General features: G+C 34.0%; 1 pseudogene; it reads left to right on the top strand.

The window, feature by feature from the left end:
* Window positions 1-134564: 134564 nt before the first annotated feature.
* On the top strand, window positions 134565-255620 carry LOC149570021 (respiratory burst oxidase homolog protein C-like; annotated as a pseudogene).
* The last annotated feature ends 32738 nt before the right edge of the window (window positions 255621-288358 follow it).

The raw sequence follows: 288358 nt of genomic DNA, 5'->3' as shown, positions 1-288358 counted from the left end.
TGACCAGGTCTTTTACAATAAGCACATTTGACCTTTTCTTTCTTAGGCTTATCGCCCTTGGAAAATGGTGTATCAATAGTTTCTTTTGAAGAAACTGGCATCTGATCCTTCTTCTCCTCGCTATTCTTTTGTTTCTTGTCCTTACTATTGTTGTTACTACTTTGTCCTTGTTGTTCTTTTGTGCCTTGGTTGGCAGCCAAGGCATGTGACTTAGAGGACTTAAGAATGCCCATCTGGATTAGCTTGTCTTGTTCTCGAGTGAGATTGACAGCAAAATCATCTAAAGATGGCATGGTGAATTGAGTACCAAGTGCACCCTTAGTAGCATAGAAGGTAGAGACAAACACAGAATATTCTGAACTTAGCTTAGAGAGAATACTAAGAATCAGTTGTTCATCTTTCTTTTCAATTCCACATTGTTTTAACTGCAACCTTAGTGATTTCAATTTGGTGAAGAAATCTTGGATTGTGTTGAAATTGCCTGGACTCAAACTTATTAATTCATTTTCCAACATATGACCCCTCATTGAATCTTGTGTGCCAAATGGTGTTTCTAGCTTTGTCCATACTTCATTTGGTGTATCCAAAGACTCAATATGAAATAGCAAGTCAGGGGAAACATACAAAAACAATGTTCCAAATGCCTCATCACATTTGTTAAACCACTTAGGCTTATCTTCATCTTTAGCAGGTTCAGTTTCAAGTCCCATAGTTATCCTATTTAATCCAGCTTTCCTTAAGTGAATTATCATGCGTGATTTCCACTCAAAGTAATTGTATGGAGTTAGGATGGGCATATTTGTTTGATCCATGATGAAGAAATGCAAAGAAATGCTAAAAAGAAGAGAACCCAGCCACGACAATGCCCCCCCCCCCCCCCCCCCTTTTTACTCAATCAAAGAACCCCCCTCAAATAAATATGATTTGGCACTTTATTTTAGTGCATTTACAACTACCACTAGAAAGAGATACTTAGTGGTCTTGATTTCAATGCATTACAAACCCTCATGAAGAGCATATGCTAAAAGTGAAACTTGGGCACAATAATCAAGGAAACAAACAACACCACTGCGATCTACTCGAAAAATCATGCACTTTCAAAAAAATAATCGCCTCGATATGAGGTCGTATGAGAAAGTTATGATCCTCCGAAGTTTCCAAAACAAGAACTGTGCACAGTCACGGCTGAGAATCTGCAATTTCTGAAGAATTCATGCATGAAAATCAAAAAATAACTCCAATAGTGGATAGAGCACAAAAAAATAGCCAAGTTCATAACAAGAATCATCAAAATCAGAGTCCGTATGAGCAAGAATGAGACATTTGAAAACTGCATTCAAATCTGCGGTTGCCAACGGAGAGGGGTATGGCTGTAGCTTTGCATGCTCGATTCTGAAAAATATATAGCTTGCATGCAAAATATAAAAGATACCCAGATGGTTTTTTGGGGCTGCGAACAAAACCCAGAAAGTGTTTTTCTTGCTGATGAACAGAAGATGTTGCTGTAGTGTAAATCAGACGCCTTTAACAGTAAAAAACGGCTCCAAAAATCAGAAAACGACCCCAACAACCAAAATATGACATGCAAATGCTGGATCAGCTTCTCAAGTCCATCAATGGCATGCTGGAACCTGCAAAACTGATTGAGAACTCCAAATATGCAAGTTGGTTGTCAGATTTGAGATTGAAACCCCAGAGAAAAACTGTTTTTGTCAAAACTTTTCTGATTCTCAGGATCATCCAAAGATGCAAGAGAAGAGAATACTTCATTTTTCAAAAAACTACAATAAAGTTTATTTGCCCCCCCCGAATCTCTCAAATAAGGAAACTAAAATCTACTCTTGCACATAGAAAAGCTCTGATACCATGTTAGAATCTGAAAAGATTAATAACCCAGAAAACTAGTGCAAAGAGTAAATATCTAAACTATGAATGCAAATGATACAAAATCAAAATAGCATCATAGAGTTAGTCTCCAAGAGAGTAATGCAAATGCTGGAAGCAAAATAGCATTAAGAGGATGCAAAAATAAGAGATGCAAATACAAGCCAAGTAGCATGCTTATATAGGCTAGGAAGAGGGAGGAGGTGGCAACACCAACCAATGAGGAGCAACCATCTATTGGACTAAAGATAGCAAAGTATCTTCCCAAGATAGCTAATGGATGCTCACATGTAAGAAGGTGACACCTCACAACCATTCACCTAATAAGACATGCTTTATTAACCTAAGCGAGATTATTAAAAGTGTAGGAAAAACCTAGCAAAATAGGAAAAATAAAAAACTACACTAACATCCTCAAGGTGAGATAAGTGATCCAAAGCATTGAGAGACTTGACTAGAATATCATCCATGTAATCCTCAAGTATCTTATGGATTAGGTCATGGAAAATGACCATCATCATGCGCTAATAAGTTTCCCTAGTGTTCTTTAACCCAAATGGCATCATGGTGTAGCAGAATGTGCCCCAAGGTGTAGTGAATGCCATTTTATGCTAATCTTCTTTTGCAATATGAATCTAATTATACCCAGAGAAACCATCCATTAGTGACAAGAGTTCATGACCTACGGTGAGATCCACAATCATTTCGATATTTGGTAATGGAAAGTCATCTTTTGGACAAGCTTTATTAAGATCCTTGAAATTTGTGCAAATTTTGATATCACTAGAGGGCTTGGTAATAGGTACCATCTTAGAAATCCATTTAGAATAATCTATTGGATGAATGATTTTGGCTTCTAACAACTTCTCTAGCTCTGCTTTGACTAATAAAGCCCCCTTGGGGTGCATTTTTCAATGTTTTTGCTTGACAAGCTTGGCCCCTGGATCCACTGCCAGATGGTGTACAACTAGTTTGGGGTCCAACCCTGGCATGTCCTAATATGACCATGCAAAGTATCCCACATTTTTGTGGAGAAATTCAATAAGAAGATCTACTTGTTTAGGTGGTAGAGAGGCTATGATGATGTGATATGTGGTATCTCTATCAAGTTGATATTTACAGGCCGAGTTTCTTCTGTCAAAACTGAAGATATAGGAGGTCAATGCTCTTATGGGGGGAGGATGAAATCTCTGTCTACAAGTGCCTTTGAGAGGTTTTCACCGTTGGATATGTCCTTTATTTTTGTTTCATTTTTTGAGTCACCTAATGGCGCTCCAGAGGAGTTCTCACCATGGGATATTTTTCTTTTATCTTTTTTCTTTTTTGTTTCTTTTTTAATTTCATTTTTGTGACTAGAGATTTCCTCCTCCCTGAAGTAACCTATAGGATCCAGCTTATAGACATATGCTGATGGTGGTGGCGACTGTTTATGTGGCATTTTTACCCCCATGAATTTAAGGAGCGCGTGCTTGGTAGAGAACTCGTCAACATGAATGAGACTTGGTTGGTCCCAATCTATGAGTTTGGGGTGAGCAAGGGGGAGGTCTATGAGATTTAAGGATAACTGGTAGAGCACAGAGGCTCCAAGGATTATTTTGTCAAGGAAAATATCATTGTAAGCTTTCTTTTCATCTTCCTTAGAGATGTCTTCAACCTCAACGAGAGTGTTTTGGATGTTCGTAAAGGTGTGGCCTTCCATTGTAGTGCTCCTAGTTGTAAGGAGTCTATAGCCCAAGCCTTTGGTTTTGTACCCTTGGTGTGCTTCTATAGGCTATCTTATACCTGATTCCTAGTGGCCTAAACTACCTCCTTGATAATCCTATTGCTTCGTGGCCAAGCGATGTGACCAGGGATATTTTTATTTAAAGTGATCAAGAAGTGCTTCACTTTTAGGAGGTGGCTCTTTGTATAGCCATGTGTTAATGTCTAGTGCATTTTCTGCTCCATCAACGATACCTTTGGTGACAAATGTGGTAGGGCCTAACTAGTGGAGTTGAGAGGTGGTCTCTGGTATAGGCCCTTGATGTGTCAAGCATCCTTGAGTATGTGGATCAAGTGGTAGAGCACTGACAACAAAAGAATTTCTGAGACTATACTCGCCACAATCCTAGTAGTTGATCTTAAATATGGAATGAGTGGAGGCTAAAATGGTGTCTAGATCATGGCAGGTGCCAGAGGAGCTAGTCGTGGCGGTGCCAATTTCGATCCCAGGATAGTGGTTGGTGTATGAAGCTTCAACCACATTACAATAAGCAAAGGGTTTAGGATCTGCATGGATGGTTATCTCAGTGCTATTATGCAAGAATTTGATGCACTAATGATAAGTGGATGGAATGGCCTTCGTGGCATGAATCCATGGGCAACCAAGGAGGATATTATATGGAAGGTTAAGATTAACTACATGACAGAGTGTTTCTTGAGTGGCTAGGCCGAGTCTGGTAGGGAGCAAGATGGTTCCTTTAGTAGTATGCTCCAAATTGTCATATGCCTTGATGGTGATCACCTCATTTATGATATGTTCTTAAATATATCCTACCTGTTTGATGAAATTTAGAGTACATAAGTTTAGAGCTGATCCATTATCTATCATGACACGTTTAACTGCAAAGTCAGAAACCATGACAATGATGCAAATTGGGAGGATGTGATTGGGTTCAATTGTTGGGATATCAGTGGTTTTGAAGGATAAGGCACATAAGGCTAAAAGATGGCCAACCAAGTTGTGAAACTCAGTGGCATTTATGTCAGAGGGGACATGTGACTCATGTAAAGTAGTGTCAAGGATCTCTTGATAAAGTGGGCTTGTCCATAAGAGATCCAAGATGTAGATTTGGGTCGGCGTATTTCCAAGGTGTTCCAAGATGTTATACTGTGGCCCAAGTGTAAGTGATTCTAATGGAGATGCTCAAGATGGAGGTAGTCATGTTGATGGTGGTCTGATTTGTGTAGATACAGGTGGACCAGCTATATTGAGTCACATTTGGTGGGTAGCAACTACACACTGAGTGTCTAGGCCTTTGATATTTATGACATTGATAGATGGCTCAACTTGTGATATGAAACCAATTAAGCTACCATAGTCTAAGTATGCTGAGGTATAATTTTGAGACATATCTCAGTTGTCACCTTGTTTACCTAGAGCATTGTTAGGTTTGTTGATAGGAGAGTTTGCAAGTGCCTTTCCTGGGTTCGTGTTATGAGGAGGGAAAGCATTTTGATACTTCATTAATCCTACATTAAGTGAGGGTTGTGCCCCCACTATGATCTCTTTCTGGTCAATGAGGTCCTATATATAATCCTTAAGTTGCATGCATTTAAGGGTAGTGTGCCCTTTGACATGATGGAATTTGCAATATTTGTTATCTTTGTACCATGATGTTCTAGATTGATTGGGCTCCAAGGGTTGCATTTGTGGATATCAAACAAGGTTATCTTTGGCCAATTTTTTGAAGATTGTATCAAGAGGTTCCCCCAATGGGGTGCATGTTCATGGTTGCCTCTGAATATAGGGTTTACTACCTGCCGACAGTGTGATAGCATTAGTTTGATTATGAGGAACATGCATTTGCTGATGAGTTTGCACAAGTGGCTGGGGATACACAGGGGGTTGTTGTTGATAAGTTTGTTGTTGGAAAAATTTGGTGGGAACATTGGTAGCCACTACAACAATATGGACTTGTCGAGTGTCGGTGGCACCATCTATCACTGTTTTCTTATTTTATTCCAATATCAGGGTTTTTCATTGCTGGGACCTCAGTCCTAGCTATTTTCTTTGTACAATCTGATGACACCATCCTTAATGAGGCCTTTCTTGAGGCCCATCCCTTTTTCTTTGATGTCCTTGTACATTTGCAAACAGTTCATAACCATATAATGAGTGAGGCTTGGGTCTGGATTATTTATGAACATCTTGACAAGATGACGCTCAAGGATGGTACAAGAGATCCTTGTTGTGAGGATTTTCCAGCATTGCAAGTATTCTATGAGGCTTTCTTTTCCTTTTTGTTTAGTGTGGACTAGGTCTACTACAAACAGTTTAGTTTCAACGAGATGGGTATACTGAGAAACAAAAGCCTCAGAAAGTTTTGCAAAAGTTTTAATAGTACCTTCAGGGATATAACAGAACCATTCCAAGGCTGGTCTTGCTAGGCTCTTGGGAAAGAGCCGCATGAGGAACACATCATTATAAGCTACCTCCTGACAATGCATATAGAATTTCTTAACATGTGTGACTAGATCACTCTTCCCCCTAAATTTTTCAAACTTAGGGATCTCAAAATGTTTAGGAAATGGAGTCATCGTGATAGTCCTATCAAAAGGGTATGGGTAATCATTCTCAAATTTGAAGGTTTTGGTGTCTATTCCATCCTTGAGGGCTTTGAGAGCATTTTTCATCTCTTCCCATTCAGAGTTTATAGGTGGGGGAGCGAGTGCCCCCGATCTAGGTGCCCCCAATGTAGGATATTTGCTAGAATTTGAATTTTGATATGGAGAACTCTGATGGCCATACAATATCTATGGAAAAATAGTTTGCATTACTAGTGGAGTAGATGCTATGGGTTGCTGAAATGTGGGTTGTGTGTATTGCTGCATCTGCTAAGGTTGGTGTAGTAGATAACTATGAGGTTGCTGCCCTATGAGATAGTTTTGTGTGGGTGCTTGGGCATATTGCTAGTGTGAAGACTGTAGCTGAAATGGTGGTAATGTGGATAATGCTTGTGCTATGCTCTAGGAATATATACCATGCCCAATATATGTGGGTTGTGCACTTGCTTCAGAGTATGACTAATTTGGAATAGGTGCAAGGTAGTTAATTTGCAAAAAAGTGTTTACTTTAGGGAACTGCAGTGAGGGTGGATTTTGGCTATTTCCTAAAGGTGGCATGGAGAAATAATTAGTGAAGGGTAGGAGTGAATAGCTATGTGAAGTAGTGGATGACAATTTTGGAGGTGCGAACATGACTATAATGCTAGGGGGAAGACTAGTGATAGGTGCTTGTGTCATAGTAGTATTCCAAGATCCCAAAGGAAATGTGGTTGAAGAGCTTTGGCTAGCTACAAAGGGGTTGATAGTGATGTTTGGTGGGATGGAAGATGAGGTATTGGACCCTAATGGTGGTATTTGAGTAGCAAATGGACTAGATGTGAAATGGGGTGGAAGCAAAAAGGTAGTGCTACTAGATGCAAATGGAGGATTTGGTGGAGTGGAAAAATGAGAGGTGGAAACAAATGTAGATGGTATACTTGAGGTTGGTTGAGATGTAGTATGCACTAATGGTTGAGTGAGAATGGGATGAGTGTTCTATGGAATGGGGACTGGCACCTGGTTCGAGGGTATATTTGGGTCTTCTAGTTCTACCTGAGGTGGTTGCCATCTAAACAATGGGTGAGTAGGATCTATTATGTCGATAGGTGGTGGACGTCCAAATTCAAAGACACCAACATTATCTCATAAGAAATTTTCCATGATGGTTTCCTTTTTGCGATCTATGATGGCATTTACGATGGTAGCATGACTAGGTTGGTTCATGAAAGCCTCAATATCTATGGATGAACCTGGATCTTCGGGGGTTTGTGGTGGTGGATCTGATGGTGTCATGGATACTACAAAGTATGTGTTACCTATGGTTTTACCGCCAAAAGATTTAAATTCAAATCCATGGCCTGTTCAATGGTTAGCCAAAAAATTGTTATTTTAATGCCCTGACTCGCCAAGGTTCTGTGACCGTCAGATTTTAGATGGATCGATGATAGGCACGATCTCGTCATCAAAAGTTGCACGGGAGATAGTATCGGCGACATCGCACCCGAACGACACATGTTTGGTGGACCCTGCGGGTGGGTCACAACGAAGGGCGGTCGGCAAGTTTTTTGGCACCGCAGGCGCTATGGCGCTATTGCACGCCAATCAAAAAATATCCATGGCGACATAGCGCCTGACAGAGATGCTCACGACGGCGGGCGAGTTGCGTTGCCAAAAAAAAAATGTTGCGACGATCGGGTAAAAGTTTGGCGGGCCAGAGAAAATTAACGGTGAGAACTTCAGACAAATATTCGGCCCCATTGCGTACCTCATCTGCCTAGTTGGCGGAGCCTGTGTCATGGCAGTGAATCAAAAAGAACCATGCACAGATAGGGACACGTCATCAGTTGGGCACTATGGCACTATGGAAATTTAACCTTGATTTTCCCATAGCGACATGGCACCTGGTCGACACGTGGTCACCCTATGAGGCCAAGTCGCAAGATTGCCCAGTGGTGTTTGATGGGCCAGTGAGGAACCGCCGCGTGTAACCAGGCTGGAGTCTCTATCATTACGGTTGGCACAGTCAAGGTTTGCGATCTCCACCGTCAAATTTGATTGCATCAACAGATGGTGCCATCTCGCTATGGCGGAGATGCGCAGATATTATCATGGCGACATAGCACCCATCCACCGCGTGGCCATTCTACGGATCAAGTCTCAGGTTCACCAACCGGATGATGCCATGCGTATATGTCAAGACATGACAACCACAAGCCCAGTAGTTTTCAGGAGGGACGGCGAGTGAAGTACGAGGTTGCTCTGATCGTCAGATCTACAAGATCTATGGCTGGTGTTATCTCGCCATCAGGAGCTGCCCAGACTTTAGCATTAGCGACATAGCGCCCATGTACCACGTGTCCTGGCGGGGCTGCGTTTCATGCCATCAGAAGCAGATAGGGTGGGGTGACTAACAAACCAACAGGGGGATGCCACGTGTTGGCGGGCCCGACAAATCAATAGGAACAGAGGGTTACAGAAGGTCAGGTTCTCCACCGTCAGATTTGATGAGATCAACGGTAGGCACCATGTCGCCTTAGCGAGGCTGCAAGATTTTTACCATGGTGACATCGCACTCGACTGACACGTGTCGATGGGGTCAGGTCTCGTCGGATGCATCATTGAGGTGGCACCGATTTGGATGGGGGCCCAGTCATAGGAAAGAGAGTCCACGGTGAATCAGAAACAACCACGTGTGCCGAGTCAGAACACAAGTATGTTGAGGGGCCAAATTTCCTGATACAATCAGCGCATTAAGGGGTGGATTCTCCACCATCAGATCTACAAGAATCTAGGGTCGGCGCTATCTCGCCATGGAGGAACTGTGCGGATTTTAAAATAGCAAGTTAGCACTCGGAAGACATGTGTCCTCGCATTTCGGTTTTCGACGTGGCAATTAGCTGATGGCCAGGAGTTAGGTGATAAGGTGGCACGGTTAGTTCGATGAAGGCGGTCAACCGTAGAAGGACTCTCCAAGTGGTAAGAAAAAGGATTACGCTTGGCCCGCGTGGCCTAGTCGGCATATAAGAAATCAGGTCGGCTAATAGGCCAGTTTGATTCATGAACCAAGATGCAGAGGTGATCAACGTATCTTGCGATCTGATCTTCGCGATCATTTTTGACCTACCAGGAATGAATGCAGGACATAAGGATAGTCCACCCATCCGGTCGATCCATCTACCATGTTAGGGAATGTTGTGGCACCGTTTCTATCTTCTCCAGGCTCTTCTCAGAAGAAATGAGATTTCTCGGTATGCAGGCCAGGATTTCAATCTAGATCCCCGATTGGATTCTCAAGATAGGAAGTTAATGCCAGTAGGTAAGAAGTGAATGTAACGTGGAAATCTTCAGTTGTGCCTGATCTATAAAGGCAGTTTCATGATCTGTTTTGAAGGTCGATTCTTCTTGATTTTCTCTGCTACTACTTGCAGACTTACAGTGTAAAATTCCCTTTATCTCTGAGCCATGTAATAGCCTGTATCATCTCTTTCGGCCATCAGTGTGAATGTGCATCACTTTGCCTCCCATTGGTGTATTGTTGAGATCAACGATCTGCATACTGTATCTATCTTTGGCCTATCGAATAATACATAAGTGAAATATCCTTTTCCTAGTGTCATTCGGTTGGTTTCTTCTGATCTGTATGTGATTACTGATCGATATAAGTCTGGATGTGTATGACTTTTGTATGTTATTCTGGTTTTGTAGTATATATATGGGCAGGAATGAATCTGAACACTCTGTCTTGGTGTATCACCACCTTAGATTAGACTAGGTAGATTTTATTTGACGCTCTCTTTCTCCCTTTCCCTTCTGAGAATAGATAGGTGCACCCTGATAGTAAGAGGAAGCCGGCCTTCTCTGGAGACTCAACCTCGTAGTTCAAGTCCCACAGCTTGGAGGTTGTTTCCATGTTTCACTAGGTTGTCCTCGTGCATAGGCCTTGGACAAGGGTGCAAACCTAAGTGACAATAGTATGGTTGAGCTTGAGATGTGTTACCACTATGGCTAGGATCCATATCTTCTTTTTTCCACATGTTCCTACCAAAACATGTGGTGGGTGGCATGAAAAGATGCTTTTCCTAAAGATGAAAATGTAGCGAGGGATGATACTAAGGAAGTCTAAATGGTATGGTGCTAAGTACAAGAGACTTGTGTTTTCCTAAAATATGAATGTGGAAATGTGATGGTAATGTGAAATGTGTGACCCTAACCTTTGGCTCAAGGTGATGTGGGACACCAATAACAACCTATTTCTAGCAAAATGTTGTGTTTCAAGGATACTCAAGATGATCAGAGATGTGATGCAAAAATGTTTCTAAGTGAGTGAGGAAATAACACTAAGATTTTAACAATGCATGTGGAGGATTCTTCTTCAACAACCTAAGATGAGAGGAGATGGTCTAACTTCAAATGCTTGAAAGGGATAGTTCAATTCCTAGATGAGAGACTAAACCTATAAGTGTGTAAGTGTGTGTGGAAAAAGGAAGGAACTAATAAGAATGAGTAACAATAGAGTTGTTGATAAGGCTCATATTAACACCATTTCGAAGGGTTAGGTTTTGGATTTTGTAGTCCCATTTAATTTGCAATGCTACCTTAGCTTTGTCTTTCTCAATGTGATCCAATTTGGAAATCCTAGGGTTAGGGGTATGTTTTTTATGCTCTGCTCCAATTTCCTTATAAGCTGGTATTTGAGGAAGCTTGGCTTTTTTAAACTTAGTTTTAGGATGGCCTGACATGAGATATTTCCAAGGATTTAAATCACAATTGTGGGGTTTTGGAGGTAGTGACTACGCTAAGTATACCTTCTAGACCTTGGGTTGGAACATAAATCAATTGAGAAATAGCAAGTTTTGTATTTTTTAAGGATTAATTTGGCTAACTATCTTCTAGGCAAGGAAAAATGTGTCATTTTTGGTTAAGTAGATTGGTAGCAAAAGGTATTTTGAAAAGAGCAACTTTTGGATCTTTTTAGAGCAAAAAGGGGTTTGTTGGTAACTAGACTTTTGTGGGGTATTTTCTAGGTAATAAGTGTAGGAAAAAGGTAAACTTAAAAGTACAGTGTTGTGAGTGGGCTTGCTAACAACCATTTCTTACATATGAAGGTGAGGTCTCTCAAAGATAAAATTGTGATATTTTTGGTTAGGTAGGGTAAATGGCAAAGTATTTTTGAAAAAGAGCAAGACTTTGGGCCAACAAAAGATTTATAACTTAGGTTCTACTTAGTGATTTTTGAGGGAATAAGTAGATCACTTTGAAAGAAATGGAAAAATTGGATGAGTGAGATAAGAAATTGTTACGAATGGACTTGCTAAGAACCGTTGTTTTGAAATGATGAAGGTGAAACTTTCTTTCTTCTGATATGGGGATAAATGAGAAAACAATTTCTCAAAAGACAAAGCAACTTTGAGAAATACAAATAGTTGATCTCTTTAGCAAAAGGAATTTTTTTTTATAGTAACCACTTAATTGTGTATGTTCAACAAATGTTTTTCACAAGTCTTGAGCACAATTTAAGACAGTTCAAACACACACTTTATCCCTATAGTCAGAATTTGATTGTCATATGCTATTCAACGGCCCACAACTTGATGTCTCTTAGTTCTAGTGCAATATTTCCCTCTAATCGAAGAAGTGAGTCGATACAAGAGTCAATCAACAAAGGATACACATTAGAGAATCTTCAAGGCATGACAAATAGAAGTTTCCCTTCTACGGGAACAATGACCCTTGGAGTTGAAACCTAAGTGGCCTTATGCCTCTACTAAGGGAGCACAATGGTGAGTAATCTTGAGGGATGCTATTTCCCTTGCACCATGAATAACATACCATGAAAGAAAGCGAGATACTTTAGACTAAGAGGGTTGTAAATGTGTCTGTGGAGTCTCTGCAATGGTTGTTACTAGCTGTGATCCACTTAAGGGTCTATTTTGAACATGTTGAAATTGTGGGAAAGTTTTCCCACCTCAAACTACCCCAAGAAACATGCCACCCAAATTGAAGAGATGGAGTGAGAAGGTTTACCCTTCCCCTCATTTATATACTGGCCAGACTATTTATCGGTTTGAGCTTCTCACCAAAGGGGATGCGCTTCCCAGAGGTGGATGAACTCGCTAGAAGCACTCCTAGGTTGTTGCGGATGATCTTGCTAACAAATTTTGATACATGCGTCACATACTTTAATGGTCTTTTCATGAAAAGAGAGAAGTCTAAGATGTGCAAAAATGCACAATCTCAAAACATGCAAGACATGGGGTTCATTACTATTTGGACACTTTAATGCTTTATTCTATGACTTTTTGAAAACATGTGTTTAGCATATAAGGTTCATTCCAACTTCACAACGTTGCCAACAAAAGTAAATCGAGTCAACAAAAGGGAAATCGCACACCAAATATTCAAAGAGGAGGGAATAAGATCATTTTAAACCTTTAGGGCATTCAAGATTTGATGAAGTCTATTTTAAGCCCCAAATTTGAAGTGTTTGCACATAATGTTCTTTAATGCCTTAAAATGAAGGGTTCACCGCAATGGTTAATTATAATCACTAATCATTCATTCCATGAAAAAAGCAAGATTTGTTCAATTTTAAGCCATTCAACAGATGATTATGATGATAAAACCTACACAAAACACGTCAACATGAAACCTGCAATGAAAAATTGTCAAAATTTTGAGAAAAAAAAATTATAGTGCAAACTCGTAGGTTAAGGAAGAGATCTTGCAAGAGTAGGAATGTGAAAACTATCAGTGAGAACACGAAAAAGGGTGAAAACTATGAGTTTAGGCAAAAACATAGTGTGATCCTACAATTTAATGTAGTGATCTCACAGGCATGGGAATGCGGAAACAGTCAACAGGAACACGGGACAAAAAATTGGTGAAGATAGTGAAAATGTTTAGGCTGCGCGTTCAAATAGCATAGTGTAATCCTGTGAGAAAGTGATCTCATAGGTAGATTTATTAGTGTTACCATTAGGTAATTCTTTAGTAGGTTTGAGAGGTCAAGGATAGAAATGAGTTTGAAAGCTTGACTAGTTGAAGGTCACATTCCCACAGAAAAATGTTAGCGATCCCATAGGTGGTTATAACATTTTCACAGAAGAAGAACTGGTAGGGATGCAAAAATGCTCTGTAATAGGTTGTAGCAACTGGTTGGGGATGAACTATGAACTCACAGTAATGGGTTTGCATTCCTGCTAGCGAATAGCTGCGTTCTCACAATCACAGGATCGCATTCCTAGGGTCGCAGGATCGCAAAATAAGCTATTTTTTAGGTGTTCAAAAATGAAAAATGATTAGATGGCTGGGAACATGATTTCCAAAGGATGACCTACATACCTACAACAAGATCAGAAAATTTATCACAAAAACAAACAAGAAAACAAGGTTAATTTGGTTAGTTACCACAAAAAAACCCAAAAATTGATTAGATTGACCCAAATGTGGGGTCCGATCGGGTGTGCCAAAATGTATCACCTAGTTTAGTAGTGTAAATTGAAAACTAACTATTAAATGAAACCTTTAACCATACTAAACATGAAAACACTTAAGATAGGACCAAAGAGAACCATATGGAGGAAAGTAGACCAAGAATGGTAAACTCCTCAAATGCTTCTCATAATGACGAAGCTATGTCCCTGATGGGAGGGGATGTATGCTCACTTTGTGCTCAAGCTTCCAATGGATGAGGGTTTTTACCAAGGGTGTGCATGGGTGAGGGTTTCAACAAGTGAGTCATGGAGGTATTTAAAAATTATAATGGTATTTTGGTAGTTTTTAAGCTCTCAAAATAGCATTATAACTTTGCATAAAAAGGTGGATTGTTTTGTGAAGGGAGGAGGTTCAATTTATAGGCCAAGGGTTGGAGGAATAGAAGTTCAAGATGCAAAGATGATGAGATGGTGAGGGAGGGTCAAGATGCACTCAAAAAGAAGCACAAGGATTGTGCTTCTTTAGCACCAATAGGGAAGTGACACTTGTCATTAGGAGGATGAGTGTGAGAGGATAGGATAAGTGTTGGTCAAAGGCTTGATGAGGGTGGTTGAGGATTTAAGAGTCATGAGTGAGGATGGGAGAGGTGTAAGAGTCATAAATGTTGGAGGGTGAGGGGAGAAGATATTTGTTGACTTTGGCTTTGGTTGGCAAGTCTTAACCCATGTTTATGATTGTGCACATGATTAGAAGAGGATTAGGATTAGCTTAGAAAGGGGGTTAGGGGATGAGTGATTTGGCTTTGATGGGATGGGTTAATTAGGGGGCTAAGTGAGGTTAGTATGGGTGAATGGGTTGGATTAGGGGTTAGGACATGGTTTTAGGATTTTAGATATTTTATTAATTTTTTTATTCAATAAAATGGGAGTATGAAATTAAATTGAATAGATTTGATGTTTTATCCAATTTAATAGAGGAATAGGGATTTAATTGATAAATTGATTTTGGGTTATCATTTGATTTTATCAATTGGACTATAGTTAATTAAATTAATTACTTAACTAGGGGATGATGATAAATAAATTAAATAGTAAATATTTAATCAATAATGTCCTAGGAGATGACTAAATATGATTACTTATTGATGTAATCAGATTTATGTGTCTACACTTTGTTTCTAGATTAGTGTGTTAGTTAGAAACGACAAGATTGAGTGCTTGATTCACAAGTCACCAATTCAATTGCATGCATCAAAGAGGAAGACCATGAGATGAATATGGAAGATTTCTTCCATGGTAGCCTATTAATTTGAATGAAGAAATTGATGAAGAAGCTGAGTTGCCTTTTTCAAACACAAGCCCTATTTTTTCTACAGAATCATCCTTAAGTGTAGAACCTTTGGATACAAGTGCCCTTAAACCTTTTGCTGAAATTTTGGCTAGTATTCTTGATAGTATTGTTCCAAATCCACCACTTGTTAACAATCCAATGCCCAATATCCCTTTACAACAACAACCTCATAATCAAATACCTCCAGTAATGGCACAACCTACTTTTCCATTTCCTCTCCCAAGCCTTGTAACCAATGCTAATCTCAAAAATATACCTCCAAATGCTCTTCCAAAGTTTTATGGCCTTGCAATTAAAGATCCTAATACTTTCTTGTTTGAATTAGACATACTCTATCATAATTTTGACTATAGCACTGATGCCTATAAACTCAAATTATTTCCAACAACATTGAAAGAGTTAGCTTTACAATGGTTCAAGGGTTTAGGAGCCAATGCAATAGGTACTTGGGATAAAATGCAAACTCTGTTTCTAGATAAATACAAAGAGTATTGCAAAGAAAATGATTCAAGAAGAGATGAGGTTTCTTGAATATCACAAAAGGAGGAAGAAACATTGGAAGATTATGTTTCATGTTTCTTACATACATTGCAAAAGAATCCACAATATGTGTTGTCCGAGGATTCACAAAAGCTAGTCTTTTTAAGAGGTGTGAATGATAGTTGTCTAGAAGAATTAGACTTGATGGATGGAGGAGATGTGTATCAATTTTCTTGGAATGAGTTTAAAAAGATTTCTCTTTATTACTCAAGATCAACCATGAAGAAAGGGAAAGGACACTGGGCTACAACTATTAAAGGAATTAGTTAGGGTATTTCAAAGCTTGAGATATCTAATCTACTCTCAGATTTCAAGTAGGACATTATAAATGATGTTGCCACACATCTTGACACAATGACTAAAAAGATAAAGCATGCAAAAGCCAAAGTACAACTAGTTGAATATTTCCCTCATTGTCGAAAGCAAAAGAAGGATTGTTAATGTAAATTGGTCGCTAGCATGGAAAACAAACATCTTCCAACTAAGTACATCAAGATAGATGGAGATGATGAGCAAGTATCCTTTATTGCTTAATGCTAGCCATGGGTCTAACATCAAGGTATGCCTCAAGATCCTTTGCAAAATTCAAATCTATATGGTAATCAATGGCAAAATCATAATACCCAAGGTCCTCCACAATATAGTCAACCTAATTGGAATAATGCTTGGAAAAATAATCCACAATAGCCCCAATGGCCTTAAAACTTCCAACCTTCTTGGCCCAACTAACAAAATAATAAATGGCAGAACCAATAGTACCAATGGCAACCACCCTAGGGGAATTGGCAATCCAAAAACCAATGGAGAGGACCTCAATAATGGCCTAACCAAAATCTTGGTACTCCAAAACTACCACCACTTGTGAATCCTAGACCTCAAAAATAGACCTAATTACCTAGACAACCTCAGCCAAATCCAAATAACCAGTAGTCACAACAACCCATGTACTCTACTGATACTTAGCAATATGTTGCTTATGCTCTGAATGTTGCAAATATACATTTGAGATCTAGTACAAACATACCAGTGCCTAAATTGCATCTTATAACTAAAATATTAGATAATCCTACAACATTAGAATCCCCAGTTTCTAAAGAGGTTGACCCAACTAATGTCACTATTTTAGCTCAAGCCTAGCCAATGGTTGAACTACCTTTTCCAAAAAAGCTTGTACAAAGTAAACCTGTGCAAATAGAGGAACAATCTTTTGATATTATTGATCAATTAAAGAACATGCATGTCTAAATACCCCTATTCCAAACTATTAAAGATGTTCCCATCTATGGAAAACCATTAGAGAAGCTTGCCTGAAGAAGCCTGGGAGGAAGAAAAAGGACCCAATTATAGTCCATGTTGTGGGACAATTGGATAACATTATGTTAGGAAAATTGATCACTCCTAAATATTCAGATCCAGGTAGTCTAGTTGTGAGTGTGATTATAAATGGTCAACCTCTTAAAAATGCTTTAGTTGATCTTTGTTCTGCTATAAATGTCATGACCAAGGATACTATGAAGAAGTTGAAAATAGAAGGATTAAAGGCTATTCCAATAATTCTACAACTTGTAGACAATTCTACTATCACTCTTGATGGGATGATAGAAAACATAGTTGTAACCCTAGACTCTCTAGAGTATCTTGTAGATTTCATGATTTTTCCTCCCAAATTTAATTTATCTAGTTACCTTGTCATCCTAAGATGACTATGGTTAGCTAAAATTGATGCAAATATAAGTTGTAGATCAGGGAATATGACCATATCTAATGGTCAAGCAACAAAGAAATTTGATTTATATCCTCCAGCGCAACCACAACCAAATCTAAGCACATCTATCTAGCCATATCTAGGGGATGAAGAAGAAGAATTAAACTCTATAACATAACTTATGATGTTACATAGACAATCTTTCCTAAATCTACAAGAAAATGATTTAGTAATTTAGACTATCCTTACTAACACTTGTATGGTAGAAAAAGATGTATTTGATAGTTTCATGTTAGAGTTAACCACATCTGAGGAATGTGATGAGAATTGTATTCTACTCAAAGAACCAAACATTATTCATCAAATCTTACCACATGAATTAGATACAAGTCCAATCTTTGAAGATGCTATGATAGAGTCTAGCACTACTATTGAACTATCAAAAGGTCATAATCTTCACGTCAATCCTAAATTATCTTCCATACAGATGATCTAGTTAATAGAGCTACTTCAAAAATGTGAAAAGGCTTTTGCATGGGACTATGGGGATATGAAAGGGTTGAGTCCTAGATTATGTTCTCATAGAATATACATCAATGAAGGGTGCCTATAGCTCCATCAACCCCAGAGAAGGATTAATCCAACCCTTAGAGAAATAGTAAAAATTGAATTGCAAAAATTGCTTGATGCTGGTTTTATTTATCCTATATTTGATAGTAGATGGGTGTCACCCCTAGTCATAGTGCCTAAAAAGGGAGGGAAATAGTAGATTTGTGTAGATTATAGAGAATTGAACAAGGCAACCAAAAAGGATCACTTTCCTTTACCATTCATAGATCAAGTTTTGGATGCTCTAGTTGGAAAGAAGTGTTTCTCTTTTTTAGATGGGTATAGTGGTTATAATTAAATAACTATTGCTCTTGAAGACCAAGAAAAAACTACATTTACATGCCCATGGGGTACTTTTGCATATTCTATTTTTCCATTTGGCCTATGTAATGCTCCTACAACTTTTCAACAAGCTGTCATCAATTTTTTGGTTGATATATCACCTAATTGTATGGAAATATATATGGATGATTTCACAACATTTGGAGTCACCTTTGAAGAAGCCATGATGAATCTTGAAAAGGTTCTTATCCAATGTAAATAACATAATTTGGTACTTAATAGTGAAAAATATTTTATACTCATGTAGGAAGGTGTGGTACTTCGTCACTTCATATTAGCTGCAAGAATACAAGTGGATCCAACTAAGATAGAGGTAATTCTAACATTGCCCATACCTAAAAAACCAAAATATGTAAGATCTTTTTTAGGTCATGCTAGCTATTATAGGAATTTTGTAAAAGATCCCAACAAAATAGCTAGTCCTTTGTATACAATGCTAACAAAGGAAACTGAATTTATTTGGACACTCGAATGTAATGAAGCCTTTTTGCAGCTTAAGAAACTTCTCACCATGGCACTAGTTTTACAAGGACCATATTGGTCAATTCCATTTCATATTCATATAGATGCATCAGACTATGCCATAGGAGCTGTATTAGGACAAGAACTAGCCAATCTTGAGAATGTCATATATTATATTAGTAAAATTCTTCATGGACCCGAGCTGAATTACATAGTAATAGAAAAAGAACTATTAGTTGTAGTCTATGTATTGAAAAAATTCAAGAATTATGTGACTGGATATCCAATTTTTTTCATACTGATCATTTAGCTATAAGGTATTTAATGAAAAAACTAGTTGTCACTAGTAGATTAGCAAGATGGCTCTTGCTGTTACAAGAATTTGACATTACTATCATTGATAAGCTAGAAAATCCAATATAGTTGTAGATTATTTGTCTAGATTGACCATTGTTGATGAAGATCCAACTCTAATTGAAGACACATTTCTATATTAGCACTTGTTCCATATAGTAACCCATACACCATGGTATGTAGACATTGAAAATTATCTTGCTGCAAATAGATTGCTCCCGCACTTCTCTTATAAAGAAAAGAGAAGACTAGTAGAGAAAATTTTTCAATATTCTTGGATAGATAACAACATCTTCTATGTAGGACCAGATGAAGTTATGAGGAGGTGTATCAAGGAAGATGAGATATATGATATATTACATGCTTGTCATGATGAACCATGTGGAGGCCATTTTGTAGAGAAAAGAACAACATTGAAGATACTTACAACAAGATATTATTGGCCAACTCTACATAAGGATGTAATGGCATATACATCTAAGTGTGAAAAATGTCAAAGGATGGACCAACCAACCAAAACTAATGAGATGCCACTCATTCCATAGGTTGTAGTCACACCTTTTGATAAATGGGGAATGGACTTCATAGGCCCAATTGATCCACCATCAAGTGACAAATCTTACATCCTAGTATGTATAGATTATGTCACTAAATGGGTGGAAGTTAGAGCAATGAAATGTGCCAAAGATGAGAAAGTAGCTAAGTTCCTCTATGAAGAAATATTCACCAGCTATGGAGTGCCTAAAGAACTTGTCACAGATCAAGGAGCTTAGTTTACATCAAACTTGATCATTGAGGTTATGAAGGAGTACAACATAAGGTATCATAAATATAGTCCTTATCATCCTCAAGAAAATGGACAAGTAGAGGTTAACAATAGAGAACTTGAAGCCATTCTGACAAAAATAGTACACATACACAAGAAGGACTAGACAAGTAGACTAACTGAAGCTGTTTAGGCATACTGGACCACATGGAAGACAACAACTGGATTCACTCTATTTGATCTTGTCTATGGTAAAGGAGCAATATTGCCTATTGAATTCCAACACAAGACACTACACACTGCTTTAGAGTTGAACATCAATCTTTCTATAGCACAAAAAGAGAGACTCCTCCATTTAAATTTGCTGGATGAAATATGAAAGAGAGCTCTAGAAAGAACATAAATTATTCAACAACAACAAACAATGGCTTGATGCACATATCCATAATAAAAGATTTCAAGCAGGAGATTGGTCCCTTCTACATGATTCTCATTTCAAAGAGAATCCAAGGAAATTGCAGACTTGATGGTTAGGGACTTAAGAAATTCAGCATGTATTTGACAATGGCGTAGTGCAACTCACAACCATTGATCCTATTCAATTTAAGTTACTTGTAAATGGCCATAGGCTACATCTCTATCATAAGCCATAGACCAAAGTGTAGTTCCTCCAACAATTTCAACCAACAAGTACTCCAACTCTTCTGAACACAGTTTCTACAATAGAAGATGAAAATCTTCTTCCTACAACCATACAATGATAGAATTTTAGGAATTTTCATAATAAAACCTCATTTAAATATGAGGCCCCATTCTTCCATTCACTTTCCTCTTTCTTCATATCAACCCATCTCATTTCTTTATCTGCCATCCATCCACAATCCATGCTACCCACACTCTATCTTTCTTGCTTTCAATAAACAAAACTATCAACAATTTTTGCGATCATCATCCTTTTCCACCTCATTGACTTGCACACAAATGTACAATTTCAAATTTTTAGATACAACAATTTCTTTTACTCTTTATTCATTTTTAAAATATAGGTTTTGATATTTATATCTAATACTACATTATATATATGTATAAACCTTAAACTAGTTTCCCCTTCCATACCAAAATTTTTAAGGTGAGGACACTTGTCAAATTTTAGTGGGGGGCCAAGAAAGTGTAGTAATTTCCAAATGTCACATCCATGATATCCTAGTCATGTCTACATCAAAGAATGTACTTTGGCAGCAGCCTAATAGTTTTCATTTCATTAATTTTAAAAATCTCTCTATATTTGTTGTACCTTTTATTGCAATTTTTGGGAAAAGATCTCTTGTACTTGGCATAATTGAAAGGACTAAGAGCTATTATGGAAACATTTGTAGTTAAAGCCCCAATGTACTCCACCATTAATGCATCATTATTCTACATGGTAGAAACGAAGGGGTCTTTTTGAAGCTCAGGCAAAAGAAAATTTGCAGAAGTAAGAGGGATAAAAAATTTCACAGTAGCAAGAGTGGAATTTAGACATTTTAAGGATGGGAGGATAGTTAAAGAAGAATGAGCCAGTCGTGCATAATATTTAACTCACAGATATTGAAGCAGTGTGGTGATTCCATGCTTGTGGATGGCTCAATTATTTCTTACAATTAACAAAATTCAGTGAGGAAGTGGCAATGGAGTTCATGAAAACATTTGATGAAGGAGAAGCTTTAGTTTGGGGATTAAAAGTGGTTGCTACTGAGGAAAGAATAACATAGGTCACTAGGTTACCAGCAATTGGGGAACATTGTCCAAATGAATATGATGCTAGATCTACAAGGGCACAATTTACTTAGCAAGGTGAGCCTTAGCTAGAAATTACAAAACAAGGATGCAAGAGAAATTCTCTTCCACCTCCATATCCAAACCTAGCAACCCACATTATCAGATATTTAACCTATGAAAGTAGGTTCTCGAATTTACATGCTAATCATTTTAAATTGCTTAGCTACATAAGGCATAATATGCAAGTCAATATTCCCAACTTTCTTTACAATATGTTATGTATCAATGCTAAGGAAACCCAAAAAGGAAAGCCAAATTATATTTCCCATCATGCCCTTATTAAAATTTTAGTGGAAATATCTCTTAGGGACTCTTCCCCTATTTCATGGGAAAAATTTGTTAAAACCAAAACCTTACAGCCGCAAGTTAACCCTGCTCCTCAAAATTTAGAAAATTAGGAAGAAACCACAGAGCCAATTCAAAATCCAATTGAGAAGGAAAAAATAACCCTCTCCTGATAAATCTACCAAGCCTAATTTAGAGGAGGATATGTTGAGATCTTTTAGGTGTAAAGGAAAGGGTAAGGTTAATCCTAACCTAGAGAAGGAAATGCAAAATCCCTTTGTTAAGGTAACAAAAAGAAAGAGGTATGTTCCTATAGTTACTGATCCTGCAACATCTACTCCAGCCATGCCTAAGCCAAAATAGACCTGTAGAGTGGTCAAAGTTGAAGAAGCTCCTATACATAGAAGCCCTCACATAAGAGGTTGAGTATCTCCATAATCTATTGAAAAATCAAATGCCCCAATTTCAAAATCTCAAGCTGAATTAATAGTTGAAAACATCCTAGATGATTCTCCTACACAAGTAGAGCTACAAAACATAGAAACACATGAAGTTGAGTCTATAAAGGAGACACCACAAGAGAATTAGGACACATGCCAATCAAATCTTACTACTATTCTAGAAGAAAAACCCATTAATGAGCAACCTATCGTGCCATTAGTCTCTGAATATTCCAATGTCTCTCTGATCTATTACAAATCTCCTAATACACCCAATATTTCCAACAAGTTGCCAGAGACCAAAAGATGAAATCTAAAGCTCATGAATGTTTATCATCAATAATTTAGTCAATATTGTTTATTTTATACAATCATTTTATTTTTTATAAAGCCTTGTGGAATCAAGAGTGAGACCAGATGCAAAAAGAAATATTTGATAGAGACAAAGAAATTGAATTACTAAAGGAGAAACTAGAAAAATAGAAGAAACAAATGAATAAAGCCTTGGAGCTAGCTCATCAAGTTATAGCCTATAGACTACACCCAAGGGTGTATGCTATGCGGTTGAAAGAACAGTTTCTATTGTTCCAATTGATGATGATGATGAGAAATATTTATTGTGAATTTAAGAATGCTCAAGATTTCTTTGATGTGTATCAAACCTTGCCTTCATGGAAAAAGAGCTTGTTGTGTGAGCTCTATTTACATAATTTTATAACCCCACAAGAAAGAGAATGGAATCCCTTGCTCTACATAGGGGATGTTCACTTAAGGGCTCTAATGTCATGGATATGCAATGAAACCAATTATGATAGACAATTGGATGCTTATAGAGACCTTGAGAAATTTGAGCCACTGCCACTCCAAGAAAAATCCAATAAGCCTTAGAGATTAGTTCAAATTGATTTGTGGAAGACCAAAACTGGAAATTAGAGAGAAGGTGTTTGAAGAAAGGGAGAAAGTTTTCAAGGAGTATCAGACACTTCCTAATTTTACTCAATAGAGAGCACTTGCAGGACTTAGAAACAGATGGAGCTGACTACCAAAGTCTTTTAAGAAGGCTGAACCACACAACCCTATTAGTTTTGAGGTAGCATTGAATAGAATGCCTAAATATATGAAATTGGAAAGGTAGATTAGAAAAGAGTTGTGGATGCCACTAACCTTCTAGCCTCCTATCCTTCTCTAGCCCCTATATGAAAGCAATGCTACTAGGTTAGATCCATTAGTTGAAGAACACTTGGGTGAGAATTGGAGCTAATCTAGAGGATACTTTTATACCTTAAAAACTAGGAAAATGGGAAGACAACAGTGGGAGATTTCATAGCAATGGCAAAGAAGTATAATGCTTGAGGACAAGCATTGGCATAGAGTGGGGGCAGATGATAGAGACCAATTAATGTCTCAAATTCGATATAGTTTTATAGTCTAATATTTAATCTTTTAAGCCATGATAAAATATTTCCAAAATACTTGTTTTAAACATCTTAAGAACTTATGCTGCATACAACCAAAACCTATTAAACCTATGGATAGTGGTTATGATGTACCTTACTTAAATATTATATATAAAGTGCAATATTTCATATAACTATTTTAAGATATGTTTTAATATTTGAGTGAGAGTAGAAATATTGTTATATATGTTCATATGTTACTAATTTGCAGGAAACATGGAAGTGGTGCAAAGAGTGGTAGACAATGGGTTAAATAAGGAGTAATGGAGACTGGTCAATGCATGAAATGTAAGTCATCATCGAGTAATAAGCTGTGTATAGGGAAGGAGTTATTTCAGAAAAAATGACTTGTTACCCTATCTGTAGACTATTATTTTGTTATTCAATCAACGTTTCAAGAGTCATGGTTGACATCCCACCCTTTTTCTACTGATGATGTTTGCTTATGAGTTTTATGTTATGGTTTCTAATAAGTTCCAATCTTCTATATATATGGAACATTAGAGTTAGAAAAGAGATTCATAAATTATGAAGTTGTTCTTTGTTCTCTAAAAATTGTTCAGACATGTAACAAAAAGAGAAATTCTAATGAGAGAGTGATTTTGGATTACTTGTTGTGTGTTCTTAAGTTAGTTGAAGCCAACCATGGGGGCCCACTTGGGAGGTGGAATAGATTTTGGTAGAGTAGATTCATTTCTTGTGATATTCCATTTAAGATAGATCTATTGTATTATCCTACAACATAGTTACTATGAAAGTTCCTACAACACTTGTGGAAAACTGTCATAGTAGATATTTGAACTATTAACTAGTTTAGAATTCCCTTTTCTGTAGTTTATATTGTTCCCTATTGATATTATAAGTGTGTTTATTGTTTTGTATTAGTAGTATAGATTCCTTTCATGCATTTTACTTTCTTGCAGCATAGGTTTAAGACTCAAAGGAACTTAGTGCACATTCTATACTGACCCATTTCAAGTCCTACGTCTCTGGGTTGAAAATTCAAATGTATTTTCCTAATAGAATAGATGGTCCTCAAAATTGGATATAACACCCTTGTTATTAGAATAGGAGTATGATTATCTTGATATATTATGGAAACTTGCAATCCTTTCTTTAACTTCAAAATTTTTATTAACTTTTATGTTTGCACACTCAAACAATTATCTAATTTCTATGATTAAAACATCTATAAACCTTTCTTTTCAATGAATAACCAAGGTGATGAGGAGTTTACTTCCATAAGAGCTCACTAGCTCGAAAAGAGGCTATCTATGGCCTCCCTAGGTTCCTTCTTCAACCTTACTCTAGGGAATCACACTCCAAGTCCCCTTCTTCCAAGAAAACTCCCCAACAATTTAGGTTTTCCTTCTCTCCTTCCCTTTCTTTCCACTAGGTACATTTAAGCCTAAAAGGGAAAATCCCATCACATTCCTATTCCTTAGCATAAATGAAGCTTATTCTCTCCTAATGAGTTCCTTGACACATTCCCCACCATTTTGCATCATTCTTTTAGGTAAATCACACCCATAACTCCAAATTGCTCAAAAATTGACCTTGTAGCCCTAAGAGCCCCTATTAGCCCTCCTAAAATAAGAGTTTAGTAACCTCTAAAAAACCTTTAATAAGGCTAGTTGATGTCTAAAGGAATTTTTTTCCTATGGACCTAGGCTAAAGCATTTTTGTGCTCTTAACTCACAGTACTATCTGCACAATACAGTTTTTGAAAACCTCTATTTTGAGGGTTGTCGAGATAAAGGCAAGGTTTCTCACCTCTTAAGGTGTTCAACTTGACTTCCTACCTCCTCCTCTGATTCTAACACTCTTAGTACCCTACTCTTTCCATACCTTATAGAGATTGACTCATACCAATCTCCTATTCATAATTGTACTTCTTTACAAGCATACATTGCACCTTGCCAAGCTCTGCTAGCTTGGCTAGGGCTCGCTTGTAAGTATGGTCAAATAAGTATGGTCGCTTGTAAGTCTATTAATAAGAGTTAAAGGTACCTTTAGATTGATGAGCTCCTTACTAATGCCCTACTTCTTGAAATCACTATTTGCAACCCAAGTAGCTTCAACTTCAGGTTTATCCTTCCATTTCACCAGGTGCTCCTTGTACACCTTGTTTCTTGTACTTTTCTTCACTTTGGAGTTCAAGATATTTCCACCTATGGTGGTTCCCTTTTAGGTACCTGCAAGTCTGTAACATCCCTTTTCAATTCCTCTTGATACTATCCTTCATCCACCTTGGGCCCCTTATATGGTATAAAGTATTTCACATCGAAGATGGTGGAGATAACCATGTCCTTTGGTAGATCTAGCTTATAGGCACTAGGTCCATACTTCTCAAGTATTCTTGCATGGCCCAATCTTTCTCATCTACAACTTACTTGGTATTCCATTGGGTTGTCTAGCCTTGTTCAAGTAAACCATTACTAGGTCTCCCACTTGGAATTGTAACTCCCTTCTCCCCTCATCCTTCTTTTCCTTCAACTTCATATTTTCTTTCATCAAGGTTTTTTTAACCTGATCATGTACCTCTTTCATAGATTGGACAAAATCATCAACATGCCCACCGATTTTATCATGTGAAGGTAAGTCCCTCAACTCCATGATACCCCTAGGGTGTGTGCAACACACAACTTGGAAAGGACTTAACCTTTTGGTCCTATTTTTTCTATCATTGTAAGAAAATTCTTCTTGAAGTATAACCCACTCCCAAATTTTCCCATACTCTTTAGTAAGGCATCTCAAAAGGTTTCCTAGGACCCTATTTATAACCTCTATTTTACCATGTGTTTGGGGATGGTAGGTAGAGATGTGTTTGGGGATGGTAGGAAGAGCTGTGTGCTAGGTTTGTTCCAAATCTTTTCCATAGGGTCTTCCAAAAGTGCCCCATAAATTTTTTGCTAATCTCTTTATTCTACTCTAGTGTCATCTTGTAAGTAGATTTATTAGGCAATGATGCCCTTGATATAAAGTCAATTTGATGACTTGTGGCCCTCTTAGGTGGTAGAGTAAGAGGTTCCCCATCAAAAATTATGTTCTTAAACTGATCCAACAAAATCTGTACCTCACCAATGATAGGTATTGGTGAAGATGTCTCCTCTTCTTTGGGTTTCACCATAATGACATACCCTACTCCTTCATTCTCCTTCAAGTCCTTGAGAAACTCCTTGCCACTCATTAACAAGGTCTTAGTAGTAGCCTTCTCTACTTTTTCTTCCTCTACTATGGACTATATCCTATAGGTGACCCCATCTTTCTTAAAAGAATATTTATTCTCTTTCCCATGATGTACTACTTCTCTGTCAAAATGCCAAGGTCTCCCTAGTAGCAAGTGGCAAGCATCTATAGGGAGTACATCACATAGGACCCTATCATGATATTTCCCAATAGTGATGTCTGCCAAAACTTGTTCATTAACTACGATGTTTTGTCCTTTTCTCCAACCAAGTCACCCTATATGAATATACATGTGTATTTTTTTCAATCCAATTTTTTGCACTACCTCTTCTGACATAACATTGTCAATAGACCCTAAATCTATAATTACCTTACATACCTTGTCCAATATCTTGCAAGTAGTTCTAAATAGTGCCCTTCTCTACTTGTGTTCTTCCTTTACTAGCTCCTTCACCAGAACCCTCCTTAGCATGAGTTTTTCACCCTTTCCCAAATCAAGATTCATTTCACCTTGTTTCTAATTATCTTCCTCCTACACATAGATTATCTTCTTTTCTCCATAGAGTCCTAATGCCTTATTAGGACATCTATAAGCTAGATTCCCTACCTTGTTGCAATTATAGCATTTCATGTTGCTAAAATGGAATCCTTTATTGTTACCATATTTTCCTCTTCCACCATTATTTAATCCTTTGCCTCTTCTAGATCCTCCTCTTTGACTAGTCTCACTGGACTACTCAACCTACTTAGAGTTTCCATAGCTTCTTTGTTCCATACTCCTACCAGTAGAGCCTCCCCACACTTTTGAAGTCCTTACCTCTACCCCTATTATTAGAATTGGCATCCCCTTTTTTCTTTAGTTTTTCCTCCACCTTCCTAGCCATTTGAAAAAAATTCTGAAGTGTGATGAGGCTAAACAAACTTAGTCAATCCTGAATGGACCATTTAAGGCCATTTAAGTACCTTGCCACTTTGATACACTCTTCTTGTTGTACCCTTGACCTTAGGGCCAACTTTTAAAACTCCTGATTATAGTTAGAAAAATCAAGTTCTTTCTTTCTAAGATTCTACATCTACTTATGGATCTAAATCTCATAGTCTTCTAGTAGGTATGTCTCTTTGATCTTTTCCACAATTGCCTTCTAATTGGCTATAGGCTTCTTCCCCTCACTTTCTTTTTCTTCCTACACAAATTTCCACCATGTCAAGGCTTGAACTTTCAACTTGGACTTTGAAAATCTCACCTTTTGGGCCTCTATTGTCCCTTGACACTCAAAGTAGTTCTCAACACTTTCAAACCACTCCAAGACTACTTTTACATCCATTTTTCCATGAAATAGAGATACATTCTCTATCTAGTTTAGAAACTTCATCTTCCAAATTTATTTTCCTTTTACCCTTGCTATAGTCTCCATCTTCCTTAGCTTGGGTTACATCCTCTATCTCTTTCAACTTTTCTTTGACCTCCTCTAGGCCCTCATCTAGAGCCTTGGCATTTTCTTCTAAGATCTTCTTTTGCTCATCCACCTTTTTGGAAAACTATGCACTAGTCACCATCTGTACTGACCCACTTCATTCAGTAGGCTAGAACATCTACCACAAGCCAAAAATATTTTTGGCTCAAATACCACTTTGATGAGGAGTTTCCTTTTACAAGAGCTCACTGGCTCCAAATGAGGCTATCTATGGCCTCCTAGGATTCTTTCTTCAACCATACTTGAGGGAATCACACTCTAGGTCCCCTTCCAAGAAAACTCTCCAAAAATTTAGGTTTAGCTTCTCTCCTTCCCATTCTGTCCACTAGGCACATTCAAGCCTATAAGGGAAAATCCCATCACAATCCTATTCCTTAGCACAAACCAAGATTAGGATATACTAATGAGTTCCTTGATACATTCCCTACCATTTTGCATCATTCTTTTAGGTCCATCACACCCATAACTCCAAATTGCTCAAATTGGCATTGTAGCCCTAAGAACCACTATTATCCCTCCTAAAAACAATGGTTTAGTAATTCTTCTCAAAAAACCTTAATAAGGCCAATCGATGTCAAAAGGAATTTTTTTCTTATGGACCTAGGCTAAAGGATTTTGATGGTCTTAGCTCATTGTACTGCCTATACAATATGGTTTTTGAAAACCCCTATTTTGAGGGTTTCTAAGGTAAAAGCAAGGTTTATCTTCTCTTAAGGTGTTAAAATTCACTCCCTACTTCCTTTGAGTCAAAAAATCTTAGTACCCTACTCTTGCCATACCTTATAGAGATTGACTTATACCAATCCCCTATTCACTACTACACTTCTTTACAAGCATACATTATGCCTTGCCAAGATTTTCTAGCTTGCCTAGGGCTCACTTGTAAATATGACCAACTATCTTGCACAAACATCAACTTCCATATTTACAACCTATAAAAAGGCTATTTCTTGATTTCCAAAATCCATGTGATTTTGACTATGGTAGTTCAAGCCATAGCCATTTCTATGCTAGCAACTCAAAACTGGACAATAGTATTACAAAAACAAAATGATTTTCTAAGCATAAAGAAATGAAACACTTGAACCCAAACAACTATGTACAGTTTCAAAAAATGATCCAAGGAAGATAAATCAATGAAAATAGTAACACAATCAACTCCTCAAATTCATTAGTTCACAAAAAAATTGCTCGAATGCTCATATAGTGCTACACCTATAGGTGTTGTCCGTACATCCAAGTATCCAACCCTTATAACTGGATTGAGAGATGTTTAAATAGTCTTCCCCCTCCTTCTTTGCCATTGAACCAATCCATGACTACTCCAAGTATTTCATTTCCAAATACTGCCTAAAAAGTTGTTAAGCAACTTTGCAAAATTGAAAAGTTGTCAATGAGAAACTTTTGACAACTTTGACAATTGTGGAAAACCAAGACTCCAACCTTGACCAGTTTGGTCCCAAACATTCCCACATGGATTCATATCATCAAATAACCACTTTTTAACCACTTTAACCACCCATTGGGTCTTTTCACATTATTTTTATAGTTTAAGCACTTTGAGAAACTTTTTGATTCCTAGGACCTACTTGACAACTTTTAACTCCTAGGCTCAAATCAACCAAATTATCTTTCCTACACTCACCTTGGGACTCTATAAGTAGTCCTTATTTTTTCCATGGCTGGTTAGACCATGTAAAAATCAAAATGCCTATAGGGTTTGACCTTACCCCTAGGTACTCCTGCACTACAAGGAACATACCTTCATCACTTCTTGGATCAAACTTACCAACATCTTCATCTCTCTTTGTGTAACACTTTCTTCCAAAGATTCTAAAATAATTTATTGAAGGAGTATGACCAAACCTTGATTCATAAGGATTCATATTTGTATGTTTCTGATCTATAATTTATTCATGGTGCATATTGTTGTATTGACTAGTTCTCTCCAAAATGTCTTGGATACATCATTCTCAAACATCATTACTCTTTTTGCCTCTGGTACTAATATGTTTCTCCTTTTAGCTATCCCATTCTACTCAGGGGTCTTAATTGATGATAACTATCTTTTGATTTAATTATCTTCACAAAACATGTTAAACTCTCTAGAAGTAAATTTTCCACCTCTATGTGATCTCAAACTTTTAATTTTAACACCAGATGCATTCTCAACTCTATTGTTAAATATATTGAATTTGTCAAATGCTTTAGATTTATTGTTAAGAAATGCTAACCGCACCATTCTAGTAGGTCCACTCAAATCTGTATGAATAATTTCCATCTTATTTGTATTTATAAACTTCTTAATGGGAAATTCTACCTTCTTCTTCTTAGTCATGATACACTCTTTGTAAATAATAATATTATGCTTCATGATCTTCAGTAAATCTCTAACTATAAATGTGCTACCAACCTTCATAATATTACCAAAATTTATATGACAAAACCTTTTATTCCATAACCAACTGTTATCCACTTTGCAATCAAACATGTCATCTTATTAGGATTTTATTGAAACACATTGTACCTCTGGATCTTGTACTTTTTCCAATCAACTTACCATCCTTATCTTTGATAATAAAAGTCATCTCTATGAACTACAATGGATAATCTTTATCCACCATCTATCCAACACTCAACAAGTTATGTTTTAAACCATCAACAAAGTAAACATCATCTATGTTAGTCTTTCTATCAAGAGTAATAGATGCTATCCCTGTGATATGACATGCCACATTATTACCAACTCTAACAATACATCCATCATGATTCCATAATTTAACAAACTTATTCATATCACTAGTCATATGGTGTGAACATCCATTATCTATTATTCAAGAAAGTTTATTTTAAATTTGGGAATTAGATCCTTTTCTTCTATATTTTCTTTATCAAGATCATCATATTTTATGACTACAAATCATATCTCATCATCACTTTTACTTTGAATTTTTTCCTCATATTCATCATCTTCATTTGTATACAAACAATCTCTAGGTCTTTTGGGCTTAAATTTTTTCTTATACATTTTCTCTCTATTTTAGGGCACTTGGATGCATAATGACCAAATTCATTACAACTCCAACATTTAAAGATTCTATTACCATCTAGTTCTCTTCTTACAAAAAAGACTATATCTTCTTCAATCTTTCTATCCACTACAGATTTGGTTCTATTACTACTGGAAAAATCTTCGTGAGTGCTTGCAATTCTTGATAAGCATGGACAAACACTCAAGTCACTAAAAGATATCTTCACTCTTTTCAATTCTCTTGATTGTCTTAAACTTTCTTCTGTTTCTTCCAATCTTCCAAGCAAAGTTTCCTTAGAAAACTTCTTAGTATAGGGTATCAGTAGTTCAATCATATGTGTTACTTGTTCAAATGGTGGTGTCAAAATTATCAAAATATTCCATATAATCTCATCTTCTTCCTTGACTCCACCACATGATTTAATTCTTGCAACAATCTCAAATATCCTACCATTATAGCTTCACATAGATTCATCTTCAAACATCTTAAGATCTTGAAACAATCATTTCCAATTTTGTAATCTTACTCTTTTTGTATTTTTATCCCCTTCAAAAGTAAATTTTGAAGCTTTCCAAATCTTATGTGATGTATCTAGTAATTTTACCTGAATGTATTTATTCTCAAGAAGAGTTATCACTAGAGCTTCTTTGGCTTGCATATTGCACATAAATAGATCCCTCTCTACTTCACTACATTCTTTAAGATTTCATTCTTCCACAATATTTGTGTTGTCCTTCATTAGAATATAGTATCCTTGACCCATACATAGTAGATGCATCTTCATATTTTCTTTCCAAATGTCATAGTTAACCCCATCAAATTTAGGACCGTCCTTTTTGAAGTGACTCGCCATTGATCTCCCAAAGTTGTTAAGGTTTCACTTTAAGGACCTAATGTTTTGATACCAATTGTAAGAATATATAGTCCACTAATATAGCCAATAGGGGAGTAAATTAGTTATCTAAAAATTATCACAATTATCAATCTTATTAATCCTTAATCATATGAGCAATATAAATAACAACCATAAGAAGATAACTCATACACACTAACACCATATATGTTAACTAGGGAAACCCTTGATATGAGGGAAAACCTTGGTGGGGATGGTAGCCACAAAATAATGTAGTAATATAAATATTCCTTGCTAGATAATGGACCCTGTTAGGAGTCTTATGAAATAAATTTAGTACATATAAGTCCATATTAGGAGACTTTGAATCCCTGTTAGGAGATTCCAACCCTATTAGGAGTTGTAGAAAGTAGATGGACCCAATGTCCAAACAACTTCAGTGGAAGGAACAATGAGCCCAATATCCAAATGATCTCTGTATTATTCCTTGTAGAATAATAGAATTGAATAATACTTCTCATTCCTATTTATTTTTCCTATCAACTAGACTACTCCGCTTCTTGTGATCTTGATACTTAATCAGCTACTTCGCATCCAATAATCCCTTAGATCACTTACTCACATTTACCAAACACTCTACTTTTTCTCACACTTCTTAATCACATCTCACACTTTTATAATTAAGAAAAATACTTTACTTTATATGAATTCCTCAAAAAAATCCTTGATTTGGCATTGAGGCTTTCCCAATTAATTATAATAAGACATCCTTAAGATAATTATATATTTTGCAACTACATAAAACTACCGTCTTAACACCTTTGCAACTTCTCAAATGCGTAACTCTAGAATTTGTACACTTGTTGATGTCATTATTAGAGTTTCCTCTATCACTATCTAACCTCACATGACCTTATTCTATCTCTATTAAGAGATAACATTAATTCATCAGAAACTACTTATCAGTTGCTCTATTTTTGTACTGGTCTCTGTAAATCACGTATATCTTCTGCATATCTTTGACTTATTAAATGCACATTTAACCTCATCATCAAGACATACTATAGAACATGTCCTTAAACATATTTCACCTAAACATAAAACCTCTCTCCATACAACAACAATCTTTGCCTACTACTATGCCAGTCTTTATAGAAACCATACTATATTTTTATTAATGACAAACACAATCATGAATGCAACATGTCAATCATGCCACATGCTCATCAATTCTTGGGATACTCCTCCAAAGGATTAACATCAACATTCATGCTAACATAAACCACAAAGTTGTATTACATAAACCATGTGCTACCAAATCCCCATTTACACACTTTTAATATTGGACATTTAATATATTTTCCCCGATATTAAATAAATGTATCAAATATTATCACAATGTTACAATACAATTCATCAAAAATATTACATGAGAATATCTTTTTTTTTGAATGTCCATCTAGGTGCTTCTAGTGTAACATTATATAATAAAATAATATAAATAATATTTTGCAATGTGTGCAATACACATAATCTCAACAATCTCCCACCTATTGTAGACATTAGATAGGGTCAATCTATAGCCACATAAACAAAAATGGAATAATTTTTCCTAGTACATCCACCACCATGGATTAAAATACACCATGTGATCCATCTAGGAACCTGTATTAAAATTAAAGTATCTAACATCTCAAACAAAAATGATCCCACCTCTTATTATGCCATTGCCACCAGACATACATAGAAGCTATTGAAAGACAAAGCCACCTAGCCTATCACATAAGAGTCATAAAATATTGTATTAATTGAAAATGACAAGTAAAAACTCCTAATAAAAAAGTAAATACATATATATGTAGCCATGAAAAAATCCATAGCTGAAATAAAACCCATAGAAAATGCCAATCCATCTAACGTTTCATACCTCCAAAGTTATACCAAGTGAATCTCACATGAAAAACATATCCAACATGTAACTTTCAATCACGAGCCTCAAGTACAATACCTACCACATATACACCACGAAGCTCCATTTGCAAAAGATAGTGTCAAATCTATAACCAATATCTGATATAAGTGAATCTATGTAGTATTAGGACATCCATAACATATAAACTAATAACCTACAAGAATAACTCTCATAAAATGTCTCCAATAAAGGACAGAGATAAATGAATAATAATGTCATATCTATTGGAAATGATTGAAATAATTATAAGAAAAGTTGAGGGAGATTGTTGGAATAAAATATGGAACTAGTAAAGAATGTCCTCAATCATTGTTTTGTCATTGATGTCAAACTTGCTACTTGCAGGGATGACAATTGCTTTAGTGATCCAAATACTATCAATTAGTTGATTGTCAAGGTGGAGTAAATTAATAAGATGTAACTAAAATACCTAGAGAAAGGTTGAAGTTATGATGTTGGAATGAAGTACAAGGATCAGCTAAGCCATTGATGAAAGAATGTATTTGATGACATACTACAAAGAATGGACACACTAAAACATATCAAAGATTTAAGGTTTTAACTAAGTATTTTGTAAAGCTCAAACTAAGTTCATTAGAGAAAAGGAGCCGAGCAAGCTAGTAAGAGCCGAGCAAGTTCTAGTTAATGCCGAGTAAACTTCAGATGCTGAGTGGTGCCGAGTAAGTTCAAGTGCCAAGTAAATTCAAGTGTTGAGTAAGTTCAAGTGCCGAGTAAGTTCAAGTGCCAAGCAAGTTCAAGTGCCAAGCTGGTATAGGTGTCGAGTAACACAGAGGTGTCGAGCACCAGTAACCCAATAATGCCGAGTTGCTGCATTATTTAGGAAATCGAAGATTCGCCAGATCTAAGCTGACAAGGTTGTTATGTAGAAATTCGTGAATTAAAAGGAAGATAAGAATGATGAGTTGGTGGCACAGAACACCATGTAGAACATTTTTAAGATACAACTGGTGAAGTTTCAAGAAGAAAACAAGATATAGGGTAGATACATTGTATCCTACCTAATCAATTTTGAAACCCTAAAATTGAAGAGGGAGAATTGAGCGGTAAAGGCAAATTAGACTTCTATATAAGAAGACATAAGTTAATAAGAGAAGGAGAGAGAAAGAGGGCATAGAAGAAAAGAGAGACAGTGGTCAAGCATAATTTGTATAGACGAACACAAAGATGATTGCATTGGCAGAATGAGTTAGAGGACTTAAGGAGACGAAGCTTGAAGAGGAAGACAAGTAGTCAAAGCTAAAGAGATTAAAGCCAAGCATAAATATTGAACTGAGAGTGTGATCTAAAATCTACAAAGTATGTTGTAAGTTATATTAGATCAAAAGACCATTATTATTACTTTTTAGCAATTGTAACTGTAAGTTTAAATCCTATGGACTTAGGTTGGTTTAACAGCCATTAGAAAAATCCTTTAATAGGGTGACATTCCAAGTGAATGTTCTAAAGACCTTTAACCAGGCCCATTCCTAACAGTTTAGTGAAATCCTCTAACAAGGTCACATTTAACAGTGTGTTGTAAGCCTTTAACAGGGCAGGCTTTTAACAAGGCATCACTTCAGAAGAGTGAGAATCAAGTAGCATGTTACTGGTGGTTTTTCCCAAATTGGGTTTCCACGTAAATCATTGTGTCATGTGTTGATCTTGAATGTTTTATCTTTGCATGTTGATTTACTGTAACTTGCTTATATGATTGATTTAAGTTTGAACAGATGAAAAGGGTATTGATTCATTAAAAGTAGTAAAAAGGTATTAATAGGGCATTTGGACCTTGAATAACTAATTCACCCCCCCCCCCCTCTCAGTTATTCTAAAGAATTCTAACAATTGGTATCAGAGCCTGACTGCTGATTCAGTTTAAAGGGACTACTAGCAGAAAAGATCAAAATGCCAAAAAGAGAAGTTCCCAAGCTCAACAAAGAAAACTTTGTTTCATGGAAAAGTTTGATGAAGCTACATCTTGGATCCATAGGAGATTATGCCCAAAATTCAATTGTCACTAAACATGTAGATCCAACAGGTGATCCTACTGCAAAAGACATGAAAAACAAACAAGAACACAATTAGACAATGCTGGAAATTGCATCTGCACTCAGCTATGCTGAATTTGATGATATCAAAGGATGTGACACTACATTCAAAATGTGGAAAGCACTATCAAACATCTATGGAGGAGATCAGAATGTACAAAGATAAAAAAGAGAAAGTCTCAGAGGAAAGTTTGATGACATGAAAATGGAGGAAAATGAGAATGCTGCTCAGTATGGTGCAAGAATAAAGGAAGTCGTAAGTGCAATAAGATGCTTGAATGGTCAACTAAATGAGGATACTATTAATAGTAAGTTTTTAAGAACCTTGCTCCCTATCTATGCTATTAGAGTATTAGCAATACAAGAACTAAGATGCATACCAGGAAATAATCTAAGCTTTGAAGGTATAATAGGTAGACTCACAACATTTGAGTTATCTAACTTTGACAACTACAAACCTGAAAATGTTGAATCTGCTTTTAAGGAAAAGTTATCACTGAAAGATGCCAAATAGGTAAAATCAAAGAAAGGAAGAAAAATGAAGTATGTATCTAGTGACAGTAGCACTGACGAAGGAGATGTGGAACAATTGGAAGCATTGCTCGCTAGAAGATTTCACAGGGGCAACGGAAAATTCAAAGGTAAGATGCCTATCATCTATTTCAATTGCAATGAAGCAGGTCATATTGCTGCAAGATGTCCACAGAAAAAGGATTGCAAGGAAAGCAATAAATACAAGAATAGAAGAGATGATGACAAAAGAGATTACAAAGAAAAAGGTAAGAAGTATTATATTGTTGAAGAAAATTCTGATGACAATGATGATGAAGTTGTTTATGTAGCCATGAAGGACCAATCTAATGAAGAAGAGACCACAACACTGGTAACATGTATAAACAAGAATGACAGATGGATCATAGATAGTGGATGCTCACATCACATGATAGGAGACAAAAGTAAGTTTTTTAACTTTACTCAATATGATGGAAATAGTGTTAGATTTGGTAATGATGCTCCATGTCAAATCAAAGGAAAAGGTTACATTAAGCTCACAGAACAAATTTCATGTGACAATGCATACTATGTTGAAGGATTAAATTACAATTTACTAAGTGTCTCACAGTTAGGCAATATAGGTTGCAAAGTGGAATTTGGAAACAAAACTGCAAATATCTATGATACTGATGGTAAACTGATAGGAAAAGGAGATCAAACAAAGAGTAATTTGTTTTACCTTGATATGGATGATGTTTCTTGTTTATTTGCAAAATTTGATGATGAATGGTTATGGCATAGAAGATTATGTCATGTCAACTTTGACAATCTAGTCAACATCAGTAAAATGAAGAAAGTCAGAGGTTTACCAAAATTGAAGAAGCCTGATAATATCATGTGCAAACAATGTCAGCTAGGAAAGATGACAAAGTCAAGTTTCAAAAGAAAAAACTATACATCTAAAGAGATACTTGAGTTAGTTCACACTGACTTATGTGGTCTAATGGAAATACAAAGCTATAGAGGAGATAAATACATAATGCTATTTGTTGATGACTATTCCAAGATGATGACTATTATGTTCTTAAAACAAAAATCTGATGCTTTTCAAATGTTTAAGTGGTATGTAGCTAGAGTTGAAAAGGAAACTGGAAAAAGCTTGAAATGCCTAAGATCAGATAGAGGTGGTGAATTTACATCAAATGAATTTGAGATATTCTGTAATGATAAAGGAATCAAAAGACAAACGTCAACTCCTAGAACTCCTCCACAGAATGGAATTGCTAAGAGAAGAAATAGATCTATGATTGACTATGCCAGAACATTAATTATGGAAAAGACTATTGCTCTAAAATACTGGAAAGAAGTGGTAAGTGTAGCTATTCATACACTGAACCGAGTACAAGTCAAGAAAGGTACAAATACAACACCTTTTGAATTATGGTATAGTTACTCACCCAATGTAAAACATTTCAAAGTGTTTGGTTGTAAATGCTTTATCCTTAAAGATGCTAGAAATGAAAAATTTGATGCAAAAAGTGATGAAGGTATATTTCTTGGTTATTCCACTAGAAGTAAGGCATATAAGTGCTTGAATACTAACACTAACAAAATTGTGGAAAGTGCAAATGTAAATTTTGATGAGCACATAAAAGTTCAAGCTGAAGTACCAAAGAAAATGGAAGAGTATAGAACCTTTGTGTATTCTTATGAAGGAATGGCTGATGATAAGGATGATGTCAATCAAATTGAAACTCAACAACAAATTTCAGTCTCAGCCAAGTCTCAACCAGTGAATGTCGAGTTGCATTTAGAAGTCGAGTTGCAGAATGAAGAAAATGGACAATCTGATTTTGAAGATAGTACATATAATGAAGAACAATCTGACAACGAAGTGCATAGTGATCTTGAATTTGGAAGATCAAATATGGAAACAAGGACAGAGCCAAGGTTATCCAAATATGTAAAAAGACATCACCCTGCTGAACAGATAATTGGTGACAAAGATGTAAGACCAATGACAAGGAACAGACTAAGACATGAATCATGTTTGATCAGCAAATCTGAACCCAAGACAGTATATGGTGCATTACAAGATGATGACTGGTATAAAGCTATGGAAGAAGATATTGATCAAATAAGGAAAAACAAAACCTGGAGTTTGGTTCCCAGACCAACTGACAAGAATGTGATTGGTACCAAATGGGTATTCAGAAACAAACTAGATAAGAATGGTGAGATTACCAAAAATAAAGCCAGATTAGTATGCAAGGGTTATGCTCAAGAAGAAGGAATAGATTATGGAGAAACATTCGCTCCTGTTGCTAGAATGGAAGGAGTAAGAACTTTACTTGCATATGCTACCTACAAAGATTTCAAAGTCTATCAAATGGATGTAAAATATTCCTTCTTAAATGGTATACTAGAAGAAGAAGTCTACATTGAACAACCAAAAGGATTTGTTGATGAGAACAACAGGGATATGGTGTGTAAGCTACATAAAGCACTCTATGGTTTGAAACAAGCACCTAGAGCATGGTATGAGAGACTTCACAAGTATCTAGTGCAAATTGGATTTGAAAGAACTGATGATAACAACAACATGTACATCAAAGCTGAAGAAGGTAAAGACATTATTGTATCTAAAATTTTTGTGGATGACATAGTATTTGGTGGTAAGGAAGTACTTTGCAAAGGCTTTGCTGATAGAATGAAACATGAATTTGAAATTTGTATGTTTGGAGAAATCAAATTTTTTGTTGGATTGCAAGTACACCAACTTAAACATGGAATATTTGTTACATAATCAAAGTACATCAAAGAAATTCTTAAAATGTTTGGATTGGAGGAATCCAAACTAGTAAGCACACCAATGGCCACAGGAAATAAGTTGTCCAAAAATGATGAGTCAACTAAAGTCAATCAAACAATGTATAGATCCATGATTGGAAAACTACAATATGTTGTGCATAGTAGACTAGACATAGCATTAGTAGTTGGAATAGTGGCTAGGTTTTCTGCTAATCCTAAAGAAAATCATCTCATAGCAGTAAAAAGAATAATGAGATATCTCAAAGGGACTAATGATTTTGGTCTATACTACAAAAAGAATGGAAAATTTGAACTCAATGCATATACAGATGCAGACTGGGGAGGAAACATTGATGACAGAAAAAGCACAAGTGGAGGTGCATTATTTCTAGGCAAAAGGATGGTTACCTGGACTAGCAAGAACAAACATGTATATCTCAATCCACTGCAGAATCAAAATATGTGGCAGTTGCAGTCAATTGTACAAACATTGTATGGATCACACATCTATTGAATGGAATGAAAGAAGAAGTAACAAAATCGGTGATATTGTATTGTGATAATACAAGTGCTATAAACATATCCAAAAATCCAGTGATGCATGCAAAAACCAAGCATATCGCAATCAAGTATCATTATGTCAGAGAATTGGTAGAAGACAAACAAGTGAAGTTGGAATACATTCACACAAAGGAACAAATTGTAGATATCTTCACCAAACCATTGCCCAAGGATGCCTATGAATATCTTAGAGGCAAATTGGGGGTCATACCCCTAACCCAAGCAGTTTAAGGCAACAAGGAAGCTGCCTTGCATCAACAGGAATAAATCATTGAAATATTAATAGGTTGATGCAAAGGATGATAGCAGGTACAAAAACTCCAAATCAGTCATAAGCATGGTGATAGAGGGAGAAAAACAATAAGAAGCCAAAGCTTATATTTTGCATGATAAAAATGCTACATCTTTGGCATTTATTCAAAGAGGGAGAAATATGCAAGAAAACTGATCAATGCAAAGAAAGAGGGAGATATATATATATATATATATATATATATATATATATATATATATATATATATATATATATATATGAAAGAGGGAGATATATGAGATCAGTAGTGAAATACAACAAGACAATGTATACAATCTTGGTGGTAACTGAATTGATTACTTGATCAATTTGGTTTGCCATCAATGCTAAAGAGGGAGATTTTTGGAAATGATTGAAATAATTATAAGAAAAGTTGAGGGAGATTGTTGGAATAAAATATGGAACTAGTAAAGAATGTCCTCAACCATTGTTTTGTCATTGATGTCAAACTTGCTACTTGCAGGGATGACAATTTCTTTAGTGATCCAAATACTATCAATTAGTTGATTGCCAAGGTGGAGGCAATTAATAAGATGTAACTAAAATACCTAGAGAAAGGTTGAAGTTATGATGTTGGAATGAAGTATAAGGATCAGCTAAGCCATTGATGAAATAATTTATTTGATGAAATACTACAAAGAATGGGCACACTAAAACATATGAAAGATTTAAGGTTTTAACTAAGTATTTTGTAAAACTCAAACTAAGTTCATTAGAGAGAAGGAGCTAGGAAAGCTAGTAAGAGCCGAGCAAGTTCTAGTTAATGCCAAGTAAACTTCAAATGCCAAGTGGTGCCAAGTAAGTTCAAGTGTCGAGTAAATTCAAGTGCCGAGTAAGTTCAAGTGCTGAGTAAGTTCAAGTGCCGAGTAAGTTGAAGTGCTGAGTAAATTCAAGTGCCGAGTAAGTTCAAGTGCCAAGTAAGTTCAAGTGCCGAGTAAGTTCAAGTGCCGAGCAAGTTCAAGTGCCAAGCTGGTATAGGTGCCGAGTAACACAGAGGTGCCAAGCACCAGTAACCCAATAATGCCGAGTTGCTACATTATTTAGGAAATCAAAGATTTGCTAGATCTAAGCCGACAAGGTTGTTATCTAGAAATCTGTGAATTAAAAGGAAGATAAGAATGATGAGTTGGTGGCGCAGAACACCATGTAGAACATTTTAAAGATACAATTGGTGAAGTTTCAAGAAGAAAAAAAGATGTGGGGTAGATACATTGTATCCTACCTAATCAATTTTGAAACCCTAAAATTGAAGAGGGAGAATTGAGAGGTAAAGGAAAATTAGACTTCTATATAAGAAGACATAAGTTAATAAGAGAAGGAGAGAGTGAGAGGGGATAGAAGAAAAGAGAGACAGTGGTCAAGCATAATTTGTATAGATGACCACAAAGATGATAACATTAGTAGAATGAGTTAGAGGACTCAAGGAGACGAAGCTTGAAGAGGAAGACAAGCAGTCAGAGCTAAAGAGATTAAAGCCAAGCATAAGGATTGAACTGAGAGTGTGATCTGAAATCTACAAAGTATGTTGTAAGTTATATCAGATCAAAAGACCATTATTGTTACTTTCTAGCAATTGTAACTATAAGTTTAAATCCTATGGACTTAGGTTGGTTTAACAGCCATTAGAAAAATCCTTTAGCAGGGTGATATTCCAAGTGAATGTTCTAAAGACCTTTAACCAGGCCCATTCCTAACAGTTTGGTGAAATTCTCTAACAAGGTCACATTTAACAGTGTGTTGTAAGCCTTTAACAGGGCAGGCTTTTAATAGGGCATCACTTCAAAAGAGTGAGAATCAAGTAGCATGTTACTGGTAGTTTTTCCCAAATTGGGTTTCAATGTAAATCATTGTGTCACGTGTTGATCTTGAATGTTTTATCCTTGCATGTTGATTTACTGTAACTTGCTTATATGATTGATTTAAGTTTGAATAGATGAAAAGGGTATGGATTCATTAAAAGTAGTAAAAAGGTATTAATAGGGCATTTGGACCTTGAATAACTAATTCACCACCCCCCCCCCCCCCCTCTCAGTTATTCTAAAGAATTCTAACAATATCCCACATGACATAAATGAACATAAAAATAATGATCAAAATCTCTAACCAATCCTAAATCAAATGTAAGTGATGTTTTGATGTAGAGCCCAATCAGACTCGAAGGTTTATTCAGCATAGTTTCCCTTGAGATTATTTCTATGGGTGGTTTTGGGGCAACACCCACAAGACAAGTTCAAGAGGAAACACCCTCTGCGGGGTCTTGGTGAAGCACTTGAATGGTTAGAACAATATCCTAGTAACACAAGGATTGGACATCCTTAAAAAATGATTCATTGTTGAAATTCATCACAATTCTACTTAGAACATCATGCTCAACTCATTTAATGTATCAATTTGGGAATGTGAACTTGAGATAGTGACTACAAAGTTTATGCTTTAGTTCTTCTCAATAGTCATCACTACTAAGGTAAAAGAAGTTGCTATAGGAAGATTATACTTGAAACTAAACTTACAAACTAATTCCCATCTAAGGAAAACATAACAACAAACAAATAATGCTCTGGAACTAAACGTATGCTACAAGATACAGTCAATGGTTTTGCTACCAATGACTACAGGAACAATAGTACTTGACAACTCAAAGGAAACTTAACTAAATTCTACTTAAGGATGAACAAAGAATTCACCTTCCACGTGGTTCCTCACGGAAGTGTGAATGAATTATAACTCAGAGATTGAAGTGAAAAAATGTCATGTATTCATTTAATAAAACATGGACACAATATAGAATATCAAGATGTTTTACTCTACTGCTTGATTACAACATGAACTTCTCAAAATATCTAACTCTCTCGAAAACATAAGTTCTAAATTATTTAAATGAAACTAGGAAAAACAAAATGCCTACAAACTAGGTCTTTGATTAAATAGCATAACAAGTTTTACTTTTAGGAGTGACAATTTCATTTATGCAAGAAGATAAAGTACATTCAATGCTTCAAAAATATAGGAATTCTTGACAACTAAGTTATCTTAAAATCAATCAGCAACCAGAAAGTGATGGAAGGAGTGGAGCTATAAATGAACTCTAAAACAGTCACCCACCTTGAAAGACCCACTCATCCTTTAGTTTGTGTTCCTTGCTTGACTTATTCTTCCTTCAAAAGGTTAACATAACAAAATCCAAAACATGAAAGCAAGACATAGATCATTATAAGTTTTTCCTATTTTAATGTAGCCTTGTCACACAACTACATGAGGTCTAGCATTAAAGCTAGAGAACAAATATATGAGATTTACCATGACATTCATTAATCTAGATATATATTTAGTATTATCTTTAAGTTCCATAAGAATCAAATATACATATAGTTAGCACTTATAAACATAAAATATTGTATTATGTTTACAAAAAACTATAAGATATTCAAGTCTATACTTAGAGAATCATAAAAAAAAACATCCCAAAAATGTGACTCATCATTCCCCCCAGCTTAGCCATTTTCTGGTCCCACAACAAATAAATTCTTTAACCTAGTTGTCATCCTATAGTTAGCAGCTATGCTCTATCCAGATACTCCCTCTGCAAGACTCCAATAGAACCCTTTTTTTTTCTTGTGTTTCTGCCACCTATCCTTTTCCTCCTACATGGTAAAACTATCCAATCTTTTTAATTTTCCAAGTAATGGAGACATTAACAATGGAGACTAAATGGTTAATGGAATCCAAAAATTTTCTCTCTCTTTTCCCAAAGAGATGTACCAAGGAGCATGCTGGGTTGCCATAGCAAAATTGAGAGGTGAATGTGGTTCTCTCTTTCTCATTTCCTTAGATAAATTGTTCTAGTGCCAATGTATGGCATTTCTAGCCTTAGGTAGTTCAGTATTTTCCATCTATTCATATGCATTAAATGTTTCCTTCCTCATTAGATAGATGATCTCACTACCTAATTTAGAGGGGCTATTCTTAACCAGTTATAATGGAGAGTTTGAGGATCCTTGGTTTTAGGCCTTAGAAATAGGGGAATGTTTGACTCCAAATTTCTATACACTTCAGCTTGAGTGTTCCATCTAATTTCATTCTGTATCCAAGACATGAAGGCTCTAATTTGAATATCCCCAACATAAAGTAATGGATTCCAAACTAGGTCATCTAGAACTGCAAGATTATGAAGATAAAGTTCACATAACAATTTTTTGATGACTGCAAGAGAATTATGGAAAGCTTCGAAAAAATGGGTAGGCTCTTGTAATGAGGGAGTCCTATCCTACATAATATAGGTCATTTGATAGTTCAACAACTATTCTTTAAGAAATAGAGCATTGATAGGTGATGGGGATCTACAACCCATTAAGTTAGGGATTAAGGATGTAATTTTGTCAAGATTTACACTTAATTGTTCTACCTTTTCCTCCTGAACAATTGTTTCTCGATAATGACTATCTATGATTTTATTCAGCTCTTTCCTTTTTTATTCCCAATTTTCCTCTCAAAATTTAATTGTTTAACCAACAGGAAAATAACATCAAACAAAGATGTTGGACTAGATTGAGTTGATATCAAACTATGGTGAGAATTATCTACTACTTGAAGAATAGACAACTTACTCTTGTTAGCACTTTTCCTTTTTAAAGGATCCATCCAAATAATCATAGCTTTCTTAGGATTAGAGCATTGTTGAGCTGTTGAAGCTAATGTTTCTAATCCTTCATTCAAAATTTGGTCAACCACCTTATTGATAAGGTCCACATCAATAATTGGATTTTCTTCATAGGGATCCTTCTCTACCATAGGAGATTTTGTTATATGAGAAAATGCTGGTTCATTTGCTTCCTTGATATAACTATTAGAATCATCACTACCTGAATCACCTCCTTAAAAATGTAGGATTTGAGCAAAAGCGCATAACAAATCCACAAAGCCTAAGAAAACTTGCATAAAACTTGTCATGGAGAAGAAAAAGACAAGAAGAGGCAAGGGTTTGATCTGAAAAACTCAGATGAAGAAGAAACATATTATTCAATGGATTCTTGATAAAAAAAATACAAAGAGATCAATCCTTATAAAGGAGATTGAAACTCGAAAAGGGTAATCTAAAGCCTAAAAAAGCTAGGGTTGCACATTATAATTAATAAAATATTAATTATATGTACTTACAAGATAGCTTAAGAAAACTAGAGTAATAGGCAACTTAATTAATTAAATAAAAGTGATTTAATTAATAAGTGAAAACAACTAATTACTCTAACAACCCCCTTAAGCGAAGCTTAGGAGGTAAGCTAACCTAGCATAACTATGAAAGCAGAAAAGTGGGTCCCAGCAACAAGGCCTGATTAGGTACCCAATACAAAAAAATCTTTATGAAATGGAGAAATAGAGAAAACCACATGGGAAAAACCCTACTCTAAAAAGAGATAGCAAAGAATGTTCTAGAAGAAGGAACAAAGAGAGATCATGAAGAGAACCACTAAAGCATGAAAAATTGCAAAACTCTATCAAAAGGTGTTGATCTGTAGAACCTCCATGGAAATAGAAGCCACAAACCAAGCGTGTCTATATGGTAGATGATCCATCTCACTGAAATGCATAGGTAGCCAGCCATTGCAATCACTTAGTATGTAGGATTAGGTACTAAATACATAGATCACACTAATGAAACATCGAATCAAGGAAGTGTTAGAACCAACAATATAACCCCCCCCCCCCCAATGCAGACGAGGTGAGGTGACAGGTAACTGAAAAGATGGGCCAAAAATCTCCTACAACATAGGAACCAAACACATCAAGATTGAGGTATAGACACCTATAAAGGCATGTGTCACCGATACATCATGGGGCTAATGTAGTGGAAGGGACACTCACTTGACAAAGGAAGAGGGCCTAAATGGAAATCAACTATCCCCCCATGGCACTTTATAAAATAGTGCAAGTACAAGAAATCACAATGATGAAAAGGATCCCGAAACACAAGATTGGCACTTTATCTTAGTGTGTTTGCATAAAGATGCTTACAATGAATATAAAAAATGATCAAAAAAAGCATAAGACTAATACAACAGAAGGTACAATCCAAAACAAAGCATCTGAAGCAACAAAATTGATCCTCGGACCTAAAATAGCCAAGATATCCACCAGCATGCAAAAATGCAAAAGGTTGTATAAAATATGCTTGGAGAAGAATCTAGAACAACAACTAGCATCACTAAAAAGAGCATAGAAAGAGCTTTCCAGTGATACAAAGAAGTCCAAAATCGAAGATCAAATGCTCAAGATACGCCTCCCAGAGTGTAAAATAGAACATCCAACTTTGACTGCCAAAACAAGCAATCATACTACATCAAAACTCAAAAACACCTACACAAATATCTCTATCATGGAACTAGCTTTTTGGCACATTTTTTAGACCAAAAAAATACGTCTCTATGCTCAAGTTACGAAAGAAAAACCAATAGGGCCTCTAAAAATGCATGAAAAAATTATTTTTTTAATAAAAAATAATTTAAAAAATGAAAAAAATTTAAACCACCGTTGCACCGTTGGTGGAGCGACAACTAGGGTGGTGGGTGGTTTGAGGGCCACTGTGGGGTGGCACTATGGAAGGGCCATTGTGGGTCGCTGGCAGACCGCCAGTGGTAACCACTATCAGTGGCCATCAGCGGGGACCGCAACAGTGACCAGTAGCAGCTCTGTTGTGATTTACTAACCACTGCGCGGTTAAAACTGCTATTTTTAATTTTTTTTTTTTCAATTTTATTAATTTTTCTACCTCAAACTACGTGCAAAGGTCGTACGGCCTTGTATGGCAATTTTTTTTTGCCTCCCAGATCAACGTTGTCCAAATTAGACAAATTTTATATCAAAACAAGGGTTTTGATGCCTTCTGAATCCATCTGTGATGTCTATTTAGCCTCAAAATGCTCCAAAAATTGGTGATCCCCCTATTTTCTTAGAAAATACTTGAAAAAATACTAGATTTGATCTGCCAAACCCTTTTTCTCCCTTTTTTTTGAAACATTGAACAAGCTACAATAGATCTGGCTTTGATACTATGTAGGATTTGAGCAAAAGCACATAACAAATCCATGAAGCCCAAGAAAACTTGCATGCAAAAAACCTGTCATGGAGAAGAAAAAGACAAGAAGAGGCAAGGGTTTGATCTGAAAAACTCAGATAAAGAAGAAAAATATTATTCAATAGATTCTTGATAAAAAATACAAAGAGATCAATCCTTATAAAGGAGATCAAAACCCGAAAAGGGTAACCTAAAGCCTAAAAAAGCTAGGGTTGCACATTATAATTAATTAAATACTAATTATATGTACTTACAAGATAGCTTAAGAAAACTAGAGTAATAGGAAACTTAATTAATTAAATCAAAGTGATTTAATTAATAAGTGAAAACAACTAATTACTTTAACAGAAAATTCCCAGAGGCTTGTCCTTAAAATACAATAGCTTGCTCCTTTGAGTTGGAGTTATCTCTGACTATAATGACTTCTACATTCTTGGGCTTATCAGGAACCTTCTCCATCTTTTTGTCATGAAATTCCTTAAATGTTACCTGTTCCATAACTTTAGTCCATTGCTCATCTTGCTGAGAAATTTTAGGCTATAAATAAGCCTCTTGCTAGATATTTTCATTTTCTTCTTCCTTTAGCTCAGAATCTTGGGTTAACTAAGGTTCATTATTTGGAATCTCCTTAGTTGGTTTTGTTCTATGTTTAGCACTTCTCCTTAATAGAGTTTCTTCCTTTTCTAGGGCTTTCCTTTTTCTAGAAGTGCTCTTTGTTGTAGGAGATGCTTTAGCCTACTAGCTAGTACAAGGGTTAATTTTTTGCTTCTTACATAGGGGAAACTATTTCTACTATAGGGGTAACTTCAACCTTCTCTGTAGGAGTCTCTAATTCCTCTTCATGAATTGTTCTTAAAGTAGAGAAATTAGTAGACTTAGGGAAGTTAGAGGAATTAGGGCTTCTAACCTAAGCTTTCTTTTTCTTTTTGGATGAAGAACATTGTCTAATTTTGAAGAAAAAATTTCTAATTCCTTTAGTAGTTTTAACTCTTTGACCTACTTTACACCCAACTGGTTTTGGGATAGGCTCCTTAAACCCTTGTAGTAGAAATTCCTCCCAAGAAATATCTGACTACTCCTTTAAAGCTTTTTCCACTATCAACTTAATTAAGCAATGGTGAGAGATAGAGTTCTATCTACCCTCTTTTACTAGTATGGCTTGTTTTGACAAAATGCTAAATATAAAACTAGGGACATTGATAGATTTGATATTATGCCTTAAAAAACTCAATAATTTGAAATGAACAACATGCAAAAATGAGTATCACCCTTCATAGGTGAAATACTTAATGATAAAACTCGTACATTGTGGAAATGGCTTAGGAAGAGATAGTCTAATAGTACCTTGTTTCTTATTAATATCAAAGTTTGGATCTCTATGTAGAGTACACTAAGCTCTGGCAAAAGTTGGGTCAAGATCATCTATAAATTCTTCACCTTCCAACGATAGTCCCATAACTTCTACAAAAATTGTCTAAGAAAATGGCACCTTCAATCCTTCAACTGTTACCACTTCATTCTTTAAGGAGTTGGGAAATTAAAATGTAACCTCATCATCCCATCTAGTTAGCTTTTGAACATAATTTTTCCATCCCCTTGCTTGAAAATATGGCCTACAATTCTAGTCTTTGAGCAATGTATTATGCATAATAGGCTCTCTTTGAATTAGGTCTCCTCCCATCATCTAATTTCTAGGGTACCCAAAACAAAGTTGCAGGAGAGAATAACAAACAACCACAAATTTGGACAAGATATCTTGAAACAACAAGTTACAGGATGAGATTTCTAGGGTAATGAAGCTCAAGAAATAAAAACTTATGAGTAAAATAAATGCAAATCTCTATGTTATCATTTCACAATTACTCATAAATACATCCCTCAAAACTCATACACAATATTTTTTTCCACCTTAGTTTTATACGTGCAAGAAATAACATGCAACAAAAGGATTTGTAAAAATGTCAAATCATTAGCAAAAAAAATGTACAAGGGAAAATAATAAATAGAAAGATTGCATAAACATAATGAAAAAGCTAATATAACTCCCCCAGCTAAAATAGAGCAAGTAGTCCTCCACTTGCAATGATGACAAGGCATACAAAAAAAACATTGGAAAAACAAATTAATATCACATACCTTGGAATGTGTGCTAATCAGAAGTGCTAGTGAGGTGACAGTTGTTATCCATGAATGAAAGAAATGATGAGATGGATGGGTGGTAGACTAGAAATGAAGTAGAAATTTATTATGGAGAATCAAATTTCATAATGAAAGTGTTTATTATGATAGCGACAAGAACAACTAGAGTGAGGAAGACAAATGAGAAAAAAGCTCATTAGGAGATGCTACAAGAACTGTAGCACCAGCAATAGAAGAGAATTGCTATATGAACTACTCCTTACTCTTTGGTTTGTGATATAATTTTAACTTGTGATCTTTGACCAATAATTTGAATTGAACCTTATCCACAATGGAGAGCTAGACCGCTCCATTTAGAAAGACTGCAATAATTTCACATAGCCCTAACCATCTAGTTTGGAATTTTCTAGGATTATGCTAATAGCTAGAGTCATAAAGGAGTTCCCAGTCACAAAAGAAAAAAAATTCTCCTGAACATACTTGTCACATGTCATTGCTTGTGCTAATTTTGTATCAATTATATGTTAAGCTCCCTATAGTTGACACAAACTCTCCACTTCCCTCCTTTCTTAGGCACTAAAAAAAGAGGGGAGACCCACTAACTATTTGAAATTAGAGAGATGAAGCCAACATTTAACAACTTTTGCAACTCATTCTTGACTCTATCCGTAAGAGCTAGATTTACCCATTGCTAAGTTGGTGAACAAGTCTGGATTCAGAGCTGATATAAATTTTGTGAGTACAGTGCTTTGGGTCTAGGCCTTTCATGTTAGTATAATCCCAAGCAAAGGATGATTGATGTTTCGTAAGAAGCTGTAGGACTTTTGACCATTGAGAGGAAGTCAAAGCACTGCCTACATTTAATTCCTTTCCTGAGCTGACCTCTATGTTGATGACCTTTTCTGCAATGTGTGAAGAAATTTTGAATTTTATGATTACTATAGGGCATCAATAGGTGGTAACAAAGTGTTAAGAGCACAATTCCCTTGGAAACACACTTGGGTTTCCACTCCATATTCATTTAGAATAATGGAGGAAATGATCTCACCTTCCCCCTAGAAGCTATAAAAGGTTCCCTAGATATCATCATTTGCTAATGAATGAATCCATTGACCTTAGGTTTAGCATCATCCAAATCTAGCCAAATGATTTGATCATCTTGTAATAGAGGGTGAACTGGGGAATATAGAGTCAAATGTTTAGTATTGACTCCATTAGATATATAGGCATCAACAATAGCCAACCAAGGTTTGCCTAGGATTATTGGGTATCCTCCCATGTTAGCCTTTGGGGAAAGGACAAAAAAGTCAACTAGATCATATTCCCAAGAACTCAAGGTGACCATAACATCTTCTACCATCCCATCAGGTGTAATGGTGAAACTATCAACAAGCTGAAGGATGGTGGGTGCTTCCCTAAGACTGATGATTTGTAACTGAGACATTACTTCCTTGGTCATGACACTTATGAACATTGTCAATTTCTCCAACATGAGATTAGATAACTGACCTAATGAATAGTTTTAGGATCTTTTATCTTTCTTATAGGCTTCTTTATGCATACTTCCTTAATAGCTTTGGTATATGTAGGTACTTATTTTATGACACCTAACAAAGGAATCAATACTATCATTTGCTTCAATAGACTAGGCAAATTCAATACTGCCTAATTTTCCACTGGCTTAACATGTTCCTCCAACCTATGAGGAAATAGAGGTTCTTGTGCTATAAGTAGTAGGTTGGCTTGGTATATCAACTGGCTCTATTGAAGTATCCCCCACTTTAGTAATAATAGGTTGTTTTGGGCGAGGAAGAGTTGTTCCAGATCTTAAATGGATGTTATTTAGGGGAATTGCATAGCTCTACTACTAAGTTGTTGGCTTAGCATTGTTGGGATCAAGAGTAGGCTGAGTAGGAAATTGATGAATCAATTTAGGGAAAGTAATATTAGCTACAGGAGGAGGCATCAAAGCTTGGTGCTGAGGTGGTGACATCAAAGCTTGCTAGATTGATTGGTTAGACCAATTGTGTGGTTTTTTCCACCCCTGCTGGCGCTGTTATCAACTATTATATCCACTAGATCCACTATAATGTTGCTTTTTCCATGCATTATTATTATTAAAATTTTGAATAGGATCTTGGGGATTACTTGGTCTTGGAGCCCATGGCCTTCATTGGGCAATGTAGAAGACCTCTGTATTCTCATCAATGGCTTTGAACTCAGGAGGCATAGGTTGAGATTCTAGGCTTGCAACAGACTATTCGGCAATTATTTTCCTTCTCCCCATAATGTGGACAATATTCTATCAACATTGCATTAGATTCATCTTTCTTTCTCCTTGCTTGCATTGTATGCAACTGAGTAGCAACTTCATTAATGATGTCTTGTTTGAAGTTTGACAACAAATTGGATAACTCCATTTTGGACATACCTCCGCCATTAGACTTGTGAGGTAGGGCTCTCAAGCCTCTTCCTTTCTTGATAGTAGCTTAGAATAGTTAAGATATATACTCTTTAGATGGCTATGGTGAAGGCAATTGGTCATTGGCATCGACAGACACATTCTCAAATGGTTCTTCTTCTTGTGGAATTTCTAATTGGGTTTCCTGAAGTGCTAGATTGAGAACCTCAGATCATTCTTCCTAATTAAGATTAGGTAGGAATAATCCAAGATGGTCCCTATGCCTATGCATGAAAAATGAAGCAAAATGAAAACTAACAGAATGACTTTTGGGTCAAACTAAATGGACACCACCCTCGACAATGACACTGAAAGTGATTGGTTAGAACAATATCCTAGGAACAAAAGGATTGGACATCTTTAAACAATGATTCATTGCTGAAATTCATCATTTTTTTCTTATAAAATCATCCTAAACTCATTTAATGTATCAATCTGGGAACGTGAACTTGAGATAGTGACTACAAACTTTATGCTTTAGTTCTTCTCAATAGTCATCACTACTAAGGTAAAAGCAGTTGCTACAAGAAAATTATACTAGAAACTAAACTTATAGACTAATTACCATCTAATGAAAACATAATAGTAAACAAATAATGCTATGGAAATAAACCTATGCTACAGGATACAGTCAATGGTTCTACTACTAGTGATTGTAGGAACAACAATACTTAACAACTCAAAGGAAATTTAACTAAATTCTACTTAAGCATGAACAAAGAATTCACCTTCTACATGGGCCCCATAGAAGTGTGAATGAATCATAACTCAGATATTGAAGTGAAAAACTATCATGTATTCATTCAATAAAACATGAACACAATATAGAATATCAAGATGGTTTTCTCTACTACTTGATTACAACATGGACTTCTCAAAAAATTTAACTCTCTTGGAAACACAAGTTCCAACTTATTTAAAGGAAATTGGGAAGAACAAAATGCCTAAAATCTAGGTCTTCCATTATATAGCATAACAACTTTTAGTTTGAAGAGAAACAACATCATTTATGCAAGAAGATAAACTGCGTTTAATACTTTAGAAATATTGGAATGCTCAACAACTAAATTGTCTTGAACTAAATTAGCAACCACAAAGTGATGGAAGGATTGGAGCTATAAATGAACTCTGAAATAGTCACCTATCTTGAAAGACCCACTCATCCTTTAGTCCATGCTCCTTGCTTGACTTATTCTTCCTACAAAATGTTAACACAACAAAATCCAAAACATGAATCCAAGGCATAGATCATAATAAGTTTTTCCTATTTTAATGTAGCCTTGTCACACAACTGCAGGAGGTCTACCCATTAAAGCTAGAGAATAAATATAATAGATTTACCATGACATTCATTAATCTAGATATATATTTAGTATTATATTTAAGTTCCATAAGCATAAAATATACATATAGTTAACACTTATAAACATAAAAGAATGAATCATGTTTATGAAAAACTATAAGATATTCAAGTCTATACTTAGAAAATCATAAACAAAACATCCCAAAAAGTTGACTCATCAACACCCTAGGTGCGATCCTTGTCACAGTACATGGTGGGGTCGAGGGGGAATGCCCCTACAAATATTTTTTAGGGTAGCACCCTCAAAGCCAAAAATGACTCACTATTGTAAAAGGTGATAGCTACTATATTTTCTATTGGATGACCTATTCTAGCCCTAATTTTGTAATTGGAAAATGCTTGTATAAAATGGCTTAGGGTTCGGGATTTCATAATGTATGATGATATTATATCTTCCTATAGAGGTATTGAGTTGTAAGGGATTGTAGATTATTATCACTAGATAATAATAATATTGGACTTGTTGTTAGTGGACCTAGCTCAGGGATTGGGTGAACCATGCTAAATCTATATGTCTTGTGTTCTTTTATGTGTGATTCATTATTTTTCTGATATTTTTTGTATTTGCATGTAATTGTTATTTTTGTCCATTATTGATCCTAAAAAATGGTATCAAATACAAGATGTCATAATTTTTTTAGCTATTCTCTTTAGGAAGGTCTAATGATTGAGTGGGAGTCTCATAGTTGAGTAGGAGTGATGTAAAATGAGGGTAAGTTGAAGATTGAGAAGTTTAATGGAAAAAAATTTCACTTATGGAAAATGTAAATGGATGACTATATTTATCAAAATGATTTATGAAAACGATTGGAAGGAAAAGCCAAGAAACATGGAGCTTTGATAGAAAAGGAGTGGCAATTTTTGGATAGAAAGGAACTTGGAAGTATTTGATTATGCTTGGCACAATCAATGACATTTAATATTACAAAAGTGAAGACAACTGAAGATTTGATGCTAACCCTAGCAAGGTTGTATGAAAAGCCCTTTTCTTCAAACAAGGTATTTCTCATGAAGTGTTAATTAAATATGAATATGGTAGAAGGTGGATCTCTTGGAGATCATTTAAATGCATTTAATATAGTTAGTGTTGGAATTAATAATAGAAAAGTAAGTTCTGAGAGGGCGGATGAATCAACAATTAAAACTTTAACCTCAAAAATAATTCACCTAGCATCCATCTCATTAATTAGCATTTAAAATGAAATAAGAAACCCTTCATCACATTCATAACATAAAGAAAATTCAACACATAACAGAAATAATTTGGTTACCCAGAAACCCTCCAAGGAGAAGGTAAAACTAGGTTAGTGATGACACCCACAAATCTTCACTACTGCACTTGTGGAGTGTGGCCAATTATGGCTACAATATTTTGATCATAAACTATGATGTACCCTATGAAAGGTATACCTATTAAAGGCTTACAAATATTGTTAGGTCTCACCTTGCTAAAGGATTTCAAACTCATAATTCAGTAATAACTCAATTTATAGATTTACAAAAGTCTGTTAGGACTACTCTATTAAGACATTTACTCTGTATCACCTATTAGAATGATTCAACACCATGGCCCTTCATTTAGCACCTTACTACTTAATGTCAAATCTCTTCCTTACTATTTAAACCTTGATCCTCCTGATCAGATATGTCATCTCTTATCCTTTCACTTTTTCACTCTGTTCTCCTCAAATTGATTCTGCAATGAATAAAACTATCATAGCCATCTAAGCCACCATGAATGACATCTCTACTCTTAGCATTTTTCTTCTCATGCACACACAAAGCCTCATAAAATATTTAGGGTTTTACCTCCTTAAATAGGCATTGTTGTAGATGGATTAGGTTAGAATCAACTGCTATGGTTGATCCTTATTGTCACTTAATGCTTCCCTCAATCTGATTGGTTACATGTATTGCATAGGGATTCATAATATGACTTCCTTCTTATTCCTTATAATCAAAGTTATGAATATGTCAACCCAAAAATGGTTTACATAGATGGTTGTGCCATTACAAAAATCTATGTCATAAACTATTCACTCAGCATCCAACAACTCTAATGCTCAACACTCACTTTTCTCTTTATAATATAATTCAATTGTTAATAGCTCATCACTTATTATTTACTCGACACTTAAATCACTTGGCACAGACCATTTTACTCAGCTCCTTCTATTGGTTTGGCACTTGGATGACTCAGTACACATTTACTACATGACACTAATTATCATATTACTTGGCATGTACTATATGGACACTTATGCTTGGTGTTCTTTGATCACTTGGATCACATTGATTACTTCGCTTGCTCTAATCACTTGGCTTGCACTCTGCACTCGACTTGCATTGTTCTTTATTAAATGATGACTAAGTGTTTTGTCACTAATTTGTCAAAACCAATATGAGATTAATGATCTCCCCCTTTGACATGAGTGGCAAAAACACTTTGTCATGGCATATACATCCTTATCAATGCATAAGATGGACTATATATACGTTTCTTAGTTTCCATACAAAACTTCAAAGTTTCAAAATTTGCAAAATTATTGTCTATCTTCTATACCTTATTACTCCCCTTGAGTAAATACTTCATTTCTATTTCTTCTCTTATTACTCCTGTTGAGTACATATCTACCTTGACAAATTTTCTCCAAAATTTCATAAACTTTATAATCCTCCTTTTTTGACACTTGAGTCATTTGGGTTGTACACTTACAATATGTTTGTCCAAGAATGTCTTGTGTTACTTGTGAGTTGCAAATCTCCTTACAACTAGTCAATAGCTTGTTGATTTTCCTTAATGAATAGATTAGCATTGCATATCTTAGTGTATAGAGAGAAAATTTTCTCTAACAACTTCTTGACATTTTCCATCTTGGTTTCTAGATCAACCTATCTCAATGCAATTCCACTTAATATCTTTTCTAGGACTGATGCAGAGGTAAGGGTATACAAGCACAATTCCAAGTTATGCTAACATCAATCCAACTGGATAGAACATTTACCCAAACTTCTACACCTTAGTAAAAAAATAGCACTAATGGATCATTACTAATCCCTTCAACTTCACACTTAACGAACTTGACTTAACACCCATGAATGGTAGATACTCAAATCTTAGGTCTATTAGCATGTCAAGGGGTTAAATACAACACCAAAACCAAGGAATCATGGCCTAACAACAATTCAAACATAAATTTCATGACCCTATCCTAATAATGCAACAATTAGGCTAATAGCCCTTCCAAAGGAAAATTGTGCCACAAGTGCAGAATCTTCCAAAGGACCCTATGATCAAACCTAAATTCCTAATACCCTTTAGTGAGATTTTCATAACCCCAAAAGGATAAATAATGAAGTCACTTTTTGACCTTCTAAGTCAGCAATGCTCAATAGGCCTAAAAACCCCAATTAGGCTCAAACCTTGAGGCATGCAAATCAACAAGATTCATAATGCAACAGAGTTGTCACATGGTAATGCCAATTCATTTGTGCATGTACAGTACGGCCACCATCTACTCATGTCTAGAAACCACCAAAATCTTAATGTACACTTGACAACGTCCCATTCCACTAAAAATTAGAATTTTCCAATAGTGGAAATGGGAGAAATTGGCATTTTTCTTCAAAACCTTACGTAGTTAGGGTTTGAGAGCAACTTTCACAAAAACCCTTATATCTCCAATCACCCATCGATTGAAGAGATTAGAGTAGGCTCATTGGAAAGATTATTCAATAGGCTTCAACAAAAATTGACTCTCCAACCACCATAATCCATACAGTCTATATTATACATAGAAAAATAGTGTTTTTGCAGGAAAAATGATGGTTTTTTATTGATTTCAACGCAAAAAGTTCAATGTATGTCTTCCACCCACCCATAAGGGTTATGAAGACCTTCCTCCAACTGGTCCAACTGATTTTCAAAGGTTGTTACCATTGGAGGGAACCATTAAAAACAAAAGTCATTAAAAACAAAAATCCTTATTATTGCATAAATGTTGCATTATTGCTATGTTATGCAACTTATTTTTCCTTTAAGACTTTATTATGACTTCTAAGAGATTCTAACACCTCCTAAGAATTTTAACAAGACCCTAGGAGACTACTAGACCCTTGTGACCTCATGAAACAACTGGTTTATAGAAATACCAAAAGTTGTTCAAGGGTTCACACAATAGGATCGAAATGCAAGAAATAACCAAAAATGCTAGAATCAAGTTTGAAAAGGCCTAGAAGACCTTAGGACTATTTAGTTTTATGGGAGAAGATCTTAGAAATCCTTAGTTTTATGGGGTGCTCTTGCACCAAGGACTTTTATATGAAACTTCTTTTCAGACTATTCTAATAATTTGACATTAGATTCTAGATCTTCATCTTTTATTTTGTCCAACTATGTTGACAAGTTGATCTATAATAGGATTATCTTCATTCATTTCTAAAAGGGTGAAAACATCAATAAATATATCTTTAATTTCATGCAAAACTTTATTTTTCTTATGTTGCCTTGTTAAGATTTCTTGCCCCTTCTTCCTTTTTAGAGCCTTTTGAAGAATGATCATTTCTTCTATTATGATTGTGTTCAAACAAAACTTGGGTATATCAATCACCTCATCTAAACTTATATCCCTAAATGATGTAACTACAACACTCTTGGGTGCGTTGGAACTCAGCCTTGATATTTGCAATGGTGAGTCCTGTGTACTCGACATCTGAAGAGTGTGACTGCTGAGAGGAGTTGTAGAGACCTGTAAAGTTACCAATTTTTGTATGGACATTTTCTCCTCTAGTGCAGTAGTCAACTTGGCTTCTTTAGTTTTGTCTCCTTATTTCTAAAATTCACCCTAAGATGGTGGAATAGATACAAGACTTTCTTCCTTACCCTTGTTTACTTTAGTTCCATCCTTGTCAACAATCACTATGGTAGGTAAGCTTGAACTATTTAGGCTTGGTAGTGATGTATCTGTTGGTTGTTCTTCTGCTTCTTTCATTTGAAAGACAAATGTTAGCCTTATCGATGGTTTTTAGTGTCATCTTTCTATTCAATGTTTACACTCTAATCTCTTTTTAGATCCTATGATTCCTTTTTATTAACCTCTGTAGTTGGTGGGGGCACATTTGGTATATCCTATTTCTTCTTCCCTATAGATACATTTTTTTCCTTTTGTATTTCATCCACTCTCACCAATATAGGATTACTAGATAGAATAACTACATTCAAAAAGTCTTGATGTAGCTTCCTCAAATCATCCTTAGTTAAAGGATTTACATTGTATAATATATTATTAGGAACATCTTTAATACTCACTGAGTCCTGTTGACTCTCTTGGTTCCCATGTGGGGGACTGGCACTTGACACTTGCACATCCTATACATGTCGTATATCATGTGCATCTCTATCAGCTGTGTCATCCTTGACTTCTTCAACTATGTCATTTTTTTGGGCTACTATTGTATCCTGTATTTGTGTTGTTTTTGCAATTGTACTTTCCTTCTCTTGATCTCCTTTCTTTTCTATAGCTTTGGTGGATAACTCATAGATATCTTTCCATAGTAACTTGCTTTGGGTTACCACCTCTTCTACTTTCTTCTTCAAAATGTTAAAAGCCAGGTTTTTGGGAGAAAATCTCCCTCAGTGCTTCTCTACTACCTTCATAATCTATCTTCTATCAAGTTTGGACATGATTGTGACTAAAGTAGCCTCTCTAATTTGTTTCTTAGTCTCCAAGCTGAACATCCACTTTTTCTCAACTCTCTCATATAAACTATTAGGTATAGAGTTAGCAATTCCTAGAGGAGTGGTCTTAAAGGTGGCTATCATATCATAAATAGCCTCTTATAAGTTATGCTTATCCTTATTCCTGAGCTTATCAAAATCAATATGTGAAAATCTTGATAGATCTACATTGTTCTTTACATTTTCACATATATTATCAATGCCAAATGAAAGATTGTGGCTTACCACTTTAAATTGACCTAATTCATATGATTTTGTCTTCTCATCATCTAAGTCCCATTGAAATTTGTATAGTGTCCTCAGCTTCTTAGTACACTAGCTCAACTCTACTATGGAACATACTCTTTTCTCCTTGGCCTTTGAAACTTCTTTGGCCTATGCAGTAGTTATCCTTATGCTTGACATTGTTAAAGGTACAACTAGATTTTGTTGTGACTACTTTAGAGTCTATTTTTTTTCTTAACTACCTATTTCTTTTCCTTCCTCTTTTTCTCATTTTCCTTAGGTGCTTCCTTGACTTCTTCTTCCTTGACACCTTCTTCCTCACCATCTTTATCTTCACCTAGGCCTTGAGTTAGTTCTAAGGATGCTTCACCTTCTTCCTCATCTTCTTTTTCTACCCGTTCTCCAAATCTCTCTTTGAGTTTCTTGACTAGTTTGTTCTTTTTTCTTATCACTATAGTCGTTTTCAAGTCAATGTTAATTCATGATTTGGCCTCCTCATAGATCCCAAAAGATGTAGCATCTTTATCAATATCCTCTGCTAATAAAGTTGTAATTTTTGTTGAGGCTTCATCTACATTTATCTCATATGGCAGGGGTTTTAACCATCTAACCTTAGGAAATTTTTCTTGCACATATGTATAATTAGAATCCACTAGAAAAAAATATCATTGCAGTATTATTCTACTAGGGATACATGTATTCTTAACTTTTGTTTCATTGATTTCCTCAAATCCTCAAAATAACTAGTCATCACTAACTCAAGATTTTCTCCAAGTTGTTCAATCAACTCTACAATCTATTATGTTATTGACTAATTGGTCTTCCAAATGAATTTTCCAAAAGTGGGAAATGTGTTTTTCACATAAAAGAATATGCAAACAATCAGAGAATGAAACTTACAAAATGCACTATTGATCTTCTTGAAGGGTTCTAAATTTTTTGAAAGTTGTTGTAGTTGCAACTTGGCTAGGTCATAAAAGAGAGTGATCTTTCTTGACAATTTTGTAGCCTATGTCAACTGCCATATAGGAAACACTATTTAGTTAGCTTGACTAAAAGAACTAATGGGAAATGACCCTAGTTGCAAAGACAACAATGGGATCTCTAATGGTATCTATTGACATCCCTCTCTTGTTTCACATGACACCTGTGTTCTTCTCAATAACCTCCTTTGCATTACTCTTCATAGTCTTACGTCAGTCAAGAGCAAGATACCCTATCACTCTATGCATAATCCTATTTATAATTCTCATTGGTCCATCCTCTAACCAAATCTGGTTGTCATGTATCTAGCTTAAAATAATTTTAATCCACTCAGTTTTGAAAACCTAAGGAAAGTCTAGGTCACACATCAACCTTTTCTTCTCAATGATTTCATTTTCCTCCCCCAACACTCAATTGTCACATAACTTTCTCATGCAAGAGCATGTTGGGTGTAAGAGCAATCTTACATCACCCAAAAATATTTTCTTTTCAATCTTTTCTATTTTAATAAGGACTATAGATAGGGTGGTTACTATTTATGGGAGCTTGCTATTTTTACTAAATTTGTCACACAAACTTGGAATGTTCTCATTTTCTATATGAAGGTTCATTTTAAAGTTGTAAGTTGACCATAAAAAATCTTATTGCTCAGCATAAGTATTAGAGAAGTTATGGCAAATTTTTCATGGAAAATTTTGTAGAAAAATCTTTACGCTCACTGTTGGAGGCCTTAGAGTGCCTGAATAAGGTCTGAAAACTTGATAGAATGGTGCTTGCACTATTTTGAGTCTGTACATCAAGAGCTGGTGTTTTTGAAAATTGGTTATAACAGCCAATCGGAGCAATAGCTAATGAGTTATGACCTTTCAAAGTTGGGCTACCTAAAATATGTAAAATAATTATCAAAGATGTATTTGGCTAACTCTATATTTATTGTTAGGGTCTGTTGGCCCTAGGTATTAAGTTTCAATGTTTAGAATCTTCCTGGGTGGCATAAAATTTCCTGTTTAAGAAAGGGCTAAACAAATTCTAGGACAACTCTAGGTGATAGTTTGCAACTTGTCTTGTAGATTATTGTAATGAAGGTGCCATGTGGGTTAGCATATTGTACTTATGAATTTTATAATTCCATATTTGTAGCGTAAATAAGAATTCCATATTTTGTTCTCTCATTTGTTGTTGTTTCTTTTTTTTTGTTACGAGTTTATGGTTTTAAGGGGAGCACCCTACATGAAGTGGTATTAGAGCTAGAGTTCTTGAGTGTGTGGATAGATTGTTGACTATGAGGTAGTTCACACCAGGACCATGTTTTGGGCTTAGTGTGTAGACAAATTGTCGATTGTGAGGTAGTTTACTCTAGGGTTTTAGTGAAAGTGTGAAAATTCCTCCACAAAGAGAGTGTGGTGGAAGAATTATAGGTGTTACACCTAAGGGTTTCTTATCCCTCTAAAGACAAATGAAAGCATTGGAGAAAAAATGCGTAGAGGAATAAATCTTTTTGTAAGAGATGAAAGTGAGGATGAGGATGAAGTAGAAGAGAATGTCGAAGTAGAAGAAGTTCTAAACCTAGATAAAGAGAGGCTTTTTAGGGCCATCTCCAAGATTGGAAAAAGACCAAAGTTTGAAGTTCCCACATTTTTGGGAGATCTTAATCCAGAGGAGTTGATTGATTGGATCAATGAATTGGAAGAGTAGTTTGAGTATGAAGATATTGAAGATCCTATTAGGGTCAACTTTGTGAAGGAAAAACTGAAGGGACATGCAAAGATCTAGTGGCAGGAGGTTTAGTTAGAGTAAAATAGAAATGGAAAGGACAAAATCACCAGATGGGAATGCATGGTAGCTAAACTAAAGTGACAATTCATTCCCATGGATTATGAGCTTGATTTGTTAAAGAAAATTCAAGGGTTGAAGCAAGCAAAAAAAAAATTTCAAGAGTATATCGAAGAGTTCTACTGAGTTCTCATTAGAACCGACCATGTAGAAGCTAATAAGGAGAAAGTGGCTTGTTATCTTTATGGGTTAAGACCAAGAATTTAGGATGATCTAAGTCTAGTTTGAATGAATATTATTGAGGAGGCATTGGTCAATTTTACCTAAAAGTTGAGGAGAAACTGAGAAAGAAGTTTGACAACAAGAATAGTGAAAGTGGTTGCTATGGAAGATCTAGTAGAGGATCTTATGGAGGCTCAGGCCATAATGATGATCAAAAGAATTAGGATGAGGCTAGAAGTAGCAATGGAAACCAAAGGGAACCCAATTCCAATCATTTCCATGATTAGAACAATAGAGATCAAAGAGGAAGAGTCAGAGGACAAGGATCTAGAAGAGGAGGCTTCTACAGGAAAATTTTTCATTGTAGAGAAGAAGGGCATAGAGCATTGAATGCACCCAATGCCAAGGAAGGATAGATTGAAGAGATAAAGGCCAAGCCAGAGTTGCACATGTTGATGAAGATGTCAAACCCTCACATTCTAAAGATGCTAAAAGAGGAGAAGTCCAAGTTAACAGAAGAGTCATACTGGATGGTGAGAATGAACCTGATCAAAGAAGGAGCTTGTTTCACACAAGGTGTAGATGTGAAGATAAGTGTAGTGATCTGATCATTAATGGTGGAAGTACTAAAAATTTAGTGTCAGAAATGATGGTCACCAAGTTGAAGCTGAAGAGATGAAAACACCTGCATCCATACTATATTTCTTGGGTGCAAGATGACCACAAGGTCATGGTCAATGAGCAATTCTCAATGAAGTTCAAGATTGGAATCTACCAAGATAAGGTGCTATGTGATATCATACCTATAGACATATGCCATATGTTGCTGGGTAGGCCATGACAGTTTGACAAGCATGTTGTATACAATGGGTGAGTGAATACCTACGCTCTGACCAAGGATGGAGTGAAACATAAGTTAAACTTGTTGAAGGATAAAGAAGAAAAGTATGTAGTGCTAACAGAATATGTTTTGTTGATGGAAAAGATTTTCTCAAAGGTATGAAGTGTGAGAATATGTGTTTTGTTATAATTCCAAAAGATAGTAAAGAAGAAGTAGAGGAGGTACCTATAGAAGTTGCATATATGTTGGGAGAGTTTTATGATATTGTATCAAATAATGTAACTAATGGATTGTCCCCAATGAGGAAGATTAGTCATTCAATGGATTTGGTTCCTAGAGCCAATTTTCCAAACAAGGTAGTACACAAAATGACAATAGTAGAAAGTGGAGAGTTGAACAGACAAGTTCATGAGTTCTTGCAAAAGCAGTTGGTTTAAGAGAGTCTGATTCCATCTATTGTACCAACCATATTAGCACCAAAGAAGAATGGTGAATGGAGGATGTGTATAGATTCTCACTCTATCAACAAGATCACAATCAAGTATAGATTTCCATTTCCAAGGATGGATGATATTATGGACTATTTGAATGGAGCTGAGTATTTCACAAAGATAGATTTGAAGAGTGGGTACCATTAGATTCATATAAGAGAAGTTGACAAGTCAAAGACTACTTTTAGGACAAAAGAAGGACTGTATGAGTGGTTAGTCATGACTTTTGGGCTAACCAATGTACCAAGAACATTCATGTGGCTCATGAATGAGGTACTGAAGGAGTTTCTAGGTAAGTTTTTCATTGTTTACCTAGATGACATATTGTGTTGGAAATATTCAAGACTAAGCTAAGTTACTGAGAAGGGAGGGGTGAATCAATAACTTCTAAAACTTCAACAATTTCAACCATTAATCCAACCATTCAATTAGCATTTAATCCATCAATTAATTTTGATCTAATTACATGCATAAGAAACTAAAAACATAAAAGCATTCATAACACTAAGACACAAAGATTTGGTGACCCATAAACCTTCCAAATATAAAGTATTATTGGGGTGGTGATGATACCCATAACTTTAGTACTATAGTATAAAGTTATCCTATTAAAGCTTAGATTGATCACTTCTGATGATTTGCCCTGTTAGGAGCAATAAGGACTACTAGGTCCACCTTGTGAAAGGATTCACAAACATACAATTAGGTATGCACTTAGTAAAGAGATTTTAAAAAGACTGTTAGGTCTACCTTGTTAAAGGATTTTGACTGGTCCACCTATTAGGATGAAGCAATAGCAGATCTCTAATCTACAACTTAGTTTGTTGAATGAGATTCCTTTGTGTACTAATCACCATTTTGTGATAGATATGTCTTTGTCGCTCCTTATGTTGTTATGGCCTTTACAATTTTCTCTTCTTCTACTCTATTCTAATTAATTCCACATACACACACACACACTTGGATATGAAACAATGAATTACATATATATCGATCCAATTATACAAATTATGAAGTTGACCATAATACAAGTTACCACAAATATTACAAAGTCGACCCATACAAAGACACTTAGGTTCTAAAGATTGACTCGGTGAGGTTCTAATACATGACATCCACTGTCAATACTTGGCATCATCATGCACTCAATAAATGTAGAAGCTTGGTCTGTACTGATCACTTCTAAGTAGTCTTGAACTTGGTCTACACTGGTGACTCAATATATATTGTGCAAATTGGCTTAAACTGAATCGCTTGTTTACCATGTCAATACTAGGTAAACACTATCATCTTGAGCTAGATACAAATTGACTCATTTGGTTAACACAGAATGGCTCAATTAACACTAGATTCACATCACATGAACTATGAGCTTGGTAAGCACTGTACTTCTCGATAACCACTAATAAACTCAGCATCAACTGAAATGCATGGTTTACAATGTTGGTCTTCACATTAACTAAATTTTATTGGTAACCATTGGGATTTGTTCAAAGGACTCAGTAGCAACTGAAATGCTTGGCAACAACTAAAAATGGTAGAATGTGCTCGGTAACCATGTACAATCTAAATAAGTGTGTGTTACTAATAACAAACTTGATTGATATTTCAACAATCTCCCCCTTTGGCATTAGTAACAAAAACACTTATCAACCAAAATTTAATACCTTATATCCATCACCACGTGATACTGGCTCGGTAGAGTATACTATTTTTGAGATTTTTCAAAATTGATTTTGTAAGGTTAATATAGTATACTATACATCTTCTTGCTATTTACAACATGTCTTTCTATTTATTTCTTACTTATTGCAAGTTCTCCCCCATAGCATATTTCTCCTCATACTAGATGTCTCTCTCTCATATATGTGTCTCTCTCCTCCTTTTTGATAGTAATGCCAAAGATTTATTCTATTTTATTTACATAGAGACACCAAAATGAGATAAAAATTTAGAATGTACCTTGAGAATGATTGCCAAGGTTTTATCCCAATTTTCCTATAGGATCATACATGTATGAAGTGAAATTTGTACCTCTACTAACAATTCTATCATATGGTCTACAATACAGAAGTCATTGTTATGGATTAGAGTTTTGGAATATGTAATATGTTTTTGCAGTGCATCCATGTTGGGAAGGATCATGTTCTATATGTCAATCAATGTGGATATTATCCTTTCTTCTTCCCTTATCAATAATGCTTTCATATCTATCAAAAATCTTATTTTCTTGAAGTTTGTAGAGCGTGAACTAGGTTCAAGTTGTAGCTACTGAACATTGGCTTTTAGATCTTCATCTATTTTGGATAATTTGTCCTTTATTTCCTTTGTAAACACAAAAACATCACATAGCTTCCCAAAAAGTGATGACCCATTTGAACATGAAGCTTCTAAATTTCCTAAAGTAGTAGAAAGCTCTACTTGATGAATGGTTATCTACTGAGCAATGTGCTCCAACACTTTATTGTCAAATTTCTTTTCAGTCTTCTCCACTAGCTTATCTTATCCATCAGTGTCTTCATTAAATTTTTGGACTACTTCTGCTAGCTGATACAAGATAGGTTAAGAAGAATCAATCTCAATTCCTATGGCCTTTGCCAAAATGTTCTTAGCATCTTCAATTATCTTGTACTCTTTATCCCTCTCCTCTCTTAGCCGTTGTTGTTTAGCCTTCTTTTGGAGGAGTTCACCAAATGTCAGCATTTTCTCTAGAGTAAGCTTGTAAATATCCCAATTGGGGATTACTATTTCCTCATCTAAATCTATATCTTCCTCTGTCTCCTTTCCTTTCCCCAAAAATTTTGTGCTCAATTGAACCTTAGGCTCAACTATCCTTACACTTATTGCTTTTGTATCTATAATAGAAACAATGGTAGAGATACTAGGGCTTGTAGTAAAAATTGATATTGTACTAACTAAAGGAATACTTATAGAAATACTTGAGGAACCCAAAACTGGTGTGCTTACAATTAAAGAAGTCAAAACTAGAGAAGTCAAAACTGAAGTACTCAACTTGGTAGATGAAGGAGGAATCTATAGCTTGGTAAATGAAGTGGAAGTCACTTTTGTTAGTGATGTGCTAAGCTAAGTAGGGGAAAAGAGGGATTGGACATTTGAGATGTCACTAGTGGTCACAATCAAACTTTTTGATGTTGTCTCCACACTTGATGTTGATCCTCTTCATCTTCTTCATTATCAAAGTGAGTTACTTCTTCAACATTCTCTTCTTCATCTTTCTCCTTATCTTCTTCTTCATCATCATCTTTGACATTGACTAGAAAATTACTTGGTTTATGTAACAAATAAATATTCTTCCAAGTGTTTTTTGTGTTCTTAACAACATGCTCAATGTCCTTGATCAAAACTAGACAAGTATTCAACTTTAGAGTCATTTTTTCTTCATTCTTCTTTAGTGACTCTTTTACCTTAGAATTTGATATGCTCAGTAATAGCTACCTCAAGGTTTTCCCATATATGTCCTTGACAGTTTGCATAGCAAAATCCCATCTTGGCTCTATCTTTTCCAATAATTCACTAGGAACTTGAGAAGAGAGCTAATCTGGTGAGTATTTTGACTTACCCATTTTATTCAACACCAAGTCTTTAGTCGACTTCTACTCCTCTATTATCCTAGTCTCACATTTCAATGATTTGAAATTTGTTATGCTTGCCCCTATTTCTAGATCTATTAGTCTATCTTGGAAGTTGGGTGGAGGTTTTCTAAATACAATGTCTCCTCCTTCCTTGTCAGACTTCTTCCTTGAAGATCTCCTTGTGAAAACTGTAGTGGATGGTTTTGTTGGCTTGGTGGTGATCACCTTGCCTTTCTTCTTTAATGGTTCTTCTTCCTCAGATTCTTCATCATCCTCTTCTTCTTCACTTTGTTCATCCTCACCTTTTGCCTCAATTAACGAAAGGGGTGAACTTGATTGTAGTTTTCCAATCCTTCTTTTCCCTTTATTACTGCCTGAGGGAGCTTTATTGCAAGTTCAACCCTAGCCTTGGGTTCATTATATGTTCCAAAGTATGCAGCCTTGGGATCAATTGGTTCATTGATAAGGGCTTCAATGATATCCTTTGTTTCATCAATGTTGACCTCATAACCAAGAGGTTTTACCCATGCAATTCTAGGCTTAGCTGCATGAATATACACCTTGTCACTATCCACCATGAAACATATATCATCTATAGCTTCTTGGGAAATTTGAACCTATTGTTCATTTTCTCCTTAAATACATTGAAGTAGTTGTCCATGATACTATTGTAGTTCTCACCCATCTCTGTAATATACTCATTGACTTAGTGGAGCACATGCACATCTTTTCTCCAAACTATAGTTCCTTTAGAGGGAAAGAATTTATGTACATAAATGAATAGATAAGTCAATAAGAAACCAAACTTACATGGGTTATTCTTTGAAGTTCTTATGCTTTCCATGTTCTTGTTGAGTTGTCTCAGCAATAGCTCGGAGAGGTCAAATGACATATTGTTCTTTACTAGCTTGTATGCCAAGTCCAAAGCTTCACATGACACACTATTTATTCTGCTAAAGATATAAATCTTATGTGCAATGATGTGAATACCAAACTTTAATTCTACATTAGTGATAGTACTGATTTTCATTCCTTTACCATCCCATTCAACTAGGGTTTTCTTTTCCAATTTTTCCCGGCCTAGGGTTTTTGTCATTTTGGCATTGGCTAGCATTGGGAGGCCAGTGATTTGATGAATCATATTCTTAGTTATCAGAATTGGTTGTTCTAACCATAGCTGCCCATTATGCACCCAGCTAAGGATAAACCTAATCCATTTAATTTGAAATTCATGGGGCATGTGAGGGATGTGTGTCAACCCTTTGGTTTCTAGATGTTGATGCTCAGGTTTTAGGACTCCATTCATACATATCTAACCTAGGGAATCATCCATTTCTAGTGTACCAATCTCTTGAATAACATATTTAAAATGAGTGCGAATATCATTGATAAAAAGTACCTTTGGAGGAATTTGGGCTTGCATACTACTTGGATCTAGGGTTTTAGCAACCACAAGAGTGAGCTTGAAATTTGGCACCTTCCACTCAACTCCATGAACCAACATGTCAGATCCTCACTTAACCTTGCTGCTATTGAATGCCATTTTCACTCAATAGATTGAGAGAATTTGAAAAAAAAAATCACTAGAAATTCACTCAAATCACTTTGGTTGCACTAAAAATTGCTCTTCACAATAGCTCTTGAAATTTCACAATAAGAAATGATTTTGATTCCATGCCTTCTGTTAAAAATTTTCCATTAATACTTTGTACAAAAGTAGATATGTTAACAAACTATCATCCACTACTTGGCATTGATCACTTGACGACCTCCTCATGACTTAGTAACCATAGGTATCTTTATTACTCCCAACCTTGCTCGATAGAGTCTATGACCTGACCTCACTCAATAGAGAAGTAAGTTAGTAGACATTAGTATCTGTATTACTTTGTGATCCCATTGTATGCTAAATACATATTTGGATCCTTGTCACCTTTCAACTAGAACTATTTTGGATGTCTTCTTTGATATCCTAGTTCCAGTTCTCTCTTGAGAACTTAATTAGAAATGATAGAGTCACCCAATTCTTGAGTGACCTGTGTTGGAGTTGAGGAAAGCCAACTCCGAAGACGCCAAGATCACCTGCATGCGAACCTGTCAAAGAGAAGCCATAGAAGGGGAAAAGCATGGAGCACGGGCAAAAACCCTAAACGGACATGAGAGCCAAAAATGCAAACACAATAAGAAATGTATTTACAATAAGAAAATGGCTTTTACAACGTTGTGATACAATGAGGAGAGCTCGAATATAAAGAGCTCATGGAAGCTTGTAGAACAAGCTAGAAGATAAGTGTGACAACTAGAAGGGAACAAACTCCCGTGTTGTCACAACATGCATTAAATATGAAATATTAAATAAATGCATGACCTAAGTAAGCTTAAGTAATAGAATAAATAATTAAATATTAATTATTTACTCTAACACCCCCCCTTAAGTGCAACTTAGGGAAATGCCTTAAGCTCACAAAGCTAAGATGAAATGCATAATGGGTCCCGGGAACGAGGCCATTTTAGGTACCCAAGTACAATGCAAGAAGATGAAACCTCTGTAAGTAGGGAAAGAGAGAAAACCACATGGGAAAAACCCTCCCCTAAAAAGAGGTAAGAACCCAGTGAAGAACTGAAGAAGTCTCCAACTAGGGAAATTGTCCCCTAAAATAGGAACAAGGAATGATCATGAAGAAGTAGCATCACTGAAGCATGAAGAAGTCGCAAATCTGTCAAACTGTTGATCTGAAGAAACCTCCATGGAAGAAGAAGGCACGAGCCGAGCATGTCTATATGGTAGATGATCCATCTCACCGAAATGCATAGGTAGCCAGCCACTGCAATCGCCTTGTATGTAGGATCAACCACTGAATACATAGTTCACATTATCGAACCATCGAACCATGGATGCATTAGAACACAGCATAATCCCCCCTTAATGCAGACGGGGTGTGATGACAGGCAACTGAGAAGGTGAGCCAAAATCTTCTGCAAAAGAACCAAGAACGAGGAGAGAGGAAAAGAAGTACAGACACCGATAAAGACACGGTCTAACTGACTCTACATGGGCTAATGTCATGGAAGGGACACTCACTTGACAAAGGGAGAATGCCTAAAACAGCAAACAATAATCCCCCCCATGGTGCTTTATGAAAATAGTGCAAGTACACCTGACTCAAAACAACGTTCATGACTCCCAAAATGCAAAAGTGACAATTTATCTCAGTGCGAAAATGAAAAATGCTTCAAAAGGATAGCTACAATGATCAAAAATGAAAAGGAGCTGTACCAAAAGAAAGTACAGTCGAAAATAAAGCAGACCATGCCAGGAAAACGATCCTCGGGCCTAAAACACTCAAAATATCCACCATAGAGCAAAAATGCCAAAACTATGATAGAAAGAGAAGAGGCCAAAAGTGAGGAAAAAAGATGACAGTTCTGAAAAGTACACAGAACCAGCTTTCCAGAAATATAAAGTTTTCCAAAAACAAACATGGGACGCAAAAGATATGCATGCCGGAGTCAAAAATAGGACTTCGGACTTCAACAGAAAAAACGAGCAATAAAAAAGCATCAAAACCTAAAAATACCTGCACCAAAATCTCCGTCTTGGAACCAGCTTTCCGGCGCTTCTTTCGGATCGGAAAAATACCTCCGTATGCAAGAGTTATGGCCAAAAAACTACAAGTAGGTCCAAAACCAATCAGGAGAGGTGCAAGCAAGGATGATGACATAGGGATGATGTCAGCAAGTCATGCGATTAAATTTGACGGCTTGGAGGCCGTCGCCGCAAAAAGAAGTGCCATGTGGCAGTGCTGACATGGCAGGGGTGACGTGGCGGGTCCACGTGGCAAGGTGCCACGTGGCGCCCAAGCCACGTGTCACCCCCGCTGGTGCTGAGTCAGCTGACGTTGCTGGAGAGTTGCGGAGGCGGCCGCAGGGCGGCGGAGCCGGGAGGAGCCGCCGGCGGAGGTGGCCGCAGGGCGGCGGAGTTGGGAGGAGCCGCCGGCGGAGGGCGGCGGACGAGCGGCGGTCGGGCAGCGGCGGAGCCGGGAGGAGCCGCGGCGGAGCGCGGGCAGTGCTGCCTGCTACGGCTGCTGCGGGCGGCGCGCAGGTGGCGCGGCGGCGGCGCCCGAAAACCCTCTTTTTTTTGAAAATTTTTACGCTCTGCGTCCGTACGATCCGTACGGCAGACTCTTGGACTCCTCAAAAAATTGCCAAAATTGCCCTGTCTCCAAAAACGACAAGTTTTATATGAATCCTAACTGCAAACGGCCTTCCAGATCCAATGGTGATGTCCGTTTGGGCTGAAAGTGCTCCGAAAATTGCTGATCCCCTGATTTGAAGAAAAAATGCACAAACAAACTAGGGTTTGTGACTTCAAATCACGGCTTCAAAATTTCTTTAACGAAGCAGCAGCAGGAAGGCTCTGATACCATGTTGGAGTTGAGGAAAGCCAATTCCGAAGATGCCAAGATCACCTGCATGCGAACCTGTCAAAGAGAAGCCATAGAAGGGGAAAAGCATGGAGCACGGGCAAAAACCCTAAACGGACATGAGAGCCAAAAATGCAAACACAATAAGAAATGTATTTACAATAAGAAAATGGCTTTTACAACGTTGTGATACAATGAGGAGAGCTCGAATATAAAGAGCTCATGGAAGCTTGTAGAACAAGCTAGAAGATAAGTGTGACAACTAGAATGGAACAAACTCCCGTGTTGTCACAACATGCATTAAATACGAAATATTAAATAAATGCATGACCTAAGTAAGCTTAAGTAATAGAATAAATAATTAAATATTAATTATTTACTCTAACAACCTGATCATCATTGCTTGGACTTGTATCCTTGGTAGACTTAGGAACCCATTGCTATCTCATCTACTTTCGAAAATGTTATCAGCTTTTGCCTTCTTTTCATCTTCAATTTTACCAGTATTCATGCAGTTCTTGGCAATATGACCAAGTTGTGTACAAATGAAACATCTTTTAGTGGTGTCTCTTTTCCTCAAATGATGTTTTACACAATTCATGCCAATGTGTTTAAATTCTCCATAGTAATGACATCTGCACTAGGTGTTGTAGTCCCATCCAAATATTGCTTTCACAATTTGCTTTGCTAGATTCAATACTTTGGTTTTGCATTATGATGACTTGTGTTCATGTTTCTTGAATTTGTGACATTTTCCTCCAAATCTTGGTTTCTCTTTGCATTCATTAGCTCTATGACCATGCTGATTGTAATTGTAACATTTTCCACTGAATTTTACTTTTCCATTACTCCAACATGTATTTGGTGTATGGCCTGTTTGACCACAGTGATTGCAAGTAGGTCTTTGGTTCTTTTGAGCTCCTTGCTTGGATGATTCTCCTTCTTCTATATATCCAATTCCTACTTTTTCTTTTTGTCTATAGAGGTTTTTCTCATTCAATTGATTCATGTCTACTTGATATTTCATCATTCTTTCATTGATTTCCCTTTCAGATTTTAGATCATTCCTCAATCTTTCATTGATTTGTCTTTCAAATTTTAGATTTTGCATTCTTTCATTGATTTTCCTTTCAGAATTTAGATCATTCCTCATTCTTTCATTTTCAAATATTAAGCTCATGATTTCCTTATTTGCATTAGAGAGCTGATCAATAAGGTCTTCTTGCTGAAGGGATTGGTTCTGGATTTTATTGTTCCTTCCCTTATCTTATTTCTCTATTCCAAGACTTCACATAACCTGACCGACTGAATTTGTTGTTCTCTTTTTAACTTTCCAACTTCTTCTTGTAGTGAACCATTCTTTTCTAGGAGTTCTTTGATTGCTTCATTGGCTTCATCTAAATTTCTTGAATGAAGGTCTTCAATTCTTTCTTCAATGTAGAGATGATCATTCATTTGAATTGCAAGTTCTTTTCTTCTTTTCAAGGATTGAGAGAGTTTCTCTTTTTCTTTTTTTCATTGTCAATGGCTTTTTCAAGTCTAAATATGTCCATGACCTTGATCTTTTCTCAAGCTATTAAACTTTCTCCTAAGAACCACAAATCTCTAATACCAATTGTTGGAAATGTTCAAGACTAGGCTAAGTTATTGAGAGGGGAGGGGTGAATTAGTAACTTCTAAAACTTCAACAATTTCAACCTTTAATCCAACCATTCAATTAACATTTAATCCATCAAATTAATTTTGATCTAATTGCATGCATAAGAAACTAAAAACATGAAAGCATTCATAACATTGAGACATAAAGATTTGGCAACCCAAAAACCTTCCAAAAAGAAAGTAAAAATTGGGGTCAAGATGATAACCACAACTTTAGTACTAAAGTATAAAGTTAGCCTATTAAATCTTACATTGATCACTTCTAATGATCTACCCTATTAGGAGTAATAAGGACTACTAGGTCCACCTTGTGAAAGGATTTACAAACATATAATTTTTTGGAAATAATCAAGACTAGCTAGGTTACTGAGAGGGGAGGGGTGAATTAGTAACCTCAAAAATTTAAACTAATTCAACAATTAATCAACATAATCCATTCACCATTAATTCATCTAATGTACTGCATGCATGAGAAACTGAAAGATAAACATTCATGATAGATGAACATAATATTTGGTGACCCAAAAACCTTCCAAATAGAAAGTAAAATTGGGGTGGGGATGATACCCACAAAACTTCAATACTGTAGCATAAAGTTAGCCTATTCAGGCTTACATTGACCACTTCTGGTGATCTACCCTATTAAGAGCACATAGGACTGCTAGGTCCACGTTGTTAGAGGTTTTACAAACATACAATGAAGTATGCACTCTATTAAGAGATTTAAAGAAAGACTATTAAGTCTACCCTGTTAAAGGATTTAGAAACTGATTCACCTATTAGGATGAAATAGTAGATATGACTTAAAAATTGATTTTTGATTAGATCCTTGAAGCACAAATCACCTCTTGTGATAGATATAACTTTATTTCTCCTTATAGACCTTGTTGAATACTCTACTCTACTACTAATTCACATTCAATCTTCTCAAAGCATTTCTTCATGCTACTTACATCCACTTCTTTTTTCCTTAATACATTAGAATGATACAATACATCACATATATATACTATTCCAATATTTACAATTACAAGGTTGGCTAAAACACAAGTAAACAAAATATTACTAAGTTGGCCAAATAGTAGAAATTCGAGTTCTGTAAGTTAACTTGGTGAACTTCTGATACTCAACATCCACTGCATTACTCAGTATTGTCATGCACTCGGTAGAAGTAGAGACTCAGTCCATACTAATCACACAATGTAGCTCCAAACTCGGTGACCATTGAAGACTCCATAGATATAGTGTAACTCGGTGGAAACTAATTTCTATGTTTACCTTGCTTGAACTTGGTAAACACTGCACATCCATTACTCGGTTGACACTAGCTTCACATCACAGTAACTAATGACAAGATAAGTATTGCAAAGCTCAATGACCACTATCTACTCGGTGATAACTGTTGGACTACACATTGTCTGTTTTCACTTGGTAGCTTCTGGAATGCTTAGTGTGAATTGTGAAACCTAGTTATCACTGGATTGCTCAGCAAACACTGAAGATTGAATGATGAGCTCAATAACCATACATAATTGAATAAGTGTTGTCACTAATGACAAATATAACTTAATGCTAACTATCTCCCCCTTTGGCATTAGTGACAAAAACACTTATAAGCCAAGAATTATGTACCCTGACATACTAATTTTTTTATTTTTAAAAATATTATCTTTGTAATGCTATTGTATATACATTTGCACATATCTCCCCCATACATAAGACATAATATATACATAGTATCTATCCCTTTTATTCTATACATATATCAATCTATTCTCTCCCCCTTTGTCTCTCCACAAAAAAATTCTCTTACTCCCCCTTTTTGAAAATAATGCCAAAGAGTTATACAATATATTCATACAAAGACACCAAAATGTGAGAGAAACTCAAAATGTAACTTGAGAATAAGAGCTAATGTCTTATCCTAGTTCTCTTACAAAATTCTACAGGTATGAAGAGCTACTTGAACTTCTACTAAGAGTTGTATCATACGTTTTGCAATTGAAAGATTGTTATCCTAGACCAATGACTTTGAATATGCAATTGGAAGGATCATGTTTTGGATGTGTATCAATGTGGATATAATCCTTGCTTCCTCTCTTAGTAGTTCAGCTTGCATATCTGATAGAAATCTCACCTTAATGTGATGTGTTGAGCTTGAGCTGGGGTCAAGATACAACCTTTGAGCACTAGCCTTCATATCTTCATCAATCTTATTCAATTTCTCTTTTACCTCCTTAGTGAACCCAGTAACATCACATAGCTTAGCAAAAAGTGATTTTACATTTGTAAAATAATTTTCAATGTTAGCCAAAATGGAGGATAGTTCTACCTAATTTATGGAAATGTGCTCAAGCACTTTATTGTCAAAACTTTTCTCTACCTTTTCTATTAATTTTTCTTGTCTAGTAGAATCCTCATTAAAATTGTGCACTACCTCCTCTAATTGCAAAAAAATGTGTTGAGATGAATCCACATCAATACCTGGCCTCTATTAGTATATTCTTTGCACTTTCAATTATTTTGAATTCCTTGTCCCTTTCATCTCTTAACTACTTTTGCCTTGCCTTATGTTCCAAAAGCTAGCTAACCAATCTCATTTCTTCAATTGTAGCAGTATCAAGATCCAACTTAGGAATTAAAATCTCTTTGTCCAAGTCTATATCTTCATTAATTTCCTTTCTAGTAAGTAGAAGTTTTAGGGGTGTCCTTGGTTCTACTTCTAACATTACTGCCTTAAACTTAGGAATAGAGAGAACCGTAGAGATAGTTGGACTAGCTATAAAAAATGGGATATGACCAACTAAAAAAATACTTGTAGGAGTACTAAAAGAATCCAAAATTGTTGTGCTATCCAAAATTGAAGTAATAATAGGTGGAGTGTTGACTGAAGTACTTGAAATAGAAGAACTTACTGGAACAAAAATTGGTGCAAGCAAAGTTGTAGTAGATAAAACTATGGAATAGGATGTTAAACTTACTGCACATGCTATTGATGAAGTTCTTGACTTGGTAGCTGAAGAAGAGGATTGTAGCTTGGTAGATGAAGTGGGTAGCACTTCCATTAATGATACCTAGAGCTAAGAGGTAGCAAAGGATGATTGAGCAGATGATATATCTGTTGATGTTACAATCACACTTGCTGAAGTTGTTTCCATGCCAGAAGATGTAGCAGTCTTTGGTGGAGAGTGACGAATGGAGGCTATAACTTGTACAACTATCCTCACTAGATCATTATCTTCATCTCCTTCCTTATCTTCCTCATCAACTTCTTCCTCTTTCTCTTCTTCATCATCCTCCAATGCTTGATAATCCTCAGCATCAAAAGTGACACATGGTGTATTATCTTCTTCATCATCACTATCATCATCATCATCCTTAATCTCAACTAGCTCTTCACTTGGCTTATGCAAATGATAAACATTTTTCCATATATCTGTAGCATCTTTAACTACATGCTCAATATTTGTCACCAAAATCAAACAAGTATGAAATCTCATCAACATTTCTCTTCACTTTTCTTCATTGCCTCAACTTCTGCATTAGTAAGATTTGGTAGCAATTGTCTCAAAGATTGCTCAAATATATCCTTGACAGTTTGAGTAGAAAATTCCCATCTTGGTTTTAACCTTTCTAATAATTCATTGTAAATCTGTGGGGCAATTTCATCTAGGGAATATTTCCATTTTCCCATCTTTGATAGCACTAGCTCCTCAATCTATATGTTCTCCGCATCTGTCTTGGTTTCAAATTCTAATGCCTTGAAGTTTGTAATACATGCACCTTCTTCAAATTACTTCAATCTCTATTGGAAGGTGAGAGGGGGCTTAATAAGCACAACTTCACTATCTCCTTTCTTCTTAGATCTCTTGGTAAACATAGTTGTGGAGGCCTTGGCTAGCTTGGTTATAATCACCTTGCCTATCTTTCTTATAGGCACTTCCTCCTTTTCTAATTCTTTCTCTTCATCCTCTCCTTTTCCTTTGGTAAACATAAGAGGGGCACTTGTAGTTTTTAGCTTTTCTATCTTCCTCTTACCTTTTTAACCACCTGAGGTAGCTTGATCTCAAGCTCTATTCTAGTTTTTTCTTCTTCATAGGTTCCAAAAACATAGCCTTGGATTTACTTGCTCATTGACTAGGGCTTCAATAATGTCTTTTGTCTCATCAATGTTAACCTCATATGCAAGAGGTTTCACCCATGCAACTCTAGGCTTGACTACCTAGATATCAACTTTATCACAATCAACCATGAATCATACATCATCTTTATAATCTTCAACTAGTTTAGGAGGAATCCAAAACCTATTTTTCATCTTCTCCTTAAAAAATTCAAAATAATTACCCATAATACTTTCAAAATTTTCACACATTTTTGTAATGAATTCATTAATCTGATACAAAATGGGAGTATCTTTCCTCCATACAACTGAACCTTTGGATGGGAAAAACTTTTGAACATAAAAGAAAAGACAAGTTAGCAAAGAACCAAATTTATAGGGGTTTTTCTTTGATTTCCTGATGCTATCCATGTTCTTGTTTAACTATTTCAACAATAAATCTGACAGATCAAATTCTAGATTCTTCTTTACAACCTTGTATGCCAAATCAACAGCCTCACATGGCACACTATTCAATTGACTAGAGCTATATATCTTATGTACAATTATGTGAATTCCAAACCTAAGTTCCATGTCAGATACATTACTAATCTTTAGTCTTCTTCTATCCCACTTGGCTAGGGTTTTCTTCTAAAGCTCTTCCCAATCTAGGGTTTTGGTTGTTTTAGCCTTGTTGATCATAGGGAGACCTGTGATATTATGAATCATTTTCTTCATGATCAACACAAGCTTCTCTAACCATAACTAACCATTACGCACATGGCTCAAAATATACCTAATCCATTTCACTTGGAAATTCCTTGGCAGATGCAGGATATGGGTTAAACCTTTGACCTCTAGATGCTTATGCTTGGGTTTCAAAGATCCATTAACACAAATTTCTCCTAGGGTACTATCCATCTCTAGGGTTCCAATTTCTTGCATAATACACTTAAAATGAGTGTGAATATCGTTAATAAGGAGTAACTTTGGAGGAATTCACAATTGAGCTCCGTTTGGATCAAGTGACTCCGCAACTACTGGTACCAACTTGAAATTTGGTGCTTTCCATTCCATGCCTTTCACCAAAATCTCAAAACCTCTTTTTATGTTGCTACTGCTACTACTTCTAGATGCCATGGTTGCTTAGTAAATGAGAAAATTCTTCAAAAAATCTTTGGTGCAAATTTTCTTGAGATTGCTCGAATGCACTAAAAATTGCTCTACTTTGGGTATACTAAACTTGCGATGAAAAATGAAGTCAAATTCTACCCTTTTTGATGAATTTTGTCACCTAAATTTGCACCCTATCAAATTACAAGAGAAATTTGATAATTTAGGCCAACATTGGAATAGCCAAAGGCTGAGGGTAACCTATCAATGGCTGAACCGCTAGATTCTAGGACGACTCCATTATGGGAAATCACCTGATTGATTCTTCTAACACTATTTTCTTGCTGAGGAAAGGGTTAAGGAAGATTGAAAAACCGAAAAAAAAACTACTTCCTGAAAGGTGATGCACCAAAAATGTTTAAAGAAAGGTTTCAACTAATAACAACCATTTCACCATCAAAATGCAGGAAAAACACTAATAAGAACTCAAACTTTATATTGGCCTGCAACAATGTTTCACATTAAGGTTTTGATTCTCACTCATTAAGAAAAATAGAAATTTTTTAACTTAATAAGATGAAAATTAAAAAAACACAAAGTGACCTGTAGACAAAATACACTTTAGTGACAAGGTATAAACTAAGATAGATTAACAAGGAACCCTTGGATTTACAGACTAACCTTATGAAATTAGAAAAACTACACAATATCACTGAAAAGGATTGAGGCTTGAAAATCCTTTCCAAAATGAACATGTAAAATGCTTGTCATATATTCAACTTTTCTTCAAAATAGTTACAGAAAGACACATAATAGTACTTAGGATAAAATATCACTCAATACTGTTTTGCATAACTCAGAACTGGCTTCTCATGAGCTCTAAAACTCATTAAGTACAAAACCCAACCTTGGGTTGTATGCAGAAAGATAGCCCGAAAAAGAGGTACTGGAAACTTCTAAAATAATGGTCTTTTGCTCAAAAAGCTCCACTCAGTCATAAAGAACCCTATGACTCACCTTCCACTGTCCACAAAATGCTCAAACTGGTCATAAAGACGCCGAAACTAACTTAGCAAAGTCAAAATCCGACCTCCTATATTCCATGCATATGTTTCCTAACTAATTCCCCTCTTAAAGACTATTACATGAGCATACAAGATGACTTATTTTTTGATTCCTTTTGCAAAAAAATATATATATATATTAAATGACTTATAATATTGTCATTTCAATATTTATATTTCACATTAATATATATGCAAAAGGAAAACAAATAAATAATGCTCTTTAGGATGTCAAGAATTAAATCTTCAGATTCAACTCAAATACATTTTATCAAAAAGATGCAAAAAATAATTCATGCCCTATCCATGGACTTCAAAGAGAAATGCAAAGTGAAAAGGGGATAATATATCAAATACCCTAAAAGAATCATTTTCATCTGCATTCACTTTATGAAGAGTCTTGGTTAGTGAAGAGAATGAGGGTTTTAAGGCATTTCTTGATGTGCTACCATTTTTTAGCTTGCTGGAGATGGTCACCATTTTTGAACTGGTCTTTGAAGAGTTTGCTAATTGGAGGTATGGCGACTGGTATCTCCTTTAGCTAGGTCTTTTATACACACTGACATTAAGCTCAAGGGTTTCTTGTTCTTTGAGAGCTGCCATGCATAAAAGAGATTTGCAAGCTTCAGAAACTATAAGCTGCCATAAAAGTATTAAAGTCATACTTTTCCATTGTTGAATCTGATTCTCATTCACTGGCACTTCTTCTTGTTCATTTTTTAGGTCTTCTATGAATGGCGATATGAAAAAACTTAAAAATGCCACTCTTCCCTTTGCTAAAAATTTAAATGGGAAATATTTTCTCTTATGTTTGGAAGCCGCCATGATATGTCTAATGGATCTACTGTATGCACGCTCCTATTACGGTATTAGCAAACCTTTTGACTCCATTTACATTTTGAATGTTGAAATATACTGTTGAAAGTCTTCTAATTACAGTTTGGTCTTTGAAACTTATAGCGCTGGGCTGTATTTGCTCACATATCTTAATAATAATCTGCGTTTTCTTCTTTTGAATCTGGGTATCAAGTCTAAATCTAATGTTACACCTAGCTGTGTGGCTTCCATGTAGAGAGCTTGACTTACATTATTTGTTCTCATCGATAAAACATTCTCTCTACTATCTTTAGCATGGTGACTTCATATAGCATGATTATAGAACTCCTTAAAAGGTATCAAATTCTCCAAATTTTTGGTTTCATTCAAAATTGACAACACCTTTGCTGATGAAGCAATATCACGAGGTATTTTTGCCCTTAATCCCAATGCATCCCTCCTATTAGAGATATATTTATGAACACCCCTCACAAACTGCCTACCAAAGATATCTTTTAGATAAGTCTTTAACCATTGCATGTACAAAGATCACCATACTCCTTGGAGATTTCGCTGCTTCCTCAAGCATTTTTAGCAAAATGGCAGCCTTATGGGCTTGAGACCATTTCCATGTACACCTATAATACACTAACCTTTAGGAAGTTTCATAGTCTCTGTAATTTCAATATATTTTTCCATGTTCACATAAGGTCCTGCAATTGAAGTTACTTGAAAGTTTATATCTTCACTTGATAGGATCTCATCAATATAATTTCTAATTGGAGTGATCTTCTTGCCATCCTCTTGCTTATACTTGTGTTTATTAATTCTGAGCATCTCTAGTCTACAGGTGTAAAAGAGTTCATTTCAGATGGGCCATAAACTATCAGTGTATGCTCCCCAGCTGCCACAACATTTAGAAGCTAGCAGCCTTCTCCAAATCATCGACCACTTCAGGATTGACCTCATATCGATGTCAATGTTTATCAAACACAGAGTGAACATTTCCACATAGCTTAGAAAAAATGTAATTAGAAGTTTGAAAGATTGGTTTTTCTTGAACCCAGTTGCATTGTACTTCCCATATTAATGTTATGTCCTCTAGCATGAGAATGACACATGGATGTGGAGCTTGTTCATTGAAACTATCTGTGCTGTTGACACCCCTTAAGCCAAGAACAGATTACATAACTTCATTTATAGAAATCTGCATATCTAAGAAAATACCAAGACATGGTATTTCATTTTCATGAGCATACTTTGCTGTCAGTAATTTTCCCTCTTATATCAGAGTCACCAAATCCACTTGGAACCAGAACAATAGCTGCACTCTACCTAGCATTGCATGTAGATGTATACACAGCTGGAGTCTCTTTCATCCTTCAATGGAATTGCTTGATTCTATTTTGAATTGATAAAATGATAAACTACTTGAAGGTTATCATTTAAATGCTAGGCCTGGCTTAGTAGATTGTAGTTTGAAATTCCAATGCTACCAATGTCTCCATATGAATCTTTGCATCACTTGCCATAGAAATCGAACCCATACGACTTTTTTGAAAAATAATTTAGCATGTTTTGTAAATTAAATGAACAAGGCTTATCATCAAAATTCTCTTACAACATATAGTCTACCATTTTGCTAGCTACAGTGCTATCACAGAAACCCCAATAACCAAAATCTTCTTTTTTCTTTTTCGTTCGTGAGGCTATTATATAACTTGTCCTATAGTACATAGTGATTACTATATTTTATTTCTCTCCTTCTGATACTACAAATGGAACTCTAGCTTTATTGTTGCTCTGACTGAACTTGCTCAATTGCATTTGGATTTTAAAAAATTGATTAAATTGACTTATAGAGTTCGAGCACAGGCTTATGACACCTATAGACAACTTCATTAGCAGTTGAACTTGTTATTGTTCATTTTAATGTCTCAACTTTCTACACATGGCACAAACATGTTAATAATAAAATCACTTGTATGCATTGTTTTGATTTTCAGACTTTGATATTGCTGTTTCATGATTAATTGAATTCACTGTTCTTGTTCAAATCAGGATCAAGGGTAAATGATACAAATGTATATGTATGTTTTATGGAACCAGACATTGCTTAGATCCATATGGATCTAACCTGTACCTTTCTTTGACTTTTTTGTAGGAATTGGATGCTTAGGGAACCAGGGAGAACTAAATTTCAGCAAGGCAACTTTGGGAATGCGAGCTATAGACCAGCCATATACCCCCGGGCAATGGTTGGTTCCTTATTTACTACTTTTGCATGTTCATTTATATCATTTATTTCTATTTTCTACATGTTCCTTATTTGCACAAGAATAGTGCATAGGTTACTCTCACGACCTTGTGTAAGATATTTTGATCACTTTTTCATTCAGTACATGTTCTTTAATTCTTTAATGTATAAACTCCAAAATGAAAATTGTCATTGTTTAACACAAATAAAGAATTTTCTCATTTTGTCAATGCAATGTACTTTTCCCATTTCTGTGAACATTGGCAAATGAATGCAATTGATAAACAATAATGAATGTTAAAACAAAATTTTGTATCTAATGAAATTTTGATAACATTTTTGGTGACTTCCATGGGATGTATACCTACTATACATGAGACCAGTATCTTACAAGTCCATTGGTCTATGGAGTCTGATAATGCGAGAATTAATGATTATTGTTCTCAGCTCATTGTGATTTGGGTGTCTTGTAATGATTGAGAGTTGTCCTCATCATTATGAGTTATGTGAGTGATACTGAGTTGGAAGTGATGATGGTTGACTCTCGCATAGGTATCTTGATTGGGAAATCATGCTTGTATGTATGTTGTGAAGACATTTGACCAACTTGTTGTATTCATAGACATAGAGTCTGAAATATGCATCACTAGCACCTAAACCTGCAACAAAGCGACTTCTAAAGTTGTTGGTTCAGTTTTGAATGTATGCTCATGAATTTAATAAGACTGGAAATTCTTATTAAATTGACTGGTATGCAAGGTCAGAACTCAAGTATCAACTTTAGGAGTTAAACCGTCATAGTCAACCATTTGGTTGACGTATGCATGAATGTATGGATGTAAATGCATGTATGTATGCAACATATACATGGGTATGCAGATATGTATGGCTGATGGCCGAACATATTTAGTTTTAGTGTTATGTATGTGTATATGTGTGCGTAAATTGGATATATATATATATATATATATATATATATATATATATATATATATATGCATTTGAGCACACACATTTATGCATGCATGAATGAAAAGGCAGATATGACTGCAGAACAACGTAAACTAGTAACTTAACTAACCTAGACAACTAAACCAAAAACAAGATAGAAAGAAAAACTAAACTAAAAGTAGACGCATTTATTGAAAACAAGGGAAACTAAACCTAATATGTACAAAGTAGGACTGAAATTCATACCTCAAAACATGATTTGAGGTGAATCCCATTCACAGGGATCGGTAGCCTTTCTCCATTCATCTTTGATAATTGAAAATGATTGTGCTCCTTGCACTTCATAATGATCAAAGGACCACTCCACATTTTGTCAAACTTAGTATGCTGTCCTGGTTTTCTTTTCAGAACATCCCACCTCAAGACAACATCACCTTCTTTGAAAACTTTGACAGTTGACCTCTTATCAAAACTTCTTTTCATTTGGAGTTGATGATACTCCATATTCTTCATTGCTTTATCCCGCATTTCTTCTAACTCCATGAGCTCAACATATCTGACTACCATTGGGTCCTAACCCTCTAAAATTTCTAACTGATGCACAATCTCCAAAGTTGGAATCTCCATAGATAAGGGTAATCTGGCTTCCTTCCCAGAAACTAGCATAAAAGGGGAATTTCCAATTTATCTCTTTGGTGTTATATGATCTACCCACAATGCAGATTTCAGCTTAGTATGCCAATTCCGTTGGTTATCTTCCAGTGTTCTCTTAATAACCCTTATCAGATTCTTATTTATGGATTCAACCACACCATTACCTTGAGGGTAATAGTTCGAGGATGTATTCAAATGAATACCATGCTTGATAGCCCAATTAGTGATTCTTAATCCCAAGAATGCCAATGCATTATCAGATATAATTGATTTCGGGACTCCAAATCTGGCTACCAAATCTTCATAAAAATTTAGAACCAATGTTTCATTAGCCTCCTTTAATGCCACTGCCTCTATCCACCTTGTGAAATAATTAGTAGCAGTAAGGATCCATTTATGTCCTAAACTGGATAGAGGCCTAATAGGTCCTATAAAATCCAAACCCCACCTGACGAAGGTCTAATCCACTTGAATTGGCTAAAGATGTAAAGCTGGCAACTTGTCTTTCCTAGCAAAAACAACACATTTGATATATTTTCTGACCCAAGCATGTGCATCTTTAAACAAACTTGGCTAGTAGTAGCCAACCCTTAGGATTTTCCAAGTTGTAGTCCTAGGTGCAAAATATCCTCCTGCTACTCTATCATGAAACTCATGGAAGATCTTCTCAACCTGATGAGAAGTTATATATCGTAGTAACACATCACTATGGTCCTTTCTGAATGGCACACCTCCAAGAAAAACAAATGGAATTGACAACAACCTAAAATACCTTCTTTAAGCTTTACTCATATTAGTTGGATATGTACCATGCTGCAAAAAACTTATCATTTCAGTCATCCAATCACATTCTAAAACCTCAGCTTCCTCATGATGTCCAGTTTGTAGCATTAAAACATTGTCCATCTTAGTTAAAACAGGGCCTTCAACTAGCTGCTCGCATAAACCTTTACCTCTAACCAGCTTGGTAATCTTGATATGCACGTCATATTCCATGACTTTAGTGATCTATCCTACCCTCTTTTCATTTTAATCCTTGTTTAAGAGGAAATCCTTGACACTAGGATGAGAAACCATAAGATGAATCTTGCTGTTAGACACTAGAGGTTTAAATTTTTTTTAACTTCTGATAATAGCCAGCACATGCTTCTCCACAAAAGAATAACACTGCTCATAGTCATGAAGCCCTTGACTAAAAAAGGCTATTGGTTGTTCAAAGCCATCTTCATTTTCTTGGACCAAAATTGCAGAAATACAATCATAGCTCCCATAAGCATAAAGGATAAAATCCTTATCAAAATTCAAATTTGCTAAAGTTGGAGCTTCACTAAGAGCTTTCTTGATCTCTTCAAAACTCTACTTTTTCTCCTTTGTCCAACTGAAAATTGCATGCTTTTTGAGCATGGTTGTCAAAGGTTTGAGTAAATCTGCAATGTTATGAATGAACCTTCAAACAAAATTGATCCTTCCTAAGAAACTTTGCAGTCCCTTTTTATGATGAGGCAAAGGCAGCTCCAAAATAGCAGAGACCCTCTCAGGATCAATGGTGGTTCCTTCTTTTGACACAATATAACCTAACAATTTGCCTTGGTGAACAACAAACACACTTTTTTTTGGATTCAAGGATATTCCAAATTCTTTGCAGTGTCCAAAAATCTGCTTCAAATGGCCAAGATGATCCTTTGCTTCTTTTGAAAATACTATTATATCATCAAGATATACCAGCACTATCTTGTACATTAGTTTGTCGAAAGCCATATCCATAGCTTTCTGGAATGTTGCTCCAGCATTAGACAACCCAAAAGGCATCTTTTTATAGGCCATAGTCCCCCACTTGGTTGTAAACATTGTTTTATACTGATCCGCATTTTTAACCAAAACTTGATTATATCTGCTATAACCATCCAACAATGAAAAGCGTTCAGCTCTTGAAACAAACTGCAAAATTTTTTCCATTGAGGGGAGAGGGTGACGATCTTTTAATGAGGACCTATTAAGGTCTCTAAAATCTACATAAAGCCTAAGCTCGCCATTCTTCTTTCTCACTGAGACTAGATTTGAAACCCAGGAATTATGTTTGATTGGAAAAATTATGTTGCTCTCAATTAGTTTGTTAATTTCTTTCTGCATTAAAGGCTCCAATTTGGGATTCACAGGCCTCTATTTCTGCCTAACTGGGTTAGCACTAGCTTCCAATTCGATGGTATGTTGAGCTAATTTTGAATCAAAGCCTTTCAAGTCTCCATACTCCCAGGAAAAAACATTACTAAACTCATTAAAAAGCTACATAAAAGATACTTTCTCCTCTACTATACACACTTTTCCTAGCTTAAGTTTCTTCCTCACTAAAACCTCCACCTCTTCGTAATGATCTTGTTGTACTTGAATGCTGGATTTTGGCTTTTTAGCTTCATCATCAGTATTAAATACTAATTCAAGGGTAACCAATCCCTTTGGAACTTTGTTGTTTTTTAGCTGGATAATCTTATCATCAAACAGATGCTAAATTTTATCTTGATTCATCAGAGAGAATTCTACATCTTCTCTGATAAAATTTACGATTTGTTGGTCAATGTCAAAAACCTGCCAATGTATGCTATTATTAGGTACAACTGACCTAACAACCACCTTAATATGTTTGTTCCAGCCTTTGCTTTTGACTTCCTTGGGAACGTTAAATTCTGCCCCTATGGTGGTCAACCTGTCAGCGTGTCTATTTTGATTTCTTGGAATTGAAATCAAATTTATGGCATCAAAATCTTCTGAAAAATCCCATACTCTATTTTTGTAAGATCTCAATAGATTGTTCTTGGCTATATTCAAAATCTTCACTTGATTAACCACTAATTTGCTATCTCCATAGATCCTTAAACAATAGATACCCATCATTCTAGCCCATTCTAGTCCATGTATCAATGCCTCATACTCAGCCATATTATTGGAACAGCTAAAACATAAATGAAAAGAAGAATAATACCTCTTTCCACTAGGAGATATCAGCATACAACCACCACCAGCTCCAACTTTGCTTCTAGCACCATCAAAATAAATGTCCCAAACTTGCTCAACTAACTCCTTATCTTGCTGTTCAGTTTCTTTAACCAGATTTGGGATTACGACATTTGGTTCCATCATCATGTAAACTCCAAGGTCTGACTGTTCAACAAGGGCTGAAGTATTTTGCATTTGGTCTTGAACAACCCATTCATCAAGAAGTATATCTGGAATACCTTCAATCGAAGTTTGACTTTCTGCCCCATTATCCTCTAATTCATTTATTATCAAGTTGGCATTGACAGGGCTAGGATTATAGGGCTCGGTGTGATCTTTTGCAATAGTTTCAGACTGGATAGTGACTTTGGTGCCATACCTGGTCCTAAACAACATATGTGACCAATCTGAAGATAAATAACCTCCTATCTTAGCAATGAAATCACGTGAAAGACACAAGGAAAAATAAGGGGGTAACTCAATGATGTAGATATCTTGAGGAATAGAAAAGTTTGGATAGGCATGGAGAAACAAATCCAAACCCCTAACAACACCAATCGTGTCTATAGATGTTCCATCTAGCTGAACAACTCCTTTTTCTAGAGGCTCATACTTAATTCCTAGCTTGTCCACAATTTGTTTAGGCATAACAGAGCTGCTAGCTCCCGAATCAATCATACAGTTATGGACTAAGCTATTTCCAATGATTAAAGACACATAAAAAGGAGGTGGTTTAGGCTATACCAAAGTTTGAACTGCTGGACATTCTTCAGCATTAGTCAATATGACTTTAGCACTATCAAGGCTAGGCTCACTAGACAAATTCAAATCATGCAAAGCTGATTGCAACAAATCCTTTTGCCCTGGAATACTTAAAGAATCACAAAATGACATGGAAACATTAACCTTCTTCATTAAATCTAAAATATTGAAGGTAGTGACACTTACTTTGGCACCTTTAGAAGGAATCGTCGGATTATCAGTTGCTGGAGCAGCAGGTGGTACACTTGGTTTGGGTACATTTGCTGATTGGTTAGCAGTTGGTAAAGGTTGACCCCTTGGTGAAATCTTTTGGTTGGAAGGAATCTGCTGGGCTTGATTTATAGCCACGGCCGCTACTAGTTTATCTAGTACTGTAGCTACTTTTTTTGGTATGTTGGCATCCAAAGCTCTCTTTTTGCTTCTTGTGTTATTTACTATTGTAGAACCATCCTGGTTAACTCCACAAAAGTCTTCTTTTTTCTAGTTTAGCAATTTTGTTTTAAGTTGTTGCTCTACTTGATTGGATGTTGAAACTTCATTGGCTACAACTTGCTAGTTGCCTGGCATACTCTGAATCATCAGTGCCTGATTGATCATTCCATTCACACAAGTATTCTGATTGTGTGCTTGGTTACAAGGATAGCACCATTCAAAATCTTGTACCAGGTTATTCTGAACAGGAACCATTTCTTTTGAAGTATTGGCAGAGTTTGGATTATAGGGCTGAAAAGGTCTATTATTGTATGCTCTTTGACCTTGATATTGCTGGAACACGGGCCTATTCCCTTGGTTTTTCTGAAACCTAGGTTGTATAGGCTATTGATAAGGCCTATAATTCTAACTTTGTTGCTTTTTAATATTAACTATTTCATTACCAAAGTTCTGTAGCAAGCCTTTGATTTCTTGAAGTTCATTTGACTGAGCTAAAACATCTATTTGTAATACATTCTGAGATGTTCCTGGTGTTGGCAGTGCTGGTATAGTTGGTATGGCATCTAAAGGATCCACTTGCAATGGCTCTACTGGTGGTAGCCTTGGTGCAATTGGAAAAATAGGCATTGCAAGCCTTGGGGCTATTTGACCAGCTTGTATCAAATTGTTTTCTACTCTTATAGCTATTTAATATGCATTTGGGAGAGTATTTCCTCCTAATGATTGAATCATTACAGAAATGTTGTTGTTAAATGCACTTAGGAAGTATAAGAATGCATGCTCAGCAGATGGCCTTACTATCACAGGAATTCTTTCCCAAGTCTTTTGGAATCTGAAGTTGAAATCAGATACCTATTCGTGAAGTGCCCGCTTGATAGTTGACAACTACTCCATTAGAGACAAATGATCTGAGGTATCCTTAAAAAATTCACATAAGGTTGTTCCCAACTGGTCCCAATTTGTAATGGAGCCCGCAACTAACCTTCTGTAACATTCTAGAGCTTTTCCTTTAAATGAGACTGCCAAGAGCCTAACTGCAATATTATTTTCAGTCACATGATGTAATGCACATAAATTAGCTACATCTTGAATATGTTCTGTAGGAGTAGTTTTTTCTTCTCCTAAAAATTATGGCAAACTTTTCAAGGTAGCCACTGGTATAGGATCATGCTGTGCTAGATTTAAGGACTCCCCTGGTCAAACGCAGCAAAAGCTCTTGCCATTTTTGCTTTCTTAGTCCTTTTTCTGACAAATACTAATGGAAATGGTTGTACTAATACTGGACTTGCAGGAGGAGGAATATATTTTTCTCTTCTTTTTTTGACTAAGCTTTCTTGCACTCTGTCAGTTGTTCTACTGCCTCTCCTGGGTGGTGATAGCTTACTGTATTGAAGAGATGCAACACTACTTCTTGTTTGGACTTTACTCATAAATTACTGCACTAAAAATACTCATACCAGAGTAGCAGAGTCACCAGGTGTGCTTATTTCTACATTTTGCAGAAGAATATATTGTTGAACACACCAACAAAAATATTAGAAAAACACAAAAGAAGTACAAAAACTCCTTTGGTCCCATCGGGCCTGCCAAAAACTGTTGTAACCTACATTTGCACCCTATCAAATTACAAGATAAATTTGATAATTTAGGCCAACATTGGAAATGCCAAAGGCTATGCGTACCCTATCAATGGTTGAACCTCTAGATTCTAGGCCGGCTCCTTTATGGGAAATCACCTGATTGATTCTTCTAACACTACTTTCTTGCTGAGGAAAGGGTTAAGGAAGATTGCAAAACCAAAAAAAAAAAAAACTACTTCCTAAAAGGTGATGCACCAAAAATGTTTAAAGAAAGGTTTCAACTAATAACAACCATTTCACCATCAAAATGTAGGAAAAACACTAATAAGCGCTCAAACTTTATATTGGCCTGCAACAGTGTTTCACATTAAGGTTTTGATTCTCACTCATTAAGAAAAATAGAAATTTTTTAACTTAATAAGATGAAAATTAAACAAACGCAAAAGGTGACCTGTAGGCAAAATACACTTCAGTGACAAGGTATAAATTGAGATAGATTAACAAGGAACCCTTGGATTCACAGACTAACCTTATGAAATCAAAAAAAACTACACAATACCACTGAAAAAGATTAAGGCTTGAAAATCCTTTCCAAAATGAACCTCTAAAATGCTCGTCATATATTCAACTTTTCTTCGAAATAGTTATAGAAAGAAACATAATAGTACTCAGGATAAAATATCACTCAATACTATTTTGCATAACTTAGATCTGGCCTCTCATGAGCTCTAAAACTCATTAAGTACAAAACCCAACCTTGGGTCGTATGCAGAAAGATAGCCCAGAAAATAGGTGCTGGAAACTTCTAAAATAATGGTCTTTTCCTCAAAAAGCTCCACTCAGTCATAAAGAACCCTATGACTCACCTTCCACCATCCGCAAAATGCTCAAAATGGTCATAAAGACCCCAAAACTAACTTAGCAAAGTCAAAATCCGACCGCCTATATTCCATGCATATGTTTCCTAACTAATTCCCCTCTTAAAGACCATTACATGAGCATACAAGATGACTTATTTTTTGATTCCTTTTGCAAAAAAAAAAAAAAAAAATATTAAATGACTTATAATATCGTCATTTCAATATTCATATTTCACATTAATATATATGCAAAAGGAAAACAAATAAATAATGCTCTTTAGGACGTCAAGAATTAAATCTTCAGATTCAACTCAAATACATTTTTTCAAAAAGATGCAAAAAAATAATTCATGCCCTATCCATGGACTTCAAAGAGAAATGCAATGTGAAAAGGGGATAATATATCAAATACCCTAAAAGCATCATTTTTATTTGCATTCTCTTTATGAAGAGTCTTGGTCGGTGAAGTGAATGAAGGTTTTAAGGCATTTCTTGATGTGCTACCATTTTTTAGCTTGCTGGAGATGGTCACCATTTTTGAACTAGTCTTTGAAGAGTTTTCTGATTGGAGGTATGGCGACTGGTATCTCCTTTAGCTAGATCTTTTATACACGCTAACATTAAGCTCGAGGGTTTCTTGTTCTTTGAGAGCCGCCATGCATAAAAGAGATTTGCAAGCTTCATAATCTATAAGCCGCCATAAAAGGTATTAAAGTCGTACTTTGCCATTGTTGAATCTGATTCTTATTCGCTGGCACTTCTTCTTGTTCATTTTTTAGTTCTTCTATGAATGGCAATATGAACAAACTTAAAAATGCCACTCTTCCCTTTGCTGAAACTTTAAATGGGAAATATTTTCTCTTATGTTTGGAAGCCGCCATGATATGTCTAATGGATCTGCTGTATGCATGCTCTTGTTATGGTATTAGCAAACCTTTTGGCTCCATTTACATTTTGAATGCTAAAATGTATTGTTGAAAGTCTTCTAATTACAGTTTGGTCTTTGAAACTTATAGTGCTGGGGTGTATTTGCTCACATATCTTAATAATAATCTGCGTTTTCTTCTTTTGAATCTGGGTATCAAGTCTAAATCTAATGTTACACCTAGTTGTGCAGCTTCCATGTAGAGAACTTGACTTACATTATTTGTTCTCATTGATAAAACATTCTCTTTGCTATCTTCAGCATGGTGACTTCATACAACATGATTATAGAACTCCTTAAAAGGTATCAAATTCTCTAGATTGTTGGTTTCATTCAAAATTGACAACACCTTTGTTGTTGAAGCAATATCATGAGGTATTTCTGCCCTTACTCCCAATGCATCCCTCCTATTAGAGATATATTTCTGAACACCCCTCACAAACTGCCCACCAAAGATATCTTTTAGATAAGTCTTTAACCATTGCATGTACAGAGCTCGCCATACTCCTTGGAGATTCCACTGCTTCCTCAAGCATTTTATGCAAAATGACAGCCTTATGGGCTTGAGACCATTTCAATGTACACCTATAATACACTAACCTTCAGGAAGTTTCATAGGCTCTATAATTTCAATATATTCTTCCATGTTCATGTAAGGTCTTGCAATTGAAGTTACTTGAAAGTTTATATCTTCACTTGATAGGATCTCATCAATATAATTTCTAATTGGAGTGATCTTCTTGCCATCCTCTTGCTTATACTTTGTGTTTATTAATTTTGAGCATCTCTGGTCTACAGGTGTAAAAGAGTTCATTTCAGATGGGTGATAAACTGCCAGTGTATGCTCCCTAGCTGCCACAACATTCAGAAGCTGGCAACCTTCTCCAAATCATTGACCACTTCAGGATTGACCTCATATCGATGTTAATGTTTATCAAACACAGAGTGAACATTTCCACATAGCTTAGAAAAAATGTAATTAGAAGTTCAAAAGATTGTTTTTCTTGAACCTAGCTACATTGTACTTCCCATATGAATCTTTATGTCCTCTAGCATGAGAATGACACATGGATGTGGAGCTTGTTCATTGAAACTGTCTATGTTGTTGACACCCCTTAAGCCAAGAACAGATTACGCAACTTCATTTACAGAAATCTACATCTCTAAGAAAATACCAAGACATAGTATTTCATTTTCATGAGCATACTTTGCTGTCAGTAATTTTCCCTCTTATATCACGGTCACCAAATCTGCCTGGAACCAGAACAATAGCTGCACTCTACTTAGCATTGCATGTAGATGTATACACATCTGGAGTCTCTTTCATCCTTCAATGGAATTGCTTGATTCTATTTTGAATTGATAAAATGATAAACTACTTGAAGGTTATCATTCAAATCCTGGGCCTAGCTTAGCAAATTGTAGTTTGAAATTCCAATGCTACCAATGTCTCCATATGAATATTTGCATCACTTGCCATAGAAATCACACCTATATGGATTTTTTGAAAAATAATTTAGCATGTTTTGTAAATTAAATGACCAAGGCTTATCATCAAAATACTCTTACAACATACAGTCTTCCATTTTGCTAGTTACAGTGTTGTCACAGAAACCCCAATAACCAAAATCTGCTATTTTCTTTGTTGTTCGTGAGGCTGTTATATAACTTGTCCTATAGTACATAGTGATTACTATATTTTATTTCTCTCCTTCTGATACTACAAATGGAACTGTAGCTTTATTGTTGCTCTGATTGAACTTACTCAATTGCATCTGGATTAATTTTTTTTTATTAAATTGACTTATAGAGTTTGAGTACGGGCTCGTGACACCTATAAACAACTTCATCAGTAGTTGAAATTGTTATTGTTCATTTTAATGTCTCTTCTTTCTACACATGGCACAAACATGTTAATAATAAAATCACTTGTATGCATTGTTTTGATTTTCAGACTTTGATATTGTTGTTTCATGATTAATTGAATTCACTGTTCTTGTTCAAATCAGGATCAAGGGTAAATGATACAAATGTATATGTATGTTTTATGGAACCAGACATTGCTTAGATCCATATGGATCTAACCTGTACCTTTCTTTGACTTTTTTGCAGGAATTGGATGCTTAGTGAACCAGGGAGAACTAAATTTCAGCAAGGCAACTTTGGGAATGCGAGCTATAGACCAGCCATATACCCCCGGGCAATGGTTGGTTCCTTATTTACTACTTTTGCATGTTCATTTATATCATTTATTTCTATTTTCTACATGTTCCTTATTTGCACAAGAATAGTGAATAGGTTACTCTCACGACCTTGTGTGAGAGATTTTGATCACTTTTTCATTCAGTACATGTTCTTTAATTCTTTAATGTATAAACTCCAAAATGAAAATTTTCATTTTTAAACACAAATAAAGAATTTTCTCATTTTATCAATGCAATGTACTTTTTCCATTTTTGTGAACATTGGAAAATGAATGCAATTGATAAAAAATAATAAATGTTAAAACAAAATTTCGTATGTAATGAAATTTTGATAACAATGAAAATTTTCCATTAATTCTTGGTGCCATAATAACATAGTGCATGACAAATTGTCATCCACTCACTGTGCTCAGTAAAAGCTTGTAACTTGGTGATTGAACAAAAATTTTATTACTCCTGACATAGCTCAATAAATTCTATGACCAACCTTGCTTAGTATGACCTGATCTTACTTGGTGAATGCTAATTTCTTGTGATCCCTCTGTATCTGAAATACTAATTTGGATCTTTTTCTTCCTTTCATTGGAACTACTTGAGATATGACTTTGAGAATGCAATTCTAGTTATTCCTTTAAGAATCTAATTGGAAATGGTGGAGTCACCCACTTCTTGAGTGACATGACCATCATTTGAGCTAGTTTACTCTGTAGATTTAGGAATCCACTGTTGTCTCATCTACTTCTTGATGTTATCAACTCTGCTTTCTTTTTATCTTCAACTCTACCTATATTCATGCAATTTTTAGTTATATGACTAGTTTCAATACATGTATAACATCTTATTGTAGTATCCTTTTTTTTCAAGTGATGCCTTGCACAGTTTATGCCAATGTGTCCATATTCTCCACAATAATGACATCTACACCAAGTATTGTAGTCCCAACCAAATATTGCTTTTACGAGTTGTTCAACTAGATTGAAAGGTTTGGATTTGCATTCAGATGCCTTGTGACCTTGTTTCTTGCATTTGTGACATTTACCTTCAAACTTTGGTTTTTCCTTGCATTCATTGGCTTTATGACCATGCTAATTGCAATTTTAGCACTTTCCATTGAATTTTTCCTTTCCATTGCTCCAAAATTCATTTGATGTATGACCTATCTTACCACATTCATTGAAAGTAGGTCTTTGATTCCTTTGAGCACCTTGTTTGGAAGATTCACCATCTTCTTTGTATCCAAGTCTTGCTTTATCCTTTTGCTTATAAAGGTTCTGTTCACTTTGCTGATTCAATTGATCCATGTCTGCTTGGGATTTCATTATTATTTCATTGAGTTTCTTTTTAGAATTTAGATCAACTTTCAATCTTTCATTGATTTTTTTTTTAGTGCTTAAATCATTTCTTAGCCTTTCATTTTTAGATCTTAGACTCATGATTTCCTCATTTGCATCGAGAGTTGATTAATAAGACTTTCTTGCTGAAGGAATTGATTTTGAGTTTCATTGTTCCTTGCCTCCAAGTCTTTATTTGCCTTATTCCTTTGTTCCAAGATTTAACACATTCTCATTAACTAAATTTCTTGTTCTCTTTTCAATTTTCTTACCTCTTCTTGTAGAGAGCCATTCTTTTGTAGGAGTTCTTTGATTGGCTCATTTGCTTCATCTGAACTACTTGAAGGGAAAATGTCTTCAATATTTTCTTCAACATATTTAAGGTCATTCATCTTATTTGCAAGCTCCTTCCTTCTTTTTAGGGATTGGGAAAGATGTTGTTTTACTTCCTTGAGTTGAGTTATGGCCATCTCCAGATCTAACTTTTCATTATCAATAGCTTTGTAAACTCTGAATATCTCCATTATCCTTGATCTTTGCTCAAGCTGTCAAACTTTATCCTAAGAACCAAAAAGCTCTAATACCAATTGTTGGAAATAATCAAGACTAGCTAGGTTACTTGAGAGGGGAGGGGTGAATTAGTAACCTTAAAATTTTTAACTAATTCAACACTTAATCAGCATAATCCATTTACCATTAATTCATCTAATCTACTAAATGCATGAGAAATTGAAAGATAAACATTCATGACACATGAACACAATATTTGGTGACCCAAAAACCTTCCAAATAGAAAGTAAAACTAGGGTGGGGATGATACCCACAAAAATTCAATACTACAGCATAAAGTTGGCTTGTTAAGGCTTACATTGACCACTTTTGGTGATCTACCTTGTTAGGAGCAAATAGGACTACTAGGTCCACCTTGTTAGAGGTTTTACAAACATATAATGAAGTATGCACTCTATTAAGAGTTTTAAAGAAAGACAGTTAAGTCTACCTTGTTAAAGGATTTAGAAACTAATTCACCTATTAGGATGAAATATTAGATCTGACTTACAACTTGATTCCTGATTAGATCCTTGAAGTACAGATCACCTCTTGTGACAAATATAACTTTACTGCTCCTCATAGACTTTATTGAATACTTTGCTCTACTGCTAATTGACATTCACTCTTCTCAAAACATTGCTTCATGCTACTTACATCCACTTCTTTTTTCCTTAATACATTGGTACGATACAATACATCACATATATATACCATTCCAATATTTACAATTACAAAGTTGGAAAAGATACAAGTAAAAAGAATATTACTAAGTCAGCCAAATAGTAGAAACTTAGGTTCTATAAGTTAACTTGGTGAACTTCTAATACTCAACATCCACTGCATTACTTGGCATTGTCATGCACTTAGTAGAAGTAGAGGCTCGGTCCATACTAATCACACAATTTAGCTTTGAACTCGGTGACCATTGGAGACTCAATACATACAGTGTAACTGGGTAGAAATTGATTTCTATGTTTACCTTACTTGAACTTGGTAAACACTGCACATCCATCACTTAGTTGACATTGGCTTCACATCATAGTAACTGATCACTTGGTAAGTACTGTGAAGCTTGGTGGCCACTATCTACTTGGTGATAATTACTAGACTACACACTGTCTATTTTCACTTGATAGCTTCTAGAATTCTCAGTGTGAATTGTGAAACTTGGTTATCATTGGATTGCTTGGCAAACATTGGAGACTGAATGATGAGCTCGGTAACCATACAAAATTAAATAAGTGTTGTCACTAATGACAAATATAACTTAATGCCAACAATAATTAAGTATACACTTGGTAAAGAGATTTACAAAAGACTGTTAGGTCTACCTTGTTAAAGGATTTTGACTGGTCCATCTATTAGGATGAAGCAGTAGTAGATCTCTAATCTACAACTTAGTTTGCTAAATGAGATTCCTTTATGTACTAATCACCTTTCTATAATAGATATGTCTCTATTGCTCCTTATATTGTTATAGCCTTTGTAATTCACTATTCTTCTGCTCTATTCTAATTAATTCTATGCATACACACACACACACACACACACACACACACACACACACACACACACACACACATGGATATGAAACAATGAATTACATATATATCAATCCAATTATACAAATTATGATGTCAGCCACAATATAAGTTACCACAAATATTACAAATTTGGCCCATATGAAGACACTTGGGTTCTGAAGGATAATTTGATGAGGTTTTGATACACGACATCCACTATCAATACTTGGCATCATCATGCACTCAGTAGACATAGAAGCTCGGTCCATACTAATCACTTCTAAGTAGTCTTGAACTTGGTTTGCATTGGTGACTCAATAGATATTGTACAACTTAGCTTAAACTGAATTGCTTATTTACCATGTCAATACTTGATAAACACTATCACCTTGAGCTTTGTATAAACTGACTTATTTGGTTAACACAAAATGGCTTGGTTAACACTAGATTTGCATCACATGAACTAAGAGCTCGGTAAGCACTATACTGCTCAGTAACCATTGATAAACTTGACATCAACTAAAATGCATGGTTTATACTGCTTGTCTTCACATTAATTTAATCTACTTGGTAACCCTTTTGATTTTTCCAAAGGACTTGGTAGTAATTGAAATGCTTGGAAATAACTAAAAATGGTACAATGAGCTTAGTAACCATATACAACCTGAATAAGTGTGTGTCACTAATGAAAAATTTGACTGATATGTCAAGAATATTGATCTTTAGTGAGACATTGGAGGAACATTTGATTCATATTTGCAAGGTGTTTGATAAGTTGAGAGAAGAAAAGTTGTTGGTAAACTTGAGGAAATGTAGTTTTGTAAAGAAGGAGTTGGTGTAGCTAGGATTTGTAGTCTCAATAGAAGGTCTAAAAATGGACCTAGAGAAAGTGAAGGCTATCCTTGAATAGCCTACTCAAAGGAGTGTGATAGAGTTAAAATCTTTTCATGGACTAGCTATGTTGTACAAAAGTTCATAAGAGGTTTTAGCAGTATTTGTGGACCCTTGAATGAAACAATGAGAGGGGACAAGAAAGAGTTTAAGTGGACTATAGGAGGAGATAAGAGTTTTAATCTATTGAAATAGCAGGTTACTAAGTGGCTTATTTTAGCACTTGCTAATTTTAACAAGGTGTTTCAAGTAGACTGTGATGCTAGTGGTACTGCAATAGGAGTTGTTATGAGCAAAGAAGGTAGACCTATTGCTTATTTTAGTGAGAAATTGAATGGTGCCAAAAGAAAATATTATATTTATGATTAAGAATTTTATGTTATAGTTCAAGCATTGAAGAAGTGGAGACACTATCTTCTTCCTAAGGAGTTTGTGTTGTATATTGATCATCAAGCTTTGCAATATTTGAAGAGTCAAGGAAAATTGAACCAAAGTCATTTGAAGTGGGTTGATTTTTTGCAGAGTTATACATAAATTATTTTGAAACAAAGGAGTGGAAAGTCTAATAGAGTTGTAGATGCTCTTACTAGAAGACAAATTTTTCTAATAGAAATGTAGATAGAGGTGGTTGGGTTCAAGGAACTTAGTATTTTGTAGTCAGATGATCTTGATTTTGGTGAAGCATGGAAGGCTTGTACAAAACCTGTTACACTTGATAGGACAAAGTGGTTGGATTTCATGATCTAGGATAGTATGTTGTTCAAAGGAAGCCAATTGTGAAGCTCATCAAGGAGAAGCATAGTGGAGGATTGGCTAAACATTTTGGTAGAGATAAGACCATTTCTTTGGTTGCTAAGAATTATTACTGGCCACATTTATAGCAAGATGTGAAGAAGTTCGTATAGACTTGTAGAGTATGTCAGATGGTGAAAGGAGTGAAGCAGAATATAGGGTTGTATTAGTCATTACATATACCAGAGAATTTGTGGGAGGATGTTAGCATGGATTTTGTTCTTGGATTATCGAGGACTCAACATGGGCGTGATTCTATTTTTGTAATGTTTGTTAGGTTTTCAAAGATGGCACATTTTATTCCTTACAAGAAGACTAGTAATGATGTTCATGTGGTAGAGTTGTTATTCAGAGAACTGGTGAGACTACATGGTCTACCAAAGAGTATAGTTTTAGATCGAGATACCAAATTTGTTGGGTATTTCTATCATACATTATGAAAGAAATTGAAGACAAATTTGAAGTTCAATTCATCACATCATCCACAGACTGATGGAAAGATAAAAGTTGTGAACCATAGTTTGGGAAATTTGCTAAGATGTTTGGTTGGAAATAAAAAAAAAGATGGGATATGATTTTACCATAGGCAAAATTTGCATACAATAATTCTATAAATAGGAGTACTGGTAAATCACCATTCTATATTGTATATGGGAGTAGTCCTAGAAATACTTCTAAATTGAGGCAGTTGGATAAAGGAGGGATAAGTCGTGTTGAAGTAGAAGAATTTGTTGAATATTTGAAGAACATCCATGAGGAGGTGAGGAAACACATCATAAAGATGAATACATAGAATAAAGCTAAGGTAGATGCGAAAAGGAGGTATAAGGAATTTCATATTGGAGATGAAGTCATGGTTCATTTGAGAAAAGAGCATTTTCCAATGGGGACATATAATAAGTTGAAGATGAAGAATTTTGGACTATGTAAGATAGCGAAAAGGCATGATTATGGAAATGTGTATGAATTGGAGTTTTCTACTAAATTGAATATTTCACTAGTATTTAACATTTCAGATTTGATAGAGTATTATGAAGGAGGCAATGAAGATGAAGTTGTAGAAGTGCAGTGGAGTATTCCAGCAGCTAGTTTGGCTATAAAGGAGATTGAAGACATACTAGACAGTTGTTTTGGAAAAAGTACCAAGAACAAAACTTATGAGGAATATCTGATCAAATGGAAAGGGAGGTCAGTTGAGGATTCATCATGGCTAGCAAAGGAGGAGGTTAACTATCTTGGTTTTCCTCTGAACCCCTGAGACATGACGAGGTCACTTCTCAAATTACCCTAGGTGTCTGATGCAGGGGCATCTTAGGTGTAAGAGAAATCTTGGACCACCCAAAAATATTTTATTTTCAGTCTTTTATATTTTAATAAGAACTAGTAGATAGGGTGGTTACTATTTATGGGAGCTTGCTATTTTTAGTAAGTTTTTCATACAAACTTAGAATGTTCTCATTTTTTATATGAAGGTTAATTTTAGAGTTGTAAGCCTACCATAAAAATCTCATTGCTCAAGCATAAGTATTGGAGAAGTTATTGTAGATTTTTGGTGGAAAGATTTGCATAAAAATCTTCAGGCTCACTATTAGAGGCCTTAGAGTGTCTGGATGAGGTTTGAAAACTTGACGGAAGGGCACTTGCAATACATAAAAATATATATATATATCTATAGAATAACTCTTACTTCTAACTTCTTTATTGCATCTTAATTCATGCATATATATCTTTTTCAGATCTTAGATATTTGGAACTAATGCATAATGTTACAATTCAAATATCAGTTCCACACATACCTCTAATTTTCTAGTTAGGGGTGATGTGGTCACCTAATCTATTGGATGAAGTGACCTCATCTAAGCTTGGTGTGCTAGAATATTATTTCTTTCTCCATGTCTTGTTCATCTACACCTTCACCTTTTCAACATCAACTTTTTCTTTTCCTTTATTGAATTCATTGCTCATCATTGGTGACCTAGTTGGATAGTTTCTATTGACATAACCAATCTTAAGGAAAATAAAGCATGTAATCTCACTCAAATATCTATTGTAATTTCCATTGAAGAGTGTTCTTATAAAATTTTAGGAACATGTCCATATTCTTGACAATAGTGGCAACTATACCTTCTATTGTAATCCCAATTGTAAGAATTGCCATTATGTTTGATCTTGGTTTTCTTGTTTGATGTCCACTTGGTCTTGGATCTAAATTCATATGCTTAGTATCCACACTTATGATACTTATAATAGTATGCTTCAAATCTCTAAATATTCATGGTCTTGGTCCTGCATTCATTTTCCTAATGTTCTTATTTGTTGCAGTTGTAGCAATATCCTCTATATTTATGCTTGGGGTTTTGGTTGGCAGTTTTGCTCTTGCAGACATTTGCTATGTGACCCAATTTTTCACAATTATGACAAGTGGGTTTGTTTCTCTTACCTTGGGTACTAATTATCTCACCACTTCTAGATGATTCTCCTTCCTTAGTAGTATTGTATCCCAATCCAAAAATTTCACTATTAAGTCTTGGTATTCCATCAAAATTTCAAAGTATTTTATGGCTTCACCTTATTTGTTGAATCTTTCAATGAATTCTTTTTTTTCTCTTAATTCATTTTGTAGTAGATCATTTTGTGACTTCAAGGTTGTGATCTCAATGTCTTTCCCATTTAATTCATGGTTTGCAAGCATCAACTGATTCATTATATCCAATTGCATGTTAGAAATCTTTTGCACATTTGATGTCTTCTTTTCAATTTTGTTTGTCAATATCCTTTTGTCTTCTTCAATTATGAATTTTTCTTCCTCGACTTTATTTTTCCTTTCAATTGTCTCACATAGCAATACTGATAGTACTTCTTGTTCTCTTTTGAGATTCTGACTTCCTCATTTAGGGCATTGTTCTATTCCATTAGATCCACAATTGCTACATCAAACTCTTCAAAGTTTCCACCTTCAAATAATCTAGTAGTGTCTATCTCTTTATATTGTGTGTCATTTTGTTGCATAGCTATTCCTTTCCTTCTTTTCAATGATTTTTTTAGTACATCTCTTGATTCATTTAATTGATATAGGGCTAGCTATATTTCAATCTTCTAGTTCTCAATATTCTTTTCCAATTTGTAGACTTCCATCTTCAAGATCTGATCTCTCAAGTTGTCAAGCTTCCTATTGCCGTTTAACAATGCATGCCCCATTTCTCCTAGAAATTTGGATCCACTAGTAAAAACAAAATTCTTTCCCAGACACATAGCCTAAGGTCTAAGTCATATTTGGGACTCTACCTAGAGTTTGGGTCCTGTCTAGTCCTCTACCTAAAAAACCCATGTGTCAAATTTTGAGGAAATTAAAAATAAAGCTGATTTATAAGTAAAGGAGTGTGCTAGTGCACCTAGCACACATGCACACATATCAAGGTGCACTAGTGTGCATCCATACATTTCAAGGTGTGCTAGTGTGCTAAATGCACTAGTGCACATGCACTTCCCTTTGGAGGTGCTCACATGTGTAGGTGCACAGATCCAAAGGCTATGCATGACCCCAAGTCTATAAATACCTAAGTCCATCACCCTCTTCTTTCACTTATTATCTCCTTCAAGCCTCTATGAGTGTACCTCTACACCATTTAGAGGTGTACCAAACATCCTCAACTTGCACACACTACACAAAGTCAAAACATATAAAGTGCACACATGCACACCTATCCAAGGTGCCAATGTGTGTACCTTTATTCAAAAACCTTTAAACTAAAAAATTAACTCACCTAAGAACCTTAGAGGTATTTGTGTCTAGATGTACACCTTGTCAAGGTGCGCATCTGCACACCATTTTTTTTACCCAATACATATAAACAAAGTGTAAGGGTGCACACATGTGCACCCCATGAAGGTGTACATATGCATACCCACTGCACAATCAAAGGAAACTTAACAAAGTCCCCATCACACATGCAATGTGCATAGTAGCACACATGTGCATGTGTGAACCATATTTGGGTGTGCACCTATATAGGTGTACACAAATGACTATTTTTGAGTCATTAAGTGCACCTTGCGTACCTTCATGCTAATCTTTAAGGGGAATTGAGCTAATTTTCTACTATTTTGGGGTTTTGGGTCTAGTTGTTTAGCAAGTAGGGTTTTGTTAGGGTTTAATTTTCACCCCTCTAGAATAATGTGTTTATGTTTTGTGCAGATAAAATGGCTTCCTTGTCATCCTCACTTGCAGAGAAGATCACTCCAAAACCAATTATCTTGAAGTTTCAAGGTGCACCAAAGAAATCATGCTTTTAAAATGCACATTCAGAGATTAGAGATACTAAGTTGGGACACATAGACTAAAAAATGTTGCTAGTACTTTGCAATAAGCCTAAAAAGAGGTCCCTGATGGTCTCAACACTTATCAAATCAGGCTTGGTTAATGTGGCCTCACATCCCACATCAATTCAATCTTTAGAGCATGTCATGGCCTTGGCAAAAATTTATGTGTCAAAAGAAAGAGTTGTGAAGAGTATAACAAGGGAGATAGTCCTAGACTTAAGACTGAGGAAGATTGAGAAATTTTTCCTTCTCCTAAGAGTTGATCAATATGTGAAATTTACTTATCATCAAGCAGAAATAGGGTATAGGGATAATGAAAAGGAAGCTATAGAGATCATACAATCATCAATCTTGATTGATAGAACACTATTAGGATGAAGAGTAGACAAGGTAGATAGGATTAGAGGATACATGAAGGATGACATTGGATATGGCATTGTGGTTCTGAGAAGGATTATGGGTCTACCGGTAGCCAGGCACCTAAACATTTAGATGGTACATTTCATTGAGACCATCAGAACAACTAAACTACCAATTGATTAGGCTACAATACTAAGTGAAAACTTAGATGAGAAACTAATAGGAGTAAAGTTTGGCTCTAAGTTTTATATGATATCATACTTTGTATATTTATTGGTGGCAACTACTAACTATCCAAGATTGTTCAAGAGGGAAAGCATGCAAGATGCAAATGCCTGGTCTTATGTGGTAAATCCCCAACTAGTAAAGAAGAAGCTCTCAGATTAGAGAAAAGAATACAGAATAGAGAATGATGCTTTCATTTTTGTAATCATCTAGTTCATTGATGGTGATTATACCAAGAGGGTGTTAGTAGGGGCAGCAAAAAGGATTGCATAGATGGGTGCCTATTACATCTAGTTAAAGACTACTTAAGAGTAGTGGGTACAACTATGAATCTGAAGAAACTCCTAAGATATCCATTAGATAGGTTCATTTTACTGAAGATTGTGAGATAACTCACATCTACATATGACAAAGTGAGGAAAGATCATAACAAGACTTGGGTATGGTCCATCACTATAGGTCCATTTGAAGTTGAGTGGAAATGGGACATCATGACCTTTGATGTAGAATGGGATCAATATCCCTTGGAGAACTACAACTCCCCTCATCTATTTTTTGAGAATATTGGCAAAGTTCAACTTTTGGAAAGAAGATAATTTATTCATGAAGATGCAATAGAAGATCATTGGATGAATAAAATAGATGGCTATGATGTTTGAATTAGGGATTATTGAAGGATGACTCTATATCTAGTAGGTAGCACCTTGAAGATAAAGATCCCACTAAAGGTTATCTAATAGGGAACTCAAGAGGTCTTGGATCCCTTGTACAATCATGACAAGATATTTGATAGGCCAATCATGAATGCAAAGGTTGAAAGGGAAGAGAATGCAGATATCAATCACAAGGTGAGACCTATAATCTAATTGACAAGGGACTAGATCAAGAAATCTTTTAAGTTGGACCCAATTTCTTAGATTGTAATCTTTTAGGCCACAACACACCTAGTTAAGGGTAAAGTACAAAAATAATAGTACCAACTTTGCCTGTGCAATCTCCAGTCAGGCCAAAAATAGTATATAAGCATGATAGGGAAGTTGGTTACTTAAGGGCAGAAAAAGGAAAAAAAACAAGAGGAAAAGAGATTATCCTAAGCAAGTTGAGCTTGAAGTTGAACAACCTTAACCTCAAGAGGCAGCTCAACCACCTAATCCCCAAGAGCCTCAAAATGAAGAAGCATCTCAAGATCAAGATATTCCACACTTGCCTACACCAGAACAAAAATAGGAACAAGCCTAGAATAGGAAGTATAGGAGGTGTCCCTACCTGTACAAGAGCAAGAAGCCTCTCCCTCTGTTTCTAAGAAAGATTAGGTTAGACCTACAGTTAGGAGGACTAGGAGGTAGAAGACACAAAGAAAGGTTATACCTATTCCTCTAGCCATGGAAACCATCCTTGAAGAGGATGAAGAGGATGAAGAAGATGAAGAAGACAATCTCCCATTGAGTCAAAGGACATGCTTGGAAAGGGCTTCCTAAGAAGAGAGAAGGAGAAGCTCCACCATCACACCACCATCTATTCCTAGGCAACCTATTGAGGTTAAAATTTTAGAGGATTAGTAGCAAAAATGGATAGATCAACAAGAGGTGTAGGGAACATATATTTTAAACATAGCTGATTTTGACTTTATGCTGGTAGATACTGAAATGGTGGGTGATAAAATAAAAGATACACTCATGAACCAACCTTGAGGAGAGGATTGCAATCAAAATCCACCTCTACCATAGGGATCTTTGGGTACCTCACCACCATCATTTTAGGATTTATCATTTTTGGATAAAGGATCAACCAATCCTCTCCCTCCTATCACTAAAGAAGAGAGAGTGGTGCATGAAGAAGAGTCTTAATAGAGTCCAACCAATGAAGTATCCAAGGAAGGATAGATACTTGAAGAACCTTAGCCAACTTCTCATGATACAGAGGTAAGAAATTTGGATACAAAAAATATAGGGACACCAAATGTATTTCTCTCTTTGAAGGAGAAGACTCCAAAAAGGAGGGATAAGCAAAAAGGACCTACTGGGAAAACCTCCTCTTCAACCAAATACTTGTCTCTTATAGGCACTGTACCAGCTTGGTTGAAAATGGAATTTATGGTTTGAAAAAAGCAATAGTTGAACTTGAACAAAGAGGAGAGTATGTTTGCATTGGTAGAATCCATCAAGAGGCCTAAGCCATATGGGTGATGCATAATAATTGACCTTCATAATGAAGAATAGGGATCAAGACCTACTTGCTCACATAGTCATTCCTCCTCCACATGCTGAGAGTAAATATTTGACTCCTAAGGACTATTATATTGTAAAAGTCCTATTAGGAAAGCCCATAGTAGACATAGCTAAAGTAATGATCACTATGGGCGTTAGGGTGGTGTTCAGGCATTTTGGTGATAATGAGAATGAATTGGTAAAATTGTGCAAAGAAAAAGAGCCACTAAGAGGATATCTACATGGAATTGTAGGTCTATTGGATCAAGACCACCTAGAGGTTACTCTCATTACAACACTAGAGAGGAGAGATAAGGGGATTATCCATGTTGACTCATTTTTGAGAGCATGTCAAAAATGGTGTGACAATTTTGAGCAGAAAGTTGTAGAGATAATATAGGCTAATTTGAACTTGTTACATAATGTTCATTCTAATGTAGAGAAACTGGTATCTATAGTAGACTAGGATTTTGGGCTTATGGATGAAGTACATACCTAGGGAAAAGACCTTCAAGCACTCCAAACAATAAAATGTCAAAGGTATTGTACACTCAAAAAGGTGTATACAATAGATGAGATTGATAAACTTGAGGATTGGATTGAAAAGATAGCTATTGGAAATAAGGTCATAGAAGAACTTATGAAGATATTCAAAAATTAAAAGGCCAATCTCAAGAGAAAATTTTGAATGCAAATATGTATTATTTGAAGATGAGTCAAAGATGAAGCTCAAGTCATTGCAAGAAATGGTTGAACAATTTTGAAGAACTTTTGAGGATGCTTCATCTGATGAAAATATTAGGCAAGCATTCAAGAATGAAGAGGTATTGTTGAGACTTCATAGTAGACTTGACAATTTTGTAGAAACTCAAATGGATATCAATAACTATTGCCAAATAATTAAGCACAAATATGAGGCATTATATTTACCAAAAAATTTCAAGTGGCAAATATTATCAAGAAATTCAAGAGCAAACATCTAGACATCACTTTGGTATAAAGGGGAAGAAAACCCAAAAGCTAGAAATTCAATTTTGACACCTGGGAAAATTTTGATTTTTTTAATCCTGCCACAAAGGTGTGCAAGGTGAGCTACTCTAAAGGTGCACTAAATTTTTTAAAGAAGTTAGAGGTGCACCAACAATTAAGTGTCGGTTCCAAATTTAGAGCTTTCCATGCACTAGAAATGCATTCTAATGATAGTTTAACTCCTAGAAACACTCAGAGAAGGCCAAGCTTCCATTTTTAGACCTTCCAGTGACTACCAAATCCTCTTATAGCTTCCTTCTTCTTATCTACTACTTCTTTCTTTGTTTTAAAACATGTAAAGGCTCATGCACCCATCAATTGATATAAACAAGGGTGGAGTCTTATTTTAGCACCATTTAGAGAGTTAGTTTGTACATAATTAGATTTGTTTTATTAGTTTTCAACATATGTTTGCATAAAGAGGTCTCTCACTCTCAACACAAATTGAGGAGATGATTTCTTATAAATTGAGGAATGTAACATGTATTCTAGGCTATTATTTTGATGCAATAATATATGTTTTTGGTGCTCTCATTGTGAGTGTAGTTATTCTTGTCAGAGTGTGTTTATTTTGTGGATTCCTATTCATGATAATAGTGGAGCCAATAGTTTTGTTGTGTTGATTTGATCGTGTGATATTTTAGTTCTGGTTTTTTCCATGTGTTGACAAATTTGGTTGATGTACAAGGTTTGAGAAAATATCAACCTATTGTTCCTACATAGCTTTTTGTCTCACATGAGTGCACTTTCTATGACCTTGAAATTTGATAAGAAGTGAAATATCTATCAGTTTTACTAAGTTTCCATCGATAATTGCATCAGTAGATTTGAGGAAGCACTGCTCCTACTTTCATTGGTTTCCTACCCAATCTTTTCAATGATTTAACTAGCAGATGTGTTGTTACTATGGTTTATGACCATTAGGAATTTTCCTTTCATCTCTCACTACCTTATCTTCATTATTTTCTTTACTAACCCTTGGTTAATTTAGGAATTAATATAGTTTCATTGTTAGATTGCATTCATAAAAAATAGAAAATACCAAAAATGTATCTCTTTTTGTGGTTAATTTTGAAACAACAAGTAGATTGATCATCTTATCCAAAATTGGTTTGAACTAGAAAAGGCCTCCTTGTGAACAAACAAATTTATCTTCAATTGAGTAGATTATAGTAGGTCGTAAGATCACTCAAAACCTTGGAGTTAATCCCAGATCAACTTTTAAAGAGAGGAGTTTGAAAGGATTCTTGTCATTAAGCATCTGACAAAATGGTAGATCAACACTTTCCTTCAAGAGAATGTAGCTCTGATACCAATTATTGGCATTAACAATGGAAAAGTAAGTTCTAATAAGGGGCTAAATCAGCACTTAAAACTTTAACCTTAAAATAAATTCACCTAACATCCATCTCATTACTTAGCATCTAAACTGAAATAAGTAACCATCCATCACATCCATAAAATAAATAAAATTCAACACCTAAGACAAATAATCTGGTAACCTAGAAATCCTGCAAGGAGAAGGTAAAATCGGTGTGGGGATGACACCCACAAATTATCACTAGTGCAGTTGTAAAGTGGCCAATTATGGCTACAATGTTTTGATCATAAACTATGATCTACCTTTTAAAATGTATTCCCTAGTAAAGGCTTACAAAGACTATTAGGTCTCACCTTGCTAAAGGATTTTAAACTCACAATTAAGTAAGCACTCAGTTAAGAGATTTACAAGAGTTTGTTAGGACTATGTTAAGAGATTTACTTTGTATCACCTGTTAGAATGATTCAGCACTCGTTTAGCACATTACTATTTAAACCTTGATCCTCTTGATTAGATATGTCATATCTTATCCTTTTGTTGCTTCACTTAGTTCTCCTCAAACTAATTTTTCAATATATAACACTAGCATAGTCATCTAAACCACCATGAATTCCATCTCTACTCTTAGGATTCATCTCCTCATGCACACACAAAACCTCATAAAATCTTTAGGGTTTTACCTCTTTAAATAGGCATTGGTGTAGATGGACTAGGTTAGAATTGATGGTTGTGATTAATCCTTATTATTGCTTAATACTCCCCTTACTCTAATTGGTTGCATGCATTGAATAGGGATTCACAATAAAACTTCCTCCTTATTCCTTATAATTGAAACTATGAATATGTCAGCCCAAAAAGGGTTTACATAGAATTTTGTTCCCTTACGAACATCTATGTCATAAACTATTCACTCCACATCCAAAGGCTATAATGCTTGACACTCACTATGCTCTTTATGTTGTAACTTGACTTCTAAATAGTTTGACACTTATTGTTTACTTGGCACCTGAATCACTAAGCACATACCATTTTACTCAGCTCCTTCTATTGACTTGACACCTAAATGACTTGACATGCACTGACTTCTTGACACCTACTAGTGCTCAACACTAACTATCATATTACTTAGCATGTACTATCTAGATGCTTATGCTTGACATGCTTTGATCACTTAGCTCACACTAATTACTTAGCTCATTCTGATCACTCGGCATGTACTCTACACTCGGCTTGCATTGTTCTTTGTTGAATTATGACTAAGTTTTTTGTCACTAATTTTTCAAAATCAATCTAAGATTAATAGTTAGCACTCAATTATCTGATGTAAAGTTTCATTTTGATGATGAAATTAGGGCTCTCTTGATTTTTTGTTCTTTGTCTAAAAGTTGGAAGGGCTTGGTGATGGCCATGAGTCATTATGTTTATAGATCTAATACCCTAAATTTAGATTATGTGATTGATGTTATTCTAAGAGAGGAAACTCATAGGAAAACCTCATGTAGATCTATATTAGGAACTTCTTTGAGGTAGAATGACTGAGAGAGGAAGTAATTCTTGAAATTATGAAAAATAAAGAGGAAAATCAAAGGGGATGAGGTCTTAATCCAAGGGACTGATAGATTGTTGGTACTATGGAAAAATAGGGCATAATAAGAAAGATTGTTGGACTTAAAAGATTAATGAATAAGATAAACTAGAAGGGAACAAGGAGGAAAATGTGGTAAACAACAAATCTGGAAAGGATGCTTTTCTTCTTTCTTTAGAAAGTATTGATGATTCTTGGTTTTTATATTTTGGAGCTTCATTTCATGCTACACCCCATAGAGGTTATTTTATTGATTATGTCCATAGGGATTTTAGGCTTATTTATTTGGGGGATAATGAACCCTATCAAATTGTTGGAAAGGGAAAAGTTAAGATTAAGGTTTAGAATGGGAATAACTTGCTACTACTATTGGATACAATTGATTAATTGTGTATTGTATTTGATGTTACACAAATTTTATAATCATTATCAGACAGTAAATGCCGAGCTCACTTGGGCAGTGAAGATAGTTCTTAGTGTCTATTGAGCATTCCTATGTTTGCCTAGTTCAGAAGGTAGTGTCTACCAAGCTCACTCGGGTGTCAAAGGAAAAGTTGTAGAAAGTGAATGTTAACCGAGCTCACTTGGGTAACAAAGGAAAGTTGGATGGAACTAGTGTTAATTGAGCTCACTCGATTGCCAAAGGATTTTCATAAATTTACAGTCTTAACAAAGCTTTTGTTGGTTAACAAAGGAAATCACTTCAGAGTTAGTTTATACTGAGCAGGGTCAGCTAACAAAGGATTTTCCTATTTAGTTTATACTGAGCAGGGTTAGCTAACAAAGGATTTTCCTATTTTTTTGAATTGAGTTTAATTGATCTATCTATTGATTCCAGCCAACTAAGGTGATAAATATTGATTATTGTAAGTTGTATTTGAGTCAACTTGACAAAGTGGAAGGTATAAGTATAAGGTCAAGTTGTGATTTCAAAGTGTGCAAGTAAGTGTGAAAATGCAATAGATAATGTGAGAATTATGATGATGTGATTGAAGATCTATTGATGAGTAGAGGAAGTGAATTTGAAGGATAAGTGGAATATCTTTGTAGTGCAGCAAAGCCATATTTGATTAGGAAGGATCAAGTACAAACCAAAATAGAGATCTAAAATCATAAAATCAATTGCATTCAAATCAAGTAATCTCATTGTTACTCTCTAACCATTGTAATAGTAATCAAAATCTCTTAACAGAGTTGGCTTAACAACTATTTACAAATCCTCTAACAAGGTGGCAATTCCATTGAATTGTTCTCAAGACCTCTAACCAAGCCACTTCTAACAAGGTGATTAAATCCTTTAATAGGGTCACACCTAACAATGTGTTTTGTAACTTTTAACAAGGTTGGCTCCCGACAGGGCTCACTTTAGAAGAGTGAAAATCAGTAACTAGTTGTTATTGGTGGTTTTTCTCAAATTGGGTTTCCATGTTAAATCTTGGTGTCAAATGTGTTCATGCTATTTTCTTTATGTGTTTGCAACTAGGTTAAAGTAATGGTAATCATAGATAACATCTAATAGTTTATATGTTAATATTTTACTGAGCTAATCCAATTACTACCGAGTTATAGCATTCTGTGTGTTTACTGAGCTTTAGCAATATTCAGTTATTTGTTTGCATTTTTTAATGACATCAAAAGGGATCTAGGATTTTTTTTTTAGTAACTAATTCACCCCTCCCCTCTTAGTTACTCCTCTTATATTTTCAACAATTAGTATCAGAGCTTTCGATGCTTGTAGAGAAGGTTTCAAGGACCTAAGCTAAAGATTAGGATGTCTTTTCAAAAGAGAGATTTCCAAGTTGAACAAAGATAATTTTGCAACGTAGCAAGGACTTATGAGATTACATCTAGCTATTATCAGTGATTTAGGTTGCAAGTATCTTGATGCTAAATATAAGACTCCCACTAGAACATTATCAGTTGAAGATATTACTGAAAAGAAGAATCATAATATCATGATGATTGATATTGCATTTGCTCTTAGTTATGTTGAATTTGATGAGGTAAAAGATTGCAAAATTTCTTTTTCAATTTGGAATAAACTAAAAGATATATATGGAGGAGATGATAATGTAAGAAGAGACAAAGTAGAAAGCCTTAGAGGACAATTTGATCCAATGAGAATAAAAGAAGATGAAAACATTGAAAAATATGTGGAAAGAATCAAGGCCAGTGTAAGTATAATCAAAGCATCTGAAGAGACATAAAGAAATAAGCTATTGTAAGTAAAGTGCTTAGAACTCTTCTTCCCATTTATGCAAATAGAGTATCTTCTATTCAAGAAATGACATGTGATCCAACTAATAAGATAGGGTTGGATGCTCTAGTTGGAAGATTAACAACTTTTGAGTTAGACAATTATGATAACTATGTATCCACTTCAAAGAATATTGAATCTACATTTAAAGCTAAACTCTCACTCAAAAAAAAGGGTAAAAACTCAAAATCTAGTCAATCAAGAAGTGAAAAAGATGGATCATCAAAAGAAAGTTCAGATAGTGATCTTGAAGTTGTTGAAGACCTACTTGCAAGAAAGTGTTCCAAAGGAAGAGGAAAGTACAAAGGTAAAGTTCCTCTGATATTCTTTTCCTGTGAAAAAATTGTTCACATTGCTACTAGGTGTCCAAACAAGGAAATGAAGGATGAGAAGAAAAGAAATATGCATAAAGGCAAGAAGGACTCCAAGAACTTCAAGGACAAAGGTAATAAACCTTTTTTCATAGCTAAAGATTCTAATAACAATAAATATTGCTATGAAAGATGAATCTGATGATGAAGGAGACAAGATGGCACTTATCTCTCATGTTAGCAAAAATGATATATGGATTATTGACAATGGATGCTCACATCATATGACTGGTGAAAAAAAAAATTTGAGCATATGGAATATTATGATGGAGGTAGTGTAAGATGTGGAAACAATGAACCTTGTAATATAAAAGGAAAAGGATGTATCTTGTTGACTAAAGAACTTGTGTGTGATAATCCTTATTGGGTTGAAGGACTAAAGCACAATCTACTAAGTGTGGCACAACTAAATAACATTAGATTCAAGGTAGAATTCATGAATGGACAAGCCAAACTACTGGATGGGAAAGGAAATTTGGTTGGTTTTGGAAAGCAAAGTAAAGGTAATCTATTTTATATTGATCTCAATGATTGTTCATGATTTATTACTCAAGTAGAAGAAATTTGGTTATGGCACAAAAGACTATGTCATGTGAACTTTGATAATTTGTTTAAGATAAGAAAACATAAAAGAGTAAGAGGTATTCCTAGTTTGAAGAAACCTGACATGGGTCTATGCAAGAATTCCCAAATTGATAAGATGGGAAAGACAAGCTTCAAAAGGAAAGACTATTAGTCAGAAGAAGTCTTAGAAATTGTTCATACAGACTTATGTGGACCTATTGGAATAGAGAGTTATAGTGGAGAAAAAAATTTCATTCTTTTTGTTGATGACTACTCTAGAATGGTGATAGTAATGTACCTAAAAGAAAAATTAGAAGCCTTTCAAAAATTCAAGTGTTATCTGGAAAGAGTAGAAAAAGAACCTGGAAAGAAGTTGAAATGCCTAAGATTAGACAAAGTTGGTGAATTCATCTCCCATGAACTCAACAATTTTTGTATTGAAAGAGGAATCAAAAGACAAGTATCTGCACCTGGTACACCACAGTAGAATGGTATAGCAGAAAGAAGAAATAGATCTATTATGGATTGTGCAAGAAACCTAATGATTGAAAAGAATGTTTCTCTCACATATTGGAAGGAAGCTATCAGCACTATAGTTCATACCTTAAATAGAGTTTAGTTGAAGAAAGATTCAAACAAGACACCTTATCAACTATGGTATGGCTACAAACCTAATGTAAATTACTTGAAGGTATTTGGTGGCAAATGTCACATATTGAAAGAATCTAGAAAGGGAAAATTTGATGTAAAAGGTGATGAAGACATATTTCTAAGATACTCCTTCCAAAGTAAATCATATAGATGTTTGAATTTATCTACTCACAAAATTATAGAGAGTGCACATGTCAGAATTGATGAATATGTAGAAAAGACTGAAGAAGAAAGTAACAAGGACCCTAAATACTATAGAAGATTCATTTACCATGAACATGATACCCTTCCTAATCTATCTAAAAGAAAATATGCTTCAACTCTTTAGTTCCTAGAAACTGCAATAGCTACCGAGTTGTAGATAGTGCAACCTAAACTACAAGGACTCGAGTTGCAATCAAAAGCTATCGAGCTAGTTCAAACTGAGCCTGATGAACTTGAGTCACAAATAGAAGAACTTGAGCTTGAAACTAAAATTCAAGAAGAAGATTATGGAACTCATTCAAAGACCAAGGAGCCTATATTAGCAAGATATGTCAAAAGACATCATGCACCTAATCAAATTGTTGGATACAAATAAGATGGAATAATGATAAGAAGAAAATTAAAAGGGGTATGTTTACTTGTTGAATTTGAATCTAGAAGTATTAAAGATGCTCTAGAAAATGAAAATTGGATTGAAGCAATGAATGAAGAGATAGAATAGATAGAAAAGGACAAAACTTGAACTCTTTTTCCTAGACCCAAGGATAAAAATGTAATTGGTAAAAAATGGGTATTTAGAAATAAGTTGAATGAAGATGGAAAGGTATCAAGAAACAAAGCAAGATTGGTATGCAAAGGTTACTCTCAAGAAGAAGGTATTAACTATGGTGAGACTTTTGCTCCTGTAGCAAGACTTGAAGGTGTTAGAAATTTACTAGCATATGCAACACAAAGAGGATTTAAAGTAGTATACCAAATGGATGTTAAATCTACATTCTTGAATGGAATTCTTGATGAGGAAGTCTACATTGAACAACCTGAAGGTTTTGTTGATCCTAGAAAAGAAGATATGGTTTGAAAACTACACAAAGCTTTATATGGTCTCAAGCAACCTCCCAGAGCTTGGTATGAAAGACTCCATAATTACTTGGTATAGATTGGTTTTCAAAGAACTAATGATAACAGTAGTCTGTATAACAAGGAAGGACTAGATAAGAAGATTATATTAGTAGAAATATAATTTTTTGACGACACTTTATTTATAGGAAATGATGATTTATGTAAAGAATTCTCAAAAGAAATGAGTAAATAATTTGAGATGTTCATGTTTGGTGAAATAAAATTCTTTTTTGGAGTGTAAATATAGCAAAACAAGAATGGTATCTACATCACTCAATCCAAGTATATCAAGAAGATACTGAGAAAATTTGGAATGGAAGATTCAAGACTAGTTGGAACACCTATGTCTATTGGAAATAAGCTTTCCAAAAATGATGATTCCAAAGAAGTAGATAAGACTACTTATAGATGAATGATTGGAAAATTGCAGTATGTAGTTCACACAAGGCCTGATATTGCTCTAGCAATTGGAATAGTGGCAAGATTCTTAGCAAATCTCAAAGAAAATCACATGATGGAAATCAAAAGAATCATGAGGTATCTAAAAGGTATTGAAGACTATGGTTTATAGTACAAACTTGGAGGCAATTTAGACTTAAAAGCATTTACTGATGCTGATTCGGCAGGAAGTCTTGATGACAGAAAAAGAACTAGTGGTGGAGAATTCTTTCTTGGTAAAAGATTAGTATCTTAGAAAAGCAAGAAGCAAAATTGTACTTCTCAATCCATAGCATAGGCAAAATATGTAGCAGCTGTAGTCAATTTCTCTAACATTGTTTGGTTCAAACAACTATTGGAAGGAATGAAAGTAGAAATCAAAGATCCAGTTGTCATATATTGTAATAACACCAGTGCAATCAACATATCAAAAAATCCAGGAATGCATTCCAAAACAAAACACATTGCTATTAAGTATCACTTCTTAAGAGAGTTAGTGCAAGATAAAGAAGTTAGATTGGAATATGTGAATACAAAGGAATAGATTGTAGACATATTCACCAAGCCATTACCTAAGGGTGCATTTCTATATTTAAGAGGTAAGCTAGGGGTCATTCCCCTATCTAAAATTCACTAAATGAAGTTTAGTGAATGCATCAACCATAACCTATTGAAGATCAATCAGTTGGTGCAAAATTGACAAGGCCATATTGCAGATGAATCAATACTTAAGGTACATTGGTATTTACAGAGTTATTGTCTTTGGCATGTATTATCAAAGAGGGAGAAGTTTACTATCATATCTTTGAGAAATTTTTGGAACCAAAATATAGTTAGAAATCAAAGAGGGAGGAGTCTTCTAAAATATTATGAAAGAGGTGGAAGTAAACTGTCATATCTCTGAGAAATTTTTAGAACCACAATATAGTTAGAAACTAGAGAGGGAGAAGTCTTCTAAAAGATGATGAAAGAGGGAGGATGTTCTGAATGAACTTGGTAACAACCATTGTAGATAGAATTTAGTAAAAGGAAGACCTCATATTGATAGAGGGACTTCTCAAATCAATATCCAAAATTGCATTGTGCTATGACATGGTGTGTTGCCATCAATGCCAAAGAGGGAGATTGTTGGATACAATTGATTAATTGTGTATTATCTTTGGTGTTACACAGATGTCATTGTCATTATTAGTCAGTATATGTCAAGCTCACTTGGGTAGTGAAGATAGTTCTCAGTGTCTACTAAGTGTTCCTATGTTTGCCTAGTTCAGAAGGCAATGTCCACCAAGTTCACTTGGGCATCAAAGGAAAAGTTGTAGAAAGTGAGTGTTAACTGAGCTCACTTAGGTAAAGAAGGAAAGTTGGATGGAACTAGTGTTAATCAAACTCACTTAGTTATCAAAGGATTTTTGTAAGTTTGCAATGTTAACCAAGATTTTGTTGGTTAACAAAGGAAAATTCTTTAGAGTTAGTTTCTACCGAGTAGGGTTGGCTAACAAACGATTTTCCTATTTTTTGTATTCAGTTTAATTGATCTATCTATTGATTCCAACTGCCTAAGGTGATAAATATTGTTTATTGTAAGTTGTATTTAATCTGACTTGACAAAGTGGAAGGTATAAGTATAAGGTAAAGTTGTGATCTCAAAGTGTGCAAGTAAGTGTGAAAGTGTAAGAGAGAATGTGTAAATTATGATGATGTGATTGAAGATCTATTGAGGAGAAGAGGAAGAAAAATTGAAGGATAAGTAGAATATCCTTGTGGTCTAGAAAAGCTATATTTGATTAGGAAGGATCAAGTACAACCTAGAATAGAGATTTGAAATCAAAAAATTAGTTGCATTCAAATTAGGTCATCTCATTGTTACTCTCTAACCATTGTAGTAGTGATCTAAATCTCTTAACAGAGTTAGCTTAACAACTATTTGCAAATCTTCTAATTAGGTGGCAATTCTATTGAATTGTTCTCAAGACCTCTAACTAGGCTACTCCTAACATTGTGATTAAATCTTTTAATAGAGTCACACCTAACAATTTTTTTTGTAACCTTTAACAGGTTTGGCTCCTAATAGGGCTCACTTCAAAAGGGTGAAAATCAGTAACTAGTTGCTATTGGTGGTTTTTCCAAATTGAGTTTCCATGTTAAATCTTGGTGTCAAATGTGTTCATGCTATTTTTTTTATGTGTTTGCAACTAAGTTAAATTAATCGTAATCAAAGATAAAATATAATGGTTTATATGTTAATCTCTTACCAAGCTAATCCAATTACTATCGAGTTATAGCATTTTGTGTGTTTACCGAGCTTCAATAGTATTCAATTATTTGTTTGCATTTTGTATTGACATCAAGAGGGATATGGGATTTATTTTTGTAGTAACTAATTCATTCCTCCCCTCTCAGTTACTCCTCTTATATTTCCAACAACTACATGAGGTAAGTCATGTTCCAAGGCTAAGTAGAAATTTAATTTTAGCAAGGCAACTAGGAGATCAGGATTGTGTAGTTACTTTTAATTACAAAAATTAGAAGGCTTCAAAAGATTATCTTCTAGTTAAAAAAAGGTGTAAAATTAGGCACCTTGTATCTTTGTATAGGTCATAATGTTCCTTCTACTTTAATTATTTAAGAGAAAAATGAATGTTTAGGAACAATTTCTACAGTTGAGTAGGGAGAAAAAATAGTACTTCAACCCATAGGTTAGCCTACAACATGTGTCCCTAGGGGTCCTAGGAACCTTAGGGACATATTTTAATCAAAGATATGGTCCTTTTGATCTTATCCTTCTCCTTTCTTCTTATAGAGTTGAGAGAAACATTTATTTACATTAGTAAATGCATTTTTCTTTAGTCATGTTGTGATCAACGCTATATTCTTGGGTGGATTAGTGATTTCTTTCCACGAATTTAATAGATCTATGAGTTCTTCCTTGTTCATGTTAGGTATAATGTTTGTGACAAATTTCTCCAACATGTCTTTCCATTCTGTAACATCCTTGGACCATTTCTCTTTAATTATACATTTAACTCTTCTAGTAATTGAGACTCTACATATGTTGGCATTCTATTAAACACTCTTAAACTCACTAGTACAAAGTGTACTATCTTATTTCTATTAAATTAAAGAATCCATCTATAATGGTATTATAATTTTCATTGTTTTCTATATCTTGTAAGATATTTTATAATGAAGGCTTCTTACTTCCTTTGGAAAACTTTTAGACTCTCATGGTCTGATTCTTCTTCTCATTCTTATTCCTCCAATTGAGTAGAGGGTCCATTCTTTCCTTTTATGCCTTTCCTCTTCTAAATATCCAGGGAAAAGGGCTTAGATTTTTTTTATCACTTCTTTTCCTTGGTTTCTTCTTCTTCTTCTTCTAACTCAAGTTCAATGGTGGAGCTTTTTTTTGACTCAAGCAACCCTACTTCTTCTTTTGTTTTCTTAGTAACTAGTTTCTTTCCTTTTTGCTTCTTTCTCTCTACTTTCTTGGAAGCCTCCACTTCTTGTTTGAATTTTTTTTTCCTTAGCTCCTCTATTGTTCCAAATATTCATTATTTTTGGTCAATTAGAATCTTTGGTAGCTTTGTGATAAGGCCTCTGGTGGATTCTTTCACTATCTCAAAGGGAAGTTCAATTAACCAATGAGTTCTTGGTTCAATCACTTGTATAAATCATTTGTTTGTATCTACTGGAAAATAAATGTTACTTTTGTAATAATTTATTAGATTTATCATGATTCCTTTTATTTTTTGAATGTCCTCCTAAAACTTCTTGAAGTAGACTTCAAGTTTCTCTATTCATTTTTCTCCATACCAGCTGTGCATGCTTATTATTTGTGTAGTGACATGAATTTTTTACTTCCATTTGAATTCCTTGTGTCTGGGATACTCACCCTTAAAATAGAAAAATATGCATACCAGTATGACTCCAAATTTGAAGGTATGAGTTGCACTATTTGTCTTGATCTTCTTGAGGCTATCTATCATTTGCCTATGTAACCAACTAGTGAGATCTAACTTGGTGTCCTTTGTTATTATTTGATGTGCTCCATATATCACTCTTGTCGGTACATTGTTAGCATGACTTGACTAATAAAGTGTGTGTGCTATCACTCTTGCTACAAGTTGCACCATGATATCTAGAATATATTTTATGGTGCATATTCTATATTTTTTATTTCATTTAGTCAGTTCAACCACCTCTATTATTGAATGTCCTTTGGTGGTTAACTTTTCTCTAGTTCTACTAAACCCTGTAACCCTTTTGATCACTTCTTTTATGATCTCCCATGGCCTTTCTAGCCACATGTAATTGTCATGTACTTGATTAAGCACAAATCATACCCATTCAACTTTGAAGAAATTTGGAATATCTAGAGCACAAGTCAGGGTTGTGGCTTCCAACACTTTGATGCCTTCTTCACCTATTTTCTTTGATTAGATCTCCTTATAATTTTTTTAATAATTTCATCTCCCATCTCTACTATCTTTTCCATTATATATTCACCAACATCTTCTAGTAGTATCACACTACTTTGAAATGAGGATAGTGCAATGTTTATATCCTTATTCCCTAAGTCCAACAATATTGACTCATAAATAGTTGATTCTTCATCATGTTCATCTACTAATTCAACATTGAATAGATAGTTGTATTACACCATTGATGTTTTGTAGCTTTGAATATATTTCTTGATTACTATCAATAAGTGAAACCTAGGTTTTCAAAATAAATATTAACTTATTGCACACAATTGCTTTATAGAATAACCTTTTGAGAGTTAGGGTTTTGGCAATCAAGGGCCCTATTGATCTCAAGTTTTCAAAAGTGATTTTTTTTGGCAAGATGCTTATTTATAGTCCATCCATAAATGTGATGTTACTTTCTAAATGGTAACCTTGTTTCTCATGTACTTCTTCCCTTGTGCAATAAGTATTTTTTGATGATAAATCTAACAATTAGATTTTGAAGACAACCTATCCTCCATTTTTGGGTGTGGTTTACCTTTTGAGTCACTATTCTATGACTTATTAGTTTTGTATTAGGTGACCCATGCAAGACTCATCTTTCTTGTATAACCCTTATTAGTCTCTTTTCTTCTTAACTTAATTGGGAGGACTCACCACTCACCAGTGAACTTTTTTCCTTTATCACAATAGTTGCACTATTTGGGTCTCTATTTCATCAAATAATCTTTGACTTTATGACTCTCTTTATGAAATATATAACATTTCTTTCTTGTCTCTATTGTTTCATCCACAACTTACATTGTAATGCGATGTGTTCATCATTTCAACAAGAAAAAAACATGTCTTCTATTTAGAGGTATGACTAGTACAATCTAGTGTTTGATCCATACATGTCATAGTAGTGACATTGTTTCTCCCCTCTTGCTTCATTTGTAATATCTCTACATGCATGTGTATTGTGACCATACCGATAACAATTGTAACATAGTTTTCTATCTACATTGACTTTATCAATTGTTGCATGTCTATGCCAATACTAATTTGACTCATGTACTATTTTACCACAAAAAACATGGGTTTGTTTGGTGACATAGCTCTTTTCACTTTCCCTTTTTTCTTTGTGGTTTTTTGCATTGTTTCTCTTTAAGGATTCTCCTCTCTTAGATGTATGAATTCCTTGGAATCCTAGATAGGTTACCTTACATGCTTCTCTTTGAGTGTCCCTTGAAATTTCCTTGTTTGAGTTTCTCCCCCTTGTCATAGAAAATTAGTCACACTCTTATTTCACTATTCGAGTCCACCCATAAGTTAAAGGACTTTCTCTTCCATTTATCTAGCTTCTTTTGTAGGCCTACTTAGTTATTCAATCTTTTCATGATAAAAGATCTATAGTGAAACCATACAATAAACCACACATAAGTATACATCAATGAAATAAGTATTTCTATGTAGAAACCCTTAGTGAGAGGGTAAAAAACATGGTGGGAGTAATATACCAACTAGCCTTTCCTTGCAAGTAAAAGAGTTCCCAGTTAGGAGCTTACATATGTTCCTTTTGAGAATGCATTCTATTAGGAATGCAAGTAACCTATTAAGATTATAATCAATCTTTTAAGACTACCTCACTAGAAGATTTAGATCCCTTTATGAGATATACCTTGTTAGTGGATTTTGATGAACTATTACAGGTTTACCCTATTAAAGGCTTATAATAGATGCAATGGTTAGAAAAAAAATTATAGTAATAAATCTGAGTGTCCAGCACATGTTGTCTGGTAGATCCTCTAATTTGACATCTTGAACATGCCTTAATGTTCTTTAGCCATTTGGGCTTCAGTTTGGCTTCACTCGCACTCTACCCTTTCTTCCTCTTGTGTACTTTAAACTTTCTTTCTTGTTTCTCTCTATTTACAACTATCTTCCTTTGTTGGATTCACTTATTCTCATATTTACAATAATAGTATCCCTCTTGGTGCACATATTACATCCAGAAACTTTGCTCATTTAAAGTAGCCTTATACCCATAGTATTTTTCATGTAAATTATAATTGGTTAGTTAAAAGAGTTGAATGTTTATGATCTTGTGAGATGGAAATTATGATCAACCATTTTGATTCATGTGAAAATGACTTGTTAGTTGTTTGTTGCAATTCAACTAAAAAATAAATACTTTTATTTTAAGAAATTATAAAAGTAATAGTTGTTAATGGTAATGATGGTTATCCATTATGACAATTATGAAATACTTTTGTTTTTTATTATCCTAATTTTAAAATGAAGGAATATGTTATTATTGTGGAAAAATTATTTCTAGATGCAGGAGAAAATAGAGCGAAAAATATTGATAAATGGGATTTAAGGAATAAGGCACTAAAAAGGTCCATTGACAAGCCATCAGGTGAGTTCTAACAATCTTGGTGAAGGATTTAATGGCTAGGAAACACATTGTACACCTTTGACAATCATGACCTACCTGGTTAGTTTTTAGTACAAGAATAACATTAAACATTTAATAACATTTTTTTTAAAACTTTCTTTTTATTTTGAGACCAATGAGTGGTCATCACAATGTAACTCTATATATTGAGACCATGTTATTTTTAAACATGTGTGTGTGTGTGTGTGCGCATGCATGTACAATCAATATATAACTAAAAGGAATTATATGATTCAAAATTACATAAATGTGTGTGTATATATATGTATGTATGTATTTATGTATGTATATGTGTGTGTATATATATGTATATGTATATGTATGTATGTATGTATGTATGTATGTATGTATGTATATGTATGTGTGGGTGTGCATGTACAGTTATAGATGATACAAAATAACATGGTGCCAATATTTTATATATATATATATGTATGTATGTATATATATATATATATATATATATATATATATATATATATGTATATATATATGTATATGTGTGTGTGTGTGTGTGTGTGTGTGTGTGTGTGTGTGTGTGTGTGTGTATACATATATACACATATATGTACATGTGTGTGTAAAGCTATAGGTGATACCAATAACATGATGCCAATATATTTGGTATATAACCATGAGAAAGTATAATCTTTATGTCTTTAATTTTTGGCTCCATATCGACATTATTCATTTTTTTTAAATTAAATTATGGAAGAGTTACTTGTGACTGATAACTAGACATTGTAAGAAATGATAAGATTGAGCAAGGAACGAGAAACAATCCAAGTAAGTTAAGTGTGAAACAATGTTACCATGAGATAAGCAAAATCCAAGAGCATACACCAAGATAGTTCAACAATGGAGACAAGGCTTTATAAGGGGAAAGCAAAGAAAAAACCTTGTGAGTATTATGAATGAACGCAAATGCCTAGAGAAGAGAGAGAGAGTGTGTGTTGGAGCAAAATAGCTCAATACAATAACATCAAAGTGATGTGTAAAGAAGAAAGAAAGAGGAGCATCTCTTTCAAAGAGATGAGAAAGGAGTTGCATGTGTTCACATGTGTAACTCCCATTTCTATGAATGCCACATTCATAATAGGTGTGTGCAAAGTGTCACAATCCTCTTAAGAAGGATAAACTAAATTCCTTAATAAAGGAATTATAAAAATGAGTTGTCCTCACATGTGGAATAAAGGACAAATAATGACATGTCCTCCACATGTGTACAATAGGACAAACTACATTTAGGGATCCTTGGAATATCCCAATTAAATACATCCAAGGGAAGATTAACCTTTCTAACAACCCCCCTTAATATTTACTTGGGGAGTTTACATCCAAGGGTTGTAAACCCAAATTTTTACAATGAAATTGAAATCTCTCTTTAGAAAGTGGTTTTGTCAAAATATCAGCCACTTGATGTTCACCTTTACAATAAAGAAGAGTGACTTGCTTGTCTTCAACTTGTTCTCGAATGAAGTGATGTTGAAGTGAAATATGTTTGGTCCTTGCATGAAAAACTAAATTCTTTACCAAAGCAATAGCACTTTGATTATCACAATGTAAAGGGGTAGGTTCTTGTTGAGGTAGACCCAAATCTTCAAGAAGTCTTCTAAGCCATAAAGCTTCCTTAGCTACATTGGTACAACCTTTGTATTCAGCTTCAATTGAGCAAAGGGAAATAGAGTGTTCTTTTTTACTTTTCCAAGAAATTGCACCTGAACCAACTAAGAAACAATAGTCACATGTGGATTTCTCATCATTGGGATCTCCACCTAGATCAGAATCAGTATAGCCATGTAAAATAAATTCAGAATTGGCATCATAAAATAATCTCATATTAATAGTTGCTTTAATGTACCTTAAGATTCATTTAGCAACTTTAAAATGAGTTTGTTGAGGTTTAGACATAAATCTAGAAACTAAACCAACACTATAAGAAATATTAGGTCTAGTAAGAGTTAAATAATTTAAACTTCCTACCAATTGCCTATACAAGGTTTCATCAACAAAAGGAGTATTCATATCAGCCATTAATTTAGTTCCTAATTCACATGGAATTGAAACATGGTTAGAATCATTCATCTTAAATTTTTCTAAAAGGTCATAAGCGTACTTGCTTTGAGAAAGAAAGATACCCTTAGGAGTTTGCCAAATTTGCATACCTAAGAAGTAATGTAAAATACCTAAACAATCATCTGAAATTGTTATTTAAGTTGAAACTTAATATCAGAAATCAAAGCATTTGAACTAGAAGTGAGAATTAGATCATCCACATAAATAATAACAATGATAATATCATCTTCAGTATGTTTAATATACAAATTTGGATCATTATGACTTCTAGAAAAGCCTTGAGAAATAAAGAAAGAATTAATTTTAGAATACCATTCTCTAGGTGATTGTTTAAGAACATAAATAGATTTTTTTAATTTGCAAACCAGATTTTCACTATCTTTCTTAACAAATCTAGGAGGTTGAGCCATATAGATTTCTTCATGTAAATCACCATTTAAGAAGGCACTTTTAACATCCATTTGATGAACGGGCCAATTCATTTTAGATGCTAAAGCAAGAACTAATTTAATAGTAGGCATTTTAGCTATAGGAGCATAAGTTTCATTATAATCTAATCCTTCTATTTGTGAAAAACCTCTAGCAACTAATCTAGCCTTAAATTTACCAATTTCATTATTAGCATTCAATTTTGTTTTGTATAACCATTTACATGAAACTATATTCTTTCCATGAGGTAAATTGACTAAGTCCCAAGTTTGATTAGCAATTAAAGAGACATATTCCTCTTGCATGGCCTTTTGCCAATGAGGTTGAGAGTTAGCTTGATCAAAAGAATTAGGATCATTAGAATTCATAAGAGTAGTCATCAAAACATAATTACAATAATTAATCCTTCTATGTTTAATTCCACCAAATCTAGAAATGTAGTCATCACTTTCATTGATTAAGTTTTGAGCCCATTTAGGTTTATGTTTACTTGTAATGGAATCATCACTAGAGGAAGAATCATTATCAATAAAAGCATCATTAGTAGCTACTTGAATATCATTATTAGTAGAAGTAGAAATAATAGGTGGTGCTTGAGTTGTAGGGTTAAGAGGAGGAGTAGGGTTAAGAGAAGGAGGTTGGTCCTCCACTAGCACAATTTTAGTGCTACCGAATTCTACATCATGTGTAGTAGAATAGTCATGTACACCATTTTCTGCAATCCAAACATGTCTAGCAACATGAACTTTGTTAGTAGTAGAATCATAAACATGATAACCCTTAGTGTTTTCATCATAACCAACAAAAATATAAGAAGAAGACTTAGCATCTAATTTATGCATTTTTTGTTTAAGAGTATGAACATAAGCAATAGATCCAAAAATTTGCAAATGATGTAAATTAGGTTTCCTACCAGACCAAGCCTCTTCTGGAGTAATATCCTTGAGAGCTTTGGTAGGAGTCCTATTAAGAATATAAGTTGCACAAAACATGGCTTCACCCCAAAATTTATAATGTAGATTCTTAGCATGCAACATGCATCTAGCCATTTCAACAATGGTCCAATGCTTTCTTTTCGCCACACCATTTTATTGTGGTGTATAAGGAATAGTAAGCTCATGTTTAATTCCACATGATTTCAAATAAGAATGAAAAGCATTATTCATATAGTCCTTTTCATTATCAATTCTGAGAATTTTAAGTTTAAAACTAGATTGCCTTTCAACATATAACTGAAATTCAATGAATATATCAAGAACTTGATCCTTGCGATGCAAAAAATAGATCCAAGTTCATCTAGAAAAATCATCAACAAAGGTAAGTGCATACCGAGAACCTTGGATGGAGTTATTCTCCATGGGGCCCAAAAGGTCACTATGGACAAGGTGCAACTTATGAGTTGCCCGCCATGATTTACCACTTGGAAAGGGCTCCCTATGCATCTTACCATGTAGTGCCTGCCCCTGGTTCACATTTTGTTATCATTGTTGAACTCTTTTAGATCTAGTTTCATGTTGATGGTTAGTAACATTATTATGAGATTATCAGATATTGTGCTATGGATTCAGTTGATATGTGATGAGATTACTTAGACTCTACATTTCATGTATGTATGATGATTATTTTTAGTGTTTGCAATTATTAATGATGATTAGTAAGATGATTTATTATCATATGTGTTTTCTTATGGATACTTACCCCATACTTGCATGTGTATGGTGTGCGTGTTTACTTTGTGTGTTTGCTTTTGTATGGTGTGTCTGATGTGGTTAAGGGAGTCGTAGTCACCTGTTAGTCGGGATCTACACGATGCACCACTTCCTACCATTGCTTGTTTAGTTTAGTATATATTGTGCTTGTACATGCATAGTTTTTATGTAGGTTGCAGGTACTGGGTATCGACTTCTCTGAATTGCCAGGATGAGCGTACTCTATCACATTATCTCAATGATAAGAGAGGGGAGATAAATTCTCAAGTCCAAATCTCAACCCTTTAAGCCATTTGTTCTAATTGAAAAATTAGGACAAGTATCTAAGTTGAGTACCCTCTGAATGCGTCAAATGATGTAATTTGTGATATAAATCCCTTGGTTTGATTTGTATGTATTTTGGCTATGATGGGTTTTTCGTATTTTTACCTTTGTGAGTCCTTGGAGTATTTTCTATTAATTAAGTCTAATTAAAAGATTTAATTAATGGTTTAATTAAATAAAAAATTAATATGATATTTTAATATTGATTTTATTTAATTAATTGAAAAATTAATTAAATAAAATAATTAAATTGGAAGATAAAAGTTATAATATTAAATTTGGAATGTGACAATATTTATTTTAATAATAATATATTTGGAGCTCATTTTTAAATAAATGACTAAGTAATATTATTATTAAAGCTAATAAATATTTTAGCAATAAAGTTTTGGAAAATGAAATTTAAAAGTGGAAAATATATTTTAAATTATTAAAAGATTCTAAATCTCATATGATTAAAATATAAATATATTAAGATTGAAAAGTGGAGATATTAAAGTTAGTGCATGAGACTTAATAAATAAATAAATTAAATTGGAAAGAGTAAAGTAAATTGGAGTTATAAGCTTGCATGAGAATTAACATGTGTCAACAACACGAGGGTTAGTGCATCAATTAAGCATAAGGTGTCTACAACTCTATGACTCATCAAAAATGTTGAAAAAGACCCATGCTTAGTTGGTGACACCTTCCAGCTGTTTCAAGAAGCATTCCAAAGGTTTCTTGAGAGCTCTTTATATTCAAGCATTCATAGAAGCTTAGATATAGCGTGGAGAGCAATTGGAGCATGGGAGGACTCAAGAACTCTGAAGAAGGGAGCTTGCTCTATGGCTTTTCTGAGGAAGAGTGAATTAGCATCAGAATTCGGGTAGATTCTTGTGATTTTACTTATGCTATTTCCGCATCATGTATTCCTGTCTTCATCGTGTCTGTTATATGTGTTTGAATCTTCTCTATGATTGAATCTATGATATGAATTGGAATCTAGATATTTTATTTGGTTGAAAAAAAAATAATAGAAAAATTCTAGATCCAATTAAGGAGAAATAATTAGATCTTAATCGGGTTTGGGTTCGAATTTATATTGTGAAATTAGATAGACAAGATTTGAAATTAAAATAGAAATTCTAAGTTGAAAATTCAAATGATTAGATGTAATCTTTCTATCAAGTTATATTTTCAGATGCGTATGGACAAACTTATTAGATGGATGAATGGGTAAATTTAGAGACCAATTATTTTAAGAGAAAATTCTTAATTCATCACAAATTGTCCTGTCGCTGCCCCTTGGATAGACCTGAACTCAGTCATTCATAACTTTTTATCGTGATCAAATTTATTTGATCGCTTCAATCAAAATTGGCGCAACTTGACCCTCTCCAACATATTTTAATTTCACTTCGATCCAACAGTTCATTAGAGAGATATGACCGTCGTACTGGAATTATTTTATTCAAGGACATATATTTCTCCATTTCTCATAACTAAGAGTTCTTTATGCTTAAACTTCACAAAAATAATATATATCAAAGCATGAAATGAATTAAAGATATTATTGTAATTTTTTCTTATTAGAATCTTATTAATATGCATTAGTTTTATATGATTTACTATCTAATCTAATTAAATCAAATTTAATTAAGATTAGTTAATAGTAGAAGAAGTGTGATTAATTATTAGTCAATTTAAGTAAATGGATTTTTTTTAAGTGAGAAAAAATTAGAAGAGAAGAGATATTAATGATTTAGTTGTTATTCATTGATTGGTTCGAATATCAATCATTATAATTGAATATTGAAATTATCAATGGGTTTATTATTTATTAATAATTGTTAAGGTTAGCAATTATTAATGAATGATAAGTATAGTTAGTATAACTATTAATTAATTTAGTTAAATTCAAATTGAGAATAGTTAATAATTGAAGTATAGAAATAAGTTATAGATCAATAATTGGTTTAGACAAAATCTCGGGAGATATATGACGTAAGGTTAAAATAGGTATTAGGTATTGAGATTGAGAGATAGTTAACTTTATAGTTATGGAAGTTTCTATAGATCGAGTGATAATAGCTTTGGATGAGTTTATTATTTATTAATGTTTGTTGGGTCTAGGAAATTATTAATAAATAATAGTATAATGATCTAAATGATTATTGATAATACAGATTAATTAAGAAAACATCAATATTCATATAAGAATGATGAATGTGATCATTATAGATTTCCCAATGTAACTTGTTATTAAACAATAACAAGTCATTATTGAACTATTAATATGAGTATTAAGAGAATTGGATCATAATTAACTTTGAACCATTGTTAGTTATTAGTCAACTGATATTAATTGGAACGTTGCTATGGTTATGCAATTATTAACTAAATCAATTAATGAGAGTTAATTAGATTTAATTAATAATTAAGTTATGTAATAGAGATTTATTTAATATAATTCTTTTAACGAGATTGTAGAGTATCTATATTGAAGTTGATAAGTCTTATGACTTGAATTATGATTTTAGATATTTTAATGGTGAAGACTTAGTAACACATAATTAAATTTTAGGTCATAGAATTGTGTACCTAAGTTAATTGGTGGATTTAATTGATCATTTTAATAAAGTTATAATCTTCTTATTCGAAGATTAGTAATTGGCTCTCTTATAATTTAGATGATTAATGATCTTTGATTTATGTTAAAAGTTGAAGTAACATTAAGAAAAGTCATTCAATTTGTAACATTGAGTGAATGATTTTACTAAGTGTCAAATGATTTAATATTTACCCTTAAGCTATTCTTAGAATATTCTTTGAAATAATAGAAGGATAATGCTATCGGGGAACAAATGGGTTGACTTGTAGGTCAAATGATGAAACTCAAGACACTTGAAAATATATTTGCAAATAGAAAACTGGGAACCTCTACACTTGATTCAACTATGTAAGATAGCAAAACCAAAACATGTGTCTGCATCGTGTATTCTATATGCTTCTTGTTTTGGGTTTTGGGTTAACTAGCGTTGACCAGTCCTAGGTTGTTACCAGAGGCTTAGGGGTTATGAGATGTGATGGCATGTTGATTTTATTTGCTCTCAATTTTTTTTATAAGCTCAACCATGGTAATGCGATCGTATGCTCTATGAAATGTTTGTATTTACTTATTGTTATTGTTCATCAGTCTTCATGTGTGAAGCTGAGATGTATGCGTATGAGACACTTGAGCTAATCATTTTTGAGTCATCAATCAATTATCTTTGGATTATTTTCTAGTCGCCATGATGGGACTGAAATGTTGATTTATTTCTTGATGATGTCATGTTGTGACATGTTTGACTCAACCATTTTGGAGTCTTCGATCAGTATGATTTTGAGATATTCTTGGTTGCTTGTTGAGAACCAATGGATATTGTGATTTATTTTGAGATATATTTTGGTTATTGAGAACCAATTATTATTATGATTATTAGTGATGCCTTCAGTTGCCAATAGAGAACTGTTGTAATCATGATTTTCTATGGATGCTTTTCAGATGCTCATGGAGATTTGATGATTCTTATTATGGATATTTGATGTTTTTTATCATGGATATTTGATGATTCTTTTTATGGATTATCTTTTGGATTTTCTTTACAGTCGCTTGTACAGGACTGTGGTGATTTATGATTCTATGAGCTCAGGGTAGGTAATCTACTTGTAGTGTCGGGAAGTGGCTTGCAATGGGGGCCGGGGCCCTAAGTGGCTGCCAAGGCAACTCATTGTAAGTTTGGTTAATAAGTGATAACATTTACACACTAAATGGGGATTAAATGAACCTAAAAAGACAATTGTTTTGGTTCTCGCCCATGCCTTGAGTGATTGTACAGGCTAAGATGGGAGTAGTGAGAACGCATGGTTGCGACCGTGCATTTCGTAGTATGCCTCGTCAGTATGAGAGGATAGTAGTGGCCACATGAGATTAGTATGGACCCATGGAGTTTAGCTAACTGTCAGGGTAACTTGTATGTGATAATTGCGATGATACTTTCCCGCTTGCAGAGTAGGTTTCCTACATGTCATTGTGTGCCTTTGGGAAGTAGATGTCAGTTTCGTGATTGAAACCTTTGAGTTAGTATACTTTTAGGATTCCTCAACTATAGAGATTTGTGTTATGTGTTATGGATAGCCTGTTTGGGACTTGAGATTATCTCCTCAGCACGGTGGGAGTGGACCACTTAGGTACCACGCGGTCAGGTGGTAGTGTATTTTCCACTCTTATCATTTGAGATTCACTTGAGACACCGTGGTTGGAGTATTCTTGGCTGGTGTTTATCTTCATTATGTTCTTGGAGCATTATGATAGATGATATACCTTATGATAGATGTATTTACTGGTATGTTTCTTATATTGATGATTTGCATATGTTAGATGATGTTATCTTATGCTTTTACTTTTCATGTTAGTAGGATGTTTTAGGAGTGACATTCCTACTATGTTTATAGCCGATGATCTCTTCGGTGCCTTGGAATGTTACACACGGAGGGATGGCTAGGATCCATGATGGTCTAATGATGCTATTAACGGTTGGAAGGAACCATGCACTTAGTTTATTTTGTTTGATCTTTATGATGGATGTATATGTCTTCTATGATGATGTATCATGTGATTATCTCTACTTTGATGTATCATGGATTGGAATAGGATGATGTACCTTATTTCACATATGTATATTTTTTTTAGCCTTCAGACCCTATGACATGTACAGTGGATGATTGAGCATTTGGAAATGTACTATATGAACATTGGGCTTAACATTATTATTCATGTGGATGTTGTACTAGATGGATTCATGTATGTTAGTTAGTTTAGATGTAACTCAATGTTAAGGGATTCTTAAAGAATGAAATAGGTTATGTATGTTATGTTTACTTTTAGATGGACATTGCTATTGCTTCTGTTATTATGTACAAGTTATATGTGGTATTTACTTTCATGTTATTAAAAAAAAAAAAAAATGTTACCAAACTCAGTGAAATTCTAGGTTAATTCTTTGGATCCCTTGGCAGGGCATTACATACCACTCATACAACCAGTACAAGAAATCTTAGAAGGAATAATGTGAGGCAAGCCATCAACCATATTTCTTTTGTGCATTAAAGTAATATAATCTAAATTTAAATGGCCAAGTCTTTCATGCCATATATTGAAATCAATGGAAGTATGTAAAGAATATCGTGAACTAGCAAATTCATGGAATTTAAATATGTTGACATTATCCAGTTTAGCATGAGCAATCACTTGTTTAGTTTGAGGATCTATCACATAACATGTATCTTTATAGAATTCAACTTTATAGTCTTGAAATAACTTTGAAACAGAAAGCAAATTAGTTTTTAGATCAGGTACATACAATACATCATGCAATTTACCATTAGGAATAGTTACATCACCTAAACCTTCAACTCTACAAGTCTGATTATTAGCTAACTGAATAGGAATGTTAGCAATATCAGGTTGCAGAGAATCAAAAATTTATTTATGAGAAGTTACATGTTGTGATGCACCACTGTCAACAATCCATTCTAAAGGTCTACAAAGATTAAAGCTACAAGTAAAAGCATGATGAGAATTAGAACCAGTAGAGTTACCTTTTTTATGATTTGATTTTTGATTATGGTTACTATTGTTCATAGGTTTTTTATGATTTTGCTTTTTAAAACAGTTATTGACAACATGACCATCTTTGCCACAATAAGAACAATGAGGTTTGAAATTTGAATGATTCCTTTGATTATTATTATTACGATTGTTATTATGATGATTGTTATGGTGATTGTTATTATTGTTATATTTGGCATGAGATTTATTATTGAAATTATTAGAATTATTACTATAGTGTTTGTTATTATTATTATTATTTGAACGAAAATTATTATTATTTGAATTCTGAGACATAAATGCATGTTCAGTTGATTTAAGGGTACCAAACTGAATTAGCTTAGCTTCTTCCTGTCTTAATAAAGTTTGAAAAATAACATAAGTTAATTGAGTAGTTAATGTAGGAATAGCAAGTTGTGCATGAACATTAGTTATAAACTATTGAAACTATCTAGGAAGACACTTTTTAAGAATAATATGAATTAAACGAATGTCATCTAACTGAACACCTAAAGCAATAATTTGGCTTTTAATAGAATCAAATTTTAACAAAAATTCATCCATAGTCTTAAAATATGTATACCTGAGATTTTCAAGTTGATCGTGCAACTGTATTTTGCGATATTCATCTCCACTGTCATACTTGGTTTGCAAAATTAACCAGGCATCATGAGCTTTAGAATAGTGTGCAATTAACACATATAAATCTAGAATAATGGAAATACCAATTAACCCTAAAGATTCTTCATTCTTAAGTTTTCAAGTATCTTTTTCATCTTGGGTAGCCGTTGAACCAGGTTCAATAGAAGGATCAGTGGCTATCTCGAACAGGTGTTTAAAACGAAATATAAATGAAATATATGTTTTCCAAGAATGATAATTAGTATGATTATGTTTTATTTCTGGAATTAAGGTTGACATTTTTATGGAAAAAAAATGTCCCCCTTACAGAAATACGAAATTAAAAAAATTAACTAGAACTACTGAGGAAACTATGATTAAGTTTCTAAAAAAAAAAAATGAGACAACCCTGCAAAGAAACATTAGAAATAATGATTAATCTAAAAATAATAAAGCAGAGGCGTTTCAAAATAATTAAAAGAATAAAGTAGAGGCGAAGAGAATACTTAAATGATTATAGCTTGAAATGATTATTGGATAAACTAAATAATAGATAGACGAATCCAACTCGCTATATTTAGAATTCCCAATGATTCAGAATGATTGAAAGAAAAAGAACTTATAAAAAATTGATTATATATAAAAGATTTGGTTTTAAAAAAAATTATTTAAAAAAATTGATTTGAAAGCAAAAACAAAAGCTTTGATTAAAAAACTTTGATTTAAAAAAAAAAAAGCGTTAAAAAAAAATTGATAATAAGTCTTAAGAGTTTTAAAAAAAATAACAACCCTTAATAGCTTAAAAAAACTCAAAAAAGCTTAATAGACCTTTTTTTAAAACATACGTAATAGTCTTTTTAATTTGAAAAAGTAATACACTTTTTAAAAGAAATCGTAATACACTTATATTTAAAAAAATGACTTAAAAAAAATGTGATAGACTTTTGTTAAACACGAAATAGTTTCTTTTAAAAACGTAATACACTTATTCTAAGAAACGATTTAATAAGCCTTTTAAAAATATGCTTATCACAGATCCAATAAAATGTTTTAAAGAGGATTTAAAGAGGATTTGAGTGCAGAGAGTGTTTGAAAAAAAGGCATAAAAGAAGAAAAACACCGTATTTGCAGGTTTGGGGGTGAAATGGATGCAAGTTATGTCGTCTCATTCACAGGATACAGAGGATGTTATTGCCAATGCCCTCCCAGTTAAAACCTCTGCCTACCAGAGCCAAGAAGGGTTTAACATGTCCGTTGCGTTTGCGAGGAGGATCCGACTAACAACAAAAAGGTTTGAGTGATGAAAAAAATGGTGAAACTACAAACTGCGTGCGAAAGCTTCAGAGCTGGGAGATCGAAACCAGAGGGTGGAGAGATGCATGTAGCAAAAAATGAATATCAAAGCAAATAGAACAACCAAAAAATAATATCAAAGCAAACAGAATATCACTCTGTGCAATTTACACAAGTTCGAACCGATTTCATGGAGAGGGAGACGGACGAGCAATGAACTGATTGCAATGCAAATCTAGGAAAGAGGCGAATGAATGAGATATAGAAACCCAAGTTGGAAAAGGCAAAAATTGAGTTTCTTTCCAAATAAAAACGATAATCGAATTGGAAAGAAAGTTTCTAAAAAAAATCTGAACAAAGATTTGGAAAAAAAATGAGATATTTAAAATCTCATAGATTTTTTTAAAAAAATTATATTTCAAAATAGATATATTAAGATAAATTTTTAAAAGGATAAGTTTTTATTTTCAACAAAAATAGGTAATATTTTAGAGTTTAAATAAATAAATGGGAAATGTTTTAAATTTTTAAAACAAAATGCATAAGTTTAAACTAATCTATTGTGAGTTCTAAGGTTTTTAACAATCACACTTAGAATTTTTTTAATGAAATGATAAGTGGAATAAATATATAAAATATTAAAAATTAAAAATTGCACAATTTATAATAAATAAGTGCTATCTAATAAATGCGTCTTGTTTTGGCAGCATGCCTTCCAAAACAAGAGCAAAAAAAAAAAATTTAAATTTTGATAGGAAAACCCTTTGGCAGCAAGCCTTCCAAAGAGGGTTAGAAAAAAATGATACAAGATGATAAAATAAGACCTACACACAAAAGATGTTAGAATGAGCAAACAACCACAACACAAACTTCTTCTCTCAATAACGTCTCCAAATAAGGTGTGCTCCAATGAATGGCAACCTTCGACACAAAACTTAAAATGAGGATTAGTAACCAAGCTCTGATACCATGTAAGAAACGATAAGATTGAGCAAGGAACGAGAAACAATCCAAGTAAGTTAAGTGTGAAACAATGTTACCATAAGATAAGCAAAATCCAAGAGCATACACCAAGATAGTTCAACAATGGAGACAAGGATTTATAAGGGGAAAGCAAAGAAAACCCCTTGTGAGTATTATGAATGAAGGCAAATGCCTAGAAGAGAGAGAGAGAGAGAGAGAGAGAGAGAGAGAGAGCAAAATAGCTCAATACAATAACATCAAAGTGATGTGTAAAGAAGAAAGAAAGAGGAGCATCTCTTTTAAAGAGATGAGAAAGGAATTGCATGTGTTCACATGTGTAACTCCCATTTCTATGAATGCCACATTCATAATAGGTGTGTGCAAAGTGTCACAATCCTCTTAAGGAGGATAAACTAAATTCCTTAATAAAGGAATTATAAAAATGAGTTGTCCTCACATGTGGAATAAAGGACAAATAATGACATGTCCTCCACATGTGTACAATAGGACAAACTACATTTAGGGATCCTTGGAATATCCCAATTAAATACATCCAAGGGAAGATTAACCTTTCTAGTAGACATGTATCATCATTCTTTCTTCTTTCTTGTAATTGTGATTTGGGAAAATGATCTATTTAATACTTCCTTTAGTGCTCGAATGGTGTTCTCTTTTTTTTTTCTCATATCTAACTCTGAGTTTCCACCATAAAAAGAAATCTCATAAATAGGATATCATTAATCCTTATTCACTTAGAACACTTCAAGAGCTACAATATCCAACACCATGGCCAATAGTTTTGGGTTGTTACCATCAAACTGCAATAGATAGAGAGTATTTGACCATCAATACACCATGTAGTTATTTTCTTTATATATATTATTGTCATAATTATTTATTATTTTCAATTTAAATGTGGAGGACAACAATGAAATTAAATTATTGTAACTTCATTTATCTTTCTTGATCATGAATGAAACAACAATGGTCATAGATAAAGGCTATAGAGAGTAACTTAAGGAATTTTAGATATTCCTAATATTTTCTTATTAGCATATTTTTGGGTGCTGATGGAAACACATAATCACATCTATAATGAAGTTAATTGTCATCTCTAGGAATATTAAACTGAGCACATCTCTAATGGTTTTCTGTGTGCATGAATATAAGAAGCAAGCACTGATATTTTACATAAGGCATCGATATGACTTATATAGAGGTGTCAATCATATGTCACTTAAATAAGATCATGTCAGATGGAAATAAATTTGAATTATTAGAATGATTTCCACATTAGTCATAACCTAAAATCTCCCAAGATTCAGCCTAGACTAAAATGATCAAGTGATAATGGGTGGGGAGGAGAGACAGTCCTGCAAGGACAAATGAGTTTCATTAAAAGGAAGTATAGGAACCATCAAATTTCTTAAATTGAGTTAGCTCATGGTTCCCAAAAATTTATTCTTGTTGTTAAGTTGAGCAGTGGATGAACAATTGAATTATTAGCCCACTAAAATCCTTGGCCAAGGTTGGTTAGTAGCACTTGTCACAATTGATCACTAGAGATCAAAATGCTAACTAATAGAGGAAAGGTTGATGGAGGATATCAACTATTGTATCTACTTCTTAGCCGACACTATAACATTAAAATGCTTAGGTGGCAAGACAAAGGTGCCCCAAGCCTAACTACGGGGTAGAGAGGACCTTTCTTAAATGAGATTGTTAGTTAGTTATGAAAGTTAAAATAGTTTCCTTTCATGTGAACTATAAAGGGTTGTTAATTTACTTCTACTTATTTTTGTGAAATGAATTCAGTTGATAGTTTTCTTTCTAAATGAAGTAACAAATATAACCACTTTTTTGTTCTTCTATTATGAAAATCTAGTTTTATATTATAATATGTTTCTTCTTTTATCTTAGGTAAAATGGTATATTACATATGGTATCAGAATGCTAGGTTTAACTCTAAACCTTGGGCTCATCACTTAACCACACTAGGAAAACTGAAAATACACATTTAAATGTTAGCAAGATGTATATCTAAAAGACTCCTCCCAAGAAAGCTTGACACCCCATATTCTTATATTTGATAAAGAACATGCCAAAGCATGATTATTCCTATTGCTCAATACCCCAAGATGATGAAACCTTAGCACATGTTTTGCAATGAATAAAGAAAGAAAGATTCAGATGGACCCCTGTTAGGAAGAAAACACTAAGAAACAAACTTATCGAGGCATGGAATACCTAAAAAAATGATTCCCTCATGATCTTTAGTAAAACATGGATAGGGTAGAATAAGCCCAAGAATGAAACTAAACAAAATAAATAGGAATAGGGTATCTAAAATTGTAATTGATAATTCTTTTGATGTGTCCTCAAAAGAGGAGATATTTGTAAAGTTGTTCCATATGTGACCAACAATTTTTTGATGAACATACTAAAATGAGAAACTACCAAACATCTTTGTTGTCTTTACAATTTTTTTCCCTCAAAATTATACATCTAAACACAAGCATGATATTGACTTAAGAAAATTATGTAGATAACAAGAGATTCTAAAAGAAAAGAAAAACATAAGAAACATGAAAAAGAAATGTAAAAACTGTAGACAATAAAGTGACCAATGATGTCAATCCACAAATCCCATCAAAACTATGACTGATGTTTCTAGAAGAGGTCCCTGGATGGTGGTAGGCCAAGGACTTTAAGATTGTGTTATTGTCATCTCTACATCAAAGATAAAGAAATCCATAGCACTACTTTTAGAACTTGATATGTGTTGACATCATGGTTAAGTTTGTTTATTAGTGACTCACATTTTGTCAAATGGTTAGTAGCTACCAAGCTTATCTTGTAGTTTACAATGTTAACCAAGTAATTGAAGTTCTATTGAGTTTTATAATTGCTACCGAGATATAGAATCAATATTAGTGCAAACTGAGCTTCATAGTATTTACCGAGTTGCATAGTGCAAATTGTGGTCTCTAGTGTTTATCAAGTTTGTAGCATCAGTGATGTGAATCTAGTGTTGACCGATTTGTGTAGTGTTGACCAAGCGATTCAGTCTATATGTTGAGTTTACCAATGTTCACCAAGTCACCAACGCTGACTGAGTTTAGACTACTTGGAAGTGATTCTAGTATGAAACAAGCTTCTATGTCTACCAAGAGCATAATGATACTAAGTGTTGACAATGCTTTTCAAGTAGTAGAACCTCACCAAGTTTTTCTTTAGAACTCGACTACTAGTAGTTGGGCTGACTTTGTGTATTTTGGTGGAAACTTGTATTGTAGTTGACTTTGATGAATTGTAATTTAGATTGGTATATATGTAATGTATTGTATGACATCAAAAGAAGACAATAAATTTTTTTTTAAAAATAATAAGAGCATAAGTATGAAGTAAGAAGGCTACAAGCAATATAAGGAGTAGCAAAGATTTATCTATCACAACAAGTTGATCATTACACTCCAAAGGAATCTCAACTAGAAAATTAGAGTTGTAGATCAAAGATCAGCCACTAATTCATCCTAATAGGTAGAATAGTTAAATCCTTTCACAAGGTAGACTTAATAGTCTTTTGCAAATCTCTTTACCAAGTGCGTACTTCATTGTATATTTTTAAAATCCTTTAGCAAGGTGGACCTAGCAGTTCTTATTGCTCCTAATAGGGTATATCATCAGAAGTGATCAATTGTAAGCCTTAACTAACCAAATTTATACTACAATACTAAAGATTTTGGGTATCATCCCCACCACAATTTTACTTTCTATTTGGAAGGTTTCTAGGTCACCATATCTTGTGTCAAAGTGTTATGAATATTTTAATGCTTTTAGTTTTTCATGCATGCAATTGGTATCAAAGAATTGTGATTCTCGAAGAAGAAGTTTAACAGCGTGAGTAAAGATTAGAGGGAATGGAGGTATTTAGACTAGATAAGGCTATTGACAATGAAAATCTAGATTTAGAATTGGCTATTGGGAAACTTAAGATAGAAAAGGAGAAACTCTCTCAATCCTTGAAAAGAAGAAAAAACATTGCAGTACAAATGAATGACAAACTCTACACTAAAGAAAGAATTGAAGATATCGATTCAAAAATAAATTAAGATGAAGCTAATGAGGCAATCAGAGACTTATTAGAAAAGAAATGTAATCTTCAAGAAGAAGCTAGAAAGTTGAAAAAAGAACAAGAAATTCAGTTAGTAAGATTGTGTGAAGTCATGGAAGAAAAAGACAAGGACAAAGAAGAGATAGAAGAAAAGAGCAATGAAATTCAGCATCTATCCCTTCAATAGGTAGACTTCATTGATCAACTTACAAATGCAAATGAAGAAATCATGAATCTAAGATCAGAAAATGAAAGATTGCAAAATGATCTAAATATTGAAAAGCAAACCAATGAAAGGATGATGAAATCTCAAGTAGACATGAATCAGTTGAATGAGCAAAGTCAATATAGATAGAAAGGCAAAGCAGGAATAGGATACATAGAAGAACGTAAATCATCCAAACAAGAAGCTCAAAAGAATCAAAGGCCTACTTGCAATCATTGTGGTAAGTTATTCATACATCAAACAAATCTTGGAGTAATGGTAAAGAAAAATTCAATGGAAAGTGTTACAATTGCAATAAGCATGGTCATAGAGATAATGAATGCAAAGAGAAACCTACATTTGAAGGTAAATATCACAAATGCAAGAAGCATGGACACAAATCTTCTAAATGCAAAACCAAGATATTAAACTAAACATAATAGATTGTAGGAGCTATATTTGGTTAGGACTACAACACATGTTGTAGATGCCATTACCGGGGAGAATTTGAGCATATTAATTGGAGCAAACTATGTAAAACATCACATGAGAACAAGAGACACCACTAGAAGATGTTTTATTTGTACAAAACTTGGACATCTTGCCAAGAACTATATGAACACTTGAAGGGTAAAAGATGAAAAGAAAGCCAAGGCTAACATCATTAGAAAAGAAGATAAGGTAGCAATGGATTCTGAAATTTTTTGAAAATGCAAGTCTGAGCCATGAAGCACATGTCACTTAAGAATTGGGTGACTCAAAGATTTTTACTTGATCTCCCACAAGGATGACTGGAACTAAGAATCTAAAACAGACATCTTACATCAACTCTAGAAGCTAGAATGAAATATCCATATCAACATTCAAGATACAAAGAGATCACTGAGTGTCTAAGGAAAATCTAGACCTTACCAAGCTAGGTTAGGTTGTAAGACCCTTTCGAGCAAGGTTGGGATACACTAAAATATTGTGTGGACACCAAGTTATGAATAAATCTACTGAGAACTAAAATTGAACTAAGTGGAAGATAGTCTATCATTTAACAAGTAGTCATACCAAGCATTTATGGCAATTGGAAAGTGAAAAAAAATTAAAAGGAAAGGAATAGAATTCATTTATCATCTTGAATTTTCAAAGAGCAATTTATGTGCTTCCAAGTGATCTATGCATTTGTTGTTAAAGATTTTTCGTGTTTTCAAAAACCCTACCCAGCATGGCATCCTCCAATAGAAAGAATAAGAAAGGATCTAAGATGTTGGTTTGAGGAGTCGACTCGAAGGCACCAGACTTCAAGTTGAGTCTAGAAATTGCAGAAGTGCTTGATCCAACTAGAGCTTAGTCACAGATTCCACCAAAGGTATTACTTGTTAATATTATTCATTCATTTTTTTTTTGTTCAATACAAGATATTGGAACCCTAGAGATGGATGAGACTCTAGAAAATTTATGTGTCAATGGTGCATTGAGACCCAAGCATGGACACTTGGAGACCAAGGGTTTAACACACATTCTGCATATACCCCAATATTTTTAGATAAAATGGATAAGGTTTATACTTATCTGTGTATACAACGGGCACCTATGGTTGGAGCAATCTATTCAAATAATGAAGCAAATGATTCATTGAATCACAATCATCCCAATGTTGAACAAGGAAAAGACTACCAAAACCCTAAGTCAGGTAGAACTGGAAAGAAAAATTCGTATTTAGTGGGATGAAAGAGGTATGAAGATTAGTAATGTGATTGACATGGAGCTGAAACTTGGAATTAACACATGAGATATATAGCTCCAATCATCTCAATAGTGTATCATGTAAGGTAGTTGATCTGGCTCTCAAGGTGGTGAAGAACAACATGTCCTTCAACCTTGCTAAGCTAATGCTGATTCAATTCAAAAAGAACATGGAGAGCATCAAGACTTCAAAGAATAACTTGTGTAAGTTTAGTTCATTCTTGACTTGTTTATTCTTCTTTGTGCAAAAAAAATTTCCTTTAAAAGGTTTAGTCATATGGAGAAAAGATGTACTAGTACTATATCAGATTAATGAATATATAGCAGAGATGGGTGAGAACTTCGTTAGTATCATAGATAATTATTTTGATTAATTAAAGGAAAAGATGAACAATAGATTCAGAATCACTAAGAAACTTGTAGAAGATTACAAGGATGTTGTTTGTTTCATGGTAGACTATGACAAAGAGTACATTCAAGCAATCAAACCTAGAGTGGTGTGGATTAAGCCTCTAAGCTATGAGGTTAACATTGATGACACCAAGGATATCATTGAGGCACTTTTGAATGAACCTGTGGATCCCAAGTCCATATGTTTTGGTAAATTTGATGAAGCCAAAGCTAGAATAGAACTTGAAATTAAGCTTCCTCAAGAAATCAGAAAAGGAAAGAAGAGGATAGAAAAATTGAGGTAAGCAAGTTCTACTCCCTTAGTGATAGAAGGACAAGGAGATGATGTGGAAGATGATGATGCAGAAGATGAGACAGGAGAAATAAAATCTGAAGAAGAAGATTCAATCAAGAAGAAGGTAAGGTTATCATAACTAGACTTACCAAGTCATCTACTACAGTATTCACAAGAAGAGCACCCAAATCTAGAAAGAAATTTAAATTAGGTGAAGAAGATACAAATGATATTATTTTCAAAAGTTCTCCACATACATTTCAAGAAAAAATAAAAGAGATTGTTGTAGGAGTTGGCATGGAAAAATTCAAATCTCTTAGATATGAGACTAGGAATGCAAATGAGAAGAAGAAAGTTGAAGACATGATAATGTCCAAATTAGGTAAATGGAAATATTCACCTGATCAACTTGCACAACAAATTCTTAGTGAGCTTATGGAAATAATCAAGCCTAGATGGGAAAATGCTAAGAAAACTATAAAATATATATTTGAGCAGACTCTGAGGCAGCTCATGTTGAGTCTTAGTGATAAAGAAGTGAAAGAATCCTTGAAGAAAATCCTACAAGATTTCACTACCTCTAGCCCTCATCATAATGCATGAGATATTTCACAAGTCATATCATAAAAAATATATTACCCACTATGAGCATATAATTGAATGGAATCTCTTGCAAGTGTGAGACCTAGGGGTAGTGAAAATAGAGCTGCTCAGAATACTTGAGGTGCAAAAGCTCCACTTTTGAAATAAGAGCATAACCCAATGCAAGGTTTAGTAGACCAATACATTGAGGAAAATGCTACCTTGGAAGATTATGATGAGATCTAGAAATTTCCACACCTTTTCTCAAATATTTGAACCAAAAATAAATCTTGTTAAATTGCCATTTGAACCTTGGACTAATTTATTTAAATAGATTTTTTTTTTCTTTTACATTATAAAGTTCATCTAAGAAGATGAAACACAAGGGGGAGGGTATGTTACATCCCAATTTTTTTCTCATTTAAAACAACCTTATAGCCATTTTATTTTTCATGTGAATGACAACTAGTTAGTTAAAACTATTGAATGTATTGACCTATTAGAATTCTTTAGAATAACTGAGAGAGGGGGGGGGGGGGGGGTTGAATCAGTTATTCAAGGTCCAAATGTCCTAATAATAATTTTTCATTACTTTTAATGAATCCATACACTTTTCATCCATCCAAACTTAAATCAACCATATTAGCAAGTTACAGTAAATCAACATGTAGAGATAAAACATGCAAGATCAACACATGACACAATGATTTATGTGGAAACCCAATTTGGGAAAAACCACCAATAACATGCTACTTGATTTTCACTCTTCTAAAGTGATGCCCTGTTAAAAGCACGCCCTATTAAAGGCTTACAACACACTATTAAATGTGATCTTGTTAGAGGATTTCACCAAACTATTAGGAATGGGCCTGGCTAAAGGACTTTAGAACATTCACTTGGAATGTCACCCTGTTAAAGGATTTATCTCATGGCTATTAAACCAACCTAAGTCCATAGGATTTAAACTATCTATTACAATTGCTAGAGAGTAAAAATAATGGCTTTTTGATTTGATACAACTTACAACATACTTTGCAGATTTTAGATCACACTTTCAGTTCAATCTTTTGCTTGGCTTCAATCACTTCAGCTCTGACTACTTGTCTTTCTCTCAAGCTTCATCTCCTTAAGTCTTCTTACTCATCATACCAATGCATCCATATCTAAGGTCTTCTTATTGAAACATAGTAACTATGATCTCTTTCCTCAGCATCTCCTTTAGCATTTTATGCTTTCATGCTTGACTGTCTCTCTCTCTCCTTCATGAACTTATGACTCCTTAAATAGAAATCTGATTTGCCTTTGCCGCTCGATTCTCTCTCTCCATTTTTAGGGTTTCTAATGGATTAGGTAGGATACAATGTATCTACCCCATATCTTTCTCTTATCTAGAAACTTCGTCAGTTGCATCTTTTAAAACCATTCTATATGGTGTTCTGTGCCACCAGCTCATCATTCTTATCTTCCATTTAATTCACAGACTTCTAGATAACAACCTTGTCGGCTTAAATCTGACGAATCTTCAATTTCCAAAATAATGCAGCAACTTGACATTATTGATTTATTGGTGCTTGGCACCTGTGTTTTACTACACACTATTGGTTTTTTTGATGCTCGACACCTCTGTATTACTCGGCACTTGTATTTGCTTGGCACTTGTATTTGCTTGGCACTTATATCTTTGATATGTTTCAGTGTGTCCATTCTCTGTATCTTTGAGTATGTCATCAGTACATTATTTCATCAATGGCTTGACTAATCCTTCTACTTCATTCCAATATCATAACTTCAACCTTTCTCTAGGTGTTCTAGTTACATCTTATTGATTTTCTCCTCCTTGTTAATCAACTAATTGATAGTATTTGGATCACTAAAGCAATTGTCATTCCTGCAAGTAGCAAGTTTGACATCAATGACAAAACAATGATTGAGAACATTCTTTACCAATTCCATATGATCATTCCAACAACTTTCCTCATGATCTTTTCAATCATTTCCAACAATCTCCCTCTTTGGCATTGATGGCAAACCAAACTAATCAATTAATCAACTTAGTTACCACCAAGATTGTATATGTTGTCTGCTACTTTTCTTGGCTGCCGCATCTTTACTACTGATCTCATATATCTCCCTCTTTCATATATATCTCCCTCTTGCTTTGTATTGATCAGGTTTTTGCATATTTCTCCCTCTTTGACATAAATGCCAAAGATGTAGCATCTTTATCATGCAAAATATAAGCTTTGGCTTCTTGATGTTTTCTCCCTCTGTCACCATGCTTGTGACTGATTTGGAGTTTCTGCTCCCACTGTTATCCTTTGCATCAATCTATTGATATTTTAATGATTTATTACTAGTGATGTAGAGCAGCTTCCTTGTTGCTTTAAACTGCTTGAGTTAGGGGTATTACCCCCAACTTGCCTCTAAGATATTCATAAGCATGCTTGGGCAATGGTTTGGTGAAGATATCTACAGTTTGTTTCTTTGTGTGAATGTATTCCAACTTCACTTGTTTGTCTTCTACCAATTCCCTGACATAATGATACTTGATTGCGATGTGCTTGGTTTTTGCATGCATTACTGGATTTTTGGATATGTTTATAGCACTTGTGTTATCACAATACAATATCACAGGTTTTGTTACCTCTTCTTTGATTCCTTTCAATAGATGTGTGAGCCACACAATGTTTGTGCAATTGACTGCTACTTCCACATATTCTGATTCTACAGTGGACTAGGATGTGCATGTTTGTTTCTTGCTAGTCTAGGTAACTAGCCTTTTGCCTAAAAATAATGCACCTCCACTTGTACTTTTTCTGTCATCAATGTTGTCTCCCCAATCTACATCTGTATATGCATTGAGTTTAAATTTTCCATTCTTTTTGTAGTATAGACCAAAGTTATCAATTCCTTTAAGATATCTCATTATTCTTTTTACTACTATGAGATGATTTTCTTTAGGATTAGTAGAGAATCTAGCCACTATTCCAACTGCTAATGCTATGTCTAGTCTGCTATGTACAACATATTGTAGTTTTCCAATCATGGATCTGTACATTGTTTGATTAACTTCAGCTGATTCATCATTTTTGGATAGCTTATTTCCTATTGCCATTGGTGTACTGACTGGTTTGGACTCCTCCAATCCAAACGCTTTAAGAATCTCTTTGATGTACTTTGATTGTGTTACAAATATACCATGTTTGAGTTGATGTACTTGCAATCCAACAAAAAATTTGATTTCTCCAAACATAGACATCTCAAATTCATGTTTCATTTTGTCAGCAAAGCCTTTGCAAAGAACTTCCTTTCCACCAAATACTATGTCATCCACAAAAATTTTAGATACAATAATATCCTTACCTTCTTCTTCTTTGATGTACATGTTGATGTTATCATCAGTTCTTTCAAATCCTATTTGCACTAGATACTTGTGAAGTCTCTCATACTATGCTCTAGGTGCTTGTTTCAAACCATAGAGTGCTTTATGTAGCTTACAAACCATATCCCTGTTGTTCTCATCAAAAAATCCTTCTAGTTGTTCAATATAGACTTCTTCTTCTAGTATATCATTCAAAAAAGTAGACTTTACATCCATCTGATAGGCTTTAAAATCTTTATATGCAGCATATGCAAGTAAAGTTTTTACTCCTTCCATTCTAGCAATAGGGGTGAATGTTTCCCCATAGTCTAGTCCTTCTTCTTGAGCATAACCCTTGCATACTAGTTTAGCTTTGTTTCTGGTAATCTCACCATTCTCATCTAGCTTGTTTCTGAATACCCACTTGGTGCCAATCACATTTTTGTCAACTGGTCTAGGAACCAAACTCCAAGTTTTGTTCTTCTTTGTTTGATCAATCTCTTCTTCCATACCTTTATACCAGTCATCATCTTGTAATGCACCATATACTGTCTTAGGTTCAGATTTGCTGATCAGACATGATTCATGTCTCAGTCTGTTCCTTGTCATTGGTCTTGCATTTTTGTCACCAATTATTTGTTCAATAGGGTGATGTCTTTTTACATATTTGGATAATCTTGGTTCTATGCTTGTTTCCATGTTTGATCTTTCTGATTCAGGGTCACTATGTACTGAGTTGTCAGGTTGTTCTTTATCTCTTTCATGTGTACTGATTTTAGAATCAGATTGTGTAATTCCTTCATTCTGCAACTCGGCTTCTAAATGCAACTCAACATTCACTGGTTGGGACTTAGCTAAGACTGAAATTTGTTGTTGAGTTTAAATTTGATTGACATCATCCTCATCAACAGTCATTCTTTCATAAGAATACACAAAGGTTCTGTATTCTTCCATTTTCTTTGGTTCTTGAGCTTGGACTTCTATGTGCTCATCAAAGTTTACATTTGCACTTTCCACAATTTTGTTAGTGTCAGTATTCAAACACTTGTATTCCTTACTTCTAGTGGAATAACCAAGGAATATGCCTTCATCACTTTTTGCATCAAATTTTCCATTTCTAGCATCTTTAAGGATAAAGCATTTGCAACCAAATACTTTAAAATGTTTTACATTGGGTGAGTGACCATACCATAATTCAAAAGGTGTTGTATTTGTACCTTTCTTGACTTGTACTCAGTTTAGTGTATGAACAGCTACACTTACAGCTTCTCTCCAGTATTTTAGAGCAATAGTCTTTTCCATCATTAATGTTTTGGCACAATCAATTGCAGATCTATTTCTTTTTTCAGCAATTCCATTCTGTGGGAGAGTTCTAGGAGCTGACATTTATCTTTTGATTCCTTTATCATTAAAAAATATCTCAAATTCATTTGATGTGAATTCACCACCTATGTCTGATCTCAAGCATTTCAAGCTCTTTCCTATTTCCTTTTCAACTCTAGCCACATACCACTTAAACATTTGAAAAGCATCATATTTTTGTTTTAAGAACATAACAGTCATCATCTTGGAATAGTCATCAACAAACAACATTATGTATTTATCTCCTCTATAGCTTTGTACTTCCATTGGACCACATAAATCAGTATGAACTAACTCAAGTACTTCTTTAGATGTATAGTTTTTGGTTTTGAAGCTTGACTTTGTCATCTTTCCTAACTGACACTGTTTGCACATGATATTATCAAGCTTCTTCAATTTTGGTAAACCTCTGATTTTCTTCATTTGATTGATATGGACCAGATTATCAAAGTTGACATGACATAATCTTCTATGCCATAACCATTAATCATCAAATTTTGTAATAAAACAAGAAACATCATCCATATCAAGGTAAAATAGATTACTCCTTGTTTGATCTCCTTTTCCTATCAGTTTACCATCAGTATCATAGGTTTTTGCAATTTTGTTTCCAAATTCTACTTTCATCCTATATTGCCTAACTGTGAGACACTCAGCAAATTGTAGTTTAATCCTTCAACATAGTATGCATTATCACATGAAATTTTCTCTATGAGCTTAATGGAACATTTTCCTTTGATTTGACATGGAGGATCATTACCAAATCTAACACTATTTCCATCATATTGAGTAAAGTTAACAAACTTACTTTTGTCTCCTATCATGTGATGTGAGCATCCACTATCTATGATCCACTTGTCATTCTTGTTCATACATGTTACCAATGTTGTGGGCTCTTCTTCATCAGATTGATCCTTCATGGCTACATAAACAACTTTATCATCATTATCATTAGAATTTTCTTCAACAATATAACACTTTTTGCCTTTTTCTTTGTAATCTCTCTTGTCATCATCTCTTCTAAATTTTTTTTTTTTTCCTTTCTTGTAATCCTTTTCTGTGTATACCTGGTAGCAATATGACCTATTTCATTGCAATTGAAACAAATGATAGAAATATTATCTTTGAATTTTCCTTTGCCTCTGTGAAATCTTCTAGCAAGCAATGCTTCCAATTGTTCCACATCTTCCTCATCAGTGCTACTGTCACTGGATACATATTTTATTTTTCTTCCTTTCTTTGATTTCACCTGTTCAACATCTTTCAGTGATAGCTTGGGTTTAAAAGTAGATTCAACATTCTCAAGTCTATAGTTGTTAAAGTTAGATAACTCAAATGTAGTGAGTCTATCTATTATACCTTCAAATCTTAGATTTTTTCTAGCACACATCTTAGTTCTTGTATTGCTGATACTCTAATACCATAGATAGGGAGCAAGGTTCTTAAGAACTTATTATTAATAGTATCTTCATCCAATTGACCACTCAAGCATCTTATTGCACTCACCACTTCCTTTATTCTTGTGCCATACTGAGCAACATTCTCATTTTCCTCCATTTTCATATCATAAAACTTTTCTCTGAGACTTTCTCTTTTTGCTCTTTGTACATTCTGATCTCCTCCATAGATGTCTGATAGGGCTTTCCACATTTTGAATGCAATGTCACAACCTTTGATATCATCAAATTCAGGATAGTTGAGTGCAGAAGCAATCTCCAGCATTGTCTGATTGTGTTCCTATTTGTTTTTAATATCTTCTATAGTAAGAGTACTAGTTGGATCTACATGTTCAATGACAATTGAATTTTGGGCATAATCTCCTATGGATCCAAGATGTAGCTTCATCAAGCTTTGCCATGCAATAAAATTGTCTTTGTTGAGCTTGAGAACTTCTCTCTTAGGCATTTTGATCTTTTCTGCTTATAGTCCCTTTAAACTGAATTAGCAGTCTTGCTCTGATACCAATTGTTAGAATTCTTTAGAATAACTGAGAGGGGGGGTGAATCAGTTATTCAAAGTCCAAATGCCCTAATAATATTTTTTCACTACTAAATGAATCCATACACTTTTCATCCATCCAAACTTAAATCAACCATATTAGCAAGTTACAGTAAATCAACATGTAGAGATAAAACATGCAAGATCAACACATGACACAATGATTTACGTGGAAACCCAATTTGGGAAAAACCACCAGTAACATGCTACTTGATTTTCACTCTTCTAAAGTGATGCCTTGTTAAAAGCCTACCCTATTAAAGGCTTACAACACAATGTTAAATGTGACCTTGTTAGAGGATTTCACCAAACTATTAGGAATGGGCCTAGTTAAAGGACTTTAGAACATTCACTTGGAATGTCACCCTGTTAAAGGATTTATCTCATGGCTATTAAACCAACCTAAGTCCATAGGATTTAAACTATTTGTTACAATTACTAGAGAGTAACAATAATGGCTTTTTGATCTGATACAATTTACAACATGCTTTGCAGATTTTAGATCAAACTTTCAGTTCAATCTTTTGCTTGGCTTCAATCACTTCAGCTCTAATTGCTTGTCTTTCTCTCAAGCTTCATCTCCTTAAGGCTTCTTACTCATCATACCAATGCATCCATATCTGAGGTCTTCTTATTGAAATAGAGTAACTATGCTCTCTTTCCTCTTTAGCATCTCCTTCAACATTTTATGCTTTCATGCTTGACCGCCTCTCTCTCTCCTTCATGAACTTATGACTCCTTAAATAGAAATTTGATTTGCCTTTGCCGCTCAATTCTCCCTCTCCATTTTTAAGGTTTCTAATGGATTAGGTAGGATAGAATATATCTACCCCAGATCTTTCTCTTATCTAGAAACTTTGTCAGTTGTATCTTTTAAAAACGTTCTATATGGTGTTCTATGCCACCAGCTCATCATTCTTATCTTCCATTTAATTCACAGACTTCTAGATAACAACCTTGTCGGCTTAAATCTAGTGAATCTTTGATTTTCAAAATAATGCAGCAACTTGGCATTATTGATTTACTGGTGCTTAGCACCTCTGTGTTACTCGAAACTATTGGTTTTTTGATGCTTGGCACCTCTGTATTACTTGGCACTTATATCTGCTTAGCACTTGTATTTGCTCGGCACTTGTATTTGCTCAACACTTGATATCACTCGGCACTTATATCTTTGATATGTTTCAGTGTGCCCATTCTCTATGTCTTAGAGTATGTCATCAGTATATTATTTCATCAATGGCTTGACTGATCCTTCTACTTCATTCCAACATCATAACTTCAACCTTTCTCTAGGTGTTCTAGTTACATCTTATTGATTTCCTCCTCCTTCTTAATCAACTAATTGATAGTATTTGGATCACTAAAGCAATTGTCATTCCTACAAGTAGCAAGTTTGACATCAATGACAAAACAATGATTAAGAACATTCTTTACCAGTTCCATATGATCATTCCAACAACTTTCCTCATGATTTTTTCAATCATTTCCAACATTGATCATCTAAAATAGAAATTATGATCAATCATTTTGATTCATGTGAAAATGACTTGTTAGTTGTTCATTGCAATTCAACTAAAAATGAACACTTATATTTTAAGGAAATATAAGAGTAGTATTTGTTAATGGTAATGGTGGTTAGCCATTATGACAATTATGAATTACATTTTTAAAATTATCTTGATTTTAAAATGGAGGAATATGTTATGATTGTAGAAATATTATTTTTGGATGTAGAAGCATATAGAGGATGGAAAAGCATTGCTAAATAGGATTTAAGTAATGGGGAACCAAATAGGTCCATTAGAAGGCCATCATATATGGGTTCTAACCATATTAGTGAAGGATTTAGTGGATAGGCAACACAAAGTATACCTTAGACAATCATGAGCTACTTGGTTGGTTCTTAGTACATGAAAAACATTAAACATTTAAGAACAAAAAAATTGTTACCTTCTTTTTATTTTGAGACTAATGAGTGGTTGTTAGGATGTAACTCTATATATTGACACCATGATATTTTTCAAGATATATAATTACACCTACATATATGTATGTATGTATGTATATGCATATGTATGAATATATGTGTGTGTGCATATGATAATTAAATGAATTATATGATTCAAAATTATATACGCATATGTGTGTGTATTTATATGTTTACATACAACTATACGTGATGCCAAAAATACAATGCCAATAGATTTGATATATAACCATGAGAAATAATAATATTTATGTCTTTAATTTTTAGCTCCATATCAATGAGCAATTGTCACCTTCATATCAACATTATGCCTTTTTTAAGTTTTAAATTTTTTTGGAGGTATTTGTGACCGATGATTGGCCATGCATCATCATTCTTTCTTTGTTCTTGTAACTGTGATTTTGGTAGATAGTCTATTTAACTATCTCTATAGTTCTAAAGGAGTGTTCTCTTTTTTTTTCTCATACCTAGCTTTGAGTTTTCATCATTGAAAGAACTCTCATTGATAGCATATTGTTAATCCTTGTTCATTTAGATTACATCAAGAGTTTCAATATCCTATACCATAGCCAAATGTTCCATCTTATTTCCATCAAACTACAATAGATAGTGACCATCTAACCATCAACAATTCATGTAGTTATTATATATATATATATATATATATATATATATATATATAGGATTGACATCATTCTCTTTTCTTGTCACTTTAAATGTGGAGGACAATGATAAAATTTAATTTTTGTAGTTTCATTTATCTTTCTTGATCATGAATGAAATAAAAATGGTCATAGATAAAGTCCATAGAAAGTATGGATTTTAGATATTCCCAATCTTTTCTTATTACCATGTTTTGGGTGCTAATAGAAACATAAACCTACATTTGTATTGAAGTTAATTTTCATCTCTATGAATATTAAATTGAGAAAATATCTAGTGGATTTATCTGCACATGACTATAAGGATAAAGCATTGATATTTTACATAAGGCATTGATCTGACTTATACAACAGTATCAATCATATGCTACTAAGATATGATCAATTTGTAATGCCCACCTGTAGCTTGCTTTTATGTTCTGATTGTCAAATTCTTTTAGGCTGATTTTATGCATTGATTAGTTTTAGAGATACTGGATTTGCAATATTATGATATTATTTCATGTCTTGGATTACAAATATATCAGTTATAATTGCTTATTTGATTTCATTTCATGTGTTGTTAATGATGTCTTGATGATTCCTAATTAGTAAATGTGGTTTCTTTCATAACAATGTTAATGTGATGTCTTTAATGATGACTATGTTTGTATTGATGAGAGATGCATTATTATACTTGAGCATTTGATGTTAGACTTGTGATTTTTATTATATTTACCCCATACTTGCATGTCTATGGTGCACGTGTTTATTTTATCTTTTTGTCTAACGTGTTTGATGTGGTTAAGGGAGGGAGTCATAGTCACCTACTAGTCGAGATCTACACAATGCACCACTCCCTGCCATTGCCTGTTTAGTTTAGATATATTTATATACATGTACATGCTCATCTTTTATGTAGGATGCAGGTACCAAGCATCGACTTCCTTGAATTGCCAGGATGAGCGTGCCTTATTACAAATACTCAAATGATGAGAATCGAAAGATAATTATCAGGTCCAATCCTAGCCATAGCCTAAAATACTTGTCCTATAAGGAGGACTCGTAATAGACTATCTACCATTTTTAAAACCCATGAGTCTTTTGTGCGTATGTTGTTTTATGAGTCTTTAATGAATTTTCTATTAATTAAGTCTAATTAAAAGATTAAATTAATGATTTAATTTAATGAAAAAATATTATGACATTTTGAATATTTAATTATATTTAATTAATTGAGAAATTAATTAAATAAAAAGAATGGAATTCGAAGACAAAAGTTATAAGAATAAATTTAGATAATATTTATTTAATTTAATAATAATATATTTAAAGTTCATTTTTAAATAAATGCTAAATATTATTGTTATTTAAGTTAACAAATATTTATCAAATTAAACATTCAAAAATAAATTAAGAAGTGAAAATATATTAATTTATGAAAAATATTTAAGTTCACATGATGCGTGCATGAGATTAAAATATAGGAAATTAATTAAAAAGATAAAATATGGGAACTTAATAAAGATATTTTAATAAAGTGCGCATGAGATTTAAAAGTTAATAAATTAAATAATAGCGAAGTCAAGCGAAAAATTAAATAAAGTAATTTAATAGTTCATTTGATGTGCATGATTATATTGCTTCCGCATTAATGTTATCTTGATATTGTTTAAACCTTAAAAAAAAATAGTTCAGTAAACATTGTATCATGTTAGGTTTATTTCTCTTGGGTTCCCGAGCGGGGTGTTACACAATTCATATGGAAATAAATTTGAATTCTCCAATTGATATATCCATTATTCATGATTTTGAAATCTCTCAGGATTCACCTTAGACCAAAATGATCATGTTATAATGGGTGGGGAGGAGAGACATACCTACAAAGAAAAATTAATGTCAGTAAAAGGAAGAAAGGGAACCATTAAATTGCTTAGACCAGATTATCTAATGGTTATCCAAAATGTATTCATATTGTTAAGTTGAGTGGTGGATTATCGGGATCATTAATAGCCCACTAGAATTCTTGTCTAGGTTTGGTTAGTGGCATAGACATATCATTAGCAATTAATGAATCATAAAAGTATCATGTTTCTACGATACTCCCCCATAGAAGTATCACCAACATTCATGCTTCCAATAGGTACTACTCATGAAATGTGGATCAAATTGAAGGATATCTATGGAGGTGATGATAATATGAGGAGAGCTAAGGTAAAAGGTCTTAGAGGTTGGTTCGATCAAATGAAGATGAAAGAAGATGAGAACATTACACACTATAGTCAAAGTAATCAAACAAGAGGTAATCTATTCTACCTATATCTAACTATAAATTCATGTTTCATAGCTCAAGTAGAAGAAAGATGGTTATGGCATAAAAAATTGTATCATTTGAATTTTCATAACCTCGTCCACATAAGAAAGAATAAAAGGGTTAGAGGCATTCCAAGCCTGAAGAAACCTGATATGGGCATGTGCAAGAATTGTCAAATTGGAAAGATGGGAAAGACAAGTTTTAATAGCAAGAACTATCATTCTAAAGAAGTCTTGGAGCTAGTTTATACAAACCTTTGTGTACCTATTGGAATACAAAGCTACACTGGAGATAAGTACTTTAATTTTTTTTTTTATGATTATTTTAGGATGATGATGGTTATGTATTTAAAGGATAAATCAAAATCTTTTCAAAAGTTCAAATGGTATCTAGCAAGAGTTGAGAAAGAAATGGGAAAGAAACTAAACTTTCTAAGGTCAAACAGAGGAAGTGAATTCATCTCAAATGAATTATACAGTGAAAGAGGAATCAAAAGATAGGTATCTACACCTGGTATACCTCAACAAAATGGGATTGCTAAGAAAAGGAATAGATCAATCATATATTGTGCAAGGACACTGATGATAGAGAAGAGTGTTGCTATCAAATACTAGAAGGAAGCAATCAGCACTACAGTTCATACCTTGAACCAAGTTTAGTTGAAGAAGGACTCAAATCAAATACTTTTTGAATTATGATATGGCTATAAACCTAATGTGTGTTATTTCAAAGTATTTGGAAGAAAATTTTATATTCTAAAGGAATCAAGAAAAGGAAAATTTGATATGAAAAGTGATAAATTCATATTCTTGGGATACTCCAATAAGAGTAAAGCATACAAATATTTGAATATATCTACTCATAAAGTTATAGAAAGTGCACACGTAAAGATTTATGAATTTGTGAAAGAGTTTGAATAACAAAGTAGAAAGGAACCTGAAAACTATAGAAACTTTGTTTGCTATGATCTTGATACTTTACCTAAAGTTCAAGCAAATAGTAGTCAATAGTCTTCACCACCCAAGTCCTCAAAATCCCCAATTCAACCTGAGTTGCAACTAGTAAAACCTGAGCCATAGTTTGAAGCACCCAAGTCACAATTAGAAGGTAGCTAGTAAAAATTGAGTCATCTGATGGACCTAAATCACAGATAGTGTGACCATAGCATGATTAAGAAAGAAGAATCCTAGACTTGTTGGATATGTTAAAAGACATCATGCACTTGAGAAAATCATTGGAGATCAGTCACAAGGTACAATGAAAAGGAACAAATTAAAAGGTACATGTTTTCTTATTGATTTTGAACCTAGAACTGTCAAAAATGTATTAGAGAATGAAAGTTGGATTGAGGCAATGAATGAAGATATTGATCAGATTTAAAGGAACAAAACTTGGACTCTTGATCCTAGACCCAAGGAAAAGAATGTAATTGGCACAAAATGGGTATTCAAGAATAATCTGAATGAGAATGGAGAATTTTCAAGAAACAACACAAGGTTAGTCTACAATGGTTGTGCTCAAGAAGAAGGTATTGATTATGGAGAAACTTTTTCTCCTATTGCTAGACTATAAGGTATTAGAACACTCTTTGCATATATAGTACCAAGGTATTTTTTAGTGGCTAATTTTCATAAATTGGCTAATTTTAGAATTTTTTGGCTAGTAATTTTCCTAATAATTTAAGATTTGATACAACCTAAATCGCCATAGTTTTATAAAATTTAATTCTAGAACATTTAAAAATGCTCAATAATTTATTTTATTGAAAATTTTAAACTAAAATATTTGCCACAATATTCATTACATGATTAGTTTTGGGTCACCTAAATATAATATATTATTGGAGAAATTAAATTGAACTAACCAATAATTATCATAATCATTAGTTATTTTAGGGATATATCACCAATATTTAATTTTCACTATTGATTTTAAATTTATGTAACAATCCTCCACATATTCCACGTGGTAAAAAAATGTTCAATTTTGATTTGTAATATTCCATGGTGATTAATGAACTTCCTCCTATTATTATTGAGATTCATCAACATTTTATACAAAATAATTATGATTAAAAAATAATCACCAATATTAACCATATTTAGAATTAAAAAATTGAGAGATTCACCAATAGAAATAATTTTGTTTTTCCAAAATAATCAAAGATTTGCCAATGTTTTATATCTTTTTTGGACATGGCTTTCTTAAAGTTTACCTTTTATAGCACACAAAGGATTCAAAGTATATTAGATGAATGTGAAATCAACATTCTTGAATGGAATCCTAGAAGAGGAAGTCTACATTGAGCAACCATAAGATTTCATTGATCCTAGAAAAAGGGACATGGTTTGTAGACTACACAAAGCTTTATATTGTCGCAAACAAGACCCCAGAGCCTAGTATGAAAGGTTATATAATTATCTCATAAAGATTGGTTTTCAAAGAACTAATTATAACAACAACATATATATTGAAGAAGGACCAGATAAGAAGATTTTTGTTGGCATAAATCTTTGTGGATGATACACTATTTACTAGAAATGATGATTTGTGCAAATCCTTTTCTGTGGAAATGAGTAAGGAATTTGAAATATCAATGTTTGGAGAAATTAAATTATTTGTTGGCTCACTAATTCAACATATGAAGGATGGTATCTACATATAAATATAAGTTCAAGTTGAGGATTGAATTGTAGAAGAAGCATGGATTGAAAAGATAAATCAAGGAAGCGAATTGGAAGGATATTAGAGTATTTTGAGTTGACCGAGCTACAAAGAACATTTTGATCAAGGAGGATCATGTATTCAAGCTAGAATAGAGATATGAAATCAGAAAACATAGCTACATCAGCAATCAGCTTATATCATTGTTACTCTCTAATAATTGTAGCAGTAAATCAAATCTCCTAATAGAGTTAGCTTAACAACTATTTGCCAAATCCTCTAACAAGTTGGCATTTCTAGATTGAATTGTCTAAATACCTCTAACAAGGCCACTCCTAATAGGGTGAACTAAATCCTTTAACAAGGTCACATCTAATAGTGTGTTTTGTAACCTTTAACAAGATTGGCTCCTAACAAGGTTAACTTTAGAAGAGTGAAAAATAATAACTAGTTGCAATTAGTGGTTTTTCCCAAATTGGGTTTCCACGTTAAATCTTGGTGTCTCTTGTGTTCATGTTATTTGATTTATTATTCTACAGCTAAGTTAATTTAAGTTAATCACATTAAACATCTTAAGAATCAATTATTTTATTATTTGTCAAGTAACAGTAATTCTTAGTGTTAATTGAGTGTTCCTATGTTAACCAAGTTATAGCAGCATTCCATTTCAATAGAGTTTAGTTTTGAATTGTATTTACATCTTAAGGGATATTGGATTTATTTTTGTGGTAACTTATTCACCCCTCCCCTCTTAGTTATTCTTCTTATATTTCCAACATGTTGTACTTGGGATACTATAGCATGTGGTGTATTCACTAGTTGTTCTACTGATGTGATTCCTTGTGAAGTCCCAACTTCAGCTACTAGGGTTCTAGCCATAAATACTTTTTTCTAACCACTAGTCCTCATTTCCATGGCTATTCCCATTGCCTCTTTGTACTCTTTTCTTTTCATTCTTGATTCCTTCAGCATTGCATCATTTTTCTTCTCAGCTTTCTTCTTGATAGCATTTCTATTAAGTTCACTGTAAACTTCCTTAACCTTTTCCTCTTAAGTTCCTCATCTCTATCAAATTCTAGAATGATCTTTGCATAACTGTCAATCAATTCTTCTAGCACCTCATAACCCATAGGGTCAAATAATTTGACTCTAGGCTCCACTACTTCCATACAAGTAACATTTGTTTCTACCATGAAATAAATATCATTTTTTAACTTCTCAACTAGACATAGTGGAATTATGAATATTTGTTTCATAGAAGACTAGAAACTCTTCATCATCTATGGTATATCATCAGTAATTCTCTCCTATGATTGTTTTATGTAGTACAGATTTATCATATTCATTGTCCATTTATCATTGTCCCATTCTCGACCAGGCATACTAAGGAAACTTCTAACTACTTGAAAGAATAGATGTGTTAGTAAAGACTCAAATATAAATACATCATTCTTTATTCTCTTCAATCTCTCAATGTTATTCTACAAATATTATTTTACAATCACACACATGTCAAATATCTCCTTCTTAATTACCATAGGATAAGTTGCATGGATAAATATAGCAAGCACAAAGTTCACTCTAGAACTATAATGTATTTTATGCCTAATGATCTTGCTAATAACTAATGCAGGAGCATCCTGGGTATAAGAGCAATCTTGCATTACAACCTAGAGTGAACTTTGTTTTTTTTCATTGATCAGTGTTCATTTGAGTGAGGAAACTTATAGGAAAACCTTAGGTGGATCTACATGAGGAAGTGCTTTGATCACAAAAAGTAGAGGTAGAATGATTGAAAGAGGAAATAATTCTAAAAATCATGGGAAATCAATAAGAAATTCAAAAGGGAAGAGGTCTCAATCCAGAGGACCAAGTGATTGTTGGTACTATGGTAAAATAGGGCATAAGAATAAAGATTGCATAAATTAGAAGGAAACAAGGAGGAAAATGTGGTAAGTAACATATCCAAAGAGGATTCTTTGCTTCTCTCTTTAGAAAGTGTTGATGATTCATGGTTTTTAGATTCTAGTGCTTTATTTCATGCTACATCTCATAGAGGTTATTTCATTGATTATGTCCAAGGGGATTTTGAGCTTTTTTATTTGGAGAATAATGAACCGTGTCAGATTGTTGCAAAGAGAAAAGTTAAGATTAAGTTGTAGAATGGGAATCATTAGCTACTACATGAGGTAATACATGTTCCAAGGATAAGTAGGAATTTAATTTCAGCATGACAACTCGGTGATGAGGATTGTGTACTTACTTTTAATGATAAAAATTGGAAGGTTTCAAAAGGCTCCCTTGTAGTAGCAAAAGGTGTGAAAGTAGGAACTTTATATCTTTGTAAAGGTCATATTGTTCCTTCTACTTTAATTTTTTTAGAGAAATATGCATGTTCAGGAACAGTTATTGTAGTCAAGCATAGAGAACAAATAGATGTTGTAGATTTTGATAAAGCATTGTGGCACAATAGACTTGGGCACATGAGTGAGAAAGTTATGAAAGTACTTCATTCAAAGAAAGTTTTACCAGGTCTGAAATGTATTAATATGCATTTCTATGAAAGTTGTGTATAGCAAACAAAAGAGAGTGATTTTTGTGAAGACTAGGAAGGAAAATTAAAAGGAGAAATCAGAGCTTGTGCATACAAATATCTTCCCTCGATGGCCCTCATTATTATGTCACATTTTTTGATGATGCAACTAGAAAAGTATGGTTTTATTTCCTTAGACAAAAATATAATGTATTTCAAACTTTTAAGAAATGGAAATGCTTGGTTGAAAAGGAGACTGGTAAGAAATTAAAATGTCTTAGATTTGATGATGGTGGTGAGTATTGCAATCATGAATTTAAATATTATTACTCCACTAATGGTATTCATAGAAAAAAAATTGTTCTAAGGACACCACAAGAAAATGGAGTGGTTGAATGCATGAATAGGACTTTAAAAGGTTTAGCTCCTAATAGAGCTCACTTTGAAAGAGTGAAAAAGGTTGACATGTTAATGGTAGTTTTTTCCCAAATTGGGTTTCCATGTAAAGTCCTGGTGTAAAACTATGATGAATATCTTATGAATGTTTTACATATGATGATGTTTTCATTATGCAATGCAAGTTAAGTTTATGACAATTTTACAGTAGAGACCAAGAAATAGTAGGATAAGAAAAACAATGATGTGGTTAATGTTTAACTATTAAAGTGGTACATATTGACCTTGAGTAACTGATTCAACCCTCCCTCTCATTTATTCTATACATAAATAATAGTTTGTATCAGAGCTCAATGCTTACAAAGATAATTTTGAAAGTACTTAAAGCTAAAGATCATGAAAAACAAGAGAGATGTACCCAAGCTTAATAAGGAGAACTTTCCTGCATGGAAAACCCAGATGAAGTTGCACATATGTAGTATTAATGATGTTGCTATCAATTTTTAGAGCAATAAATATGTAGAGGTAACAACTTCCCCTCTAACTATTGAAGAATTGAAACACAAGTTAGATCACAACCAAGAAATGTTGGAGATTTCCTCAGCCCTAAGCTATGCCAAGTTTGATGACCTAAAAGATTGCAATACTGCAAAGAAGATGCGGGGTAGATTGAAGACCATATATGGTGGTGATGAAAATGTACTAAGAGCCAAAGTAGAAATCCTAAGAGGTAAATTTAATGATATGAAAATGATGGAATGTTAGAACATAGTACAATACTTTACAAGAATTAAATAGGTTTTTAATGTTGTTCTACAAGAAAATGGAACAATTGAAGATGAAACAATGATAAGAAAGGTATTGAGGACTCTACTCCCTATCTATAACACTAAAGTATCTATAATTCAAGTACTGAGATGCACACCAGGTAATAATTTGACCTTAGAAGGTATAGTTGGTAGAATTACTACTTTTGAGATGTCTAATTTTGATAACTACACACCTCTTTGCAATTGAATCTTCTTTCAAGTCACAACTAATTCTTAGTAAGAAGAAAGGAAAACATCCGAAGAGTAAAAGTGATAGTTGTGATAATGAGATTGATGAACTTCAAGCCCTCATTGCAAAAAGGTTTGGAAGATGAAGAGCTAAATACAAAAGTAAATTACCTATCATTTATTTTTCATACAACAAAGTTGGTCATATTGTTGCTAGATGTCATGACAAAGAAGACAAGGATGAAAAGAAGGAAAGCAAGCACAAAGGAAGAGGAAATGACAAAGGCTACAAAAGAAGAAAGGATGACAAAGGTAAGAAATATTGTTATATAGCTAAAGAAAAATTTGATAATGAACCTAAGAGTAATGATGATGAAGTTTTTTATGTTGCTATGAAAGAAGAGTATAGTGAAGATGATAAAACTACATTAATTTCTTATGTGAACAAAATTGATAGATAGATAATTGATAGTGGATGTTTCAATCACATGAGCTATGATAAAGACAAATTTGAAGATATTGGTCTATACAATGGTGGATGTGTTAAATTTGCTAACGATATCCCATGTGTTATAAAATTTAAAGGCACTATTCAACTGATTTACAAGATCACAGGTGAAAATGTTTATTGGGTTGAAAGTCTTAACTATAATTTGGTGAGTGTTTCACAGATGAACAAATCAGGTTAGAGAGTTGAATTTCACAACAATAAATACAAGATACATGATGGTGATAGTAACCTAATTGGAACTGGTGAGAAGACAAGAGGTAGCTTATTTTACCTAGACCTATTAGAAGAGACATGTATGTTTTCACAACAAGAAGATGCTTGATTATGGCACAAAATATTATATCATGTGAATTTTGATAATTTGGTGAATATCAATAAGATGAAGAAAGTAAGAGGATTTCCTAAATTGAAGCCTAACAATGCTATGTATAATGAGTGTCAATTAGGAAAGATGACCAAGTCTAGTTTTAAGAGTAAGACATATATTGCTAATGATATTTTGGAATTGGTTCATACTAAACTATGTGGACCCATTGGTGTTAAAATTTACTATGGAGATTAATATTTCATTCTATTTTTGGATGACTACTCTAGAATAATGACTGTGATGTTTCTTAAAGTTAAATCTGATGTTTTTTAGTTATTCAAATGGTATTTAGCTAGAGTTGAAAAAGAAATAGGGAAGAGTATAAAGTGTTTAATATTTGACAGAGGTGGTGAATTCATTTCACATGAGTTCAATACATTCTAAAATGATAGGGGAATTAAAAGATAGATGTCAGCACCAAGGACCCCTCCTCATAATGGGATAGCTAAAAGAAGAAATTGATGAATAATGGATTGTGCAAGAAGACTAATGAAGGAGAAAGGCGTATCATAGAAAATAATGGAGAGAAGTGGTTAGTATTGTTGTCTATACCCTAAATAGAGTTCAATTCTAGAAAGGTACAAATGCTTCACCTTTTGAACTATGGTATGGTTATGCTCCTAATGTTAAATATTTCAAAATCTTTAGAATTAGATTCTATATACTAAAACATAATAAGAATAGAAAACTTGATGCAAAGATTGATGAAGGTATAGTCCTAGGTTATTCCACAAAAATAAAACCTTATAATTTTTTCAATTATAACACTAACAAAGTTGTGGAAAGTGCAAATGTGAGATTTGATGAGTTTGTAGAAAAAGGTGATGCTTGCTATAATGAAGAACCTGAGGACTATAGTACATTCATCTATGTGGATGATGATGCTCCCAAAACTCAAAATGAACAGACAAGTCAAGATGCAAGTTCCCACCAAATAGGAAATGATGGAATGCAAATGAAAATTGGCAAGCAACAAAGAGTGGCTATCAAGCAATAGACTAAAGATGTTGAGTCACAGAAAGGAAATATCAACCATTAGACAATGAATGTTGTGCATTTAGAACCTAAACCAAAACTAGAACAAGAAAGAGGAAATAAGACAGAGATTTCTTTTCCAGTTGAACCTGAAGAAGAGCCAAGAAGAATGCTACCTTTAATAGAAAAATATGTGAGAAAACATTATAAACCTAATAAAATCATTGGAGATGTTGAATCAAGTGTTATGAAAAGGAGAAAACTCAAACATGACACATGATTATTATGTGAGTTTGAATCTAAAATAATAAAAGATGCTTTAGAAAATTAATATTGGATACAAGCTATAAATGAATAAATCGACCAAATTGAGAAGAAAAATACTTGGACCTTAGTACCAAGACCTAAAGACAAAAATGTCATTGGGAAAAACTAGGTTTTTAGGAACAAGCTCAATGAAAATGGTGAAGTAACAAGAAACAAAGCAAGAGTCATATGTATGGGTTATGCATGAGAAGGAGTTGATTATGGAGAAACATTTTCTCCTATTGCCAAACTTGAAGGAGTTAGAACTCTACTTGCATACTCAACCTACAAGAAATTAAATCCATATCAAATAGATGTCAAATCTACATTTTTAAATGGTATATTGGAGGAAGAAGTATACATTGAACAACCTAAAGTATTTGTAAATCCAGACAAGAGGAACATCGTATGCAAACTAGAAAAATCTCTTTATGGATTATAGCAAGCACCAAGAGCATGGTATGAAAGGTTACATAACTATTTAGTGAAAATTAGTTTTGAGAGGACAAATAATAACAACAATATATTTTTGAAGAATGGTAAGAACAATGAAGTACTATTATCTGAGATATTTGTTGATGATATCATATTTGGAGGAAGAGAAGAATTATATAAATCATTTGCTAATAAAATGAAAAAGGAATCTGAAATGTCTATGTTTGGTGAAATCAAATTCTTTGTTGGATTACAAGTATGTCAAATGAAGTTTGGTATTTCCATTTCACAAACCAAATACATCAAGGAAATATTGAAGACTTTTGGTATAGAAGACTCAAGGCTAGTGAGCACACCTATGTCTACAAGAAATAAGCTATCCAAGAATGATGATTCTACTGATGTGAACTAGACCCTATACATATCCATGATAGGAAAATTGTAATATGTTGCTCAGAAGACCAGATATTTCATTGGTAGTTGGGATAGTTGCTAAATTTTCAAAAAATCCTAAAGAGAATCACATGATGGTTGTAAAAAGGATAATGAGATATGTGAAAGGTATAGAAGACTATGGATTATACTACAAGAGAAGTGATAGATTTGAACTAAAGACTTTCACTAACTCAAATTGGGCAAGAAATATTGATAATAGAAAAAGCACTAGTGGAGGTGCATTCTTTCTAGGAAAGAGATGGTGTCATGGGAAAGCAAGAAGCATAATTGTATTTCCCAATTAATAGCTAAAGTCAAGTATGTGGAAACTACAGTGAATTTTTCAAATATAATGTGGATTATTAAATTGTTGAAAGGCATGCAAGAAGTGATTACAAATCTAGTAGTTATCTATTGTGATAACACAAGTGCTATTAGCATTTCAAAGAATTTAGTGATGCACACTAAGACAAAGTACATTGCTATCAAGTATCATTACTTGAGAGAATTAGTTCAAGATAAGGAAGCACTAATACAAAAACAACAATACATTGTACTAAATAAACTACTACAAATTATAGATATGTGGCTAATTTTGATCGCGTGACCAATGGTAGTTTATTTCTGGACATTTATCTCCCAACCAAATTTATGACTAAACTATTTTAATCATTGATTAGCTAATTGATTTATTTACTTATTATTGTTACTTGGTAGTTTATATGGTAGTTTATTTGGTATTATATTTGGTAGTTTTTGGGTAGTATATATGGTAGTATATTTAATAGAATATTTGGTAGTTGATTTAGTAGTATATTTGGTAGTTTTTTGGGTAGTATATATGATAGCTTATTTGGTAGTTTATTTAATCATTAATTTAGTCATATTAGGGCATGATAGAATTGAACCACCATCCTCCTACTTATAAAGTAGGTGTTCTTCCATTAAGCTAGTACCCTTTAAATAATAATGCAAAAATTGTCAAAGTTGTCTTCCCAACATTAGATCTACCATGATCATAGTCACTATAACATGATATACCCTTCTTAAAGAACATAAATTTTAGTTATTATGAAAAACAATAATCTAAATCTTTATCAATAAAAATTCAACAATTTTAAATTCTTCTATTCAAGCATTTTAAAATTATATTTCATGTCAATTACACTTTTCTGAATTATTGTAGTAATTGACTCTTATAAAATATAATTTGCAGCACTTTGGCCGCACACAAGTATTGTTTCTTGTGCTAACTTCTTAGAAAAAGTTACAAATGATTATGCAATTTATGTCAAGAAAATAGACCTTTGCATTTAAAAACATCAAACCCCATTAAATGATCATATCTATTAAAAAATGAGAAACACAATCAATTGATATACTCACTTTTGATCATGTGGAGGTGCCAGAGGATCAAATATTTCCTCTTCCTTATGCTTAGGTGGATGCTAAAAGCATTCATTACACCTAATGTTGACATTTATTGAACCTTGGACTACAAACAACATAAAAATAGGAATTTGATAAAAATAAGGCACATGAAAATAAAGTTTTTATCAATGATCTATAATTAAGTTACTCCTCATAATAGGGAAAGTGGTTCCAATTCATAAATGTAACAACAAACTAAATAATATTTTTATGATAAATTGCTTTAAAAGACCTATAACAAAAGGAAATAACGAACTAGTAAAGTCAAGTAGGCAATAGATATGCTTCACCTATTAATAACCCCAATTATAGGATAAGCCCCAGAACTATACATTGATGGAACCTAAGATGGTTGATCATAACCATAAAATTAATATCCTTGATCATAATGTCATGTGTCTTTTTTAGAGCTAGATTTGAATCATAATAGTCTAAATACAAAGTTAAACAAAAAATTAAATTAAATATAATCATAGTCATAATAGTAATCATGTTAATCAAATAAATAATAATACACTATGAAATATTATTATTCAAATTATTATAGTAAAGAAAGAAAATATTGATAATAATATTACATAATATAATTTATTATTAAAAATATGATTAAGAAGTAACATATAACATAATATTATGAATCATCTATTTTCAGATGATAAATAGAATTAAAATAAAATATTTAATTATGATTATAATCTTATCCCAAGTCAATATTTTAATATTACAATTATAATAATAAATATTAAAAATATAACATATCATTATAAATTCTAGCAATCACACCTTAATAAGGTGCAATAGGTACATCGAAGCTATATTCAAAGTCAATTATCAATTCAAATAATTGCATTCCAAGTACTAAAGATGGAAAATAATGAATTTCAGTCAAGTTGGGAAAAGAAATCTAGAATGGAATGATTATGCCTAATTGCAAGACAAGATGATAGGCTAGACAGGTGGGGGGGGGGGAATGACTTTTACATGAAAATTGTACCCAACATCATAATATGTAAGATATATATATATATATATATATATATATATATATATATATATATATATATATATATATATATATATATATATATATATATATATAGAGAGAGAGAGAGAGAGAGAGAGAGAGAGAGAGAGAGAGAGAGAGAGAGAGAGAGAGAGAGAGAGAATCTGTTAATGTTTAATCCACACCAAAAAAAACTCTAAGTCAGATACAAGGACATCCAATCTATACCAATTTTGGACCAAATCATTAACATGATGGGGGCACAATCTAAGACAAAAATGAACACAATAGGAAAGGGGAAATATTATTATCAGAAATGATATGCTATTACATTCAGTACAACAAAATTAGACTCCATGACATCCCCTATGGGCATACAATGTTATCAAATTTTGTAGAAAGCCCTTCTCACAGTACCCTCTCCCAAACTCCACCAAAAATTGCCTTTACAATGCTAGAAATGTCCTTAAGTACCCCAAATTAGGTTTAGGGTTAGGAATAAATTTTATAATATGTCATTTTTCATCCACTACCAAAATAGAAGGTTCTAGAAAATACGTCAGAACTTAGTGTAAAATTAGAAGAATCCAAAAATGATAGTCCAACTTTTGGGAGGCATAACTTTTGATCCAGGATTTTGATTGACAAACTGTTTACATTTTTGGAAAGCTCTCCAAATTCTCTATAGCCTTATGGACTAGATTTTCTCATCCCCCATTTTTTGGGCTCATACAAGGCCATTTAGTATGTCAAATCTAACTTTGAAGTGCTCTTAGCAGGTCTCCAAGAAACTTAAAACTACAATAACTTTCAAACCATAAATCCTTTTGACCTGATTCTTTTTTTGGAGTGCTTTAAATTAAAATTATAAGCATCCCTCCAACTTACACCCTCTAACTCATTATAATTATGGCTCAATTACAAAACAACCTATTTTCTACATTGGCATGTATCCCAAGGTGCTCAAAAACTATAACCCAAAAAACCAAAAGTGGAACTATGAGAGTTGGAATCTTAATTTGACCCAAATGGGTATCCATAAATGAAAACAGATTAAATAGAAGCTATCACTAAGCATATTTTTGGGTGATACAGGATTGCCGTTACACCACTGGATGCTCTTGCATTAGACTCCCAAGGTAGATTGAAAAGTGACCATGTCACTTTCTATCTAGTAAAGGAAAACCCAAATGGGAAACCTTCGTTGTGGATATCCAAGTTGAGTCTTATATTGGTCATCCTTTCCACTTCACCAGGTATTCTTCATACTACCTATTTTTGGTACTCTAGCCCATACCACTATCTAGAATTTCTTCAATCTCTTCCTTCGTAGAAGTAAGGATTGGACATGGCTCCAACATCAATTCCTCATCTGCACCATCATCATGATATTTTGTTAAGTCTACAATATTGAGAATAGGAGAAATGTGAACCCCATCTGATAACTCCACCTCATATGCATTTCCTGAGTCATGTTTCTTCAAAATTTTATAGGGGCCAAATTTCTTCATCTTCAACTTGTTGTAGGTACCCACTGGAAATTGTTCCTTCCTCAAATATACCATAATCTGATCTTTAACTTGGATCTCCTTATGTATCCTCTTTTGGTCTACCCTAGCCTTATACTATAGGTTCATCTTGGTAATATGTGCTTACACCTCCTCATGTAGGTTCTTGACATGTTCATCAAAGTCTTCTACCTTAGCACTTGTCCTCTCTCCTTGCTCCATTTTCCTCAACTGTAGTGTAGTCCATAGAGTACTCCCATATACAATTTGGAATGGTGATCGACCAATGCTCCCATTTACAAAATTATTGTAAGCATATTTTGCTTGTGGTAGACTCAAATCCCATCCCTTTGGCTTATTTCCTACTAAACACCTCAACAAGTTGCCTATACTTCTATTCACTACTTTTGTTTGTCCATCAATCTACAGATGATGTGTAGAACTAAAATTCAATTTTTCCTTCAACTTCTTCCACAAAGTCCTCCAGTAATACTCAAAAAATTTAGTATTTCTGTTACAAACAATACTTTCTAGATGCATTGTGTCATGAGTCTTTTGGAATGGAATGAAATGTGTCATCTTGGAGAACCTATCAACCACCAAAAATATTGATTCATTACCCCTCAGTGTCCTTGGCAATTCAAGAACAAAATCCATACTTATGTCCTCCCAAGGCTTCAATGGAATAGGCAATGGTTGATAGAGTCTAGTATTGTGACTAAATCCTTTGGCTATTTGACATACTTGACAACTCTGCACAAACTTCTTCACATCCTATGGCAATTGAGGCCAAAAATAATGTTCTCTAATAAATGCAATAGTCTTATCTTGACCAAAGTGTCCTGCCATCCCTCCATTGTGCTTCTCCTTGATCAATTTTTCCTTCATGGAACTCTTTGGAATACACAATTGACTTCCCTTGAACAACATACCATCTTGAATCATGTAATCTAGCTGCTTGGTCCTTTCTAGAGTAATAGGTTCTTTACAATCCTTCCAAGCCTCTGCAAAGTCAAGATCCTCAAGGTACAGATTCTTGAGTTCATCAAACCAAACCACTTCAACCTACATTACTATCAGCAAAAATTGTCTCCTACTTAATGCATCTGCAACCCTATTAGATCTTTTGCTTCTATGTTTCAATACAAATGTATAGCTTTGCACGAACTCTACCCATTTCAAATGTCTCTGATTCAATTTACCTTGGCTATTTAGGTATTGCAATGCCTAGCGATCAGTGTATAAGACAAATTCTTTAGGTAACAAATAATGCCTCCATTTCTTTAAGGCCTAAACTATTGCATAGAACTCTTGATCATAAATAGAATACTTCTTCTTTGCATCGTTCAATTTTTCACTAAAATAGGCAATAGGTTTACTTTCTTGGCTCAATATAGCCCCAATAGCACTACCACTAGCATCGCAATCCACCTAGAATACTTTGTTGAAATCAAGAAACATAGGTTGCTATGTCACCTTCTTCTTCAACAATTCAAAACTCCTTGCAACTCTTGTAGTCCACTTGAACTCTTTTCTATCCCCTCATTGTTTTAGTTAGGGGTGCACATATACTACTAAAATTCCTGATGAACTTCCTGTAAAAACTAGCTGAAACATGGAATGACCTCACCTCATTGGTAGACCTTGGAGTAGGCCATTCCAAGATTACCTTCACCTTCTCTAGATCCATTTTGAGACACTTGACTGATACAACAAACCCCAAATAGACTAACTCCCTTTTGACAAAGCTATACTTCTTCAAATTAATCAATAATTTTTCTTCCCTCAACCTTTCAAGGACACTATGAATGTGCAATAAATTTTCATCCAAAGACTTACTAAAAATCATAACATCATCCAGATAGATAATAACAAAATTTCCCAAAAATGGCTTTAGTACCTCATTTATAAGTCGCATGAAGGTGCTTGGCGCATTGGTCAATACAAAGGGCATGACTAACCACTCATATAGACCCTCCTTGGTCTTGAATGTAGTCTTCTACTCATCTCCATCTGATATTTGTATATGGTGATAGTCACTCTTGAGATCTATCTTTGTAAAGTACTGAGCTCCACTCAAACAATCCATAAGATCATCCATTCTTGGCAAAGGAAACTGATAATTGATGGTTATTCTATTTATATCTCGAGAGTCTATACACATTCTCCACTCTCCATCCTTCTTTGGTGCTAGCACTGCAAGTAATGCATATGGAGTTAGGCTCTCTCGAATCAAACCTTTCCTCAACATCTCCTAAACTTATCTATTTAGCTCCTCAATATCAATAGGAGTCATCCTAGGAGGACCATTGTTAGGCAAACTAGCTCCAGGGACTAAATCTATTTGATGACTAATTTTCCTTACTGGCAGCAACCCTTCTAGAACATTATCAGAGATGAAATCTCTATACTCACTTAATAGACCTAAAACTTCAAGTGGAATTTCACTACTACCTTCCTTATCTTTTCTAGGAATTAAAGCATAACACATATGTTGATGTTTCATGCCATCCAAAAATTTTCTTCCATCAACAAGACATACCCTAGCACTACTGCATACCTTTTAACCCTCCTTTATTAAGGGCTTCAATTTGTGGTGAACTTCATCCTTTATCAAAGAGTATGTATTTACATGACCATCATGTATAGCATGCCTATCAAACTATCATGGCCTTCCCAACAATAAATGGCAGACATCCATTGGAATGATGTCACAGAGAGCCTTGTCATGGTAACTCCCAATCTTGAACTTTACAAAACATTGATCACTAACCAAGACCTTATGATCATCCTACAACCAAGAAATTTGATAGGGTTGGGGGTTTTTCTCCCTCTTGAGCTTTAGCTTTGAGACCATTTCCTCTGACACCAAGTTGTCAGTGCTTCCATCATCAACAATCACATCACAACATTTACCCTTGTACTTGCACTTGGTGTGAAACAAACTCCTCCTTTGTCCAAGTTCAGTCTTACTACTTAGTAAGACCCTTTCATTAACTAGAATCTCTCCTCTTTTTGCATCCTCTAAATGTGATGATTGTGCATCATCATCCACATGAGCAACCCTTGTTTGACCATCAACTCTCCTATTTGTCCTTCCTTGGCATTCAAAGCATTCAAAGGAATGATGACTTTCTTCACTGCAATGAAAATAGGTACCATGGAAGCCTCCTCTTTTTGAACCTTGTCCATGTCCTCTACCTCTTCCTCTTTGATCTCCAAAGTTTTGATCATAGGAGTGGTTGAAACCCTCATTCCTTTAATTTTGGCTAGTACACACATCTTGATTTTTATTCTGGTTCTCATTTGGCCTCCAAATGACTTGTCATCAACCCTTCCTCCTTGACTGCACCTTTTTGCCTTCCATCAAAATTTTTGTTTAGCTTCTCCTCAACTCACAAGGCAAACCAATATGCCTCTTCAATGCTATTCATTCTAACTAGACTTAACTCCTCTTGAATGTTAGTTCTTAACCCACTAAGTTAACAAGCAACCTTCTCCTTGTTTTCTTCTACATGCCTTGCCCTAATAAGGACTCGATAAAATTCCTCTATGTATTCCTAAATAGATTTTCCCACTTTCTTTAACCCTTGTATCTTTTTGAACAAATCAAGCTCATAATCAACAGGAATGAATTGCTTCTTTAGTTTTTCCATGTGATCCCATCTTGTGATTTTCTCCTTTCCTCTTCTATTTCTTTCCAACTAAATCTCTTGCCACCAAATTTTTGCATGGCCTTTCATTTTGGCCTTGAAAAACTTAACCCTATCAAGATCCTTAATATCCTCACACTCAAAATATTCATCTAGCTCATTGATCTAGTCAATCAACTCATCTAGGTTTAGATTTCTCGAAAACATGCTGACGTCAATTTTAGATCTTTTTCCAAGCTTGGAAATGGCTCTAAAAAGCCTCTCCTCCACCTAGTTTAGGAATCCTTTATCTCCTTCCCCTTCTTTCCCAATATTTCCTTCTTCTTCATTTTCTTCCTCAGTTTCGTCGCCTATGGCAACATTCATCCCTCTACGGATCTCCGCCTGCAATGCCTAGACTTGTCTCTAGAGGACTCTAACCTCAGGATTAAAAACTCTGGCCCTTCCACCACACTCCCTTTGTGGAGGAATCTTCTTGAATTAAAACCCACAACCACACAATCTTGGTGAAAACTACCTCACAGTTGGTGCTCTATCTACACACAGGAAAACCAGCTCTGATACCACTTGATGTGGGCACAATCTAAGACAAAAATGAGCACAATAGGAAAGGGGAAATATTATTATTAGAAATGATATGTTATTAAATTTAGTACAACAAAAATAGACTCCATGAAATGCCCTATGGGCTTACAATATTATCAGATTCTGGAGAAAACCCTTCACACAGTACCCTCTCCCAAACTCCACCAAAAATTGCCTTTACAATGCCAGAAATGTCCTTAAGTACCCCAAAACAGTTTTAGAGTTAGGAATATATTTTAGAATATTCCATTTGGTATCCACTACCAAAATATAAGGTTCTAGAAAAGACATTAGAAGTTGGTGTAAAATTAGAAGCTTCCAGAAATGGTAGTCCAACTTCCAAAAGGCATAACTTTTGATCTGAGATTCCAATTGATGATTTTTTTACATTTTCAAAAATCTTTCCAAGTGCTTTATATCCCTATGGATAGCTTTTCCCATCCCTCATTTTTAGGCTTCTATGAGGCTGTTTAGTGCCTCAAATTTGACTTTGAAGTGCTCTTAAGAGGTCTCCAGGCAACTTTAAACTGCAATAACTTTCAAACTGTAAAGCCTTTTAACCTGATTCCTTTTTTGGAGTGATTTAAATTACAAGTATAATCATCCATCAAAATTACACCATCTAACTCATTATAATTATGGATCAATTATAAAATAAACTATTTTTTACATTGGCACATATCCCAAGGTGCTCAAAAACTTTAACCCAAAAAACCAATAGTAGAACTATGAGAGTTAGAATCTTAATTTGACCCAAATGGGTATCTAGAAATGAAAACACATTAAACAGAAACTAACACTAAGCATTGCCCTTACACCACTGGATGCTCCTGCATCATAACACTACTTTAAGACAAAAACAAATTAGGACAAGCTCTCCTTATACAAGAGAGGACAAGAGTTGAATTCATTATGAGATAAATATTCTAAATACATCTTCCCTTGCAAAGCTTCACCACAACCTAATCTACACAAAATAATAAAAATTTCTGGAACAATGATGCATCTCATCATGGGTAGGGAAAATCTAAACATTCAATGTTATTACTCCTCTTTTCTTTGAATTCCATCACCAATTAATCTCATTAAGAAAAAGATAGAAATAAAAGATCCAATTAATATTTTTTATTTTGTTTATAGGGATCCATTCATAACATCAGCCCCAAAAGATGACTACTTGAGTGTTCATATTTGTACATTGGGCGATTCAACTTGGTAACTTAAAAATGTCTTTGCAAAGGTACACAATTTCTCATGTCTCTTCCTCTTTAAACTAGTTAATGGTGTTTTGTTTTTCAAGAGAGTGGAAGTATTATGACTAATTGTTTTTTATTATTCCTAGAAGGTATGGGAGCCTCCCATGACTAGGAAAAGTAGTCTATTGAGAGCTAATCTCATGCATGGATAATACAACCAGAGGCAAATAAATCATCAAGATCTATTTATCATTTCAATGTCATATGTAATCTTCCATTCAGTAGATATTTAAGTTAGTTTCAAGGGCTCAAGTTAGATCATTGCTCGCGTAGTAGGTTCCTGAAGTTTCTCATTAACAAGCCTTATAGAGAACCAACTCAAGATTACAAAATATATGACATCTTGCTTCATGTTGGACTTTGGATTGGAGCTACCCAATTTATTAGCATTCTCAAGGACATTGTTAATCACATGAAAGTATCTAAAGAAGAAAGAGTAAGTTCCATTCAGATGTCATTGTGATTTTTTTCTTGTTCTTAATGTGTGACATCTGAAGGGCTAAGTCAAAAGGTTTGAATTAAATTCAAGTTTATCAATCATAAAATCAAAATAAAATTCAGCAAGGGTATATTTTTTTAAAAAATTGACATTAAATTTATTTATTTTTAAAAGTAGGTAAAATATCCACAAAACTGTCAAAATAGATTGACATTGCCAAATGATTGAACTAAATTACTCAATATTATTTTAAAATAAATAATCTTATATCAAATAATGGTATTATATTAAATATCATAAAGTTCGACCAAAGATGAGAAGGGTAAAATTAGCTGAAATTTGAATTTCATGGATGAAATTCATTGTGTTCTATAACTTAGCTAAAGGATATAAAGAATATTGGGAGATAGAAGAAGAAACATTTCAATGTAGCCCATGCTTAGTTTTATTGGGTCATGAGAGAGCAAGGAACATTTGAATTGTTTAAAGGAATATTGAATAAGTGGCAAAAATAAATTAGAAGGTATGAAGCTAGAGGATTTTACATCTATAGATCTATTTTGTGAAATAAAATTGTTAAATGGAGAATGGAATGAATCACTTGCTAGGAGTAATTGAGCTGCATAACTATTGCACAAGTATCTATGAAGAGGGTGATGTGCGGTCAACATTGATATCTATGTTGCAAGCTCTAAATCATGTCAAGCATGGTGTTGATATTATTTCTAGAACCAAAGTAGGGAAAACATTGTGGAAATATCTAGATTTTTCCATAAGTAGTTTCTTGAAATATCATTTTCATGATGTTTCATAATTGATTCATTTGATCTTATGTAGGTTCACAAACACTTTTCCAAGCCCAGTTGGAGAAATGTCTTCAAGAGTATTGCTCTAAAGCATAAAAATGCCAGAGTCATTATGATGTTCTTTAGCATAACCTTATTCCAATCATCAAATGAATATGTGTCAAATATTTTTGTGAAGTCTCACTCTACTTTTCTATATGCACTAAGAAACATGAATGCCAACTCTCTTTTTTAAATACTTTGCCAGATTGGAAACATGAATGCTAATGCTATGAAGAAAATTTTCTTCCATTTACAAGAAAAAGGATTCATATGAGTTAGGCATGACTTTAAAATTACCAACTATAATAGCTTAAGTTTGATTCAAAAAATGCACTTGAAATTTTTTAAGGTAAGGAAACTTTTGGACATACACTCACGAATATTGGTTCTTGTAATTACAAACACTCACTTTCTAAGTGTGTTAACTATTTATTATAACATTTGAAATATACATTGGAAAGCTAGAGTGTGGATCAAAAAACTAGTGTTGAGAATAAGGTAGCTTCTTATATAAATCTTATAGTGATTTATATTTGTGTAGAAAAAATTTAATTTTTAATGTGTATCATTAGAAGATAGATAATGGGTCTTAGAGAAGGGATCCCTAGCATTGAGACAATCCTCTCTACCTTTTATGAAGTCTTTCTTACCAAGACTCAATCCATTAGTAAAAAAAATTCAAGATTGTCTCTATATAAATCAGATTGCCAAATCTATATTTTTGGATTCCTTCTATAGTGGATATCATTGCAAATCCTCTTATCATAATTTTTCCACAAACCCTTGACAAATCCACATGTCTTCATGGATAGATTCATTATATAGATCCGAAATTGGGTAAGGAAATTTGGAAGCAATAGTTGGATTTTAAGAAGCGGGTATTTCAATGATAAAAATGTCTAGAAGTGGTAGTAAGCTTCATTTTCATTTGTGCCTCAAATATTCTCTAACATATCTTTGGCCTTCTTGTGATGCCCTTTTTTTATCAACTATTGTGGGCATTGGTAAACCCAATGATTTTATAAGAGATACAAACTGACTAAACAAAAACTCACACAAATAAAAACACCAATAATAACCATGAAAAGATATAGAATTGCAATCCTAGTTATTAAAGTGTGAGAATTAACTTTATATCCATACTTTTAAATATGGTATCTTCTAAATATTAAAAAAAATTAAACACATGCATTGAATAAGGACCAAGTAGACTAAACAAAAAACCTATACTATCAAACACAACACATTGCATGCGATAAATTGAATTGGTAGAATGATTGTTGCCACAAATTTTCCTATTACTTGTCAAACAAAACTATGATTGATTAGATCCTAGAATGATATTGGGCACAATTCTTCACTCTTTTCCCTTTCACAGTGGAATGATAATTTGATCAATTAGAGAATACCACTATATAAAGTTTAAATTAATACAATCAAATAGATGCACTACTACTACCACATCAAATGCTTAAACCAATACAATTAGGCATTGCCTAGGAGGAAATAGAGGCTAGAATGAAAAGGATGAAACCAAAGCTCCCTCAAATAATCCATTGGGTCTAAGCCATGATAAACTGCAAGTGCATATGACTTAAAACAAAGGGCAACATGCTTGCTAAGACTACCATACAATCTTACTCATTTAGCATTAATAGACTTAAAACCCAACATGATGCTTCATATTTGAGTAAGATCTCTAAAATCTTAACAATGATTATAATAAGTTCAATGGAATGAGTTTGTTACCTACATTAGGACACCTAGTTTTGTTAAGGAAAAAAGTTATTTTCTTCTCATGATCAATAAATGTAAGTGATGGTTGGGTGCTTAAGTAGATTCAATCCACCTTTTAGAAACAACACACAATCATAGTTACCATTTTCCTAAAGTTCTTACAATGAAGAACAAATTGTGCAATTTTCCCTATATTAAGCAACAAAGTTTCTTTAGAATAAAAAGTAATAGAATTTTCTTGTCCTGTGAAACACTATTAGTCCATAAGAATATCAAAATAGTCCAATGTTTCCAATTCTTGAACCGACACATCAATTGAAACTTAATAAATCAAACATGGACGTGTAATTGCATAAGATTTTACAAATTTCAATACAAAAAAAAAGTTTCCATGAAACACAGGAGGCGATATACAACATTGCATCCTTTCAATAGTCACCCATTTAATTAGTATTGGAGTTTGGTTGTGCTAAAACTCAAAACATAAAATAATGTACAAATGAATTTACACTAAGAGTAAAATTGTGTTGATTTAGATAAAAGTGTGAACAATCAACACTAATCACTATTGTGAGGTTTTCACATCATCACCGCAAAATTTTGGGGACCCCCCTTTTTTCGATCACCTTAGCCAATTTTTTGGAGTTGTCCAAAAGTTTTTGATTTGAAAATTTTACACCTTGGATGCCTTTGAGCCAGGAGGGAGGTGGTTGGATTTATTTTGCCACCCAGTCTTAACTTGATTTTCTAGAGCATGCAATTTTATCCTTAGGCCAAACAAATGTCAAAGGCAACATATTTTTTGATGGTTAGAGCAATAATCGGCAAGATAAATTTGCAAAAAAAATTTGGGACTTAGACAAATTTTGAAAATTTGATATAATTGTATAGACTTTAACATTTTCAAAATGAATTTTTTTAAAGATTTAATTGTTTTGGAGAATCTTGAATTTTTCGGCAAAAAGGGAAATTTTGTGATAGTGAAGTTAAATTGGAAAAATTGATTTTGAATGCTAGAGAAAGGATTTATTTTGGTTAAAAAATTAAAATTGCATTGCAAAATGGAAAGTGGACTTAATGGAAAAATTTTGCATTAAATTAGTTAAAAGATTGCCTTGGAGATTTTTAAATATTAAAAGAGACTAGTAAATTAAAATTGAAAATCGATTGTGGCTTGCTAGAGTTGATTTTAATGATATTTTAATTGCTAAAACATTTTTAAATAAAAAACCTTGGCATCTCCAAGGCTTTCCTAATCTTATTTTGCAATTTTGGATCACAACCAGCAATTAAATAGGCAAATTTCACTATGGGCAAAATAAATTTTAGCATGACATTTAAATATGGGCCACTAATGAAGCACTAATTTAAATTTTCTCTCCTATAGGGCTAATCAACCAGCTTGAGGGAGCAAGGAGATTGTGGTATAAGAGATCTCCCCGCTCTCTCACCTCCTCATTCCAATCTCATCTCTTCTTCTATGTTTAGCAATTTTTCTTGGAGGAGCAACTTCTATGTTTGGCAATTTTTCTTGAAGAAGCATTTTCCAGCCTTAAACAATTTTTTGGGAGCAGATATTTTCATTATTTGGCATTTTTTCTCCTTCCATAAAGGGTTTTGATTTCTACCCTAGGTGTTTTGAGGCAGATATGAACTTTTCTCTTGTTTGGTGATTTTGTAGAGTCTAATTTTCTTGCTAAAACGCTACGAATTTTTGCACTAAATTTGAGCAATTTTTTTGGTAGAGGATACATGGTCCAAGGTCTGATTTTGGACAAATTTGGATGGTTTCAAGAGATCAAATTTTTATTTTTTTTGCAAGGAGGCTTGAATTTTCTAAGGTTTGATCCGAACTTGAAGAAGGCTCAGTTATTGGTAAAAGACAAAATTAAGGTAAAATTCTACTCATTATAGAGGTGAAAATTGGTTCAAAGGTGGATTCTACTCCTTGTTCTTGATTGGTTTTGTTTCTCTTATGTTCTTCTTGCATTCATCATCCACCACTTCATCATCCCATTGATAGGTTGAAGTTTGGAGAGATAAGTGTAGATTTCATGATAGGACACTTGGCAAGGCAGGAATAAGCTAGACCACCCTAGGTTGAAGTTGGGAGATATAAGCATAGTCCATCCTAAGGTAATGAAGAGGTAGAAATAAGTGGTAGTCCCACCCCTAGGTTGAAGGTTGGAGATTAATAAGTGTAGAGATAAGACTTGGTGGGGTAAAAATAAGCTAGATTTTATCGATAGAAAGAAGGTTGGAGATCAATAAGTGCAATCCATATCACTTAAAATGAAGTGGCAAAAATAAGTATTTTAGGATGGTAGATGTTAGTGCAAAAAAGAACCCAAAAGTAATGAACATCAAAAAAACCAAGGAAGACATTATGCCTAAGACCACCTTCTTCTCGAAAGTGAGGTGAATAAGTGACACCAATATCGGCATAGTGAACATGATCTAGTTAATGGACAGATTGAAGGAAGGACAATGCCCCATAGCAAAGAAAATATATAAAAGTGAAATTGTACATGCAATAGCCTTCCCTCCTACCTTGCTTTGTCTAGAGTTGGTAATAGAGTGTGCATCCTAGTTTGATATTGTTACTAAGTCCATCATTTTTGATGAAGGGAAGCAAGTCTTGGCCAACATCAGTGAACAAGTGGTCAAAGAAGCATTTTATATCCCCCAGTACAAAGGCATGATAGTGGTAACGATGGATTAGGTGGCCAAGCCATTTGAGGATAATCAGAAGGCTTTCTTCATTCACCTAAAGAAAAATTGGTTACATGAAGGCAAGAAGGGAGTTACCAGATCATCAAGGCTCACCATGTCAGATTTCAAATCAAAATATGGTGATCTCATTGTGCTTCTCAACTGGATCATAGGCTTAGCTCAAGGTATGTAATTCGAGAACTAGATGTATTATTTTATTGATGGAATTGAAAATGGAAAGAGAAGATTTGATTGGGCTAGGATTATAAGCATAAATTTAGAATTGCAACTTAGGACTGTGCAAAATCAAAAGCAATTCTATATGGGGTCCTATCTTTTCTATCCTATTTTGAGATTGTATCAAAATCCTGGACTTAAGGCCTTAGGAGTAATTGGTAATGGGTTGGGGCAATCTTTGGTGCATGAGTGTTATCCACAACTTCATTTTCATAACACCAAGGATTATAAGATGTTTTTGATGCCTTTTCCATGAAAATGGTAAGGATATTACAAGGGACACCTACTAAGAGACTCTGATCAGAAGTAGAAGCAAAACTCAAGAAGTATGGGAGTTGGTTCATCCAATTTCTGCAATTCACATATGTTATAGTAGCAGGAAGCACAATATGTCCCAAGAGACTTCCAAGGTACCCACCCAAGAAGGCGATTTTGATGGAATTGGTCAGGTAACTTGAGCATTATGACAAAATGGTGAAACTTAAGGTGACACAGGGATTATCTTCTCATTTGGAATTGGCAATGATAGTTGTCCCAATCCTGTTGCATTTGTAGCTACAAAGAAAGAATTAGAATGATATCATCTAGCATGATATAGAGAAAGGCAAGGATTTGATCCTAATGTTCTTATCAAGGCATCTCATGGAAATACACTCAAACATGTTCCTACTATAGAGGATTTATGGGCTAATGCATAGGATGACTTTCACTTGAGAAAGCTAGCTTTCTCAAGATTGTCAGTGCACATGATGAGGGAAATTAGGTGGAGAGGTCTTGATATTCTCGATCAATTGGAAGATGATGAAAATGTGCTAAGAGAAGATTATGATAAAGTGGATGGAATGGAGTTGAGCCCAGTGGATTGGGATGATCACCAGGATCCTTCCTTGGAGACAATTACAAGAACAATTAATTTGCACACCAAGTCATGGTACAATATGAAGTTAAGGAAATTACAAAGTCATAGGGTACACCTTACTTGTGAGAAGATGAAACCAAAGGAAGGTCTAGCAAAATTAGCTGGATAGAAAGGTCAGGGCAGTAGCTAGAAGAAAAGAATAGTTAAGAACAAGAAGAGATGTTTGAAGGTCGAGAAAAGTAAAGAACACCATGAACCTCCAACAAAGAGAAAGAATGCAGTTCCATCAAGAGAGAGCATAATTAAGGCTAGAAGCCAATAAGATAATACAAGTGGAAAAGGGGTCGCAATAGAGGTGATATTTGATTCAGAATCAAGTGGTTACAGTGACAACACTGAGTACTCCCCTCTCTCAAAGAATCAACATGGAGATGACATGGCAATCACTAGTGAAGAAAAGGATAGGCCAATTGATATTAAAGAAATGAGCCAGCCACCTGAGGCCATTGGCGATGCTTTGCTAATCGAACCAAATCCAGATTTGGGTAGATGCACTACACCACTATAATTAAGGCAAATGCTTATGCAAAGAGGCGAGATAGTGACTGTCTAAATAGTTGAAGACATCCAAGGATTAGTAGAAAAGGGTGATAGTGAGAACTAGAAATAAATTGCAAAAATAGTGGCAAAGGTAAACAGGAGCAACAATGATGGTCACTGAAAGGTTTAGATTGCTATACCAATGGTTAACAAGACATTGGATGAGATTTTTTGGAAATATTCAAGATATAATAGGTTACTAAGAGGGGAGGGGTGAATCAGTAGCAATAAAACTTTTAAGTGAATTCAGAATAACCATATACAACATTCACTCATCTAGCCTGCTGCATAAAAGAACTATTAAACATTTAAACCATATATGCACAGAGATTTGGTGACCCAGAAACCTTCCAAAATAGAAAGTAAAACTGGGGTGGGGATGATACCCACAAAGCTTCGTTACTGCAGTATGAAGTTGGCTAGTTAAGGCTTACAATGATCACTTCTGGTGATCTTCCCTGTTAGGAGCATAGAGGATTGCTAGATCCACCTTGTTAGAGGATTTACAAACATACTTTACAAGTATGCACTCTGTTAGGAGATTTTAATAAAGACGGTTAAGTCTACCTTGTTAAAGGATTTACAAGAATGATTCACTTGTTAGGATGAACCAACAGATCAACTTACAACTTGACTGGATTCTTTATTGTAGATCACCTTCTGTGATTGATGAAATCATTTATGCTCCTTGTAGGCCTTGCTGAGTATTCTTTACTACTGATGAATTCGCATATCATATCTTATGTCCCTCTTTTGTGCAATATTCTATATCTTGTATATCTTCCTTGTATCTCTTTTTTTTTTTTTGAATGATATAATACATTACATATATATACCATTCCAATAATTATTCATGCAAGGTCTTCCAAACACAAGTAAACAAAATATAACTGAGTTGGCCAAATAGTAAAATAAACTTGAGTTCTTCAGATAGACTTGATGACCTTCTGATACGCGGCATCCACTACGTTACTCAACATCGTCATGCACTCAGTAGAGGTAGGGGCTCAGTTCATACTAGTCATACAACATTGCCTAGAACTCGGTAACCATTGGTGACTCGGTAGATATAGTGTCACTCGGTAGAAACTAACTTCTTCATTAACCTCCTGAGCTTGGTTATCACTGAGTCCTTCTTCACTTGGTCATCACTGAGTGCTTCCTCACTTGGTTAATACTGAGTGCATCTTTACTCGGTTAACACTAAGTGCATCTTCACTCGATTAACACTAAGTGCTTCTTCACTTAGTTAACACTAAGTGCATCTTCACTTAGTTAACACTAAGTGCTTCTTCACTCGGTTAGAACTGTGTCTTCGATGCTCAGTTTGAACTGTGTCTTCAGTGCTCGATTTGAACTGTGTTGCCATCACTCGATCTAAACTGTATTACTTAGTGCTTGGTTAGAACTGTGAGATGAGTGTTGTCACTAATGGAAAATAACTTTATGCCAACAATCTCCCCCTTTAGCATTAGTCACAAAAAAAATTATGATTCAAAGTTTATGTGCAAAAATTGACATACAGTTCTGAATTTTCAAAATTGATCTTTGTAAGTCTTTTTACACATATCTTTCTTACATGTATCTCCCCCATACAATATGCATAGTATTTACAAGTCATTACACATATCTCTTGCACAATTATCTCTTGGAGTGTGCTATCTCCCCCTTTTTGACAATAATGCCAAATTAAACAATATATATTTACACAGAGATTCCAAAATGAGAGATAAACTCAGAATGTACCTTGAGAATAAGAGCCAATGTCTTATCCCAATTTTCTTACAAAAGTTTGCTGGTGGAGAGTGCTATTTGAACTCCTACAGAGAGTTCAATCATATGATCTGCAATTGAGAAGTTTTTGTCATGAATCAATGTTTTGGAATGGGCATTATGCTTCTACATTGTGTCCATGATAGGAAGGATCATATTTTGGATGTCAATCAGAGTACACCTGATCCTTGCTTCCTCTCTCAATAATTCTGCCTGTTTCTTTGACAAAAATCTTATTCTGAGATGATGGGATGAACTTGAACTATGGTCAAGCTACAACATTTGGGCACTGACCTTCATATCCTCATCAATTTTATTCAACTTTTCTTTGATTTCCTTAGTATACTCGGTAACATCACAAAGTTTTCCAAAAAGTGAAGTTACATTATTAAAAGAATGTTCAAAATTACTCAAAGTTGTAGACAATTCTACCTATTTTAATGCAATATGCTGAGCAATGTGCTCAAGCACCTTATTGTCAAATTTCTTCTCTACCTTTTCAATCAATTTTTCTTGGCCGGAGGTATCCTCATTGAATTTATATACAACCTCTTCTAACTGAATCAAAATGTGTTGATTAGAATCTACTTCAACACCTATAGCCTCTATTAGAATATTCTTAGCACTTACAATAATACTATATTCCTGGTCTCTCTCATGCCTCAGTTGTTTTTGCCTTGCCTTCTGCTCTAATAGCTAACTAATCATTCTCATTTCATTGACTGATGCAGTATCTAGATCTATCTTAGGAATGACAATGTCCTTATCCAAGTCTATTTCCTCATCCACTGCCTTGCTGGAAAACATGTATCTCTTTGCTTTTCCTGCAATGACTTCACCTTTTTCCTTTGAAACTGAAACAATAGTTGATGAGGTTGGACTGGCTGACAAAACTGGAATAGGACTAACTAGAGGAATACTGAGAGAAGTACTAATAGTATCAAGAATTGATGTTCCTCCCAAGATTGATGTACAGGTTGGAATGGGAGAACTAACAGATGCAAAAATTGGAGTAGATGAAATTGTCAAAATTGAAGTAATAGTGGGTACATTTACTGTACACTCTGCAGTAGAAGTCGATATGCTTAATGAACTTACTACTGTAGCTGATGATGACTCGGTCAATGAAGATGGTTGCAGCTCGGTTAATGAAGTGGTAGACACATGGTACCTAGAGCTGAGAGGAGACAGGTGAAGATTGAGCAATTGATGAAACTATTGTGCACACAATCTCACCAATTGAAGCTATCTCCACAGTTGATGTAGCTGCTTTAGGTGGAGAGTGAGTAAGAGATGCAATGAATTTGGCTACAATTTTTACAGGATCATCTTCCTCCTTAGCTTGTTCAACTTCTTCTTCCTCCATTTCATCTTCCTTGTCTTCTTCCTCAACATTTATCATCATTGAATGCAGATCCCCTAGAATATCTTCAATATCATCATCATCACTGATGTCATTGTCCTTGATTTCAACAATATCCTCGCTGGATTTATGTAGATGATAGATATGTTTCCACATGTTTGTTGCATCATTTACAACATGCTCAATGTCTTTTATTAGTATTAAACAAGTGTGGAATCTAATCATCATATTACCTTCATGATCTTTTAGTGATTTCTTCACTTCTACATCAGTGAGACTCGGCAGGAGATTTTTTAGGGTTTGCTCAAAGATATCCTTGACAGTCTTGATTGCAATTTCCCATCTTGGTTGCAACCTCTCCAATAGCTCTTTAGGGATCTGAGAGGCAATCTCATCCGGAGAGTATTTCCATCTTCCCATTTTACTCAATACCAGTTCCTCAATCTACATTTTCTCTTGTTCTATTCTTGTTTCAAACTTCAATGCTTTGAAGTTTGTGAAGCTAACACCTTCTTCTAATTGCTTCAACCTTGCCTCAAATGTGAGTGGATGCTTGACAAGTACAGGTTCCTTCTTCCCCTATCTTGTTCTCCTGGAGAAGACTAAAGTAGCTTGCTTTTTAGGTTTGGTGATAATCACCTTACCTTTCTTCCGTTGAGGCTCCTCTACTTTTTCTAACTCAATTTCCTCTTCTTCTTCGTCGTCTTCTCCTTTCCCTTCAGTAATCATCAGAGGACCAACTTCTATTTTTAGCTTTGCAATTCTCCTCTTTCCTTTGCTAATGACCTAAGGGATTTTGATTTGAAGCTCAATTCTGGCCTTGGCTTCATCATAAGTTCCAAAGACTGGTTCCTTTGGGTCTCCTGTTTCATTCATCAGTGCTTCTATGATATCTCTGGTTTCATCAATATTGACCTCATAAGGAAGAGGTTTCACCCATGCAACTCAGGGCCTGAATGCCTGTATGTATACTTTCTCACAATCTACCATAAAGCATACATCTTCTTTGTATTCCTCAACCAGTTTAGGTGGAATACAGAACCTATTGTTCATTCTTTCCTTAAAATCTTCAAAGTAATTATCCAAAACACTGTCAAAATTTTCACCTAACTCTACAATGAACTCATTTATTTGATAAAGAATGGGAATATCTTTTCTCCATACTACTGATCCTTTTGATGGAAAAGACTTTTGAACATAGAAAAATAAACAGATCAAAAGTGAACCGAATTTGCAGGAGTTATTCTTTGAAGTCCTTATGCTTTCCATATTTTTATTAAATTGAGACAAAAGAAATTCAGACAGATCAAACTCAATATTCTTCTTTACTACCTTATATGCTAAATCTACTGCTTCACAAGGTACACTGTTTGGATGGCTCAAACTGTAAATTTTATGAGCAATGATGTGAATACCAAATCTTAATTCAGCGTCAGCTACTATACCGAGCTTAAGTCCTCTACCATCATATTCTGCTTGGGTCAGCCTTTGCAATTTTTCCCGGCCTAGGGTTTTGGTAGACTTCCCTTTGCTCAACATGGGAAGGCCAGTAATCTTGTTAATCATTTTCTTTGTGATAAGCACTGGTTGCTCTAACCACAATTGACCGTTGTGAACCCAACTGAGTACATACCTAACCCATTTAATTTGAAAATTCCTTGGTAAATGTGAAATGTGGGTTAACCCTTTTGTTTCAAGATGCTTATGCTCGGGTTTCAAATTTCCATCTATGCTCATTTCTCCTAGGGCATTATCAATTTCTAGGTTTCCAAGTTCTTGAATGGAACATTTGAAATGAGAGTGAATGTCATTTAAGGAGTACCTTTGGAGGAATTTGAGACTGAGCACCATTAGGATCAAGTGATTATGCAATTGTTGGTGCCAATTTGAAGTTCGATGCCTTCCATTCCACACCTTTAACCAACATTTTTGAGCCTCTCTTTGCCTTGGAGCTGCTACTTCCGGATGCCATTACTGCTCGATAAGTGAAGAGAAATTTTGAACAGATTCTTCACCCTTTAAAATTTTCTCAAAATTGCTTTAAGCTTGCTCTGGAATCGCAAAAGATAACTTAGCTCAAAGTTCGTAGTGAAGAATGAGATAAAATTTTGCCCTTTTTGACAAAAAAATTGTCATAAATGCTTGGTACGACCGTAGATGAAATGACAGGTTGTCATCCACTTTCTTGGTAGATACTATCAACTCAGTGATCAAAAGAAAACATTGATGTACTGACCTAACTCAGTAAGGTCACGAATTGACCTTGCTTGGTTGATATAACTTGGTAAGTGAAACTTTATTGCACCCAACTGAACTCGGTTAAGTCTAGGATCAAAGTGTATCTGAATACTGTTCTGATCATCTTTCTTCTTGTGGAACTATTTAGGATAATTCTTGGAGGATGCAGTTCCATACTTTCTTTTATGAATATTAATCAGAGATGGTGGAGTCACTCATTTCTTGAGTGATATTGCCATTGCTTGACTTATCTTGTTCAGTATATTTTGGAATCCACTGTTGCTTCATTTTCTTTTGAATGTTGTCTGCTTTGATTTTCTTCTCATCTTCAATTCTTTCTATATTCATGCAATTTCTAGCTATATGACCAAGTTCTGTACATGTATAGCACCTTACAGTAGTTTCCTTCTTCCTTAGGTGATGTCTTGCACAATTTATGCCAGTATGTCCATATTCTCCACAATAGTGACATCTGCACCAGGTGTTGTAGTCTCATCCAAATATGGATTTGACAAGTTTTTCAGCTGGATTGAATGATTTGGATCTGCATTGGAATGCCTTGTGACCATGTTTTTTGCATTTGTGATAGTTGCCTTCAAATTTTGGTTTTTCTTTGCACTCATTTGCTTTGTGACCATGCTGATTGCAATTGAAGTATTTACCATTGAATTTTTCTTTTCCATTGCTCCAGCATTTGTTTGGTGTATGACCTAACTTGCCACAGTGATTACAAGTGGGTTTTTTATTCCTTTGTTCACCTTGTTTGGAGGATTCACCTTCTTCCTTGTATCCCAGACCAGCTTTACCTTTATGTCTATAAAGATTTTCCTCATTTTGTTGATTTAATTGATTCAGATCTGCTTGGGATTTCATCATTCTTTCATTGACTTGCCTTTCAGAGATTAGATCATTTTCCAAGCTTTCATTGATTTTTCTCTCAGTTCTTAAATCATTCTGTAGACTTTCATTTTGTACTCTAAGAATCCTGATTTCTTCATTTGCATTAGAGAGTTGGTCTATAAGGTCTTCATGCTAATGGGATTGATTATGAATTTTATGGCTTTTATCTTCCAATTCTTCTTGTGCTTTGTTTCTTTGTTCCAAAACTTCACATAGCCTAATTGATTTTATTTCTTGCTCTCTTTTAAGCTTTATTACCTCTTCTTGCAGAGATCCATTCTTTTCTAGAAGCTCTTTGATTGCCTTGTCAGCTTCTTCTAAACTACTTGATGGTAACAAATCTTCAATCTTTTCTTCAACATAGTGATGGTCATTCATTTATCTTGCAAGTTCCTTTCTTCTTTTGAGGGATTGATAAAGATGCTCCTTTTCTTCTTTGATTTGAACCATGGCCATTTCTAGATCTAACTTTTTATTTTCAATAACTTTCTCTAGTCTGAATATCTCCATAACTTAGATCTTTGCTTAAGTTGTCAAACTTTGTCCTGAGAACCAAAAAGCTCTGATACCAATTGTTGGAAATATTCAAGATATAATAGGTTACTTAGAGGGGAGGGGTGAATCAGTAACAATAAAACTTTTAAGTCAATTCAGAATAACCATATACAACATTCACTCATCTAGTCTGCTGCATAAAAGAACTATTAAACATTTAAACCATATATGCACAGAGATTTGGTGACCCAGAAACCTTCCAAAATAGAAAGTAAAACTGGTGTGGGGATGATACCCATAAAGCTTTGTTACTACAATATGAAGTTGGCCGGTTAAGGCTTACAATGATCACTTCTAGTGATTTTCCCTATTAGGAGCACAAAGGATTGCTAGATCCACCTTGTTAGAGGATTTACAAACATACTTTACAAGTATGCACTCTGTTAGGAGATTTGAATAAAGATGATTAAGTCTACCTTGTTAAAGGATTTACAAGAATGATTCACCTGTTAGGATGAACCAACAGATCAACTTACAACTTGATTGGTTTCTTTCTTGTAGATCACCTTCTGTGATTGATGAAATCATTTCTGCTCCTTGTAGACCTTGTTGAGTATTCTTTACTACTGATGAATTCGCATATCATATCTTATGTCCCTCTTTTGTGCAATATTCTGTATCTTGTATATCTTCCTTGTATCTTTTTTTTTTTTTTAATGATATAATACATTACATATATATACCATTCCAATAATTATTCATGCAAGGTCGGCCAAACACAAGTAAACAAAATATAACTGAGTTGGCCAAATAGTAAAATAAACTTGAGTTCTTTAGATAGACTTGATGACCTTCTGATATGCAGCATCCACTACATTACTTGGCATCGTCATGCACTCAGTAGAGGTAGGGGCTCAGTTCATACTAGTCATACAATGTTTCCTAGAACTCGATAACCATTGGTGACTCGGTAGATATAGTGTCACTCGGTAGAAACTAACTTCTTTGTTAACCTCCTGAGCTCGGTTATCATTGAGTCCTTCACTTGATCATCACTGAGTGCTTCCTCACTCGATTAATACTGAGTGCATCTTTACTCGGTTAACACTAAGTGCATCTTCACTCGGTTAACACTAAGTGCTTCTTCACTCGGTTAACACTAAGTGCATCTTCACTTGGTTAACACTAAGTGCTTCTTCACTTGGTTAGAACTATGTCTTCGATGCTCCGTTTGAACTGTGTCTTCAATGCTCGGTTTGAACTATGTCTTCAGTGCTCGGTTTGAACTATGTTGCCATCACTCGGTCTGAACTGTATTACTCAGTGCTCAGTTAGAACTGTGAGATGAGTGTTGTCATTAATGGAAAATAACTTTATGCCAATAGAGATTGTGGCTCAGGAATATGAGATAGTAGAGCATAACTTGGGAATAATCATAAATGAAACATACACCTTGCCCTCCCAGGAAGGAAATCAATGACAAGCTAGCCAAGTTCATCACTTTGGCTAAAAAGATGATAGAAAAGGGTAGAACTATATTAGAAGATCATTCGATGTAAGCCCAAGTGGAAAATTCTCCTTCTTCTTGGGTAGGATAGGTGTCTGATTCTAATTGGCTAACATTTTGGTGCCTTCTCATTGGTTGCCACTTTTCCTTTTTTTTCATTGGTCCATTGATGAGGTGGCATCTTCTCATTGGCCAATGGGGTGGCAACCCTAATTAGGATTTCTAGGATCTAATATGGTTGGTTTTGCCTCTTTATCCCTACCGTCAATTATAATCTTGGCCTCTATATAAAGCCATTTGCTCTCATTTGTAAAGGGTTGAAGAAACTTGTTGCTAAGATTATACCAAAATTGCCTCTCTTCATCATTGTCATTACTTGCACGGTGATCAAGAACATTTGGTGTTATTGCATGGTTTCTACTTCTAACAGCTAAAGTTAGATTTCCTTTGAAGTTGTTAAAGTAGATTTCATTTTGAGAAAGTTGCTAAGTAAGAGTAAGAGTAGATGGATAGTTGCATGGTAATATTAGTGGATGTTTGATAGGGATCTATAAACTAGGCCACTTACATCCTAGCAGCTAGTTAGAAAGCCTTGCATGATAATCTAGTCATCTCCCCTTAAATCATTGCATCTATGGAGGTAGAGCCATTGGTTAGCTTTCATGAGATTCAATCCTTGTCCATTTGCTAATCTTTCCATTTGTAGGATCATGGGCTTAGCGAGATAAGGACTGTCTGAATAGTTGAAGACATCCAAGGATTAGTAGAAAAGGGTGATAGTGAGAACCAGAAACAAATTGCAAAAAATAATGGAAAAGGTAATCAGGAGCAACAATGATGGTCACCAAAAAATTTAGATTGCTATACCAATTATTAACAAGGCATTGGATGAGATTGTGGCTTAGAAATATGAGATAGGAAAGCATAACTTGGGAAGAATCATGGATGACATGGAATGTGAGGAGATCCAAGAAGGCATCATTTCAATCAGAGAAAGGTCAAGGAAGGAAAATGAAAGGATCATAAAGTTGGAGGCCAAGAACAAGTATTGGAGAGATTGCCAACCTATCCAACAGTTGCACCAGTCAACCCTTCCTCAAGGTAGCGAAGGAAACATAGAAGAGATATCGACCCAATTGCATGAAGCCAAGGATTGGATCCATGATAAAATCCAAGGTGGAAAATTTTTCTTTCCCTCCCTTGTCTTGACATTTAGGTCATTAGTGGCTATTAGAGACAAATTCAGAATATTTGAAGGTGAATGGAAGGATTTCTTTCCAGTTAAGGACTTAGCCATTCCCAAGCTACAGGCATTCACTGAGTTATCGAAGAAATATTTGGAAAGAGCCAAATTGATAGATGAAGGAGGATTGAGTATGGTGGAGTCTTGGTTTGTTGCCTTGACTATCAGATTGAGAATACTTGAAGAGGTACATAATGAGATTGCATAACATAGACCAAGAGTTGACACTTCTATTTCAACCATGATGAGTGATGTTAGGGTTGCGCTTGATTTTGAAGATATCAAATTGGAGATCATCAATGAGATAGAATTTGGATCAAGATTGGATGATTTGGAGAAGGTTTCCATCAAGAAGAAACATTTGGGCACCCTTGCCTCCCTCAATGCCTTTATTGGATACACAAAATAATATGAGAAGGATCATGAGAAAACACTGCAAGTAGCTAGTGACATAATGAATTCAAGTAAGCTCAAGATGAAACATACACCTTGCTCTCCCATGAAGGAAGTCAATGAAAAGCTATCCAAGTTCATCACTTTGGCTAAAAAGATGAAAGAAAAGGGTAGAACTATATTAGAAGATCATTTGATGTAAGCCCAAGTGGCAAATTTTCCTTCTTCTTAGGTAGGATAGGTGTCTGATTCTAATTGGCTACCATTTTGGTGCCTTCTCATTGGTTGCCACTTTTCCTTTTTTTTTTCATTGGTCCATTGATAAGGTGGCATCTTCTCATTGGTTGATGGGGTGGTAACCCTAATTAGGGTTTTTGGGATCCAATCTGGATCATTGGTTTTTCCTTTTTATCTCTACCATCAATTGTAATTTTGGCCTCTATATAAGGCCATTTGCTCTCATTTGTAAAGGGTTGAAAAAAATTGTTGCTAAGATAATACAAAAATGGCCTCTCTTAATCATTTTTGTGACTTGCATGGTGATTAAGAACATTTGGTGTTATTGCATGGTTTCTACTTCCAATAGTTAAAGAGTTGTTAAAGTAGATTTCATTTTGAGAAAGTTGCTAAATAAGAGTAAGAGTAGATGGATAGTTGCATGGTAATATTAGTGAATATTTGATAAGGATCTGTAAACTATGCCACTAGCATCCTAGCAGCTGATTAGGAAGCCTTGCATGGTAATCTAGTCATTTCCCCTTGAATCATTGAATCTATGGAGGTAGAGCCGCTAGTTACCTTTCATTAGATTTGATCCCCTCCCATTTGCTAATCTTTCCATTTGTAGGAGTAAGAGTAGAGAAATGATTAGTTTAGTATGTGGAGTTTTGAGGAAAGAAGTTAGGAGAAGCACCATTGGTAAACACGCCCCCATCATCAGCACCATCTACATTATCTAGCATTTGTATATTTTACAAACCCATCACCATCACCATCATCCAAAAACCCAAGTAATCTTTGAATGAACAACATAAGGCTGCCTACATGATTACTGACAAATCACATCAATAATCAAGTTAGTATCCATAGGTGTAAGGAACATTGGATTTTTTTCTCATGTCTTCATGAGTACTAACTTTTCAAGAGAGGAATTTAGTGTTTGATATCCCATATCAATTGTTCAATTGCTATATGTTATGTAGTGGTACAAACCTGACATCAACAAGTACTTGATATTAGAAACAGACAAATGGTTGCGCAAAGAAAGGATGAAGGCAAAGGCTTGCTATTAGTATTTCTCTCTCATGATGTTAGTTGAAGCTTCCCTGCTCCTAAGGTGACTCTCAACCTCATTTCAAAACTACCATTAATGCAACAAATTTATTAAGTAGTGAGTATTATTTTTGACAAATACTACCATAGATATCAGAATCATTATCTTGGAAATGAAAACAATAATTTTAAGGGTTATTCCTGATCAAAGTTAACAAAACTAGAAAAAAATTGGATCCCAAGGGTTTAGTATATCCATAGTTTCTTTTATTTACTAGAATTAAAAAAGGTTGTTGAAATAATTGAAATTATAGTGCATCGCTACTTCAAGTAGATTAAGCATAAGCAACAAGATGCAGTTTCAGGTTCTCATATATATCATGCCTATACTTACATAGATGAAAAAGGATACAAAAATTGTAGGATTCATGTTGATGCTTGTACACAATTGCAAGAGTAGGTTGATATCAGATGGGAAAAACTCAAAATACTATGAAATGTAGCTTATTAATTTTGATTTGAGATGTAGGAATGACTGGTAAGGTTATATGCCTTGCATATGATTTTCAAATTCTTTAGGAATATGGCCTAAAATATCCAAGGATGTTTCCAGTAACCATAAGTAAATATCACTTGTATAGAATTGGGATTACTTGTTTGGCTAGATCTTCATATCCTCATTTGTAGGTTTCAAAATTAGATTAATTACAGCCATTTCATTAGTAGGGGGAAGTTGTGGTTCAAGATCTATAACCCACTCTCTGCTCCTTGCAAATCCATGCATCTACAATGAACCAAGATTCCCTAACTATAATAGGAAAAAATTAATATATTTTAGGATAATAGGAACTACCGAGCTTTGAAACCAGTGTAGAACAAGAAAAAATAAGGCTTACCTGTGGAAAACAGATAGCAATCCCTCATCTCACTAGCTTTAGTGGCTTGAAGAAAGCCTAAGTGAAAGTTTAGAGTTATAAACAACTAATGGGTTTGAAAAAATGTTACCAAAAAGAAAAGTTAAAATATGCAAAAAAATTGAGTTTGGGCCTGGGTCACAAAAGTAACATGCGGGCCTAGTGAGAGTGAGACCTCCATTTTGAACCCTGTATGTACCCATTGAGCCTAGATTACTGTCGATGAAAAATGTTAACAACATAAGATTGAAATAGTTTAATAATGAGTTTTTTTTATCCTTCCCAAGTAAAAAGGGCGAAAATAGTAATATCAAATGCCACAGGTTTGTGACCCTTAGAAAAAAAAAAAGTGTATGCCATCCTAAAAAAATATGTGAGACATTTGAAAACCATGGTAATTTGAAAGCTGAAACTGCTGAAAGACTCACTTTTGCTTCTTTTTTTTCAACTTTATTTTACCACAGAAATGGTGGGTTGAGGACACAAGATATCACATCGATAGCTATAAAGTAGAATACGAACTAGGCAAATCATAGTTCCAAAAAAATTAAATGGATTAAAAACTCAACAAAATCTCTCCTAATAGGTGAGTTCTTATGGAGCAAAATAGCTACCAAGCCTCTACCAAAAACTTGGGTGAGTTTTTCAAAAACCATGTCAATTTCTTGGTGATAGGCTTGTGAATCTGTATAGAAAACTTGCCAAACATAGCAAAAAGATAGTTTGTGGTGATTCAAGGAAAAAAAAACAAGTACATTTTTTAAAGTTTCACTCTTTTATCTCTCACTCCTTCACGCATTGACAAAATTTCCTGCAATTTTGACATTTTGAATAGGCTTTTAGTTTTCATGGGGTGAGCTTTTTGGAAGCATTTAAAAGGTATGTCTATTTTTTTGTGTGTCAGATTTTTTGTTTTCCCTCACTCCATTTTATTATTTCATTGTTTCCTGTGGTATTTATTTTTAATGGAAAGAGTTTGCATTCGATTATCTCTAAAAAAAAAGCTTATGAAAAGGTTTGAAACTTTGAAATTCAATTGTTTGTGTAAGGAATGGTGTTGGGAAGTAATTTTGGTGGCAAGGAAAAGGATTATACTAGAAAAATGGAGCACTAGGGGGATAAGTATGACTAGTAATTTGTAATTATTATGGATAGAAAATGATAGAAGGCATCAACCACCTCAAATTGCATCATGCAAAGGTTCCTGGAAGAGATGTTTCACTTTGTGCACTAGAAAAAAAAATCAATACAATTGATCACGGTCAACAAAGAGGAATCCTAGTTGAGCTTAATAAGTCACCAATCTCCTTATAGAAGAAATTTCTTACACTAATAGATTTAGTTGTATGCATTGCTCCATTCCCCTCCATATAGGTTCTATATCTAATGGCAAAAGGTCCTCTTTAGAGGATGGATGTGGAGCCCCTTTCTCAAGTTTATAGACCACTGAATGAGATACAGATATAGATATTCTAGCTGCAAATTTCTACAGATCAGCCACTTTAGAAGGGAAATTAATCTAATAAATAAGGTCTATTAACAAAATAGATAGAAGAAATAATGAATGGATCCAAACAAGGGCATACTTTAAGCTTATCTTCAAAGTAGAAATAGGACCATTATGATCAGCAACATACACTTTGTTGGTCACAAGGGCTTTGTCCCTCTTTATAATCTATCTTTGAAAAGCCTCACTCGGAGCATCTCTAAGGGCTGGCTATGTGCCATATAAATACTACTTGTGTCAAAATACCTATACCCTAATGGTGCACCAAGCTTAAATCTCAAAAAATCGCCCTTCTAATAATCCTCCAAGGTTTTTGCATACATCAAAAACAAAAATGATGATAAGAATCAACCTTAAGAGTTGTAGAAACAACATGTTTCATCCAATCTATATTCTAAGGTGAAGCAATGGTATCGAATCCAACACGCAGTATCTCCATTCCTAAATTGATCTGTGAAACCCTCCATGCAATATGTCTAGTTTTATTGGGAATACGAGAGTGATTAATTACTGATAGTAGCACCCATAACCCGTTGAAACCCTTACTAGTACCCAATAGCTCTTCCCCTTCACCCAAGTAGTTTTGTGACACAATCTTTCAAATTCGTTGCTTTCCAATCTGCATTCCCTTGTTTCATGATGATTGGTGCTTGTATCAAACAATTCCATGGCCATTATCGAAGTTACCAAGGGCACGGTGTAGTGAGTCATTCGCATGGATGTGAAGGTAAAATGGTGAAGGGACAAGGTAGGGGTTCTATGGGAGGGGCTTGGGCTCTAGTTTTTGTGGAGAAGGTGATCCTGTGGCAAACTTTTAAGAGGGGCTAAAGGTTTATTTGGAATTTTTTCCAATAAAATAGGAGCCTCGACTTTTGAACCCTCTCAATTTAAGGGGGTGAAAATGGGGTGGGGCTGAAAATAGCCCCACTAACTTAGGGAAGGTTTTTCTCATTTGTCAACAAACTCTTCAACTTCCCATAAAAATAAAATAATCTCTTTATTTTTAAAATTTATGAGACAACTTAGGAGCAATTTTTTTTTAAAGAGGATTCAATATAAAATTCATGGGACCGCTTTCCTATAAATATTCCTAAAAAATATCAACAATACCCTCTCTATTTTTAAGGAAGCAAGTGGCCATGGGACCCCAGCCTTTTAACTTCATGTCTTTCCCTTTGTTTATTGAAATTTAAAAATGCATTTGTATTGTCTTAATTTTTAATTTAAGACCATTACCAAAGTTATAATTTTTAATTAAAAATATTTAGAATGATATTTTAGTATTTAAGATAAAATTCTAATTTCATCTTTTAACAATGTCTAAACACTTTTATTCCTTACAAGCATTTTCCATAAACTTACAATATTCTTTATTTTGTAACACTTTCTAAAATTTCAAAAGAGTATGCATTGTTGATCAAAGTCAAACTTCATCAATCAACTAATATATCTAAGCTATATAAAGTTTATAGAAAACATGATGTTTGCAAAAATTTGTTGAATATAAGAATGTCCAACAATGAAATAAAATCCTGCAAATATTTGTCTTATGTTAATTTCTACATACTTCCTTATATATCTCTTCATAGGAGCTGACAAGCCTTAAATTTCTTTAATTTACTTATATTTGATTGTTTAAGATAACTTACCCATGTTACTTTCTTCCTCTCTCAACAATACAATTTGTGTTGCAGGCATCGACAACACATAGGAAAAGTAAAAGATGCAGTTTTCCACACTCAATAATCAATTTTGTGATATTTCATTTGGCAAGAAAATCATATCATGCAGCATGAGGTGCCTGACTGATTTTTTCAAATAAGACTCTATTCGGTAGTGAGGAAGCAAGGGAAGGACTCTATACAGGATGCTATCTAGATTCAATAATATTTTCCAGAGTGCAAAAACAATCCACAACATATCTTAATGGCAATTGTTTCAAAATAATATGCATGTAAAGATAAAATAGAAATTTCAACATTTGGGATATTATTGGTAGGGAAAACGGAAATGTAACAATTATATAATGACAACACTAACATGCATTGATATTATAAAAAGAAAAATGTCTCATAAATATACCTTGTAACTGATCGCCAATGCAGTTTACAATCCAAATGAAAAGGTCAATTCTAAATAGAAAAACAACTTAGACCATGAAGATAAATGTATAGATGTAATTTTTCTACATGGTCGACCATATACATCAATTTTCCATCCGGAGAACAAAAAGAACTTAAAAGGAGAGTTATGACATAGAAAAGGCCTCCTAGTTATAGAAGGACAAAAAACAAATAATTGATGATAATATAGTCTCAAGGAAGAGTGAATCTCAACCGTTCTTGATATCAACCCTCAGTTGATAGCTGATTATGTGTTATATATGGAAAATCATACCCAACTTTGAAAGTTAATGGGTAGGAAATTGATAACCAAAAAGTTTTATGGAGATCATTATTTTAGCAATGGATATTTTTGTGGTGTTCTCAATTATGGCATATCAGAATGTGACCTTTAATAAACCTCCATATTTTCACAATCAAACTAGCATTTTCATCAAAAAATTGTATGTGAATTTTGTTCTTGCGAATGAAACTTCTTCATCCATGCCTCTTTGGAGTATGCTTCTTAGATTGCAAATGGATTATGAGAATGAAACCTATCTCAGACCTCCCAAACATAGTAGATTATGAGATTGATACTTATCTCAAACCTATCTTAGGACTAAAATAGAAAAAAATTAGTGAATTATCATTTTGTCCATGTGGTTTCTAATAATGCTAGTAAAATCATGATTACTAGGAGTTTTACTTAAGTGTTTATAAACAAACTGAAAAATTACTATCTAATTTCAAAGTCAGTCTTTCAAATTATGGAAAGTTAGGTGCCCACATAGCTTGTAATTGACTCAAAATCATTGATTTTGAATAAAAAATCATTCTGTCAGAATTAGTCAGTGAGCCATATTTGATTCAATCCAGGATATTACCTACATTAAGTTCTACTCCCCAACTTAGTAATTTATAGGACTATTTATTTTATCTAATACAACTACCATTTTCAATGTGTTTTTCTATTTTGGCTTGATTTTTGTGTTAGACTTGAGAGTAAATGCTATTGCAACATGTGAGAACCTTTACTTTATCCAATTTATGAGATGCTAAAGACAAATAACAAAGAAAAAAAATTCCAACTAAAGATTTATTTGGATTAATGATGTTTCCCATAAGTCAAAATGTTTAGATCTTTCAATGCCAATACCTTAGTTTCTTAAAGAAATGGATAACAAGTAGTTAGGGCATAGAGTACCTTTCATAACTGTGGGGTCTTGTAGCCAAAACTCACCTGTATAATTTGAAGGAAGAGGTTTTGTAAAATGAGGTTTTGTAGTTTGCTTGAATGAATCTTCTATATTGATAGGGATACAACTCATCTGTGAGCTTAGGAGTAGGACCCACTAGGATTATATGAAGAGGGACAAGACATTATTTTGGAAGCTTGTTTGAAAATTTATAAATCCTTTTCAACAAACACATTTTTTATATCAAACAATCATGGTAGCCCATGAGATTGCATTTCATTTAGGCTTTTCTGTAAAATAATTCCCACACCTTTTCTATGTTTTCACATTTTGTATACATGTCTAGTAGGGCACTTGCAATGACAACATTTTACAAAACCTACTCTCAAGAAAGTAAGATTTGATGAATGTTCATGCCCTGTTCTAAATCTCTAAGTTCACCATAAATAGTGAGAAGGCAGGCATGTTTGACAAATCTGGATTTAGAATATATCAACCAAACCCTTACAATCCTAAGGGGCCATTGGGCTAGATATGTAACTCAAGGATCTAGAATAGGGCTACCCCTCCTATTGCTTTTTCATCGATTCATTTCCAGTCACCCTACATTGGTGCTTGTGATTGGTTCACTTCTGCTCATGGCATTTCTATACTGCCATACATCTATGCATCAAAATTGTGAGCTTTGTATCAGTACAGGTTTGGAATGGTGCAATGATTTGTTTTGATATTTTTATTCTAGTTCTAGTGAGATATATATGTTAAACCTAGATAATATAAATATAATTATTAAATTATATTTAATTAAAAAGTCAAAAAATTCTAATACATAATTTATTTTTTAAATTATTAGAAATAATTAGAAAATTATACATGGTATACAAAAGGAATATTTCTTAATTTCTATGGGTTCTTTTATTCATTCGAATGAATTATTACAATTACTTTGTAATTCTTGTAATTTAAGACAAGATTTTTTGGGTTTTTGTTGATTTTTACATGCATTTGATAGTAAAAGTGTTATTGTAAAGATCAGAATATTTTCAAACAAATAATAATAGAGACAGATATAGACTTACCTAGAATGACTTACCCTCTAGGTCAAAGATTTTAATCAAGATTGACTTATTAAAAAATCTATGTGAAAAGCTTCAGAATCTCAAAAAAATGTTTCAAAAACCTTGTAGAATAATATTCAAATTTCACTCACAATTCAAAATCTAAATCTACTTTTCTTCCTATGATATAATATGTCTACCTATTAACAAAATTTCAATATAAAGTTGTGTGTGTGCAAAATGTGGCTAATGCAATCAACAACATACTTTAATAAGTCATTAAATACACAATTGATCACAAATGAATATGGAAGAATCCATTGTGAAGAATGTTAGCAAAATGACATATTGCCTCCTATTCAATGGGAGTTTGATTTCTCTCAAAACCAAGAGCGTTTAGTGACTTGAGACTCCATTAAAATAAAGAGTTTAAAATGTATGCTTAGACCATACTTATGTAGTTTATCTAATGCAAGATAAACTAATCTAGATGAGACAATCTATTCTATCAAATAAGAAATATTCAATTAAACTAAATGATATGCAAATACTAATAATGAATAAAAAGAAATAAGCAATGATCTAAGTAGCTTTAATTGCACAAATTCTGCAAAATTTCAATACTCAAATTTGCACTTGTCAAATGAGAGGCAAGAGGCCTTCTTTTCTAGAAATCCCAAATAAATCAATGGTTGAGATTGATCTTGATAGATGGTTGAGATCAATCCAAAGTTGAGTTCAAAAATAAGCAATTTCTATTAAGAAGGAGTTAACTTTCCTGATTTTGAAGTGAATGAAGGAGTTATATGATTAGATGAATTTCAGTTAACAACAATATTTTTTTTCTAATATAAGTTAACTAATTCATTTCACTTTTTTAACTCAAGAGCTTATTTTCTCAAATTTTGGAAGATAAATTAATTATTTATCTCATTTCAATTTATTTTATCATCTTATGAACTATTAACTCAATAAATTTTTATTTTAATATATTTAATTTAATTTAATCAATAAATTCATTTCTCGTGTGTAATTGATAAAAGTGGATTAATTTAGATGAAGTGTTAGGACTTGAAGACTAAATTAATTGGTTGATGCAAGATTGTTGAAAAACCCAATATATTGATCCTATAACATAGAATAAAATATTTAACAATGCATATATGATAAAAGGAATCATATTATATATAATATATTTTAAATAGAATAAATATATATTATTTATTAGAGTTTATCATGTCATATAGTGCAACACCAATATTGTCATTACAAAGCCTTCTTGAGATGGCGATATTTTTCTAAACCCCTCTGACCTATGAAAATATCTAACTGAATTCTTTTAAAGGAGAAAATAATTCTCACGTGAGTTTCATATTGATTGATTTTCGTAGTGACTCTACATGGTTAGGTGAGATTTCTAAACAAGGGCCTAGTAGATGCCTTGGTTGCAAATTGGATTTGGCAACAAAAGGTGTTGGTTTCTCACACTCATATGATGTACACACAGATGATATTTAAGGGTCCATGTAAATTGGTGTCCCGTAAGATAAGCTTTGAAGCCCCTGACAAAAGAAATATAAGTAGATCAATAGACTAATAATGAGTTTGAAATAATGGAGAGGCAAAGTTCAAAGAGAGAAGAAGAAATGGAGAGATAAGGGTTCAAAAGAATTAAGGACATATGGAAAAATAAGAGTGAAAGTAAGGCATAAGCCTTGGAAAGATAAGACAATCTTAATGAAAGTAATACAAAATGAAAATATTAAAGTTATTTCACAACAAGGTGCAATTGCCAATTAATAATTACAATCATATTTGTAATAAAACACTTAAAGTAAAAAGAATCTATTGTAAAATTATTAAAGTTGTAATTTATAATAAGATCATAGTAAAAATCAACCATAAAACTTAAAAATAATAAAGTCTAATAACAAAATAAATTTATTTTAATAAAATAATATTATAATTATTAAAAACTTATTATTAGTTAACTATATGTAAAAATTAAAAAATAATAAAATATGAAATCTTTTAATAAAAAATGGCACACAGAAGGAAAAGAAAAAAAGTGAAATATGTGAGATCATAAGATTTGAAATCAGACCTTCAACGAATCTTCCAACATTGTTACCCTAAAAAGCTAGGGTTTTTTACTACTTCCACAGATAAGAATCAAATAAACCCTGATTTTGCAATTAATACCTCAAATTCTTTCAAATCTCTAGATGGCTTGCAGGATTCAGAGGCATTCAATTTTAAGGAAAAAACCCCCATAGTAGCGGCCAAGGTGGAATTAAATCAGACCAATAGCTTGGGGAAATTTAGGACTTCGTCTCCAAAGTACTCCTACAGCAGCTAGTTTGATCATCTCTTTTCTCAACATTCAGACAAAATTTGACCTTTTATCCACTCCACTCTTAGTTTAGATAAGCAAATGTATTTCTTTAACCTAACCAAATATGCAGGATCTTACCTAAATTCCATGTATGCCCAACAAATAGATTTCGCTATCAAACCCATTGTAGCATTTGCAAATCCTAACCAAAAGCAATGTGGGAATGATGCCACTTCTGGTCCTACCCCTACTCCATCTTTCCCAAAATCTTATATTCCTTCCCATCATAGGCCCTTGGCTTCTTACCCTATGTTCCCCTCTAAAGAGTTATCCTCTCCGCATCATAGCCACTCTTCAACCAAATTTAAAGATAAGGTCCTCATTATCAATGACCATGATAGTGAAAACCATTGGCAAGAATGCCTAAAGATTGGATTGTTTCCTTTCTGGAATGGGCCAAGAGCAGAATTTCATAATCTTATTGATTGGCTTGAGGACTACTATGGTAATCAATTAAGTATTTCTCATCATACTAATAGATTAATTTATATTCATTATAGTGAAGAATCTATTAAAAAAAACTTTCTATATGCTCCTAATTATTTTTTTAAAGGTCATGCTATCAAGTCTTTTGAATGGTCACCAAACTACAAGGAAGATAACTTAAAAAATTTAGTCCCAACCTAGTTTTCCGTTAATCCTATCTGTCCAAAGCTAAAACAGATAAATATCATTAATAAAATAGGTCATTCAATGGGAGATCTGATTGGATTAGATGCCTCCTTTGAATGTTGCAATAACATAAAACTCTTAATTAAATGTAAGGAAAATAATATGAATCTCAAACCAATAAAAATTATTACAAACAGATCTATCTACAATCTTAAATTCCAGAGATGTGAAGGCAAAATTTCAAAAATAATCAAGCTAGATGATGAGAGGGAAATCACCTTCAAAACCCTGCAAACTATTAGGATAAAACCACAGACAGAAATAAAAACTACATGCAAATATAACCAATAAAAGAAAATAATAGATCACACAAAAATGAACACAAGACACCAAGATTTAACGTGGTTCACCCAATCCTTAGGCTACGTCCACCAAACAAAAAGTCTAATCGTATTACAATCCAGTGATTACAACCTAATTACAATCTGTAATCCCTTATAGCTCAATACCGCTGCAAGAACCAATTTTGCATCACACTATGAAACAATCCCTAACCCTAAGCCCTTTTATACAAGTATTAAACAGCTTTAAGGTTATAACATGTCGGCCATAAATTAGCCATAACTTTAGTGGTGAATCTACGAATAGTACCCAAAAAAAAAAAAATTGGGGCGATGCCTCGAACCCCACTAATTATGGAGTATGTACAGTACTTTCCTGATCAGTCACCATAATCTAACAATCTCCCACTTGGGGATTGATTAGGCTCCACACTAAATAACAATCTCCCACTTGGAGATTGATCTTGTAGCAATACCACTATCACATGGGGCTCGCACTAGATCAAACCACCTTGGACTCTGTTGTTCTTTTATTTATGGTCAGTCTAGAAGACCAACCAAAGCTAAAGAGGAGTTCAGCTTCTCCCTTGTTACAACCTTTGTCAACATATCTGCTGGATTGTCATTTGTATGTATCTTCTCTAGCTTTAACTGTCCATCCTCCAAAATTGACTGAATGAAATAGTACCACAACTATATGTGTTTGGTCTTAGAATGCAGAGCTGAATTCTTTGCAAGATGAATGGCACTCTGACTATCTGTGAACAAATAATTATCCTTTTGAGGATGTCCCAATTCTTTCAAGAAGAACTAAAGCCATATCATATCCTTGGCTACCTCTGTAGTAGCAATATACTCTACCTATGTAGTGGATAGAGCATTAATCTTCTATAATCTAGAAAACCAGCTCACGGCTGCCTCACCAATAGTAAAGACATAACCTGTAGTACTCTGCCTGGTATCAATATCCCCTACCAAATTTGAGTCAACATAGCCCTGTAAATTAGTAGTAGAGCCCCCAAAGTGTAAACACTTATTGGATGTTCCTCTCAAATATCTGAGAATCCACTTGACAACATTCCAATGCTCAAATACCAGATGACTCATATACCTGCTAATGACTTCCATTGCATGGGCAATATCTGGCCTAATGCATACCATAGCATACATCAAGCTTCCTATAGTTGAAGCATAGGGTACCTTAGACATCTTATCCTCATGTTCTTGTGTCTTAGGACACATCTCCTTAGTCAATTTCAAATGACCAGGTAAAGGTGTGCTGACAGCTTTAGCATTCTCCATAGAGAAACATTGCAACACCTTCTCAACATAATCAGCCTAAGATAGCGTCAATGTTCTATTCTTCCTATATCTACAAATCTTCATACCAAGGATTTGTTTTGCTGCCCCCAAATCCTTCATAGCAAATGCATGTGCTAACTGGCATTTTAGCCCCTTAATATGATCCATGTTAGACCCAGCTACAAGCATATCATCAACATATAAACATAAAATAATGTAGCTATCATCATCCAACCTCTTAAAATAAACACAATAATCTAAATGATACCTATTATAGCCATGCTCATCCATAAACCTATCAAATTTTAGATACCATTGCCGAGGTGCTTGTTTCAAGCCATATAAACTTTTCTTCAATTTGCACACTAAGTTCTCCTTACCTTTGACCTCAAATCCCCATGGCTGAGCCATATATATTTCTTCATCCAAATCACCATGAAGGAAGGTTGTTTTAACATCTAGCTGCTCTAAATGAAAATCTTTAGTAGCCACAAGACTTAAAATAGTACAGGTACAAGTAATTTTAGTAACAGGAGAAAATATCTCATCAAAATCAATTCCCTTTTTCTGTGAAAATCCTTTTACAACTAACCTAGCCTTAAATCTTTTCTTACCTCCTTCCTCTTCTTTCAACCTGTAAACCCACTTATTCTGTAAAGCCTTTTTACCTATAGGCAACTTGCACAAATCCCATGTCTTATTCTTTAGCAAAGAATCCATTTAATCTTTCATTGCAGACTCCCACTGAATCTTAGTATCCACCTGCACAGCTTCATCATAACTTTCAAGTTCACCAGCATCAGTAAGTAAAATAGAATACAAAGAGGGAGAAAATCTTTGTGGAGGTCAAATTTTCCTCATTGACCGTCTAACACTCACTAGTGTATGTGGTATTTTTTGTTGCAGTTATTGCACATCATGAGGAATGGCTGGAAGATCAGCTTTTGGAGTATCATCCAACACTACATAATCATCTTCTTTCTTCTCATGTTGTTGCAATAGATCTTTGTACAACACTTTCTCATTGAATATGACATCTCGACTTCTTAAAATTTTATGATTTGCAAAATTCCAAAGCCTATAACCAAATTCATTAATGCCATATCCAACAAAGACAAATTTCTTTGATTTAGCTTCTAGCTTGGTTCTATTTTCAGAGTCTATATGAGCAAAAGCTTCACAACCGAAGGTATTGAGAAAAGAAGAACTCATCTTCTTACCTATCCATGCCTCCTCTAGAATACCACAACCCAAAGGAGTAGATGGACCTCTATTAATCAAATATATAATAGTATTGATAGCCTCTGCCCACATGTATAAGGGCAACCCAGCATGCAACCTCATGCTTTTTGTGCACTCCATTATAGTCATGTTCATGCGTTCAGCCACTCCATTTTCCTGTGGAGTCTTTGGAACAATTTTCTATCTACTAATACCATTAATGGAACAATAATCTTCAAATTCATGACTGCAATACTCACCACCATTATCAGATATGAGACATTTTAATTTCTTACCAGACTCATTTTCGACCAAGCATTTCCATTTCTTAAAAGTTTGAAATATATCAAATTTGTCTCTAAGGAAATAAACCCATACTTTTCTAGTTGCATCATCAATAAATGTAACATAATAATGAAATCCACCAAGGGAAGATACCTGAGCTGGTCCCCATACATCTGTATGCACAAGCTCTAATTTCTCCTTTTTGTTTTCCTTCCTAGTCTTTACAAAACTCACTCTCTTTTGTTTTCCATGCACACAACTTTCACAAAAATCCATATTAACACATTTTAAACTTGGTAAAACTTTCTTTTAATGAATTACTTTCATACCTTTCTCACTCACGTGCCCAAGTCTTTTGTGCCACAATGTTGTATCAAAATCTACAGCAGCTATTTGTTCTCCCTACTCAACTGCAGCAATTGTTCCTGAACATTCATTTTTCTCTGAAACAATCAAAGTAGAAGGAACAATATGACCTGTACAAAGATATAAGGTGCCTAATTTCACACCTTTTGCTACTACAAGGGGACCTTTTGAAACCTTCCAATTTTTATCATTAAAAGTAACTACACAACCATCATCACTGAGTTGCCTGGCTGAAATAAAACTCCTACTTAGCCTTGGAATATGTCTTACCTCATGTAGTAGCCAATGATTCCCATTCTGCAACTTAATCTTAATTTTTCCCTTTCCAACAATCTGACAGGGTTCATTATCCCCCAAATAAACAAGCCCAAAATTCCCTTGGACATAATCAATGAAATAATCTCTATGAGGTGTAGCATGAAATGAAGCACCAGAATCTAAAACCCATGAATCATCAACACTTTCTAAAGATAGAAGCAAAGCATCCTCTTCGAATTTTTTACTTACTACATTTGCCTCCTTGTCTCCATCTGATTTATCTCCTTCATTTTTCTTTTGATTCCAACAATCTTTCTTTTTGTGCCCTATTTTCCCACAATATCAGCAATCGTTTGGTCCTCTCGACTGAGACCTCTTCCCCTTTGACTTTCCTCTTGATTTCCCACAATTTCTAGAGTTACTTCCTCTCTCAGTTGTTCTGCCCCTGCTTTGTGCATTCAAAGCACTTCCTGATGTAGATCCACCTAAGGATTTCCTACGAGTTTCCTCACTCAAAACAACACCGATCACATCTTCATATTTTAGGGTACTAGATCCAGGAGCAAAATTACTCACAACCATTACCAAGCCATTCCAGCTTTCAGGCAAAGAACACAAAATCAAGAGAGCCCTAATTTCTTCATCAAAATTGATACCCACAAAAGATAATTGACTAGTAATAGTATTAAACTCATTTAAATGATCTACAATAGATCCACCTTCTTCCATTTTCATATTAAATAAATGCTTCATGAGAAATACCTTGTTTGAAGCGGAGGGCTTTTCATACAATGTTGCTAGGGTTTTCATCAACTCTTTTGTCATCTTTATTTTTTTAATATTAAATGCCACTGATGGTGCTAGGTATAACCAAATGCTTCCAAGTGCCTTTCTGTCCAAAAGATCCCATTCAACATCTAACATAGATCCCTGATTCCTTGCTTTGCCTTCCAACAGCTTCCATAAATCCTTCTGATAAAGATAATCTTCCATTTGCATCTTCCATAACTAGAAGTTCTACCCATTAAACCTATCAGCCCTTAGCTTACCCTCATCTGCCATCGCTCCCACTCAACCATGAGACTTTCCTACAGAGGATAACTGAAAGACAACCTCACTCTGATACCACTTGTTAGGATAAAACCACGGACAAAAATAAAAACTACATGCAAATATAACCAATAATAGAAAATAATAGATCACATAGAAATGAACACAAGACACCAAGATTTAATGTGGTTCACCCAATCCCTGGGCTACATCTACCAAACAGAAAGTCCAATCTTATTACAATCCAGTGATTACAACCTGATTACAATCTGTAATCCCTTACAACTCAATACCGTTGCAAGAACCAATTTTGCATCACACTATGAAACAATCCCTAACCCTAAGACATTTTATACAAGTATTAAACTACTTTAGGGTTATAACATGTTGACCATAAATTAGCCATAACTTTAGTGGCAAATATATGAATGGTGAATCTACGAATAGTACCAAAAAAAAAAACTTTGGGGTGATGCCTTGAACCCACTAATTATGGAGTATGTACAGTACTTTCCTGATCAGTCACCATAATCTAACACAAACTTCTTTGGATCTTGATTTTCCTTCCCCATGATTATAATAAGGAATCAAAGAATAATACAAAAGGAGCATATGTCCAAACAAAACTACATGATGAACGGCAAGAACAATTTAGGGGAAGAAGTGATAGAGAATAGAATGGTAGAAAACAAGACAAATTCAAAAAGTGACAAAAGCCTACCTACCCCAGACAAGGACTGTTAGAAGGAAGAAATCATATCAGCACAAGGGAATAGGAAAGGAAGTCTTCAATCCATAAGCATGGATAAATCCCAAAGAACAAATACGATCAAAGATATATTGAATTTTCCAGATACTTTTTTCATGAAGGCTTTAATCCTTGCTTAGAGATTCCTTCTAACCTGAACAAGAAAATCTGCAAAATCCCTAACAAGGTAGTAAATGAACATATCCAAGATAGGATCAACATTAGAAAGCAAAGCATAATAGTTTGCAGCAAAAAACTCAAAAGGAAAGAAAATAAATATAAGAAGGGCAAGAGTCCAAGAGTATCAAATGACGCATAGACTATAATGGAAGTTGTACCTAGAATTAAGGATAATAAGAGCTCTGATAATCCACTCAATAATATAAAAGATATAGAAAACTCACTCTTATTCAGTGATGAAGATCCAGTCTACAGAAAGATTAAGCATATAGTAGATAAGTTGGACATCTTGAAGTAGCAATTTGAAGAATCCACTAAGGAAACAAAACTATCCAATATTAAGGCTACAAATCTTCTCACCAAATTTTGGTAGACTCCTCTCATAAGGAAAGATGCTCCTGAACTCAGACCTCACGTGAGCAACACAAAGGAAAATAGGATAAAAGACATTCCAGTACAAGATTTTTAGGATTTTTTGAACAAGGATCTAGGGGAGAATGAAGATACAAAAGTAGGGGTATTAAATGAGGTTGAAAAATAAAATTTAGAATAGATTTTAGAGGAATTGATCTGAGTATTTGACTTTGAAAATATAGAGAACAGTAGCAATTCATAGAAAGAAGAACTTATGCAAAGAGTATTACAGCTAGGTGGTGACAATTAAACTTACAAAGATCTCAAAAGAGATTTTCTATCTTTTGAAGTTCGAAATAAGGATAGTGAAATTGCCCAAAGAGTAGATAATATAGCATCAGCAACCTAGTTTGATGATCCTGGTAACTTCATCATGCAGTATACATAAACGGATTTATCTTTCATAGAAAAGCGGCTCATGGAAGAAATAGTCATTGTAGATATAGACAAGGTAGAAGGAAATCGACTAGATATTTTACTAAATATACTTGAAAACACAAATCAATTGGGCATCTAGAAGAATCAAGAAGGGCTAATATCACCTAACTATGGTAAAGCTAAAGCCAAGAGGGGAAGGAAAACTTTTAAGGAGCTCAGAGAAGCAGATGGGAAGGCAAAAGAACAACAAAAGATCAGCTATCTTTTTAATGTGAGGAAGGGGAAGATCCTTCCCAAGGCAACATGAAGATCACAACTTGGAATTCTAAGGGCCTAAATGCCCCTAGTAAAAAATGGATATTAAAACAAAATTTAAAATAATTTGAATCAGATATCATAATGCTACAAGAAAGAAAGTTAAATATAGAAGAAGGATCTAAATTAGGAAATAAACTAGGTAGTTGGAATAGTTATTTTAATGAATCTAGAGGAGCTTCAAGGGCTTTAGTTATGATTTGGAACCCTAAGAAAGTCACATTAGACATTCTAAGCCCAAATAACTCATGGTTGAGCAACAACGTTAGTAGTATCAAAACTAATTTACACTTTATTCTAGTTAATATCTATGGTCCTACCACTAATCATGCTAAAAACCTTTTATGGGATGAAATTAGTACTTTCTCAAATGAGATTGTTATTTAGTTATGAAAGTTAAAATAGTTTTCTTTCTAAATGAAGTAACAAATATAACTACTATTATGTCATTAGATATTATGAAAATCTAGTTTTATGTTATAATATGTTTCTTCTTTTAGCTTAGGTAAAATGGTATGTTACATATGGTATAAAAATGCTAGGTTCAACTCTAAATCTTGGGCTCATCACTTAACCACACTAGGAAAACTGAAAATACACATTTAAATGTTAGCAGGATGTATATCTGAAAGACTCCTCCCAGGAAACCCTCACACTCCATATTCTTATATTTGATAAAGAACATTCCAAAGCATGATTATTCCTATTGCTCCATACCCTAGGATGATGAAACGTTAGCACATTCTTTGCAATGAATAAACAAAGAAAGGTTCAGATGGACCCCTATTAGGAAGGAAACACTAAGAAACAAACTTATTAAGGCATGGAATACCTAAGAAAATGATTCCCTCATCATCTTTAGTAAAAAATGGATAGGGTAGAATAAGCCCAAGAATGAAACTAAACAAAATAAATAGGAATAGGGTATCTAAAATTGTAATTGATGATTTTTTTTATGTGTCCTCAAAAAAGGAGATTTTTGTAAAGTTGTTACATATGTAACCGATGATTTTGATGAATATAATAAAATTAGAAACTACAAAACATCTTTGTTTTCTTTTAAAAAAAATTCTAGCAAAGTTATACATCTAAACATGAGAAAGATATTGACTTAAGAAAATTATGTAGATAGCAAGAGATTCTAAAGAAAAGAAAAACATAGGAAACATGAAAAAAAATGTAAAAACTATAGACAATGAAGTAACCAATGATGTCAATCCATAGATCCCATCAAATCTATGACCAAGGGAACCTCATGAGCATTAAAAGGATTATGAATGAGATGAAATCTCTCCATATCTTAGCTATGTAACTTAAGAGATGTAGTAGAAAAGGGTATGAAATCTTTGTAGTCAAGATAGAAAATTTAAAGGAATTGGAAAATAATACTGACCAGAGTGACCACACTTTAGAGGATGGTGAAATTGGAGAGAACGTGAAGGAATACTTTGAGAAAAAGTGTCCATATCTTAAGAAAGTTTAGGATGTTTTTCTAGAAGAGGTCCCTAGCCTACCACCATCTAGGGTGTTTGACCTCACTATAGATTTGGTACCTGGAGTAGAGCCTATATCACAAGAACCCTATCGGATGACCACTACTAAAATAATGGAACTTAAAATAGAACTTTTGGAACTATTAGATAAGAAACTTATTTGACCTAATGTCTCACCTTGGGGAGCTCTAGTACTAATTATGAGGATGAAGGATGTGACCATGAGATTGTACAGAGACTATGTGATGCTTAACAAGGTTACTCAAGAATAGGTATCTTTTCCCCAAACTTGATGATTTATTTGATCACATGAGATGTGAAAATATATTTTCCAAGATCTATTTAAGATTGTGTTATCGTCATCTCTACATCAAAGATGAAGAAATCCATAAAACTACTTTCAGAACTTGATATGTGTTGACATCATGGTCAAGTTTGTTTATTAGTGACTCACATTTAGTCAAATGGTTAGTAGCTGCTAAGCTTATCTTTCATTTTAAAGTGTTAACCGAGTAATTTAGGTTCTATTCTATTCTACAATTGCTACAGAGTTATAGAATCAACATTAGTGCAAACCGAGCTTCATAGTATTAACCAAGTTGCACAATGCAAACTGTGGTCTCTAGTGTTTACCAAGTTTGCAACATTAGTGATTTGAATCTAGTGTTGACCGATTTGTGTGGTGTCAACCAAGTGATTCAGTCAATATGTTGAGTTTAGCAGTGTTCACCAAGTCACCAATATTGACTGAGTTTAGACTACTCGGAAGTGATTAGTATGAAACAAGCTTCTTTTTCTACCAAAATCATGATGATGTTGAGTGTTGACAATGTCTTTCGAGTATCAAAACCTCACCAAGCTTGTCTTTAGAACCTGAATACTAGCAGTTGGGCTGACTTTGTGTATTTTGGTGAAAACTTGTATTGTAGTCAACTTTGATGAATTGTAATTTGGAGTGGTATATATGTAATGTATTCTATCACATCTAAAGAAGACAAGAAATTTGTGTGAGAAATAATAAGAGCATAAGTATGAAGTAATAAGGCTACAAGCAATAAAAGGAGCAACAAAGATTTATCTATAACAACAAGGTGATCATTACACTCCAAAGGAATCTCAACCAAAAAATTAGAGTTATAGATAAAAGATCAACCACTAATTCATCCTAATAGATAGAATGGTTAAATCCTTTCATAAGCTACACTTAACAATCTTTTACAAATCTCTTTACTAAGTGTATACTTCATTGTATGTTTTTTAAATCCTTTAGCAAGGTGCACCTAGCAACCCTTATTGCTCCTAATAGGGCCGATCATTAGAAGTGATCAATTATAAGCCTTAGCTAATAATCTTTATATTATAGTACTAAAGCTTGTGAATATCATCCCTACCCCAGTTTTTCTTTCTATTTGAAAGGTTTCTAGGTCACCATATCTTGTGTCAAAGTGTTATGAATTTTGTAATGCTTTTAGTTTTTCATGCATGCAATTAGATCATAAGACCTATGAAGGATTAATTGGTGATTTAAGATTAAGTTTTATTGGTTCCTGAATCACCCCTCCCCTCTTAGTACCCTAGCCTATCTTATATTTCTAACAATTGGTATTATAGAATTGTGGTTCTCAAAGAAGAAGTTTAACAACTTGAGCAAAGATTAAAGGCAATGGAGGTATTCAAACTAGATAAGGCTATTGATAGTGAAAAGTTGGATTTAGAATTGGCTATTGGGAAACTTAAGAAAGAAAGGGAGAAACTCTCTCAATCCTTGAAAAGAAGAAAAGACCTTGCACTAAAAATGAATGAAAAACTCTACACTAAATAAAGAATTGAAGATATCTATTCAGAAAGAAATTAAGATGAAGCTAATGAGGCAATTAGAGACTAATTAGTAAAGAATTGTAATATTCAGGAAGAAGTTAGAAAGTTGAAAAGAGAATAAGAAATTTAGTTAGTAAGATTGTGTGAAGTCATTGAAGAAAAATACAAGGCCAAAGAAGAGATAGAAGAAAAGAACAATGAAATTCAGCATCTATCCCTTCAACAGTTAGATTTCATTTATCAACTTATTAATGCAAATGAAGAAATCATAAATCTAAGATTAGAAAATGAAAGATTGCAAAATGATCTAAATGCTAAAAAGAAAACTAATGAAAGGATGATGAAATCTCAAACAGACATGAATTAGTTGAATGAGCAATGTCAATACAGATAGAAAGGCAAAGCAGGAATAGGATACATAAAAGAAGGTGAATCATCCAAGAAAGGAGCTCAAAAGAATCAAAGACTCATTTGAAATCACCATGGTAAGTTAGGTCATACATCAAACAAATCTTGGAGTAATGGTAAGGTAAAATTCAATGGAAAGTGTTACAATTGCAATAAGCATGGTCATAGAGATAATGAATGCAAAGATAAACTTAAATTTGAAGGAAAATGTTACAAATGCAAGAAGCATGGGCACAAATCTTCTGAATGCAGAACCAAAATATTAAACCCAGTAGAATAGATTGTAAAAGCTATATTTGGTTAGGACTACAACACATAGTGTAGATGCCACTACTGGGGAGAATTTGAGCACATTGGAGCAAACTGTGTGAAACATCACATGAGGACAAGAGACACCACTAGAAGATGTTTTATTTGTACAAAACTTAGACATCTTGCCAAGAACTATATGAACACTAGAAGGGTAAAAGATGAAAAGAAAGCCAAACCTGACAACATCAAAAAGAAGATGAGGTAGCAATGGGTTCTAAAATCTTTTGAAAATGCAAGTCTGAGCCATGAAGCACATGTCACCCAAGATTTCTACTTGATCTCCCACAAGGATGACTAGAACTAAGACTCTAAAGAAGACATATTACATCAAATCTAGCTAGCTAGATGGAAAGATCCATATCAACATTCAAGATGCAAAGGGACCACTAAGTGTCTAAGGAAAATCTAGACCTTACCAAGCTAGGTCGGGTTGTAAGACCCTTCTGAGCAAGGTGGGATACACTAAAACATTGTGTGGACACCAAGTTATGAATGACTTTGCCAAAGATTAAGATTAAACCAAGTGGGAGATAGTCTATCACCAAATAAGTGATCATACCAAGAATTTATGGTGATTGGAAAGTGAAAATTTTGATAAAAGGAAAGGAAAAAAATTCATTTATCACCATGAATTTTTGAAGAGCTATTTGCTAAGAGAAATTTATGTGCTTCCAAGTGATTTGTGAATTTTTTGGTGAAGATTTTCATGTTTTCGTAAACCCTAACAAGCATGGCATCCTCCAATAGCGAGAACAAGAAAAGATCTAAGATGTTGGTTTGAGGAGTCGATTGCAAGGCACCAAACTTTAAGTTGAGTTTGGAAATTGCAAAAGCACTTGATCCAATTAGAGCTCAATCATAGATTCCACCAAAGGTATTACTTGTTAATAATATTTGTTCACATTTTTTTGATTGATACAAGATATTGGAACCCTAGAGATGGATTAGACTCTAGAAAAGTTATGTGTGATTGGTGCATTGAAACCTAAGCATCAACACTTGGAGACCAAGGGTTTAACACACATTCTGCATATGCCCTGATATTTGTAGATAAAATAGATAAGGTTTATCCTTATCTATGTACACAATGGGAAGCTATGGTTGGAGAAGCCTATTCAAATAAAAAATAAAATGATTCATAAAATCACATGGATCCCAATGTTGAACAAGGAAAAGATTACCAAAACCCTAAGTTGGGTAGAATTATAAAGAAAAAGTCTTTTTGAGTAGGATGAAAGAGGAATGAAGATCAAAAGTGTGACTAACATGGAGCTGAAATTTGGAATTCATGTTATAACACATAAGATCTATAGCTCCAGTCGTCTTAACAGTGTCTCATGTGAGGCAGTTGATCTGGCTCTCAAGGTGGTGAAGAACAACATGTCCTTCGAGCTTGTTGAGCTAATGCTAATTCAATTAAAAAAAAACATGGAGAGCATTAGAACTTCAAAGAATAACTTTTGTAAGTTTTGTTCACTCTTGACTTGTTTATTCTTATTTGTGTAAAATATTTTCCCTTTAAAAGTTTCAATCATATGGAGAAAAGATATACCAGTACTATATCAAATTAATGAATATATAATAGAGATGGGTGAGAACTTTGTCAATATCATGGATCATTATTTTTATTAATTCAAGGAAAAGATGAAAAACATATTCAAAATCACTAAGAAACTTGTAGAAGATTACAATGATGATGCTTGTTTCATGGTAAGCTATGACAAAGTGTGCATTGAAGTAGTCAAACCTAGAGTGGTGTGGGTTAGGCCTCTAAGCTATGAGGTTAAAACTAATGACACCAAGGATATCATTGAGGAACTTTTGAATGAAACTGTGGATGCCAAGGCCACATATTTTGGTACTTTTGATGAAGCCAAAGCAAGAATAGAACTTGAAATTAAGCTTCCTCAAGAAGTTAGCAAAGGAAAGAAGAAGATAGAAAAATTAAGGCAAGAAAGTTCTACTCTCTTGTTAATGGAAGGAAAAGGGGATGATGTGGAAGATGATGGTGTAGAAGATGAGATAGAAGAGAAAAAATCTAAAGAGGAAGAGCCAATTAGGAAGAAGGGTAAGGTTTTCATAACTAGACCTACTAAGTCATCTAATATAGTATTCACAAGAAGAGCATCTAGATCTAGAAAGAAATTGAAATTAGGTGAAGAAGATGCAAAGGATATTATTTGCAAAAGACCTCCACCTACATTTCAAGAAAAAATAAAAGAGATTGATGTAGGAGCTGGTATTGAAAGCTTCAAATCTCTTAGATATGAGAGACCAAGAATCCAAATGAGAAGAAACAATTTGAAGACATGATAATGTCCAAATTAGGTAAATGGAAATACTCACCTATCAACTTGCACAGCAAATTCCTAGTGAGCTTATGAAAATAATCAAGCCTAGATGGGAAAATGCTAAGAAAACTACAAAAGATATATTTAAATAGACTCTGAGGTAGCTCATGTTGAGTCTTAGTGATAAAGAAGTAAAAGAATCCTTGAAGAAAAATAAAGAAAAACTCACTTTGAAATTCAACACTTACATGATATTGGTTAATGATATTGAACAAGTGGTGAAGATAGCTACAACTACATGGAAGAATATCTACAATCTTCATCAGAAGAGTGATTTCATTGTTCATGTCAGTGATATAGATGATCATGATGACAATGAAGAAAATAATGATGAAGAAGATATAGAATAGTTGATGTAAATTTGGATGATGAGGAGAAATAATATGAACCTAATGATGAGAATCTCCCTGAGATTCAAAGTACTGAGAAAACCAACCTAGAGAAGATTATAGTAGTAGTTGTGGCCTCATTTCCTCACTCTCTAAGAAAATATTTAATGCCATCTAGCTTAGAGAAAGCTTCTACCAAGTTAGTTGTGCCAACCACTACAACTCCATGCACCCAACCAATCTCTGCACCTATTTAGTTGAGTACTATATTAACTAAAGTGATCAACACTTCATCTATCAAGAAGCTAGTGCTTCCTCCATCATCAAATTTTGCTTCATAGCAACTAGGTATTTCTACTATTAGTGCAATATCTACTTTTTTTGCTAGCCCTTCTATTTCTATTGTTGTTACTATTCCTAGCATGCAAATAGTAAGTACAAAGATAGTTGAGAGAAAGCCTCAATTGAGTACTAAAGTTTCAAACAAGGAAAAAGGTAAAGAAGAAGACATTGATCTTGATGAGGATATAGTTATCCAAAATTGAGATATCTCTACTATAAATCTTGATCAAATGAACATCATAGGTGAACTATTGTAGAAGACAGCTAAGCAACAGAAGCTTCAAGAAGAGAAAAGAAGAGAGAATCAAGTGCTTGAAGATGTGAAGAACATACTTGTAGATGCAAAAAGTACCAAGGTTGATAGTACACAACCTATTTTGGTTTAGTTGGTAGAAGTTGTTTAGAAATTCAATGAAGATCTGAATGGACAAGAAAAATTGCTACAGAGAGTAGAGAGGAAATTTGAGAACAAAGTATTGGAGCAAGTTGCATAGAAAATTGCAATCTATCAAGTAGACTTGTCTACTATTCTTAGCTCATTATAAACCTTTGAAAATAATGTTACATTATTATTCAGCAAGTTATGTGATACATCTATCTTCACTCAGGAGATCAAAGATAAACTATCTAAGGTAGATGAAGACTTGAAGGCAATTGCACACTAGTTGTCACTTGACCCAAGCAACAATTCTACTCACTATTCAAAGATTAGATTTCTAACTAATATGAAAGAACCATTATTAAGTGAAGAATCCAAGATTAGGGCCACACTTTTAGACATTCATGGCATAATTATTCTAAACATGGATGCATTGCAAAAACACATTGCACATGCCAAAATTCTCATCCATGATAATAACTTCTCCATAGCCGATTACATGATATGATGGAGTTATCAGCAAAAGTATAGATTGCATTGCATGCAAGCAAGGTTTTACAGGAAAATTGAACAAGATAATGACATTAATTTTAAAGAGACATTTTGACTTCTTATCAAATTTTGGCATTACCATGTATCATACACCTTTGGAATTTATGTCAAAAATGGGGAGAAGATGAGAAGATGAGATAAGAGAAGAAGGGAAAGAAGATGCAATATAAAGACATGAGATATATAGCAAGTAAAATGTATATATGTATGGGTAAGTAGCATAATATTATACATATATACATGTATAGTTAATTATAAAATATCTCTAACAAAAGAAATTTTGAAAAATCTCAAAAATAGAGTATGTTATTGAGTTGAAGACACAAGATGGAGACTAAAGATTGTTTTGAACTTAAAATTTTCAGAATTTAATTTTTTGATTGATAAGTTTTTTTTTCACTAATGCCAAAGGGGGCGATTGTTGACATCATGGTCAAGTTTTTTTATTAGTGACTCACACTTAGTCAAATGGTTAACAGCTACCAAGCTTATCTTGCAATTTATAGTTTAACTAAGTAATTCAAGTTCTGTCGAGTTCTATAGTTGCTACAAAGTTATAGAATCAATATCAATGCAAACCAAGCTTCATAGTATTTACCAAGTTACATGGTGAAAATTGTGGTCTCCAGTGTTTACTACCAAGTTACACGATGAAAATTGTGGTCTCTAGTGTTTACTAAGTTCCCAGTATCAGTGATGTGAATCTAGTGTTAACCAAGTCATCTAATGTCAACCAAGTGATTCAGTCTATATTATGAGTTTCACAATTTTTTCATGTCCCCTTTTCAAATAATTAAAAAATAATAATCTTTGCTAAGGCAGGCAGGCCCAAGAAAGTGAAGTTTCAAAAAAAGGGGGTTAATCTTTGGAAACCGTTGGACTAATAAATGAAAATTATTATTAAAATATGTTTCATTAACCTCTCTTGGATGTGAGTTACAGTTATGCCCTCTTTTAAGGGGTTTGGAGGCATTCTGGGCAGATTCCAGAACTTGATTTTGCTCATTTTTCTTTGTTATTCTTCAGAGGCTGCCAAACCTGTGGAGAAGGAGACCCAAGAACGGGAGTTTACAGGTTTCCAGGGACACCCAAGAACATGAGTTTGCAGGTTTCCAGGAAGGCTAAGGATGGGAGTTTGAAGCCATTCCATGTGCATGCTCATACAAAGTTTGCCTTTGTGTTGAACAGTGCAGATTTGTGGGTTTTCGGGTGTGTTTTTTTTATGAGTTTGGTGTTTTCAGTTGAGTATTTCATATCAGTTTGGGTTGCTGCTGTATTTAAGACTTTAAAGTGTTAAAATAGAGCTGAATATATGTATTTGGGATGTGATTAAAATTCTGAGATAGATTATTAGTGTTTTTGTGGTGTTTTCGGGCATTTTTGTGTTAATTTCGGGAGCCCGATGAGCATAGTTTTTGTCCTACATTTGAGAACTATTGTGTAAAGGCTATACGGATCTAGAAATGTCATTTTTTAGGCTGCTATGCTGCTGAAATTTCTGTAAAAATGTCCACTTTCAGATTTATTAATAATAGGTGAAGCTGTGAAGCTTTTGGCACAATTTCTGGCATACCCGATTTGGGGTTTCTTGAGAAATTTGGTGGATCTTTGTGATATTAGTTGTTTGATTTTAAAGATCTGATTTGAGGCTTGAAATATCATGTAAAATCAGAAAAGGGACATTTCAAGTGTTCACCAAGTCACCAATGTTGACCAAGTTCAAACTACTTGGAAGCGATTATTATGAACTAAGCTTCTACATCTACTAAGAGCATGATGATGTCAAGTATTGACATGGTTAATGAATATCATAACATCATTGAGTTTGTCTTCAGAACCCGAGCACCAATAGTTGGGCCAACTTTGTGTTTCTTGTTGGAAACTTGTATTGTAGCCAACTTTGATGAGTTGTAGTTTGGATTGATATATATGTAATGCATTGTATCACATCCAAAGGAGACAAGAAATTTGTGTGAGAAATAATAAGAGTAGAAGTGCAAAGTAAGAAGGCTAGAAGTAGTATAAGGAGCAGAAAAGATTTATCTATCACAGCAAGGTGATCATTACATTCCAAAGAAAAATCAACCAACAAATCAGAATTGCAAATTAGATATCAACCACTAATTCATCCTAATAGGTGGAATAATTAAATCCTTTCACAAGGTAGACTTAATAATATTTTGCAAATCTCTTTACTGAGTGCATATTTCATTGTGTGTTTTGTAAATCCTTTAGCAAGATGGACCTAGCAGTCCTTATTGCTCCTAATAGGGCAGATCATCAGAAGTGATCAATTGTAAGCCTTAATTGGCCAACTTTATACTACAGTACTAAAGCTTTTGGGTATCATCCCCACTCCAATTTTACTTTCTATTTGGAAGGTTTCTAGATCACCATATCTTGTGTCAAAGTGTTATGAATGTTTTAATGCTTTAAGTTTTCATGCATGCAATTAGATTAGAATACATATGAAGGATTAATTGGTGATTTAAGGTTAAGTTTTATTGGTTCCCGATTCATCCCTCCCCTCTTAGTAACTAGCCTATCCTATATTTCCAACAGATATAATCATTGCAAATTTATTGTACTTCCTTTTGAGCTAACCAACACTCAAACAACTTTCATGAATCTTATGTATATTATTTTTCAGGATTGTTTGGATAATTTTTTGTTAGTCTTCATCAATTCTATTACCACCTACTCTTAAAATGAGGAGGAACATCGAAAGCACTTGGAGACAATCTTGTAGAAGTTGTGAGAGCATAAATTGTATGAAACAATATCCAACTATTCCTTTTATCAAAAGAAGATCCAATACTTGGGGCACATTATATCAACTCAAGGAATAGTTATAGATCCCACTTAATTCAAGGAAATCAAATATTGGACTATACCTAGGAATGTGATAGAGTTTAGAAGCTTCATGTGCCTAGAAGGACTTCATAGCAATTTTATTAGAGATTTCTTCATAATAGCATACCCCATCACTTCACTCCAAAGGAAAGGAAAGATGTTCATTTGGACTAAAACATGTCAAGCATCTTTTGAATACATGAAGGAGAAATTAACTTCTTCCCAAATACTTAGAGTGCCTAATCCACAAGGAAAATTCATTGTTATAATAGATGAATCTAGGGAGGGATTAGGAGGTGTATTTGTCTAGGAAGATCAAATTATTTCTTATGAATCCAAGAAGTTCAAAAATATGAACAAAATTATGCCCCACATGATCTGGAATTAGCATCCATTATTTATGATCTTTAGATGTGGAGGCACTATTTGATAGGGAAACCACTTTAATCAAACCATCATGACCTTAAATATATATTTACTTAGCCTAACCTTAATTCTTGACAAAGAATATGGTTAAAATTTCTAGCATATTATGATTTTGTGATTAGTTATATTAAGGGAAAGGAAAATAAGGTAGTAGACACTTTAAGCTAACAAAGACATACATCAAATATGGTAGCAATAAATATCAAGCTTAGACAAAAAGTATTACAACACATATTCAGTGAGGATTTCTATAGCAAGTTTAGCCAAGCACTTCATAGAGATCCTCAAGATCCTCAAGCCCTTAGGTATGGATATTACCAACTAGAAGAGGATGGATTTTTGAGATATAAATGTATGATATATATACCTAAGGTTTTAGAACTCTAAAGGATGATTTTGGGATAATTCCACACAAATCCATATTCAAAACATCCTAGGGTGACCAAGATGTTGGTAGATATGAAACCTTTGTATTTTTGGAAAGGGATGAAAAGAGAAATAGTAGATTATGTATCAGGATGCCTCAAGTTTTAGAGAGTCGGGGAAGACCACCATTACCCAATAGGTCTACTACACCTAAATGAGGTTCTTGAATAGAAGTAGCAAATAATTACTATAGATTTTATTCAAGGACTACCTATGAATTAGAATAGTTACAACACCATTTTAGTGGTTGTGGATGGACTAACCAAAGTGGTCCACTTCATACCAAAAAATTTAATAGATGAAGCACTAGAGATTTATCACAAGTTTGTCAAAGAAAATTTTAGACTTCATGTGGTTCCATAAAAGATTATATTCTATAGAAATTCTAGGATAACATCTAGATTTTGGAAAACTTGATTCTCATCTCTAGGAATCAAGCTAAATATTGGTTCCTCTTATCATCTAAAAATTGATGACTAGACAAAAAGAGTAAATTGGTATTAGAAGATCTCCTAAGAGTGTATTTAATGGATAAAAAATTCTATGGGAAATTTATATTCCCATAGTAGAGTTCACTTATAATAATTCTTATCAACCCATAATAAAGATGACACCCTTGAAGCCCTATATACCAATAAATGTAGAACTCTCGTAAGTTAGAATCAAATTATAGATAAAGTTATCATTGGGCTAGAGATGCTAATGGAGATGGAAGAACATGTAGTTTAGATCCACTAGAGACTAAAGGAGGCCAATAAAAGACATAAATATTATGCATATACAAAAAGAATACCATGAGAATTTACAGTGGGAGAAAATGTTCTTTTAAAGGAAAAACCATAAAAGATCACTATCAAGTTTGAGAAGAATGCTGAACTAGCACCAAGATACATGAGACCATTTGAGGTGTTAGAAGCCTTAAATCCGATAGCCTATAAGATTTGACTACCTCCAGCCCTTACCATAATGCATGATATATTTCACATGTCATATCATAAGAAATATATTACCCACTATGAGCATATAATTGAATGGAATCTCTTATGAGTGTGAGACCTAGGGGTAGTAAAAATAGAACTGCTCAGAATACTTGAGGTTTGAAAGCTCCATTTTTGAAATAGGAACATAACCCAGTGAAGGGTTCAGTAAACCAATACATTGACGAAAATGCTACCTTGGAATATTATGATGAGATCTTCTAAAAAAATTTGCACCTTTTCTCAAATATCTGAACCAAAAATAAATCTTGTTAAATTGTCATTTGAACCTTGGACTAATTTATTTAAATAGATTTTTTTCTTTTATATTATAAAGTTCATCTAGGAAGATGAAACACAAGGGGGAGGGTATGTTACATCCCAATTTTTTTCTCTTTTAAAACAACCTTATAGTCATTGTATTTTTCATGTGAATGACAATTAGTTCGTTAAAACTATTGAATGTAATGATCTTGTGAAATAGAAATTATGATCAATCATTTTGATTCATGTGAAAATGACTTATTAGTTGTTCATTGCAATTAAACTAAAAATGAACACTTATTTTTTAAGGAAATATAAGAGTAGTATTTGTTAATGGTAATGGTGGTTAGCCATTGTAACAGTTATGAATTACTTTTTTTTTAATTATCTTGATTTTAAAATGAAGGAATATGTTATGATTGTAGAAATATTATTTTTGGATGTAGAAGCATAAAGGGGATGGAAAAGCATTGCTAAATAGGATTTAAGTAATGGGGAACCAAAAAGGTCTATTAAAAGGCCATCATGTATGGGTTCTAACCATATTTGTGAAGGATTTAGTGGCTAGGTAACACAGAGTATACCTTGGACAATCATGAGCTACTTAGTTGGTTCTTAGTACAAGAAAAATATTAAACATTTAATAACAAAAAAATTGTTACCTTCTTTTTATTTTGAGACTAATGAGTGGTTGTCAAGATGTAACTATATATATTTACACCCTAATATTTTGTAACATATATAATTGCATATACATGTATGTATGTATGTATGTATGTATTTATATGTATATGTGTGTGTGTGTGTGTGTGTGTGCGCGCGCGCGCGCGTGCGTGTGATAATTAAATGAATTATATGATTCAAGATTACATATGCATATGTGTGTGTATTTTTATGTTTATGTACAACTATAGGTGATGCTGAAAAACACAATTCCAATAGATTTGATATATAACCACAAGAAGTAATCATATTTATGTCATAAATTTTTAGCTTCATATTGATGAGCAATTTTTACCTTCATATTAACATTATACCTTTTTTAAGTTTTAAATTTTTGTACAGGTACTTGTGACCGATGACTGGCCATGCATCATCATTCTTTCTTCATTCTTGTAACTATGATTTTGGTAGATGGTCTATTTAATTATCTCTTTGCTTCTCAAGGAGTGTTCTTTTTTTATTTCTCATACCTAGCTTTGAGTTTTCATCATAGAAAGAACTCTCGTTGATAGCATATTTTTAATCCTTGTTCATTTAGAGTACTTCAAGAGTATCAATATCCAATGCCATAGCCAAATCTTCCAAGTTATTTCCATTAGACTACAATAGATAGTGACCATCTAACCATCAACAAGTCATGTAGTACTGATTTCCTCCAAAAAAATCATTTGTTGAGGTAGTTCCATCAATATCTTCATGAATTATGTGAGATTCCAAAGGTTCAACCCCATGTTGCCTCAATAATCTATCATTTATCACGTCAGCCATGCTTTTATCTTTGCTTCTAGTGAATAACATGTCTTGCTCAAAAAGTGAAGAGGGCCTAGGTATGTTCAATTTACTAAGATTGCTAGGAGTAAACTCAATTTTTATTTTTCCCTTAGGTGTTTGATCAAAGATAGGTCCTTTTTTTTTACATTTTTGACAAGTTAGAACTAAGGGTAATTGACCAAAGATAACTTGAGGTTTTTTACCATTACTCATTTGAAATCTAGTTGTAACCGGCATGAGAGGGAAAACACTAGTAAATAGGAAGACTCCAAGAAGTTTTGGTATCACTCTTTGGTAGTAAAGTAATCACTTGTCCAATTAATAAGGTGTAGTAATATAATTGTTTGTCACTCTTGTTAACTTAATCAACTAATAGAGGTCTCACAATTGGTTAACACAATATGCCACTATTGGTCTCACAATTGTGGAATTATCCAAGAGTTATAATGTTCTGTAATAATATGAGATAAATTGGTATGTTTAAACAAGTGAATACCCACAATCCAAGGATGAAATCAAAGAATCCCAAAGAAAATTTTCTTCACTAGGGAAATCTCTAACTTTTCAAGTTTTAATGTTGGCAACAAGATAAGACAAGACATACTAACTCAAAGATAGCTATGATGCAAGGATCCAATGTGACAACAAGTTTAGACGCTCAAGATTAGGTCTATAATGGTCAAATTAACTCAGGAATGACAAAAACATAGTTACCCTAGAGTCCAAATGATGAATGATGAATTGTCCTTTCTTAACCAACTAAGATCAATTTTAGATTTATAAATAATAATTAGACACATAGAACAACAATCAGGGGTTTCAAGAAAACATCTACAAGCAATGGGAAAGGGACAAAGCAACCTTGCACATAAAAAAGAATAGTGTCATATTCTCAAAATGTTTTTCAATCATGCACATAGTCCTAAAAAACAAAAGTTGGTAGCACTAAGGTTCTTAGTAATGGTCAACTCTACAAATTTTGCAATCTAAAGTGGGTGAAATCCAATCCTAGCACACTAGGGTTTTGACATATTCTAAGAATTTAATCAATTGGAGATACTAAGGAGATCCAAAAACCCAAAAAAAGACTACACCCATGGGGATTTCCCCCACAAGGACATTTATATAGTGATTGCTACTACCACATCAAAAATGGCTATTACTGCTTGAGGTTCCATCCATGTGGTTGACCTAATAAATGGAGTGTCCACTATGCTTAACCCTCTCTAACCAAGGAAGACTCACAAAGTTGTACCATAAGGGGACTTGGTTTGGATTCAAGGGTTTCAAATTTTTGATGTGCCCAAGAGGGAACAGAGCATACTCCTCTAGCCTCTTCACCTCACCCAAACATAGCAAACAAGATTCTTTGACATGCTAATTCAAAATCACCTCAAATTTTTTTTTGAAAAGTGAACAAAAAACACCACCAATATCTAAAGAGAAAGTATCAATGGATGTTGAGGACAAACCCAAGTGGAATAATGAGACAATGACAAATATCCTTCCCTACCTACAAGGGGATCCGTCATCAAGAGGAGCTTCACATGTAAAGAAAGTGAATGAAGGTTAGTCCCTCAAGATCACCAAATAGTGTTCATAGGGCCTAATTACTATGTGAAACATATATGCGTGAAAGCAAATGTAGATCAAATTTTAGAGCACCAAATGAAGTGTGAATCTATGAAAGTATGTAAAAGCACTCATGCCGAAAACATGAGATGTTTGTTTTAGTTCCAAATCCAAATGTTATAGAGATCCAAAAAAATACCTAGTAATCCTTGCAATGCATCTTTTCTCTATTATACCTTTTTTTTATGCTTGAATGCTCACTCGCAACGAACAAAGCAACAAGAAAAACTAGCAAACACAAGATATGCAATATATATCCAACTTATGCAAAACTAGGGTTAGATCTAAAAATTTAATTTTTAAGAGTGATAATAACCAGCAAATAACTCAAATGAAATCTCACATCATGCATTGATCAATGTGGAAATTAAATGCAAACTATTCATTAAATGCCTTTTTTTTAATATTGATTTTTGACCTAGTCAACAAGATTGGACCTATATGATATGAATTCAGATCTAAAACCCTAAATGTAGAAAAGAGACCCCTATCAAAATCAAGAGCTTTCCAAAAGTGTTAGAATTTTGAAAAAATCTTTTCATTTGTGCCCAGAGAGCCATTTTGTCAAAACAAACTAGTTTTTGCAAATTAAATTATTGAGCCTTAATATGATCTGTAAAATATAAACACAAAGAACCAACCCTATTTAGAATTCAGAGACCTTTCCAAAAATCTAGGGTTTTCCAAAAAATGTGCTAATTTGCATCCTAAAATGATTTTCATGAAAAATCAAGAAAAAAATTATAAAAAATTGAAAATACCTCAAAAAAATATAAAAATTTCACTGAAGCTTTTCTAATATGTCGGCAACCTATAAAAAAAAAAATTAGACCAAAAGACCAAGCTGTTTGGAAGATAGGATTGAATCTTTGAAAATCTAGGGTTTTCTTCTCCAAGTAACTCTACACAAGGGGTTATCTCCAAAAATATCCAAAACCAGCATGAAAGAGGTGGGTTGCCCCATGTTGCGTGCCAAAAATTTGTGTGAAAAATGTGGAAAAATATGCAAACGCACTTCTATGAATCCTTACACTTGAAATCCTTCAAAATAACACCATGAAAGTGCAAGATCTCAAGAATCGACTCATATTTTCCTATCATCAATGTGCAAAGACCTTCAAAGGTTTGAAGTGGTGGCTCTCATATGAACATTAACCTTGGTCTTTACAAGTACATCTAGTGAATGGAAGATTCAAATGATCATAAACATGCAAGATATCTCCAAGTCTCCAAGAAAGCTTCAAAAAATGTCTATCATAATGGTAGCATAAGAAGTCATGATCTTCTCATAAGAATGCTCCAAGTCCTCAAGGAAATCACATGAAAGCTCCAAAAAATGGTGATAATAAAATTGCCTCCTCCAAAATGAACAAAGAAGGTCTCTTATATACCAAAGCCAAGAGGCATTCCCAAATTGGAGGGAAAATGAAAATTAAATGAAAAGGTGAGACCCACATAAGAGAATGTGCAATTAGCATTTAATTAAGAAATGTGGAGTGTAAAACTTCATTAAAAAATTATAAGATGAGGGGTGTTTTTATTTAATTTAAATGTAAAATAATCCCTTTTCTTATAAAATAAAGTGTGTGACATTTATTTAATTATTTCTTTTAAAATAATAATTGTTGCACATAAAATTAAGTGAGGAGGGTTTTATTTAATTAAAAGGGAGAAAATTCCTTTAATTAAATAATAAAAAATCAAGATTATCCAACCATTTATTTAAAATTAATTAAATAAATTAACTCCAATTTAATCAAGGAAATTGATTTAAAATAATAATGATTATTAAATAATTCAAATAAATTAAATAATTCAAATAATTTAATTTGATCAAAGGAAATGGTGATGTAAATATCGATTCAAGCTTGAGATAAATTATGAAAATAGGGCACATAGTCAAGGTGACCATTTTAGGGTGCATACAACAACCGATCATTTAAAAAAGATAGGTTTCAAGTGTCCTTCAAGATCTGAATTATGTAGGCAAGAGAGTGAAGATACATATCATATTCTATATAAATGTTCTTATTCCCAATGTTGTTGGGATTGGATCTGACAAAGGTTAGGCTAGACAGCTCCTTTGCCTAATTCCCTTTCCAAAGTCTTGGAAGGATGACCTACTAGGTCTCGCAATGATGTTTACAATAAAATCTAGATTATTAGTCCTTCTATTCTGATGTGAGAACTTTGGAAAGGAAGGAACTACAGAATATTTCGTAACATGGATATGTTGTTTGAGGAAATCCTCAAAAAAATTGAAGCATGCATAGTCAAAACTTTAAATTCTTATCTCAAGAAAATTCAGATTGAGGAAGGTTCCTATTCAAATTGGGATGGTTCCATAAAAAAGAATTGGGTGAATCTTATTAATCCTCCTCTCATCTATTAAAAAAAGAACAAAGAGGCTATGGAACTCTGTAAATGGATTTTGCCTCTGATGGGGTGGATCAAGCTAAACTTTGACGGGGCTTCCAGAGCTAATCCAGTATCGTTGACATTGGATGTATTGTCAAGAATGCTTCTAGCAGGTGAATCACTAAAAGAGCTAAACCTTTGGACCCTACTACTAATAACCTTGTAGAATTAGAAGCTCTACAAGCAGGTTTGCAAATTTGTCTAGATTTAGGATACATGAATGTAATCATTAAAGGCAACTCCTAGATTGTCCTTAATGCCATCAGGAAGCGCTCAATACCAAATTGGGTCCTCAACTCTAAACTAGAAGAAGTTCTCAACATTTTGGATCATTTCTAATATATTCAAATACGACATATTTTCAAGGAAGGCAACAAAAAGATGGATCAATTGGCAAATAAAGGCATTGATGGAGAATATTTTCTAATTTTTAATAATTAGTCCTAAAATGGTTGTTTGGATATTTTTAGGTTTTCCTCCTTTCTTCCCCCTATCTTGTTTTAATTTTAATTTATTTGCTCTATCTGCATAATTATCCCAATAGATTTCTTCAGGTAGGTTTGGTAATATGTTAATATGATAGTCTAAATGAAGTTTGTAACATATCCTAGTAATGGTAGCCTACTAATATAGACTATCTTAAAGAATATTTGTATTGTGCTAATTATTCAGAATAGGTACAACAGGCATACCTTTTCATAATCACTTTTTGATTCAGGCATGCAATCTTTAAGGAACCTTAGTCATATAGTGAGTTATAGTGGTAGATACTTAAGTTAGTAACTTATTTATATCAAGTAGATGTGCTTGGCCTTTCCAAGTGTATTATTGTCCTCTAATAATGGATCCTCTCCATCTTCATTATGGCAAGAGTAAGATGACATTGAAACAATAATGCAGTTGATGTAGGTGAGTGTCTTAGACCTTCTAGTGTCTTCTTGAGATGTCTTTTTCACCTTATAATTAGTTTGGGACCTGCCTTTTTTTGCTAGTGCCCTATTCTAATATGGATAGTTTTATCAGTGTTTTTCATGCCCCAAAGTTCCATACTATGGCCTTTCACAGCAACATCAAGCAGAAAGGTGGAACAGGGTGCTCAGGCCAGTAGATGGGATGACAAGGATTACAATTAGTAGGGCTATAGGTAAAGGTTTCTTTAAGTATGACTTCTCATGGAGAACCAATAGTGACATCATAGGAACCTTCATCAAGTGTATGGCTAGGGCTAGAATTGACAAGTGGGACATGGTGAGACTTTGTTAGAATATTTTTTATCCCATCTGGTGTGGAGGGCTAGAAGAAGCAATCATGAGTCTCGATGAGAAGCTTAGAGTACCCCTTCCTAAAGAGTATATGGATCATCCTCCAAGGAGCTTCAATTTGGCTATCATTCCACAAAGGCTTGCATTGGTAATTTGGGATCTTTTAGCTTTTAATAAGGTCTATCCCACAATGGAATCCAGTTTACATTTTCTCCTTTAGTGGAGAGGGTTAGCGGTGGATGCTAGAAGGGAATGGCTGAGAAGCTACCTTGACTTGTTTGATTCTTATGTTCATCTAGGGGTAGTGTTGGATAATTTGGATGTCCTAGAATCTTGTACCCCCAACATCAAATTATCCAATAGGATAAAGTTCTCCCTAGAATTTCCTCCACATTTTTAGTTGGTTTACCCTAATGACATTGTTGAGGTCATTATGGTCTTTTGGAAACATTAGGGCAACCTAGGTTCTTAGTTTGGTCTATCAGCCTCTTCTAGTTAACCTCTTTTATTATGTTATGTATCTATTATCTTGGTTAGTGTTTTGTCAGTGCATATATTAGTTTGCTAGTTAGGGCTTAGTATGCTTTTGGTTTAAAACCTATTCCTTGTAGTAATATGTCTATAAAGGAGCATCTTGTCATAGGTGTATGTGTAGCTTCTCAAGGTGGGAATTTTTTTTAAAAGTTATTCTCATTCGATAGATTCCTGTTTAATGTCCTCCATTTGTATATCTATAAATCCATGAAATCAATATATTTAAAGGTTTTATTATGATGATATTTTGTTATTGTTTCAAAGCAAGGTTTGATCTGGTTCTTATGCCATTTTAAGGTGTATTTGCATAAATTTCAATTGGAAACCCATTTAGATGTGAACATAGAATGAAAAAACATAGATCTTAAATCTAGCCCAAATTGGTAAGAAAGGAGAAGTGTTCAGAAGCACTTAATGGATAGAACAATAGGTTTTAAATAATCTTGCATTATAATAAAGCCACTAAGGAAGATACTCAAATAGGGCATTGATATAGTATTTATTTGTAATGTCTTCAATGCTCATCATGTTGATCCCCTTATAATGATCCACTTCTCACTTTTGATCTTTGGTTCTATTTCGAGTTTGTTTATTTCTACCAATCTTCTTGTCACAAGGAACAAAATTGTTATGAATTATTTCAGCACTAAATAGAGATAGTCAATTTGGCATTTCTTTTCCCGACTAATGTAGTTTGGTTACAATTTCCTCCTTTAAAATTTAATTAAAATTATGATGCTTCACATAATTATTAATGCTATGGATTACATATACTATGACGGGGACTGATGTGGAATCTCTAGTGTTAAGCATGCATTAAGCCTATTATTTAAACAATATCAAAATAATCTATTTTCTCTAAATTTATCCTATTACAAGTTACAAAGATGGCATTACCATGTATCATACAACTTTGGCATTTATGTCAAAAGGGGGAGAAGATGAGAAGATGAGATAAGATTAAAAAGGGAAAGAAGATGTGATATAAAGACATGAGATATATAATAAGTAAAATGTATATATGTATGGTGGAGTAGCATAATATCATACATATACATGTATAGTTAATCAAAAAATATCTTTTACAAAAGCAATTTTGAAAAATCTCAAAAATAGAGTATGTTACCAAGTTGAAGACATAGGTTGGAAACTAAAGATTGTTTTGAACTTAAAATTTTGAGAATTCAATTTTTCTATTGATAATTTTTTTTGTTACTAATGCCAAAGGGGGAGATTGTCAACATCATGCTCAAGTTTTTTTATTAGTGACTCACACTTAGTCAAATGGTTAGTAGCTACCAAGCTTATCTTGTAGTTTATAATGTTAACCGAGTAATAGAATCAGTATCAATGCAAACCAAGCTTCATAGTATTTACCAAGTTACATAGTGAAAACCATGGTCTCTAGTTTTTACTAAGTTAATATTATTAGTTATGTGAATCTAATGTTGACCAAGTTGTGCAATGTCAACCAAGTGATTCAGTCTATATTATGAGTTTTGCAGTGTTCACTGAGTCACCAATGTTGACCAAGTTTAGACTACTTGGAAGTAATTAGTATGAACTGAGATTCTAGTCTACCAAGAGCATGATGATGTTGGGTGTTGACATGGTTGATGAACATCATAAACTCATCGAGTTTGTCTTCAGAACCCATGTACTAGTAGTTGGGTTGACTTTGTGTATTTTGGTGGAAACTTGTATTGTAGCTGACTTTGATGAATTGTAGTTTGGATTGATATATGTAATGTGTTGTATCACATCCAAAGGAGACAAGAAATTTGTGTGAGAAATAATAAGAGAAAAAGTGCAAAGTAAGAAGGCTACAAGAAGCATAAGGAGCCACAAAGATTTATCCATCACAGCAAGGTGATCATTACACACCAAAGGAAACTCAAGTAGCAAATTAGAATTACAGATCAAATATCAGCCACTAATTCATCCTAATAGGTGGAATAGTTAAATCCTTTCATAAGGTAGACTTAATAGTCTTTTGAAAATCTCTTTACCGAGTGCATGCTCCATGTGTGTTTTGTAAATCCTTTAGCAAGATGGACCTAGCAATCCTTATTGCTCCTAATATAGCAGATCATTAAAAGTGATCAATTGTAAGCCTTAACCAACCAACTTTATACTATAGTACTAAAGCTTTTGGGTATCATCCCCAACCCAATTTTACTTTCTATGTGGAAGGTTTCTAGGTCACCATTTCTTGTGTCAAAGTGTTATGAATGTTATAATGCTTTCAATTTTTCATGCATGCAATTAGATCAGAATACATATGAAGGATTAATTGGTGATTTAAGATTAAGTTATGTTGGTTCCTGATTCACCCCTCCCCTCTTAGTAACTAGCCTATCCTATATTTCCAATAGATATAATCATTAAAAATATATTGTACTTCCTTTTGAGCTAACCAATGCTCCAATGACTTTCATGAATCTTATCTATAGTACTTTTTCAGGATTATTTGGATAAGTTTTTGTTAGTCTTCGTCAATTTCATTACCATCTACTCTTAAAATGAGGAGGAAAATCGAAAGCACTTGGAGATAATCTCATAGAAGTTGTGAGAGCATAAATTGTATGAAAAAATATCAAAGTATTCTTTTTATCAAAAGAAGATCCAATACTTGGGACACATTATATCAACTCAAGGAATAGTTATAGATCCCACTTAGTTCAAGGAAATTAGAGATTGGCCTGTACCTAGGAATGTGATAGAGGTCAGAAGCCTCATGTGCCTAGAAGGATTTTAGAGAAATTTTGTTAGAGATTTCTCCATGATAGCATACCCCATCACTTCACTCCAAAGGAAAGGAAAGATGTTCATTTGGACTAAAACATGTAAAGAATCTTTTGAATATATGAAGGAGAAATTAACTTCTTCCCAAATACTTAGAGTACTTGATCACAAGGCCAATTCATGGTTATAATAGATGAATCTAGCAGGGATTAGGAGGTTTATTTATCTAGGAAGATCAAGTTATTTCCTATGAATCCAAGAAGTTCAAAAATATGAACAAAATTATGCCCCACATGATCTAGAATTAGCATCCATTATTTATGATCTTTGAATGTGGAGGCACTATTTTATAGGGAAACCACTTCAATCAAACCATCATGACTTGAAATATACATTTACTTAGCCTAACCTTAATTGTTGACAAAGAATATGGTTAAAATTTCTAGCATATTATGATTTTGTGATCAGTTATATTAAGGGAAAGGAAAATAAGGTAGTAGACACTTTAAGCTAACAAAGGCATACATCAATTATGGTAGCAATAAATATCAAGTTTAGAGACAAATTATTACAACACCAATCCAGTGACAATTTCTATAGCAAGTTTAGCCAAGCACTTCACAAAGATCCTGAAGCCCTTAGTAATGGATATTGCTAACTAGAAGAGGATGGATTTTTGAGATATAAATATATGATATATATACCTAAGGTTTTAGAATTCTAAAGGATGATTTTAGGATAATTCCACATGACTCCATATTCAGGACATCCTAGGGTGACCAAGATGTTGGTAGATATGAAACCCTTATATTTTTGGAAAGGGATGAAAAGAGAAATAGTAGATTATGTAGCAGGATGCCTCAAGTGTCAGAGAGTCAAGGAAGACCACCATTACCCAACAAGTATACTACACCTAAATGAGGTTCTTGAATAGAAGTAGCAGATAATTACTATAGATTTTATTCAAGGACTACCTATGAATTAGAATAGATACAACACCATTTTAGTGGTTGTGGATAGACTAACCAAAGTGGTCCACCTCATACCAAAAACTTTAGTAGATGGAGCATCGAAGATTTATCACAAGTTCATCAATGAAAATTTTAGACTTCATGGGGTTCCATAAAAGATTATATTTGATAGAAATTCTAGGATAACATCTAGATTTTGGAAAACTTGATTCTCATCTCTGTGAACCAAGGTAAATATCCATTCCTCTTATCATCTAAAAATTGATGGTTAGATAAAAGAAGTAAATTGGTATTATATCTCCTAAGAGTGTATTGAATGGATAAACAATACCATGGGAAATTTATATTCCCTTAGTAGAGTTCACTTATAACAATTCTTATCAACACATAATAAAGATGACACCCTTGAGGCCCTATATGCCAATAAATGTAGAACTCTCGTAAGTTAGAATCATATTGAAGAAAAAATTATCATTGGACAAGAGATACCAATGAAGATGGAAGAACATGTAGTTTAGATCCACTAGAGACTAAAGGAGGCTAATAAAAGACATAAATATTATGCTTATACAAAAAGAATACCATGAGAATTTACAATGGGAGAAAATGTTCTTTTAAAGGTAAAACCATAAAAGATCACTATTAAGTTTGAGTTGAACACTAAACCAGCCCCAAGATACATGAGATGATTCGAGGTGTTAGAAGTCATGAACTTGGTAGCCTACAAGATTGCACTACCTCCAGCCCTTACCATATTGCATGACATATTTCACATGTCAAATCATAAGAAATATATTACCCACTATGAGCATATAATTGAATGAAATCTCTTGTGAGTGTGAGACCTAGGGGTAGTCAAAATAGAGCTGCTTAGAATACTTGAGGTGTAAAAGCTCCACTTGTGAAATAGGAACATAACCCAGTGCAAGGTTCAATAGACCAATACATTGAGGAAAATGCTACCTTGGAAGTTTATGATGAGATATTCTAGAAATTTGATCACCTTTTCTCAAATGTTTTAACCAAAAATAAATCTTGGTAAATTGTCATTTGAACCTTTGACTAATTTATTTAAATAGTTTTTTTTTCTTTTATATTATAAAGTTCTTCTGGGAAGATGAAACACAAGGGGAAGGTATATTACATCCCAATTTTTTTCTCATTTAAAACAACCTTATAGCCATTGTATTTTTCATGTTAATGACAATTAGTTAGTTAAAAATATGAATGTAATGATCTTATGAAATAGAAATTATGATCAATCATTTTGATTCATGTGAAAATGACTTGTTAGTTGTTCATTGCAATTCAACTAAAAATGAACACTTATGTTTTAAGGAAATATAAGAGTATTATTTGTTTATGGGAATGGTGGTTAGCCATTATGACAATTATAAATTACTTTTTTTTAATTATCCTTATTTTAAAATGGAGGAATATGTTATGATTGTAGAAATATTATTTTCTGATGCAGAAGCATATAGAGGATGTAAAAGCATTGCTAAATAGGATTTAACTAATGTAGAACCAAAAATGTCCATTAGAAGGCCATAATGTATGGGTTCTAACCATATTGGTGAAGGATTTAGTGGCTAGGCAACACAAAGTATACCTTGGACAATTATGAGCTACTTAGTTGATTCTTAGTACAAGAAAAACATTAAACATTTAATATCAAAAAAATTGTTACCTTCTTTTTATTTTGAGACTAATGAGTGGTTGTCAAGATGTAACTCTATATATTGACACCGTGATATTTTTAACATATATAATTGCACCTACATGTATGTATGTGTGTGTGTGTGTGTATGTATGTATGTATGTATGTATGTGTGTGTGTATGTGTGTGTACACTAATTAAATGAATTATATGATTCAAAAGTACATACGCATATGTATGTGTATTTAAATGTTTACATACAACTATAGGTGATGCCAAAAAACACAATGCCAATAGATTTGATATATAACCACGAGAAATAATAATATTTATGTCTTTAATTTTTAGCTCCATATCGATGAGCAATTATCACCTTCATATCGACATTATACCTTTTTTAAGTTTTAAATTTTTGTGGAGGTACTTGTGACCGATGAATAGCCATGCATCATCATTCTTTCTTCACTCTTGTATCTGTGATTTGGGTAGATGGTCTATTTAATTATCTTTCTACTTCTCAAGGAGTGTTCTCTTTTTTTTCTCATACCTAGCTTTGAGTTTTCATCATAGAAAGAACTCTCACTAATAGCATATCATTAATCCTTGTTCATTCAAAGTACTTCAAGTGTTTCAATAACCAATGCCATAGCCAAATGTTCCAGGTTATTTGCATCATACTATAATTTATAGTGACCATCTAACCATCAACAAATCATGTAGTTTTTTTTTTTTTTTTTTTTGTGTGTGTGTGTCTATATATGATTGACATCATTCTTTTTTCTTTTCAATTTAAATTTGGAGAACAACGATGATATTTAATTGTTCTAGTTTCATTTATCTTTCTTGATTATGAATGAAACAACAATGGTCATAGATAAAGTCCATAGAAAGTAAGGATTTTAGATATTCCCAATCTTTTCTTATTACCATGTTTTGGGTGCTAATAGAAACATAAACCTACATCCATAATGAAGTTAATTTTCATCTCTATGAATATCAAATTGAGAAAATCTCTAATAGATATATTTGCACATGAATATAAGGATAAAGCATTGATATTTTACATAAGGTATTGATCTGACTTATACAGTGGTGTCAATCATATGCCACTAAGATATGATCTATTCATATGGAAATAATTTTGAATTGTCCAAATGATATCTCCATTATTCATGATTTTGAAATTTCCTAGGATTCACCCTAGACCAAAATTATCAAGTTATAATGGGTAGGGAGGAGAGACATACCTACAAGGAAAAATTAATGTCAGTAAAAGGAAGAAAGGGAACCATTAAATTGCTTAGACTAGATTATCTCATGGTTATCCAAAATGTACTCGTATTGTTAAGTTGAGTGGTGGGTGATCAGGATCATTAATAGCCCATTAAAATTCTTGACCAAGTTTGGTTAGTGGCATAGACGTATCACTAGCAATCAATGAATCATAGAAGTATCATGTTTCTACAATACTCTCCCATAGAAGTATAACGAGCATTCATGCTTCCAACAGGTACTGCTCATTAAATGTGGATCAAATTGAAGGATATCTATGGAGGTGATTATAATGTGAGGAGAGCTAATGCAAAAAGTCTTAGATGTTAGTTTGATCAATGAAGATGAAAGAAGATGAGAACATTGCACAGTATAGTCAAAGTAATCAAACAAGAGGTAATCTATTCTACCTAGATCTAACTATAAATTCATGTTTCGTAGCTCAAGTAGAAGAAAGATGGTTATGGAATTAAAAATATGTATCATGTGAATTTTGATAACTTGGTCAACATAAGTAAGAATAAAAGCGTTCAAGGCATTTCAAGCCTCAAGAAACCTAATATGGGCATGTACAAGAATTTTCAAATTGGAAAGATAGGAAAGACAAGTTTTAAAAGCAAGAACTATCATTCTAAAGAAGTCTTGGAGCTAGTTCATACAGACCTTTATGGACCTATTTGAATTCAAAGCTACAATGGAGATAGGTATTTTATTTTGTTTTTTGATGATTATTCTAGGATGATGACAATTGTGTATTTAAAGGATAAATCAAAATCTTTTCAAAAGTCCAAATTGTATCTAGTAAGAGTTGAGAAAGAAATAGGAAAGAAACTAAAGTGTCTAAGGTCAAATAGGGGAGGTGAATTCATCTCAAATGAATTCTACAATAAAAGAGGAATCAAAGGATAGGTATCTACACCTAGTACACCTCAACAGAATGGGATTGCTGAGAAAAGGAATAGCTCAATCATGGATTGTGTAAGGACACTGATGATAGAGAAGAGTGTTGCTATCAAATACTGGAAGGAAGCAATCAACACTGTAGTTCATACCTTGAACTAAGTTTAGTTGAAGAGGGACTCAAATCAAACACTTTTTGAATTATGGTATGGCTATAAACCTAACATGTATTATTTCAAAGCATTTGGAAGAAATTGTTATATTCTAAAGGAGTCAAGTAAAGGAAAATTAGATGTGAAAAGTGGTGAAGTCATATTCTTGGGATACTCCAATAAGAGAAAAGCATACAAATGTTTGAATATATCTACTTACAAAGTTATAGAAAGTGCACATGTAAAGATTTATGAATTTGTAGAAGATTCTAAATAACAAAGTAAATTTTTTTAGAACTTGAAAACTATAGAAACTTTGTTTGCTATGATCTTGATACTTTACCTAAAGTTCAAGAAAATGGCAATCAGTAGTCTTCACTACCTAAGTCCCCAAAATCCCTAATTCAGCCCAAGTTGTAGCTAGTACAACCTAAGTCATAGTTTGAAGGACCCAAGTCATAGTCAAAAGGACCTAAGTTTCAACTAGTACAAACTGAGTCATCTGATGGACCCGAGTCACAGATAGTGTGACCCAAGAACGATTAAGAAAGAAGGAGCCTAAACTTTTTGGATATGTCAAAAGGCATCATGCACCCAATAAAATCATTGGAGATCACTGATAAAGTACAATAAAAAGGAACAAATTAAAAGGTAATGTTTTCATGCTAAGCTTGAACCTAGAACTATTAAAGATGCATTAGAGAATGAAAGCTAGATTGAGGCAATGAATGAATAGATTGATCAAATTGAAAGGAATGAAACTTGGACTCTTGTATCATAGACCTAAGGACAAGAATGTAATTGGCACAAAATGGGTATTTAGGAATAATCTGAATGAGAATGGAGAATTTTCAAGAAACAAGGCAAGGTATTTGCAATGGTTATGCTCAAGAAGAAGGTATTGATTATGGAGATACTTTTTCTCCTATTGATAGACTATAAGGTATTAGAACACTCCTTGCATATGCAGTACACAAAGGATTCAAACATAGTTGCATCAACAATCAAGTCATATCATTGTTACTCTCTAATAATTGTAGTAGTAAATCAAATCTCCTAATAGAATTAGCTTTAAAACTATTTGCCAAATCCTCTAACAAGGTGGCATTTCTAGATTGAAGTGTCTAAAGACCTCTAACAAGGCTAGTCCTAATAGGATGAACTAAATCCTTTAATAGGGTCACACCTAATAGTATGTTTTGTAACCTTTAATAGGGTTGGCTCCTAACAAGCCTCACTTCAAAAGAGTGAAAAATAATAACTAGTTGCAATTGGTGGTTTTTCCCAAATTGGGTTTCCACATTAAATCTTGGTGTGTTGCTTTATGATTCTACAACTAAGTTAATTAAGGTTAATCATATTAAACATCTTAAGAATCAATTATTTCAGTTTTTTTTGAGTAACAGTAATTCTTAGTGTTAACTAAGTGTTCCTATGTTAACCAAGTTATAACAACATTTCTATTTCAGCAAAGTTTGGTTTTGAATTGTATTAACATCTTAAGGGATATTAGATTTTTTTTTATGGTAATTGATTCACCCCTCCCCTCTTATTTATTCTTGTTATATTTCTTATAGGTTGTACTTGGGATACTGTATCATGTGGTGCATTCACTATTTGTCCTACTGGTGTAACTCGTTGTGAAGTCTCAACTTCAACTACTAGGGTTTTAACCATAAACACCTTTTTCTAACCACTAGCCTTCATTTCCATGGCTATTCCCATTGCCTTTTTGTACTCTTGTCTTTTCATTCTTGATTCCTTTAGCATTGCATCATTTTTCTTCTCAACTTTCTTCTTGATATCATTTCTATTAAGTTCACTATGAACTTCCTTAACCTTTTCCTCATAAGTTCCTCATCTCTATCAAATTCTAGAATGAACTTTACATAATCTTCAATCAATTCTTCTATCATTCCATAACCCACAAGGTCAAATAATTTGACTCTAGGCTCCACTGCTTCCATACAAGTAACATTTGTTTCTACCATGAAATAAATATCATTTTTTTACTTGTCAACTGGAGCTAGTGGAATTATGAATCTTTGCATCATAGAAGATTGGAAACTCTTCATCATTTATTGTATTTCATTAGTAATTCTCTCCTATGATTGTTTTATTTAGTATAGATTTATCATACTCATTGTGCATTTATCATTGTCCCATTCTTAGTCAGTCATACTAGGGAAACTTCTAACTACTTGAAAGAATAGATGTGTTAGTAAAGACTCAAATCTAAATACATCATTCTTTATTTTCTTCAATCTCTCAATGTTATTCAACAACTATTATTTTAAAATCATACACAAGTTAAATTTCTCCTTGTTAAATGTAATAACATAAGCTGCATGGATAAATCTAGCAAGCAAAGAGTTCACTCTAGAACTATAATTCATTTTATACCCAATGATCTTGCTAATAACTAATGCAGGAGCATCCTGTGTGTAAGAGCAGTCTTGCATCACAACCTAGAGTGAAATCTATTTGTTAATTTTCATTGATCGATGTTATTTTGAGTGAGGAAACTTGTACAAAAACCTCAGGTGGATCTACATCAAGAAGTTCTTTGATTACACAAAGCAGAGGCAGAATGACTAAAAGAGGAAATAATTCTAGAAATTGTGGGAAATCAAGAGGAAATTCAAAGGTGAAGAGGTCTCCTTCTAGAGGACTGGGAGATTGTTGGTACTATGGTAGAATAGGGCATAAGAAGAACTATTGTTGGACTTGAAAGAACAATGAAAGAGATGAACCAAAAGTGAACAATGAGGAAAATGTGGTAATATATTGAAAGAGGATTCTTTGCTTTTGTCTTTAGAAAGTGTTGATGATTCATGGGTTTTAGATTTTGGTGCTTCATTTCATGCTACACCTCAGAAGTTATTTCATTGATTATGTCCAAGGGGATTTTGGGCTTATTTATTTGGGCGATAATAAACCCTATCAGATTGTTAGAAAGGGAAAAGTTAAGATTAACTTGTAGAATGGGAATCATTGGCTACTACATGAGGTAAGACGTTCCAAGGCTGAGTAGGAATTTAATTTCAACAGGGCAACTCAGTGATGAGGGTTGTGTAGTTACTTTTAATGATTAAAATTGGAAGGTTTCAATAGGTTCCCTTATAGTAGCAAAAGGTGTGAAAGTAGGCACCTTATATCTTTGTACAAGTCATCACTAGTAGAATTTTGGCAAATAAATGACTACGTGACTAAAACTTTTAGTCATAAGACTAAAATTTTTAGTCACATGACTAAAACTGATCAAATTCTTATGATATTTTTCAACTTATAAGTATAACTAACTAAATAAATAACTAATTTGATTATTGAGTAAAATCACAAGATAAGACAAAGACTAGTAACTAAATAAATGATCAAATAAAGGACTATATAATTGGTCACTAATAATTAGTCCCAGCCAAACAAATGACTAGACGAATAATAAATATTTTTTTTAATCATACAAAGACATTCTTTTAAGCTTTGATTGTCCAGTCAATACATCATTATCAAGTTAACTTCTTTGAATGTTCTCTCTTCTCATATTGAACTAGAAATGAAGTTTTATTGATAGAATAAGAACAAAATAAATTAGTTTTTGTATATTATTTTAATTTTTGAAAGAAATATTTTAATAATTATTTTATTTTAATAAACTAATTTAACTTATTTATATAATAATATATAATATACAAGCAATACATTATAGATTTATAATAATTGAACAAACTATTCTATATATTACAATAATATTTATGACATTGATAAATAAATTTTTAAAGGTTTATGATAATATTATTATCCAATATTTTTATAAATAGTTAACTAAAAATAAGTTTTAAATAATTATTTTTGAATAGACAATTTTTTAAAAAAAATTCCCCTGTTTTAAGATTGAATTATAATGCAATCTTATTATAAAATACAACTTTAATAGTTTACTATAAGTTATTTTTATTTTAAATATTTTATTACAAATATGATTCAATTTATTAACTAGCAATTGTACCATGTGAAATACAAGTGAAATACTACTAAATTCAAAAAAATCTCCTTTGTATATCCAATCTTTGTCATTCACAAAATCATATAATCTTTTTAAAATATATTCTAAAACACATATAGTCTATTATCGAATCTATTTATTTAATATTTAATAAATATTCTATTATAAAATAATTAGTAAATATTAATTATAATTTCTATTCATGCAACAATATATTTCAATGAGGTTCATATTAGCATATTTCTTAAGTAATTGGAATACTTTAATAAATATTAAAATATTTATATTAATATAAAAAAATTTATAAAGACATGAAATCTTTTGAAAGTGATTTCCCTAAAAAAGACTAGGGTTTTGATTCTATAAGTCACTTTGAGAGTGTTATATTGATCTTCAACATATCTTGGTCTTCTCTACATAGATCTACAGATCTATAGGTATGGTTTTTCTATGATACCTCTTTTCCCCTGAAGAAAACCCTTTAAAAACTCCTGCATATTTCACCTCTTTTTTTTTGGCCAAAACCATGGGTTTTATCTTTTCTATTTTGTACTTTTAGAAATAAAAGCATTTCTGAATCGTGTTTTCAAATTTTGTAAATAGATTTCAAAGGGATTTAATTGAACCTTGATGTGGCATTCGGGAACTGCGGGATTGGGTACCTTAAGTTATATTATAGTCAAGTTTGGAAAATCACTTAGCATGAAGGTCAGTATCATCACTCTCTTTTCACAAAGAATATGAGGCAAAGGAATTGTTTGGCTAGATAATTTTATTTTTACCAATCACCATTAAAAAATTGCATGTAAAACATAAAAAAATTAATTGTCTCCCTATGTTCTTAAAAAGTAAGTTTTGGATTATGATATTTTTAGGAGAAATTATATAGCTTTTCCTAATTTGATGTTTTAACTTAATATATTTCTCAATAAATTCATTTCTCATGTGTAATTAATAAAAGTGGACTAATTTAGGCAAAGTGTTGGGACTTTTGACTAAATTGATTGGTTTGTGCAAGATTGTTGAAGAACCCAATATACTGATCCTACAACACATAGAATAAAATATTTATCAGTGCATATATGATAAAAGGAATCATATTATATATAATTTATTTTTAAATAGAATAAATCAATATTATGTATTAGTGTTGATCATATAGTGCACCACCAATATTGTCATTACAAAGCCTTCTTGAGATGGTGATATTTGTCTAAATCCCCTCCAACCCATGAAAATATCTAAGTGAATGTTTTTAAAGTAGAAAATCATGCTCACACAAGTTTCATATTGATTGAGTTTCTTAGTGACTCTACATGCTTAGGTGAGATGTTTGAACAAGGGCTTGGTAGATGCCTTGGTTGCAAATTGGATTTGGCAACAAAAGGTGTTGGTTTCTCACACTCATATGATGTACACACAGATGATATTTAAGGGTCCATGTAAATTGGTGTCCTGTAAGATAAGCTTTGAAGTCCTCAACTAAAGAAATATAAGTAGATCGATAGACTAATAATAAGTTTGAAATAATTGAGAGATAAAGTTCAAAGAGAGAAGAAGAAATGGAGAGATAAGGGTTCAAAAGAATTAAGGACATATGGAAAGATAAGAGTGAAAGTAAGGCATAAGGCATGGAAAGATAAGACAATCTTAATGAAAGTAATACAAAATGAAAATATTAAAGTTATTTCACAACAAGTTGTAATTGCCAATTAATAATTACAAACATATTTGTAATAAAACATTTAAAGTGAAAATAATCTATTGTAAAATTATTAAAGTTGTAATTTATAATAAGATCGTAGTAAAAATCAACCGTAAAACTTAAACATAATAAAGTCTAATAATAGAATAAAGTCATTTCAATAAAATAATATTATAATTATTAAAAACTTATGATTAGTTAACTATATGTAAAAGTTAGAAAATAATAATATTATAAATAATTAAATATTATTTATCTATATCATAGTGATAATAATCATATATATAATAATATATTCAATTAATATTTAAATGTATAATATATTAGTTGTATATTAGATATTGTTTTATAATTTATTTAATTAATTAATTATTATTATATAATCACTATTAAATTATTTATTTTAGAAAACATAATAATGTAGGAAAAAAATATTCTTAATCTAGCAAAAAAAACTTTATCATAGTAAAAAATACGTTCAAAAACTCAATTAAGCTTTTATTTAACATTAATTGTAAATTAACACATGCCATATGTTTAAAATAGTGAAAAATAAGGTCAATACTATCCCAATAAAAATTGTCATGTAATGTAACTTTACCATTTACTTATTTCTCTAATGTTAAGTTTGTGTTATTTAGAGACAAATGATATAATCTTGAAATTTATTGCCCATCAGCCTATCTTAGCCCTTGATGGTTCAAATCAATGCACGTTATTGTCATTTTAAAAAAACCATCTAATTAATAAAAATTATATGTTAAGATTATAAAATTGTTAATTGATAATTAATCTTTTTAATATACAGAGATAGACTTGGGGTTTTCTTTTAAGTGCATGGATGGTTCTTATTTTCTTTAGGAGTTCATATATAGAGTTTAGGGAGTCTAAGTGTAGATTGGGGTATTTTGCATTTATTTTAGTTCAATATCAATTAAGAGGACATTCAAAGAAGTTAATTGATAATGATATATTGATAGGTTCATTCATGAGTAATAAAAGTTATGAAAAAAACTTAAAAGAATGTATTAATATGATTAAAAAACATCAATCATTCAATCAATCATTTGTTTGGGTGGTTAACTATTAGTGACCAATTGTTTAGTCATTTTATTTGACCATTTATTTAGTCACTAATATTTTTTCAACTTTGTGATTTTACTTGATGGCCAAATTAGTTATTTATTTAGTTGTTTATACTTAGAAATTATAAAACATTACCAGATTTTGATCAATTTTAGTCACATGACTAAAACATTTAGTCTTGTGACTAAAATTTTTAGTCACATAGTCATTTATTTGAAAATATTCTACTAATGAAGTGAACCTAGAATATGTGAATACAAATAAATAGATTCTTAACATATTCACAAAATCATTACCCAAAGATGCTCATGAGCATCTTAGAGGTAAATTAGGGGTCATTCCACCAGCTAAGGCTAATTAAGAAGCCAAGGTGCATTGCATCACATGTGTTGAACAGAACATTCTACACAATGGTACAATACAACTCTACTTTGGGACATACCTAAGGTAGAATGCTTTAGTATACCATAAAAGAGCAGTCATAGATAGATGACAAGTATCAGCCAAACATGAAAAATATGCATAATTCATATGTATGAAGAATTTGAAGTTAAGAGTGCTACACATCTTTAGCATTATTGTCAAAGAGGGAGAGATTGTTGAGAATCTAAGATGAAAGAGGGAGAAATTGCTAAGAAGTCACAATATTACTGAGAAAAGAAAGATAAACCTCAAAGGGAGAGAATCGTGAAAGAGAGAAAATTGATAGAGGGTTTTTGAAAATTTGAATGGATGAACATCAAAATGAAACTAAGGATAGTGGTCACTCATTGAAGTACAATATTTTGGATTGATTAGTAACTAAGTTATTGTTAGTATTTTAGATATTTTGAGATGTTGCCATCAATGCCAAAGAGGGAGATTGTTGGAAACTTAGAATTGGAACAATTGTTTTTTTTTCATTGATGTCAAATCTATGGATGAGACATATTGCTACCTAATCTAAATGTCATATCTATTTTATTGATGAATATATTTGAGAGTTACTAATAACTATAGCACCTAGAGGAAAGGTCAAAGTTGTGAAAAGGATGTTATAATGGACATTTGATTAGAAATATTTTGATAGAGTAAAGTAATTATTTATGTCAAGGAAGTTAAGCCAAGCCAAGAAAAAGAGTAAAATACTAAGGAGTACCGAGTATGCTAGTGTTAACTAAGCCACAGTTAGTGCTGAGAAAATCTAGTGTTGACCGAGCATTAGCATTAACCAAGCAAGTTAGTTGATGTCGAGTGAGAAATATTTTCAACTACTAAGTTGATGGAATAATTTAGAATAACTAAGAGGGGGGTGAATCAGTTATCCAAGGTCCAAATGTACAGATAAAACTTTTTAGTATTCAACAAATACATGTGCGTGTATTGATTAGATCATCCAATATCTCAAACCTTAGTATATTATTGGCCTAGGTCAAATGAACTTTGCATAAATGTAAACATGAATTACCACAAATTCAATCACACAATTTGACACAAGGATTTAATGTGGGACCCAATTTGGGAAAAATCACCAGTAACATGATACCAATTTTCACTCTTCTGAAGTGAACCTTGTGAGGAGCCAACCTTGTTAAAGGTTGCAATAAACATTGTTAAATGTGACCTTGATTAAAGGATTTTAATCACCTTATTAAAAGTGAGCCTTGTTAGAGGATTTTACAAAATTTCATTAGAATGTCACCCACTTAAAGGATTTACTCATGACTGTTAGGTCAACCTTAACCCAAAGAATTTATCCAAACTGATACAATTGCTAGAAAGTAATAGTGGGACTTGATCTGATAATAAAAAAAACTCACTTGCATATTATAGATCTCTCATTCCATTTGGCATTCATTCCCCTTCATCTCTAATTTCTTTTTCACCCTTCAAACCTTCACCTCCTTACGCCTTCATGCTTAGTATGCCAACTGTAGGTTCATTGCTTTAGCCACCATATGAAGCAACACTTCTAGACTCCTTTTTTTTTTTTCTCACACACTTTACACTTTGTTTCTAGCCTTGTATATCCTTATATAGAGAATTTTGATCTTTTACCACTTAATCTCAATCATCCATCTTAGGATTCGGTCAAATTCATCAAATCCTCCCTCTTTTCCATTTTGTTCCCTCTAAAAACTTCTCTTACAATCCACATCAAATTCATCTTCAAATAGCTTATCTTGAATTTTGTGCCACCAAATCATCATACTTATCTTCAACATGCTTTACACAATTCAAGAAAACAACTATGTCGGCTTAGATTCATCAAATCTTTGTCAAACTCTTTATACTATCACTTGGCAATAACATGTTGTTTGCTCGGTACTAACTAACTTCTGATACTCAATCAACACTAGGTTTCTCAGCATGAACTAAGTCTTTGCTTGGTCAATAATGTCATTCTCTAATGCTCAGCACATACTAAACTTCCTTTTCTTGGCATATATTGATTTTTCTCAGTCATAACTAACTTTTTGCTCAGCTTGAACTAAATACTCAACTTGCACTGTTCGCTCAATCAAGCTTGGGAGACACATTCTTTTTCTTAGTCTTCATCTTATCTTTGCTTAGGTAACGTTTTATTATAGCCTTAGGTAGATAAACAATATACTATATTATCAAAATCTTATTTGGTCTTAGTGCTCCTTTTATACACCATATAACTCAACCTTTCTCTAGGTACTCTTGCTATCCTTTATTTTTAGATCATCTTCATCAATCAATCAAATGATAGCATTCTGACAAAAGTTAGCAATTGTCTTACCATAAATTAGTAGGTTTGACATCAATGACAAAATAATGATTGTTCTCATGATAGGTTTCAACAATCTCCCTCATTTCTATACTTCAACAATCTTCTTTTTCAACATGCTCATATTTTAGTATTAACCAAGTGTCAGAATTCAATGATTGTCAAATGGCAGTAAAGATCAAATTCAAAGAAATTGTAAGATCAAGCTAACTCAATTGATTTCTTGGGAGATGTAAAATGTGTTGAAGATGAGTTGGATCATTAAATTCAAGGTGATGATAAGTTTGTATGTGTGAAAACCTAACTTGTTGGGAGAACGCGTAAACAACCAAACATTAGTAGCATGTGCATATCAAAGATTTAAAACAAATTGAAAATAACTAATGTTAGACTTGAGTCTTTATAACTTAAACAACTGAAAAGCAAGAGTTCTCACACAACCTCAAACCAGCTCAACAAGGACACCCATAAGAGGCCTTTTTGGTGTTCTTAAGTGTGGGGGATGTGGATGTGCTCTCCCAAACACAACTATGAATTGCAATAATTGATAAATGATATGCAATGATAATGAGACTATACCAAGATGAATGGAGAATACTTCAAGCAATAGCTATGGAAATAACCATGCTTGAAAGCACTCAAATGCTATGAATGTGGATGCAAGAAATCAAACTAGATTAACAATGCAAATTAAATGAAATCTAGCAACTACCAAGGGGTTAGTAACAATGCATAAAATCACCAAAATCACTACAAAGCTCTAAATATAAACTAACATGATAAAAATGCAAATGACAAAGATGAGAAATGCTTGAGACAAGGGTTCTATTTATAGGTTGAGAGAGGCCTTGGGGAGGTGGCATCTATGTGGCATCCACATAGGTGCCACAAGGGAGACACATGGGTCAAAAGGAAAAGCCATGCAAAAGTTAAAAATAGCATTTATGGTTGAGAGGCTCAAGGTTTGCTCACACATGTGTGAGCAACCTTGGGGAAAGAGTGGGGGACAAACATGTAAGAATATCTTTTGGAAAAGTTAATGAGAAAGGGGCTCCTAGGGATTGAGTTGCTCACACATGTTTGAGCAACCACTTAAGGGCTAAAAGATGTTTTAGAAAGGTGTTTAGGATAAAGAAGTGAGATTAAGTATTGGGCAGGCTTAGAAGGATAAGATTGATGGGTGTAGACTAGCTTTTAGGATGGGATTAAGATTTAACTTAATCACAGGATTAAAGAATTCAATAAAGTGGAGGGAATTAAATAAATTAGAATTTATTTAAAATGGGATTTATGGAGCACCGTGCATTAAATGAATTTAATACATTAGAGGGGAAGTATTCAAATTAGATTTAAATACATTAGGGGAATGAACCTATTTAATTAAATAAGTAGAAGAATATAGAAAATATAATTAATTAATTATAATGTCATAGGAAATATTAAATAAATTAATATAGCATTTGGGACAATTTTAAACATCTACATTTTGCCCCTCTTTGATGTGATGTAGGAACGACATTATATCAAAGAAAAGAAAATATAGGTTGCCCTACAGAGGCTAGGAGTCCTAAGAGTTATTTCATGATGATGATAGTAGAGGAGGGCTCCCCTCATGAAAATAGAACAAAAAATTAATTTTGCACAATTTTCACGAAAAGGACTCTAGAAGAAAAGAAATGGTAGAAAAAAGGCATAGATGAACATTTTGCATGACTTGGGGATAAATAGGATTTGACATGGTCAGGGAAAGGGTATAGGCTCAAAAGGATACATCAAAGGGCCTATATAAGCCTCCTAGAGGCTTAAGGAAGAATTATTTGCACACCTAGAGAGCACAAAAGTAGAGCGAAGGCTAGATCCAATCGAGAGATTACAACTTGGAGAATGCATCTGAGAGCACTAGAGGTTGACCGACATGGGTCCACTAGTAACTTGACTATCCCTATTGTCAAATTTTTTATTACACATTTAGGTGTAGCATTTATTATGCATTAAGTAGGGTAAAAATGGGGTCAAGGCAGAGATGACAATTCTTTGCTACATCATCTCTATGAATGACAAAACCAAGTTATGGGCATTGTGGAGATGACAAGATTCATCTTGTCATCTGCAAAGATGACAGGATTCGTCCTATCAATTGAATAGATGCCAATAGGATCAAAATGGGTTGGAATACAGTCAGAGATGATGATCTTTATGTCTTTGTCTCTGAAGATGACACTTTAGTAGCCATCAATAGGAAACCAAAATTTGTGTAGCCACCGAAGATGCTAGATTGGCATCTCTATGGTTTGTCATCTATGCTGATCCACATTTGCATGGATTAGTGTCTTCATCGATTTGGACAAATTGATGGATTCGGGTGATGGGATGACTGGAGGGGGGATTTGGAACAAGTTAGGATACTGAATGCTGAGGTAAACAAAAGAGTAGGAAAATAAATGATATACTAACCATTGCATGTCTATGTTGTAGATGGAAACAGTGACATTTTGATCATGGGAGCGCTACCCAACAACGGTGGTACTAGGAGAGACACTCACGGAGGAAAAGTGGGGTCATGTGAGATTATGTAGTTTGGAGCATATCCATGAGTGGCCTGATCTAAGAGTGCATTCAATGTAGCTTTCAACTCTGATAGAGCAGTGGTATACATTGACTTTAAGCTTCCATCTACCTCTAGAGAGGTGATAGTTACTCTTCTCAATGTGTGGCAGATTCTTTGAGTGTAGATCTACAGTAGATATCCAGAGTATGTTCTAGAGGGTGCAGATCCCTATCTACAAGAGTGCTTTGGGTGCCGGTGATAGAGACTACCAATCCAAAGATTGTGGTTGATATGGAGAGAGGCATTAGAGCGGAGGTTGCCACAACTTTCTCTCTATCTAGCCTCACTGATATGGAGAATGGTGTTGGACCATGTTGGGCATAAGTTTTTGATTGGCTAGACATGAGTGTTGAGCACTCTTTTACAGGATGATAGTGCAGTCTTCTATTGGGGCTAGACTATCTTGGTCGAGCTATACCATGATCTGCACATGTGCACCTACAGGACACAATGGACCATAGGTCTGTGATTGACATTGTTGATGGTGTGGTCATGGGAGCACATAGGTGTGATGCACCCTATTATAAGGCATGAGACTTGATAGCTTGGGGAGTTGTATGTGTTTTGGTATAGGCCACCAATCTAGTCCAACTTGATTGAGTTAGTCAAATTTTGGAGGAGATGTATGGATGAGATCATTATGTTTGACTAGACACCATACGACAGCAATGAGCGGTGGGGGGCTACATTAGCAGCAAGAGGAGAGAATGATAGTGAGGATTAGCTCTACCTTCCTTATATGTAGACAAACTATTGGCTGATTAATCAGACCATTCATATTATGATGAGTTATATGCCCTCTAGGGTGTAGCAATAATTCGAGCAAGTGCAGGATGATGTGCCCAACAGATTTCCATATCTAGTGGTATCTTGAGAGTATGGGAGATTGTGGGGTTACGGGACCACATTTATATTGGCTAGGATGTCATGGAAGGGTATACAGCCAGTGCCCTAGGTGCATGGATAAGATCAAGGAGATGCAAGGATGACACCTACATACACACAATGGTGGGCAATTGATCAGCCAATATGACTCACAACACCAGGAGTGCCACCAGTAGTAGAGCAAGCATAGGGTGAGGGAGATTGGGAAAGAGATGGGGGATAGGAAGTAGTGGTACCACTGCAAGGATAGGGGACATAACAAGGTCTATGAGAGCATAGAGTATGTCAGAGGAGAGTACCAAGACCAACGAGGCCACCAGTAGGGCAGGGGCCATAGGTATAGGGACCACAGGTATAAGGGCCATAGGGGACACAAGTACAAGGGCCACAATGGCCACCTCAGTTGGATGATATAGTGATAGTAGGGAAGAGTGGGACAATCTCTTGACAAAGGTTGCCCATTTATAGGCTGAGGTACAGGTGGAGCGAGCTGGGGTAGACAGTGCCCAGGAGACCTTGGTAGCACTGTAGGCTAGGATAGATGTAGGAGAGTTCAGAAATTTTACCATGCATGCTGAGATAGATGAGTTGGCTGAGCTAGATGCACTTTGTCAAGAGGTGGCCACCCTACAAGCAAAGAGGGAGACACACCAGAGGCAGTTGAACAAGTATTGCAACTAGCACAATATCAACTGACAGGTGGTAAAGGCTAGGGGTATGGTTACAATGATATAGGAGGCCATGACTACATGCTAACCTGAGGCATGAGCCATGTGAGAGGTGGCCTACTATAGGTCTTTGTATACTGATGCCATGTCAGCGGATCAACATCAGCCAGATTTTTGGGAGGCATCGAGCTCATGGACCACTAGGGGCTGACAGAGATCAAAGCCATCGAGCTCATGGACCACTAGGGGCTAACTAGAGATGAGAGCCATCAGTTGGACATACTAGGCCTCCACGAGGAGTGGGTATAAGAGGGGTTGGGCCCTAATAGCCAGCTACATGATTTTATAGTGAGCAGTTTTGACACAATGATGTAGATGCAATGAGTTTTTTGAAGATGCATTATGCATAATATATGACATGATTCTTTTGTATATATATTGTACATGGACATTTATTTTTTGATATATGGGTAAGAGCACAAAGTTGGGTCACAATTTTGTAGAACTCAATTTTTTGAAATGAGACCTTTCAAAAATGGGTACCCAATTTGTTCAACATGGATCAGGTGCTCGAACCTTTTTAATATTCGGTACCTGATTTCAATTGTGGGAAACTACAAATCCCCATTTTTGGGGGGCTTTTTGCTCATTTTAACTATTTAGAAAAAGTGAGCCCAATTTTAGGGCTAATACAAGAGCCCATTTTGGAGTTCTACTGACCCCTCTACTGCTATTTTTTGGTGTACCAGGTATTTAATTTTATTGTATACTATTTTATTTAATTGTTTTCAATTTTACACTTTATATTTCTGTCAATTTATTAAATTTTTTCAATTTTAATATGTGAAATTGTAAATTTCCATTACATTAACAATATTATCTTTAGATTATTGTATCCAGTAATTTAAATAATAGTTTTGTAGATTTTCATTTAAAAATTATTACTATAGATGTTTTAATGTATTTAATACAAATTACAATGTTGAATGATTAGATAGATGTAAAATAGATTGTTTAAACATGTAATTACATTCAATATTTTATATTTATTTCAAATAAATAGTAATTAATTATAGATTAGTTTTTAAACCATATAACAAAGAAAGTAAAACTAACTTTATTCATAAGTCTAACCTCAAACTAACCATAACTGTACAATAATTTAATCTAAACCCTAAACATAAAACTAAGTATATAATATGTAACACCTGCCAAGGAATCCAAACACAAAACTAAGTATTTAATGATTTTACTTATTGTATTGTACTTTTTTTCATGGATCGGAAAGGGATGATGTAAACTATTTTATAAATGTATATTCTTTCAACCTTTCATACCCTGTGACATGTATAGTGGATGATTGTGCATTTTGAATTAATGTCAAGTGGCATTCAAAATAAATGTATATTATTTAAATGGATTAAACTTGTAGTTATTCTTTCATGTGGATGTGTTATTTATTTTACTTCTAGTATAATTATTTAAAAATGAAATGTGACTCAACATCTTGGGATCCTTAAGGAATGTAATCTCTTATGTTTTTTATATATTATTGTACATGTTATTGCTTACTTAGTAAAACTTTAGGTTAGTTGTTTGGATCCCTTGGCTAGGCATTACATAATGTGCTCCCTTACCTTAAAACCATATCTTTTTTTATAAAACTACACACTAACCGTAAACATAGTATTAACCTTGATGTAAAATCTCACTATCACCATAATTCTAAACCTAACCCTAATACTGATTAAAATTTTAACTAAATTATATAATTAAAATTGATAAAATTAATTCTAAGCCTAACCCTAATCATTAATAAACTTAATCCTAAATGTTAAACCCTAATTCTAATTGTAACTTCAAATCTTAAACCTAACACTTGATCCCTAGCCAGGTAACCATATGTAATAGTAGGTCCATAATGGAAAGTAATCTCAACCCTAGGTTTGAAAACTACATTTAATTATTTTAAATTGGGTTGAAGAAATATTACGGATAATATGAATAATATTATTTTGAGAATATACGTTATTAATAATTAGTTCTAAATAATGAAATGGATTGTGCATAAATATTCATTTATTAATGTAGTTATTTAAAAGTGATTGCATATAATTGTCTTAAGTTAAATATTAGATCTTGGTACATTGATATTTTGAGACACTAAAACTATACTAACTATAAGCTTCCTCTATTAAACTATTAAATTAAGTATATTTTATAATTGTCCATTACTCATTCAACTTGTGATATAAATCTACATTCATTACAACTTTAGCTATGAGTTTGTATGATTCTATTATTTTATAACCTTTTTAACCCATTCATTACTAAGATTTTGAGCCAACAAAGGTGACATTACTAAACTTTGTTTGATCCCAAGATGAACATATAATCCATAATGAGAATACAATCCCCCAGTGTCACAAAATAAGTATACATAAAAATTGATAGTGTTGATGTTTGTAAATTTTAGATGGTTGAGAGAGCCTTTGTACATTTTTCCAAGAGGAATTTATTTACATCTTTGTCTCATATTTCATCTACACTAAGCTCAAAGTTAGTAGAGGTAATCAATTGATTGTAATGTTTGAATGGTCTTAGTTTCCTTACAAGCCTACCACCGATCCTCTAAAGAATACATTGGACCATTGATTTCCATAGCATTAAACTATAGTGATGATTATGTAATACTTAATGAATACTTGAATTGAACCTAAAGTACATTGACTCCAAATCTTATCAATTCTTTCCAAGTCTATAATAGTATTAAATTATCCAATATGGTCCTCCTTTGAATAGAATGAACTTTTACATTTATCAATGATGAAAACCATAGTGCTAATAAGGAGAACTAAAAAAACCTAATTGAATCTCAAAATCATGGGCCTATTCCAAGAAACAAGTATGAAGTCCCCTAAGCACCTAATGGAGTGCTTAAAGATGGAAGAGGGTCTTAATATTATCTTTTACCTAATACATCAATGGGGTTAGTTTAAGATTGTAGATAGACCATCCATCATTGTCTCTATCTATTTTTTCTCATTCTTGGATGGAGAATTGACTATATCTTTCATAGGAACCACTTCAAATATATGAACTAGATTGTTAGTAGGCCAAATAAATACATAAATAGTGTTTAATAAAAAATATTATAGGAGTACCAAAATATATTTTCCCTTTCTATAAGGTCAGTTAGGGGTCTAGGATAGAAACATATAACTGTAATATTATTTTCAACAAGACTTTAAAAACTAGATAGAATAGGAATTTTACCTATTCTAGCATGATATAAAATATTATTAATAATAAAATCAGTACAATATTTCATAAAGTAATTCAATGTAGGATCTAGATCATAATCTAACAAAACAATGGTTTAACTATTGGGCACTTTCACATCCTTTTCCTTAATATCAAACATATTTTCCCGTGAACTTGCATAGACAAAACAAGTTCATATCTAACATAAAAACTAGATTTATAGTTCCTCCTTATAATAGAGACACACAGATAAAGATCTACCATCTACATAGATACTTAAAACGTAACTACTTAAAGAGTTATTTAAGCCTACTTAAAGAGTTATTTATTCAATTCTTGGCAACCAACACATTTTCTTGTAGATGTCGCCATCTAAAATGCTAATTATATGTGATATTATAATATGTTCAATCCTAACCCAAACCACAATCTTATTTATATGTTTAGTGGACTAATTTTTTTAATATTGATCCTTAATCGTACAAATTTGCTAAGGCATAATCATAAACATATTTATATAAGATATTTTTAGAATTCACATTTAAGTTGATTTATTAATATAGTTTTTTGGAGTTCTATTTTACGATTAGGCTTAAATTTGGTATAATGTTCAATTACCTTAACATTAAAGTTTTCTTAGTGTTTAACTTTATTTATTTAATTGATATGGTTTTAAATATTTGTGTATTTATATAATTGATATTTTAGATTTATTTTATTAAATAGTAATTTTGTGATTTTTCATGTTGTTTAAGCATATATGTAGATTATATTTGATGGACCCACCACCACCCCATCCCCCTCCCCCACCCCTACTCCACCCCCTCCATATCCACCTCCACCTCCACCCCCACCTCCACGACCACCTAGTCCTCCTCCACCACCTATCATGAGGTGCCCATGTACTTCCTTAAGAAACTACAGGCTAAGTTTGAATTGGACTTGAAACCCAATTATTTTGATATTAGAGCATTTTAGGGGGTTGGATAGGTGTGGGGCAAAGCTGAGCGATAGAACAAGAAATTGCATACGGCCTCAACCTCGTGTACTTCTTCCCACACTAGTTGTCCTAGTGTCACACCATCATAAAGTAGTGTCATCTACTCTTACCTCATTAAGTGCCCTTTCAGGCAATTTAGCAAAGTAGTGGATGTAGGCGAGAGATATTTGTCCACTTGGACACATTTGTAATAGCTATGAAGATATATTTAGAGGCCCCCAAAGTGATTTTGATGCAACACATGATGACCATTATGATTTTGATGATGGCATATATGCTGCTTATGGTGATGGTGGTGGTGATATTGATGTGTCATCATTTGTTGAACTCATGCAAGGAGAACCCAGAGACAGTCAAGAGCAACAGGTAAAATTTTAATTAAAATTTAAATATAAAGTGCATAATTATTTACTTTCTACATACATGTGTAATTGTATTAACCATATTATTGTATGTCAATTTTGAAATAACAGAGGATGGATGATATTGTTCCTCCTAGGAGGCAGTGTAGTCTTTTTTTAAGACCTACAAACATTGGCATCCCTCATACGGTATGCACTTTGAATTACACTGTAAAAATGTACATTCAAACTAAAATTTAATAACATGTCCTCATATGCTCTTTTTATCTAATTTTGTAGGGATTATCAGCTGCTACACAATTTGATGTCAGTACAAGTCCTAATCCATTAACCACTGAGGCACAGCCTCAAATACCTATGGTATGAACTTTTGACTATAGACAAATAGTTTGTAATATTTTCATGTATGTAGATTGTTATTAGCTTATAATTTTAACAACATTCATTCATGTGTATAATTTTATGTGTTTTGATTTTACGAATAGGAGATGGATCGTACTTATCCATATAGGCCTTGGTATAGTTTATTTTTGACTCCATCTTTTGACCATGTTAGACATGTTGATGATCATCATGATAGCATATCTTTAGACACATCTGTGATAGTGGCTACTACTCAAGTATGATATATATACATGTTTTTATAGTGTATAAAAAATGTAGTGTATAAATTATGTACTTTTTAGTTTATGTACTTTGTAATTCATGTATATATAATTTTGACTTAATGTTTATGAATCCATAATTTTAGGACTATGTCGCCATGAGTGTTGCCAAGAGTATGGGACTAAACCAAATGGAGGTACCTACATCATCCTTTGAGGTCACTATTGTGATTTATGTACATACATAGTTCATTATGCTCTTTATCAAATTTTAAAAATTTATGTATTGTAAATTACAAGACCTCATGACTACCGCATTTAGTAGCTTTCACAATGCTCCTCCTCCCATTACAGAGGGACACCCATCTCATGTAGTATTATTTTTATCATGTAATGAATATTTAATTTATTTTCAAGCTAGATTTTGAAACCCATTTCAATTAAGCATTACATGATGAGACACCTCATGTTACACAGGATGATCCATTTGCCTCACAGGGTGTCCCACATGATGAGATAGCTCATGTTACACAAGATGATCCATCTACCTCATGAGGTGTCCCACGTGATGAGATAACTCATGTTACATAGGATGATCCATCTGAGTCCTCTTCGCTAGGACTAAAGAGGACTATAGATCAAATAGATTAGATCTTTTTGGCATCTTTAGATTGTATTTTTACGACACATTGTTTATTTTGATACACTTTGTGTTGAGATAATGGGTGTTGCACACATTGCATAATATTGTTATTTTATTATTTTATTTTATTATGTAATGTTGTGCCTAGATGGATGTGCAACATGTAAAGATTCCCATGGAATATTTTTGATGAGTTGTATTGTAACATTGTAAAAATATTTCATGTAATTATTTAATATTGGGGAAAAGAATTAAATGCCCAATATTAAATGTGGGGTCAGTGGGTTAGGTAGCACATGGTTTTAGCACATGGTTTATGTAATACCACTTGGTGGTTTTGTGGGACTTGCTACTATATAAGTAGCCACAAGGGTAGTTGTTGTAGTGTGAGAGAGAGAGAGAGTGACAAGGAGAAGACAAAAGGCAACAGTCGAGCGGGACAAGGCTTGACAAGTTAGCCAAGGGAGCATTTGTGAAGGTTGAAAGCATGGCATGGGATGTGTGGATTCATGCTTGTTCACATAGTTTGCTCGGTTGTGGCTATGGCCATGAAGGCTTCCATGGTTGTATGGCAATGGTATTTTTTGCTGAATAATACATGGTGATGGATGCTTTTGGAGGCTGGGTTTTTCCCTCAATGAGGGTTTCCCAGGGTATATCTTGTGTCACATTTTATGGGTATGTTGTCTATTCTCTTGCATGTGGATTTTAATTCTGTATTTATTTCAGATCTATTATGGGTTATGTGGAAACGGTTATATTCTTTGTTGCCAAGTTTCCTTACACTTTGTATTAGGACAGTTAACTATATTATATGTTTTTTTTGACTTCATAGATCATGTTAGACCATGCATTATTTTTTTACAACTTCTTATCATGTTAGTGTATGTGGTATATATTATTATGTTAGCTCATGTTGTAAGTATTCAAACCATTTTCTTTATTGTGACATATTGTATTCATGTTATGACACATTTATATGGTACATGAACAATAATTTTAACTATTTATATATATAAACATTAATTTAAACATGTTTGAATGTAAAAGTAATGTAAAAGATTAGGTCATTACTTGAATTCCCAATTAATTTATAATATCAAGTGCACACCTTTAACTTTCAAATAGAAGTAAACTCTTGTTTTCAAATATTTACAACATGTTTAACAATATATGTAAAACAATGTCAATGACATATTTATAGAAGTGAACTCAAAATAGAAAATTGGTTCAACACATTTCTTCAAATGAGGTCCTGCAAAATAAAATTGTAAAAAAAACACATGTTAATAAAAGCATAAATTAATATGAGCTATTTGAACTATGTAAATATGTGTAATTTTTATGTATTCACTATGTGCAATTGCACAAGATGTTGATGTTCAATCCACCTTAACATTTAAATTTTCATATATTGTAATTGAGACCTAAATAAGAGGTATATATAAGTTCTCTAATTTTCCATTAACAACGCATACATACATGTAATTAAATATACTAAGGACATATATGAAAATAGCACAATAAAGAAAAAAAACTTACATATGTTTGATTTAAATATAGTCATTCCATTGTACCATCTCCATCCTCTCTCTTTTGCAATGCATCTATGATTGTCTCATGCTTGTCCATTGAAATTTTCCATAATACCTTATTGGTGTGTCTCCCTTTGTATCTTTTTAATTTGATATTTGTTGCCACAATCAAATGAGAATAGTGTAAAATATTCTTTTCATATTGGTCATCTTCAAATGTTGGTAAACCATTTCTTCTTGTTAGGTATCTATGTAGCTAGGTGCCAACTACAACGACAAACCCAACTAGATACTCAAAACCATCATCATATGCTTGATGACATATCAATTTTTTCTTAGGTTCCACACATCTAGCTAGCCAATACTCATTTTATTCATCATTATCATTAGGTACAATAATAGCATAAACATGTCCTACAAGATAAGATAAAGTACATAAACACTTTAATTGTATGTGTATATATATAAATAATATGTTAAAGACATGTATGTACTTGAATTATATTAATGAAATGTACATAAATAAATAATATAAATTAAAGCATGATCACAATAAAATCAAATTAAATTGTGCATACCAAGTTCTATGAGGTCTAAAATATGATCATAGTCTTTTGATGCAAAAGTAACATTCTGACCTTCATTTACTATATCATCTTGAAAATGTGTGTCAATAGGTGCTGATGATTTTTTTTGCCAATCTTGAACCCATTTTGAATTCTCACATTCTTCCCATTCACCTAAAAGACAAAATTGACAAAAATAAGCAAGTTCCCTAGTCCATATAGTCCAAGTGTTAGAATCTGAACTCCTAAATGAATGTCATTTAGCTGACCCACTAATTGTATCATAGTCATATCTTGAAAGGATATTCTTCTCTTGAACTAGGTAGAAGAAACATTTGATTGTAGAGTTCTCACTTGATCTTGTGTATAAATATTTGTTACACCATTCAACAATCTCATGTACATTTTTTAATTTGTCTTTTTCTTCAAATTTGAATTGCTCTCTACTAAGGGCTCTCTTCATGCATGCACTAGCACCATCATGTTCTCCTTTACCATGTCTAGCCTCAAAAAAAAATTACACATGTTGGATGTTAGTTTTCCTATGTATCTTACTCAACTAATAGAACATTCTAGCATTCTTTAATTTTCCTGTACAATTATCTGACCATATCCAATGTTGTGTCATTTGAATTTGTCTCTCTTTTAAATTATCATAAAAGACCTTGAAACAATATTGGACAAACTTAGATGAATGAAGTGTATTATCACTCATATAAAAATGGTACTCTTTCAATATTTCTTGATCCTCCTTTGTACTATCAAGTGCATGCCTATAAACTATATGAACATAAATTGCTACTTGCATTGAATTGTAATAGTGTGCTTGTACCTCATCTTGCGGTGCAAGTGTGTAGTTCTCTACAAAATCGACAACTAAAAATATAGTACCAATTGGAAAAGTATTCTTACATATGCAAAATTTTCCATCAAGCCATCTAGCATATTGAGAGTGTTTAACATATTTTGGTATGGTCACACTCTTAAACTCATCGATAAATGCATGACAACTAACTTTATCTGTAACTAGATCACACCTTCTTCCAATCTTCCCATCCTTCAATGGATATTCAATAGTTTTGAATATTTTTACCTCAACTAATTGTTGTCCAAAAGTAGTCAAAGCATTTTGATGCAAACATTCATCCAAAAAAGAAAGTTTGCCACACATATCACATGTACTAGAAAGACATGCATTGAAAAGAAAGTATTGATCATTAGGTGGCTTACAAAACAAAATTGATATGAAATCCTTTATAGTTTGAGGTGGTATTTTTATACCACATTCCTACATCATTTCTTTACTATGCATGGTACCACGTATAGATCAAAATACATCATAATGGTAACAAAACTAAAAATGAGTTTTGCAACAACATGTGATTCTTTTCTTGTTAATCCTTACATACCATGGTTTACACTTTTCAAAAGACCTTTGACTAATGGTAATAGTTAACACCTTACCATCTACAAATTTTCTAAACAATTCAGTTTGAGTCATGTCCAAAAGGTGTTTAGGATGTGGATCACATATTTTTGACCCAACTCTCAATTTAAGAACATCTCTTGAATTAGGTGATACTCTTGTATTATCATGCCAAAAAATTTCAACCAAACTTTTGACTTCACTAGTAAGTTTCACATCACATCTTAGGAGTCTACCACTAGAAGTCCACAAAATATTTGTTGGATCACATTCAAATTTAACCCGTCTCTTTATAGCTCTTTCTAAAGTCTTACAATTCACATTAAGATATCCACTTATGTTTCTAATCAATCTATTGTCAATTGTTGATTTTTTAACTAAAGCTATTGTTATTGCTTGTCGTGCTACATTCTTATCTTTAGAGCGACTTTTCTTTCTGATAACATCAAAGGCACTAGAAATAGTGGATACAACTTATTTTAAAGACTCATTTTTATTCTTGGGTTTTGCATACATTCCTAAACTTTTCATTACTTTTTACATTTTAGACATTTTAATTAGTTGCAACATCAACTGAAATTGAAACCCAAATTTTTTATTATAAAAAAAATGTCTATATAATCTATCAGCATGTGTCCTAATTTGTCTCCATGAAAACAATCCCTCAAGATTATCTAGCACATCATTAAGAAAATGAAAATTATGTTCAGGCACTTTAGCATCATTCTGACATGTTTGTTTAGTAATTGGTGTTTCTATGTCTACATTCATGCAATTTTTATTTTCAACTGGCATTTTATTTTCACTGTTATTTGGGATTTGAATCTCATTTTCAATTTTTCTTGATATTTCTTTCGGAGCATGCATTTCCATTGGAGTTTGTTGTGCATGATCGTTTGACAATCTATTCTCATGAAGAAAATCTAAATCGTTTAAATCATAACCTACTTCTGAAAAATCACAAATTTCATCATGAGAAAAAATTTGAGGGTTTGGAGACACACTTATATTGAATGTTTGATTACAATGTTCACCTAAATCTCCTTGTAATGGGTTCTCTTCTTCAGCCTCTTCATTTATTGTGGTATCCTCAATGTCTTTCTCCTTTGAAACATTGCTCAATTCTCTAATTCTTTGTCTTCTCTCTCATTAATGTTGTGCTTCACGATCTTTATTTGTTGTAATCTCCTCATTTGTTAGAACTATTAATTTCTTCTTTCTTCATTGTTTTGATCCCATGTTTGCACAAGTTTTGAATTCAAATCAACAGCTTGCAAATTGTAGAAGAAGACAAGAAAATAGAATAACTATAATAGAATTCACTGTTGCAGATCAAAATTGTTATTCAATCATTGCAATCATTGAAAAGTGGTCTATGGGGCATCTTTTGGGGCTCAACAGGTATAACAGAATTGGGTACCCAATTGTTTAAAAATTGGGTACCCAATTTTTAAGCAATCAGGTACTTGATTTATAAATTGAGTACCCAATTTTTAAACAATTGGGTACCTGATTTTTAAACAATTGGGTGCGTGTTTCTGTCAATAGCTAAAACCAAATTGGACACCCAATTTTTTAATTATGAATCGGGTGCTCGATTCTAGTTGACATACGTGAGAATTTGGAATGGCCACGAATTTGCTTTGAGTTTTGCCTTAGGGAAAGGTATGGCATAGTCTTGGTCCCACCAAGCCATGCCTTCATGAAACTTTTTTTTCTAAGGCATTTAATCAATAATTTTAGGGGTTGTAATTTTTATATGGTTGTCCTTATTGAATTTTTTGACGAAACAAAAACTCATTATAGGTCTTACTGTTCTTATTTCAAAAATGTAAATTTTATAGTGTTATAAGTTCATTTTCTATTTTTCCATTATTTATTAATCAAAAGTATCTCTTAAATGTTAAATAGTGACATTCACTAAAACTTTAATAACTTTTTTAAATTTTCATATTTTCTAAATTAATTTACATGTCATCAATCCTCACACAATTCTTTTAAATTATTTTTTTAAAAAATTTGATTAAATTACGACGTCCGTACATGAGACATTTTAGAAATTAGTTTAATCATCAATTAAAAATTAATAAAAAAAATATTCATTAAAAAATTCAAGAAAAATATTCTCATCAATCTTTGGTGTGTCAAGTAACTTCGTTTAAAAGGATTCACAAAAATTTATTTAGTTGTGTCAAATTATGGTTTTTGTATACGAGCATGGTATGGTCTTGAAACAAGAATTTTGAAAAGTGGTTTTTAAATATCCATACCAAAAAAAAAATCTATCATATGGGTATACAAATAAATTACATATTCAAAAAGAAGATCTCAGGCACTACAATTTTTATTTCTGGAGTTTTTTATATTTAATCTCTCAATGCCTCAAATTTTGGCATCAATTGACAAAATATTTCTAAAATGAGAAAAACACTTCCACTTTGAGGATTGGCTCACTCATAGCCATTTCTTGAAGTAATTCCCCACTCATTTAGTCATAGATTCATTCATCTCATATTGCATTTTTATCAAGAGATTCAATAGTTGTGTTTTGGGAGAGTACACCCACATCCCTCCAATCTAAAACACACCAACAAGGCCTCTCATGGGTGTCTTTTGTTGAGTTTCTTTGAGGTTGCATGAGGACTTTACCTTTTGGTTGCATTGAGTTGCAAAATTCAAGCATAGGATTGGTTGTATTTTGTTTTATTGTTTTGAATATTTGATGCATGTATGCAATTAATGATTTCTTGTTTACAGTTGCTCTCGACAAGTTAGATTTTCATGTATACATTTTGGTATGCTCGGTGGGAGCCACATCCCTATTTTCCCTTCCAAAAATTGTAACTCATTGTCAAAATCCATGCATTGTTGTCTATGCTAAATGTAGTGTCCTCTGTGATCCATCGTCTCTGCATATTAGTGTCTACACAGATTGGCGTCTCCACCCTTGCTATTTTGAACCCAACTATTTTGGCATTAAACCTGAGTTTTAGTGTCCGCATTATTTCCTTTGTCATCTATGTTGTGGGTGGATTTAAAACTTCATGTAAAACCAAATTGTCATCTACGATTGAGAACTATCTTCTACAATCCTTATTTCGTCATTTGTGTGGTGTGTAAAAGAATTTTGTCATCTACAAGTTTTAGCATCTATGAATTTCATCTATCATCTACATTTGACAAAGTTACCACTGGCCTACAAATTGTATACTCTTGTATTTTGTCATCTATGAATTTTAGCATCTACACTTTCTATTGTTTATGCCTATCATCTGTCATCTATGATTTTTGGCAGATTAATTTAATTTTAAACACATTATTGGCTAACTAGTTGCTTTGCAGGGATTTCTAACAAGTGTGTATTGCAGAAAATAGACCTTGGAGGATTTAAAAACTTATAGTGATTTTAATCACTTCAAAAATTTGTAGTGATTTTTATCACTTATAAGGACTAGATGGTTAATGAACTTGTATGAAATAACCATCTATTTTTGGAATGTATGTTGCAAATTAATATCTAAAATCCAAACACACTCTTGAAGGCTTTAAGGTGAAAACATTAAATTCAATCTTGAGTGCTTTAAGGGAATTTACACACATTTCATTGGAATGCACGATGCTCAATAAGGAATGAACAAGTTTTTCATTGGAATGCATGTTTAGAAGAGTCAAACACAATCTTGAATGCCTTAAGGAAATTGACATGCTTTCAGTGAAATGAATGTTTAGATAGAAAACACACTCTTGAATGTCTAAGGTTAATGAAACTTGCTACGAAATATTTGAATTTGGTGCTTAAAATGAACTCACTCAATCTTGAATGATTTAAGGGAATTGGTTTCATTTTTAACAATTTGCTTATGTTCACGATTGATTTACTTTTGTTGATGAATCCAAATTTTTTATTATGTTGATGATGTTTTCAACTTGGAAAGAACAAGGTATGCTTAAACACAAGTGTCTTCAAGAGTAGATTACAAAACTTAAAGCTTTATTGGGAAAGAATAAGTGTCTTTTAACCTTGAGGCCACTTACATATTCTCTCCTCTCATGCCTTCGGGTGATCTTGAGTGAACAAGAAATAAGTGGTATTACTTATTTTTATGGAGGCCTGCTTGGGGATTTCATCACCCCTTGGGATGACCTCAACCCCAGTGTTCTGGTGGAGTATGAGAATTGGGAGGTGAATCAAAAGACACCTCTCTTGGATGTAAAATCTTGTCACTCTTGGCTAGGCCCCAAAGAACTTTATACCTTTGGGAAGTGAAGGCAGAGATTTGGGTCACCATCTCCCCCCAGCTATGTGGCATAATTTTCTTTCATCTATAGATTTGGGCCTCATGTACCTTGCATATATTGAGGATGCCCTCTAGATAATCCTTGTACATCCTAGTGGTAGCCTTATTAGGATTGTTGATGTGTTCTACATGCTTGATTGTTTAAACATCAAAAACCAAAACCAAACATCAAACAAGTTCCAAAAATGAGTGAAATTGTGAGCTAAACTTTTAGTGAGTGAAATAGTGGTAAGTGGGTCCTCTTAACTCATAGTTATTTTTAGGATTTTCTATATTTGGTCTAGAATTTGAAATTGGTTGAGTCTTCTAGTTACAATTTGTTGCAAATCTCTCGTGTTTGAAACTAGGTTTTTCTGTGTTCCTGCCATGACTAACAAAGTCAAACTTAAGAAGGTGAAATTATCCAAACCATTTGCCTACAAGGAAAGGAAAAACCTAGCACACAGTGATAAACAATTCCAATATGCTATCAAAGACATCCAAAAAGAAGAAGCTAAACAAGACCGTTATGATAGAATTGAGTACAGTACTAAACTTTGAAATTGGTCTATCTTCCCTGAAGTGAACCCAAGATTTTTTTTCATAGTGAGAGAGGATTGAGTTAACCACATAAGTGACCATCACACCTTCATTTTCCACATCAACCCCATTTCCCAAATTTCTAGTCTTTCATTTGCAAGATTTCCTCCAGAGAGCTTGATCATTTGAACCTGCAAACTTTTGCATAAGAATATCTTCTGAGATCACAACACTAAACCTTTATCCATAAGCAAACATCTATCGTAGTTACACTCACTCATTTTGTATCACAAGTCGATCTCCAAATAGAGGGTATCCTATAATCATACTTCATTTGCTAAATCAAGGTCTTTTTCTGACCCCTTTTATCACATTAGGTTCAGCAACTCTCTCACACATTCTTCTCTTTCTTCCATAGTCTTCCACCCATTGGTTTGGTCACTATTGTATGGTACATACATGATCCAATAGATTCACATTTAATCCCATGTCCTATTTCTTGGAATCATCAAGGCAACAAGAGATGGAGAAACCTTTTCCTCCACAAACAACCTCATTGGGGAGTACATTTCCCTCTAGTTCAAACTTTGGCATGCCTAGTTTAACATCCACACAAGAACCAGAAGATCCCTTCCATAGCACAACTTTGGAAAGTAATTCACATGATGACAAGGAAGTATACCAAAAGGAAGACCCTATTGACAACAACAATATCCCTAGTGATGTCTAAGCATTCCTTACAAATACATACAATTTGGAAATGATGGAGAAATCGATTAGGGAAAACAAGACTGAGATCTTCCTAAACTTGGTTAAAGATGGTGTTAATGTCCCTACAAGTTTTGATGAGAGCACCTTGTTTAGACAAATTACGAAGGGTGTTTCTCCCCTATTACCAAACACAACCCAAACATTTGGCAAAGGAAAAGAACCCATAGTGACAACTAGTGCTATACCTACATCAAGTGTCTCCACACAACCAGCATTCCAATTAAGTGTAGAATATATCCAATTAGTGTTATTCCTAACACTACTACGCATGCTAGTATCTTACAGTCCACCTTGACAGGTCCAACTATAGGATGCTTAAACATTGGGCAAGTTTCTACTCAATAGATGGCAATTCCAACACAACCAATGTATTCTTCTTATTTGCAAATGCCAAAAAACATGGTGAAAACATCTGTGCCAATCTCAACGACTACATATCAATATATTGGCCAAAGTGGAGTACTTCCACCACCTCACAATAAATTTGGGACTTCTTACAACTTGGGAGGTGGGTTTATAAATTCCCAACAGTCACAAATGCAACTAGACCAAGATCTAGCCCAATAGTTGCATGAACTTCGAAACATGGTCCATACCATGAGCAAGAAAGGGGTGAAGGATTTTTCTTTTGAGGAAATTTGTCCCTTTTCATTTGATAGATCCATTAACATGATACCATTTCCACCAAAATTTGAGATTCCTAAATTTGATAAATATAAGGGAGAAACATGTCTTGTCACACACCTCAAGGAATTCTCAATTTTGTGTCAAGAAGTAGCCTATAGTGAGGATTATCTTAAGAGGCTCTTCACACAAAGTCTTGGAGGCCCCACACTAGAGTGGCTAATGAACTTACCCAAGGGTTCCATTACCTCTTTCAATGATTTAACAGGAAAGTTTGTAGCACAATACTCTTACAACATTGAACATCATGTCTCATTAAGTGATTTGTGCAACACAAAACAACAAAACGGTGAAAATTTTGCCAACTTTTTACAATATTGGAGGCATCTTGCTAATTTCATGCCCTACAAAATTGAGGATTCTCATCTTGTGGATATATTTATCAAAAATTTCATACCTGAAATGTCTTTCCACATGAAGATGGCTAGTCTTGAAGACTTTTCTACATTAGTCAAGAGAGGCAAGAACATTGAAAATGGGCTTTTAGGAAAAGGTTTCATTAAACATTATAGTTCATCATCCTCAAAAAATGACACAAACAACAATAGAAAACCCAAATTTTGGTCCAAAAACAAAGGTATCATTGATGTTAAAAGTGTACAAAACCTTCGAGGAAACAACAGCTATAGTAACTGAAACAACAACAATTCAAACCATGACAATCAAAATCAAAATAATCATCAATCTCACAATCAAATGCAATTTTTCCCTCACAACAACAACAATACCAATAGCAATTACAACCATGACTATGATTAGAATAGAAAGTTCACTAACTTTTGTGAACCCTTTGAAAACATATTCCAAAAACAAGTGGATCACAATTTGATGGTGTTTCCCAACACATGGCCCTTTGATGAAAATTAACCTAAATCAAAATGGTATAGGGAAAATTAATATTAAAAATACCATCACATCAAGGGAAATGACACAAACAAGTGTATAAAGCTCAAAATCTTCATTCAAAATCTTGTCGATGATGGAGAAATTGAGGTAGATGGGGGACCACCCTCTAAAAATGCTAAACTAAAGATATTTCAAAAGCCATTTCCTGACCACAACAATGACAATAAAAACAATGGAAACAACAATACGAAGAATGTAAATCGAGCTTCCACATCAAATTCTTTACACTATGACTATTCTACTAACCACATATCAGTGTTTCACTCTTTGTGTGGTAAGATAGAAACCAACAATATATGTGGATTTGACTCCATGTGTGGTCACATTGAAGAGGTAGACACTCATGTGAATACCCTTGTCCTACAAGAAACTGATTGTGATGCAACCACTTGATGGGGAAGAATTACTTTCCAAGCCACCACTCCCAACCCCACTAATCCATCAGTTCCACATGCACCTATTGTGCCATCCACCTCACAAAGACATGCTTCTCACTATGATGTATTGTCCTAGTTAGGGAATACTCCTACACAAATATCCATTCTAGAAATCCTCACCACCTCACCTATAGATAAAGAGATTTTGGAGATTTCTCTTTTAGAGTCTTATGTTCCTAAAAACATTAATGCATCCCAATTCATTGCAATGATTGGAAACCTTGCCGCACAAAACACCTTGTCTTCATAGAAAAATATTTCCAAGTTCCTAACCAACACCACAATTTTTTGATCCACATTGAAGTCCTTATATAGTGACATAAGATAAAAAAGAGTCCTTATAGATAATGGATCTAGTTTGAACCTTTGCACATTGAAGATGATTCATTTCTTGGGACTTCTAGAGGACCTCCTAGATATCAATAAAAGAATCACAATCAAAACATATGATGAAAGAGAAGAGAATCAAAAGGAGTTATCGTGTTACCACTAAAGGTTGGGCCATCCATCATAAATAATAAATGCCATGTCCTACGCTTGGACTTGCCATATAACATTTTACTTGGTCGACCATGGATACACACTCAAAGTGGTACCATCTACATATCATCAATGCTTGAAATTTCCCAACCAAGGAAGAGAGGTTACAATTCCAATTCACCCTATGCCTTTTGCCTTTTGTAAAAGATTGGAAGGTGCACCAACAAATTTTTGTCCAATCACTAAGTTTGCCAAGGTTATACCTAAACCTCTCACCATAACTAAATCACCTTCTACAATAGTGCCAAAGTTATCCAATAATGATTCCAATTCCCACAAAGGAAAAGAAAAGGTAGAAGATACTAAGGTCAATACTATAGGGAAGAAGGTTACTTTTGTTAATTTAGGAATGGGAGAGTATAAGTTTGAAAATACCTTGCGTGTTGGACAACTACCACTCTCCCCCCATTCCTTTGGAAGACATTCAAAACTACCACCTCTAGCCAATAAGGATGCTATGCATGTTAACAAAACAATATTTGAACATTAGGGTTCACTTAGTGATGAACATATGAAATCTAATATCTTGGATTGGTTATATTTTGATGGAAAAGATGAACCTGTGGAATTCCCCAAGGATAAATATGTTAATACCCCTCCCATCATCAAAAACATGGAATATCATGGTACCGGCCTTGGACCTAAAGAAGATGGAATCAGATAACCCCTTGAGGCTAATAGCTATCCTAAAGGACATGGTTTGGGCTCCATTAAACCCAAGGTGTCCTTTGCTAACAACTATTATATAGTTGAACCTGATTCTGAGACTGAAGAGGAGGAATTCTTTGAAGTATCCTTCCAATACATTGAGGATGACCTAGATAACCATATCTGTGCCATTACCATAGCTAACCTTTCATCCAGCAACCTACCTCTCACCAACCCTGATATGATAGACTAGGACCTTTAGGAAACACCACTAACTCTTGATATTTGTAACTCTGATGAAGCAGTAATGGTACTTTATGGCCTTAAGAATCTCCAAGATTATGAACATGAGATCTAATATAATGAGGAAGCCTACTTTGGTAGCCAATTCAACTCTCTTACTCACAAAAGTGAAAATAAAAATAGAAAAATAGAAGGAACATCCTCTAGTGGAAACTCTTTTAGAGCACTTTTGGATGAAGAAAAATATAAAATAAAGGACGTATCTTCTGGTAAGACCTCCTAGAGGCACTAGAAGAGGGAGAGTTTGACTTTCCATTTAGATCTTTACCACCAGAAAAGTCATCTATCTTGAATGAGGACAAAAATCTAGTCAATTTGGGTGCAGAAGATAATCCACAAATCACCTACATTGCAGCTACCTTAAGTCCTAAAGAACAAAAGGCAATGATTGAGTTCTTAAAAAAGGGTAAAGTCAATTTTTCATGGACATACAAAGACATGCCTAGTTTAGACACAGATTATGTTGTGCATCACATAACAATAGACCCCAAGATTAACCCTGTGAAGAAAAAGTTGCGCAAAATGCATCCTAAGGTAGCACTTTTAGTCAAGGAAAAATTGCAGAACATGTTAGAGGCAAATTTAATCCACCCTATTGATTATCTTGAGTGGGTCTCCAACATTGTGTTAGAATCTGATAAGATTAATAACCCAAAAAACTAGTGCAAAGAATAAATATCTAAACTATGAATGCAAATGATACAAAATCAAAATAGCATCATAGAGTTAGTCTCCAAGAGAGTAATGCAAATGCTGGAAGCAAAATAGCATTAAGAGGATGCAAAAATTAAGAGATGCAAATACAAGCCAGGTAGCATGCTTATATAGGCTAGGAAGAGGGAGGTGGTGGCAACACCAACCAATGAGGAGCAACCATCTATCAGACTAAAGATAGCAAAGTATCTTCCCAAGATAGCTAATGGATGCTCACATGTAGGAAGGTGACACCTCAAAACCATTCACCTAATAAGACATGCTTTATTAACCTAAGCGAGATTATTAAAAGTGTAGGAAAAACCTAGCAAAATAGGAAAAATAAAAAACTACACTAACACCCCCCCATAAGCGAAGCTTAGGTGGATGTAGAAATGGGTCCCGACAAGTCAAGCCTGATGAGGTACCCATGTACATAAAATTCCCCCAAAAGAGAGAGAAAAGAGACTCCCCAAAGAAAATTAGGACTCCAAGTGAGAGGAAGAGGCCCCCCCAAAAGATGAAGCATCCTGCACCTCTAGCAAAGCTTGCAAATTTTGTCCGGTTGATCCACTTACATCGAACAAGTTTTCTTCCCTTAGGAAAAGGGACAAGATCCCAAGTGTGGTTCCTCATCAAGGAACTATACTCTTCCTACATAGTTGTATCCCACTCAGAAATACTAGAAGCCTCATGAAAGGACTGTGGATTTGAGGAAGTAGCAATGAAGATATGTAGAGCATCTTGGAATTGTAAACGAGTCTGCTTGGTGTCTGATGGATCCCCAACCCAATCACCTGCAAACTGCAAGGTCTGTCTAGCCCAAAGTGGACCAGAAGATGGAGAATCTAGAGGAGAATCATCAACTTGTGAATGATGACTAGGAGAGGAAGGAGGTGAGTCCTCTGAATCACTCTCTGCATCAAAAGTGGAGGTAGAAGACTGCTCAAGTGAATCTGACCCATCAGAAGATCTATCATTTATTCCAAGTGACTCTAATGTCAAAGTAGAAGGCAACCCTGTGACCATGCTCTACTGGTTAAGCTGATGCAAGTAGTGAAAGTTAAGATGGCCAAACCGCTCATGCCATAATCTGCTCACATCATTAAAGTGAGTGAGCAAAATAGTCAAAGGAGGATCAGGAACAAAGTGAGAAAACATATAGAGTCGTGACTGATGATCTGCTCTCCCAACTGAAACTATAGAATCATTGTGCAACTCACATATCCCCACTGAATCAGGAGTGAACTCAACTCGCTTGCCTAAACCTATGTGAGTGATCTGGTGTACTGATAGGAGATTAGTTGACAATGAGGGTACATAAGGAACATCATGGAATGTGCCATCCCCCACATCAACAAACCCTCTCCCACACACCTCAACAAGAGTGTTATCACTCATCAAAATAGAAGGCATAGTACACAGGTCCAAGGGTGCAAGTTCTTCCTTAGATGAAGCCATGTGGTGTGAAGCACCCAAATCAAGAACCCAAGTGGATGGTGAGGAAGCAACTGCAAAAAGGGCCTTGCCCTTTCCTTTCCCCTTGCTATTTTCTTTTTCTTTGTTATACCCTTCATTAGAACTTTGTTTGATAGACTTAGGAACACTGATATTATTCTTCTCAAGAATGTATGTTAAGTGATCAAGTTGTTTCTGCAAACATTTATGTTCATCATGACCAGGTCTTTTACAATAGGCACATTTGACCTTTTCTTTCTTAGGCTTATCACCCTTGGAAGATGGTGTATCAATAGTTGCTTTTGAAGAAACCGGCATCTGATCCTTCTTCTCCTTGCTATTCTTTTGTTTCTTGTCCTTACTATTGTTGTTACTACTTTGTCCTTGTTGTTCTTTTGTGCCTTGGTTGGCAGCTAAGGCATGTGACTTAGAGGACTTAAGAATGCCCATCTGGATTAGCTTGTCCTATTCTCGAGTGAGATTGATAGCAAAATCACCTAAAGATGGCATGGTGAATTGAGTACCAAGTGCACCCTTAGTAGCATAGAAGGTAGAGACAAACACAGAATATTCTGAACTTAGCTTAGAGAGAATACTAAGAATCATTTGTTCATCTTTCTTTTCAATTCCACATTGGTTTAACTGCAGCCTTAGTGATTTCAATTTGGTGAAGAAATCTTGGATTGTGTTGAAATTGCCTGGACTCAAACTAATTAATTCATTTTCCAACATATGACCCCTCATTGAATCTTGTGTGCCAAACAGTGTTTCTAGCTTTGTCCATACTTCATTTGGTGTATCCAAAGACTCAATGTGAAATAGCAAGTTAGGAGAAACAGACAAACACAATGTTCCAAATGCCTCATCACATTTGTTAAACCACTTATGCTTATCTTCATCTTTAGCAGGTTCAGTTTCAAGTCCCATAGTTATCCTATTTAATCCAGCTTTCCTTAAGTGAATTATCATGCGTGATTTCTACTCAAAGTAATTGTATGGAGTTAGGATGGGCATATTTGTTTGATCCATGATGAAGAAATGCAAAGAAATGCTAAAAAGAAGAGAACCCAACCACAACAATGCTCCCCCCCTTTTTACTCAATCAAAGAACCCCCTCCCCAAGAAATATGATTTGGCACTTTATTTTAGTGCATTTACAACTACCACTAGAAAGAGATACTTAGTGGTCTTGATTTCAATGCATTACAAACCCTCATGAAGAGCATATGCTAAAAGTGAAACTTGGGCACAATAATCAAGGAAAAAAATAGCACCATTTCAATCTAATCGAAAAATCATGCACTTTCAAAAAAAGAATCGCCTCGATACGAGGTCATATGAGAAAGTTATGATCCTTCGAAGTTTTCAAAATGAGAACTGTGCACAGTCACAGCTGAGAATCTGCAATTTTTGAAGAATTCATACATGAAAATCAAAAAAAAACTCCACTAGTGGATAGAGCACAAAAAAATATCCAAGTTCATAACAAGAATCATCAAAATCGGAGTCCGTATGAGCAAGAACGAGACATTTGAAAACTGCATTCAAATCTATGACTGCCAACGGAGAGGGGTATGGTTGTAGCTTTGCATGCTCGATTCTGAAAAATATACAGCTTGCACACAAAATCTAAAAGATACCCAGATGGTTTTTTGGGGCTGTAAACAAAACTCAAAAAGCATTTTTCATGCTAATGTACAGAAGATGTTGCTGTAGTGTAAATTAGACGCCTTTAACAGTAAAAAATGGCTCCAAAATTTTAAAAATGACCCCAGCAACCAAAATATGACATTCAAATGCTGGATCAGCTTCTTAAGTCCATCAATGGCATGCTGGAACCTGCAAAATTGATTGAAAACTCCAAATATGCAAGTTGGTTGTCAGATTTGAGATTGAAACCCCAGAGATAAACTGTTTTTGTCAAAACTTTTCTGATTCTCAAGATCATCCAAAGATGCAGGAGAAGAGCATACTTCATTTTTCAAAAAACTACAATAAATTTTATTTGCCCCCCCCCTCCGAATCTCTCAAATAAGGAAACTAAAATCTACTCTTGCACATAGAAAAGCTCTGATACCATGTTAGAATCTGGTAAGATTAATAACCCAAAAAACTAGTGCAAAGAATAAATATCTAAACTATGAATGCAAATGATACAAAATCAAAATAGCGTCATAGAGTTAGTCTCCAAGAGAGTAATGCAAATGCTAGAAGCAAAATAGCATTAAGAGGATGCAAAAATTAAGAGATGCAAATACAAGCCAGGTAGCATGCTTATATAGGCTAGGAAGAGGGAGGTGGTGGCAACACCAACCAATGAGGAGCAACCATCTATCGGAATAAAGATAGCAAAGTATCTTCCCAAGATAGCTAATGGATGCTCACATGTAGGAAGGTGACACCTCACAACCATTCACCTAATAAGACATGCTTTATTAACCTAAGTGAGATTATTAAAAGTGTAGGAAAAACCTAGCAAAATAGGAAAAATAAAAAACTACACTAACAAATTGTTCTTGTAGGAAAAGTATCTAGGAACATCTGCATCTATTCAGATTACTGATATTTAAATCTTGCATGTCCTAAGGATAACTTTCCACCTCCTAACATAAACATCATAGTGGATTTTACTGCCAGACATGAGATGTTGTCTTTAATGGATGGTTTCTCTGGTTACAACCAAATCAAAATTGCAAAAGAAGATCAACATAAAATGGCATTTACCACCCCATGGGGGACCTTTTGTTACCAATTCATGCCTTTTGGTTTGAAGAATGTTGGCCCCACTTATCAACATGCAATGACTACAATATTCCATGACCTTCTACATGTCATAATGGAGAACTATGTTGATGACATCTTAGGAAAATCAAAGACATGTGATTCCCACATTGATGTGCTCATTGGAGAAATATAAATTGTACCTAAATCAAAGAAATGTGTTTTTGGTGTCAAATCAAGTAAGTTGTTAGGCTACATTGTGTCAAGAAGAGGTATCAAGGTAGATCCCACCAAAGTAAAAGCCATCATGGAAATGCCTCCACCTACCATGTTGAAACATCTCCACAGTTTTCAAAGAAATTTATAGTCCATCAGATGATTTGTGTCCTAGTTGGTAGATAAGGTCCATCCACTTCACCATTTGCTTCACAATGACACTAAGTTTCAATCGGATTGCCTATGTCAGAAAGCATTTGAACAAATTATGGTATACTTGGCTAATCCTCCAATTCTAGTCCCTCCCATTGCAAGATGACCATGATTCTATACATCTCAGCCACTTTAGTTGCCTTAGGTGCCCTTTTAGCACAACTAGATGACCATGGTAATAAGAAAGCTATATACTATCTCAATCAAACATTAGTTGGCTATGAGCTAAATAACACTACTATTGAGCGAGCTTTTTTGGCTATAGTATTTTTCATGCAAAAATTGTGCCATTATATGCGTAATCATACTACACATCTCATTGCCAAGATAGATCCACTCAAACATATGCTATCAAAAGCCTCCCTTACTAGTCGAGCTGCAAAATGGGTCTTAATTTTAAGTGAATTTGACATTGTCTATAAGGATCGCAAGGCCATTAAGGGACGAGTAATTGTAGACCAACTTGCTAAAGCTACTTTTCAAGGAGACCATCTCGTTGTAGCAGATTTTCCAAATGAAATAATTATGACTGTTACCTCTAGTACACAATGGAAGGTATTTTTTGATGGTTCCTTCACACAAAAGGGATTTGGGGCAGGAATTTTTTTTTTTACACCACAAGGAGACCTCATTCCTAAGTCTTACAAGTTTCATTCCCTTGCACAAACAATATAGCTGAGTATCAAGGATTAGTCATAGGGTTGTGTCAAGCTATCAAATGGAATATCAAAAACCTTCTTATCTTTGGAGACTTGCAATTGGTCATTAAACAAGTTACAGATGAATACCACAAAAAGGATGAATATTTGTTGCCATATCACCAGATAGTTAAAGATCTTAAACAACACTTCATAGAGATAGTCTTTCAAAAAATTCCAAAGGCTAATAACAAAGAAGCATATGCTATGGCTACCATTGCCTCCATGATTGCCATGCCTGAATATAGTCTGAAATGTGAGTTTCTTGTTGAGAATCTTTTGATTCTTTCTTATGAGAAAATTGATTTAGAGTTAATGTGTGAGATTTTTGGTTCTAAGTCTCCATGGTAAGCTGACATTTTTGCCTATCTATGTCACAAAACCATTCCCATAGCCCTCACCCCGAATCAAAGCAAAACCTTCATCCATCGTACTGCTCGATATACTATCCTAAGTGATATATTTTTTTGAAAAAACTTTGATGGAACCCTACTTCGATATCTTAGTTTAGATGAAGCTAGAACAAAGTTAGAAGAGGTCCACCAAGGAATTTTTGGTGCCCATTCTAGTGGCCTTACATTAGCAAAAAATCTCCTCAAAATAGGTTACTATTGGCCTACTATGGAAGTAGATGCCTATTATTTTGTGAAGAGATGTGTTCCTTTTCAATAGCATGGTGATTTGATACATGCCCCCCCAAGACCTTCAACCCATCATCACCCCATGGCCCTTTTCCTATTGGGGATTCAATCATGTTGGTCAAATATACCTAAATTTCACAAATGGCCACAAGTATATTATTGTTGCCACTAAGTACTTCACAAAGTAGGTCAAGGCTATCCCATTAACCTACACCACCAGAAAACAAATTTCAAAGTTCATCTTGAACTACATTATTTTTCATTTTAGTATGCCTCAAGATATCATGAATGATAATGGAACGCCTTTCAAAAATTTGAAAGTTTCCACATTATGTAGGAAATTCAAAATCACCCAGTATTTTTCCACCAAATACTACCCCCAAGGTAATGGCCAAGCTGAAGCTACTAATAAAACCATTTTAAAAATCCTAAAGAAAATTTTTGATGCAGTTGGCCATAATTGACATCTCCAACTTGCTCCCACCCTTTGGGCCTACTATACCTCCATCCGTACCCCCATAGGATCCACTCCATTTTCCCTTGTTTATGGTTTTGAAGCTGTCTTACCCATCAAAATTGAGCTCCCTTCCCTCAGAATCTCTCTCAAGAATCTAATGTCTGAAGAAGAATACTGAGTTACTCACTTGCAAGAGCTACAACTCCTTGATGAGAGATGCCTCAATGCCCTAAACCACCTCCATGTGTATCAAAATTTCCTTCAGCTTCAATTTCACAAAAAAGTCAAACCATAGAAATTTGAAGTGGGTGACTTAGTTTTGCAGCATAACATGACGAACCTCTAAAACTGTGAGAAGAAAGGAAACTTTGAAGCTAATTGGCTTGGCCTATTCATCATTACAGCCAAATATGGTTCTAGGGCATATTAGATTGCCACTTCAAAGGGAGATCCACTCCCTAAGCCTATAAATATCCAACATCTCAAGCAGATCTATGCTTGATTCTTGCAGTTCTTGTACAGTCTTGTTATAGTCCCACAAAAATCCCAAAAAAATTAGAAAAATCAGAAAACTCCAAAAAAAAATCATAAAATGTTCCTAAAAAAAGTTCCTGAAAAAATCATTTTGGTCCATTATCTATAAGGTTCATCTCACTTCAACCTATTCCACCATTTCATCTCCCTGTTTGTGCAAAAGTCATACCTAACTTACGCTTTTCATGCATTCAATAAAAAGATCTCTTGTCCACAAGGCTTCACTTCACTCCCATTTTTCAAAGACCTCTAGTCTACGAGGCATTTTTTCATCGAGTGCTTGTCCCAATCCCATTATACTGATCTTTTCCCACAACAGTGACTACAACAAAACATAAACAAAATCACCTTTGAGACTTCACAATTCAAGAAACTTGTTCTTTTCATAGCCCTTGCCAACAAATAATTTGTGATAATCGATGTCAAATGAAACAAAATTGCATAGGATGAATCCTTCCTACATGTGGCATTATGACATTCACCTTTAGGCTTAAGATTCTTGGTAGGTACTGTGGACTGAATGACTACTTGGTGATGAGGTCTCTTTTTGGTTGATTTCATTTTGTGTGTTAGTGGAATCCTTTCATGGTGTGCCTTGATCTTCCATATTTTGGTGACACCTAAATCGCTCTCATTGACTACACGTGTTGTTTATAGTATGATATGTTTTTTATGCTTTAGTACATGTGTCAATTTTAGGTTATGTTTATGCATTGCGCAATGGGGGCAATGGGTTAGTACACTTTCCACCAAAGATCTGTAAAAAAACTTTGGGTGTGCCTAGACCTCTCTAGGGTGTATATGACATTTGTTCCATCATAACTATACAAACTACACCTATTGTCCTAAAGTCTCTATGGTCTTGTGTGTCTAGTCCATGCAAAGGAGTTGTGTCATTTATGCTTCTATAGCATATAATGCATAAAGTGTTTTGCAAAATCAATCTAAGGTGTTCTCTTCCATATAAACACAACTGAATCCCTCGGTATCATGTAGTTAGGATTCATGTAGTATAGGATTTCATTGTGCCCTGCTTGAGACAAGGGTTTTGTTTATTTCCCCCCTCCTATGCTACGCTACTTAGTTCCTACAAGTGAGGAGTTTTGACACATGTCCGTTCATTAGGTTCATTCATGTTACATTTTCATATTTACATCTTAGGTTCGATCATTTCACTTTGCATTCATTAGTGTCTTTTTCTATTACTGACATTGTTTAGGCTACATTCATTGTCATATTACTTAGGCATTTTATTCATTATTAGATTGCACAATTAGTTCATTACATTACTTCATTAAATTCATCCATTATAATCATCATATCTAGTGGCATATACATCATTAAAACATATCATAATACATATAGTGTATCCATACATGTAAAATAACACAATGCATACATCTCACAGTCACCATCGAACCTACATCATTCACACATTAGGCATCATATATAAATCATAAGCAACATAAACATCACACACATCCTACATCACAATGTTAGTATCCACATCATAGATATCACCTACATAAACAATAGTCATCCATGTACACATAGGCCCATCAATTCATGTCATATATATATCAAAAGAATAAATGTCTGTGTATAGTTTGTATACAAAAGAATCATGTAGTGTCATCCTGTACAAATGCATCATCAAAAAACTCATTGTATATGCACCTCTCTGTCAAAATTGTTCATTATATAAAATCAAGTTGCTAGCTATGAGGGCCCTGCCCCTCCTGTATCTTGCCTTGTGGAGGCCGATGCTATCTGATTGACTACTCTAACCTGTCTCAGCCTCCTATAGTCCATGAGCTAGAGGCCCCTTGAAAATTTGGTTGCCACTAATTGGCAGGCACAATATCATGATATAAAGACCTGTAATAGGCTACCTCTCATACTGCCTATATCTCTACTCGGTGGGCTATCATAGCCTCCTACCTCATAGCCATGGCTGCCCCAGGCTATACTACCTATCTGGCCATATCCCACTACTAACAATACTCATCAATATGTGCTTGATGTGTCTCTCACTCTGCCTATAGTGGTGCCACCTCTTGCTAGATGGTCTCTATCTCTACTAGCTTGTTGACCTCCTCCTACATCACAAAATTGCTAAACTCACTAGTGTCTATCCTTGCCTACATAGATGTCAAGGCCTCCTAGGCACTATCTGCTTTGGCCTTTTGTGCTTGCACCTATGCCTGTAGGGACGCCAGGGCCTACTATGCACTGTCTGCCCATGCCCACTCTACATGTACCTCACCCTGGAGTCAAGAAACCTCTGTACGAAGACTATCCTGCTCCACCCTAATCATATCTACATTGTTGACACCCAGTGGTCCCTACACCTGTGGCCTGAGTGGCCTCTGTACCTGTGGCCCTGGTGGCACTTGTATCTGTGGCCCCTATGTTGGTACTCTTTTTGGGTGGGCTTTTCACCCTCGTGGACCATACTATGCCACCTGTACCAGCAATGGCACCACTATTACCTACCCTCCATCCTCAGCTCCATCCCTCTCTCCCTATGCCTGCTCTACTAGAGGTGGTGCTCTAGGCACTATTAATTGCACTAGCTAATGTGCTACTCACCATTGTGCATAAGCTGGCATCATCCCTACATCCCCTCTATCATTTTTGTGTACTAGAAAGGACACCACTCCTAGTACTCCTATCCTTTCTAGGGCAGCCTGTAGTTTCTTTTCTTTGATATAATGTCATCCCAACATCACATCAAACAGGGGCAACATGTAGACACTTAAAATTGTCCTAAACACTATATTAATTTATTTAATATTTCTCTTGATATTATAATTAATTATTTACTAATTAATTATATTTTTCATATTCTTTACCCTATTTAATTAAATTTATTTAATTAAATAGGTTCACTTTCCTAATGTAGTTAAATTTAATTTAAATGCTTCCTTCCCTAATGTATTAAATTTATTTAATACATGATCCCCCATAAATCCCCTTTTAAAGAAATCTCATTTATTTAATTCCCTCCATTTCCATTAAAATTCTCTAAACATATGATTAAATTAAATCTTATTTAATTTAGTCTTAAATCTATCCTAAAACCTAGTCTACACCCATCACTTTCATCCTTTTAAGCCTACCCACTACTTAATCCCAATTATTTTCCTAAAGACTGTACTAAACCCCTTTTTAATTCTTAAGTGTGTGCTCACACATGTGTGAGGAACCCTCACACTTCTCATAGCTCTCACACCTTCCACACTTCTTACACTTTTGTCCCCCACCCATTCCTTCAAGTCTGCTCACACATGTATGAGAAAACTTTGAATGTTGACTTTTGCATGACTTGTCTCCATGTCTCCCTTGTGGCACCTATGTGGATGTCACATAGATGCCACCTTCCCAAGGCCTCTCTCAATCCTATAAATAGAGCCCTTGTCTCAATAATTTTACATCTCCCTCATTTGCATTGTTATCATGCAAGTTTATTGTTAGAGCTCTTTAGTTGTGATTTGCATATTCTCTATTAGCCTTGGGTAGATGTTAGATTTATTGCATTTATGCTTTCTTCCCATGTTATATTATCATTGTTAGTTTGGTTCTTTTCATTTTCCATCTCACATCCTAGAATCCTTTGAGGATTGGCTCACTCATAGCCATTTCTTAAAGGAATTTCCCACTCATTTACTCTTAGATTCATTCATCTCATATTGTATTTTTATCAAGGGATTCAATAGTTGTGTTTTGAAAGAGCACACCCACATCCATCCAATCTAAAGCACACCAATAGGGCCTCTCATAGGTGCCTTTTTTTGAGATGCTTTGATGTTGCATGAGGACTTTGTTTTTCAGTTGCATTGAGTTGCAAAACTCAAGCATAGGGTTGGTTGTATTTTGTTTTATTATTTTGAATATTTGATGCATGTTTGCAACTAATGATTACTTGTTTACAATTGCTCCCGATAGGTTAGATTTTTGTGTATACATTTTAGCATGCCCTAGGGGAGCCACATCCTTGTTTTCCCTTCAAAAAAATCAAAAAATCATAATTCACTGCCAAAATTCGTGCATTGTCGCCTATGCTAAACGCAGTATTGTCTACGATCCATCATCTATGCATATTAGTGTCTATGCAGACTAGCATCTATGCAGATTGGCATCTCACTCCTTTTTGTTTTTAACCCACCTATTTTAGCATTAAACCCAAGTTTTAGCATCTATGTCATTTCCTTTTTTGTCTACATTTTGGGCAGATTTAAAACTTCCTGTATAACCAAATTATTGTCTGCGATTAAGAACTATCATCTACTATCCTTATTTCATCATCTACATGGTGTGTTGAAGAATTTTGTCATCTATGAGTTTTAGCATTAGCTAATTTAATCTTTCATCTACGTTTGACAAAGTTTCCACTAGCCTACAAATTGTACATGCTTGTATTTTATCATCGGTGAATTTCAGCATATGTGCTTTCTATCGTCTGCAAATTTTAGTCTCTATGCTTTTGATCATCTGAGCCTATCATCTATCATCTATAATTTTTGATAGATTAATTAAATTTTAAACACATTATTGGCTGAGTGGTTTCTTTGCAGGGATTTCTAGCAAATGTGTATTGCAGGAAACAGATCTTGGATGATTTAAAAACTAATAGTGATTTTAATCACTTTGAAAATTTGTAGTGATTTTTATCACTTATAAGGACTAGATGGTTAATGAACTTGTATGAAATAACCATTTTTCTTTGGAATATATGTTTGAAATTAATATCTAAAATTCAAACACACTCTTGAATGCTTTAAGGTGAAAACATTACATCCAATCTTGAGTGCCTTAAGAGAATTTGCACACATTTCATTGGAATGCATGATGCTCAAAACACACTCTTGAATGTTATTAAAGAATGAACAAGTGTTTTACTGGAATGCATGTTTAGGATAGTAAAACACAATCTTGAATGCCTTAAGTAAATTGACATGCTTTCATTGAAATGAATGTTTAGATAGAAAACACGCTCTTAAATGCCTAAGGTTAATGAAGCTTCCTATGAAATATTTGGATTTGGTGCTTAAAATCAACTTGCTCAATTTTGAATGACTTAAGAGAATTAGTTTCATTTTTAGTAATTTTCTTATGTTCATGATTGATTTACTTTTGTTGACGAATCTTCACTTTATATTATGTTGATGATATTGTCAACTTGGAAACAACAATGTATGCTTAAAATAGAGTGTCTTCAAGAGTAGATTACAAAACTTAAAGCTTCATTGAAAAAGAATAAGTGTCTTTTAACCCTGAGGCCACTTACGTATTCTCTCCTCTCGCACCTTTGGGTGATCTTGAGTGCTAAAGAAATAAGTGGTCTTTTTTTTTTTTTTTAGGAGGCCTGCTTGGGGATTTCATCACCCTTTGGGATGACCTCAACTCTAGTGTTCTAGTAGAGTATAAGAATTGGGAGGTGAATCAAAAGACACCTCTCTTGAAAGTAAAATCTTGTCACTCTTAGCTAAGCCCCAAAGAACTTTATACCTTTGGAAAGTGAAAGTGGAGATTAGGGTTAATATCTCCCCCCTAGCTATGTGGCATTATTTTCTTTCACCTACATATTTGGGCCTCATGTACCTTGTGTATATCAAGGATGCCCTTTAGATAATCCTTATACATCCTAGTGGTAGTCTTATTATGATTTTTGATGTGTTTTGCATGCTTGATTGTTTAAACATCCAAAACCAAAACCAAATATCAAACAAGTTTGAAAAATGAGTGAAATTGTGAGCTGAACTTTCAGTGAGTGAAACAGTGGTAAGTGGGTTCTCTTGACTCATTGTTTTTTTTAGGATTTTCTATATTTGGTCTAAAATTTGAAATTGGTTGACTCTTCTAATTACAATTTTTCCCCAATTTCTCATGTTTGAAACCGATTTTTGTTGTGTTCTTACCATGACTGACAAAGTCAAACCTAAGAAGGTGAAATTATCCAAACCATTTGCCTACAAGGAAAGGAAACACCTAGCACACGGTGATAAAAAATTTTGATATGCTATCAAAGACATTTAGAAAGAAGAAGCTAAACAAGATCGTTATGATAGAATTCAGTACAATGCTAAACTTCAAAATTGGTCTATCTTCCCTAGAGTGAACCCAAGATTTTTGTTCCCAGTGAGAGAGGATTGAATTAACCACATAAGTGACCATCACACCTTCATTTTCCACATCAACCCCATTTTCCAAATTTCTAGTTTTCCATTTGCGAAATTTCCTCTAGAGAGCTTGATCACTTGAACCTACAAACTTTAGCATAAGAATATCTTTTGACATCACAACACTAGACCTTTATCCATAAGCAAACATATATCATAGTTATGCTCACTCATTTGGGATCACAAGTCCATCTCCAAATAGTGGGTATCCTATCATCATACTTCATTTCCTAAATCAAGGTCTTTTGTTAACCCCTTTTATCACATAAGGTTCAATAGCTCTCTCACACATTCTTCTCTTTCTTCCATAGTCTTCCACCCATTGGTTTGGTCACTATTTTATGGTACATACATGATCCAGTAGATTCACATTTAATCCCATGTCCCATTTGTTGGGATCATCAAGGCAAAAAGAGATAGAGAATCATTTTCCTCCACAAACAACCTCATTGGGGAGTGCATTTCCCTCTAGTTCAAACTTTGGCATCCTAGTTTAACATCCACATAAGAACCAAAAGATCCCTTCCACAACACAACTTTGGGAAGTAATTCACATGATGAAGAGGAAGTATACCAAGAGGAAGACCCTATTGATAACAACAATATCCCTAGTGATGTCTGAACATTCCTTGAAGATCCATACAATTTGGAAATTATGGAAAAATCTATTAGGGAAAACAAGACTGAGATCTTCCTAAACTTGGTTAAAGATGGTGTTAATTTCCCTACGAGTTTTGATGAGAGCACCTTGTTTAGATAGATTATGAAGGGTGGTGCTCTTGTATTACCAAACACAACTCAAACATCTGGTAAAGAAAAAGAACCCATAATGAAAACTAGTGTTATACCTACATCAAGTGTCTCCACACAACCTGCATTCCAATTAAGTGTGAAACATATCCAACAAATCATTAGTGCTATGCCCAATACTGCTACACATGCTAGTGTTCCATTTTCCACCTTGATAGGTCCAACTATAGGATGCTTAAACATTGGGCAAGTGCCTACTTAACAAATGGAAATTCCAACACAACCAATGTATTCTTCTTATTTGAAAATGCCAACAAACATGGTGAAAACATATGTGCCAATCCCAATGACTGTGTATCAATACATTGGTCAAAGTGGAGTACTTCCACCACCTCACAATATGTTTGAGACTCCTTACAACTTGGGAGGTGGGTTTATAAATTTCCAATAGCCACAAATGCAAACAAACCAAGATCTAGCCCAATAGTTGCATGAACTTCGAAACTTGGTCCATACCATGAGCAACAAAGGGGTGAAGGATTTTTCTTTTGAGGAAATTTGTCACTTTCCATTTTAAAAATCCATTAACATGATATTGTTTCCACCAAACTTTTAGATTCCTAAATTCAACAAATATATAGGAGAAACATGTCCTGTCACACACCTCAAGGAATTCTTTGTTTTGTGTCAAGAAGTAGCCTATAGTGAGGATTATCTTAAGAGGCTCTTCACATGAAGTCCTTAAGGCCCTATACTAGAGTGGTTAATGAACTTACCTAGGGTTTCCATTACCTCTTTCAATGATTTAATGAGAAAGTTTGTAGCACAATACTCTTACAACATTAAACATCATGCCTCATTAAGTGATTTGTGCAATAGAAAACAATGAAACAATGAAACATTTACCAACATTCTACAACAGTGGAGGCATCTTGCTAATTGCATGCCCTACAAAATTGAGGATTCTCATCTTGTGGATATATTTATCAAAAATTTGATACCAAAAATGTCTTTCCACATGAAGGTGGCTAGTGTTGAAGACTTTGCTACATTAGTCAAGAGAGGCAAGAACATTGATAATGGGCTTTTAGACAAAGGTGTCATTAAACATTATAGCTCATCATCCTCAAAAAATGACACAAACAACAATAGCAAACCCAAATGGAATTCCATATGTATTGAGCATCAATAATTAGTAAGTGTTGAGTAACACAGAATTAGCATATGAGTTTGGGCCTTCACAAACTTAAATGTAAGCCATTTTTGAGTTGACTCAAGATGAATCTTGAAGTATCCAAAAGATAAAATCGAAACTATTTAATTTCCTATGTAATCAGCATGCAGCCAATCAAAAAAATTGAGAAAGCATGTAGCCAATAGGAAAAGTGTAAATATTTGAGCAGGAAAAGATGGATGAATATTGATCATGGATTCATACCTAACCCTAAGTCTCAAAGCCTTTAAAAGGAGTTCAATACCCCATAATTCATGTGTGTGTGAGAGAGTTGAATGGAAGAGTAAGAGGTCATATGGAAATGCATGAGTAAATGCTAGTGAAGTTTTGAAGGAAGTTAAAGGGATGTAAAGACTTAGAGGAAGAGTAAAAATATAGAATGAATTTGATCAAAATAGAGTATCAGCACTACGAATAGAGTCATATCAAGTCAAGAAGGATTAGATCAAATTGAGAAAAACAAGGATTTGGAATCAGCAATTGAATATTGTAAGTTATTAAGTCAAGAAATTCTATTATACTTTCTAACCATTGTATTAGGAGAATGAAAATCCCATGATGATAGGTTGTCTTAACAACTATATTGTCGATCCTTAACAGGGTTGTAAATCCTCTAGTAGGGTAACATTCCAAGTGAGTGTTTGTAAATCCTTTAACCAGGTCACTTTTAACAGGGTGTAAAGCCTTTAATAGGGTAGGCCTTTCATAGGGTAGACTATTGATAGTGGTCAAACTTTGTAACCTTAACCAATTACATATTGCTACAGTGATAATTTGTGGGTGTCATCCCCACCCCAGTTTTACCTTCTCATTTTGGAGGGTTTATGGGTGACCAAAATCTTGTTTTATCTATTTTCATGCACGTCTTTACTTTCATGTTTATTAGAGATGTTAGATAAATGTGATTGATCTCAATTAAAAAAAAGTTTTAGAGGTTAAAGTTTGTTACTTTTGATTCACCCCCACCCCCCCCCCCCCCCCCCCCACCCCTACGAAGTAAATCTTCCCACTTGTAAATTCTAACAAAGTGAGACCCAACTTCTTGCACTAACCCATATATGACATGATTTGATGAGCCTATATGTATATGGATGATTGTCTATTATGCATGTGTTGTTTATGATGTTGTTACTAATATTGTGATGCAAAATGTGTGTGATGTTACATTTCTTATGATGCATATATGACGATTAATGTGTGGATGATGCAAGTCCTATGGCGATATATGAGATGTACGCATTTTGTTATTTGACATGTATAGATTTACTATATGCTTTGTGACATCTATTATGATGTATATGTTACTAAATGTAATGGTTATAATGTATATACCTAATGGATTAATGTAATGACTAGTGGGATCTAATAATGAATAGAAGGTCTAATGCAATGAATTGGCCAATATCACAATGAATGTATCCTAAATGGAAATTTTAGTAATAGAAAAAGACCCTAATTATGAATGCAAAGTGAAATGATGCAAACTTGAAGTGTAAATATGAAATATGGAAATATAATATCAATGAACATGTGTCAAACTTTTCACTTGTAGGAATAAAGTAGCTTAGCATAGGAGGGAGAATAACAAAACCATTGTCTCAAGAAAGGCATAATGAAATCCTATACTACATAAATCCTAGCTACATGATACCAAGGGATTTAGTTGTGTTTATATGGGAGAGCACACCCTAGTTTTATTTTGTAAAATGAGTTATGCACCATATGCTATAGAAGCATAGATGAAAAGGTTCCCTTGCATGGACTAGACTCTCAACACAATAGATACTTGAGGACGATAGATGTAGTTTGCATAGTCATGATGGAACTAATTTCATCTAGGCCTTGGAGAGGTCTAGGCACACCCAAAGTCTTTTTAGGGATCTTTGGTGGAAAGTGTGCTAACATGTTTCCCCCAGTGAGAAATGCATAACCATAAATTGAAACTGACATACATGTTCTAAAGCATCAAAAATAGATCATACCATAAATCATGTGTACTCAGTTGAAGCCATTCAGGTGATACCAAAATATGGAAGATCAAGGCACACTACAAAAGGCTACTGCTAACACACAAAATAGAATAAATCAAAAAGTGATTGCATGACCAAGTAGTCATTCCATCCACAATTCTTGCCAAGAATGTTAAGTCCTAAAGGTGACAATTGTAATGCCATGCATGTATAGGACGGATTTGTCCTATCAAAGTTTGTTTGTCTGATGTTGTTGTTATAAATGTGTGTTGGCAAGGGCTATGAAAAAAAAAATCTTGAATCGTTAAGTATCAAATGGTGATTTTTTTAAGGTTCTATTACAATCATTTTTGTGGGAAAAAGCTCAATGCAATGGGATTAAGAAAAACACTCAACGTAAAAAAGAATGTCTTGCGAACTAGAGTTCTTTGAATGATGGAAGTGAATGGATGCCTTGCAAACAAGAGGTATTTTATTGGATGTATGAAAAGCACAAGTTAGATAGGACTTCTATACAAAACGGTATGAAATGGAGATAGATGTGGTGAAGGGAGATGAGCCTTATAGATAATGGATTTTTACAAACTTTTTCCTCTTTTTAGTTATTTCTTTAGGAACATTTTACAAATGTTTTTGGAGTTTTCTAATTTTTTGATTTTTTTTGTATTTTTTGTGGAACTATAACAACATTGTACAAGAACTATAGGACTCAAGCATAGAACCACTTGAGGTGTTAGATATTTACAGGCTCAAGGAGTGGACCTCCCTCTGAAGTGGCAATCTAATATGCCCCAGAACCATATTTAGCTATAATGATAAATGGACCAAGCCAATTAGCTTCAAATTTTCCTTTCTTTTCACAGTTATGGAGGTTCCTCATGTTATGATGCAAGACTAAGTCACCCACCTCAAATTCCTGAGGTCTAACTTTTTTGTGAAATTGGAGCTAAAGGTGATTTTGATACACATGGAGGTGGTTTAGAGCATTGAGGCATCTCTCATCAAGAAGCTACAGCTCTTGCAAGTGAGCAACTCAATATTCTTCTTTGGACATCAGATTCTTGAGAAAGATTCAAAGGGAAGGGAGCTCAATTTTGATGGGTAAAATAGCCTTAGAACCATAAATGAGGGAAAATGGAGTGGTTCCTATGGGGGTATGGATGAAGGTGTGATGGGCCCAAAGGGCAGGAGCAATTTGCAGGTTCTAATCATGGTTAGCTGCATCAATAGTTTTCTTTAGGATTTTCAAAATGGTTTTATTGGTGGCTTCAGCTTAGCCATTACATTGGGGGAAGTATTTGGTGGAAAAATGTTGGGTGATTCTAAATTTCCTACACAATGTGGCAACTTCCTAATTTTTGAAAGGAGTTCCATTATCAGTCAGGATGTCTTGAGGTACACTAAAATGATAGATAATGTAGCTCAAGATGAACTTTGAAACCTATTCTTTAGTGGT

Source organism: Cupressus sempervirens, chromosome 3 (genome assembly GCF_028749045.1).
Source record: "Cupressus sempervirens isolate cs-2001-9-10 chromosome 3, ASM2874904v1, whole genome shotgun sequence".
In the NCBI taxonomy this organism is placed as follows: domain Eukaryota; kingdom Viridiplantae; phylum Streptophyta; class Pinopsida; order Cupressales; family Cupressaceae; genus Cupressus; species Cupressus sempervirens.
This window is presented reverse-complemented; position numbering and strand designations above follow the sequence as displayed.